The 288,358-nt window shown below is 47.4% G+C and overlaps 1 protein-coding gene, 1 long non-coding RNA gene and 2 pseudogenes across 2 annotated transcripts; 3 read left to right on the plus strand and 1 right to left on the minus strand.

The window, feature by feature from the left end:
• Window positions 1-10,631: 10,631 nt before the first annotated feature.
• On the plus strand, window positions 10,632-138,750 carry LOC126516746 (uncharacterized). Its single transcript, XM_055063824.2, has 29 exons — window positions 10,632-10,916; window positions 21,395-21,617; window positions 40,500-40,836; window positions 42,426-42,448; window positions 42,615-42,746; window positions 45,507-45,746; window positions 49,546-49,662; window positions 58,729-58,980; window positions 61,097-61,306; window positions 62,796-63,065; window positions 64,655-64,977; window positions 67,464-67,674; window positions 70,229-70,472; window positions 72,692-72,840; window positions 78,329-78,645; window positions 85,358-85,490; window positions 85,567-85,698; window positions 86,620-86,764; window positions 88,439-88,563; window positions 90,858-90,986; window positions 93,508-93,864; window positions 103,568-103,840; window positions 105,027-105,219; window positions 110,848-110,984; window positions 111,639-112,334; window positions 115,631-116,011; window positions 125,255-125,401; window positions 129,187-129,444; window positions 134,972-138,750. The coding sequence occupies exons 1-29, from the start codon at window positions 10,632-10,634 to the stop codon at window positions 135,325-135,327; spliced, it is 6,795 nt and encodes a 2,264-aa protein (XP_054919799.1). The 3' UTR covers window positions 135,328-138,750.
• Window positions 138,751-153,626: 14,876 nt separating this feature from the next.
• Window positions 153,627-160,519, plus strand: LOC126516603 (uncharacterized; annotated as a pseudogene).
• Window positions 160,520-169,956: 9,437 nt separating this feature from the next.
• On the plus strand, window positions 169,957-172,106 carry LOC140215380 (uncharacterized; annotated as a pseudogene).
• Window positions 172,107-178,638: 6,532 nt separating this feature from the next.
• Window positions 178,639-182,747, minus strand: LOC129381318 (uncharacterized). Its single transcript, XR_008609522.2, has 3 exons — window positions 182,484-182,747; window positions 179,048-179,289; window positions 178,639-178,974 (listed from the first exon to the last, which is right to left on the minus strand). It is a non-coding gene; the product is annotated as an uncharacterized lncRNA (long non-coding RNA).
• Window positions 182,748-288,358: the final 105,611 nt, after the last annotated feature.

A 288,358-nucleotide genomic window follows, 5' to 3' on the forward strand; every position in this document is an offset into this window, starting at 1 on the left:
AATGTCCTATGAAATGCATTGCAGTTCCGGTTGCGTTTCTGACTAGCGTCACTCTAGTAGTTGGCAAAGAACCTAACTCAAACACCAACGCATTAGTTAGCAGATCTTCTCGATGGATATCGCTAAATGGTGCGTCTTAGGATTCCTGCTAAGGAGGAATTCATTCCCTACTCATCGGCTACGATTTCGCAGTAGCCACATATGTTGATTAAAGTCAACAATTAAAAAAGGTGATCAGTTACAGTATATATTTAGTTAGCTACCCAAAGAATGCGATTTTTCGTGACGAGAAATAAATAAAAAATAAATAAATATGTCTCGTGACTGACACCCTGCACATATTATGTGTTTGCAGGTGGCATAAATAGTAGTGTTGAAGGGGCACCATCGGAAATGTTGAGCCACAAGAAGAGTACTTGAGCGTTTGGGAATACCGGCTGCGACATCGCTATCTGGCCTGATTGAACAAGCCACAACCACTGGTCACTGCTTGACCGTATTTCAGATAATGCAGCCGCGATCGGCTGACGGCCACGCTACACACGTCCCACATTGGTGCACGCGCTCGATCACGCAAATGTTGCCCCTCCAGTCTCGGCTTTCGAAGGCGTTCAAGTCGCCCGAATCGCCTGAAATCGCAAAACATTCAAACAGGACCCGTACTTTGCGACGACTCTTTTCCTGTTCCATTTCGCGCCGCTGTTCATTGGCTCGCACGAAGCCGCACCCCCCCTATCGGTGGCATCAGCCACTGAGCGGAGCGGATCAGAAATCAATCAAATCGGGGGAGAAGAATCCTTAGAAAACAACAGTATATGGGGGCCGATCGACTTCGCAAAGATTCTCGTTCGACGGCGCCCTTCGCCGCTGACTTGCCGCCTTCGCTAATGACGTGCCCAGTATCACGATTGGCGGGCGTCAGTTCTCGTGCGAGAATCGGTTGTGAGAGCACGCGTTCCAACCAATCCTGCCGCTGGACAAAATAGCGGAACCGGCCAGCTAATGGCAAATAGCCCCTACGGACGAACAGCTTTGGGAATTCTGCCCCTGTGCATTCGCAATAAAAAACTCGTTATGCTGGAACTTATTGTAAGAGTGGATGCCTACCAGTCGTGATACTGGGCATATCATTAGGTAAGGCTGCCAGCCAAAGACAAACCACACTCACGAAAGAACACCCTTGTAAAGTCGGCCCTTGCAGCCGTACTTTGTAATGATTCAGGCGTCGAATTAAAAAAAAAAGAAACAGTTTTTTGGTAAGTGCCGTTGGCCATTGGCTGGTCGCCTTCGTTAATATGTTCACCATCACGAGTAAACAAAACAAAAAAAAAACATTATAGGATTCTACGTGCCAAAACCAGATCTGATTACGAGGCAGGCCGTAGAGAGACACTCAGGATTAATTTTGACCAACTGTGGTTCTTTAACGTGCACCAACTGCACGTTACACGGGCGTTTTCGCATTTCACCCCCACCGAAATGCTGCCGCCGCGGCCAGGAGTTGATCCCGCAACCTCGTGCTTAGCAGTGCAACGCCAAACATTAAGATTGGTTCAGAACCTAAGAATTTCTTTTTTTTATGAATACGTGCCGTATTTTTCATTCTTATTTTCTAGTCACCTTTCGCGTCGATTGGTCGATCGCGGTGATAATTGCTGGTGCGCTGTCTCGAAGCCAATGACAAAGAGCGAAATTAGTGACAAAAGAAATGTAACAGTGCGAAATACGGCCACTGCATGCTTCCGTTAAGAGTAGTAAGCATTATTTTCGCCCTATTCTATCATTTTCTTATCATCCGTCCCGCCGAGTGGCCAAGCTCGGCAGTTGCGGGGATCGACTTCGTGCGAGCGAGTGAGAACAAGAAAAATAGAAAATAAAAAAGAATCGTTACATAAAATGGGTCCAGCTCAAGCTTTAATAGAGGCAAACCTTTCGCTTCGTTACACCTATTTCTAGGAAGACAAAGTGCACCTCTGGGACGGAGTATGTAAAAAAAAAAAAAAAGAATCGATATCAATACTGAACACTAATAGCTGCTTTGCCGAACGCACTATATGACTCATTTACTGATTTATGATGCTAAATCTCCGTGATTAACTAATTATAAACCAACATCACCTTGCAAATTTACCAACAATGATGGCATGTGCTATTTAAAGAGTTGTTGCGCTCGCACTTTCAGTGCTCAGAGCATGAACGGCGGCGAGAGAGGTCCAACAGAGAATGCGTGCTCGCCTTATCGCAAAAAAAAAGAAAGAAAGAAAGAAAGAAAGAAAGAAAGAAAGAAAGAAAGAAAGGAAGGGGTCTTTATGCGTGTATTACTTGTTTTGTGAATGATATCTATTGGGCAGCCCACAAGTGAGCCGCCTTCCGTTCTGAGCTACACAGCCATGCCACCACATTTCATCCGCCGCATGTTCACGACAAATAGACAGCGAATGAAGGCAGTCCTATTAAATTTCTCGCAAAAATTGTGGAAGATAGTGCGACTGCGAAGTCGTCGATTTCACTACATTTCCTGGTACTTTGGTCTCCTTGTTGAAAGAAATGACCGCAAAAGTTGAATGTTTGCATGCAAACGTAACGCAATCGCTTTTATACTCATAAAACGATAAACACGCCCCGTATTCACAAAAATGTCCTTACGCTAAAAGCGTTCGTGTCAGGCAATACTGACGTGGGACATATTAGCGAAGACGATCAGCCAATGACAAACAAAACTTACGAACGAAAATCTTTCTGAATTCGGCCCCATGTTCTTAAAAGATGTTGGCAAAATCTACGACGCCAAAATCTATTCGCCTTGAAGCGCCATCGCCATCCGCATTTCCTTTCTGCTTCCTTATTGTTCCAGCTCGACATTACCGGGTCAACCTATAAGGATGTGACACTTTGCACATACGGGGTGAGTTGGCAGTTTTCATGCGCAATTAGGGTGTCGCGCACAAATCGCGTGAACAGGTTATTCTTGGGACTCAGCCAGTTCAAGCTGAAATCTGCAAGGACGAGCTAGACAGGCGCCCCCTTTGATTAGAGGATGCTCTTGCCCTTGGGCTATTCCTGTCTCTGCTCTGGGTGTCGCTGATGTTATACACTACACAGTCGAACCCGAATATAACAAACGAGGATAAAGCGAACCATCAAAGACGCGAAACTTCCTGACTGATACACCTCTAAGCTGACTACGTCATAACGACTACGCCGTTATGATGTAGTCAGTTTTATTTCAGCCATAAAACTACTTGCATGCCGTGGACGCAACGTTCAGTGAGGTTATTTTCGTTGTTGTTATTTTTTCGTGCTTTCTTTCTTTCCTTTCTTTTCGAGCGGTAGATGTGCTGCGCCGGTACTGTGCCAATATTGATGGGAACTTGACTGCAAGGGGACCATATAATCTCGGGCATCGAGAAGGGCATCCTTAGTGACACTCTGATAGAGTTCAAGGCAAAGGTAAAAATACCAATGCCTAATCAGCGTAGTATTGTTTCCAATAAATAGGTTACTTCCCTGCTCCTTTTCTAGAAGGCGACAAGCCCGTATATAACGATCGCATCATTAAATTCGTTTCAATTCGCTATAGGGAAGTTTGGATATATCGAATGACCTAATATACCGAACCATATTTAGTGCGTGAGCCCGATCGCCACTAACCGTATTCGACTGCATAGGTATAAAACAAACGGCGTTTAGCGTCCGGATCAGCTTTTATGTCTGAGGTAGGTGCAAGTTCTGTCATTGCTCGAAGGATATCCGCGCGTATTTCAGATTTCGCGCCTCTGTTAGCTCGAAACCGCTGAAAGGAACGCTGCTTACCGAAGAAAGATATTTACGAAGAATATCGGCGCATTTCCTTCAGTTTCAACGCTCACCAAGCGCTCACCACACAACGATTCAAGGCAACAAAGCTAACCCTCCTTAATCCGAAAATCTGCCCCCGATAGCACAGACAGTTTTGCAAATCACCATGTGCCACTAATCTCTGAGTTTCTTCTTACAAAGTAAGACAGCTTTGTTGAGGCCTAAACTTGCGCTTGCGATTTCAAAAACCGCTCAGCGACCAGCACGTCGGTGGGTATTTCTTACAGTGAATAGGATGATTTCCTTGAAGTGTTGCGCGGGCAGTGCACACAACACATTCCCTCAAATTCAGAATTACTAACAAACAAAACGATACCTTTAGAATGATCTGACTATCTCAAGACATCTCTGGTTTAAGCCGTGCGGGAAAACTTCTTATTTCGCGCAAAATATGCTCGAATAAAACTGTAGCAAACGTGTGGAACATCTGGCTGTTTGTTCATAGCGCCAGTAAAAGTTCACTGAGTGCAGTGGTCATCTTCATTTGTTCTTCTTGACCGTAACAATTTCCATCAGGCAAATTTATCGAGTGTTTGGGCGTTTGCCAAGTACGCTGCATGCGCGTGAATTAGTCGACTGTGTTTACCTAACTGAATCATATTTTTCCAGAGCTAAGCCTTGAAGTCGTGATTGTTCTCGCAGTGAAATTCACTGAAAACTTCAAATTCTTAATCTGGTATGCCACTTTATACTTTCAACAATCCGGAAGAGACAACAAATGTCTTAATACTAAATTAATTGGGGCCAGAACAGCAGCAATTAGATCTCTATACTCGCAATAGATTGTGAAAATGGCATCCCTTTACCGAAACGAGATCCACTTTATGTACCGGGCATTCATTTCAAAAGAGATGGGTTAAATGAAAGAGAGGAGGTAGCTATGTTAACGAGAAAAGCGTCTGGGTCGGCTACTCATCAAGTTCACTTCAAAACAATCAATTAGACGTAATGTAAAACTCCTGAGATGTGCTAATGCGTGTAGCGGACGTCCCTCGCGCCATCCGTTAGCTTCACTCTGTGCGCATCTAGCCGATACCTTGCATGTGCACGAGGGATATGCTAGGTGCGACGCAAGCACATCATCAGGGGCCGAATCCAAAAAGCTTTGCCAGCCGCGCCTTTGCTAAGAATAGGTCCAGCGTTAAATCGACTGGCACTTGCTCAAACAATTCTAACGAAGGACTTTTTTTGTGAATGCGGACAATGTTTATTATTTTTCTTTCCTTTCACATAGCTTGGTATAACAATTTCTATTGCCTACGACACTGCCCCATTTGTATCTGTTAATTTCGTGCTAAATCCCTGGATTGCAATGTGAATACAATCACCGACATACATCGAAGCCAGCAGCGAAAGCTGTCACTGGCTATAGGCGCGATGAGCTTTGGGTTCTAATTTGAACGTGTCGGAAAGCATAATTTGCTCGCGAGGAAATTGAGAGGTCGAAGAAGGTCCGGGTGGCGATATCCATGAATGCCGTACTGAATAAGATAACCGAAGTAGATCGACTACTCGTGCGCGCATGAAGTGCATTGAAATTAGGTATTCATTTGAATATCCCACTGGCGAAGTCTTTTCGCCGGTATATTTTTGATTCCTCAGGACGTTGTTAGTACGCACTCAAAAAATTGGACTCTGGAAAAATGTACGCTTAGAGGCGCACCAGTTTGAGGAAATGAAAGTGGCGTCTTTATATGCAGCCGCCTCTAAAACCCAACCTGCGGGCGCGGCCTCGTCGTTCCATTCTTGTTCGCATTAACTCAACGCGAAAACTAAAACAGCTCTTGAACGCTTTGAAGGACTATGTTGGAACCCGGGACTGCATTCAAAAAATTAAATTATGTCGTTTAACGTGCCAAAACCACGATGTGATTATGAGGCTCGCCGTAGTGGGGGAATCCGGAAATTTGGACCACCTGGGGTTTTTTAACGTGCCCCCAAATATAAGTGCACGGGTGCTTTCGCACTTCACTCCCATCGAAATGCAGCCACCATGGCCGGGATTCGATCCCGCGATTTCGTGCTCAACACCAAGGCCACTAAGCAACCACGGCGGGTTCGGGACCGTGTTCACACAAATGTCTTACGCTAGAACACTTCTCAAGAGCAGGCATCAGACAGTCACGATGATAGATACAACGGCGGCTGGCCATTGGCAGACAGTGCTTACGAACCGAATGCAGTCGGAATTCAGCTTCAGGTGCCGAATTCACAAAGTTCTTCATTAGTAAGTGGTCTTTACCATTGGCTCATTAAGGGCATGTCCAGCATCGCCATTGGCTGAAATTTCCTTGTTTATTTATTTATGTATTTATTTATTTACTCTCAAATTCGAGACATTACCGAGAGGAGGGGGTAAAACAGAAAACAAATAGAACAGGATAATACAATTATGCAATGATTCCCGTGATGGCAGTTTGAAAGGGATTTGTATCTGTAACTGAAACAATGGTAGCGGAAATGTGGTTCCAATCGCAGCTTGTGGCGGGAACAAATGAGTTATAGTAGACATTGTTGTGGCAGTGAGGTACACTGACTTTGTACATGTGGTCGTTACGTACGGAAATATATACCAGTTGTAAAACAAGTGAGTCCCGTAGGACAAGGTTAAAATGATAATTTATATGGAAAAGACAGTGACAGGAAATTTTACGGTGAAGTGACAGGCCAAGCAAACTAAGAAATTCTTTCATTAGGGCAACACTAGCTGTTCGTGAATAGTTTGATAGCATAAAGCATACAGAGCGATTTTGGGTTGCTCCCGATTGAAAGGACGAGGGAATTAAAATGAGGATCCCAAATAGAAGATGCATATTCCAATTTAGGACGCGCTTATGTTTTATAAAGCAGGAGTTTTAAACTGCTAAGGGCAAACGAGGAATTACGCCTTAAGTAGCCAAGTGATCGATTTGCGCTATTGATGACATGGTCTGTGTGTACTTGACATGAAAGGTTCTCGGTAATGAGGATGCCTAAAGGTATTTGCAGGAGGAAACTTGAGACGGCGGAGTCTTGTAAAAAAAGATTCTCTGTTCCAGCGTAATAAAGTTCTGTGAATACTGGCTGGTTCTACTTAAATTGAGGACGACGCAACGAACTATGGAAAGAAGAATGATGGGCGTAACGTCAAGGGATAAGAAAAGAGCAGATTGGGTGAGGGAACAAACGCGAGTTAATGACATCTTAGTTCAAATCAAGAAAAAGAAATGGGCATGGGCAGGACATGTAATAAGGAGGGAAGATAACCGATGGTCATTAAGGGTTACGGACTGGATTCCAAGGGAAGGGAAGCGTAGCAGGGGGCGGCAGAAAGTTAGGTGGGCGGATGAGATTAAGAAGTTTTCAGGGACGACATGGCCACAATTTGTACATGACCGGGGTAGTTGGAGAAGAATGGGAGAGGCCTTTGCCCTGCAGTGGGCTTAACCAGGCTGATAATTATGATGATGATGAATACTGGCCCAGGGGTTTAGAAGCACGCTTGAACAAGCTTGCTCAGGGACCGTATGCGAAAGAAGAATGAACAACAATTGCCAGCTCTCAATCGACGCCTCAAATGTGTTACCTCACTAACGTAATGCGTTTTCTGGCTTGAAAAATGTCAACTGTAGGAATCGTGCCTCTAGCTCTTGCCTGCGCCATTTTTCTGCATTTCACTTTTGTAATAGATACGGTATGCTCATGTGCTTGAAAACCTTCGGTTCCGGCTCTCTTAAAGCATCAAAGCAAGACGCGGACAACGACTGCTTCTTGCTTCGATGGCTCCTCTCTCTTCTATTCCCTCTTTCCCGTCCCCCAGAATATACTGGGGGACGGGAAACAGAGTTCGCTACCCTATAGGGTAGGGTATAGGGTATAGCCAAGCTGACGCATTTCAGGTTAACATCCCTGTCTTCTCTATTTATTTTCTCCTGCTCCTCTCTTAGGAGAACAAAAACGACGGCACATTTGCGCACAAATCCTTGGAAAAGTGCTCTCACAAGTCTTCGGTGCCTAAAATAAAGCACGCGAACGCGTCCACACTGACTGTTTTTATTTGACGTTGTTCACTCGCGCTTCGTAAAACAAATCGTTTGCCGCTGGAAACCAGTATATATGCCGGAGGGGGCACGCATTCGTCGAATAAGGCAAATGTAATGGCATGCTCAACAAATCGCACCGATGCCCACCAGGCTTCCGGGGGTGACCATCATGGGATAAAACAGTGCAATAGGGCGCCCCGGTGCGATTTGTCTAGGTTGAGAACAACTGTTTGTTGGGAACAGGTTGTAGCATATAAATACTGAACGAAGTTCGGCAGTAGGATGTCACACGTCACCGTCATATATTGTCATCGTGCGAGCACTGCCACTCGCTACAACCGCAGCGAGACTTTGGTACAACAACGCTGCCTTTACCCTTCATCTCTCTCTCTCTTTCTCTCTCTTGGTGCAACAAAGAAACGTGAAAGCGTTAGTTTGAGAATGCCAAAGAGAATGGGAAACGAGGTGAAATTAGAAGCTACAGTCAAGTTGATGGAAGTTTATACCATTTTTGGATCTTTCGCCACTTTGCCGAGTTCCGCAGAAATCCGGCCATTGTTGTATGCAAGAAAACCCTCAGGCTAATAAAACCCAGAGCGGCGCGACACATATAAAATTCACCTAAACGGTCATTATGTTTCATTCCCGAAGCCCAAGTTGGCTGGTTTAGAGCACGCCATCTTAAAGTCTGGCGAGACTTTGCTTCGTCCAAAATATTACGCTTTCATTAGGCGTTTTGTTGATAGTGCACAACTTTATCTTTAAAATATATATACAGCCCTCCCTCCCTCCCACCCCCTTCGTGGTTATGCCCGATTTCTAAACCCTAACACCTCAAAGCATCTGGAACATTCACAAACGCCTTCGAAAAGGGCTTGCCAAGAACCACGTGCTTCCAAGTCTAAGATGGACCTGAATGCTTCATTCAAGGAAAATTCTGCGAATACAAGTGTGCTTGGGTGCCAGGTGGTCGATGTTAAGATACTGTTTGATTCTCCTACATAACTTTTTTTTTTGTGCGCATTGTGACAGGCATGGAACAAGCGCAGTGGTTGACACACGGATTGGTCTGGGTTTTTGCTTTCTTTATAAAGTGCGTGGGCTTGCGTTGTCTAAACTGATATGCGAAGCAGCAACTCTGCAAAAGGCCACTTGCACATTTAGAATATCAATGTACAATTTGCATTTGCACGGAGTGCAAATGCAATTGGAAAGCGACGTGATAGTGGTGAGTTGGTCACAACTGTTCCGGATCTACCATCCCAAGGTGTCAAATTTTCATGCTTATACTGTTGCAGTGCGTTCTGCTACGAGCACTGTTGCTGAACAGAGCCTGACTGAAGCTGAAAAGGAAGTCAGAGAGCTGTGTGAGGTGGTTGATGAAAACGCCAGTTACAATTGATGGAACACGGGATGAAAAGAGGCTGCTGATCTAAATATGGGATAGTGACTGTGGTGTCTGCTGACAATGGCTAATTCAGTGATAGATCAGTACTGAGCAAGAACAGCAAATCATATACAATGGGCCCAACTCGAGAGCACAGCTGCACAGCAAACCATGAAGGCAGTACTTCTAGCATCAAGGAATTTGCTGGTGCGGTGCAAGATAATTGACGCTCCATAAAGAAACGTTACATTCCTAAGTTGTCATTATTTTTTCGTTAAGCTAAAGTGCAAGTTCGCTAAATATTTGAAAAGTGCTGAAAAGCATAAGACTTCCCTGGATAATTTACTACAATACGTGTATCTACGAACCAGGGCTTAATTCCCGAAGCTTTACATTAGTAAGTGCTCTTTTCCGTTGGTCGGCCGCCTTCGTTAATAATGTGTACAGCGTGAGGATTGGCTGAAATGTTCTCCTACAAGTGATTTTGGAGTAAGAGATTCTAGTGAATATGGGCCCAGTTCCGCTTTCTGCACCCAGGAGGTGTCGCGTCATGACGTCATGACAGACTGACTCGCGCTGTTCTTTCGGTCGTTGAGGCTGCCATGCGAGAGTGCAACAAGAAGAAACGCACGGAGCATCTTGTTCATACATTTTTGTTCATACATACAGCATCTTGTTCATACATACAGGCTATGGGTCCAGTAAGGCTTTCGTATTTTGTAAAATATGATGTAAATAAAGAATGAATGAATGAATGAATGAATGAATGAATGAATGAATGAATGAATTAATGAATGAATGAATGAACGAATGAATGAATGAATGAATGAATGAATAAGCAACGTCATCACAAACCTAGCGGTATCGCTACATGGCATGCCAAAAATTTACTCTCTCAAGACGTCATGATAATTGTGGGACGTCATATTGGGACCAATTTTAGGATAACATTACAATATGTTACGCTTATCAACCTTCATACCAGCTGAGTGACATCTTTTGACGTTCGAGAAGTGCGTGGTAGAGTTTCCACAACTTCAAATATGCGTCTCGGTATACCACCTCTAAAAAGGGTGTGGGTAATCAGTGACGACTGGAACAACGGCGCGCCTATTATTTTTTCAGATCTGGGCAAAACACGGCCCGCGACGGCAGCCCTTCCGGGGTTCGAAGAGCCACCCATGACGGAGCCGATCGCATCAGAGTGAATGTGCACCGCAGTTTTGGCCGTGTGAGAACACTCGTGAGGGGCTTCCATAGCCGGACCAGTCGCAACTATCGTGGAGTTGCCGCTTCGTGCGGCGTCAGTTGCTTCCAATTGCCTTCTTCTGCAACATTTCGCGTCGCCTTCAGCTGGACCCAAAATGGCGGCTCTCAGTGGCCACAAGAGGACGTTGCCGTTACTTGTGTTTGTTTTCGTTCAACTGTGCGTGTGCGCGCCGGACGACGAGTCCAGCGGGACGACCGCGCCCATGCTGCCCGAAACCACCACCATGCTGCTCGGCTCAACGACGTTCGAGATCACCGAGATGACGGTGGAGGAAGTGCCGACCGGGAGCACGGCGAGCGACGTCACAACGACGGCGATGACTACGACGGAGAGGACGAGCTCCACCACGGCCGAGGTTACGGAGGCGTCAACTGAAGAGGTAAGCGCCGTGCGGCTCCCATATATTTTTTTTTTTTTTCATTGTTTCCACCACGTTACCCCGCGCGGTGAATCAGTGGTGATGGCGGTTACCTACATAGGCTGGGGCGCACAAGCTTCGATGGGTCTAAACAGCTAAGCGCACGCGTGCCCAGTTCGTCGCTGCCGGAAACTGGGGCCGGATTCACAAAGCCATTCTCTCTTAAGTGCTCTTTGTCATTGGCCGCCTGCCTTCGCTAATCATATGTACAGCATGGAGATTGGCTAGAATTTTCTTTCGCCAATAAGTCGAGCGTAAGGCGTTTTTATGAGTACAGGCCCTGTGTAGTACGGCTTCTCTTGGAGCACAGTGGTAACATTTGATTGCAAGATAAGGCGAAGCAATCGATTGCGCGGCGTTTATTATCGCTGCTTCTACAAACTGAGGTTCGCGTTTTATACCCATGGTCAGAGTAAGTTTTGATGCCTTGTATTGGGCTCGTGGTGACCATAACATTACTGAAAGATAATCTATGGGCGCTATAACGTAAAACTATTCCAAACTTTTCTATTCCAATTCTGCAATCAGCCCACCGCGATTGGTCAAAACTTTTTTTGGACCACCCCAACTTCACCTATCTGTCACGCGACGCCACGAAAACCGCGATAGCTCCCCATCAGATATGACGTGTCCACAGTGATTATACATGGTTTGAACGAACAAAAGTAAAATAGTTATTTATGATTATGATTCGACGCCTTTTCGCCATTAGCCCTTGGCTATTGGTCAAAAGTTTTAGGGCTGCACCCACTTCACCTGCCTCTCACGCGATGTCCCAAAACCGTAAGAACTTACCGCGTCAAAGTGACGCGTACGCGTTGAAGATGCATTAATATGCCGAACAAAACTAAATTTTCTTCTGAATAGCCGCAGGCTGCCCCGTTCCGAAAGGAATCAAAGATGGCTGCCGCCGATCCTCAGGCACTGGCTATTCGCACCTGCCGGAGAGCATGTGTTTATTCGCGTGTAATAAACGTTTTTGTGTGGCCGTGTAACGTTTTCGAGAACTTTGGGCACGTTTACGACGTCGTTCTGCCAACTCTTTTTTGCTGAAGATCCGTTTTAGCGTCATTCGTAAGCTTCCGTTGCATGCCGCCGCGATTGTCGACGAGCCACCGCAAGCTAAGTAAGACAAAGCGGACCAATCGCAGACGCCGGCACCACCCTCTTCATCCGGTTATCGATATTCCATGCAGTGGCTCGGCCCCATCGAATCCCTCTCCACTTGAGCATGCTCCTCGCGTTTTGTGAGCCAATTAGATAAGACAAGCCGCTCAGTGCAGGCAATGTTATTCGTTTTCAAGCAAACAAAATTGACCTCCTATGAACGAGGGGAGCATTTGATTGGTTTGTTCAGACGCCTGGTGCTTGCGTCGGTGGGTAAGCAAATTTGACGTCAGGAGATTGGAATGAAAACTTATTGGAATAGTTTTACATTATACGGCCCTATAACTCGCAAATAAAAACTACAAGGAAGTTTGCGTGTGCATACGTTTTATATCGAACAAGAAATTAAGTAACCAAAAAGAAAGAAAAATGCAAGAAGCGCTTCGGCGTGCCGTCTTGCTCTTTCGAGCTTTATGCATAAAGCGATGCATGTGGGCGAAGCCGTGACACCATTGGTTTAAAACGAGTCAGCGTTTACATTTGCCGGCAGCACGTGTTAATGCCACGAGAACATTGTTCTGCTAAAAAAATATCCGAAAAATCTTTATGAACGTGAACCTGTCATCGGGAGAAAAGGAAATCGCATCTGAGCAATACGTTCATTATTACCACCATAAGAATGAACCAAATATGATGACTTCGGTTGACGATCTAATGTACGAGGCAGAGTATATATGAAACATTCGTGAAGGCCAAATATCACCTCACGTTGGTAAACTAGTATATCCTAACTTTCACTGGCTTTCAGGCAAGCTTATATCGTTGCTGCAGGCTTGCATGGTCGGCTGCATGTGCGGCATGCTCTGCAATTTTTGTTGTTGTTGTTGTTGTTGGTACTGTCCTTTTTTATTACACCTTTCCTTCTACATTTTCCTGTGTTTTCGTGCATGACTCTGCTGACGCATACATTTTTTTTTTTTCACTTTTCGGCCTTGCGAAGCGCCCTTCAAGTTGCACACGCGAACGCAAGGCTGGAAGGTCACCGGAATTCGCAGACCATGGTCAAGTTATTATTTCTGGGCGTGCACAAAATAGGCAGACACAGGGGTGTAGCACGAATCACAGTGCCGAAGTTCCTGCGGCTGTCGTCTAGGACAAATGATACGGAAAGCTGTGATCCGACCTCGCGCGATAGACAACGGAAGCGTGTGCATCCAACACAAAGTCAACCGAATCGCAGTCAACGGCAATAAGACCGATGTCTCGAATCGTGTCTATGTCAAATGTGGGCGAAATAACATGCGGCCTCCCTGCAGCGCTAAAAAGTTGTCCAAGTAAATTATGGGATATTTAACGTCCCGTGGGCTATGACAGACACTGTTGTGTGTGTGTGTGGGGGGGGGGGGGGGGGGGGAGGGAGGTTGTATTTATTTCGACCTCCTGTGGACTTTTTTTTTTTTTTTAATTAATAGTGAGATGAAAATAAAGACAGCAGTCTTCGGTCGTATGCTGACAACGGCAACTGCTTTTCGCTCGGTTAATGTCACATGGTAAAAAATAAAGGAAAATGTTAAATTCTTGCATTACATGAAGTTAAGTAAAACAGAGGAAGATGTATTGACACCATAAGGATGGAAGTTCGTCTCTAAAAATTTCAGTTGAGACTGTGTGATTTAATGTGCACCTTAATGTAGGTGCGCGAGCCTTTTTTGTTTTTTTGTGCATACTGCTGCCATCGAAATGTGGCCGGAAATCGCACGTGCCTCCTCGTGCTGCAGCATCAGAACGCCACATTCGCAAAGCCGCTGAAGTGAACAAGGAGACAAATATACAGCTCTATCGTATGTCGGTTACTATATCATCTAAGACAATCCGCGCCAAACCAATGCGTGCCGTATTCAGCGTTCTTTGCGTGTGCCGTACTTTTCTCTCTTTCTTTGGCACGGAAAACCTCGCATCGCGACACGCTCAATCACCTCGGCATTACGCGGTCGTAGTGCATTGCGAGCCGGCAGTAGCGATGGTTGTGGCCATCACTTCCGTCTGAAACGCTCCGCTGCAGAGAAAAAGAAAAAGAAGGAAGAAAAGAAAAAAAGTGCATAATGCAGCTGCCGCAAGGTTCGAGGCACACATGGCCTAAAACTCTCTGGTCCGCGTGTACTTGTGGTCTCCGCAGTTGACAAACATTTTCTCTAAAACCAGCTAGCAACGCACACATATTGACTTCCGTGCGACGCAGTCGTCCGCTTCAGTGCTCTAGATAGAAGCGCGGACCAGGGAGGTTCAGCGGACAGTACACGGTAGTGCTATCACGGGGTGTAGTACACGTTCTCAGTCGGCGTAAACTGGCTGTAGCCGTAAGTCGTATATTTCTGGTTCTGCGGATTTCCTACGATGTCCTAAAACCGCAGTAGCACCGATAGACTGCCTTGACCAACTTTTGTGCGTGGATCGAACGTTATTTGCGAAGCTTATGTCGAACTCGTTCATTCAAGAGAAACGTGGGCCCATTAAAAACGTGCGGAAGCTGGCAGTGGCCTTGAAATGGCGCCGGCTCACAAGAAGGAGATGCTTATGTAGCGAAGCTGGAGATGCGCGACATCCCATATCGCATGCGACACTGCGAAAAAAAAAACGGCGATTCTCGTCAATATAGGGTGAACTAATACCTGTTTAGCGGAAACGATACTCCCACATTCTGTGTTGTTTCGTGATCGTCTGTTAGCTTCGTGCGATCGTGGAACATTTCTTTGTCAGCACTGCCAAGCAAAGATCGCAAGCCACCAGTTCCATCATCGGCAACAGGATGGGTCGTCCTTTCACTTTGCTTTGTGACGCCCATCGCAACTGCTCCGCGGCTCGCGCGCTGTGTTGCTGGGCATGGCGCAACAGCTTGACTGAATGGTCACTGTACGGAGGAGTTATGACAACGGCGACGTGCCTAAACGTCTGCGCTCTTATACTACCAAACGGCGAGATCCCCGCCTGCATTCACAAGTGCTTTGTTTTGTAGCACTACAAGGTCCCAATCAAAATTTGCGCGCCACGGACGCAAATGCACGCGCAAACGCCGACACCACGCCGCGCACGTCCTCCGTGCCGTTGCAGCGATGTGAACGGGAGCGTACCCAGAGCAAAGCCAGGTTGTGGTAAGAGGGAAGGTGCGTTATATTAAACGTCTAAGCGCTACAGGTGGCGGGACGGAGCGCGCAGCGCGGCTCGGAAAGACAAGTCTTACCCACGCCCGCCTATGTAAACACGCCTTTTTCACGCTGCCGTCTAACTAATGCACAGACTTGACGACTGGTCTACTATGGCGGAAGTATTTTTTTTTTTCTTCTTCTTCTTGGCCTTCACCATAACGAGACGCGACAACGGCACCGTTCAAGGGGGACGAGTAGGAGGCGCACCGCGCAAACAACGGCCGGGCCAAGTTCAACGGACCGCGGAAGGGAAGCGACCCTAAATGGACGACGACTCCGAAGCGGCGTCGGGGACCTTGGCTTTCTCACGCCTCTCGCGCCGACGACGCCTTGTCACGGGCGGTTGGGCGAGGCCACACGCTTCGATCAGGCCATCGCTCGCCGATATCCGCGTAGTATAGCGCCACGAGGGGAGCCACGCGCCCGTTCCAATTGCTCGGCTTGGCGCCGCCGCATACTCCGCGGCAGTTCTGTAACCGGACGTTCATGTGGCTTCCGACAATGAGGAGGAGGGTCAACCAACGTCCTCCCCGGTTCCTGGTTTAGGTAGAGAGGCATGCCGGCACACATAGTTCTTACAAGCGCCTCAGAGCCCGCCTTCGCTGACGCGATGCACGTGAAAGACCTCGCATCGCGGTCCGTTTCCACTAAAAGGACACTGAAACGATTTTGATGATCTTGAACAAACGTATTGAGTCGTTAGAGTAGGTCCTTCATTAAGTGACACATCTAAGTGATCCGCATAAAGCGCGTAATTTATTATAAGGTTTTAAAAATAAACTGAACATCGCTGCCGATCGCAGCACACGGCTCGGCGCAATTTTCGGCCGCCCCTACTCATATGACGTAATTCACCCAATTGACGTCAGTAGGGCGAGCGATCCGACTGGCTGCCCAGGGCGCGTCATCGATAATTTTCCCACCTTTATGGTGAACAAATGATGTTCGTGATAGTTGGAATGTTAGTTAATTTGTTTCTATAAAAAGTAACAGAAAGAGAATGCACAAGCACAATTTCTCACTACACTTACGCACTTCCGGCACACAGCAAGCGTCGTCTGCTTGTGTTACGATGTGCTCCATATTGACTAGAGCTCCGCGGTCAGAGTCGGTCTCAGTCTTTTCGCGAGCACTATGATTTTTTCGCGAGCCCTCCATCCACGCGCCGGCGGTGGCGCGTGGATGGAGGGGCTTTAGGCCGTTTGACCGTTCGTTTCACGGGATGAGCAGAAGCGCAAATGTGAATGGTCTGCACGGTGCAGCCACCTGGTGGCGTAGAGCTCCACCACACACAGTAGCAGTAACGAAATGTATTCTTGTTTCCTGCTGGCGTAAATTTTTCGCAGGAGTGTAATCATTAACACGTTGTTTTTGTAAATGTTTAAAATGTATTACACTTGGTTAGAGCAACATTAGCTCTTTGTTTGGCTGTTTAAGCTCTGCGCCAATGCGCGGCTGAACCGTGGAGACCGATCAGGCAGCTCACGTACGTCTACGTAAAGTTCCTTCATCAGCTTGAGTTTATGCTGCCACTGTTCCGTCGAAACGCCCACCTCGCCTGTGGTCACCGGAATACCAGACACGTTCGGCGCTGCGACAGAATGCTCGCAACGCACGCTGCTTCGATAGCTCTCGCTTGTACTCGAATGCCAAGCAGCTGGCGGAGAGTTTGGAGAGGTTTCGCGCGTTCGATCCTAGAGAAGCGGAAGTCGACGACACGACGTGCCATCATGACGCAGAGCCAGTGAAGGCGCAGCTTAGCCCCGATCACTCGGCGAACGAGTTGAGGAAAAATGCATGACTATGGAGTAGGGTAACTTGTAATCGTCCGCAGCTCTCTCATAATATGAGACGTTTCACACAAATTGTGGTGCGAATGATTAACTTTAGCAGTACCCTACGCGTCTACAAAATTTGTCTGAACCGTTTCAGGGGCCCTTTAAATCCGGGCACCACTCGTGATGCGAGTCGGGGAACGTTCAGACGCGCTGCTCCGTCGTTTGTGTGAGTGTGCACACACACACACACACACACACACACACACACACACACACACACACACACACACACACACACACACACACACACACACACACACACACACACACACACACACACACACACACACACACACACACACACACACACACACACACACACACACACACACACACACACACACACACACACATATATATATATATATATATATAGGGGCCAGATTTTTATTCATCATATCATAAGAAGCCAACAAACAATGACACCAATGGCATCATAGGGGAAATTAATTGCACTTGCTAATTCAGAAAAAGTAATGATAAATTAATGGAAATGAAAGTGGATGGAAAAACGACTTGCCGGAGGTGGGGAACGATACAACGTGTGGCTATGGTGTTGGGCTGCTGAGCACGAGGTCGCGGGATCGAATCCCGGCCTCGGCGGCCGCATTTCGATGGGGGCGAAATGCGAAAAACACCCGTGTACTTAGATTTAGGTGCACGTTAAAGAACCCCAGGTGGTCGAAATTTCCGGAGTCCTCCACTACGGCGTGCCTCATAATCAGAAAGTGGTTTTGGCACGTAAAACCCCATAATTTAATTTTTTTTTTTTTAACGATACAACGTCTTCGCATTATGCGTGCTATGCTGTAACCAACTGAGCTACCGCAGCGCCGCTTTCCCATCCACATAACGAGGCTCTCGAATCCGGCAACATTGGTGCCTTCAGGTAGCATGAGTGGGTTTACTGACCATTTGCCTTCACCCAGAAATATCGCGTACTCATGACGCCTGCGGTAGAGAGCATGAGTACCTTGGCATCCGCCGCCAAGGTTTGTGAGTAGCGGCGCTGGCTAACGCTCCCAGGTTAGTTCTAGCAGAAAAACATAAATATCTAAAAAAGTGGATGGCAAAACAGCGCCGGAGTAGCTGAATTGGTAGAGCATCGCACGCGTTATGCGAGGACGTGGGATCATTCCCCACCTGCGGCAGGTTGTTTTTTTTCTGTCCACTTTCAATTCCATTCATTTATCATTTCTTTAATCCAATTAGCAAGTGCAAGTAATTTCCCCTATGTTGTGCTTGGTGTCAGTGTTTGTTGGCTTCTGATACATATATTTATGCGTGTGTGTGTCTGTTCAAGTACCTTTTTTTCCCGTCTGTAGCGTCTCCTTTTCTACAGACAAAAACTGGGCAGCGTGAGTTGTAGCCGGGATTGTACCACGGGGCTGAGCTTGGGAGGCAGTGTACTGAGTAGCGTGAAGGGGCCGATTCTGTCAACAGGGAGATTTCCCACGCAAGCGGCTTGCGTACCCATGAAATAATGGCCGCGGCACTGCGCACGCGCCAAACCCAACGTTACTCGGGCCGTTACGGCGGTCGGCTCGAAAAAAAGAAAAAGAAAAGAAAAACGCTGTCTCAAAGAGGGCCGGGTCCCGCCATGAGCGATAATTTTCGGGAAGCGAGCTGAGACGAGCGTATCCAAGACGTGCTTTCAGAAAACGACAACATGTGCCGAACATGCCCGCGCGATCCCTTTCTTCAATCTCGCGGCAGCATTCGCCCTACGGAAGGTGACGGCGACGAATTAACCGCCGGTCACGCTGAATCCGGTCGCAGTGCGCTGCTTCCGCGGAGAACGTGCCGTACCAGATGACAAAATTTCTAGCCACAGAGATTGCTTCGACCCTGCTTTAATCGCAACCTTTGGTCTTTAAGTCACTATATTTTATTAAAAGTACCTTTATTTGTATTTTTTTTGTTAGCTTTATATATTAGCAAAATACAAATGTCACATGCGAGTACATGTAGACGGCGCTGCGAGCGAGTACGACTTTAGAAGGTTTTATTTAACTTTGTTTTTTTGTTACTTAAGCATTGAGGCAAATTCTTCCGAATAAAACAAAACAAAAGAAATCAGCGCGACTTGCCTTTGGGAACGCAGACCTGTATTAGTGAGCTTTAGGTTAGGGGACGCAAGCGGCTTGCGTACGCAAGAACGAAGTGCCACGGTACTACGCATGCGCACACCCAGACGCAGGGGTCTGCGCATGCACAGTACCCTGGCCCATAGTTCTTGCGTACGCAAGCCGCTTGCGTCCCCTAACCTAAAACTCTCTATTGCCTTTCTGCTTGGATACGCAGCCGCAGACGTACCGAAGCCCTAGGGGACGTTTGGCGATGTAGGGAGGTATGTCTTCGCCGGGAAGCAACTGGTGGGTTGACACCAACATAGCAGGGAGGGAGGGCCAGCGAAGGTGGCAAGCGGAGGAGGTGTGGCGCATAGACGAGCACGGGACAAGAAGAGAAGCGGCGGCGCCTGTGCGCGTGGGCGGCGGTGTACACTGGTAGGCGCAATGCACTCCTCCACGCAACGCTGTATCGAATAGGCTGCGCTAAAAAGAGATTGCGCTGGTTCGCGCGCGTATACGAAATGTGTGCGTAGTTATGAAGGGATAGATATCGTCAATGTATGCGGAGTTCTGTAGCGATATCAGGTGTTTGCATATGTACTGTGTTTAAGAGCAACTAGCCCAAAGCACTCGTTGTACTCAGGTGTGTCGGTTGACCATGCGCGACGTTGTAGACGTTGGTGGCGTAGAGAGCGGCAGGTAGAAAGTAGCAGGTGGCCGTGACGCACGAGAAACCGTGCGGATGGCGATAGATAATCAGCGAATGGTAGAGTTGTTTAATGTTGTCGCATTAACGTCGCTCCGGTGAAGCCAGAAACCCGTTCTTTCTTTAGTTTTTTTTTAGGGGGGGGGGGCGGAAGGGGTTGCTCTAATATTCAAAGTTTTGAGCACTAATCGAACACTATGATCATCCATTTATTTAAATTAAATTCTGGCGCTTTACGTGCCAAAACCACGATTTGATTAAGAGGCACGCCGTAGTGGGGAACTCACCTCTGCGGTTAACCTCCCTGCCTTTCCTCTCTCTCTCTCTCTCTCAAGATTAATTTCTGACCACCTCGGTTTATTTAACGTGCACCCAATGTACGGTACACGGGCGGTCTATTTTGCATCTCGCCCGCATCGGAATGCCGCAGCCGCGGCAGGGATACGACACCGCGGCATCGTGCTTATTAGCGCAATGCCATAACCGCTAAGTCTCCGACGGAGAGTCTATTAACTCTTTGTATTCGCATTCAAGAAGGAACTATTCTGTATTCCTCGAATATTCGAAACTAACCCACTATTTTGCAACAACCGACTCTTAAGGTCTTCTTGCTATTCTCGGTCTGCTAAACACAATATCTCATATTATCAGAAATGAAATAACGGCAAAAGTTTTTGAAGGAATGCAGAAGCAAAACGGATAATGCAATTTTTTTTTCGGTCTCGCTGTGGTTGCCTACATGAAAAACTGCGAGTTTTGCTTCTAGTCTGTCATTTGTGTTTTTAGCAGTCTAGTCTTGTAGCACTTTTCTTCTGCATGTACGCTACGACCAGCGATGTGTTGCTTGAAACGGGCCATCTTAAGTGTGTTTACGGCACACAAAACCTTGAGTAGCTTATTTTTTTTTCAGAACTTCTGATTGTTTTTCGGCATCCATTTATTTTGCGTTTTTGTAAAGGTCCATTCCATACAGCAGCCGTTAATATTGGGAAAGTTTGCTTTCAACCAGGCTCTACAGATCTTGAGAGGGTATTCGTGCAGTTTTTTATGAGAATTAGTGATCTTGCGCTTAAAACTGATTATCCCTGACAGTCCACTGTCTTTCTCTGATTAGTCAGTGCAGATGCAGAAATTATTTAAAGAGAAATAAATATTACTCCTGTAAATATGTATATATGCGCCGGCATGCGTTTCGCTATATTCCATACTTACTATTCGTATTCGATTCGCATTCGGGAAATTGTCGCAAAATCACGACAATGATTAGCGTACTACAATAGCAGCTCATAAATCTTCCAAAATATTTAGTTATTGCTGCCCGCAGCGCATCCTACACAGTGTAGCGTACGCCGTGGTTTCTAGCTGTTCCGGTCATTTTAAGACCGGCTATATTTTCTTGCACTCCGAACACCTTGCTTCGCAAACTACATTTGCGCACGCGACCTCTGTCCAACTCGGACGTGGGCCTAATTGAAAGCTTCCTCTATAGCACCTTCGGTCTCCTAAATTTCAGGTGACCGAAGGGAGCGGAACCACAGAGACGGTCAGCAGCTCTTCCTCCGCAACGACGGCACTGTCGACGCTGTCGGACGACGGGCCGTCCCAAACGACAACACCCATGTCGACACGGAGGGCCACCCTAGAGGTGAGCCTCGGAGACACGGACCCACCGGGACTGCTGCTTCCGTTCCCGCTGCCGCCACCTAATCGAACAGAACCGTGGTTCAAGAACCAAGGTGAGTATTCGCGCGAACTCGCGGAGAAAACACGCGATAAAGTACGTTGCTAACTGCATTCTTCTGATGCTGGACAGCAAATGTGAACAAGAGAGAGAGAACAAAAAAAAAAAAAAGAACTTTCATTGAAGTGAGGTCAGGCTGAATCCCCAGTAAGAGGCGTCCTTAGTCCAGGACCCCTGGTAACCGCAGTATGTCTTGCGCCCGCAGCCGGACAACCCGGCGTTGGGCTTCAAAGTCTGACAGCGCAGCTTCGCTGGAAATAAGTGTGGGTCGCTGGAACATGCGACGAGTTTTGCGATTCCAGCCCCGAATTTGCAGTGTATACCTTGCCGGGCGATGAGCAGCTTTTACTATGCGGAATACTCAGGTCGCTCTCCTGTATACACGTTCTTACCGGTGATAGCACGTCGCTGGTTCAGTAAAGTATTGCGCAGTGCTTGGCTGCGGTGCGCACTGGAGCACTGCGCACTGCACTTGTGGGCGCCGTGGTCAAGCATTAGAGAAAAAGTGGTCTGGTCAGACACGAATAGAAAGGCCAACTATTGCAACTATACTGATTAATTGTTGGACGGACCTTTCTAACTGAAATTACGGGGTCCTGTTCAGAGAGACGGCAGACAGATTCGCTTTAACTGCCTATAATAACACGCGGCTCGACGATGCCGGTTAGATTGCATGCGAGATGAATTTTCCTTCTCGGTCTGGTTCATAGTTTTAGGCTCGGCCTGCATGAACGGCGACTCCATTAAGGGACGGCATTTTTAGTTTTTTTTTTTTTAGTTGCAGCTTCATTTGCTTAAGTGCTTTTTTCTCCCCATTTACACATAAATATGTTGCCTCGTCTCTCTGTCTCTCTTTTTTTTTTCTTTTCCTATACCCCTTTCCCCGGGGATCAGGTATCTAGTCGCTGCTAACCTCTCTGTCTTTCGCTCTCCCATTACTCCTACTTCTTCGCCAAGACAGTCCTGATATCTCTTCTAATATTGCAATTATGCTTGGAAGCGTCAAGTAATGGCGTCGTTCACGCCCATGTCAAGTTCCATCTGTCTCAGTCATCTTGTAAAGTTTGCAGTTTTGACGCTATAGTATACGCCAGAGCGATCGGGGCACGGTGTTTTGTAGGCTACGTCGCCGTACATTTCGTCGCTCAAACTGACCTGACCAGTATACGGCATGTGTCATCCACAGGTTGCGAACACCATGCAGTGTTCGTGCCTCGCTCACGCCACGTAGCATACGTAATTGATGAATTACTGCACGAGCGGCCGTAAGCCTCTCAACCAGAGTATATTGCCAATCAATTCGGGCACGTCTTGACAAGCGGCGTGCAACGTCATTTCAAAGCACCTGACGGCTGCTCATCGAGCCGTTTCCTTCCCGCCTACCACTTGCGCAGCTTGTGCAGCTTGTGCAACTTGTGCAGCTTTTCAAACACCGTCGTGCGCTGTGCGCAGTGGCAGCTAAAGGCTTAATGCTTTAATCTCGGCGCTGTGACTCGAGAGCCACAACCGCTTGATTACGCGCTGTATGACACATAATAAAGTGGCTACAGTTTATAAAGAAATAAGGAAAATGGGCCCACCAACACGCATGCATGCGCTTGCCAGTTTGTGGGCATACCCTTTGCTGTCGGTGGCGCGCTTTCACGGCTACAGATATTCGCGACTCTTTGTCATGCAGTAGTAGAGGCACCACGTGTTAGCCGTTGACTCCCTCGATGGAAACGGTCAGCCTTACACGTTGTGATTGCGCAGCTGGTCGGTGATCTTTATGGTTTAGCGAATTCTTCCTCATATATATATGGTGCGGGCACTAACATATGTACGCGGGCCGCAAATGCTTCTCTGTCGAGCTCTTCGTGTCTATCTGTACGCGCGAGGGAATGCATAGCGGGGGCCGTTTATCCGCACGTGTTTGGCAAGTTGCCGAGCCGTACCCGTATATATAACATTTCGAACACGGCGCATTCAGGCGCTTAGTGTGAGCTGAAACACCCGTTCGTGACTCTGTACGAAGAATGGTTTTTCGTATGGTTGTCACTTGCAAAATATTGAACCCTTCTGATCCCTTAATACCTATCCCTCGTTGCATAGCAGGGGCCTTGAATTTCCCTGCCTTGGTGCCATAAGGCAGCCTAGGGAAGGTTTAACCTCGCGTACTGCGGGACATCTGCGGTTAAAAGCATGCACCGCGTCCGTCACCTTGGTCGTGGCCATCTTCAACTGGTCTTGTCTTAGTTTTCCGGTAGTGCAGCAAATGTACTTTAAGGCTACTTTCAAGATTTCGTTTAAGAGCATACAAATCTAACGTTAAAGGATAATCAAGCTTCATTGTTGCCATTGAAGCTCGTATATGCCTGGGTGGTAGGAAACGTCGGTTGCTCTTAGTTAGTTTTGGTTTCTGCCTAGACTCTGAGAAGACAACTAGCAGATCTCATTAGTTTGTTACGGTAGCCGGGAAAGTTTACTATTCCCCATGCTTGATTGAGAAGAGAAAGTGGGCCTTCGCAACGTGCAAAACATCATAGTAAACTAGGTTATAATTGCTCAAGTAAACATTGTCGCTTTGCTTTGAAATATTTCTTCCACGTTTCACGGAACTGTGTGGTTCGAGTATTAACTTTAGCGAGCTTTGTCGACTGCGTATGGTTTTTCGCTCACAGTCTTAATGTATATATGCAGTAAAGAGGGATAAAATGTTATGTTAAGAGGCAACTCCGGGCCAATGACGAATTCTTTCTTAAAGGGTGTCTGAAAAGCTGAAATGGTCTTTTTAGGCAACCACTCAACCTACATTTGAAGGCAATTCGTTACATTTCACACAACGTTAAGCTCTATCGACAGACAGGAGCAGTTTTTTTTCTTTTTATTATCCTCTCTAAATACTTAAAAAATACTTCGAAGTTAATAATCTAAAAGAAAACTTGTCGCACCAATTTTACAACACTGCGGCCGAAACTGAAAGATTGCAATATCGTAAAATGGCGTCTTTAAGAGATCTAATATCTAGTGTATTAGTCAACAATTCATGTCAAATCGTCGCTTTGTCCAGACAAGTTCAACAAAAGAATCTGGGCCCGTATTCACAAAAATCTATTACCCTAAAATTGTTCGTTAGGGAAAATAGCAGCCAATCTTGATGCTGGATTACCGAAGGCCACCGACCAATGGCAATAAAGCACTCACGATTTTAAAGCTTTGTGAATTCGGCCCCTGGTCCTATTCGCAAATTGTTGTTATACACCAGATTAACGTAATTAATTTCGTCCACTTCAAACACTCAGACATATGTAGTTTAGATAATTTTCGTATTTGTTCTATTACAAATTTAAGGAGTTGTAAAATTGGCAAAGCAGTTATTAGTTTTTTTTCCTCGCGGCAATTTGTTTCATAGTATTTATGCTCGAAATAAAAGTATGTTCGAGACGGATACTATCAGTTTACGTTTTATTTGAGACTAAGCACCCCCCCCCCCCCCCATCCGAAGCAACGAAGAAAAAAATCAGTCATGCTTCAGTGGTGCTCAAACTAGAATGTGGCGTGGTTTTTCGGGTGTAATTTCAATAGCGAGGGTGCCCTTGCTAAGACCAGAATTGGCAATGCTCTCCCTACATAACTCGTGCGCATGCGCCGGACACCATGACAGTGACATGGCATGGCAGTCGCCGAAAATCAAACTCGGCAGTCCGGCGTGCCTTTTGACGATGTCGCTTATACGTGCGGCTACATTCGACGATCGAGGCTCAATGTCGGCGGCGGTGGCGGGCGAATTGGCGGCGTTCGACAGCAGTCACTTCGATACCGTTGTGAAGGCTTTCGTGACAGTTCATCTAGCCAGCCATACGGCTGTCTTCGCGCAGGTGATGGTAGCCGAGAAACGGACACGTGCTGCTGGACGACTCCAACTATATTGCGAGCATAAATTCTGGCAAGCGTAGCTTAAGACACTGATCGTACACCGGAAACATCAGAGTCTATCAGAGAGAGAGAGAGAGAGAGAGAGAGAGGTGGGGGGGGGGGCATTCTTCAACAGACACTAGAAATGTCTGCCTGGCCATACATCCAGGACACTTCTTCAGATGACAAGTGAAATGAATGAAGTTTAAGAGTGAGTCGGATGATGTTGGCATCGATGCATGCTGAAAGCGGCATGGTAAAAAATATATATATCATTACAACTTTACAGTGGGTTATGAGGGAAGCCGCAGAGGACGGCTTACGGATTAAGTCTGACCACCTGTAGTTCATTGACGTGGGCCCGAGCAGTACACGAGCGTTTTTTTTTTTTTTTCCACTCTGGCCTTGTCACAAGCCGACCGGCGCCGCCGGGAGTCGAACCGTCGACCTCAACAGTACACCGCCATAGCAGTTGAACCAGCCGGGCGTGTCTAAAGCGGCGGGTAAAGAAAGCGGCAAGCTGTAAAAAACGGGCCAGTTGGTGGCATTCACGGCGGATAGCGCAAACGGAACAGTCGACCGAAAATGGGGATAGCAGGGGCGCGTCTGTGCTGTCTCCTTCTTTTCTGCGTTCACTAGCTGTGTTTGCGCTATGCGCCATGCACGAATGGAAACCGTTCTAACAGAGAAAATGAGTGATTATCTCGTTATTATATATATGGCGTCGCAATCTTGGGGAGCCAGGCGGTTTAAGAATTACTTTCGCGATGAATGATTTTTAATCGCTTTTTCCTTGCTGATTCACGGGCTGCGGGAAACCGACAGATTTCCTGGCGATCGCGCGCAGAACAGCGGAGAAGGGCAGCGGAGAAAATAGTGGAGAAGAGCAGCGCTCGTCCTGTTCAGTTCTCGCATCTTTCACGCTGTTCAGTCATCACGTTGAAAAGCAGAGTGGCGTTACAAAATATGGACACAGCAATTCAGTTTTCTTCCGCCTGTACTCCTAGCAAACGAAGAGGACAAGGCGTTCGGTCTGCGTGCCATACAGCCATCCCAGGCGAGCTCCAACAAGCACCTTCAAGTAGATGGAATCGAATTCTCGGAACCATGTAGTCACATCCAAGTCCCACCAAAATTTTAAAACGGATAGCTTTCTTTGACTCTTTCGTCCATTGTCGTGGTTGGCCAAAGGCGGGACTCTGCAAGGAAACCGTTCCTTCATTCGCGCCCTTTTTCTGTGGTTCGTTCGTTCGGGCGATTCACTTACATCGAAAATCATCTTCGATGGTTTCTATACAACATATATAGTCTTAAAGCTCGCAATCTTAGTTTGTAATGTTGTATTTGGGAGCACTGAATTCCCTGCGGTGAACCCGACGTGGGAAAGCTATTTCCCTCAAACACACTTTCCGTGGAATAAAGCTATGCAGTGAAGTAAGGTACGGGACCAGGCTAGTTGGTGTTGATCCACGATGTTTGAGAGTCCTTTGCAGTTCGCCGTACTTCGTCCAAGTTCGCGCTGTCAAACATTATGTGCAGTAAAGCTTGCTTCGCCTCTTGATTTTTTTCCTTTCTGCTTTTTTTTTTCTCTTCCTCAGAGTTCTTTTGGCATTACGTAAGGGGGGGGGGGGAACGTTGAGAAGCTTATAAGAATCCTTCGTTTACCGAGTCTAAGCCGGTGATAGATGCAATCCGTCTAGCTAAGGTGTTATGAAATCCATAATCGGGCAAAGAACAACGCGTATTGCTCATTCAGCGCTCTCACCACGCGTCTGTCAGTCCGACTGTTCAGCCACATCCGTACACTACGAGTGGCGAACCTTCGGTCGTCTAGCGGCGATATTGCGAACCAAAGCGGGAATCGCCACAGCCGGAATCGGCCGGAATCTGTAGCCGGAATCGGCTACACCACTCGATGGGTGAACGCGGGGCCGGCCGCAGTTGCGCCAAGACCCTTGTGACGACTCGTTAGCGGACAAACGCGTCGGCTCGCGGTGCTTCCACCTCCGCGCAACCTCGTACACACACACACTGCCTCGGTGATTACGGCAAGGACGCGCGTATCGAAACGTCTTCTCCCCGCCCGAGCGCTCGGCCCTTTGTTACCTACACAGCTCCTTGTCCGTGCTCATAAATTCTGCCACGAACCTACTGGGGCTTCTCCTCAGCGTCCTCCCCCACACTGACCGTCCGGATACAACGAAGGGGGGAAAGAAATGGCATCAGCAAGCAGCGCGTCGGGTGAGGACAACCGACGCTGGTTTCGGCCGTGTGTGTGTGTGCGGCAGGCCGGCTGTGGACAAGTGAAAGCGGCCGAAGCCGGCTACACGCAGCGTACGCGCCACGGGGTTGCCCGGCTAGTAGTCAATGCCGCAGTAATCGCCGTACCGTGACTGCGTCGTCGCGCATCGCGTCCTTCCGCTCCGCCGTGTCCAGCCTACCCTCGTCGCCCTGCGTGCGGCGTATACTCTCGCTGGGCGCCGCGGTCTCCCGTACGGCCGCCTCTCCCACGCAGCGCGCGGCCTTGCGGCACTGGCCCGGCTGTGCCTCCTTGCGCCGCTTTTGTGCCCCCGAGTCCCTTGCAAAAAAAAACGCGTATCTCGTGACCTCGTCTTGCGTATGCCTCCTGATACAGAAACACGCTTCTTTTCTCTCCTGCTTTCTGCCTCCGCGCACAGGAACCGAGATTGAGAGTGTTCTTTCTTTTTATTATTACTACTGGTAATTGGTGCGTGCTCTTCTGGCAGATTCCACGAACGATTTCGCCCCTTTCCGCGACTGACGATATGCGTATGCGTGTTATGCATATGCGTGGAAGAGGATGTCCTGCCGTGTAAAACTCGAACGATAACGGGCATTGAATTGACCGGCATAGAAAGGGCAGTGCCCAAAGCACTAAATAAGTTGCGCAGGGACCGTGATGAGAGATAAGATTAGTTTAGTTTCGATCCTACACGGATGACGGACAACGTGCCGCTCGTTTGAGGTAACGTTTTGGGGCTGCCTTTCTCGAGCTTAGCAATAGTAGCAGCCCACAAATAAGGTTTTGCAAACTTTCTTATTGGCTGCACCTATGCCTGCCCTTTCACGCCAGGATGTATGCCTTGGCTGCGCCGTTTCCAGGAAGCCTTTGAACTTTTTGCGGCAATTTCGGGCAGGCAGAAAACAGGACTGCGTGGGTTGCACAAAAGGTGAAGATCTCTGATTTTATTCAAAGAAAAAAGAAAAGAAAGAGATAGGAAAGGAAGTCCTTCACCAGGAAACCACACAACAAATAATAAACGTGCATACTTTGACCAGAGACATTAAAAGAACGCTTATTTCGCCCCAGATCGGTGATAGCATAGTAGTTCCACGTGGCTGAAGTTATAAATGTGCGTCAATCTGTCTTCATTTCTCCTTCACATTTGCACCGGAAGTTCGAATAAGTGGCTATGCACGCGCTACCCCCCATAACCTTGTATCTTCGTCCACGGTGGTGCCTCTTTTCCAGCAAATGCGGTCGGCTTGCAGCCGGTTGCGTCGTACATTCTATAAGGACGCTAGCGTCTACAAAAGCGCGCGTATTCACATATGAAAATAACGGCAGATACTGCATCCTAATGGTAACAGGTGCGCGAGTTTGAATATTGTTTGTCAGTCCTAAATTTTTCATCTGCCGAAGTAAAGTTTTCTGGCGTGTGTACTGCAGGTGACCACGGTACCAGTAGTAGAACATGACACCTAAATGCGACACCTTACATATATGCTAGCCCCTGTAAATTTTACTAACGACAACTGCTACCTCTAGACAAAGCGGAAAACCACAAAACGGTTAAGTGTCGGTTAACGGTCCACGGTTAGGTGTCGGTTAACTTTATTTGAGTTAAAGAGTAAAAAGATTAGCGGTTGTGTTATTTTAAACCTTTTAAAGGGCTTCCGTATTCAGAGTGTATTCCCTTCAAGATATCGCGCTGTTCTTTACACAGAACGAGAGAGCAGCAAGGAAACACAGGGAGGGTAACCAGACGTACAGTCGCGCTTAATATGAGCTGCAACACGGTGCCCGTGACCGAAGGGGCCCCGCAAGACAGCACGGTCGCGCCAACACACGAAAAAATAAACACCGTTCTAATCACTGGTATTTATTAAGCCATTCGCTTGTATATCGACGCCGTCGTGCAGTCTTGGCCCCCTTCGTCCAAGGGCACCGTGTAGCAGTTCATAATGAACGCGACTGTACGTACGTCCGCGTTGCGTTACCTTGCACCGGCGAAAGGGTATAAAAGGGTGAAAAGAGAGAAAGAAAGGGTAAGAGATAGCAGTAGTTGCTCACCCGCATGAAGACGCGCAGCAAGTCTCAACGGTCTGGAGACCTGTCGGCTTCAGGTAATGCAGTAATGCTCTCGTTGCTCTTTGGCCAGGAATGGCATTAAACAAATAGGGCTGCGTTAAGTGGCATTTATGCGTGGTGTTTAATATGTTTACAAAAATAACAACAACAACAACAACAACAACAACAACAACAACAACAACAATAATAATAATAATAATAATAATAATAATAATAATAATAATAATAATAATGAAATTGACGAGACCCCTATGTATACTTTAAGCTTATCCGCACTTGGGCGCACTAAATCTAAAAACTTAAACTGCATGAGTCGAGCTCAGTTTGGCTGTTCCAGCTGCGCCTATAAGGCTTCCACGAAGCCAGATGATTCCGTGTATGGACGCCTTTCAACGTCACCTGTTTATTTATATGGGAGGTACAAAGCGTTAACAAAACAACGTTAATAAGTATAACGAACGACGTCTATGACCTGGTGCACCAGAGTGCCTAACCCTGGCTATCGATCAGGCTGCGTGCTTTGTGACGCCGTTGCTACCAAATCGCACGCACGCCTGGTAAGAACGAAGGTCTGTCTGGCCCATACACGTGTCGCGATAGCGCCTTCGTTCTCTACAATTCTGAATCTGAAGACGTTGCGTGAACGGCGATTAGAGCTGCAGCAATTTTAACTGCAATCGTTGGCCGGCTAAGCTGCATGCTGGTCAAAGGTGAACGATAGATGGCGCTGTTGCATTCAGTTTCCTGAAGTGGCTCAATGCGAAGTAGCAGGCTGCAGCAACCACTGGGCAAGCTATATGCCAGGGCAGCGTATAATATAGTAATAAGAAATGAAGAAAACAGCCAGAATTCACCTTGAAGCGCCCAAATGCAGGAAAAAAGAGCGAAAGACCGCGACGTGACCCACTGGCGATGTACCTGACGCATTCTGTCAACGAGAGAAATAGAGAAAAGTTGGAACCAGACCTGCAGCTTCCTGTAGCTACCTCTTGTGCATAAAACGAACACCTGTGCCTCGCAAAAGAACAGGGTGCGCCAGTCTTGATCAGATACCCTCCAGAGCCTAATATTTAAGTAAGTCACCACCGTAGAATAAAGGCCTCGTTCGTACGTTTCCTGCAGTTTGCATCCACGCCAGGTGCGCCGACCCGAAACCCACATTACGGCGGAAGCTTGGGCGTATTGGTTCTACACCGTGTATAAAAAGGCGCGCAAGTGACCGCAACACATGCATAGACATACATACAGAACATCGGTTGGAAGTAGCGCTTTGTGAGCTCTAGTGTATATATGTGTGTGTGTCGGCGTCGGTTTCGGGCCTTTTGCGCGACCCAGGAGTCGCGAAATCGCATTGCTGCGTGGTGCGTCTCCGGAGGCTGTTTTGTGCGCTTCCGGGAAACCCCCGAGTTCCTCGCGGCTCGGCTTCCGGTTGCTTGCGTATTGTACGATGCACGCGTGTGACGTCGTTTCTTCTGGCCCAAAGACTGAGACTCCCTTCGTGAGAAGAATGAGGAGGGCGTTCGTTTGAATTTTCACCTGTTTGCGTTGCGCGGACATTGGTGTATTATGTTTTGCAGCAGACACGATCGTCACAGTGTGATCTGTACAAGGCGCGCTTGACCGTTTTTATTGTCGTAATTTGGTGAGGGCGCGCTCCTGGCGTGTGCACTGGTTATATAAATATATGTATATATATATATATATATATATATATATATATATATATATATATATATATATATATATATATATATATATATATATATATATATATATATATGCGAGTCGGCGTCGGAGCCCTACATCGTGGAAAGAAAATGTCATCGCGCTATCGCGCTTTCAGTAAACGCGATCGTAGTACTCAATTGATTTGTCAATGGCGTACTTGCTATAGCAGGAGCAAAGGGTAAGAACAGACCCTCAGAAAAAGAGCGTCAAAAGAAAAAAAATCGGAATAAACAAAAGAAAATGCCATTCACGCGCTGTACGATTAAAAAAAATTACTTATAATAGCCATTATTCTTCTGCGATGCGGCAGTAAGTACTGCGCGTTCAGCGCGAACCAATGTCCAAATATCCGTGTTAATGGGACACTAAAGTGAAACAATAAATCAGTTTAGACTAATGAAGCATTCTTTAGAACCCTGCAGGCAATCATTTCAAAAAAGTATTTTGATTATTAGATGGGAAAATGAAGGTCCAAGTATCAGTATTTGAATTTCGCGCCGAAACCCCAGCGCCTGTACGTCAGCGTGACGTCAGGGATTCCAAAGTACGTTTTCGTATCTGGGCCGCGTTGGCTGAATAAAGGTTCCCGAAACTTGTCATGTTTAATACTTGGTTCCTTTAGAACACAATGTAGTCAATCTGTACCGCTATATATAATTAGTAGGCCCTAGAAGATGCCATCGAAATCCAAGACGTCACAGCCCCCAGGTGCGAGAACTTGAGTAGGCGTCGCCACCCGTATTTCGTTCTTGCGCTTTTTCTGGCTTACCAAACGTCTTATCGTTGTAAGAGTGGTGTTTTTGGTGTTGTAGAACGGTAATTTACTGATGCAGAAGAAATCATTTTTCCCTTTAGTGTCCCTTTAAGATCCCGCGGCGTCTATAATACGGGGGGCTCTAACGGCGGAACTGTCTTATAATTTGCGTTCTGCGTCGAACCTTTCTTTGCACAAGAGCCACGTATGAAGTTCTTTGTCTCTCGTTTTTTTTCCCCCTTTGTCTGTATACTGCTTTTATTTGTAGTCATACGGGTTTCAAGCAGCGTGCGATTATGTTCTTGCGCAAAGAGAAAGTATCAACACGTAGCTATGGAAAAAAATGCATCCGCCTAGCTCACACGCGTGTCGCAACTGCGAGACGCGACGAAAACGAATGCGTCGCTCGCAGAGTCCTTGCCGCAGACACACCGAGGATCTACCTTTAAGAGGCGCCCGAGCTCCCTTACTATGTGTCCGGCAGCTGAGACTTGAGCGACGCACTTTCGCGTCCGTGCCAGTGCTTTAGCGACCTCTAGCTGCGCGCTCTTCGTCCTATAGAGCAAAAAGGAAAGAAGAAAGAGCAACATAAGAAAAAAAAAAGAACTTTCGAATCTGGCTGCTGTCCATCGCCGAAACAAACGGTCCGCAACTTTCGGGCTGAATTAAGCAGGCGCGGCGTATCCCGAGGAGCTGACCTGCTCATTGTCGCGGGTGCCCGTCTAATTGCGGCCTCCTCCTTTTCCACGCTCGACGCGGGGGTGAGGAGGACTTCCGGGCGAGGGCTGTCTACGCTTCCGGCAATCCGCGCCGCGGGGCGAATCGTCCCGCCTTTTGTGCCCCTGAATCCGCGGCCGATGGTTGCATCAAAAAGGACTTCCGGCGCGCTGCCTGCCAAAGAAAGTAAAACAAAGGGCGCCCCCCCGAATGAGCCGAGCTGGGCCCAGCCTTCTTTGAGGTCGCCTCGCAGCGCGAGCCAGTCGCTGAGGACGCCGCTGGAGACGCGGCTCCTCACTTCCGCCATGACTGCGCGGACACGCGACTCTTGCCCCCCAGAGACGAGCATGCCTGGCGCATATGCTCACGGACCCCGCGCCCTCCTTTTTTTTTCGACCCGCTCGCGCAGTCTCTCGAATGAACAGCACTGCTGCGCGACTATGACCGTGTTCCATATAGGTCGCCAAGGCATTGTTCCGATGACAAATTTGCGCTGTCGGCGATCGCCGCTGGTTAAACGAGGTCTGTTCCGCGTCCGGTTGGTTCTTCTTGCGCGCTGTTCAATATATATATATATATATATATATATATATATATATATATATATATATATATATATATATATGCTGGTATGCGGAGCTGGAGATGCATGCGCGTGAGAAGGCACCTTGGCATCGGCAGGCTTCTCAGTTTAGATAGCAATACAATTGGGTCCAAATGGCAATTGCAGCCACCCGCTGTGTAGTTACGATACGCGGCACCATCGCGTTCACACAACGGACCAGCGAATACAGCGTACAGGGCACCCGAAACCGTTTGTGCAGTTCGATGGATGCGTCAGCTGTGCGGGCGTCGCGTATATTTATGTTACATACAGCGTACAACTTCGCAGTGAATTGAACGGCCCTGTCGCGGGAACCGAATATATTTGGTTATATGTGACGCGAAAATGACATTGACTGCGCACAGCGCCCTTTTTATGGCGTCGAAGGCAAGGTACCGACAAAGCGGCAGAGTCCACACTCAAAACAGCCATCACATGATTATAAAACTCTCACTCGGCCCGAGTGAAGACGATAAAGAAATGGCGCGAGAGTAAACTGTGACTGCACTTCCAACCTTCTTGTACATATTGTTACGGACGAGGCGTGTTTATTTACAGATGATGGATGAGATGGATGAGGCGTAGGTGACAAACAGTAAGATGTCATCCCACTTCTTATGATTGGATGATACATGCATGTTGGTCAGGGCGCGGTTGGTACGTTTGACAAGGCCATTCGTCTGGGGATGATATGGTGTTGAGTGGCGGAACTTCGAAGTGTAGAGTCTAAGCAATTCTTCCACGGCGTCGGCGACGAATTGGCGACCACGGTCGCTGATGATTACGCGAGGCGGACCTTGGCGAAGAATTACGTAGCGTAACAAGAAGGCAGCGACTCAAGCGGCTGTGGAGGAATATATCGCAGCGGTTTCCGCGGTCTAGTAAGGTGATCGACACAGACGATGACCCACCGATTATTGTTCGAAGATCGTGGAAATGGTCCGAGCAGGTCGATACCGACTTGCTCGAAAGGTGTAGGCGGCGCTACATGATGAAGAAGGCCTTGCGGAGCGCTTGTAGGTCTCTTGAGACGCTGCCACTTGTCGCAGCTCGACACGTATTGTTTAATAGAATGTCGCATCTTAAGCCAGTAAAACCGCTCCTGTGTTCGATGTAAGGTGCGAATGAATCCAAGATGGCCTGACGTCGGATCATCATATGACACGCAGAACGTCACATTGCAGACTTTCGGGAACAATCACTAAATACCGCGCGCCACTTGCTTAGTAATTTGTCATGTATAACAGTCATTCGCGAAGACAAAAGCGACCACTGGCCTTGGGACTGCAGACATCGGCGAACAGGGGTTCCAAACATAAGACAATGCGCTGTTCCCGCTTGAAAACGGTGGCGCCAGGAAACGTGTGAGAAACAGCAGCAAAGCCGGTGTCGAGATTGTCCGCGTTATCCTCCGTTGTGAGCAGAAGAAGGCGAGAAAGGCAGTCAGCATCAGCATGACGTCTTCCACTTTCGTACGAAACAATGAAGTCAAATTCTTGGAGCCGTAAAGCCCAGCGTGCTAGACGACCGGAAGGGTCACGGAGGGTATAAAAAAGCCAACATAAGGAATGGTGGCCGGTTACAATAGTGGATGGGCGCCAGTAGAGGTAGCAACGACACTTCTGAACAGCAAATACAGCCGCTGAACATTCTTTGTCTGTCACAGTGTAGTTTGGTTCAGCCGTGCTGAGAGAACGGCTCGCATGGCAACCACATACTCTTCATTATTATGGCGCTACACAAGCACTCCTCCGATGCCGATTCCGCTGGCGTCACTGTGCACTTCAGTAGGAGCAGACGGCTCGATGTGACGAAGAATGGGTTCTGATGTGCGCAGAAACTTTGAGTTGGGAGAATGCCGCGTCGCATTCAGGTGCCCACTCGTATGAACTGCCTTTTCGCAAGAGGCTTGTCAATGGATAAACAATGTCCGCGAATCTGGGCACGAACCGTCGAAAATAGGAGCATAATTCCAGGAAGCTGGGTAGTTCTTTCAGTGTCTGAGGTGGCTTAAGGCACCTATCTCTATTTATCCCTACCCTATTTTTATTCGGACGTAATGGTCTCTAAGTTTGTGCTCTGAAGCAGCACAGGTGACAGTCGGGCACGTCGAACTGTCATGTTGTTTCTCCGCGCTGACCGATACCGAGAAGTTCTGGCCATCTAGTTCAGCTATAGCGCGGTCAAAAAGCGCCACCACGTGACACACTGAAACCTTCATACCTCGAAATAAAAACTCGAAAGTAGCAACGACACAATGATGTACTATATTTAGGCGCCCTGTGAAAACGTGACACACACTGCACTTGGGTCAGACCAGCAGACTCACGTTCTGCTTACCGAAAAAAACTTGACCCCTGACAGCCACTGGGTTTGCATGGGAGGCTTTGTTCCTTCTAACTTATTTTCCTGTTTGAAGGTATATAGTCACACTTGCGTTATTTTGTTATTGTAAGGGCGATTCGCCACACAGTTCTCGGATGCCACGCAATGGCAACAGCTACGCTACAAACTTTGGTCTCTGGGCCGTCAACCATTGTCAGTCGAGACGATAGTCGGACCATCGCCACTTAGCAGCCTGCCGGGAAATAAAAGCTTTCAGTGCAGTGAAAAACGTTTGTATAAGTATGGACATGTGCTCAAAAGATGACGGACAATTTTATGCAGTGGCTCGCCTTCGTTGTTCATACATTTTTTTTTTTTTTTTTTGCTTGTATGAGCTAGTGTTTCAGCGAGATAAAGGTTTCGTTTGTGTTAATTTTTTTTGTTGATGTTTTCTGTACAAGCCAATCGGTGTAACCGGAGGCGTTGTGCTTGCAAACTCTCCATTTGGACTCCCTTTGACTTGCAGCTACCTCGGTGATATTCGATTCGCATGCTAGTATAAAGAGGCTTAATTTGATTTCCTAAACTGCGTACAGTCATTGACAAATAATTTTTGAGGGAGTCTAGGTCTGTTTCTATGCGCAATTTTGAATCGAAATTTTGGAAATTCCACACGCACATATGCGTAGTTTGAACTTTGCACACTGTTTCGAAGGTTAATTCACCCATTAAACAAAAGAGAAAGCGCCTTTGCATGAGTGACGCGCGGCTCAGCGTCTGCGAAACCGCTGCGGTCGGCCGCTACAAGGGTACTGCTGCTACAGCCACAGAAACGCTATAGCCGCTAGGGCTCTCCGTGCTAACGATCACGTGGCCGCTGGCTAAATTTCTGGCCACGGCATTAAGATGAAAGTAGCATATTTAACAGGGAGAGGCGGGCTAGTTGGGGGTCGATATTGGAATTCATTATGTAACCGCGCGAGCGACAACGGTGTGTTTCCGTCTTCCGTTGTCGTTTGCGCGGTTACATAATGCATTCCAATTCAGATGAAAGCGCAAAGCGAGAACGCTGGGGTAGCGAGCTTTGGGTTGCACGCTGAAGAACCCTACGAGGTCAAAATTAAACCGGTGCCCTCCCCCCCTCCCTCTATAACGATTGTCGGCCTATGCGTTGCCTTCGGACGTTAAGTGACGTTTTCAGTCAATCAACATCTAGAGGCTATTTCCTCTATCAATACCCGGCTTATCGCCTCGCAGAATATTCACGATTGACTATTTGAACGTAAACCCCGCCCATGTCCGGCTCACGCTTACTGAAGGCACCGGTGCTTGGCGTTCCGAATCCCTGGGAATTCTGAAACACTGTGACTAAAGCAGCTGAACAATTCGGCACCAAACGATGTCGGCGAGGTATTTCTCGGGCGATGGTTGTGTAGGCAGCGAACATACCAAGGCCCCGAGTGCACGTACAAGTCCCACTTGAGTTGGCACATTCGCGAGCTTCGCGGACTTTAATCGCGCGTAGCGCATATGCAACGAAAGCAGTGGAGCTTGCGCGTAACCGACGTAACCCTCGCTATATCGTCTGTGTTCTGCTTTTGGCATCGCTTGAGAGATACGTGTACAAAGCTATGTTCAGTGCGTCATTTTTTTTTTGTTCGCCTTTATTTTCTAGGAAAACGAGAAAATAAGGGAGACCCGATTTCGAAAGGAAAAGAAATACTTTTGCGGGTTTTCCGTATGGCCGAGAAAAGCAGAAAGAATGCTAAAAAGAACCGAATGGTGAGCGAAGAAGTTTATGTATGGGGCAACAGCAAAAATAAACTGCGATAACTACAATAGGAAGCACTTTTTGAATGCGCGACTCGCTGTGACTCAGGCGTGAATCATGTCTAGCGCGTACAACACGCCATTGCTGTTTTAATCTGAAGACTGCGAGAACAATAGAATTGAACCACAATACCGAGGCTCAGCACTGACTACGGCTAGTATTCTCTTAATTTCAGAAAAGAAAAATCAGGTGCTTACTGCTAAAGAAAAGATAAATACATTACTCCTCCCTCCTTTCTACGAGAAAAATCTACAGCGACACGTGACGCGTATAGCGCTGTAACGACTGTCCCTCGAGGACGCGTTTCGACAGTTTTCAACGAGGCCAGGCCCGTGGCAACGCATTATACGCTGCGGTTATATTGTCGCCCAGTTACGGTCGTGTTTTTCATTTAATTGCCGAGTTCCCATCGCTTGGAATTTGTACTTGCTTTTTCTTAAGGCGTCATTTTCACTGCCGTTCTGAAAAAAAAAAAAAAAAAAACTGCCCGTGGGATACAATATATTGGTTTTTCTTATGACAGAGTTAGCGTGGACCCTTTCATGAAGGTGGCACACGCCAACTCTAAAGGGTTGGCCAAGGATCGTGCAACAAAATATGCCAAGTTAGAGCACATACTTGTCAAGACGAAAACCAAATTAAACGGTACTTTAAGATGACAGGTTAGCGTAAAAAATTGGAATGTAGAATGTAATAATGAAAATATAGAAGTAGAAGAAAAAGAAACAAAGAGGTGCATATTTAATAGAAACGGCTTGAACCTATAAAAGTCTTCAAAAGAGGAATACTCCCGTCACGGTGCCCAAGGATCGAGTCACCGAAACAGAGCTGAAATCAAAACCAACACGATGCAGTGTTATTTCGGAGTTCCCTGTAACAAAATTAGAAGATCGTTGGCATGAAAGTAGAAAATGATCTGACGAGCCCTGCTGATGTAAAAATTGAAAACCAGCAAAAGCAACGCCAGAGACCATGCAGGGCAGAAAGGCTCGGGTGCTTGACTTTGCCTAAGGCGCCTAAGGCGCTTTGCTTAGACGGTCGATCGAAAACTGGAATTCATTACCTGGCTCCATTCGCTCATGCTCATCCCAAATTTTTGCAACCGCCATCCCAAATGCATGATGGTGCTCACCCATGCCTGGCAGCATTTGTATAACTTATTGTGTATTTTTCTTTCATCAGTGCTCTTTAAAAGCGTTCACTTGTGTTTACCGCTGTATACTCCAATGCATTTTCTGTACCTTTTCTTAACCCACTTCTACTATAACGCAAATTGCGCTGCAGTATGTATAAATAAATAAATAAATAAATAAATAATTAAATAAATAAATAAATAAATAAATAAATAAACAAAACCACTCTGTATGTGTGTGTGTGTCTGAGAGAGAGAGAGAGAGAGAGAGAGAGAGAGAGAGAGCTAACGGAAAGGCAGGGAGGTTGATCAGGCTGAGCCCGGCTGGCTACCATCATCTGGGAAAAGGGGAAAGGAGCAATATGAGAAGCACTAGAGAAGTTCACATTTGTAATGGGTACGCACACAATAATGCAACGTTCATCCTTCACCTCATCACAAGCGGTCGTATAAGCTGGTTCATGTTAAAGATCAGAGCAGTGCTTTTGTGGCTTTGCACATCGCAGACGCACGAGACCACGGTTCCAAGATCTCCTCTTCCGTGAAAGTCATGTCATCTATCAGTGCCCTAAAACTGTCCCAGGGGCAATCCGTTCATCTTCGTGTGTTTGGCAGTCATACAGAACTGCTTAGACGCTCGTCTTTGGAACATGTGAGGCCTGAATGTGAATGTGCAAAATGGGTGTGTTCGAGCTAGAACGTTCTATGCGGGCCTATGGCCTCTGTGTGCAGTGCGCGTACATTGCACTACAGGTATCACGTGATAGACGCTCTCTCTCTTTTTCTCTCTCTCTCTCTCGCTATATATATATATATATATATATATATATATATATATATATATATATATATATATATATATATATTATAGTTCACGGTAATATAGCTTCGTCACCTGCCATCTACCTTTCACTTTAAGTGGCTTAACTACGAAATGATTAACGAGACCTCTCAGTATGTTTTTTAAATCCTATAATTTTTCGCTGTTCGATTAGAGCGCCCTGCGATGTTTTTTTTTATTTTCGTTTTTTTTTTATAGCACGCTGCTCTACTTTGTCTCGTTTTACTTAAGACTCTTTTGCTTATCATCTCGTTCTTTCTCCTCTCTTTCCCTTTTCTTCATCCCATCTTCCATTTCTACGTTTCTATCCCCTCGTTCTTGAACAGTAGTCAGCGTTGGGCCTTTATCGGTAGCAGTTGCCAGCCTGCTCCTTCGCTTCTTTTCCTTTCTAATGTTTGCATATCTACACGTCGTCAAGGCAAATGATAAAATGAGGCCCGTTGTAGCGCATATATTATACGGGGTAACCAGGGGCTCGGCATTAGCATGTGACGCTGTTGCAATCGCAGCGCCAGCGAACGCGCTAGGCATTCTAGTTTCAACGCGTACAGCGATGCCTCACTTGATGATTGCGACGAGAACAACAAACGTCGACCAGTATAGTATCTTCGGACGCCTCTGAAAAACGTCTGCCAAGCATCCATACATTCATTCGCGTTTACAACGCTCCCCGGCATCGCACGAGCGTTCTCGGCGCCACAGACGATTTAATCTTTCTCTCGTCCTCGCCCTTCCTTCGCAGCCGACAGCCGGCTGGTGCACCAGGGCGTGTGCGACTACTGCTTGTTCGACGGAGAGGGCAACTTCACCAGCTACGGCTACCCGCTCGACTACCCTCCGCTGCTTGAGTGCACTTACCGCGTCAAGCGGGTGGGCGGGGCCTGTTCGCTGCAGGTGCACTTCCACGACTTCGACCTGGAAGAGTCGCCCGGGTGTCGCAACGACTACCTGGCCGTCGCCGACAAGAGGTTCTGCGGACGGCGGCGATACCGTGGCCACACAGGTACGCGACAAATACGCCGCCGGTACGATCAGCGTGAGAGGCGCCGTGACATGCTTTGACGTGAAAAAACGAAAGAAAGAAGGAAATCGTTCTCCACCGCTTCATTTTGAGCATGATGTGCTCTAAAGGGACACTGCATAGCGACACTAAATGAGCTTCTGCCAACAAAATATGATTTCAAAACTTTATTTTCTTTGGCTGAAGGACGTTGATTTCCAGTGCAGAAACGGAAAGGCAATGCCATCGGTCCTGAATTGCGGGCCTTCACGGCAGCGCCATACGTCTTTGTGAAGACAAAGATTTCACATTTTTAATCTGTAGAGAGAAATGCTTTTAAACCTCTGCAACGCAGTGTAAATCTTGTTCATGTTGAAGCTTTAGAATGATCGAGAGCAGACGCTGTCCAACCCATGACGTCACGAGGAGCTAGTGCGGAAATTTCAAGGTTGCCTCGCACCCTATCGTTTGATTATGTGTGCTTTCTGGCTTACCAAGCGTCCGCACACGTAGAGTGACATTTTTGATAATCCGCCAGTCTAATTTAACAAGCTTAACTCAACATTCCTTTTTAGTGTTGTAATTATTGTGTTAAGTCTCGAAGGTTGACAATCGCCTGAAATCAGTCTGGTTAGGGAAGACTTGAGTTCTCTGACAACTCGGCTGTTGACAGGTGCGAATGAAGACGGCGGCTACAAAAGAGACACGGACGAAGCCGTGTCATGAGGGTCATTTTTCATTATTTTTAGCGTCTCCCCCCCCCTTTTTTTTGTATCTCTCTATCGCAGTTGCCTGGTAATTATAAGGTACTATAAACTAGCTTCTTCAGCGGCGCTGTTCGGACACACAAATTTAGGCTAACTTTACCAAAACCAACGAACTAGGTTCATTCAAGTGAACGCGATGTTTCGGAACGACTCTGACATGCCGGGTCGGATTTAATAAGTCTACTTTGTTGGTCTTTGCGTAATTAGCCCAACTTAATGTGCTAAGTGCATGACACATGCGTGCAAGAAGCGAAAACCTCCGCATACCCTGCATTAAACGCGAGAACATATTGCTGTCATTTGCACGAACTACGCTTACAACACATCCCAATTAGATGCCGCTGCAGAAGACTTTGCAACAATTTCTGACACATTCCCCGTTGCTGCCATATTGGTGAGGGAGACGAATGATTTGTTTTTTTTTGTCGCATAGATGTCGTTGCTGTAACGCTGCATCAGCATTAGTTATTTCGCTAAGTATTAGCGCTGTCGTGCCCCCCTTTTTAATGCGTTAGCAGTCTCAGGGTACTTGCTACGTCAAAGTGTTTTTACTAGCGTGAAAGAAGCCCGCGAATACATGCGAAATGCCTCGAGCGGCCAGTCACGCGGCAATTTTGCGTGCATTCGCGGGCTTCTTTCATGCTCGGAAAAACACCTTGCGGAAGCGCCCCCGCAACAACAGCACTTCGTCATCGTCTCTTGTCTGCATGTTCTGTTCTGCATCGCGACAATACAAAAAGTTGTAATCGAAGCTTAAATTGAATGGGATGCGCGAAATTATGGGGGCAATATGTGGGCAAAGGTAAAAACGTACAAGGCTTAATTAGGAACGTTGTGGGTAATTATCAGTTTTCTGTTAATATTTTGCCCAATCCAGTTCGATCTTTCAAGAGAAGCGCCGTGAGCGAGAACTTAGTTACTCGGTGTATTCCTGTAAAACTTTGTACCAAGAAATCTATGTACGAACAGCCTTTCTATACGAACAGTAATCTTAACAGTTTCCCTGGAAACCGTGTTGCCATTCTGCCACTGTACTTTTCTTTTTCTATACACTTTTGTCTCCTAGAAATTGTGGACTTCCCTAAGGACAGAGACGAGGTGACGTTTTACCTGCACACCAATCCGCTCGTCTCGGGCAAGGGTTTCTGGATCGAGGTCACCCGGCGGCCCGGTTTCTGTGACACACGCAAGAATGTGGGTAAGTGCGTGACAATAAAAAAAATTCTGGCCGAACCATTCATATGGTGGCGGATTAGCGAGCGAAGCTGTTCCAAGCAACTATGGTGCAACTCCGCGTCCAGAAACGTTCTCCTGAACTAGAAGGAGGTGGCAACTCAAGCTTTTGGCGCTTGGATGCCGACTAGACCGACATAGCTGGACGCTTACGAGCCGCTTCCAGTGCGCGATCTTCATCGGCAGCTTGCGCTCGACGCCGGCAGTTAGACTCTCGCATCTGCTCTCATCGACGTTCTTTGCAGGCAAAGTCACCGGCCGCATTCTCCGCTTTCACACGGGCACGTTGTCGTTGTTGATAGTCGCGTCTCTGCAGTCGACGCCTCTCCTCGTACTCGGCTCGTTCTTCGGCCGTGCGCACAATGCGTGGTCTTCCCGTTTTTCCTATTTTTGTTGGAGTTGAAACAGTTGCAATGGTCTACCTCTGCAATGCACAATCCGGTACTTACGCACCGCGGCGCACATCGCCGTGTTTTCACGCCACAACTGCCGCGCCGTTGTATCGAGGGCGGACGACAGCAGACGCAGCCGGCTGCAACGGCGGCCAGCGCGAGTGCACTCCCCCACTCCGCAGGTGCGGCGCGCGGTGAAATCAAGTGTCCTTCCTTTCTTCTCCGCCGTACTATCGTTCCTTCTCTATTCGGCGCTCGCGCCACTTTTTGTTCACTTTACGGACGTTAGCCAGCCCAGATACCCCTTCCCCTCTACGAGACCACGCAGCGCCGCCATCTTTTCTGTTCACTTCATGGACGTTAGCCAGCCCAGATACCGCATAGGAGACCACACATACGGCTCATTCAAACAGGTCCGTCAGGTAAAGAGCTTCGCTGTAAAAGAAAAATAAAGAAAAAGAAAACGAAGAAAGACATCGCGAAATCACTTCCAAGTCGACCGCGAACCTAAGCAAAGCTAGACGCGTATGCAAGAAGCCACGAATCAATGGCGAAAATTCGAAAATGCATTGTTGCGTCATGCGGCATGGCGAAGATTATATGCTACGGACAGGTATAATTTTATTTCGAATAAGCGAGTACCTCATAAGCCTGCAATGATTTCGCATTTTTGATGCGAAAACGTCAAATGGCCCATTGAGCAAAAAAGCCGGCGTCTGTCGTCTGGACAAGCGAAAAACGGCACCTAAATTTCATTGGCTCCAAAGCCACGTCAAGAGCGTGCGTCTACGGAGCAGAGCGGGCGAAAGGGAACGCCTGCTGCCGCTGTAACGCGCCAGGTGTTGCGTGAAGGGAGGGGGCATAGTTGCAACGCCACGTCACCCTTGCGCTCGCTCGCGGAAGTTTGTGTTACGTGCTGAAGTGCCTTGGGCGACGTATATATAGAAAACGACGACGAAGCAGGTTAAAAGTATGCAAGCGCGTGCACCGGAGCACGTGCACCATTCACTAGAGGACGACGCCTCACTGCATGCGCGCTCGTGGCGTAGCAAAATAATAAATCAAGAAGAAAGCAGCGAATCGCGGAACGCCGAGTACGCAGCGAATCGGCAAATGACGCGTGGCTCCAGGAGCCTACAGAAGGAGAAGAGACTACGTCGGCAAGAGACACAGAGCTGAGAAGCGGAACGAGGAAGATGCGTTGGCTTGCGTTCGACGTCAACGTTCGGGAGGTGAACAGCTGTCGGAGGAACCCCGTCGAGCGCCAACGTACGAGAGGACCTCTTGACGACATGTCTTCCTCTCCCGTCAACCAGCCGACGAACCAGAGTCAGCTCGCCTGCCGCCTCCGCTAGTGAAGTTCCGTAGGACACCAGCCAAAGTGTGAGTGCGCTGTGGTAGTCGCTCAGAACGGTTTGCAGGCACGCCTGGTCTCGCTTCCCGATGTCCGTGCATTTTCACTTTTTATGTTTGAATATATGTGTGTGTGCTGTGATTGTCGCCATTCTTCCCTTGCTGCCCTGGAGGCGTCTCTGACTCTCAGAATTAAACCTGCTCCCTGTAGCACTTCGTAACACAAGCGCTACTTGGCCATTCGGAAAAAGTTTTGCTTGAATATCGCGAATCCCAAAGCGAGACTGGGACTGCGAAAAACACCGCGTCGAGAGCATGGCATTAATTTTGCCCCCAAGAGGTTCCTTATTGTGCACCTGAATTCAACTGCACGAGCGTACTTATTTATTTATTTATTTAATCCGATTCAAACTCGGTCGTCGAGTCCGGGAATTGAACTCCGCAACTCGTTCTCTGCACCAGAAAGTCGTAGGCATGGAATCAATGCGACGGTTCATTCCGAACAAGGAAGACGCCGTTAAGCCTCTCCCGCCTCCCTCTCTCTCCCTCCCAAATAACTTGCAGCACTTTATAGTGCACCTGCAACGCGTCCGTATATTTACACCCCTTTCGTAAGGCGATAAATCAAGGCTAAGCTGCGTCCAAGTGAAAGAATCAAAAAGCTCAATCGCCGTTTAAGCTGCAGCTTCTCGCGTGGATTGACCGGTAAATGCTAAAAAACCTAACGTGATTCGTTCCGACTGTTGAAATCATCTGATCAACACTCAGCGCGATATTCAGTACACTCGGCACGGAAAGGAGCACCATTTGTTTGGTGAAAAATTGTAGTTTAAAAGTATTTGGGCAGGCTATTTTTTAGCAGGTATTTTCGGCCTGGGAGTGCCACTCGGGGCCTTTCATTTGCTATTAAGTTTCCCCATTGCCGTTGTCGCGTGCGTGCCTGTTAATTAACGACGTGCCCACCGCTCCCCGTGGCGCAGTGGGGCCATGCGAGGAGCGCCACTCGCAGGAGGAGTTCCAGCTGTGGAGCCCGGGCTTCCCGGAGTCGTACGCGAGCAACCAGAAGTGCTGGTACTACATCCGCCGGGCCACGGACGCCGTGTGCGGCCTCGAGCTCACCTTCCTGCACTTCGAGCTGGAGCAGAGCGACAGCTGCATCTACGACTACCTCGACGTGGACGGACAGAAGCTGTGCGGATCCATAACGCCGGGCGCCGTCCGTGAGTCGGGCCCCATCCTTTCTCGGCATAACGCGAGCGCCATTTTAGTGCAGTGCGAGAGGCTGCCACAAAGAAGGTGTGCTCGGCAGCCTGGAAACTGCATGTAGCTACTACATAGCGGGTCGCTTTAATGCAACCGCACACTGTACTTGTATGGACACGGTTGCAGAGCGGTCTGTAGGGGCTTCTAAGTTGACCTGCAACTAGCTGCTATATGACAGGTCGCTTTAATGCAACCGCACACTGTACTTGTATGGACATGGTTGCAGAGCGGCCTGTAGGGGACTTCTAAGTTGCCCCTAACTTGCTCAATACGCAAAGGAAACAATTATGTCGAAGGAGCTGTGTGCTATGCGTGCTTGTGTTGATTAATTCATGGGGATCAACGTCCCAAATCAACACTGGCGCTACGACAGACGACTCGTAGGACGTGCTCTGTATAGTAATTTTGACCACCTGGAGAGCGTCGCTTGCTTAAGAGGAAGCTTTAGCTCGGGCCCAACTCCGATGCGGCCTATTCAAATACATGTAAAAACGCAAAAACGTTTTTCTGAGATAACCCCCTGGACCGATTTTAATGAAATTTGTTGCATTTGAGAGAGAAAGTTAAATTCTAGTGACTGTTGGAAGCGGAATATTGATTTAGGGCTTGAATTTTGTTAAAAGGATTTTCAAAAATTCAGACGTATGAAAAAAATAGAAGCACGAAGTTTACAAGCTAATAGCTCTGCATCAAAAACAGATATCGCGATTCTGTAAACGGCATCCATTAGACCATTCAAAGCGGAAAAATTTGATATGTCAGTTTACATCTTACGTGAATTTGTTACGTTGTTTACAAAGGTTCTGCAAAAGTTGTAATTACACATTAGTCAATTTTTTTATGTTCATGTGTAACATATCAATTTTGTCCGCTTTAGATGTGCTATCAGGTACAATTCACAGAATTCCTATATCATTTTGTCTTGCTGAGTTACGGAGTAGTAAACTTGATAGTTTCGTTTTCTGAAAATTTGCGATTTTTTCCAAATTTTTATAAAAATTTGACGACCTAAATCGAAAATTCGAAACCAACAGTCACTAGATTTTAAGGTTTTTTTTTAAATGCAGCAAACCCCGTCAAATTTGGTGCAGTGGTTGCCGAGAAAAACGAATTCTCCTTTTACATGTATTTAGATAGGAGCACCCGAGCTAAAGCTTCCTCTTAACCGCGTGCGCGTGTAGGTGGCTTGCGCTTAATATTTATTATCGTCTTACTTATGCCGCGGGTCTCATACCTGTGAGTAGCCGAGTGTCACAGGAAGAACTTGAAATTCGACTGCTTCTTCGAAACGTGCTCGATGAAACCTAAATCGCGCCGCCGTGGCGCGGTGCATCTCTGGAAACTGTACACACTTAATGTGCTCACGTGGGCTCGGGCGGCTTGTTTGCTACCTTCCTAGCCGTGGCCAAGGTGCGCGCACAGCGATAACTGCGAGAAGACAAGGCTTTTTGTCCCGTCTCGAGAAGCGCGCACAAAATACTCGCTCCTTCCTGCATAGACGGTGACCTCGGCCTTGACCGAAAGAGCGACGGAAATGGCTCGCCTGCCTCGTCTGTGTATCGGGGGACAGCGGCGAGTAGTTTCGCGAGATCTGCGACCGTACTTTTCCAGGGCTTTCTTTAGAAACGGCCAGAAGCTGGCCGCTGCTGTTTCGTGAAGTCGCAGATGGTAGGACAGCGTGTGTGCCGACTACCACCTGCGCGATGAAAAACGGAATAATTGGTACGTTTCTCCAGGACTTTTGTAGGTGGCACCAGGCTGCTCACGGCGGCATTACCCATATTTATAGATGCATGAGAATCATGGGTGTTGGAAGAGACGCTGTAAGAAGACAGGATTTCTTAAATATCACGGCTGTGAAATAGCCGTTCCGTGTTTGGGAAAACATTAACTACCAGCTGATCGGTAAGCTTCAGAATTCCGAATTTCCGAGAATGTGCACGCCCTGAGAGATAGATATATAGCAACTCGGTTCATGGGCGCCATCACTGCTTGCTATAAACCGCCGCTTATAAAGTACACTTTATATTGTGCCCATAAGGGACAACTGCATGTAAATTGTATCGGTGACTTACGCCATGGAAAGAGTTTTAAATATACTTTTCCACTTGTTATTATCAAAATCTACAGTAGTGCTACGAATGAACGGTATACGCCTGCACTATCCCATTGACTCATCGTCGGTTACCGCTCTCTCAATCTCCTTGGAAACATTTGAATTTCGAGGCGCGGGCGGAGGTGTGTGCTCCATAGTTTAGTACTGCTATAGAATGATCTGGCTGTATAATGACTATACAGGCTTTCTTTTTCTCCATTTGAATACACATTTCTTGTCAAGCGGCTGTGAGAGTAGCGAACGTGACGTTTTTTCGCAGAGGCGTTGTAAGGAGTGGCGGAGAGACATTGCCGCAAATAACGTGAATGAAAAATGCAAATAACGTGACATGCGGAAATGGGTATTGTTTGGCACACTTTATCAATGCTGCTACTGTGTGTTCTCTCGAGACGAACTCTCAATATGCTTGATCGCGACTTTTGATGTTATGGTGGCAGCATTTGCAGCGATCATTACAACTAGAGAAAAAGTTCTTTCTTCGTTCTGCTATCGATGCAGTCAACGCGCATTTCCGTTTTATTCTCGAAGGTATACACAGGTGCTAACGCGCTGACACGATTGCCTTTTCAACAATCATTGCGCTAATTCGCGAGCACGCATGTTCCGCAGACTCTCGGTTGTTTAGTTATAATGCCGCATTCGAACTTTTGATAAAGCGGGCTGCACAATTAGTACTACATCCAAAGACACTTGATAATGTAGGTAATAGTGCCTGCAATGTCAAAATTGTTTGATATTAGTGGAGAAAAAAGCTGTGCATTATTCTAAAACTATAGTAAAATATTCGATACTTGATTCGATTCGCCTTCGGCGCTGTTGGATTCATATTTGTTTCCGATCTCTCAACTTACTATTCGCACGCCCCAACTGATACGGCACGCCGCAGCAGATTGTCAGAGAAACCGTGCAGTGTCAGTATTTGCCGCAACGTTCATTTTCAAACTTCGTCGCGCGTGTTGTCAAAGGACTTGACAGCGGGGCAGCCTTTTGTGGGCTCCCGGTGAGCTTGGTTTACTATGTCGCCATGTAGTGAGCGCTGAAATTCGTGTATGAATATCGCAAATTGCATTGGTGCGATTTTCAAGATTAGGAAAGAAACTCGGGTGTAATAAAACATGACTGCCTCCGCATTTGCTACACGCAAAACCTTTTCATTCACTAAGAAGAGAAACAAAGTACACTCGCTGACAGTGCACTCTCAACGAGTTTACTTTGTTTCTTTTCTCGTTTTCCAAATTAACAACCAGACTAAGTAAAATTAAATTACACTCGGTCGACTTACTGGCCCATGGACTAGTAAGTCGACTGAGTGTAATTTAATTTTACTTAGTCTGGCTTTTAATTTACTGAATAGATGGCGTGAACACATTTCCTAAGCGTCGAGCTCTCAATTTCCTTAAGCTCGATGATCCATTAGCATCAAATGGCGAGAATAAGGCTGAATGCTGACGCGCGTGGCAGAAGACCTTGCCTCTTCCCACCATGATTTGGAAGCTTTCGAATAGAGCGCCACGCCGAATAAGAGATTATGTTAGTGATGCAAACGCAGCGTAAAAGATAAACGCTAAGCGACTGTGAACACGCCGGTTACGCATATCGCATTGGTAGAGTATAACAACCGTGCATTCTTCATCTTACAGGCGTGTTCATGTTCAACCGTGACCAACTCCTGATGCACTTCAGTAGCGACAGCCAGAACAACAAACGCGGCTTCCACATCAAGGCCCGCCAGATTACCGCATGCTACCCGGGGAGCGGTAGGTATTCCCTTCTTGAACTGCATCACGCGCCCAAAAATGTTCCACAAACACTAGCGGACATCGGCTGCTGTCGGCGCCTTCGGTAGATTTTTTTTTCCTCCTGGGATAATTTGATACCGAACAGTTTCGTCAGCCGTGTATTATTCTTTTTTTCACAAGAGAGATTTAATGTAATAGGGCGCAGTGGTAGTCTAGGCAGGCAAACGAAAGTTATTTAAACGATTAACTGAAAAACACTAAACCCAAACGGAGAGATACTACTAATTCATCTTCTGGTGGCTTTCAAACTTGCGTTTCACATTTCTGATTATGTTCCCACGCGGAGCCAATTTCAAAAGGTATCCCTACTGAATTATCGTTCACAGCTCCGTGAGCCATTGTTTGCGACAGCTCGGCAATAAACGGCGCTGGTTGTTTAGTGTTACTTGCAAAGCGGTTTGTCGCCCTTTTATGAAAATATAGGATAAAATAACGAAAAAAAAGAGTAACCATTTGGGATATTCATACTTGCTTCTTTAAGCACCGAGCTCTGCGTGGTGTCTCTTCTTTTTTTTTTTTTATGCAACCGCAGTGCTCCCGCTGAAGTTACGACTTGGGCGATGTTCTGTCACGACCACATTAGTTGTACGACAACTCGACGCCACTACCAAGCGGGGTACCGCCTGCCGCTTGGAGAATCGAGCTGAGATGCCAGAAGACTAAGATCATTGTAATGTCGGAAGTAGACTAAACGTTGACAACAGTTACCGCTCTGCAACGACAGTCAGAGCCGTCGTCGAATCTCCTGTCTGTGAATTCCAACCAGACATACTGTATTAGATATTTTTACTACAGCAGCAGTTAGGTGATAGAAACTGAATTTGCCTTGTCAGTCCATTCGGTTATCCTGACGACAACCGTTGCCGTATGGGTGTTTTTATGCCGTCAGGCTTGGTCGCACACGCCCCATAGCGAGAACTTTGTCCACCGCAGCACGCTTGCGTTGCAAAGAGAGAGAGAGAGATAGAGAGAAACGGGGTGGGAAAGGTAGGGAGATTAGCCGGAGAAGGTTCTGGTTTGCTACCCTGCACTAAAGGAAGGGTAAGTGGAAACGGAAGACGGAAAGAATAGCGGAGAAAAGCAAAGACAAGAAAAATAAATAGTGGGGGTTGGGAACATCCCTGGCAACTAGAGTCTCTCTAATAGACCACGCAAAAATTTCAGGAGTGCCTTGACTGCCTTGTGGTGTGACGACTGTATAGTTCGGCGTTCCAGGACTGTCAGCTCCGAAAGCGCCCGGTTGTCAACACGCGCCAGCGCGGTCGCGAGTCACTGCCTATGTGCGCTGTATCGGGGACAATGGCAAAAAACATGTTCGATAGTTTCCTCGTTGCCACTGTGGTCATACGCTGCACCATCTTCTCTTTTTGCGGAAAGCAAATGATTTTGGAAAAGCGACACCAAGCACAGTCGGTAAAGAACCGTTGTCTCGGATCGGGGAGAGTCCAGGTGGAAGACGAAGTTGAAGACAGGGGTACCGTCGATGAAGACGAGTGTGCTGGAAACAAAGTGTGTTCCAGAACGGTTATGTGACGTTGTTTGCAAGCACTCGAAGTCTCGCTGCTACATCTGTTCTTGACTGCGAGATCGGTTTCTTCGCGCCGTCTTCATGAGCAGATCGAGCAGCTTCATAGGCATGTTTGTTGCCTATTACGCCACAGTGGCTAGGGAAACACTGAACTATGACGTCATCTTCTTGCTCGGCGAGGCGGTGAAGGAGCTTTCGGTCAACGGTGGCGTTGCCAAAAAAGTTCCAGCATATCGGCCTATAAGTATACAACGGTCAGAATTCTGCCGATGAAGCTGCTCGATCTGCTCATGAAGACGGCATGCAGAAGCCAATCCCGCAATCAAGAACAGATGCTGCAGTGCAACTTAGAGTGCTTGCATATGATGCCTTACAATCATTGTGGAACACACCTAGTTTCCAGCACACACGTCTGCATCGACTGGACCCCTGTCTGCAACTTCATCGTCCACCTGGTCTATCCCGACCCGAGACAACGGTACTTTACCGATTGTGGCTTGGCGTCGCATTTACGAAGTCATTTGCTCTCCGCATCGGATGGGAGGATAGTGCTGCGTGTGACCACTGCGGCGACGGGGAAACTATCGAACACGTTCCTTGTTATTGTCCTCGATACAGCGCACACAGGCAGTCATTCGCGACCGCGCTGGCGCGTCTCGAGTACCGGCCGTTTTCGGAGCAGACATTCCTGGAACGCCGACCTATACAGTCGTCACACCACAAGACAGTAAAGGCACTCTTGAAATTTTTACGTTCGAATGGCCTTCTGAAGAGACTAATTCTTATGTACGTTCACGACCTTCCCTACATTTTTTTCCCGTTAGTTTGCTTTTTCTCTCCGCTGTTTTTTCCGCGTTTCGTTTCCGCTTACTCTTCCCCCCCCCCCCCAGGGTAGCAAACCAGAATTTCATCTGGTTAACCTCCCCGGCTTTCCCACCCCTTTTATCTCTCTCCCTGACCCACACAGTAGCACCGGCGAACGCGTATCTGTACTGTGTAATCAAATAATAAATCACCACCTTATTAATAAGACCTGTATAATATATAGCCGCCTCGTAGGTCTCTCTCAATCGTACCGACTTGGTAATACGAAGGGGCGTGCTAGTGAACGGTTTCATCAAAAGCAGGAACACTTAAGTTGTTGCCCTTAAAACAAAAGTGTTGTCTACCCACACGACTGGGTTTCGGGCCCGCGTCACTGCAACAATGTGCACTGGGGAGCCGGACGCTCGAAGCACTGCGATATCGCGCTCGGTACGTTTATGCGAGGTCTTGCACTCCACGCAGGCTCAGAGAGCCGTGGCACGGCTGTGCACACATTTCGGTAGCAAGCTATACTACAGTGCTCCGGCATGATGTGCGGGGGGCATGTAAGTTCTGAATGAGTGAACGACTTTTCATTATCGCAGTCGTGAAAACAGCGTTGGTGGCACAAACTACGCGCAATGACGGTAATCCCTCAAGCATGGCATACACCCAGAGTGCAGGATGTGCCAATGATTAGAAGGATGGCAGAAAACAACGTCGAAGGAATGGACACCACCACTACCAAGAACGACGTGGCAACGACAAGGCCACGATTTGTTTTACGCAGTCGATCATTCGATTCACAGTCGCCATGTGCCTGATATATCAGCTCTACAATGTACAGGGAAGAAAAAAAAATTGCTCAGATGTCGTTGTGGAGCTGCATCGTTTTGTTCGTGACATCAGTTGAAGGAGTTTTAACCTCCGAATTGGATAATCTCGACTCCCCCAGCCGTCACCTCTAAAACACCGAACTTGAAAAGCCAGATGCCTTCAACCCATCCCCGACGACTGAAACATTTACGCAACCGCTGCACTTCAATGATGGTGTAACCAAGCTTTAAAGGGTAGGGTAATTTAAGTGCCACTCGTCGCGCATGCAGCTGCTTGGGCGCTGTCGTATACTGAATGATGGAAACAGGAAAAAAAAAGGGGCGGGGGAAGAAACCGACAACTCTACGCAAGTTGTAACTTTCTACACTGATGGTCAATTGCGTTGTGCCTGATTGACAGCCGTAATGTGTTTCTATGTCGAGTAAGCAATGAATGCAACTGCACCCACGCACAGCACCCATACTTATTACATTTGCGACTCTATAGCACTTCGAGCAGGCTTGGCAGATTTACATAGCATTAATGGGAAGATTTCTAAGAAAATAACAGAAGACACGCTACGTAAATAGAGGCTTCCGACTTGCTAGAAGGGGTATCGGCCATGGTGTCTCCCACTACGAAGCAAACATATCCGCAGCGGTAAAAGCGGAGCAAGCGGCGGCGAATTTCTTCGGAACCGAAGAAATATTGCTGCGGTCGGCGCAATTTCACGTGGCTTACTTGGTGGGGCTTCGCCTGAATTGGGAAGACAGGGAGATGCTTTCCCACTCTTGCCATTCTGCCGGCAGGGGTCCGCTTGTGTGACGTGACTGTTCACGATGCGGGTCAAACGACCGTTACTAGAATGTTCCCCGCTTGCCACCCTACGTACCTCTCTCTACCTCCCTTTCTTTTTTCCTGCAGCGTCCCGTCTTTTTTTTTCTTTTTTTCTCACCTGGAATGCGCATAACAAAATACTTATTAGGCCTAACTTTCAATCTGTGATGGTATTTTATTTCCAAAACTCACGTGGTACCGGAGTATATTGAGCGAAATACGTTGCTCTCAAAAGTGCATATATTCACTCATAAAAGGAGATGTTTCAACGGAGCCACTCCTCGCTTAAAAGAAAGAATAAATTATGGGTTTTACGTTAGAAAACCACGATCTGATTATGAGGCACGCCGTAGTGGGCGACTCCAGAATAATTTCGACCGCCTGGGTTTCTTTAAGGTGCACCTAAATCTAAGTACACAGGTGTTTTCGCTCCCATTGAAATACGGCCGCAAAAACGGGATTCCATCCCGCAACCTCGTGCTTAGCAGCCCAACACCGTAGCCGCTGAGTAACCGCGGCGCGCGTACTTCGCGTTTTGTTATTTATGCAATCTCGGCGCCACGCGCGCAGCGACCATCGTCGCTTTCCACCTGAAGGCAACATGATACCACAGTGTTGACTGGAACAAAATTATTCTGCCCTGATCAGTCTCACTGCATGAAAAACCAAAGAAACAAAGGAACAAGCACAGAGTGCACGACGACAATACATTACTTTGTTCTGTCTCCAGAAGGCACATTTTGTTTTCAGTTAAGAAACCCACCGGAACACTCATCATGCGACATCTTATTTCGTATCAGCTTTCACATCAGCTATCCAGTTTCATTTCCGCCCGCAGTGCGCTGAAATCTGTCATGTTTGCGCGTTCTGTTTGTCCTGCGTCATTCAAGTACCTATTGTCGTCGGCGTCTGTACAGAAGCGAGAGTTTTCTTTTTGTTACTGATAAACTACTATAGACCACATTGGGCATCCGGGGTGCATTGCATGACACTCGGAGTTTTCACAAGCACTGTGTCCATTAAGAAGCCGAACCGGGATTCCACTGTCGTTTTCGCAATCCAGTCCATTCGTTCCGGCTTCCCAGGCTGCAAATTAAGACTTCGAGCTCGGCTTCAGGACGACCCATAGCCGCCCACACCACCCGCGTCTTCTCATGCTCAGTCGTAAGCTATGTGAGCAGTCAACATTCCCCCCTCATCCACAATCAGTGTGGCCACTCGGGGCATCCGCCTGTGGTTTGCGAGTGACCGCGAGCACGTGTTTCGACATGCGGCCCACATACTGGCTGGACAAAGTGCCTTCGCGTGTAGAAACGTCTCCTCGGCCGCTAACCGTCAGCCATGGCGATAAGCGAGCGCAGTGTCGTCGGCAGAGCGACCCTTTGTGCCCTCCTTTCACGTAATACATTATACGCGACACCTAGCCAGCGAGTTCGTCCCGGTTTGTCCTTCTGGCGTCCGGCCACCTGTCGTTGCGTGTCGTGTTAAACTTTGTTCGGCCTTTCCTTCCTCCCTTCCTTTTCTCTCTCGCTCTCTCTACACTTTGTTCGCGTAATGAGCCCTTAATTTTTTGCGTAATTAGGAGCAGGCGAAACATCGCGATCTGCGCAGTGATTACCTCGGTAAATGCCTCGCGGTTTGTAATGCATGTTTGATGTGGCTTCACTGTTCGCGCGAATTAGTTTCTCGTCCAAAAATATAGACACTAGGTAGCGTAGAGCTCTGGATCTTATGAAGGGCATCTCTTCGGCGCAGCGAGCACATTTTTAGCAGCCATGCATACTATACCCCTACTGCCACTGCATACTACAGCCCTTTCTACTGCCAATGTATTCCTATATTGGCCTATACGCCTGTAGCGGAGGGTAACAGTCACAGCAGTGCATTACAGGCGGTCATTGTTTGAGTGAGTGGTCAAAAGACTTTAACGCTAAAGGAACAAGAGACAAATGCAAAAATAAAATGAGCAAAAAAAATTACACATAGCCTCAGGGCCTAGAGATTAAGTGAATTCATAAAGAATATCACTCCATCCAAAACCGATCAGGCTTGAATAATAAAGAAACACTAACTCACTCTCTTTCAATCAATATTCAAAGTCCCCCTTTCTGCTGATTACTTAGCTGGAATAAAATGCAACCGAAGTACAAATACAAAAGGAAGCAGTCAAAACGCTTCTATCAATTTTTTGTTTCTGCACTTTACACTGTGTGCATAATCTGGCTCTAAAATTTACCATACTGCCACGCAAAAGTCGGTTTGGAAACACAGTTACGCGCTTTATTTCTTTTCTTTACCTTTTATTTAGAACTATAATAAAACAATAACACGGTGTCTCACGTGCTACATAGTCGTTGAGGGCAATTAATGACATCGTGCTGGATGCGTCTAGATGCTTTTAGTGAGCTGCCGGTGCTCACATTTCTCGTGCACATATACGTTTCACGATCGTGGCATATCGAGTGCACTTTTTGTTGTCTCGTGTACATAGAGAAAGTGCCAACATTAGATGGCAAGAAAGGGCACAGTGTCAACGGGACTCTTGCGCTGACTGAAAAGAAAATAATTCTTAAGTAATAAAATAATTTTTAGTTTCTTGACAAATCAACGCTTTTTCAGTGCCCTATTTTTCAGAAAAAAAAGTGCAGATTCTGTTGTAAACTTTAAAGTGCAATAAAGCCCGCACACGCTCCAGAAGTTTATCCGCTAAACGAATAAATGAAATCGAATATTGTTTCGTGTTTCGCATAAGTAGTCAAATAGTTCAATGAACTGCTTCGTATTGCACTAAACAAAATAAATATCAAACATTCACCAAGGAATGACTCTTCGCCTGACTTCCTCCGAGCTTTTTCGCGCTATACTTCAAGCTACGAAGATACCACTTAGCTCACCAGTCTGTGGTTTTGATCTTCAGACGAATTAATGTCGCTTGATGCGGCAATACACGGAGTAGTATTGGCCCAGCCTGTCCCGATATTCAACTCGCATTGCATGTAAAATATTTTTCTATATGGTTCCGCTCTTAGCCTTTTCTAAAGCTTTGTACAATTCCAAATACAGAAACATTTCCTTCTTAGCTGACAGATCATGGTGGTATTTTCAGTATCCGACATTTGAACTCAGTCAATATATCGCCATAATTTGCGAAGTTCCACATCCCAGTCTTGGACCAAATGCCTGTGAGCTTGTTCCAGGACTGCATAAAAAAGATGGATCCATAAAACATCAGAAATTTAGTCGCAGATCGTTACCAGCGCCCGCCCACACATCCTGAACGTTACCCTATGTACACCGATGCCAGCGGGTGTTTATTATTAGAGGTAAATCTAGACCAGCCGCAACCTTTGTCGCTATTATTTCGATGCAGCAGATTGAACTCTGCTTCGGCCCTGCATTTGAGCTCTTGCACGCTGCTTTCAACTGAATTGGCAAGTTTGTTGGGACGAAAGCAGCATGCCAAAACCATACTGCTTCTACCACCGCTCACGTGACTATGGAGAGCCGCGCACTAAGATATCGGTGGCCGTGCTGCACTTTAGCACACACACACGTCTTCGCCATAGCGTTACAAGTTATACCACGCTTAATAAAATCTGGAATTTGGCAGATCGCGTAGTGAATTGTGAGGGACAGCGAGCAAGCTGTGGGGTATAGTAAACGAAAGCCACAACGTCTGTGTTTATTTGCTCGTTTCACGCAGTGCTTCGTGACGTTTGTATCGGATTACTACAAACAAGAGCCGCAGGTGATGAAATTTGGACGCAATCGTAAAATTTTAAAATAATGTTGGAAAATGTTAACTGTCATTTCTTTCTTTTCAGCGCTAAAATATTACCGTTCTTCATAAATATTTCCTTTTTCTTCTTTCGCCCTTTACACTGTACTCGTGCCGCAGTACGAAATCATCTGGAGTCTGGGTTTAACACCACCAATTTTCCAGGAATGTACTACGGTTGGCGACTTCGCAGCAGTTAGTGCCGTCATTACTGATGGCAACTGCGAGTGTACTGGCACGAATACGTCCACGATACGTTTACTGAATGATTGATCAATCGATTGATTGATTGATTGATTGATTGATTGATTGATTGATTGATTGATTGATTGATTGATTGATTGATTGATTGATTGAATGAATTGCACGTCTCAGAACCGTACACCCCACATGTTGGACAAGCAGGAGGATCAAGTCCGTCCTCTTGAAACCCTTTTAACATCCATCAAAACTTGAGCACGCCCTCGTTTTGGCTTCCGCAGCCAGTGGAACTGTGGCCACTGCTGCCCTGAACTAGAGCTGTGCACGGGCCGCAATTCTGAGCCCGCGCCCGGCCCGGGCCCTACACTACCACAGGCGGCCCGGTCTGGCCCGGCCCGGCTCGGCCTTAGGCCGGGCTAAGGCCTGGCCCGGGCCCGGCCCGACCTGCAATAAGGCGACGCGTCGAGATCGGGGAGCCCGACCGGTCCGTCCGAGACATAGAAAGTCTGGCCCGGGCCCGGCCCAAGCCCGAGTAAGGGAATCTCCAAATGGCCCGAGCCCGGCGCGTGAGCCGGGCCGGGTCCGGGCTTTCGGGCCGGCCCGAGCCCGTGCACAGCTCTACCCTGAACTGAGCCGCTGACAAAGTACGCTTCAGAAGAAAAACACAGGTGCTTCTGCTGCGGGTTTTCCGAATTGCTGGAACGCACGAAAGTGTGACCGTGGTCGTTACGGGTCCCTTTAATGTTCGTGCTGTTGTCGATATCGGTGAGATATGCATGATCAATATCGGGACGCGAAGTTCCCTCTCTGCTCCGAGCTTTATTTTTATTTCTGCTGTTTGCTGTCTTCATTCTGTAATGAGCCAGCTTTTTTTAAACGCGACGCTGTGGCCACGGATACTTATATAGGGTCGCTTTTCTGTGGACCTTTTATATCTCGTCCTTATTTGCAACATTGCACGCGCAGGCAAGGCTCTGGCGCAGTGTGACCATTCTCTCCTTGAGCTCGCATGTCCCCCCCCCCCCCCCCCCCCCCCCTGCCCATGCGTGTGTCCGTGCAGTGCTTCCACCGCCTCCGCTGTGCGACATGTGCACGGACCGGCTGAGCGATGACATCACGAGCTACGGGTTCCCGACCGCCTACCGAGGCAACATGCTGTGCCGCGTGACCATCAGCCGGCCCTCGGACGCCTTCTGCGCGGTCGAGATGCACTTCCGCGAGTTCGACGTCGAGAAGTCGTCGCGCTGCGACAGGGACTTCCTGCAGATTGACCGGGACCGTTACTGCGGCACCATGCTCAAGGGACAGCGCAGTAAGTAGTGCGTAAACAAGTGCCGACCACTTGGCAGCATTAAAACTCGTCACCATTTGCACGCGCGTGAACTCGCGTTGTGTTCTTATTACCCAGTCGCCCCCCCCCCCCCCCCCTCTTATTTTTTTCTTCAGGTGTAGAAGCTTGGAAAAGTAGGCTACGTTAGAACCATATATTCCGAAGTTTCCAATTCGTTACTTGAGAGAAAGCACAAAAGCAAGGAAAACGGAAGAAAAAATAAGAAATACGACGTCAGGTTCTCGAACACGAAATCTGTGAACAGAGATGCTTTCCGAGGAAAAAAAGACAGTTTTCCTGTACTCGTGCCCTATGCTCTGCGATTCGAAAGGTTATGCTTTCAGCGATTTATGTGATGAATCAGAGCTGGGCATTTGTACATTTGTACGCGTGCGATGCCTGGCGCCTTCTATCAGCGGAGATGGATTGTCGCTACGTAACTAAAGGGTCATCTTTAAAAAAAACAGAAAAAACAAATAGTATCTTTCCAGTAAACATGTTTAGTAATCTAAATTTTATTGATATATAAAAACGTACGATTTCGAAACATCTGCGGTAAATTTCAGCTAGGCAGTAATAAAACTCTAGGTTCCGTGGGTAGCCCGTTAGTTTGAATGTTTGACTCACTGAGCTAATGAAACTGCCCACGCATCGCATAGCTTTCTTGCCACATAACATAATTTTGCCTGAGATGTTCCCAAAAAGAGCTCGTTCTAATATGAATAAAATCCTAATTCATAGATACATTTTCATGAGAGACAATATTTGTATTTGAGATCCCCATACAATAACGCAGCGCCGAGCGGACAACCCAGGGAGAGCGCGCCAAGCGTCTCACAGGCATCTTGTCCAATCTTCTCCCCGAATTCTGGCCGTGTGAGCGAGCACACATACTACCCCCGTTTACGAGGGGTGTATACAACCGGTGCGCAGCCCAGGAAAATGTCGCGCGGCCCTATATATAGTGTATCTCCGTGTTTGTTATACAGGCAATCCAGGCCACCAGTTGTAGATCTTGCTTCTTGCAGTGCGCCTAGCCCTTCCGAGGCAGTTTCTTCCATTTGCCATTTCTATTATTACAAAAAAAATCATGGTTTGCAAAAGGAAACATCTCTTCAATGAATTAGTTGGAACGAGCGCCACCGCGTACGCCCCTGAAAGGTGCGGCTCGTCTGGAACTTATCTACCCGGTTCTCGGGTTCCTGGTGCCAATTGGAGTCCGTATTGTGCTCCACAGGATACCATGCTGAAAATGGTTCTAGGAGTTGCTCGAGGGACTTTCAGTTGTTGATTAATTCGACCTCACCCTGATAACAGCAAAGCTGCCTGCTATCTGCTCCAGACCAGCTGGTTCAGACTGACTGGCCAGGAAGGGCAACGGCCGCGATTTCAATCGCCGGACTAGCGCGACATTTAATCGTGCAGTTGCAAAGTTTGATTTTCGAGGTTACCGGAACGGGTCGTCCCGTAGCATTACTACCAGTCAGGTGGTAGACTATTTTTCCTCATGGTACCTTTCAACCTGTTTGCCGCGCACCGAATTTGGGCGTCCATGACTTTTTTTGCCTGCCGCGAGGCGAACTGTCCCCACATTTCGACAGTTCTGTATAAACTGAATTTAACCGCTGCAGTGCTATAAACCTAACGAACGGCGCCGGAAATAATTCGATAGCGCGCCCACGAGACATCGCGGAGCTATCGATGTCATGGCATGGGAAATTGTCATGCGTTCTATATAGCCTCCGTTTCTTTCTTTTTTTTTTTTGTGCTTCACAGACGAGCCATCATCCGCAGCAATGAAGCGGTTCCTACAGGGTATACGCGCGCATTGCTTCAACGCGAAGCTTTGAGGCGGCTGTGTTTTTTTCGCTACCGTTTAGTTCGATCGAGTTTCGAAACAGCTGTAATATGTACGAACCTTCGAGCCCGCCCTTTCACTTCCCGGACGTCGATTGCAAAAGTCCAGGGTGAAATTCGTGAGCACCTGCAAAGAAATTTGGTTGAAGCCGATGGAAAATCGACAGGACGTATTTCGAACGTCAACCGAGCACTGTCGTACAGCTACGGAACGCCGTGTCCGTCGCGTGTTCCCCTCCAGAGCGCATGGTGTACGACACGGAGGGCAACGCCGTGATGGTGTTCAAGACGGACGAGTCCGTGTCCGGCAAGGGCTTCCACGTGCGCTTCCACCAGGTACCCTGCGGAGCGGCGCATCGGGACCCAGTCGCCACGGCAGCCACGACCACGACGGCGGCCAGCGGTAGTAAGTGTATATACAGTGCACAATATACTCTCCAATACGTGTTCTAACAATGCATATCTTTGACATGGTACACTTCGTGGCAAAAGTGAAAAGAAAAAGGTTAATCAGGTATCAGTGACGAAGCGCGTTGCTTGTAAACAAAAACTAGCAGGTTCTCAGTAGTTCGTATTGAGCACACCTCTTCGAAAACATGTCGTGCTCCTCCAGTAACGAGCGAGTGAAGCAAAAAAAGAAAAAAAATATCGAAGAAATAACGAAAGAGAACTGTCCCATTTCATTTTCCGTTACCAAATTCAGCCGGATAGTTCTAAGCTGGGCTTGATGGTTTGCTTTCAACATGGCTGACAGCGTAGACAATACGAGGGAGCAGATCTTACCTGTTCGTATATGCATTTCTTCCCTTGTCATTTGCGCTCTTCGCGAAGTTGGAACTCGCCCTCTTTCACGGTATCTGCAAGACGTGATGTAGCTCGTTCCCGTATTTCGTAGTGTGTTTCGCAGAACCCAACTTGAAGCACAGCCAGCGAACTTATATTTGTGCGGTTGATAGATTTTAACCAAATAGTTTACGATGCAAAAAACTGTTATCGCAACAGTAAGATATATACAGGGTGTCCCGGATAACTTTAGCCAGAGTTTAAAAAATATGCGAATGCCACGTAGCTCGGAAGAACCAAGGTAATGTTGTTCGCCGTCACTTGGAGGTACTCAGGTTATTTTTTTTTATTCTACCAAATTACATAAATAGACCTAACTAATTAATCAGCATCTCAAATATTCTAATTACATGAAAAGTGTCAATAAGAAAATTGTAGAGCAACATGAAAAACTCCCGATACAGCTTTCTGTTGCTCAATATGTGCTACATAAAAGTGTTTTTGCGAGCGTGGAAGCAGCTCGGAAATACACGTAAAGTACCTGGAGCGTATCGGGAGTCTTTCGTGTCTCTCTACAATTTTCTTGTTGACACTTTTCATGTAATAATAATATTTGAGAAGTTGAATAATTCATTAGGACTAATTATCTAATTATGCGGAATTAATAAAAAAATAATTTGAGTATCTTCAAGCAATACCTTGGTTCTGTTCAGCTAAGTGGCATTCGCATATTTTGAAGCTCTGGCTAAAGTTAGCTGGGGCACCCTGTATATGTGTATACTCTGTTTTTAGGACAACAGAGACAAATACTGTTTAGTATGATCACGTTCAGACTAATAATCATCGCTGCTTAAAAATCTGTGCGCTTCTCCAATTCGCTGACACGATTTCAGTTTAGTAGAACAGGCTGCACGGGACACGCGCGCTCTCCGTCACAACCTGCTCACATCTTTTTTCGGCGCGCATCTACGAACGAACTTTTGCCAACAATATCCGGCTATAGTGATGTCGGCTCCTCATTTTATGATGCACGCATCGAAAAACCGCGTTATCTGTTGGCCAATCACTATTCATGACCGCAAAATGTTCACCGCACATCTCGGCGTACGTCCAATCTCCAACTCACCATGCACTTCCATTTCCCCCCGGCAACGAAGTCCTGCCGCCGGGTCCCCCCAAGGAGGCGCTTCGCTGCGACCAGCGCTTCGACAGGCAGCGTGAGTTCTACGTGCAGAGTCCCAACTACCCGTCACACTACCTGGACAACCAGGACTGCCGGTACGTGATCACCAAGGCCGGAGAGGGCGTATGCCACCTGGAGCTCGTGTTCGCCTCCTTCGACATCGAGTCGTCGCCGGGATGTCAGTACGACTACCTCGAGTTCGGCGGACAACGACACTGCGGTTCGCTGCCTGCAGACCATTCCTGTGAGTCTGCTAGCATGCACTTATGATGTTGCTGATTCGGCCTATGACGCGTCAAAAACCCGGCGGTGCCGGCTGTCGGAGTGAACGTGGTTGCTACGATACTCAATGGTTTCTCGAGGCTGTACGCGTACTACACCCATCTTATGATATTGGTAGCAGGTAAACGGCTCGAAGTAATACGGCGACGCGAGATGGTACGACATGTAGCTCACGTTGTATGTTCGCCAAGCGCTGTCACAGTTCATCCCGGGCTGACACCCTCATATTCATACGCTTACGGGTTGAATAAATACTGGCTGACGTTGTTCTTGTTCATATTCCGGTGCTACATTGGGAAGGACTGCGAGTTCAGTTAAACTTTATCACCTCTGTCTAGAGCGCGAGATCGGCGTGCTGAATGGCAATAGGTACGTTGCCTGACTCATTGACCCAAAGTGCAGATTTCAGAGCATCGCGTATTGTTGTGACTGCCCCTGAAAACAAAGGCTATCTCGAAAACCTGGTAGCTAAGCCGAAGCATTTCTTCGTACCATCTAAAAAGACGTCACTAGAGAAGAGCAGCGTCTACCAATCATTAGGCAAAAATTACTACAGACTACACGTTTTTGGTGGCAGATCGAGCCTTGTCAGAATAGCCTGCAGTTTCTTTGACTTTGACGCGAGTCCAAGAAACCTAACAGCTGTAGCAAAGGACAACATCGCGCAAGAGAACTACGCAATATAAAGGAAACGACTTTAATTGTAATCCCTTCATCGCGCGCCAGAAAGATGCACCAGATGGGGGTACTCATGGTATACCACAGCACATTTCAGTGTCTTCCAGGACACTGCAGTGTCATATGTGACGAGTACGATGATGACCCTACTCGTTCTCCTATTTAAGAGAGGACACAGGAATTGATACCGTCGTCTAGGTGAAATGCCGCTAGAAAATTTCGCGTTGCTTGCGCGAGACATCTTCTTCGGCGTGTGACTCCTTAAGCTATCCACACAACAGACTTCATCGCCTGCATTATTCGCTCTGCCTTCGTATCCTATCTTGACTATGCCAACACTAAGCTTCCTACTTTGTCTGCTATGGCTAAGAGCGGCGGCCTTAACGAAGTCTTCTGCCTTTGGCACTGCAGCGGCCCAAAACGCTACCTGCGATCGGTTGTGGTCGCGAGGAAACTCTTGAATGCGTTCTGCGTAACTGTCCTGGACACAGTGCACAGAGACGATCGTTCGACTGCGCTAGCTCGCCTTCATCACAGACCATTGTCATAACAAACTATTTTGCAAGGCTGACCTCATAAGCAATCGCAGCAGAAGGCCAACGAAGGCCCTGCTACAATTCTTAAGGACAGCCAACTTGCACAAACGGCTTTAGCATTAGTTGGTGCTCATTGCGCTGCATGCCATGCTGCACGTGCTGTCTATCTCTCCCTCTGTTTTCATATCTTTACCTCACCCGTTCTCCAGTGTAGGGTAGCAAACTAGATTTTCTGTTCAGGTTAGCCTCCCTGCCTTTCCACTTTCTTTCGTCTCCATGTCCCACCGCCATTATATACGCTTAGTGCACGCCATATTTTTCACGACTCTCTCGGCAGACGTGATCCCGTTCCTGGGAAGTGACATGGTGCTGCACTTCCACTCGAACGTAGCCACCACGCAACGAGGTTTCTCAGTGCGTGCCCGTCAGATCAAGTGTGCGCTGGGCACATCGCCGGCGCCCCCGCCTCCATCGCAGCTACCGGGGCCGCCGGGGTCCTCGCACCCGGACTATGGCGCTGAGGATGGCAAGTCGCAGGGCGTCATCGTGACCACCACGACGCCTGTGCGCATCACGACGCCGTATCGTCCCGGTACCGTCAGCAGCACAACGGGGCAACCGTATATCACGCGTCGCTCGTGCGACGTCTACATGGACAAGGTATGGGCGTTCCTCGTGTACCTTCTGTTGCTGCTTTCAGCAGGTTATGATCCAGTTGTCGCTGAGGAGATTGTCAGCGTAGGAGCATCGTCAACCGCATGTTGTACTAAGAGGCAACACGCATAGTCTTACGTGGGCCCTGCTGGATGCTGTGCAGTATTGCAATGCAGCAGCTACCATCTCACAGTGGCATAGAAGGCGATGGACGCGCTGACTACGCTGATGGTTCAGCAAACAGCAATTCATCACAACAAATCCCAATAACTTTATCTAGTAGGGACGGTTTAGTTATTGTGCATTCTTTTACGTTGCGCTCACAGCATGCTATATCGACCGACCCGGAACAACAGTGCATGCCTATTCCCATTTACGATACAATGTACGATTTCTCCATGCCGTGTGGCATTGACAAATGTGATCGTGCATTACTGCATTGCAGTCGTTTGAACGCTGTTAACACCTAAATACTACTTATTTAAAATTAAGTGGATAGTTACGCCACTGTTCTCTGCGTGCACTGTATCGCAGGACATAGCCCACTTTGCTTGTGGACCCTTTTTGCAGTCAAAATGTCCGCGCTGGATATATTTCATTGTTCAGGCGCCTTGAGCAACGACACGTGCTTGAGCCATGGACTAGCGTCGTCTGTGCGTTTCACCCTACGACTGTACTTATAGGCAGACACTGCGAGGTGTCAACGAGACATTTCAATTTTGTATGTTGTGGTGTGCTCTGTGCGTGGTATGTGTCTGCCATTCTTGTTTTTAAGCTGCTTCAACAAATTTTATCCGCCCGCTTGCATCCTCAACAAATCTAACTCACTATGCGTAATAGCTTATGTAACTTATTACGTAATTTTTACAGAAACAGAAGCACCATGGTATTGCGGGGCATGCCAGCCAGTTTACGCCTTCTAACTTTTGACCTTAATGTATTTGGCGTTTGCGCTTTCATTGAAAGTGCCACTCCATTGTCAGAAGACACGCTGAAAAGTGCTTTTATTCAGACCAGTCTTAAGACCAAATGCTCACGAAATTAGGAGTTATAGATAATATGCGCAATTTATTTTCGTGAGTGCCCAATATTCGCAATTTTCGCTGGAGACGCTGCGAAAAATTCCTGCAAATGCTTCACAGGTCAGGGTCAGCTGGAAAACACTACTGCACGCATATTTAGAAATTTCGGCGTATGTAGAATGAAACCATGGACATCTGAGCTCGTGAAAAGAAATGTTGTTTCCATTGCAGATCAGAGACGCTGATTCGGTATCGTGTACAGAAAGTGTTCTCAAAGCTTGGTTCCTACCAGTGGCGCAGTCTTTTCTGCCAGTTACACTCAGTTTTTGGTAACGTGAAAGAGAGAAAACAAAACATATTGGAGCATGCGCTGCAGTCAACTGCCTGCAGCGTCCTATTCTAACGCCAAAACCAACGCTCTAAGTGCAACTACGGGAACTAGAATTTCCGAAAAATTAAAGAAAAAATCGATCTCAAATTTCAAATTATTGTGGAGACGCAACGCACATCGCAATATTTGACTCATCGGTGAATTAAATCAGTTTCGTGACAAACAATCGCAGCGCTTTCGCAACTTAACCAGTGAACTCCTGTTACGACCTTATCGGAAGAGTATACATCTGGAGCCGAATACCGTTCAGTCACCACGTTGGCGTGGTGTCCGGGACTTAATTGGGCAGATTATACATTTATGCATTCACGCTACAGTTTCAAACTTTTCTGCGCACTGTTGTGACGCGCACTTTCAAGGAATTGAAAGGCGGCTTGGAAATAGTATGCATAGCCTCTTCTGTATTCTACGCCGCACTATCTACGTAAAATTTAACATTGCATCAAGGCCCCATTGTCCAGAATTTCGGGAGTGTTTGCAAAAAAAAAAAAAGAGAGGCCGCACAGACTTGCACGCAATACTCCATGTTTGACGTGTCGCTGGGCGAATTGTTTACTCGTTTAAGTTTTGTTGACAATGCGGTCAGTTTTTAGAGAAAGACGGCATTTTAGAGCCTCTGTCGTGCTAGAGGCGCATCGTTGCTGCTCATGTCCAGAATTTCTGACTCTACGAGTAGAGAAATACGCAGAAGCATGCTTACATGTCGCAGCAGGTGTGCCAGTTCTTGCAATCAGTCTCCCATTACGAACGATATCACGACAGCCAGAGAAGGTATTCCTCTGCTGTTCGGCCAACGCAAGAGCACTTGCGTTAGAGTTGGTGAATTAATTGTGTAGCTAATTAATTAATTTACCCCAGCAGCACGGGTAATTCGGACCACACGAAAAGACGCTGTTAAGCATGGCGTTACCGCTCCATAGCTTTACCGATACATCTACCAACAGCGCGTGTGCGGCAGGCGGCATCGATGCAGTAACCGTAGAACGTTATCGCTATGCTAAAATGCTCGGCTACTGTCGTTAGCGGTGACGTTTGGCTGGGCCGCCCGACCGACGCCCGCTTCCATGCGCGTGCCGCAGATGGAGTTCGAGCTGGAGAGTGCCAACTACCCCGGCGACTACGAGGACGGCACGGATTGCGTGTACACGGTTCGGCGCGCTCACGGCAACATATGCCAGATGGAGATCACCTTCCTGGACTTCCAGCTGCAGCCGTCGGACTCTTGCCAGGGTGACTACTTGGCCATCGACGGCACCCGTGTGTGCGGAACCGTGGTGCCCGGGACCGTCCGTAAGTGCAGGCGCCGGACGATGATAACCTGTTGAAACTATTCAACGGAGGCTCACGGCGCGTTCATTTGGGCTGGCTGGCACAGCTTCTCAACAGATTTAAATGGCGCTCCATAGGGCACAGCAAAAGAAACACAGCGCTGACTATACTCGCGGACAACTTTCCGTGGCTGTGAAGGGAAAGCTACGGGGGCGGAGCTTCTGCGCATGTGTTACCGCTCCAAGTAGTCCGCCAGCGGCTGACTGCTTTTGGTTGCTCGGAACAGACGATCAATCGACGCAGCTTCCACGTGCGGCGGTTTCGCGTTTGCCCGGACGCGGAAGAAAAAAGCCGCAAAATAAGTAAACTTTTACATTCAGTGGTGTGTTTTGGCCTATTTAACTGCTGCTAACAAGGTGTTTGTTTTCTCTTCCCCAGTTTAAACTAACGTGGATGAAAATGCACGACTGTCTTCAGAAGCGCTCTCACTTGAACGTGCATTGCCTCCGTAGCTTTCCCTTCATAGCTGCAGAAAGTTGTCCGCGAGTATAGCAATCAAAGGCGTTATTACTGCGAGATGTATATCTACGTTATATGTCACATACTGAGTGCTCTATTTTTTTCGTTTTAAAGCGAAGATTTCTTGCCTAGTTCCAGGCACTTTTTCGTACGTATCGGGGCATCTAACGCCGTACGCGTTTAACGGTATAGCGCCATCTAGGAACGGTTGGAGCGAAGTATAGTTATTCAAGCATAAGGCTTCGTACGATAAGTACTAGAGGGAACTTCTAGCTCGAAAATAACACACACACACACACACACGCACGCACACGCACACGCACACACGCTTCTTGAGCCAATAACACCGTGAATGCTTCGCTTTTCTATCGTAACGCTTCCCTGTCGATCTTATGGGCCGCGAAAAGTTCCTATGGCGCCCCGCGATGCCTCATGCCACACACACACACACACACACACACACACACACACACACACACACACACACACACACACATATATATATATATATATATATATATATATATATATATATATATATATATATATATATATATATATATATATATATATATATATATAAGGAAGGCGTTAGAGGGTGAGCAGAGAAGGATGGTGGCTTGCTGCACGCGATCTTCCCGCTCGCCCGATGTTGCGCGCGAAAGGCGGATGTGTGAGAACGTGGCAGCCCGACCATTGCTGCGTGTGACGTGGCTGAGCGCGACCGAGCGCGGTCTATCTTGGAGGTAACCTGCGGCGGGTACAAAAACTATGCGAGCCGAGATGACTTTCGACTAGAGTGTACCAGAATACGCTCTACTTTGGCTTCGCGTGCGCTGTCTTCTCGCGCGCCTACTGTTGGATGGTCTCGTAATCTCACGTTTAGGATAGGCGTTAAACCTAGAGGATGCACGCAGCGTTCGCTCGCCGCTGTTGCCGCTCTTCCTCGCGCCAGCGTCATGACAGCGAGTGTCCGCTATCATCGAGTGAGATCTGTTCATGCTTGCCTGTGCGTGCGTGACAACATGAAAGGTAATTTAGTTAGCAAGTGAAGGTTTATCGCAATTTATACGGTTTATAAAACTGCTAACTTTGCTTCGTATAGCTGCCTATTGACTTGTTATCGCAATCGAAGCTTCGCCTTTCGGAGAAAACTGTTTATTCGTAACTATTTTTTCGTAAGGTTTCTCATTGAGCCTGATGGAGGGTGCCGTTGTGCGGAAGGATGCGTAATACGTGGTGTATTTCATGCTTCACGGGCTTTTTCAGTTGGCAAAAATAAACACACTAATTGTATCTTGCTCAAAACATTACTCTTCGATGTTTCCTATAACTGCCTAGAACTTCTTTGTTGACGGTTCGTACATTAGGGCCGCAATTACAATGTAAATAATTGCTTCTAAATAACGAAGACAATATCAACAACAAAATATCTATGGCGGTAAATTACTGGCGGCTTCTCAACTGAACTGAGAAAGATATCTACTTGCATGTGTTCGCATAAAACGACCATCTTTTTAATACTCTCCCCTCGTTAGCTGAGATACTTTGAATCATCGGGAATAAAGATCGCCGCGCTGCGTCGTAACACGCGAAAAGACAACTGAAGAACAAAACCAGACCAAGCATTTTAATCGTTTCGATGCAACATACCGACACTCCACATGCACTTCGATTACTCCGTATCGTAACCCTCGCATATCGGGTAATGTCATCATGACATGTAAACGCACAGCAGCACATTCTTCGCGTTTGCCATCCTGGGTTTTTTCTTGAGTGCCTCGGAAAACTGAATTAAGGCAAGGAGGCATCAACGAGCTCGTCGACGTTGGTGCAACTGGAGAACGTGGAAAATAACGCCTTCGGGACGTGCCACCTTTTGCAAACATGTTCGCAAAAGGGGGCATGTTCGCCCTAGAACGAAAAGTTCCGCGCGACGCGGCAGCAGAAAGACTCCGATGTTTACATTCCGCAGTGTCGCGCACGTGAGTCGTTCATTCGCTGGGCCCACAGACGGAACAACCAGCGACCCTCCAGCATACGTAAAACCTCGCAGGCTTGATGGACTTCCGGGAGCCGCAGAAGGTTATGCGCTTCCACACGGACGACTCGCAGAGCGACCGCGGCTTTCACATCGCCGTCCGGCAGAACGAGTGCGACGAGCCGGCCTCAACACCCGGAGGGGGCGGAGTTCCCGCGGGCGACGAGGAGGGCGAATGCGACGAGACCATCCACAAACCAGAGGCCATGCTGCTCAGCGCCAACTACCCGGCAAACTACGGCAACAACCTCGACTGCAGGTAAATAGAAACATCGCCAGCGAACGCGCGAGGAATGGCGCTCCATGTCTCTGCCTATCATGTCATGCAAATACATTTAATAAAAAAAAATTGTCCTTTGTTTAACGAAATGCAGGTAATGAAATATGCGGGAGAGGAACCAGAAATCAAAGGTTGCACTGGGACCCTAACCGATAACATATTATTGTGATATTGCGAGCTGGCGCCGTGGAAGAAACACGAGGATGCTGAAGTGTACCTAGTTTATATGCAGTTGAACACTAGTGCTGTCGGCACACACAGCAATAGAAAACCGAACACAATACTGACACTATCAGCCACATTAACAGCAGAATGGCAGGTAATAAACAGCAAAATAACTCAAGAAGAAGTAAGTATTGCTAAGCATAAGTGGTAATCGTGTATACATAAAAAAAAACTGAAACAAATAAATTCCGGCAGAACCCGTCTCACTATTGATTGTCGATCGTTAATGCGATTAGCATGCATCTTACGTAGCAAGACACCGTATTACCACCGCTGAAACGCGTCATCTATGAGCCGTGTGCAGTAGCCGAACACCTCTCTCGCTCTTCTCCTTGGATACGCTGCGCCATCTGGCACTGCGTATGCAAAGTCTCCCTGTTTGTGCACCGCCTTAGAGATTGCCAGTGCGTGCAAACTCTGAGAATTCATTCCTCGTTGCCTGCGGGCGTTCGTGGCGCAGTGCCAATGCATCGGAATGCTGTGCTTGAGGAATCCGCTTGACGCGAGTTCGATTCCGCCCAGCGCCGGCGAAATGTGAAGGATTTTTCTATTTTCAATGAGTAGGCGCAAATAGGCTAGACAGAGTGGCTAATGTAGGCTAAGAATACTAACTGAACTTAGAGCTCGCAGATAACTGTACATTTAGTGTACATAATGCACGCTATAATTTCAATATTAAGAAATAACTATGACATAATTTATTGTAAAAAATGTGTAGGTGTTTATTTACAAGGTACGAATGATGATATCACTGAGCTGGGTATTTTATTGCTGTGTATGCGGAAGCGTTGATAGAAGTATAGTTAGATGTTCTATATTGACCGTGCGGATGTCTTGATTCTAAATGTGCCGTATCGGTAAAACGTGAATTTCGTACGTGTTTTCCCAAGCAACAATTCCATGATTGATGTGACAATGAAAAACGATGTCATGAGAAAAAAAAATGCGTTTTTATCAGTGCTCTGATGCCAAACGCAGTGACCGACGGGAAATTGTTCAGGCGTATAAGTCTATTACACATGCAGTGGTGTAGTCCGCTTTTCCGTGTCCGATCTTCCAGTCCATTTTTCACTTACAAAATCCGAGGACACTTGAGCACTTCTTATGCGTCCTGAATGCGAAATCATTAATGGCCAATTGAACGCCGCTGAGTGGTCCTTCGAGATATGAACTCCTCACGAGATATTAACTCCTCACAACCGAGTGCGTTGAGACGCTTGGCCAACGCTTCCTAGATTGGACAAGGCCGGTGCACTTCGATCCGTGACGTCATGCTACCTTGCCCGACTGCCATAAAATCTAATGGAGATGCTCCCGAGTAAGCCGTGGTGATTTTGGCCTCACCGCTTTCATCAGACCGGGCTTGGTAATGGAAATTTTCGTCCAAAGAGCATGGCGTCATAAAGCAGAGTGCATAGACCTGCTATCTTGAAGGCGTTGGCGTCACACGTTTTGATTTGGCCTTACCGAGGCGCAGTTAGAACGCAGGCGAGTGCTTGCCCGGCAGGAACGCGCGGATAGCACAGGCTCCCAAGAGAGAGAGTGAGGGTGACTTGGTGTCACGGCGGTGCCCTCTCCCCTCACGCAACACCTGGCGCGCTAAGACACATCAGTATGTGTTCCATTTTTCCCGCTCTGTTCCGTCGAAGCACGCTCATGAGTGGCATCGCAGCCAATTGGAATTTAGGCCGTTTTTCGCTTGTCCAGAAGACAGACGCCAGCTTTATCGCTCAATGGACCATTTGATGCTTTCGCATCAATAAATTTTTTAACATACCGCAAGTTACTGCGTTAGCTTAGCCTTCTGTTCCGCTGAAGAAACGTCAGTGGGAAGCACTTTACTATGACGGCGGCAAAACCAAATGCGCGCCGAGCGTCTCTTTTAAAGCTTTCGCTACACTGCGCAGCTCATGTTAGCGAACTGATGACTGTGGTTGTGGTATGGCCGGTATGGCCTCGTTCACCCCACGCAGGTATACGGTGCGCAAGATGAGCTCCTCAGTGTGCCGCCTTGAGATGAACTTCGAGCGCTTTGACGTGGAGTCCAGCACCGACTGCGAGTACGACTACCTGGACGTTGACGGACAGCGTCTATGCGGGATCTTCTCCCGCAACACATCCGGTAAGTTCCCTCGAGAAAAATTTCACTCTCTCGTTCTATCTATCTATCTATCTATCTATCTATCTATCTATCTATCTATCTATCTATCTATCTATCTATCTATCTATCTATCTATCTATCTATCTATCTATCTATCTATCTATCTATCTATCTATCTATCTATCTATCTATCTCGTTCCATTCCTTCCTCGCCTTTCCCCTTGTTCTTCTCAAGCTATAAATTCACACAACAGACCGGACTCCACGGAGAAGCATGACTGGGCCCCGAATCGCTCCGCACAAAACGATGCCGCACGCAAACTCAATTGAAAATAAATTCTGAGGTTTTACGTGCAAAAACCAAGATCTGATTATGCGGCATGCCGTAGTGGGGGATTCCGGGTTAATTTTGACAACATGGGGTTCCTTAACGCGCACCCAAAGCACGGTACACAAGTGTTCTTGCATTCTACCCCCATCGGAATGCGGCCGCCACGGCCGCGATCGAAACTGCTATATACTTGGAGCTCAGCAACGCAACGCCATAGCCTCTAGGCTACCGTGGCGGGTGCAGACAAGCAGCAAGCGGCGTGATTTGTTACAGCTTATCAACGTCGCATTTTCTTGCGGACGGGAACGCGGTCCGGCCCGTCGTGTGGATCCAGCTTAATTAGCTCAGGCCAAGGGCGATAAAACCGTCGCCGCGCGCCGTATGCTGTATCTGCGAGTGAAAGCGTGCGAGAGTGAGCCGGCCAACGCGGTCCAAAAAATTGGAGGACTCTTTAAGCATTTAAGAGTGGAACGTGATAGCATTCACAGATGCCTGACTGCTTCTCACGCTTCCTGGCAACTGGAGCATATGTAACCGTAATGTTTACCGGGCAACGCTGGGCAGTGAACGCTATGCAGGAAGGCGAGCTTTCTGGTAGAAACGCGGCCTCTTGCGTGGGCCGTGATGCGGCGGAGGCGAGCGCCGTCTGGAGGTGTTGCAAGAAAGCGGGCACGCCGCTCTGTGGCCTCCAACATATTCGCGTGCCGGCGCGCGCTAATGTGGACGCCGTGGCCAGCCTATGTATGGCAGAAACGCTGGAAAAGGGGCTTCCTTGAGATTTCGCGTAACAGAATTATGTTTTTTTTCGTTTATTCAAATTACAAGTGGACGCTATCATGTCTGTAGATTGTGTATAAGTCGTACTTTACAATTTTTCTACGCATGTTAGCTTGAGAAATTCAATGAGTTCAGTAATTTCCTTGCGCCACGTGGCCCTCCACGTAGAGCGAGTTAAACACACTACCAAATCTAGTTTCTTAGCGCGAGCATAAAGGGAAGGTCCACGATCCTATTTCCATCAACCCAATGGGAATGCTAACTGCCTGCGCTATGATGCAATCACATGCCAGAGTGACCTTCCGAATAGCCACTGGCAGTTTTGGATGGGAGCTCTTTCTGGCACTTTTGCCTCGCGGCCCAGTGGAACTCGAGTGGAACGACCACCTCTTTCACCTGAGTGGCTAGGGTCCGTCCTAGTTCACGTGCGGCGGAGTGCTTGAAGCTCACTACTTCACCTCTGCCGCGGGTCGTCCCGGCATTGCGCGCTCGCCAGGATAGAAGCCCCTCGTACCGAATTCCAAAAATTAGACCCCAACAGTTTGCGGCTTCTATCACGTGTGTGAGCTACAAGCACCGTTATGCAGTGCGGGGTTCCACAGCGTCAGCAGTTAGCATGAATTTCGCGCGCACTCTTAAACACAAGTATAAGCTATCGTTGCCTCCCGCCTCTCTGTGTGGGTTTGGATGATGACAGCTTATGCTGCCTTCTGGTTACTGGCTCCTACTGTCTTGCACTGTTGGCTGCATGAGGTTGCCCGCAAATATTACTCCAGGGAACTTTGGGGCCGGTGTCTAGACCGAAAATAGAAGGCTACTCAGATACGGATTTCTACAAACATTTTATGCCTTGTACATAACCTAATCCAGGTATTTTTAGCCTGCTGGTCTTGTTTTCTCTGCGTGGTCACGCATACGTTACATAACGTATTGCCAGCAGTAAAGACGACGTTGACTCCGTACGGACTGCACACTCTTTAAATCGGTGTAAGAGAGAAAATGAATGTAAAGTATACTTACAGCTCTAATCATGGTTTCTCTTACCTTGTACGGGCTCGATGTGATATATCTTCAAGCGTTCGCACGGTCGACGGCAAAAGAAAGAAGCTTGCTTCTGATTAAGGTGTAACCTACCTTATACATTGGATATCTTTGGCTTAGCCTATGTCTTACCATATTGTGCAGAAACGAGCGACAGAGGACTTAAGGTACGCAAGACTATTCAGTGATTTTTGTTTTACTTTACTTTACAAAGGTTTGGACGGTCTCACATAGTATTGACAATGCACATAAACATCGGGAAATGTAAGAAAGGGCCCCGTGGCAGTATTAGTAACGCGAACTTTAAGTGGGTCTTCAGTAAACTTTACTCGGCCATTTATTCGACCCGTCTACATATATTCAAGGCCCGTACGTCTTTCCAAAGTTTTCTTCAGCCTAGAAGGGGGGGGGGGGGGGGCTTCGTGAAAATGAACACTGGTTGATTTTCATAGCAAACACGGTAGCGAAGGCAACCTGCCCATCAGAGACAGTTTACGAACGCATGAATCCAATAAATTTGTGGACTGTTTCACACAAACCTCGTTCGTGTGTCCCTGCCTTCCTTATATTCCTCTATTTCTCTCTCTCTCTCGGTCCTGCGTCATGTTCTGTTGCGGGACACTACTTATGCTGTCATCTCATCATTATTGCAATCGACATTATATGGACACTCAAGGCGCATTTCTGCCGTCGGCGTCGCCGTCACCGTGAGGTTCCGTACAAAGTCAAAGGGCGATAAAATCGTCGCTGCGCGCTGTATGTTGTATGTAGCACTGAAAGCGTGCGAGGGTGAACCGGCGAACGCGGCTCAATCTCGCGTGTGCGAGCGAGGAAGACGGACCGGAAGCGCACACCCTCCTGTCGCGCGAAAGGCACGACGTGAGGCGAGGGAGGTAGGGCGTTGTTCTTCAGCGGCCGCTGCTTACGCCGCGGCCGCGCGAGCGCTGTATCTCGAAAGCAATCTGCGACGTGGGCAAAGTGCGTGCCCGTGGAGGCCTCATCTTCAAAACGATCTGCGATGTTTGCTTAGTGCGCGTAGGGTGCCGGTAGCTTCGTATGTGCTGTGCTTTCAACGTTTCGTACCCGCCGTGGTTGCTCAGTGGCTATGGTGTTGGGCTGCTGAGCACGAGGTCGCGGGATCGAATCCCGGCCACGGCGGCCGCATTTCGATGGGGGCGAAATGCGAAAACACCCGTGTACTTAGATTTAGGTGCACGTTAAAGAACCCCAGGCGGTCGAAATTTCCGGAGTCCTCCACTACGGCGTGCCCCATAATCAGAAAGTGGTTTTGGCACGTAAAACCCCATAATTTAATTTTTTTTCAACGTTTCGTTCGCGTTGAAGCGAGATATGCAAGAAGGTCGATTACATCGCCTCTGTTCCCGCGATTCCTCACTCCAGCATTTTGACAACGAGTTTCCGCGCTCATCGAGCGATATGTGTTCATGTTTACCTGTGCGCCGGTGACACCGTGCTTGTTCATTTAGTGAAAACATGTTGGCGGGCTAGTTGATTTGAATCCATGATAATATGTGTAAGTGCGACTGAACAAGGACGTAGAAAGAAGCAGACACTCAAAAACAGCGCTGTCCCTGTGCGTCTGTTTCTTCCTACGTCCTCGTTCAGTCACACTTAAACGTTCTATCGTTGTTAATTTAGTTAGTAAGCGAATTTTTACTAGTTTATACGACCGTGAAAACTACTATCATTACTTCGTACAGCTATACACTAATTTGCTATTGCAATGGGTGCTTGGCCTTTCTGGCAAAACTGCGACTTTTTTACTGCCACATCTTCCATTTATCACTCCGTTCCCCCTCCACAGTCAGCGCATAGTAGCAGGTCAGGGGTACTGGTGTTCTGGGCGTCCTCAATGCTTTTCTCACATTATTTGGCATTTGCCTCTCCCTGTTCCAAAGTAATTCACCAATGCAGAAACCTGCACGTATACACGGCGTGTCTAGTAGTTTTTCTTCTGTAGATGATATCTACATGCCGTGGTTGCTTAGCAACTGCTAAAGGACACGTTTCCCGCTATATAGAAACGAATAAACAGCAAGAAACTTAAACGAGGACATAAACGAGGACACAAACGAGGAGAAACTTAAACGAGGACAACAAAGGTAACCATCCACGGCTGCGCCGTGGATGGTTACCTTTGTTGCTCGGTATTTGTGCCTACAGTGGCAAATACGTCCTTTAGATAACGTCAGCGATAGCCAAGGACAGGTTCATAAGCGGCTGTGGCGCTCGGTTGCTCAGCTTTATGTAGCAATACGTCCACGGCAGCCAAACTTCAGTAATGTTGAAAATAAAACGAAAAAGCGGCAGTTTCGCCGAAAAGGCGTAGCATTGATTGCGATAGCAAATTATTAGACAGCTATACGAAGTAAGATTACTAGTATCATCGGCAGTATAATCTGTAGTAAACTTTCGCTTAATAAGTTAACAAGCATGGTGTCACGCGCGCACAGGCAAACACGAACATTTCTCGCTCGGTCACTACAGACACCTGCTGCGCTGGCCTGATGAAGAGGGGCAGCAGCGGCGAGCGAACGCTTCGTGTTGCCTCTAGCTTCAACACGTCTCCGAACTTTGAGATTATGGCACATCCAACACTAGGAGCGCGAAAACACAGAGCATAGGAAGCTACAAGCAATCTCGGCTTGCATAGCTTTCATACCCAGTGCAGATTACCTCCACGATAACGTGTGGGCGAGCGGGAAGACGGCGCGCATCAAGCTACCATACTTCTCAGCTCACCATCTCACACACCCACAGCATCCGGCGCCGCAGTGAGCAATAGGGCTTTATAGCACTAGGACTTTATACGGAACATCACGGCGATGACGACGAAGTAAATTCGCCAGAAGTGTCTCTATAGTTGCTATCGCAATAAAAACAAAGACTGTTTACTACAGCTTCGGTGCCACTTATGAACTGCCTTGGGAAAAATTGATCCGCAGCCTTCAACTACGTTGCAAGGTCGATACAGGGTGTCCCAGCTAACTTTAGCTAAGCTATTCAACAAAAAGGAAAGGTTAAAAAACACGGTGCACGATACAGTTATGGGACTATACGGTGTTCGGTTCTCAGACCTCTGATGACCGAATACAGTATGTCCTAAAATCTTGTCTTGCACCGCGTATTTTCGATCTTCTTTTTTCCTTGAAGAGCGCGGCTAAAGTTAGCTAAGACACCCTGTATATGAAACGTTAAAACCTGCTAACCCATGTGGTATAGATGCTCCTTTCGTTCTCCCTGTCGTGTTCGCGATAGGTCTTCTCTGTGATATAGACGTGGCGAATGTCTAGTACACGTGCGCGTGAGTGACAGCATCGCACGCTCCACGGTTCGCAGGCATGTACGACTTCGAGGAGAACGAGAAGCAGCTGCACTTTCACTCGGATGCGGCGAACTCTCGACCAGGTTTCCGCATTCGGCTGCGCCAGGTCGAGTGCGTGGACGAAGACGAGGCACAGTCGCCACGGCCGCCGCCCTTCAGGCCCCTGCAGGGGGGCTTCACTACCTCGACCCTGGGCGTTGGAGGTGATGGCCAACACCGGGAGCACCACAAGTGCGACAAGATTCTGACCAACCGGCTGTTCGACGTGCGCAGCCCAAACTACCCGGGAGGATACCCGCCCAATCTGGACTGCAAGTACATAGTCTTTCAGGTCAGTGGCTCAATAAAGCGTGACTTAAAACTTGCGCATGTAAGTGGGCCAAAAATTTAGAGGTCGCTTGCCGCTCCGCCGCTATTGCTTCACGACTGTTAAGACGCTCACGTGTAGCATTTTGGGCAGACCGAAAGTATACGTTTGAAGAAGTGAAGCTGCTTTCACTGTTCACCTCTTTCGAGGCCATCAGTGCGGTAGAAGGCACTGCCTCGAAGTAAATGCTGCCTTCGAAGTTTGGACAATAACGGTAAACTAGGGCATTCGATGCTATAAGAGCTGCAGCGAACATTAGACGAAGTATTGTCTGGCTCCTCTCGTTTTTGTTTATCAAGGTCGCAGAGTTGGCTCCTTTGCGGTCCGAGAAGCGCCGCGTACAGGCGAATCAGCTTGCCTTGCTTTGTGTGCGGCTTCCGAGATTCGAAAAAGCGCTGGAGAATCCGAGTGTGCGGGTGCCAACACCCGTGACGTCATAGACATACTATATGGCGTCCGCCGGTGCAGGCCGGGCACGGCACTCATGCCGAGCTGCTGAGAAACACGATTATGACCATTGTAGTTTCTCTGTAGAAAGTTGGCCCAAGTTAGTCAATAAGGTTCTTCCGCAGCTTTCATTTGCCTATCCTAGTTGCACATACCCGGAAAGTAGGGAGAAGTATCTTACTATATGCCTGTTAAGGCACTCAAACACTCGCTTAGTTGGCACATATTTGATCTCTTGAATACCTCTTGTGTGGAGACTGGTTTCCTTATTTCAATATTGACACGTGTACTTTTTCTCTTTTTTTTGGGTGAGCGTTCTTCACCGTCTAACAAATGTTATCGCTCAGTGAGAGACACGCCCGCATGTGTTGGAAGTTTCTCGAATGTTATCGATGGTTCTGTTGTCATCGAAGCTTGCGTAATCTGATTGCGCGTGGGATGCGAATTGTGTAGAACTTTCTGGAAGACACACGGGCACCACCGATTACTCTGGAATCTTCGATGACTGGTATATAAAGGCCGACGCGCTGGAATGGCAAAGCAGATTTTCGACAATCGCCGATTGTGTTCGCCGCTATCGCCGTTCTTTGGGTGTAGCCTGTTTTTGAGGGAACAGGTTCGCCCAATAAAACGCTAGTTTCGTCATTCCCACTTTTGCTGCTTTCTTCACCGTCACTACTACGTGACGTCCAAATGCATGTTGCTTGCTTTCGTATGTAGTGTGTCACACCATTTTTTGTATTTTTGCTTAATTAGATTTTTATTGAAGATTAATTAACCAACTTCTGAAGTAACGAAGCTAGGGAAAAATTCAAATTAGAAAGTTGCAGAGCGGTTTGCAAAACGTCTGAATAAGCAGTTTCTGTCTTTTTATCCATTAAGTATTAGCGTATTTCTACTTACGGATGATGCCCGCGAAATACAAAACACCACGTGACATGCCAGCTTGCACGTCGTGATTGCACTGCTCTCAAACGCTCCGCGCACAAACAGCCATAGGTGCGCTGCCGCCGTGTATACGTGATCCTTAATATAGCCCCACAAGAAAAAGTCAAGAGGGTTGAGGTCGGGTGACCTTGCCGCCCACAGGACAGGCCCGTTTCTCCCTATCCATTGTACAGGGAAGGTAACATCAAGCCATGCTCGTGCTTGACTGCAGGTGTGGGCTCGGGGCCCGTCGCGCTGATACCACATTGCGTCAAGCCGCGCTAGTGGCATGTTGCAGCAGAAGTCTTCAACCGGCCCTTTGAGGAATTCATTTACATACTGTTAAGAATGGCCGTACGGGGTGGCAACGTGCCAGCTTTCAGCCCGCTGCACGTGTTCCAAGCCCACCAGACGGGGCGCCCTTAGGAGAACTGCGAAGGGTCGGCAGCCACGTGGCGCGCGATCAACTCAGGAAATTGGTACTTGGCCGAGCCATCCGGTACGGAGCAGAGTTCCACGAAGCCCTCTGACGTCGGCACTGAAAGCTGGACGGTACCGAGAACTGTCCGGCCTTTTCACCTGTGTGCGCGTGCAACACGAACATTTCCGTCCACTGGGACTCCGTCCACGGGGACCTCGAAGAGTGACGTCGAACGATGACGTCGAACTATGACGTCAAGCGGAGAGCTTATAAGCAGCGTTTGCCGGCTGCTAGAGCGTGCTCGTGTCGTGCTCGTTGTCGGGAGCTGAGTGCTCTTTGTCAGGCTAGAAATGCACTAGTGAGCTGTGTGCTCGTAAGCTGTTTGCTGTATGTTAGTCTTGCGGGCTCCATATGGGAGTCGCGCTAGACTGCCAATGTATCTTGCTTAAACTGTTAATATGTAAATAAATCCTGTTCACCGAGTTCCTGTCTACGAACTTCATCTCCTTCAAATGGTGGCAGCGGCGAGATAGTCCGACGACTCCAATATCTGGTTGACAGAGGTAGGATCGTCCGACGAATCTTACAATACCTATTGCTGGTCAGAGTGATGTTAAAAAACACTGGGCCAATGACTGTGCTGTCATATATTCCGCACCAAACGTTAAAGGACCACTGATATTGGTGGCGGGATCTTCCTAGCCAGTGGCCATTTTCAGTAGTGTGCGTTGTGGATATTTACTTGGAAATTTCGGGAAAAGCTCGCCTCGTCAGTCCAGAGTGCATTGCTGAGAAAGTCAGAATCCTGCTCCTCCTGAATCACAATCCAATTCGCAAAGTTGAGTCTCTTTTGGAGATCCGTTGACTCCAGACACTAATGCAACTGCAGGTGATAAGGGTGCAGTCCAGCTGTTTTCAAAATCATACAAGCAGTTGAGTTGGACACACCGAGCTGTGCTCCACGCTGAGTGTGGTAGCGTGTGGATTAGCCGCCATGAAATACAAAATGTTGACGCGAACCTCATTATGTATGACTGAAGCTCTCTGCCTCTTTCTTGTGAAGCTTCTGGTTTGCTTCAGCGACTCGTAGGTGTTGAATATTGTCATCCGACTCAGTCGCGTACCCGGGTGCCAGCTTCGAAATATTCTTGCAGCCTGCCGTCTCTGTCCGCTTTCAGCTCCTAGGACAAGGATCATGTCTGCTTTTTCCTTGCTCGAAAAAGGCATAAAAAAATCGCTCGCCCTTTAACAGCCGATGCACGATAGTCTGTTTATCGCTGTCTGGAACTACCATTTACTACCACCACGTCCGTCAGTCGCTTTACGCAGCGCAAGCGATAACGGTTGCTAGCTTAAATCAAACAGCCAACGCTTGCGTCGCTGCCCTGTCGCTTTTTAAGCGGCAGCGAACCTATGGCTGTTTGTGCGCAGAACGCTTGGGAGCAGTGCAATCACGACGCGCAAGCGGGCATGTCACGTGTTTTTTTTTTTTTATTTCACGAGCATCCGCAGCAAGGTGAAAAACACTAACACCTAATAGATAGAAAGACAGAAACTGTTTATTCGAACGTTTTGCTAACCGCTCTGCAACTTTCTAATTGGAAGTTTTTCCTAGCATCGTTGCTTCAGAGATTGGTTGATTAATCTTGACTAATTATATAATTAAATAAAACACAAAAATAGCATGACACACTGCATACAAAGGCAGCAACATGCATTTGGTCGCGTCGTCTTGCAGTGCATCGGCATATTTTTAAACTCTGGCTAAATCTCGCTGAAACACCCTGTATAGTGCGTCAAACAAGGCAAATAAATATACTGCGCAATCACAGATTCACAGATCACAAAATCCTAAGGCCCGCTCCCCCCCCCCCCTCTCTTCACTCGCTCCGATGCATCGCGCGCGACAGAAGGCGGCGCGCTTCCTCCCCGCTTTTCTCCGTTGCGCACAGAAGACTGACCCGCCATCGTCGGCTACCCCGAACCCCACTCCCATACGCTTTCACTCGCACATAAGGCATGCGGCGGGTGGTGACGATGTTATCGCCCTTGGACTTCACAGGGAACATGACGGCGACGCCGATGACACGAATGCGCCTTGAATTGCTATCGCAATAACATAATAACAGTATCCGGCAACTGAAGCTTTCCGTGGCTCATTACTTTCTCCAAAAGAAGAAGTAACAAAATCGAGCTTGCACCATTCGACGATTCGCTGCGCCACAGCAACGTCGTTTTTTTTTTCCTTCTTTTTTTGTAGGGTGGGGGCACTGAAATGAAAAAAAAAAAAACGCGACGAAAGGCATCTTGGCCCAAATCTAATACCTAGTTTGGGCACCTGATGTTGCTACCGAATGAATATCGAAGAAAACGTGGGACGCTTTGTCCACAGAGAACCATATGCATGCTGCTCGTTATTCAGCACTGGCGAGACAAAAGAATTTCCGGAGAGGTTGCGATACATCGAAATGAAGGTGCTCAAGCGAACGCGTTGCAATACATCGAGTCACCGCAGTGATGGCGGCGAGCGACCATTGCTTCTTTTTCTCGTCCGCTCGCCAGAAAGCGTCCAAAACTCTGCCAGGCCAAAATCAACTCGGCCAGAGCGAAACGAACGCGCACCGAAGTGCTCCGCGCGGTTGGCAGGGCAACACGTGAAAAACGCATGACCTCTGTCTGGCTCTGGCATGCCGCGGTTAATGAGAACAAGAAAATTTAAGAGGCTCAATGTGTCCTCACGAATAAAAGTGAAAGTAGAAAAAATAATTAAGAACGTAGTTGCCTTTCCTTGCTTTATATAGTGTCTCGATATGGATGTGTTGGCTCAGGTGAAAAAAATGTTGATATTCTTTCCTGTGACATGATGGCGCAAATGAACAACCACAACGCTTCGTCTCATCGGACCTCGCTGAGTGCTTTGTGAACTTGTCTGATAGTGGGTTGATTGGGCTTGACTCGTTGTATGGTTCGATGTACGACTTAAGAAAAGTCAATGAACCTCTGGCGTGAAATGTTTATTGGAACACAATGACCCGGAATTGAAAATCTAAAGCAAGACTTTCGAAATGTCAGTGCACCTTTCGCATCAAAAGTTCGTGTGATCTTTATCCCATAAAGTTTCGGAATTGAAATCCATGATCTCCGTTGATTCCGCGGCATCCGCGAGATGCCGCGACGAGCCCGTTCGCCATCAAAACGCCCTTGAAACTTTGTGCTCGGATGGGGCTCTTTCTGTTATGTGAATCCAGGTGCATGGGCATTGCCACGAAATCCAACCCAAGTTCACAATCTTCGCGCCTAAATGTCTTTTCGAGCGTGAAAAAGACAGTGTAGACAAAATTCAGAATGATTTCCGGCGGCGGGGATTGTTTTGGACGGCGGTGCATGACAGCATGACAAAATTTCGAGGGGGGCGCTGAAGTCCCATAAGCCCCCCCCCCCCCCCCCCCCCCCTCCTGGCTACGCCCCTGCCGGTTCTGTCAGCCGCCCACCGTGGTGAAGTGGTTAGACTACGTCGCTTGTGGGCGAGAGGACGTGAGTTCGAATCCTACTTTCGGGACACGTTTTTTTTTTTTTTCAACTCAGTAATTTTTTATTAGGGTAATTTCATTAATTCCACATTTGGGGAGCATCGGAAAGAATTACCGTTACTGTCTTGAGGAACATCGGAAAAGGAAACTGTTAGTCCTCGAAGGAGTAAGCGCATGGGGAGTAACAGTTCATCCCATGTCAGTTAGTTCACAAAAGCACTAATGGTTGTAACAAATCAGTTAGTCCCCAAAAGGACTAACTTCCCCACCCCTTTTAGTCCTTTTTTTTTAGAGTGTACGTTCTACGTCCCTTTCGCGCCCTACGCCCATGTAGGCGAGCTGCGAGCGAAGAGTGACAAGGCTGTTATTTGCTCGTTTCGTGACTGCATCAGTTCTACTCATTCTCTGCGTCCTCTCCCTCCATCCTCTTTGCCATTATATACCTACCTCCACTCTGGACTGTTGCACGCTAGTACAAAGGTAAGCGCTACAGTTTCTGCGATGCTTTGGGGGGGGTCACGGATAATTACAACCGTAGGGATGGTATTGTGGCGACGCCCAGGTAGCTCCAGAGGCCATTGTGCACATGCGACGCGATGGAAAGGTCCAAACAAGCTTCTCATGTCACCTTTCCTCTCTGTCACACTCCTGTCATGCACATGCAAACTCTGAACCAACTCCGACGCGGCTCGTGAGACAGTGGCAGCAGAAGCAGCAGTGAAAAAGTCGAAGGAAGAGGCAAAGAAAGCTATGCTGTAAAATTTATTTGGCAGGAAAATTGGGTAGTACGTCGAAGCTCTCAGTTGAGGCCTCGCTTGCAGAGCTGTTCATTGCTCCAGTGACAACGACAGCCTTTTTACTCTATACTCGCCTATACACCTCCCACTTCTAAACAGACCGTCGAGTGACTAACCATAGCAACCTCACAGAAAGCCTAAATGTACCAAGCGTGTATACTAGGGGAACATTTACATACTGTGATATGCCGCTTTAAAACAAAGACGCAAACGCGTGACATGTGTGAGTCTTCGTGCGTTGCCAAGTTTGGAGGCCCCCCCCACCCCCCTCCCCGGCTTTACAATAAGTGACGTTCATCTTTGCTCGTCTGCCTATTGAATATAGGTACTCTGTCTGGCTACGCCCACAGTGGGCGCATCCCTGAGCGTACATGCCATTCGCTGGCGTGTTCACCCTAGTTGTGGATAGGGGTTGATATTTCGCTGATACTTAGCTGAGGGATGGTATACTTCGCTGTAGATAGACATTACGGCAGCGCCATACGCCCGCTTACCAGCAATGACTCCTTTCAGCTTCTGTAAAGTCTGGCGGGTCTGTCTTTCTGTGCTCACAGGCTTCGCGCGACATCTGCAGCGTGGAGTTCACCTTCATCGACTTCGACGTAGACAAGGACAACGAGTGTTTCTCGGACTTCCTCGAGATCGACGGGGAGCGCGTGTGCGGTGTCCTGCCTCCAGGCTCCAAGAGTGAGTCTTGCCTGTTACGCCAATTAAGAGTTTCATATTGAATGAAATTGCTCTGTGCCGCTTTTTCGCTGTCCAGGGTTGGTGCATTTCAGCAGCTCGCAGATGGTGTTCCGCTTCCGGTCCGACCAAGGCGGAAGCCGGCCTGGCTTTCACATCAAGGCTCGCCAGGTTGAGTGTGGCTCGCGACTGCCACCGGTTACGGGACTCGGTAAGCATTGATGCTGCCATAGTTTTATTTAGGAAGCAAAGACACAAGGAAATGAGATTAGCGCAGAGAAAAGTGGCATTACTCTAGCGTAAGAAAGTAGGGGGATATGAAAGTGTAAAAAACGACGTTTCGGTAAGTACCATACCTTTTCTTCTATATCAGTGCCTGTCATTTCGCGTAATTTTTTCCTATACATTTACCATCTTCACAATACTACGCAGTGCCACACAGTATACTACAGAGACGCCTTACGTCTACTATTGTGCGAGTGAACTATCTCTCTCCTTCTGCCTTCTCCTTTCAATCCCTTATCACCTCTCCTGTGGGTAGGGTAACTAACCGGTCGTCCTTCTGTTTAACCTCCCCGCTTTTCCTTGCTTCTCTCTGCCTCTTTATTCATATTGCTTCTTTATACTATGCTTTATATATTCATATTGCTTGTTTATTCTATACTTTCTATATTTGAGGCGGCGTGATAAGCGGTGAGTTTGTCTATCTTGTATGACGCTGCGGAATGACGGAATGACTGTAGCTACATAACTGTGGGGTACCGCAGCGGGCTAGCATCACATTACCACAAGAGAAGGTTGCAACTTGGGAATGTGGAACGCTCACTTGTAGGTATACGCTCAAGCCGATACCAACCAACGAGCACCACGTGGATAACGCTATACACCGTCCATTTGAAAATAAGCCGGTCACTGGCCGCAGTCAAAACAATATGACATTCTGGGATGCGTGTAGGACCCTTCTACACAGTGGTAACAAGGAATCCGTACGGATCCCAAAACGTGACTTTGTATTCACTGTTGTCAGGGACGTACTTCTTTTGTAATGATTTTACCTGATCAGACCGTATTCCGTCGAACCCTCGACAACATAAGCCCCCGTCCATTTGAAATCGCCATTATCTCGGTGCAGAGAAAGCTCCGGCCCTGGGAGTACCGTGCATGTACGAGTTCTGTGACCAGAGTGGCGTATTCTACAGCCAGGGATTTCCGGGTCCTTACCCTAACCAGATGTCTTGCACTTATCGCGTCATCGCCGCGGCTCCCGACAGGTGCAGGTAAGGCCATGTTTTCTGACAAGTGTCAGCAGAGTGTTTGGTTGTGGACATTGATTGAAGAATCGGCACTTGTTGATGCGATGTCTTGAAGGTTTAACGGTCGGTTTTCCGTGAAGTATCCTATCTGAAATAAAATGGAGCGTAAAAAATACTCTGAACCTATGTCAAAGAATAAAAGCGACCGGTAAGCAGTGAACAAATCTAGCGTAATTCGTTAGCCCAGCAGTGAACCTAAGTTCTGAGAAAATCCGCGAGATTGAAGTAGATTCATGAGAGGCCAAGTTACTACAGACATCACTGCAGCTTGTTAACACACAGAGAGCTCAAAGATGGGCAATGAAATTAAATTGGACTTCTTAAACTCGTCGTGACGTGCATATCGTGGCTGTTGACCATGTCGTGCTAAATACGCAGACTCTCGTTAGACCAGAGCAGCTAAACAGCATTGTGCTTGGTCAGCCCTTTGTGGAAAAGAACCAAAGATAACCGGCTGCTGATTGCTGTCATTTTGCGGTGACCTTGGCAGGAGATGCACCATTATTTCAACCCTAAAAACACGTATTGTTTGGAAATATAGACAACTGATCACCGCCTCACCGGAGCAGTCAATGTACCAAGGAGTGAAATATGTTAATGGTAAAGAGAAGGAAGAAGGCTGCCAGAAGGCCTCGTTTCTGGCCTACTGTTTTCCAGGCTAGGAGGCTAGCAGATGACCGCACATACGCAAGTAATGTGTACTGGAAGCTGGAACAATGATAATAAAATCCTGACTGAATTGAATAATTTTCCTAGGTCAGCACGAAAGGCCTACCTGCCAACCCTCCCGATTTTTTTGTAAAATTTATGAGTTTTTCCTCCTTCTACGACTTTACGAATGTTGCGTCAAGTGTAGCGGAAAATAGATTCTCTCAGCGAAAAAGATTTAAATGCGTTGAAAAAAAAAAACGCGTAGAATAACGAAAATTTGATGTTACCTTTCCACCTGCAGTGTGCTCTCCTTTTATGGCAGCACAAAACACGACATATTAGAGGATTGCTTGATTACAGCAAGTTTACTTAGACAAGCTCCTGAAGCAGGCGAAATACCCGCCGTGGTGGCGTGGCGGCTTTGGTGTTGCGCTGCTAAGCCCGAGGGCGCGGGTTCAAATCCCGGCCACGGCGATCACATTTAAATGGGGGCGAAATGCAAAAACGTGCGTGTACCGTGCATTGGGTACACGTTAAAGAGCCCCTGGTGGTCAAAATTAATCAGGATTTCCCCACTACTACGTGCCTCGTAATTATATAGTGGTTACCATTACGTAAAACCCCATAAATAAAACAGGTGAAACTGGCAACAGCAATGTCGCTGAAAAAGTCACTGTAATCTAAAAAAACAGTAGGTTTATTTTCAGCTTCTATTATTGTTCGTCGTTTGCTTTCTTTCACAAATCATCGTTAACACAATGCGCATATGCACCCCACAAAATGTGTGTGTTCAGCGCAAACTTCAATAAAATGGATACTATCACCCCCTCTTCCTGCCCCCCTCCCCACTCCCAGGTCCGCGGGATCTTTTACGAACTTTCAGTGTTCTCGGGTAGGCAAGTATGAAAATTATAGCAAAGAGGAGTATTAAAACTGAAAATTTCGCTACACGTCTGATTGCTGCGCGCTCCGCTGTGGCGTGCGCAGGGTGGAGCTGTCGTTCATCCAGTTCAACCTGCACTCAAACAACCGCCCGGACGGCCAGTGTGGCGCCGACTTCATGGAGATCAACGGCGTCCGCTACTGCAATCGCCAGTTAGAGGGACAGATACGTGAGTGGTCGTGTTATTCTGCGAATGCCGCCTTGTCGAATTCCTCGGGCTGGTCATATTCAGTTAGGCCCGTCGCGCCATTTTTCGCGAAGACGCCGTCAATATATATAGGCAGCATTTGCACACGGGAAATATACGCAAAGGACCTCGAAGCTCAAGGAAAATTGCATCGAATGTGTCTTCGTTGACAAACTGAGCGCTAATTTTAATGGACAGGTATAACAAAAGAAACACATTATCCGATCCTCGTGTGGAACTACGCGTAAAATTGGCCCCAGTATGTTTAAGCGCGGACTACTTTGGAACGACCGCACCCAGCATGCGCAATGACTCGAGTCATTGGCCCGGGTGCCATGCACACTGTCTCCGGTGTGGGGCACTCACGAAAGACGCATAATAGTCCAAACTGCGACGTTGTCGCTGCTAGCATTCAAGTATAGACTGCGTATTGAGAGGTATTGCGTGGTAGCAGCAGCACTTTAATAGCAGCTTCTTCTTGAAAGCTCCCACCCGCATGGTTGCTCAGTGGCTATGGTGTTGGGCTGCTGAACACGAGGTCGCGGGACCGGATCCCGGCCACGGCGGCCGCATTTCGATGGAGGCGAAATGCGAAAACACCCGTGTACTTAGATTTAGGTGCACGTTAAAGAACCCCAGGTGGTCGAAATTTCCAGAGTCCTCCACTACGGCGTGCCTCATAATCAGAAAGTGGTTTTCACACGTAAAAACCCATAGTTTAATTTTGTTTTCGAAAGCTCCATCTTAAAGGGACAAAAGAAAAATATTAGGTCGAGCTAACTCCGGTGATTAGGCTTCTGTAATAACGAATTCGTCATTCGTAGCGAGCACGAAGCTTTTGAAGGCGACAAAATGACGCAAACAAAAAAAAAAGATTACCCGACGATTACGATGCTCCCTAATGCGAAATTTGAGCGCAGCTATATACGTGTTTTCATTTCGCGATACATTGGCTGGCGCGGGCAACCTGTCTTGTGCGGCAAACGGAGTGAAGTGTGGCGCGACTGCGTCGCTAATCGAGAAATCGCGAGAGGAAGCGCGTGGATGACGCGTAGGCGTGGTTCACACCAGCTGCCGCAGACAACCTCCGCTCATAGGCGCTTTGTTTCCACACAGACCACGCGTGCTACTCTGGCGCCATCTCGTAGTCATCGTCGCCGCAAGGACCCTCGCGAGCGGCACTACGCTTTTCTCACGCTTCCGTCATACCCTCCTCCCCTTTCCTTTTCGCGCTCTCTTCACTCTCCCCACTTTTTTCATCCTCCGCTGCGCTCCGCTTTCGCTTTCATTTTTCGCTGTGCTCGTTCGTTCGGTTACGAGGTAGGACGCCGACGCTCGCCGCAGGAGCGGGCGTCTAAGCATGTGACGTCAGCACTGGCTAATTTACAAAGAACAGCAGAGAGGGACGTCACGTGAAGATTACCGCAACTCGCCCGCATTGGCGTGGGCGATTCAAACAGATAAGCAGCGATGGGACATTCAGATACATTTTTTTTTTCGCGCAAGCAATACTGGGACACAGAAAACAATGATAGGCTACTAGAAGAAAATTCTATCTATATAATTCGGCTTAATATTCTCCTTTAATGTTCCGTTCATCTTTCTTGAGAAGAAGCGCGCAATAGCCGCGAAAGACGTCCGTCGGTCTTGGCATTTCCCCGCGCCGTGGCGGTGGCAGAGTGCGTTTTTTGTACATTGGGGACGACACCCCGGAGGCAAGGCAAAAGCATATGAGCACGGGAGTGGCCGAGCTGCCCGCTATTTGACCACTCGCCGTTGTAAAGCACCAGATGACAATACAAGCCATGGACTACGATCAATTGATCTGCTGCTGCCAAAACACAGAAACCGTACATTGTATCACTGCTTCAGCAACGATGGCATTGTATCAGGGCTGGTTGATTGTATAACAGTCTGGAAGCAAAGTGCACGTAATGAAGTGAGGCCTTCAGGGTGACAGCTGTATAGAGTGGGGGAACATCACGGGAGTTTTAAAGAGGGTTCAGAAGACTGAGAGTATATGAAAGAATTCTAAATACACGCAGCATGTCGTGCAGGAGGAAAATGCCTGTTATACTAACGCTCAATGCGATGTAGGTGAAGCAGGTATACATGCACAATTCCTCCGCCTGCACCTTGCACTTCGATATGGCTGCGCTGATAGAATATGCCTTGGCAAACCTTGAGTGCATAAGAACACGTGTTTGCGGTGTCTTAAAACGTCTATACTCGCTCATGGCTTCACGTTATTGACCTGTTTCGTTTGTCAACTCCAGGCATCTTGGACTTTAAGGGTCCCCGCCGTAGCGTGACAATGCATTTCATATCCAATGACCACGATGCCGGGAAAGGATTCCTCGGCTTCTACAAACAACTCGGCTGTCCCACGGGAGAAGGAGGTGACGGTAAGTCGCGCACGCTACACGTTATCGCTCTGCGGTGAGAAATTTGCTCGTAAGATGTATCTTCGTCAAGAAGTTGGCAACAAACAAGTTTACACGACGCGCCTTTGTTTTACGCGAACAAGCGAGATTCGAACTTTCTTCTGTTGGTAGCCCTTTAAATGAACACTAAAGAGAATTTTAATTTTACATCTTAAGTGCGTGGAGTAGCTCGCATAGATCACTAATGCACTATTATGTCAGTGTTCGGAACTGCAATTTATATATAAAAACGCTAAGAGAGAGGACACAGCTGGTGACTCCATCGGCGCTGGCGAAGCACGGAACGAAAAGCACGTGATTGGTACCGCTATGTTAACGCGAAAGCCTTAAGTGCCTCATGGGTCGAAAAATCCGTTGTCCGGCGTCATCGAAAAATTGACAGTCTGGCGTTATGGCACAAAATTCAATCGCACCAAAATTGATGGTGCCACACCCCGACCATAGGCGGGAGTCGAACTCACGACCTTTGGTGGGAGCCACACCCACGATCATTGGTTGGAGTCGAACCCACTACCGTTGATGTTAATTAAGCCAAAGATAATTAGGGCACTCGGACCAACGACCATTGGTGGGAGGGGAACCCATGACCTTTGGTGGGCCCAAAATTCGAAGGCAGCCAAATTAATGGCGCCACCATTGGTGGTCGAACCTACGACCATTGGTGGGCGTCGAACTCACCACTTTTGGTGGTAATTAAGGTGAAATATATTAAGGGACAGTTAACTTAGATATAATTAATTAAGGTACTCGAATGCACAACCTTTCGTGAGAGAAAACAATAGGAAGTAACAACGCATTCGAATGTCAAGTAACTTATTCAATGTCTCGTGAGCGCGGAGGCTTTCGCCTTCATCTTTAGCGTATGCTAAAGTGGCTGTCAACTTTTTTACAGCGAATCTGTATGTGGCTAGCCGATTCGTCCGTCCGTCTGTCGCCTGTACGCCGAAAACTCCTCTGGCGCAACCCCATGCGCATGTGCGAAAAAAAAAGAGAAAGAGGAGCGCGATTGGCTGCGCCAGTAGTGACGTCGTTGCTATCCGTCGCAGCCGAGCGAGAACGCAGCAGTTTCTCTCCAGATCCGGCCACGCGTCATATGCACCCCTGAGGAGCAGGCAGCTCCTTAGGAGTGCATTTACGCCTCCTCAGGAGTACGCAAGAGCTCGTCTACGCCGTGCCGATGCGGCATTCCGGGCACAAGAATAGGTTCATGCAGCCGAGCGCAAGCAGCAACAGCGTACCGAGGATACGGCAGCCTACCAAACCGTCGTTTAATAAACCGTCGGGATTAACCTAGTGGTAAACACCGGGGCCACACGTTTCAGCTCCACTGAATCACCATCTGTCCTGAGTGCTTGGTAGGTGGTTTTTTGTTACCTGCACAGGCATTCATGAAAAAGTGTCATGCTATTCTCATAGAAAGCATTTTGAGGCCATATTTGCATCTCTGATTTCTAATCAAGAGTGCATTCTAGAAATCGTGGCACTAGCACGGTGGTATTCGGAATCATTCAACATGCGACATGGTGTACGGACGATGAGCGGAGCAGAAAATCGGGCTCGATGGCACCGACTGAAAATAACGTACGACAGCCCGATTCTACGTGACACAAGACAGGGGCAACGTACAGACCATAGATGGATGGATACGCTTAGGAGCCTGTACTGCTACGCGTGCCAACTATTCGAACAAATTTTCATTTGAATGAAAAAAAAACGTTTGGTGGCAGGCGCTTTTCCTGGCACTCAAAAACAGCGTTCCGTCTCTCACACGGGCCTGCTGTTTGCATTAAGGATAGGGTTCACTCAAGGAATGAGCTATGTATTGACTTAATGGGCAAGCTCCACCTCGCCCACATCCATTTCCAGCGACGCTGCTAGCTAGCTGGTGCAATACAGCCAAGCCAAGCAGGATGCATCTTCGCGGATCTGGTAGCATTTACTGTAGTAACACCAGCACCTCTCTTGCGTCTGTATGATATCCTTATAGGTGGTGGGGAGCGAGGAAAGTACAAGCAGGCTTATTTTTAAGCCGCGTTTTTGAAGAAAAATGTTAAGCAATCGTACAATCATTCAGACGTGGTGTATGGAATATGAACTCACATTTTCAGAAGCAAATAAACGAAGTATAAAGTGCTCTTCGGTTTCACTTTAAAGTTGGTATGAAAATGAAATGGGGAATAGCGGCGACGTCTCTCCTACCTTCCCCCCTTTAAAAATGTGTGTGTCAGCTCATGCAGGGTCCATGCTCACCGAGTCCATGTATGTTTAAGAGGGTCATGGCAAGTTTCCGCTTTCCATGTTATCTCCCGATGCTGTGACATGATATGCTGTGATGATGTACAAATCCGACCAATTGAATGGGCACGGAATGACGGCTTGGGCAGTTTGATTGGCCCTTGCCAAACTAGTTATGCGCTCCCTGACTCGATTACATGGCTACCCAAAGCCAGAAAAGCGATGGCAGCCCAGCATGCTTCCGCAGGCCGACCCCCGACGTCCCTGGGTGGAGGACCACCCGAGCTGTACCATCCGAAGCCGTATCCGCATCCGTCCGATTCTTTGGATGTCGCCACCAAGCGCCAGCAGCATCAGCACCAGCCACCCAGCTGCGACCGGCTGTACGCGCTGGAGGAGTTCGAGCTGGAGAGCCCCGGCTACCCGGGCCCTTACCGGCCGGGACTCGACTGCCGGTACTTCATCCGGCGACACAGCGACGCCGTGTGCGCGCTGCTGGTCACATTCGACGCCTTCGATCTGGAGTACAGCGCCGGCTGCCACCACGATTACCTGGAGCTGGCCGGCCACAAGATATGCGGACAGGTGCCCGCCGGAAAGACCAGTGAGTCCATTTGCTTGCTTACTCCCATGAGCTCTCGCGTCGACGATAGCTCACCGGTTGACTTGTATGAAGTAGTGAGTGCGTCCACGTTTGGGCTGGCCTGCCGTGAAAGTATACCTCAGTGAAGGTGGCTCTTGCGCTGCCTGTCTTATCAAAAAAGTTTCATTTGCCCTACAACTCCAATCTCTGTCCGATAACACCATATGATATATGGAAAGACACGATATATATATATATATAATGGCTAACCGTTTGTGTGTGTGTATTAGTGCAGCATAGAATAGTCCTGTTATTTTTCCTACGTGCTTCTATTCTTTGAACTATATATATATATATATATATATATATATATATATATATATATATATATATATATATATATACAGTCTTATCATGAGAAGCCAACACCAAGGACAGGATTGGGGAAACTACATGCACTTATTTATTCGAATAATGAAATAATAAATTAATGTAAATGAAAGTGGATGAAAAACAACTGGCCGCAGGTGGGGCATGAACCCACGTCTTCGCATTACGCGTGCGATGCTCTTACCATTCGAGCTACCGCGGCGCCGTTTTCCCATCCACTGTCTGGGCTATTTATGTTTATCTACAGAAACTAAACCTGGGAGTGTTAGCCAGCGCCTCACCTCACAGACTTGAGAGATGTGGAATATCTTTTTTTGTCTTAGGCGTCATGTGCACGTGATCTTTTTCAGTGAAGGCAACTGCTTAATAAACCCGCACATGCTATCTGAAGGCATCAATGCTGCCGGATTCAAAGCCTCGCTATGTAATGAGCGAGAAGAAAAGAAACCCAGGGCACGATGTTTATTGGTCATATCATAAGAAGCCAGCAAACAAAGACACCATGGACAGCATAAGGAGAACTACACCTACTTATTAGTTGAATTAAAGAAATGATAATTAATTGAAATGAAAGTGGATGAAAAAACATCTGGCTGCAGGTGGGGCACGAACCCAAGTCTTCGTATTACTCGTGCGATGCTCTTAAGAATTGTTGGCTTATGATATGACTAATAAAAAGCGGGCCCTTGGTTTCCTTTCTTCTCGTTCATTACATAGGGAGGCCTCGATTACATAGCAAGGCCTCGTCGGCCTCAAATATTTCTTCCGTCGTTCGCGTAAACACACCACACTTCCTGCTCTCTGTTTGTTTCTGTCGGCGATCGCACACACTGATGAGGTCTGGAGGGGCACACCGGCTTCCTTTCTTCGACGACTGTCTCCATGGGTGCCGTATAACTCTATTGTGATCTTTATTAAACTGTTTCGGACGCGGCTGCAGCTTAAGGGCGTTGCGTTCCCGCTTCACTTCGCTTCGAGCAAGCGCTATATTTGCTGTGACGACGTCACACACCATCTCCTTCGGGTCAGCCAATGAGATACGAGCAGGCATGCGGATGGCAAAGTCGTGAAAGTTCGTCAAGACGACGGGACAGCCACCCGCAAGGCGGAGCGGAGCACCCAGGCGGAGTGCGTAACGGAGGGCGGATCGAGCGAGTTTGGGCCACAACTTACGAAGAGCGTTTGGGGCCGCTAATGAGGCTATATGGAGAGTGAGCCGAGAGAAAAGTTTCGAGGTTGTGAAAGTAAACAGGCAAGTTATAAGGTATGGTTGCTTTCAACGAGACGGAATCCACTTCAATCAGAGGCTTAAGTGAGGTGTGGGCAAGCGACTGGCTGGTGGCACAAGTGCTTTTTTGGGTGGCCCACGGGCGTTCAAGAGTACAGGGTAGCTAGTACAGGGTAGCGGTGCCCTAGGGGAACCGCAGACTAGCCCCACCGTCAATAACAGAAAAAGGAGGAAAAGAAGAAAGAAGAGAGCTCGCCGTACTGCATAAACATGCAGGGTGGCAGAAGAAAGAAAAAGTGGGTAGAGATTGAGGAGCAGTTAAATAGAGAACAAACAGGTGTGCATGTGGTTACACAAACACAACATAGAGACTTAGAAGAACCACCAGTGATTTAGAATTATGTTTGGGAAGGGTGCAACAGAACTAAATTGGAAAGAAAGGGAGGAGGAGTCGGGATGCTCATACATCAGGGACCCAATGGGAAAGAGTAAATTTAACGTGTGAAGAGCACCTTTGGTTATCAGGCACACTGAGTGGAAAGAAAACTTGGCTGAGCGTAACGTATTTGCGGATGGGAAAAAAGCACAAAGAGCAGATTTAAGAGTTGGTGGCAGGCGTTAGTGAAATGCTTAAGTGCTGATGCCTAAGGCTTTCGGGAATAATTCCGAAATTATTCTGTTAGGTGACATGAATGCCCAAATGCCGAATTTAGACTGTTATACCGACAACAATGGGAAGCTAATGCTAGATCTCTGTGAGAAACCTAACCTCGTTATATTGAATACGGCGCCTAAATGTGATGGTAACAGCACATCTGAAGTCAGAAATAGGCAGTCGACCATTTATTACTGTCTGATGACAGAAGCAATTTGCGATAAATTGAGGGAAACGATCATTGACGAGCAGGGGTATAGCAGCATACGGAGTGACCATAAACTCATCATTTTGAATATGGGATATGTAGTTGGGAAAGAGAGGAAGGAGCGAAGAATGCCCAGTCCAAATTTTAACGCTGAACGAATAAGAAGTATAGTCACAAGAGTCTAGAAAGAACCTGGCAAAAGGTCAAGCAAAGAGTGGGAACATATAGGGAGATTCTAAGTGTAATAACTAGAGAAATAAGGAGAGAGAAGCAACAAGTTTGTTGGGAAGGAAAAGGGAAACCGAAAAGGTGGTGGACCAGGGAGATACGGGAAGCGATCGATGAACGAAGAAAGCACTACGAGAGCATGGGCAGGGGCGCAAAAAAAAAAAAAAAAGACAGTTGCCGCAGGATAAAGTAGACAGAAAATCGTAAATATACCGGGAGAAAAAAAAACTGCGCTTCAAATACTGGATCAAGCAAAGATTAAAGGTGAAAGAGAATGTTGCTTCTCAGAAATACGTGAGAAAAAGAAGGCCGGATCTGGAGTATTTTCGAAACCACATTAACTTATAGGCAGGAAGTCTGCAACAATACAGCAGCATATTGACACGTGTACTTGTTTATCGAGTCACCGCTTTTCACCGTCTAACAAATGCTATCGCTCAGCGCAGGACGCGCCTGGGTTTATCGGAAGTTTCTGGAATGTTATCGATGGTTTTATCCGCTGTGTGTTGTCGCCGAGCCTTGTGCAATCTGATGGCATGTATGCGCGACGCGAATGGTGTAGAACTTTCTGGAGGACACACGGGCACCAGCGATTACTCTGGAACCTGCGATGACTGATGTATGAAGGCCGACGCGCTTGACCCATTGATCAGATTTTCGACGATCGCCGACTGTGTTCACCGCTATCGTTGTTCTTTGACTGTAGCCTGCCTTTGAGGGCACAGGTGCGCCCAATAAAACGCTAGTCTCGTCAGTAACAGTTTTGCTGCCTTCTTCACCGTCACTACCACGTTACAATATCCTAGACGATGATGGGAAGAAACTGGAAAGGGACACGGCGTTAAACTACATCCTAAAAATAACAGCCCAGTCATTTAAAAGCATTTACGATATGGAATTTGATGAAAAAGAGCATGAACGAGAAAAAGATGAAAAAAGGAGCTGATTCGGAGAAATTTCAGCTGCAAGAACGCTGAAGAGAATATTTATAAGCGCACAGCAACATGTCAGACAAGGTTCCAGTTAGGCTGATTAATGAACTAGGATAAAAAAGTAAGGAAGCTCTGTTGAAAGCAGTAGAAGAAAGCTTACAAGATAGGCGAATACCATACAGTTGGCGACAAAGTCGAATGAATTTAATTTTTAACGGTAAGGGTTTGAAAGATCGAATTCACTCATTGACCATTACATCTGTAACACACATGTTAGCAATGCAGGCGATTAAATTAAACCTCCAAGCAATCGCAGAACATAATGGCATATTGGGAGAACTTTTTGTTCTTATTCAGTGTATTGAAATATCCATAGAAGAAAGGAGACCGTTACATGAAGATTTTTTAGACATTACCGAGCGTATGACACCATAGACCGCAACGATTTGTGGAATATTCTGGAAGGGAAAGGCTTACGCAATGACTGTACACTGCTTTTGAGGGATATTTAACTGGAAAATAGCGGTTGCGAAGAATGGAAAGGGGTGAGGAGCGAGGACAAAGTTCATATTACCTAGGCGCGGAAACAGGCATGCCCTTTATCCCCGCTGCAGTTTGGGATGTCTATAATGAGGATGGAGAAGGCGCTAGAAGGAATCAATAACGGGTTCAGTTTCTCATACAAACAGGCGGACACGATAGTAGAGCAACAGCTTACAGGTTTATTTTATGCCAACCACATGGTGTTTGTTGATAACAGGAAAAGGGATATGCAACGTCTGGCTAATATCTGTGGATAGAAAGGAGAGAATTTAGGATTGAATTTTAGTGTTAAAGGAAATCAGGTTTTATGGTATTCAATGAAAACAGTGAACAGAAAGTGGCAATACAGGGCCAGGAAATACATCCGCTAAACGAATACCCTGGTATATAAATAAACGAAGGCAATAGATATATAGAAATACAGGAAAAAACAATAATAGCATAGCGGAAGAGAAATGCGGCCATAACGAAACACGGAGTGCTATGGGGATATAATAGGTACGAGGTGCTCCAGGGTATGTGGAAAGGTGCAGCGGTTCCAGGGCTTACATTCGGAAATGCGGTTGTTTGCTTGAAATCAGGGGTACAGTCAGGACTCGATGGCAACCAAAAGTCAGTGGGACGCCTCGCACTGGGCGCTGACTGGAAGTGGAGGAAAAGAACTAGGGGGAAGCTTACCTGCAAGTATGGGACCGGTATAGTAAGCCAGCCAGCCAAGAATGCGAAACGCAGTCAGAGAGGCTGAGACCATTTACTGGGTGGGGGCATCTGAAAAGAAACCTGCTATGAGTAACTAACTAAGAGGTAAAATACAAAATTGGAAAAAAAAAACAATTTATGATAACTCAAAGGGAAACTACTTTTCGAAGCGAGATCAGGATACCTTATAGAACGCGTAGCTATAAAGCGAGGTACACCAAGGAAGAAGCTTGTGCTTACTCCGGTAAAGCTAGATAAACGATGGAACATGTTTTATTACAATGGAAAGATATCTACTCAAATGCCGGTTTGGGCTGAGCTGGCTTCCTTGAGGCCCTTGGGTTCAGCTATAGGGGGCGAGGAGTGACGGAGTCGCCATCTGTCGGAAGCACCTCCCTTGCGTAGTATGAGGGATTACGCGGCGCGCTCCTCGTAGGTTTCGCTTACGGCGCTCAATAGGCTGTTTTAGCAGAACGTTTTTGACGGTCCGCTCCGCTCAGCGGGCTAGCGGAACTGCAAGTGCGCATGCGCGACCCGTTCAGCCGTGAGCGGGCGAGCGGACGGGAGCCTCCTCTCCGCTAGAAAGCTTTCTCAGCGGAGCGCGGCGAGCGCGTCAAGCGGGTCTAGCGAAGCAAAATGGCTGCCCCCAGTGCTGCTGGCCCGTCAACGAGCTCGTTTGAATCGAGATTTGTAAAGCGCAAACCTAGAGTATACTTTAGGAGACACGAAGATCTTCTACTTCGGGAGGTTGTGGCCATGAACCCGTTCCAGAACCCTGCCATGTGTGCACGTTTGTTTATGCGGACCACGTTTTAGGTGTACTGAAAGAGCAAAAAACCTTGCCTTGGCTACAACACAGCGTAACGGCTTTGTTAATGTAAGAATCATATATAAAAATAAGAAATGAAAATGCAATGTATTGCGTGAAATGCCTTCAGACATTTGAGTAATTCCAAATATATTATTTTATTGCGGCAATTCTTACAACTTGAGTATTATGTTCATAGCGGTTTTACCTTCTGCGGCAAGGTGGCGCGTCAGGCGAGCACATGCCTTTCGGACGCAGCCGGGCGCTCCGCTAAAACTGATTCTTCGTCCGCCGCTCCGCTAACTGTGAGCGGGTACGCGAGAGCGGAGCGGACCGTCAAAAACGTTCTGCTAAAACACTCTAATAAAAACACCACGCGGCAGCCCTCTTGGACATTTATGTAGGTACTCTCAAAACGAGGAAAGTTTTTGACTGTCGATATAATAATCTTGGGCAAACTGAAAGCACAGAATCGTTTACAGACGCTATCTCTTTACCGAATACGTACAGTGAACGCCACTGCGCGCGGTCGCCGCGATGGAGTCTCCCAAACCGTCTTCTTGCGTGAAAGGTAGGCAAACGCTGAGAGTAAGCTATGTGAAATATATTCTTATAGTGGGCTGTCTGTATAACCAAATGGGGCATAACAGAATGAAGCCTCAATGCAGCGATCGCACGAGTTAGCAGCCACCACCTGCGCGTCTGCATGCATGTCCTCGCACAGTGTTTTGTTTTCGCTGTGAGCGTGTATTCGCACCGTGCCTTGAGCTTTAGGCGGCAGCATATGAGCATTTGACAGTGTACTAGCAACCATTGCTGCATGGACGCTATGAGAACTGTTCAAAAATAATTTCGTTATAGAGACTCCGACGCCTACGGCGACTGTTATGTGCCGTCGCAACGATTTAATATTTTTTTTGTCTTCTAAATTGTTGGACATTTCAATATTATTTCTCAAGCTGCGTCGCACTGTATGTTTATCGTTCTTCTCAGCGTGCGATTTCCCTCCGCTTCTTTTTCGTAATCCAGTGCATTAATTCATAACACAAACATGACCATGTGCCATGCCTTCTTTTAATGTGCGTCTTACTGCTCCCTTTCCGCTCCAGTGAACTTGCCATTATCTATAGCATCAACAAGTTCATAGACCAAACTGTCATGACATTAGCCGGGCAGCGGGCGCGGGCGAGCGTCTCAGTGCGCGTTTTCTGCTACTCGCCGAACATCGCGCAGTCCCGTTGCCGTATAGTACCTTCCTCGCGTATGTGCTTGCTGCATACCCGAGTTGTAGCCGATGGCTGTCTGCCGGTTCTACGTTTCGCCAGCCAAGCTTCACGCAGCTCCTTGCCCTGGGGCTACGTGCGAATAAGGCTGACACCGGGCTCCGTTGCGTACGTCCGGCACTGCGGCACCGAGCAGTGGCCTATATCATGCTGCATGCCTCCAAAGGCAGCCACTACCCTATTATAGTACTTTCAAAAGTTGTCAAGCAGACACCCAAGGCGGGAAAGCCTTATCATTTAATAATAACCGCGGCGCAGGTGTGACTTTAAACTTTCGTTTTCAGCTCGCTTCGGCGCTTCCGAAGCAGCCGACGCGGCCGCTGTGTTCACGTGTTCCCTCATGCGACGTCACGCCGACGGTGGCGCCAGCTTTTCCAGTGGTGGAGCTCGCTTCCAATACAGCAGGGGGATATAATCCTGTCCGCAATAGAGTGCAGTAAAAGGCGATTGGAGGTTTGGTGGCAGATAATTAGGAAGACCACAAACAAATGCGTGCAAAAACAAAGCTCCCAATAGTTATTAAGAAAGTTTGACGCTGGGAATTCTTTGTGTGTGTGTGATTTTTTAAAGATAGGTACGACATTAGGCAAAATAAGAACAAGTGCTTTGTTGCGCAACCCACCGCTCGTTTCAAAGGGGACGCTAATAGCCTCAATCCGTGCGTCCGTCCGTCCGTCCGTCCGTCCGTCCGTCCGTCCGTTCGTTCGTTCGTTCGTTCGTTCGTTCGTTCGTTCGTTCGTTCGTTCGTTCGTTCGTTCGTTCGTTCGTTCGTTCGTTCGTTCGTTTGTTCGTTCGTTTGTTCGTTTGTTCGTTCGTTTGTTCGTTTGTTCGCTCGCTCGTTCGTTCGTTCGTTCGTTCGTTCGTCCGTCCGTCCGTTATTTATGCCTCTAAATACTGACCGCGAAATTGGGCTCCAGGTGCCAGCACCGTCGCCACGTTACTCTGGATGGGCGCACTGATGTTCCGCGCAGATAATTTTCGGCCATAATGTTGGACCAAAGACAGTCTTTCTAATATTACAGGGAATCTTGGATTCATGGCGTAAATAATAAAATTATACCAGTAGGCAAATAATCATATCGTCAATCCACAGTCATATGATTGTCAGTGCGTGGGCCTAACTTTCATTCCAGTTCTTTCTCGTTCCTATAGTCTGCATTGTTAAAGAGCCGACATGACTGACTGCTGTGAACTGATAGTATATTGCCCTCCAATGCAACATTTTGGCACGAAAACGCACGCAACATTCCTAGTATACATGAAAAGAGCGCAGAACGCAGTTTTTTTTTTTTTTCATGTACATTCATGGTGCTTTTTTTGGTGTTCGACTTGCGTTCGGCGAATTCTGATGGCCCTGCATTTGTGGAACTCAACTTTCTTCTGTTCTTGCACTAGTTATAAAATGTCCATATTCCTGTACAGTGAAGTTCAAGCAGCTAGTTATTGTGACTCTACTGCACCGCTTGTACGCACACATAAATACCTTTTACTTCGTTTCGATTCCCTGTCAAATACAATATAGCTAATAAGTTTAGTTAAGACACGGCACTATGAGTGACAGCGCAGTGGCAGTATCGCCACGTGGCTTCAAACGTGTTTTTTAGCTTATTTACATATAAAAAGTGAAAACGTAGTAATTTGGTACAAGGGTCTTTTGCATGATTACGTGTACGAGGATGGTGCGAATAATTTTAGGTTATCTTAAGAGCCAACATTATTGCGTTTTGTATATTTGTGAGGAGTTACTGAAAGTACCAAAGCGCGAAAACTCAGTTTGCGAGGCGCAATAATTTCTGCGTAGTGCGGCACATAGTGAAAGGGCACCTCAGAAATAGCTAAGGATGGTCGTGTAACCAATAGGGACGCTAATAGCCTCAATCCGTCCGTCCGTCCGTCCGTCAGAAATAGCTAAGGATGGTCGTGTAACCACTAACCCCAGTCACAACCACGGTCACACAATTATACGCCTAATATCAGTTGTATCCTGCGACATCATATAAACGCTTAAGATTTTCTTTCTTATACTGCTGAGTGATCTCAAGCAATCTCGTTGATATTTTGTGGTATCACAAACATTGCGGAATGATCAACAGATCGCTGTAAGGAATCGCTAAAACACTGAGTTCAGGTATTGCAGCGACCACTGAACTGGTTTAAAATGACACCTGACGCTTTTTTGTGAAGTGATTGAGACATTATGCGACCGTAAAAGTTGAGTGATTTTCACGAACGAAGCGCGCGACGATCACGCATCGTGTGCTCGACACATGGAGTCACCGACACATATGCAGTGCAGGGAACAGCGCAAAGTCAAATGAGTATCTACATCGTCAAAAAAGAAAAAAAAACATTTATACCACCATTTACGAGTGTGCTACAGCCACGGAACAAACATTCTTTAAAGGATATGTGCGCCGTACGCGCACATGTAAACAAGTAGCCGCTAGCAGACGACACGACGCACCATCCATACACTATCGTGGTCCAGTGTACGCCAGGCGGTAACTTCGCTCGATCTCGCGGCCAACGAGCGCCATCATTTTGACGTGGGGTCCACGTTCCGAGCACCGTGTGCATATCCGAGGTGTTCCGCTCTTGCGTCTGTAGCGTAAGCACACCATGCGCTCTGTAGATGCCCCGGCGCACAAAAGCCATCTGTAAAGTAACATTGGGCTGTCAGCGTATGCGAATTGGCAAACTCGGGTACCAATACGTCCTCGTTCATCATTAGTCTACTTGTTTCTGCGCAGAGCAATTGCCACTGCGAGACTTCCAGACCGCGTTCCGGTTCCACTCGAACGAGGCCATCGAGAACCGAGGATTCATGCTTCGTGTGCGCCAGGTGGCCTGCGGTGACGACGGTGGCTCGCTGTTCGACCGGGGCTCGTCCCCGCCCCAGTACCCGCACCACCCAGCACTCGGCGCCGGGGCCCCGCCGCCGGCTGGCGGACACCCCCTGGGTCCGGCCATGTTCGTGCCGTCCGGGGACCCAACATTCTACCCACCCTCTAGAGGACTTCCAGGTACACCCAAATGTCTTGTATTCATACAACAGTGACGTGTTTAGCGCTGTAAACTTGTCGCGCTGCGCATGCGAATTTTGGTTGTCTGCGGTGTAGCTAACCAAAGCCACTTTACGACTGAAATAAATAGCCTTAGCCAACCATTTGATGATCCGCTCCGCTGAGTTCACACAATGTATCCTAATAAAGTGCAGAGAGCCGCTGAACAGGAATGATACGGCGCGTGTGCAGATCAGCTTATGTCTCTAGCATAAGAACGTTGAACGCCGCCCTCGCTCCGCTACCGAGTCGATTGAGCGAGTGCGCCTGCATGCTTCATCGTCGTTTTGCAGCTAAGTTGTCGGTGCGTTGCTCCTGCTGCTTTAAGACGGCTTTGCGAAAAATGGAATATTAACGCAATTCTCTGTAGTGGCTGCGCTCGTGAGAAAAGAGCGGAACGAGCTGTAAGCAGTGCTCTGCTAGAACTGTTTATTGCTATGAGGCCGACACTGATGTCTATACAGCGCACTAAGGTAGCACAACCACGCTTACTCGGCTAGACATAATTTTCAGCGAAGCACGCGGAGGCGCGGTGAATTTCGCTCATTTTTTTTTAAACGTTTTGCTATCGAGGGACAGATGGCGAAGCAAAAGTACGAAACACTTTTTGTAGAGCATGTGAGGGATACGGCAGTTCTGCGGCCCATAAGGATGGGGGAGACCTCTGTAACCGTTTTCCGTATACGCGTGGCTACCGTGTATCACCGCAAATGTTTGGACGGAATGCTTTGTCAGTGCGTTGTACAAGTAGAAAGCCAGTAGATTCACTTATTTTCTTGCAGACCTGCAACTGAATTTATGTGGCACAACCTGTGATGATCTCTGATGCAATACGATGTAACCGCATTCTCCAGCAAGAATAGGCGATCTGATGAGTAAGTTCACATTTCGAAGGAATGGACCCGGTGTCTCGACGATTTGAAAGTTTTTTCAGTCGACGATCATCCGAAGGTCATTGACCGATGACTGCTGCACAGATCTGCCGTGTCGCGTGCAGTAACCTGGAATCTCGATAATGGTTTAGCGACCAGGCTGCCGACTGCAACGGCCAGGTGGTACATGCATTGCCGTATAAAGATGTTGCGTAACTTACGCCCTTCCGAGGACAGTGACATGACTTTCCACATGCCCTGTTCTGCATGCCCAGGCGGTGCGCCTCCGCCGGCTCTGGGACCACCCGCGCTAGGCGGCGCTCCACTGGGACCCCCGTCATACCCGCTGCCTTCTCCGCCTTCACCACACGGCGGCGGGCCAGGTCGAGGCCAGTGCGACCGAGCCCTGAACGAGCCTTACTTCGAGCTTCGCAGTGCAGACCTGGGGATGGGGGACCTTGACTGCAGGTGCGACGACAAAAGCACATGCCCAGTGCTTAGAAATATTTTCCCTTTGAGCAACCTAGCGATTCCTCTCCCTCCCCCCCCCCCTTTTTTTTCTCTCTCCTTTACAACTAAATTTGACTAGTATCAAATTTCGAGAATGTAGGAAGGCTTTTGTGGTCAGCAGATACTGCCAAAGTGCGATATTCCGATTTCTATCAGTATGCACTGATTATACATAGAAAATGCGTCAATGTCTTAGAGTGAGTGAATGAACAATGTGAATATGTTTCAGCCAACTCTATGTCGGAGCTGCAGCTCTTTCAGCCATCGGGTCCCTAAGAAGCAAACTGCTATGGTAATAACGCGTCGGTGTGAAATTCTTTTTTCTCCTGCGCTCGTCGTTCCTTATTGTGTCGTCCACATATATCGAACACACGAGTTTCACTGTTTGTAGCTGCGCCTACATTCGAAAATTTAACACCATAAAGCACACTGTGCCCGTGTGCTAAATCAGGGTATGTTTAGATAAATACAATCAGAGAGGGGTCCCGACTATTTTCTGTTATTTTAACGAAATATCTATATTGGCACACCACGCAGTATCCCTCCACACATCGCAATCAAGCTTATTTTTTAAAAGGATGAAATGCTTTTAGCTCCCGCTGTCGGCCACCATCGAGTGACCTTGAGCCAAAAGCCAGAGCCGTTTTTCGTGCACTCAAACGAGAACATCCGGGCAAGTTTCGAGAACAAAACGAGATCATCCGGGCAACCAGTCGAAGCTTAAGAAAATGCGGTCTCTGGACCCCAACCCTTTCTACAGGACCTGATTACATATGCTAGTTACTGCCCAAACAAGTTGCAAAAAATATTGCTTCCGAGTTTTTCCTAATGTTTGCTCACGATATCACTCAAGCTGTAACTTCTAGTACGCTGAAGTTGTATTCGTCATTTCCAATAGCGGCGTCCCAAAGGCAGATATAGGGCACCATATACTTAATTGTCATCTTTTTGCGCTGAGACAGGGTCACCTGCCTGTGCTCTTTGGAACGCCAGTGGTCCGTGAGTTCCACAGCGCGGGTTTTCCGTCGCCTAGAAAGATGGCGCCACGCTGCGTGGCGCCTTCTGCTGGCGCTTTTCTTCTTCTAGCTGGGCAGTGCACTTAGTCTCCCTGGTGGCTTTCGCTGCCTGTCGTGCCACCTTCAGCCGGTTTTCATCCTCTAGCTGGGCAGCGTCCATATGGACCAATGCACAGCATGTCGTGGTACGATGTGGTGTGTGTTGGGGGGGGGGGGGGGGTGCCGTTGCGAATATCCACTACGCCCATTTGAAGATTGTGGCTAATCTCCAACCAATCTGCTTTGCCCGTTACCATTTTACGGGAGAGCCAACAATTTTTCAGCGCCTGCTTTCATTTCAGCATGAAAAAATCTTGAGTGATGTAAGGCGGAACATGCAGTTTACGCACTCACATGTTGTTCCGACTTTCAGAGAGTCCACAATAATAAATAAAAATTTGTATCCTATACTTTTTGTACCTACTTTAAAAAGCAGCTGTGCACTTTAAGTTCCTTATTTTAATGTCGTTGAGCGGAAATACGGGCGGGAAGAAACGGAGTGGACAGGACAGACGCTCACTTACAAATGAAGTTTAATGAAAGGATTTCCAGGGAGCGGAGGGCAGCACATGCACAGTCAAAAGGCTGATACAATATGATATTCTCGCCCGTATTTCCGCTCAACGACACTACATGATACACCAACTGGCCCAACAGTCTGCGCTTCGTGGTACAAACGCAAGCCATAGTTGAACTCTATGTTCGCGTGACACAGTATTCTGAAAGATTGGCATTGAGGTGCCGACAACCTCAGCCTAACACATCACTATTAACTGCTTTACTTTATCGGATGTCAACATTTTTTTTCTATTCGAGCGAGAAAATTGTCATAGATTTGGACGCTATGCAATTTTTCAAATTTTGAGCCAGAATTAAACATACTGGTACGTAAGAGAGACTGAATACGCTTTGCTGCAGATACATGTAGCAATGTACGCGCAGGAAAAATCTCGAAATGAACTTGCTGTAACAAGGCACGTTAAAAATTGCCCCAAAAATGTCGATATTTTAGCATCTTGCTCAAAACTCAAGTTTGCCATTCTTTTGTGTTGTTAGTTTACCCAAACAATTGTTCGTACTTTATTTTCATTCACAAGGTTGTGTAAAGTAGGATAACAACTATGAAGGCATGGACGTTTTTAATTATTATGTTAAACTCTCTCCAAGTCGGAACGTCATGCAAATGCGTAAGGCGTATTTTCCACCTGGTCTCAGTCAAGGCTTTTTCGTGCTGAAGCAAAGGTGTGCGCTTAAAGCATAAATTTCTTTACGATGTGTGGAGGTATTTCGATACGTTATAAAAAATTTCGTACAAATAAAAACAACTAGTCGGAGCCGCCCTCGCACTGTGCTTATCTGGATTCACCCTATGCATCTGGTTATCTGGTATTTGGTATATTGGTTGTAACTTCCTCGATTTGCGCGACAGTACGACGGAGTTCACCATTGTCGGCTGTAGACCGCTCCCGACTGGCCGAGCTTTCGGTTGCGCATCTTACAGCCTGGAGGTGTGTGATCACCGTGGTATTATAGCACTACGACCGGCTCCTTAGACAGCTGAGAAGCGGCGAGGTGTTAGCGCGATGTCACTTCCAACCGATGAGCCGAAATATACCAGTTATGTCCAACGGAGCCTTTACAAAAGTTCGTTGTCAACTGTAGGCCATTTTTCCCGGCTAGTGCGGTCACTATCAACAGGTAGCGCTTGCGTCGCGCCTATAGTTGTTGCCTCAAGACCGAACGCGTCGCCTCCGCTATGGTTCGATTCCCTGTCGCCGCGGGCGCATTCCGATGGGATTCGAATGCATAAAAATTTACGCACTTAGATGTAGGGACAGGTTAGAGAACACCAGATGGTCGAAATTAATCCGTAGCCGCAGCACTACCGCGTCCATTATAATCCATTGCGCAGTTACGCTGAACCCCAATTTTCTTTTCGAAGTCTGCTAATTATGCCGTAAGCTTACACAATTGAGTAAGGCTGCTTGCTAGTCAGTGTATTGACAGCTCTGGCATTATCACGTGGATCTTTGAACTGAACGTTGATGCGCTCGCAGTGTTTTGTGTTCACAATGGAACATTATCGAAAGAAAGATGTACCGCTCGTTAGTGGCACTTAGTTAACTCTGTTTTACTGTATAGTTACTCTCCTCCCAGGTTTCCTCCATACTTTTTTTTCTTGCGCCACAACCCCCGAATAAGATGTCGAACCGCCATCCAACACCAACCCAGGTTTTTCTTGGTTGATAATTTTTCTCTGGGTCTCTAATAACGGTCCAGCCCCACTTAGTGAAACTCACTGAGAGTCAGTCATGCATATGCGAGTGCGCTCCGTTAGAGAATATGCCGACGAATGGGCAGTCTGCATATGTTACGGAAGAATGTTGGAAGCTGAGCGTTTCATTATGAGGAACAACGTAAACGAGTGCTGAACGATATTACGTGCTTCCTAGCTCTAAGCTATTGCGTAGAAAACATCAACACATGGACGTGAAACGTGAAACATGAAAAACAACCCGATACAGCTTTCTGTCGCTCAATACATGCTACATAAAAGTGTTTTTCCGAGCGTGAAAGAAGCCCGCGAATGCACTGAAAATTGCCGCGCGACCAGCCGCTCGAGGCACATTGCGTGTATTCGCGGGCTTCTTTCACGCGCAGAAAAACACCTTTATGCAGCACGTATTGAGCGACAGAAAGCTGTATCGGGTTGTTTTTCATGTTTCTCTACAAGTTTTTCATTGGCGCTTTCCATCTAATTATAATACCTAGAAGAGAATTAATTAATTAAAGCTAATTATCTAATTAGGTCGAATGCACAAAAATAATCTTATAGCATCTCCGAGCGACGGCAAATAACATTACCTTGGTTCTGTCGAGCTACGCGCATTTGCATAGTTTTAGATCTTGCTGCATGATAGTTGGGACACCCTGTATATGCCACATTTACATGTCTTCTGAAGCTTTGACGAAAGTGTCGTGCCGTTCACGAAGTCATTGTCGGCGACAAACGCCGAAAGAGTGGCTTGCTATGCGCCGCACCGACGTCGTGCGCTGTCGTGAACAGAGGCGGCGAAGGCCGGCTGAGGCAAGCAATGGACGCGTCATCACGTGATATCAAACATGGCCGTGACCACGGGAGCATGGTGGAAAATGTCTACACGTTCTTCGCATCGGCGAACGTCTGTTACTGCGAGATAATCAGACATCAACAGTTTGATTACACAAAACCACTATTAAGATTGTTAATTATTTACATTAAGAGGAAGCTTTAGCTCGGGTGCTCCTATCTAAATACATGTAAAAAGAGAATTCATTTTTCTCGGCAACCACTGCACCAAATTTGACGAGGTTTGTTGCATTTAAAAGGAAAACTTAAAATCTAGTGATTCTTGGTTTCTAATTTTGGAGTTAGGTTGTCAATGTTTTATTAAAAATTGGCGAAAATAAAAAATTTTCAAAAAACGAAACTATCAAGTGTACAACTCTGTACCTCAACAAATAAAAATGATAATACAATTCTGTGACATGTATCTATTAGTACATCTAAAGCGGACAAAATTGATATGTTACACATGAATATAAAAAAATGTTAGTAATAGGGAAATACAACTTTTGCAGAACCCTTGTAACCAACGTAATAAAATCACGTAAGGTGTAAAATGACATATCGAATTTGTCCGCTTTGAATGATCTAATGGATGGCGTTTACAGAATCGCGATATCAGTTCTTTGTGCAGAGCTATGAATTTGCAAACTTTGTGCCCCTATTTTTTTCAAACGGTCAAATGTTCGAAAAGCTTTTCAAGAAAATTCAAGTCCTAAATCAAGATTCCGCTTCTAACAGTCACTAGAATTTAACTTTTTCTTTCAAATGCAACAAATTTCATTAAAATCGGTCCAGGGGTTATCTCACAAAAACGGTTTTGCGTTTTACATGCATTTGAATAGGCCGCGTCGGAGTTGGGCCCGAGCTAAACCTTCCTCTTAAGGCATATATGTATATTCAAACATGGAAACAGCCATCTTTGTGAAAAGTAGGGTCCCCACCCACGTCACTTCATCAAAACGGCACTGCAGAAGCAGATTTATTTCTTCCTTCCTTTCTTTCTTTCTTCCTTCCTTTCTTTCTTTCTTTCTTTCTTTCTTTCTCTTTTTGCCCACGGCATCCACTGAGGTTCGATAATCTTTGTCATGTAAGACATCAAAGGGGGTTGGACGTGAATGCCAGGAAAATGAGAAAATAAGTTTGCGTGCATTGAGCGATGAATGGGTTCAGTAGTGAATATGCAAAATATGTCCGTATGTAGTACAATAGTTGTTTAGTGAATTATATTAAATTTATGAGCAAATCAGTCATTATCGCGCGGCTTCTGATGTTCCCAGTCGTTAATAATGTGCGCAAGATAAATCATCTCTCTAGTTCTGCTGAACCGTTGTTTTAGAATTACCTGAAACTTTTGCCGAAGGCGACTCAACATGTTCAGCGTGCTGGTACGTCATACTACAGCGCTTAAGTGCACGCCTCCAGGTTCATAGTGCGTCGACGGGGCGCCGACCAGTGCCGTCTGGAGTTGCTGTTCGTGCGCTTCGATGTGGACTGCAGCCAGGACCAGTTCCGCGTGCAAGACGTCCAGATATGCGGCAGACTGGATCACTACTCCACGCGTGAGTGCTGGCTACAAGTTTCGGAAGGGGGCGTTCGGTTGAGTCAGCGAGCGGTGAAACGATCGTGGAGTGCGAGCATTCGACTTCATTCGTGCCAGCTGACTCCTTGATTATGTTCGAGCATATGGTGCACATATATCTGAGTAGTGTACGCGAGAGCATTGGCTTTCGCGTTTGGACCAGCATGTTTCTTAAGGCCACCCCTACAACAATTCCCTGATGTTAGTAACACTGGCTACGGTAACCAACTCAGAAAGTGGGAACTGAAACCGGTACTTCTTCCTCGAATGGCGGATCCCTCGAACGCAATTTAAGCTGGCTGCCAGGGGCTATAGAACTTCCTGCGCCACGTACTTTGTTCTAGAGGCATGTTACTTTTGGGGTCAAATGAGTAAAGGTGAGCATTGCGCACCAGCAGAGTTAGTCTGCGCATGTCTTATATATTTCATAAAGAACGAGCTTACAATTTGTCATGCAGTGCTAACTGTAGCAGAAATATAAAAAAAATGCGGCTTTAAAATTTAAAAAACAACTATGTACCACGTATCGACGAATATTAGCGCCTTGTTTTCTAGTATTATATGCTACAGTTGTCTTTTGGCTTGTTTCTTTCCGTGCTCTGCGAAAGAAAGATTGTTCCGTTCGCTCACACAGGCACCTACGACTTCGAAGGACCCGAATTGTATCTGTACTACCACACCCGATCGGGCGGCCGTGGCTCCGACTTCCTCATCAAGGGACGGCAGAAGGGATGCGCGGAAGCCAGAAGCGGAGCACCACCTGCTTCTCTTGCTGGTGGACCGCTTGGTCCACCTGTGCCTGGGCGCGACATCAGTCACCCTCGTCACCAGGGACCGCCGTCTTATCCACCGCCTTCGCCACCCGTAGGTTACCCGCCGCCACCGTCTGTGCCTGGCCCTCCTCCCTCTGGTGGCTCGGGTCGAGACCCGCATGCCCTGCCGCCCCGTTACCACCCCCAGCCGCCCTCCCATGCAGTCGGAGGCACGGGCGGCTACCCACCGTCGGCACACTATCCGCCACCCTCTTCGCAAACCTCGGGCCCGGGTGGGCACCCTCCCGGTGCACCCTACGGGCCACCATCGCACTACCCGGCGCCAGCGCCACCGTCGCATTACGCGCCGCCGCAGCAGGCACCCGCACCGTATTACCCTCCGCAACAGCCACCGCCTGGTGGGCTTCACGAGCCCCACGGTGGATACCGGCCCGACCACCACAGTGGCGGGGGCCATTATGGACACCCCCCGGCGCACCACGGGCCCCCGGTCCACCGTCCGCCACAAGGGCCTCCGCCGTCTGGTATGCCGTGGTCTCCACCGTCGTCCGGGAGACGTGAGTGTGCGAGGCATAATGAAACTAGTCCTATTCACGAATTTGTGCCGGAAACGAGTTATGTTTCGTAGATCCGACATACGAGAACTTCTTTCTGGGCAAGTTAGTATTGATTCATTACACCTATTTTTGAGGTGCTATGTGCCGTTTGTGGTTTTTTGGCGCCTTAAAAATAAGTATAGTAGATCCAACACTGGAACTTTCAGATCTAAGAAGGGGTTACATTTTGGTGATATGGCAGAATAAAAATTAGAAAGTGCGCAGACGAACAAATTAATTTTGCCAGCACGCTACCACCCATCACATGACACAGTCGAAAATCCACGGAAAGCACAAAGAAGAGAGCGAATTCATGGAGAGCAAGGCGGCTAAGGCGTCTGAGTCTCTTGGCGTCAGAAAGTCGTGCTTGGCCGTGAAACATATTATACTGAACTTCAAGCAAAATTAGCAATCCAGGAAGTTGCTGCCAGTCGGGAATATAGGGTTTGGTCAATGACATATGCGTGTGTTGCAAGTCATCTTTACAACATACTTATGCGATCAGTACCCACGTGTCCTAGTCTACTGCGTCATCTCATCCGGCACTTATAGCACCCCTTTTCATTGTTCCATCTGGGGCTCTATAAAGTAAAGCTATTCCAATGTGTTTTTATTCCAATCTCCTGACGTCAAATTTGCGTAACCGCCGACGCAAGCATCGGGCGGTGACCCACAGGGTTGTCAGAACAGACCGATCAAACGCTCTCCTCGTTCATAGGGGGTCACTTTCGTTTGCTTGACAAACGAATAGCATTGCCTACACTGAGCTGCTTGTCTTATCTAATTGGCTCACAGGAGGCGAGGAGCACGCTCAAGTTTAGTGGTATTCGATGGGGCCGAGCCACTGCACTGAAAATCGAGAACCGGATGAAGAGGGTGGTGCCAGCGTCTGCGATGGTCCGCTTTGCCTTACTTAGCTTGCGATGGCTGGTCGAAAATCGCGGCGGCGTGCACCGGAAGCTTAAGAATGACGCTAAAACGGATCCTCAGCGAAGAAGAGTTGGCAAAACGAGGTCGTAAACATGCCGAAAGTGCTCGAAAACGTTACACGGCCACGCAAAAAGTTTTATTACACGCAAATAAACCCATGCTCTCCGGCAGGTGCGAGCAGCCAGTGCCTGAGCGATCACCGGCAGCCATCTTTTATTCCTTTCGGAATGGAGCAGCCTGCGGCTATTCGGAAGAAAATTCAGTTTTGTTTGGCAAATTAATGCATCTTTAACGTGTGCACGTCACTTTGACGTGGTGAGTTCTAGCGGTTTTGTGACGCCGTGGGATAACCAGGTGAAGTGGGTGCAGCCCGAAAACTTTTGACCAATAGCCGTAGGCTAATGCCGAAAGGGCGTCGAATCAGAAATAACTATTTTACTTTCGTTCGGTCAAACCATGTACAATCAGTGTGTACACGTCATATCGGATGAGGAGCTATCGCGGTTTTCGTGGCGTCGCGTGACAAACAGGTGAAGTGGGGGTGGTCCAAAAAAGTTTTTGACCAATTGCGGAGGGCTGATTGCAGAATTGCAACAGAAAATTTTGGAATAGATTTACGTTATAGCACCCCTGCTTTCTACTTCACAGCCTAGTTAAGTTCAGCAAAGTAATTCCGTGCCTCCCTCGGCAATTAAAGGCGAACTGCAAAGAAACTTCACTTCGGCCAAATTTGCTATGAATGAGTAGTATATACCACTGAAGCAATCTTAGCAAATCCGCAGGGTTTGTAAAAGCAGTTTCCTTGTTTGTCGCCTTTACACATGCACCCAACCAGACGACGGGTGCACCTGGTGGTTGTCGCTGTTAGTCACTGCACGCCGCCTGCGAGATTTTTCGGCACACGGCAGGCATAGAGTTTTCTAGAAAATTACTACAGGGAACTCTGGCGCTATAGTGCCTACGGGAGCTGCAAGCATTACGGTTTAACCAGCACGGGAACTGATTACTAAATCGGTTTACCTAAGCGTCGTCTTTGTGGCTTCAAATGGCTTTGTGACATTGCAAACTGATCATTTTCAACAACAATATTGCATTATAAATATCTCATTTCGCAGTGTTTATGCATTTACGTAGTGCCTTATTACTTTCTGTGATTATTAAAATAGGGTTGCCTCAATATTTGCGCTAATAATGGCAGATAAAGCGCATTAGCCAGAGTCACAAACATGTTTAAGACCACAAGCAATAATATCACACAAATCCATGTACTAACCATCAGTATTGTGCTGGCTGAACGAACGCAGCTTCTGCGTTCCCTTGAGCAATTTTAGTACGAAACACTTTGCCCCCGGGCGCCGCCTTATCTCAGGTCATGCTGATGAGCTGCCTGCTCTAGTTCATGCGTCACTTCCGGCGAGCGGTAATGGCGGTGTTTTTCTTTAAAGATTCAGCATCCAAACGCCTATTTTTGCGAGCATTTGTGACGCTACCGCTCGCATTCCGAAAGTCAAATTTTGCTGAGAGTTTCCTCTATAATTTCAGTATCCTAAACTACGCTTTTTACGCGGTCGAAACGATACGTTACAGTTGGCCTTTTGTGGTTTTCACTATGCCTGTCTTTTGCTCACGTAGAATGAGTTGTAAGGCTGCTCACGAATTATCAGACCTCCTGCAAGTTATTACCACGTCGCCATTCGTCAAAGTCAATATTTGTTCTTAAAGCTCGAAGGTGATAAACGTGCTGGGCATTCTAAAGAACGCGGCAACGAACCTCCTCCGTATTTCTTCGTCGCATTTGCGGCCGTACTGTGGAAGCTTTCTTTGCCCCAGCGTGCTTGTAACAAAGACATGAGGGTGCTACTTTACAGCAAAATACTAGGGTATGTGGTGGCTTGGTGTCTTCAACAAAATGTCGTCGTGCTGCATTAAGACTGAACTGCTCACAGCGAAACTATATCGTGAGAAGCCAACAAAGAAAGGCACCAAGAAAAACATACAGGACATTACGATTCCACGTTTTCGCATTACACGTACAATGCATAATACGAAAGGCGTGGGGTCGTTCCCCACTTTCGCCAAGTTGTTTTTTCATCTACTTTCATTGCCAATAATTCATCATTTCTTTAATTTAATTAGTAAGCTAGTACAAGTAATTTCCCCTGTGTTTTCTTTGTTGGCTTCTCATGATATGATTAACAAAAAATCGGGCACCTCGGTTAACTCCCTTTCTACAGCGAAGCTAGTAATACGTGTTCGAGCGCTCATTGATTGGCGCCCGAAAAAGAAAGCCAGACAACGAATTTCTCCCGCGTGAACTTCGTGCACAGCCGAATGGAGCCCGCGAGACACCGGACCCGGTTCTCGGCCAGCGGGCTACCCTCCGGCGCCACCGCACGGCGCACCTCCTGGGACGGGAGGGGCAGCGCCGTACCCTAGACCGGGCCCAGGCCAGGGTCCCGCGCGGCCCGCTGGAGACTGCGACCAGACGTTCACGGCGCTCGAGATGACGGTGCAGAGCCCAAACTTCCCGGGTCCTTACCCGGCGCGCACCATCTGCCGCTACGTGGTGCGCCGCTACGACAGCGCCACGTGCGCCCTCGAGGTGCTCTTCACCCGCTTCGACATGGAGCACAACCCGGACTGCCAGTACGAGCACCTCGAAGTTGACGGCCGCAAGCTGTGCGGCACGCTGCCCGAGAACAGCGTCCGTGAGTATGCATGCCGCGTTCCTCGAATGCGTTGCTGCGCAAGCGACATGCATGGGCAACGTAGAGAAGGCGCACAAGCAGGACCCCGCTGCTGCCTGCGTGCTGGGACGCCCTCTTCAATCAGAGATACCAAATATTGTGCTGGTTCTGCGCGAAATAGTCTCGGCGGCGTGACGCTCAAAACGTACGTCCGACTATTACTGAAAATGTATACCCGCTACTCAGCTGAACTGTGCAAGTGCACTGCTACTGTTTATGGGCTGCCCTTCGTGCTGCAGTCAGAATTCAGTCACTGAGAGGAATTGATGCTTTGTAGTACATGCCAGTTTCATTTGTTTACTTTTTAAGATCGAAGGATTGAATGAATTTTTGTTTGAGCATGCATAGTGGCACAAACATTTGGATAAAATGATCGTGGCCTCCTGGAACCAACAACGTTCATGCTTACACAACGACGACACTTGTGCAGGTGTATACCAACTTTGGCGCCAGGCAGCAACGTGGTATTCGTTTCTTCGTAATTCTGTCAGTTCATTCGCCCTTCTTAAATACATTAATTTTAAATTCATTTTACACGTGCGGTAATATTATTGATTCCCTGTGTTTACGCGTTGCACTTCTTTTGATTGCCCACAGAACCTCATATGCAGAAACATCATTGTCACGTCCTTCCTCGCGTAATCACTCTTACAGTAAGGAGAGCCACGTGATGAGAGAGAACAACAAGAAACGTGGTTTATAAATGTTCTTAGACTCGAGAAGTTCGCCGTTTCGTGCTACAGCTTTCGCCCGCAATGGAAACTACACCCCGAGTGTATAAGGCGTAGGTTTCCTTTGACAGCAACTACTACTAACGGCACCTCAAGTTTAGTGGCGTCTATCGTGTATATCACAATCATGTCCGTCATCGCCATCGTTATGTTTCCTTTATTCTAGAAGTCTCTAGAATACAAGATTAGATTTCTTCTTCGCGCATGATTGGATCTAACGTCCATGACATGTGAGCCGTCATCCCAACATCGTTGGAGTCATCTTGCTATGGACCTCATCCTGATCGTGTCGCTGGTGTCATTGCCCTCCATTCAGCGCTATCGCCGCCACTGTTGCCGTTGTCATTGTCTTTGTCATAGTCGTTGCCGTGCTGTCATTGTGCTATTGTCTTCATCGTTACGTAATCATTGGCTGTCGTGCGTCGTTGGGCCAGCTATGGTAGTTTGGGCAGCCCTTATAGATTTCGTTTGGGTGGCCCTCCAGTTTTTTTTTTCTTTCTTCACTCAGCGAAACAGCAGCAACACCAGCCTTTGCTTGGGGAGATATGATTACGTACAAAAAGATTATGCCACAACGATAAGTTTCCAACAGAGTAAAAAAAGAAAGTTGAATTAACACACTGCTGCCTTTCGACGTGCAACGGTAAACTTCAGCAGCAAAAGGTTTATAGGCAAACCTTACACATCATCGTGCATGGTGTTATAGCTGCCCAGAAGGTATATACAGTTTTCACAAAGCGTCGCAATAATATTAAAGAGGGATAAATTAACCGGGACATGCGCGTAATTAAACAACCATCTGGTACCAGGTAGACATTTGCTTAAAAGATACTGATGGGCTAGTTGGTGAGCCATGATACTGAAGCAGTGCACTTACATCTGACACGTACACGCACGCACACATACACAGCGCCTGTACATGTCCTTTCTACGTGTGCGTGTACGTGTCAGATGTAAGTGCGCAGCTTCAATATTAGGTAGACATATTTCTTTATTTATTTATTCGAACTTACTGCTAGCCTTGTGAGATCAGGAGGGGCAAGGTACATATATAAAAACACAACAATCAATGCTAGAGCGTCAGTATATAATTGAATTATGGGGTTTTACGAGCCGATACCGCGATTTGATTATGAGGCAAGTTGTAGTGGGGGACTGCGGTTTAAATTTGACCCCCAGGGGATCTTTAACGTACCCCCAATACACGGGATACGGGCGTTTTTGCATTTCCCGCCCATGGAAATGCGGCCGCCGCGGCCAGGATTCGATCCCGCCACCTCGTGCTTAGCAGCGTAACGCAATAGCCACTAAGCCACTACAGAGGGTTAGATAGCATTAAAGGATACTGGAACAATAAATATCAAAAAACAAAATGCTGGCTTAAGCCAAACATTGTAAACGCTAGCTTGATTTGTTTCATGGAGTTCAGATAGTGAAAATCTCTTGCTTGTAGGAATCCTGATACAGTGAGATATGGGCTCGGATGTAGAGAAAGCTTACGGTTCAACAATATATCAATACGTCTCAGTTAAAGTACATGTCGCCTGCTTCGCAGGGTACTAAGACCATTAGCAAGCACTTATTTGGCTGCTGATTCCACAGGGCCATATTTCGAGAGAACAGAACAAATGGGTCATCTTTGAGTTCTCCGAAGGACTTTATGTTACTTTTAGGGACCCCAGTTACTCAAACATATTTTAGGTTCGGTCTAATTTATTTATTATGCAGTCCCACATTCACTCAGAGAGCATTACAGTGGGGGGGGGGGGGGGGGGGGAAGTAATACATATGTTAAACAGTTGTAATTATGGTTACATAACAAAAAAAAAACACGGTGACGAATAATGAAGTGCAGGCAGCATAACTATCCCAAAACAAGAAGGAGAAAAAAAGAAGAAATGGACTATATGTACATATATACACACATACATGGGCATACATGAACATATGAACACATATACACTCAGAAATACATATAGTAGGCAAGCAAACGCGAAAAATAAAAAAAAGAATAAAGAAGAGAGAAAAAACATCGAAACACGCAAAATGATGACTTGTCAAGCAGTTCATTGAAAAAGGCTGAATTTGATGTTTTAGAAACGGTATCCTGAGGCAGAGCATTCCATTCATTGATGGTTTTCGGAAAAAAAGAATACTTTAACAAGTTCGTTCTTGACTTCATTGGCCTTACTTTTAATGGGTGTTCACGGCGATGGGATATGTAATGGGGTTAAGCATATATTTTGATTTATTAATGCCAGTATTGTTGTAAAAGATCTTATGAAAAAATTTGAGACGCAAGCAGCGCCGGCGTTCGGCTAACGTCGTAAGCGCTAGGCGTATTTTCATTTGTGTGACGCTACTAGATCTGCGATAGTTCCCAGTGATGAAGCGTGCCGCTCGGTTTTGCACGCGCTCTAAGATGTACTTAAGGTTGTCCTGATAAGGGTCCCATATCGTGCACGCGTATTCAAGAATAGGCCTTACGTATGTCGTGTATAATAACTTTTTGGTTGCCAGAAGACAGGGATGAAAATTTCGAGCCAAGAACATTAGTGTGTTATTCCCTTTCGCGGCAATCTCTGCAATGTGATCCTGCCAAGTAAGGTCACTTGAGAAGTGAACGCCGAGGTACTTGGCCCCTGTTACGTTCGAAATGGTCGAATTATTTAGCCTGTAAGAATGGGAAACGTCAGTTTTTTTTTCTAGAAAAGCACACGTAGTTGCATTTTGATTCATTTAGTGTCATGCACCAAGTGGTACACCAGTTCGAAATTTTATTAAGGTCCTCTTGAAGGATTTTGCTGTCATTTGAATTGTTTATCGAGCGGTACACAACGCAGTCATCTGCGTACAATCGTAGGTTCGACTGGATGTTCTTAGCTATATCGTTAATAAAAATAAGAAATAATAACGGCCCCAGAACAGACCCCTGCGGTACTCCGGACGTGACTGGAACAGCTGATGAGCAACATCCATTTACCACTGTTATCTGTCTGCGATTTACGAAGTAGTTAATTAACCAGTTCATTAGGTCAGCGGGAATTTTTAAATGCTGAAGCTTGTGAATTATACAATCATGCCGTACCCGATCGAATGCTTTTTTGAAATCTAAAAACGAACAGTCAACGCTAGTACCTTGATCAAATGCAGTTGTTATGTCAAAAGAAAATTCCGTTAACTGTGTGTCACAAGAAAATCCGGCGCGAAAGCCATGTTGTTCTGTCTAAAAAAAGTTTTGCGAATTCAAGTGCCTTATTAGGTTGCTGTATACGATGTGTTACATAATTTTCTAAGCGCCGCATAGGAGAGAAATCGGGCGATATTGTTCTAACTTATTTTTCGGTCCTTTCTTATGGACAGGAACCACATGAGCATAAAGGTAACGTAAGCTTTCTTTCTATTTTTCTTTTACCTGAGGGGATGCATTATTTTACTTTTTGTTTTTGCTTATGGCGCAGTATACATAGTTTCTAAAAACAAAAGCGGCTTCGAAACAGACGAGGGTGTCACTACTATGGCATTTCTAATTTATGTTGTTACTAATTCGGATTCTGAGATGCGTGCATTCGTTGACTTCAGTGAAGGGGTGTTCTGCAATGGAAATAAAAAAAACTTGAGAAGGCTTTTTTCCTTAGTAATACGTCGGAGCGTTGAGTTATTGGAAACGAGTTTCATCCCCCATTTCTTACTCAACGCATTAATAATGTTCAGAGCTGAATTTAGCGCTAGCTGATTATTAGCTGAGTTGATGTCGCTAGAATTACACTGAACTTGTCGGTAAACTCGCAAATTTTAACAAAGCCGCTTATTATGTGTTCTTTGTCGTTGCAAAAATAGGAGAAAAAAACAACACGCCCAGCACGCTGCTTTAGGGAGCGCCAGACGTGACCGAAAGATCAGACCACGGCCCATCAGTGACTTCTTACTGGTAACGACTTGTTAAACATGGGGAAACCGTTAAATATGCGACTTCCTATTTGAAAATAATTTGTTGTGAGAAACAACGTCGAAAGCCTTGGGAGAATAAAATAAAATGTCACGTCTATCAGGTCAGCGCTGTCAACGACGGAAGGAAAAGAATAAACAACTGTGCGCAATTGTGGTACTGTTCAGAAACCACCCTGAATCCATGTTGGAATTGTTCTAAAACGTTGCGCTCGTCCAAGTAACCAGTAGCATAATTTGCCACGATGTGCTCAGTGCATCTGTGCTCAGTATAACATGGAAATCGCACGATAGTTCAATACTGAATACGCGTAACGGTTTTTTAATGTTGGTGCGAAACGTGTGCCACTCTCCAATCTTGCGAAAGCGTTAGATTAGAGCGAAGCCCAGTAAATTAGCGCAAGGAATTTGCCAAAAGGTGTCGCGTGGGGCCGAATGAATTCATTAGGGATGGCAAGAGACCACTTGACGACTTTACTTTTAGCCTAATGAGGCTACACCTTGACTAGATATGTCAACGTGACAGGTTCATGACAGAGACGCTTCGAATGAGCGACCAGTGGGTAGAGGGAAGCTGTGGAAGTGGGGCCATACCCTCGGATTCGTTATATTGAGCTTTCCTGCGGAATGTTCGTTGCCGGTATCTTTCGTTCTTTGATGAAGTTCGAATACTTCTTGGAATTTTCCTTAACGAAGTGAAGTTGGCGTTACTAAAATAAAATTTCTTTGTATGTTCAATGAAGTCGAAACGACCCGCATGAACTTTGATGAGACTGAAACACGCTGAGCCTGCCTTTCCTAAACGTTTGTATTTTCGTTTTTATTGAATGGGGCGCTTGTTTAAAAATTTTCTGCGGAACTAGAATGATCGAGGGAGAAGGGACACATCCTTGGAACCTTCTGTCAAAGATGCAGAACGCTGCTGTGACAGGATTCAACAAAAGGGAGAACCAAGATATTCTAATATGCGAATATCATTCGCATACGCAAACTGTTTTACAAATTTAAGTGCAAGCACGCTATTAAGAATGTTTAATGTTCAGTGAGTGGAAAACAAGTTCTAAGTTATGGTCGGGTAGGTTAGATTCGACAATTACAATATAATCGAAAAAGAAGCCTCGAGAAAACGTGGCCAGGAAGCGAGCCAAAGCCGTTTCCTTATCTGGTCGGTTCACGAAAAACTTGTACAAGGCTGTGGTCAGGCACGTATTAAAAAGGGCATCTGCATCAAAAACAAGGTCGGTACCTGGTTCAATACGATCGCAGTCTATAGCAAAGTAGGTTGCAATTGCCAATCGGTATGAGCTTATTTTGATCAAACAGGTCAATATGCTTACTTTCCTTTCACAAATAATCAGGGGCCAAGCCTGGAGGTCTGTACACCACACACACAAAAAATTAATACAAGACCAAAAATGTTCAATTTCAGGAAGAGACTTTCAAGGTCGCTCAGCCGTAAAAAATAGAATGGCTTCAAATAAAGCTTTCATAACAGTCCGCTGCACCTGCAAATTGTCTGAATTAACGTATAGGCTGGCAGAATGAAATCCTCGTTGCCACCGTGAAGCCAAGTTGTAGCTTTAAAACGACGTGTTGACACCTTAAGCCGGTTGGCTTTGCTTATATCGCGAGATATTCATCATATTGAGATATTATCAGAATAACAGTGCCGCGAAAGAATTGGGTTCTTTTTTAAGTTCGCCATTTAACTATCGCACTGATATGTGCGATCAAAATAATATATACGGGGAGCTGTCAAGCTCTAACTTTGTAAGCATGAAATGCTTTTGGCTCCCGTCGTCGGCGACCTTCAAGTGACCTTGGCCCAAAAGCCAGAGCCGTTATCCGTGTTTAGAAAAAGTTTATTTCAGCAAGAGACGATACGAACACTGAGTTAATCACGGCACAATTCCACCAAGCCGTTATGCAGGCATGTAGCGAGAACAAAACGAGATCATCCGGGCAACCAGCCAAACGTAAGAAAGTGCGGTCTGTCGTTCCCAGCCCTTTGTACAGGGGCCGAATCTTATAACGGTTCGGAAAACGAACCGTTCACTTTGCTGTTTACGTCACTAAATGGGCCACTCCCAAGCCGGAGCTGGAAGAAGGGGAGGACACGACCAATAGATGAGAGGGTTCATGGTAAGGTTCGTTACAGCGCAATACAAGACAAGGACACTAGAAGGTATAAAAGGACGACACGGCGCCGTGTCCTTGTCTTGTATTGCGCTGTAACGAACCTTACTATGAATCCCAACCAACTGGCCCAACTTGCCGTTTTGAGACGAGAGAGTGCCGCCTGTGAAGTGTAGGTCATCATGACAAACTAATCAAGGAACTGCAGAATGTTTCTGCTTGCTAATTAAATATAAAATATAAATAAATATACGGCAAGTTCTAAAGTATAAACGTACGGTGCCGGGCGTTTACGCAATTCTTGAGTAATTTATTAATGTCGTTCTTTTTCATTCTTAGCCGACAGGTGGTATCGCAAGCGCACACGAGTTGGCAGAGCGCAGCTCTATGTCGTCTGCTACCAGGAGCTTGCACGATGCACGCACCAGGAATGCACTGCCAGCACTTCCTAACTAGCGAGCGCAACAAAACCTAGAACTGGTTCTTAGGGCCGCCTTTACTAGCGAGCTATATCAGTTTTCCATCTTTTTATCGCCCTTCGTCATCCGCTCGGACATTACTCGCTCGCCACCGCGCTGCCGCTATGACGTGCCATCGCTGCGATCGGCCGCACGGCGCATCGCGTGATAAAAGCTATGGAACTTGAAACCGAAAATTACGATATGCGGGCCCTGCATTGCCTGCGCGAAGTAAAATCGAAGAGCGTGGTGCTCACGGTGCGCGCTGTGCCGTGAAATTGAGGAAGAATGTGTGGCACTCCAGAACTAGAGAAAAAAAGGGCAGCTAAATTAGAAATCTCCACAATATCTTCCCGTCCTGACTGTATAGTCAGGACGGGAAGGATAGTCAGGACGGGAACATCCTGACGAAGGAAGCGCTGGAGCAGCCTAGGTTGAACCCTTCTGATTGCTGAACGGCAATCTGCGAGCTATTAACACTGGCGATAGCACTGGGAATTCGATCTCACCATGTAAATATCTCCTTGGCATTGGCTTTGAAGCGGAGGTCACGGGAAAACTGACCCAGGCCTTCTACCGGCCAACACAGTAATTGCGAGAGCAACTTCGTGGAGAGTGTCGGCAGCCGAGATCTATAGGCCATTCCGATTAATGTTTCGCTTCCGACCCACCTCTGGGAGCTGCAGGTCGGTGGCGAATAACCGCAGCGCGCAATACCTTCATCTGAGCGTAATTACCACTGGTACCCCTGTACCCGATTCTCCTCCAGTTCGTAACGTAGCCTGCAAAGGTCTATTCAAAAAGCCGGCAGAGGCAGTGCAAATAATTATCCGTCATCTTGACGTAATAGTTCTGCGGAAGCCCGCAAGGTCGAGAGAAGTAACTAATAAAGGGAAAATGAGACATCGCTCCAAACGTATAGGTGGATGTCTCATTTTCCCTTTATTAATCCGTCATCTCTTCGAACGCGTATCGCCCTTCCAGCCGTGGTCGACAGCAAAAGAGCAACGCCAAGCAGACGACAAGGGCAACTGATAGCCTCCGAAGCAGCCAACACACGCGCGCGCGACGCCCGCGTGTCTACGGTATCGCCCGACCGGCGCCCGCGGCCAGGGCCGTAAGCCAACAGCCAAGCAGCACCAACGGAACCCAAAGCGGACTACCCCTTCGCCTGTTCCGCTCTTGGCCAACGACGGGTTCGTTTTGAAAATGATTGACAGATGCATGGCGTGATCGTAATTTGCCGTGCCACCCCGCGGTCTCTGACAGCCTCTGACGCAAGCAAAATTTTGACCAATCAGGTGAGTCCAAGTGAACGGTTCGCCTTCCAAACCGTTATAAGATTCGGCCCCAGGACCGCATCACATACGGTAGTTACGGCCCAAACAAGCTTTAAATAATATTGCTTCCCAGTTCTTCCTAACGTTTGTTCACAATATCACTTAAGCAGTAACTACTATTACGCTGAAGTTTTATTTGTCATTTCCAATAACCACGGTCAAAGGCTTGTGAAGGGCAACGTATGTACATTTCATTGCTATTTTTTGGGCGCTGAGACATGGCTTCCTGTGCTCTTTAGAACGTCAGCGGTCCACGAGTTTTGCGTCGCCTCGAGAAATGGCGCTACGCCAAGCGATTTTCTTCTAGCTGGGCAGCGCGCTCTGTAACCCTGGCGTCTTTTGCTGCTTGTCGTGCCGCGTTCAGCCGCTTTTCTTCTAGCTCGACAGCGTCCATATGGACCAGTGCACAGTATGATGGGGTGCGGTGTGTTGTGGTGGCGTGTACCGTTGCGAACATGCACTACACCATTTTAAGGTTGTGCCTAGTACCCTCGCCAACCAATCTGCTTTGCCGGTTGCCATTTCATGCTTACATCTACTCTCGATTACGGGAGAGCCAGCAATATTGTTTTCTTTTTGTGCGCCTTGCAGAGAAGTTTTCCTTCTACCAACCCGAAACGGAGAAAGTGCTCGTGTTCCGCTCTGACCAGGGCAGCCCTCGCCAGGGCTTCTCCATCCGCATCCGCCAGGTCACTGACTGCGCCGGCGCCTCGTCTTGGATGCCCGGACAGGACAAAGGTATGCAAGCAGGGAGTCCTTCGCAAACATTTCTTTAGGCGTTCTACAGAATGTCTAGGGACACTTTCCAGTGAAGCCTGCAGTCATAATGAGAACAGCGCGAACAAGACGACGACGGAGTGAAAGGACTCCGTCGTAGTCTTGTTCGCGCTATCCCATTATGAATGTAAACCAGCTAGCCCAACTTTCCACTTTAATATACTGAAGCCTTGTACGTAGACAGTCTGTGGAAAAAAGGCCCGAAACTTTGTCAACTGATCTCGAAAGACTTTCTGCAGCAACTGGTTGGAAATTCTGGTGACCACAACATACCAAACAGGTTAGCCTTAATTGTTAAATAGTTCAATTGTCTTACCGTTCAGACGTGACTAATGGCATCTTCAGGTGGTCGTTTTTAAGCGCTCTAAACCAATCTCAAATGGCCGAAGTTGTTCGGCTGGTTGAAAGGGGTGCTCCGGCTTCATTAGGATGGTCGTTTCCACTCGCCTCGTTTTAGTTCATAGGCCGAAAAACGCTCCCAGTGTCGCCATTGGAGGCAACCTAGAAATCTAGTCAGTTTCCAGACACGTGGTCCCATTCCTTTCTCTGGTTGCTTTCGTGAAGAGGGGCCTTCGCGCAAGGTGGTCTCGGTTTGTATGTGCGCCGCCATCGCCACCATGTTTCATGTCCAAATGCAACCAGCGGTGGCGGCGTAAGCGCTGGCCCTGTTACCGGAAGTGTTCCTCAACCATCGCTTCCTTCCCTCGCACTGCTCCGAAAAGCTGTCGGCGCAGGATATCTCACTTGGATCCAGAGCGGCTCTACAATCGGTCCGCACGGATTCGGATGACCACAGTGACAATCCGAAAATGGCATAATTACAGTGTTTTTTTTAGCCTTTCAACCGCGTTTAGACAACGTCTCCTGGACAGCACAACGCCGGAGAACTTCGCTTTGCGATGTCATTCTATCTTGCCCGACTGACATAGAATCTATTGGGGACGCTTCCAAGTAAGCCGCGGTGACGACGGGCTTGGGAATCGAAAATTCGGCCCAAGTAGCATGACGTCATAAAACAGAGTGCACAGGCCTGCTGCCTGGGAGGCACTCGCCCCGAACAGGATTACCGATCTCGACCCCTGTTATCGTCATTCGGCGCGGCGGAGTTGATGAAGGAACAGCTGGCGACAAAGTCATGACGAGCGATCACTGGCGGCCAGCATTCAAAAGGAACGGACTGTAAGCTACATCGTCTGGGCTGTTCGTTCTCTGGCAAATGATGGCTGCCACCTACAAGCACGGCAAATTCTGGCATATAATGCACAAATGAATGCAAGCACCGTGTCACCGTGTCAATACGTTGCACATTGATGTCAACAGCACGTTTACTCGCTCACATTCAATGTGCACTGACTTTCTTTTTGGGAAGCCAAAGAGTGGTATAGAGGTTTCTTCGTTATACTATCGAAAGGTATGTTCGTTACGCTATTACAGTATCAGTTTAGGCAAAGGAATCGACAAAAGCATTCAGTCTCGATGGGTTCTGCTACGCTGATATGAGGCTTCCACGATACTGTTTCTCTAGTCTCGAAGCCAGGACGCCACGAACCTGGTCTTTTGCCACCAATCATGACTTCTCACAAGCTTAAGCACTGAAAGTAAATATCTGTCAACACTTATTACATTGCTTCACAATAGCTTCCAAATCACGCGATTGCTCTCTCGTGCGCACGTGAAGTCCCTTTATTAGCTCTTCCTTCTGTTTTCATACGTCGTGCTGTAGATCTACAATCACTAAAGCTGGAGAGGTCGCAGACCAGCTGGGGCTAATAGACGGAAGTGTTTCACCAAGCAGTCGCACCTTCCAGAGACTATATTGCGCAACGGCGGCCGAATTTCGATGGGGGCGAAATGCGGAAACACCCGTGTACTTAGATTTAGGTGCACGTTAAAGAACCCCAGGTGGTCGAAATTTCCGGAGTCCTCCACTACGGTGTGCCTCATAATCAGAAAGTGGTTTTGGCACGTAAAACCCCATAATTTAATTTACTATGTTGCGCAACTTTCGCATAGCGATAACGCAGCGCCAAAAACAAATAAAACGTTTTGATGCATTTTTACATTCTTTTTTTACTCCTTCTCAAGCCTACTTACCCGCAATGCGTGCACCAATAGAGTGTGCAATGTCCACCATGGCCAAGAAATCACGAGAGCACGATTACTATTTTTTTTTCTTTTGCAAAGGCTTGTCGTTACATGTCTTGCCCCGCCGTTGCTATAAGTGTACTTGGCTTAACTAAGACCGGGAAATTTATTCTATATCAAGTGCGGGCGGCCAACGTGCCTGTGACATGCATTTAAGAGGAAGCTTTAGCTCGGGTGCTCCTATCTAAATACGTGTAGAAGGAGAATTCGCTTTTCTCGGCAACAACTGCACCGAATTTGACGAGGTTCATTGCATTTAAAAGAAAAACTTAAAATCTAGTGACTGCTGGTTTGAAATGTTTTATTTATTGGTCCACTATTTATCTAAAATTTGGAAAAATCGCAAGCTTTCAGAAAACGAAACTATCAAATCTGCAACTCTGTAACTCAGCATGTAAAATAGTATCACAATTATGTGAATCATCTAATGGATGCCGTTTACAGAACGTGATATCCGTTTTGCATACAAAGCAATTAATTTGCAAACTTCGTGCTTCTATCTTTCTCGAACTTTCGAAGTTTTGAAGATATTTTTAAACAAAATCCAGGCGTAAATTGAAATTCCGCTTGCAACAGTCTCTAGAATTTAACTTTGTCTCTCAAATGCGACAAATTTCATTAACATCGGTCCAGTAGTTATCTCACAAAAGCGTTTCTGCGTTTTGCACGTATTTAGATGGGCCACGTCGGAGTTGGGCCCGAGATAAAGCTTCCTCTTAATGGGTGTATTATATATATTCCCAACAAGCCTACAGCGGATGTTCAGTAGAAACATTACAAGTACAAGCAGTGCATGCACTTGTAGCATTTCTTGAAGAAATTGGAATCTCGAAAAATTATTAGGTATTTATAAATTACTTGGATTATGTTGCTCTCTGTATCTTTTTTTACGCAAGACCTATTCAAGCACGTCCAACTATTGGTCGTTGATTGTATTGGCTATCTAGGGTCCACTGGTCCCTGAGTTGTGTTCCTGCAACACCCGCCGTGGTTGCTCAGTGGCTATGGTGTTAGGCTGCTGAGCACGAGGTCGCGGGATCGAATCCCGGCCACGGCGGCCGCATTTCGATGGGGGCGAAAGGCGAAAACACGCGTGTATTTAGATTTAGGTGCACGTTAAAGAACCCCAGGTGGTCGAAATTTCCGGAGTCCTCCACTACGGCGTGCCTCATAATCAGAAAGTGGTTTTGGCACGTAAAACCCCATAATTTTTTTTTCCTGCAAGTTCGATGTGTATGCGGTGTCCTGTGGGTTGCTTTCCGTGCGGGGGCTCCTCCTTGTCAACTCAAGCTGTTTCTACGTTGTTGTTTTTTTGTTTTCTCATAGTACCGCCTGTGCTCTGCGGCGACAGCAGTCTCGAGACTCGTTTTGCGAAAGTGCGAGTCTGTGGAATACTGGCAGTAACTTTGCCCTACTTGCTTTTTGTATTTCGCTATGTAATACGTCCTTCGCTGACTGTTCCTTTTTCTCACATGTCGGAGCAGCAGAGTAGCCAGTGCTTCTGAGAGGCGCCAACATCTTACATACGTTTGATTTTTTTTTAAAGAAGGCGGGAGAAATGTAAACGCTCATACGGCGGGCATGCGTCGTCGTTTCCGCAGTGCCCCCCGTGCCGCCAAACCCTCTGTGCGACTACTGCCAGCGAGAGCCCCGTGGCCAGCTGTCTAGTCCAAACTACCCGCAACCGTACGGACCCAACGCGCGCTGCACGTACCGGCTGGAGCCCGTGCCGGGCCACTGCCACGTGGAGATGTACTTTCACCACTTCGACGTCGAGAGCTCGCCAGGCTGCATGAAGGACTACCTCGAGGTGGACAAGACGCAACGCCACTGTGGCAACGACCTCAACAAGGCCATCCGTGAGTGCGCCCAGTTCACACGAACTTTAGCGGTTGCTCCGCCGATTCTACCGATCACGCCAGTAAGATTAGTGGGAGTTCCAGAAAATTTTGATTGAGAACCAAGTACAGCCGGATTCTAGATAAACATGTGCGCTTAATTTGACTCGTTCGTACAGCATGCGTGCCAGTGCTGGTCATTTCGCTTTAAGGTAGACATTAGCCGTATACATAAATGTCCGACCACTTGAAAGAACAGCACGGCAAATTTACAACAGACGTTTCACCATCGACGGGCTGTCTGTTTTGAGATAGTAGCGCAGCATTAGCTGAAAAAGAAAAATATATAGGGAAACCTTAGTAGCAGACCGCTGCATTTTCTTTATCGGCTACCTCGCTCAGATTTCGGATGAACCCAGCCGTGATTCACGGCAAAATGCCTACATTACCTTAAAGCGATCCAAAAACATTTCTTGAACATAGTAAGTAAACGTTGCCGATCTGTACGAGAGGCTTTTGTGAACATTTGAGCAAAATATAATTGCACTGCATGCGGCAGGGAATTTATAATCTCGCATCGAAAACAGCGAAAAATCGCTTGCTGTCGCTTCCGCAGTGTCGTCATGCAGCGTCATCCCAAGCAGCTGGATCGACCAACAGCTATTGGCTGATTTCGTGATTGCGAGAACATTCTCGGTAATACAGGTTTGCTAATTTTGAGTTGAATAAATGAAACATATGTATATCCGCGATCTCAAAAAGACAAAAATCGTTTCAACTTTACACTGCGGGCCTACAATACGGCATTTGTGCTTAGCTGCGTCTTCTGTGCGTTGACTCTGATATGACAGCTGCCTGCTGCGTAGTGTAGTCTACTGCAGCCGCCACGGAGTGCCGCGACGAGCCCTTTCACCGTAGTGTCCCTCTGTATTATCCCAAAGGAAGCAGAGTTGCGCATACTTTCGCCATTTTGTTCCAAAGCCATGCGGTAAAATCACTCATTGCGCGCCGGAGGCGAACTTGGAACAATATCTGTCCGCTTCTGCCGCCGTAATATATTAATTCGAACCATTTTTTTCCCGACTTTAAGCACGTTGAGTCAGTCTGTCTGTCTGTCTGTCTGTCTGTCCTCTTACGCGGTAGTGAAGCCGTAGTACTCGCTTCTTTAATTAAATCACCATTAACTTGATTTACTCATGATATCCGTGGCATAACGACAAAAAGGATAGGCATGACATGTTATGACGTCTGTGCAGGACAACTTATACAGGGTATCCCACATAACTTGAGCCAAGAATTTAAAAATGAAAGGCGCGTCGGAAGTGAATTGAACCGAACGCTTACTATTCGCAATAGCCCATAGTAACTCAGACAATTTTTTCTTTTGCTCATAACTCACTAATTAATGAAGTTTATTTACGCAACTTCTTTAATTATTGGCTTAGGACCCCAAGTATGATAAGCAGACTTGTAGAGCACCTTCAAAAACCACCGATCGAGTTGTTTCCTTTACGATAGGTCTCATGTAGTCCTTTTTCCGGGTTACAAAGAAAGCCCGCGAAATATGAACAAAGCGACGTCACGGAGCGTTTGCGCAGTGGTATTGTGCTGCTCTCAAGCGAGCTCTCAATAATGCTGAAATGCAGTGGAGGTTTCGGAGCAAAATTTTCTTCTCTTTTATGAACATGTCTATTCCAATGGCACATCGGGAGCACGGACCGCGTGTTTCAATGGCAGATCAAGCGCAGATCATCACGCCGAGATCGATCCGTGCAGCAGTCACGACCACTACATCGAAATCAGCGGATTCGACTGGAAGTCGGCATGAATGAATTCCTTTAACTACCCTTGAATCGTCTGTCTAGCAGACTATACAATGTACACACACCAGGCGATACCAGACAGCAGGCGGACGCTTGTTTTTTTTTTTTTTTTCTGCCGCAGTGATGGATGGAAGGGCAAGCTGCTACAAAAAAAAAAATAAACACGTGTATGTGCTAGTGTTGCCATACTTTTTTATTGCGATAGCAGTTATAGAGAAGCTCTGAGCGAATTTCCGCCCTCGTCGTCAGCGTGAGGTTCCTTATAAAGTTGAAGCGCTATAAGATGCGACGAAAAGGTGCGAGGAGATGCGAAGCCTGTGTTGGTTAGCCGAGAACGATGCTGGCTTGATGCGCGACATCCTCCTGTTCGTCGGGTGTTGTAGGCGCAAAGAAGGGGGTAGGAGAGGTGAGCGCGCCTCTCCTCTTCTAGCCCAGCCGTTTCTGAGCATGGCGTGGCTCGGCGCACCCTATCTTGAAGGCAATTTGCGGCGGCTGCAAGGCTACGGTGGACCGGTATGGCTTGTAGCTTTGTGTGTGCTGTGTTCTCGCGCGCCAAGTTTCAAGAACGCGTTGAAGCGACAGGCAGCACGAAGCGTTCGCTCACCGCTCCTGCCGCCCTGCATCACGCCAGCGTTGTGACAGCGAGTGTTCGCCGTCATAAAGTGAGGTTTGCTGTGCACACGTGACACCGAACTCTTTAATTAGTAAGCGAATGTTTATTGCAATTTATAGAGCAGATAAAACTACGAGCCTCACTTCAAGTAGTTGTCAAATACTTTGCTATCATTTCAATGCTCCACTTTGCTGCCAAAACTGCGATGTTTTGTTCTTCAGAAAATCGTTACTGGTAAAGCAGTCTGTCAGGTTCAAGGAGTGAGAAAATTGTTCCGACAACGGCAAAGGCATTTGCCGCTTGCAAATGCGCGTTGCGCGGTCTGTTTCGTTCGCCGAACCGAAAGGTTCAAATTTGTGAGCCTTACAGCGGAGGCCACTGCTTCGAGGGAAAGGTAAGAGAGACCTTGGTTCTAGGTAAGCTCAAACACAGCGCAGGTTGAAAATCAGCGCTGTGTGTGTATTTCCTCGTTTCTCCGTGTTTCTCGCGCTGTGCATACTTTAAACACAGGCAAGAGTGAGAGCGCTAACCGCACGTGAATTCTCACTGGATATTACCCACGAAAAGCGCTATTTATTGAATGTTTGCTATAGTGAGGACTGCAGGCAGCCGGAACCCTATTTAGAACTCATTTCATAGTTCGAGAGCGCGGTGTACGGCCAGAATTATTCGCAACGCGCTCTAGGACACCTCCTAATTTTCTTACCAACACCTTCACCACTGCGACAACACAGTTCTCGTTTCTTGACGATCAATGCTCATTCACCAGGGTTCTGTGCTTCCGGGTTGTTTTAGAGCGCAGCTCTTTGGCGTCCGTTCCTGGGTTTCGCGTCGTCGTCGGCGTTGTCGTCGGCCTCGTAACCAGCTCCGCCCCCCTTTCATCCCCCCAGCGCTAGCAGCGACCGACTGATACCGCTGGATGCCGCTGACGCCGCTAGAGAGTCAAGATAACGTGACTGCATAGAACACCGTCGCCGCCATGCAGAAAGAGGAGGAAAGGGTCCCCCCCCCCCTTGTTCTTGTGTGGCGGATAGGGTGCTCTTCAGTTGCCGACGCGCCGGTTATTTCACGTAGGCCCCGGCACGTCGACGAATACGTGACCACCTTCCCACGGCTAGACCTGGTTCTTAGCGCTGCGGAAGCGAGGGTATCATATTGTTTGTGTCGGCATCGGCGGCGTTGTCCCTGAAACCAACTCCGCAGCTGGGGTTGACTCACTATCGGCGTCAGCGGCATCAGTCAGTCGCTGCTATCTCTTCCCTCCTCCCTTTATCGTGTTGTCCGCTTGCTGCGCGCGCTTCTGCCCCCATCGTTTGCCGCTGGGTGTACACGCCGCCCCCCTCCCCCCTCTTCCTGCGAGTCTCCGGTTGTCAAAGCGCCGGCTCGAACTTAATTCCTTTCTTCGCTCCTCCTCCAATGCAACCCCTGTGCGGTGGCAATCAGAGAGCCAGATCGGTGGCGGCGGATCTGTATATGTGCACCGCCCGAGCCGAAATTGCCGCTGCCGTTCGCCCTGTGCGGTGGCAATCAGAGAGCCAGATCGGTGGCGGCGGATCTGTATATGTGCACCGCCCGAGCCGAAATTGCCGCTGCCGTTCGCCACTGCGAAATTATCTGCCAGTTCTTTCTGAGCCATGAGCGAGACGACCGATGGAAGTCCTCCGTTCAATCTATCGAAAAGGTGAAACAGCTTATTTGCTGCGCTCAAATTTCGCATTAGGAAGTAACGTAATCGTCGGTAATTTTTTTCTCTATTCCTTCGTTTTGCTTTGACCGAACATGCCTCAAATTATCCTGTAAAGCCGGTTTCACGAACTTATTATTCTCTTGCGGAAAATTCATCTTCACATTCTCATTGGCGCCGGTTATTTATCGCCTTCGATTGGAAACACAGACGCAGGCGCAGAAATGAAGGGAAAATGTCACAGAAAAAAAAAATCTACCGGTAATGCGATATGAATCACTATAAAAGCGCTGCAAGTGCTCCAGAAAGGGACTGAGAGAATCCGCTAGGGAGTTGGAGTCCATAAGGTCAGCGTTTTTGCAAGCAATAATTTCTGCAATTTGATTATAAAACGGCTGCTATTGATAATCGTCACTCGTAACTACAAAAGAGGCTGGTTGTGAGTTACTTGTGTTATTCATATTAACTTACATAAAGCACAACAATGAATAATGAAAACATCGAACAGGAACCACTACAAGTTTTCTTTTGTTTACGAGTTTTACTAGACGCATGGGTTAGAGTGTGCTGTTTCAACGAAGCATTTGCTATGCTAGCAAAACTTTTACTAGGTGTAAAAATAGCTAGCTCGTGTTCTTTAAAGCATGAATCTGTTTCAGCTACTGTATTTGTATTGTTTCTGCTGCATTCTTTAGAGGGTCATGTGCCATGTCATGCGCCATGTGTCATTGTGCCATGTGCTGGGTGGATGTGACATGCCACTCCGAAATTCACATATCTTAAAGAAAAAGTAGCAAAGTGCAGTCTGGCACAACACATTTAGAAATACAGACTTTACGATCAAACGCCAAGGGACAAGGGATTCAGTGCCAATTGCTGAAGCCTAAGTAATACATGTGTGACTATTTATTGCTAAAGAGGAATGTACAAACTTGTTTCCAAAAACGAATAACAGTGGGCGGGTTTATTTGACGCGACATTTGTCTCAACACTGCTGCGCTGCAAGTCGTCATCAGCCACTATTGCTAGATGCACAGGCGCGCTAATATTGTACAGTGTGATGCACTAAACGTCCTCTGTCATACAAGACGCGCAACGTTATACGCAGTGCACAACATGCCCTTTTTTTTGGGCTACACATTCTACGAAAAGCATTTGTCACTATGCCACATTAAAAACAGGTAGTCCAGTCTTGTAACGGCTTGTGGGATTGACTAAACATTTGATGTATTTAGTTTCTATGCTTGAACCGTTTTGTCCTTTTCAATTGTAGTGCGCATTGCAACATTGCATATGCAAAGAGGAACCGTGGGAAGAATTCGGCCTTTACCTTAGCACTCATTCGACGTTTTCCATATTTCTCTTGCCAGTCCTTGTTTGTTAATCGCTAACTGATGAAAATATCTCGTCCTTTTCTGCTGCGAGCAGGCAAGTTTCCCTTCCCGGACGGCCCTTCCCCCGAGATCCGGATCCTATTCATGACTGACGGCTACGGTGGCGGCAAGGGGTTCCATCTCGAATACAGGCAGCTGCCGTGCAAGTCGGGGCAGCCTGCGAACGGCGACGGAGGACACAATGGTCAGGGCCCAGGTCCCGGTGATGGAGATGGGGGCAACGGTAGCCCGGTGGGCACGTCCGCCGTGGCCAGCTCGGACCGGAAGCTCCACTGGGTCAAAGGCTTCCGCGAGAAGCCCGGCCTCGTCACAGCCAGCATATTCGTCGAGAACCGCGGCAATGCCACGACGAGCAACAGGTTCCACCGAGATAATAAGAAGGCGTCCTGAGCGCCACCGTCTAGCTGATGCGCGAAACAATTAACCTCGCCGAAAACTGTTCGGTTCGTTCCAGATGAAATTCGTGTGGGTGCCGCCATCTCTCTGGTCTGGTACGCTCTGATATTGTCTCGTGAGTGTACCCAGTCGTCGGGTTCATCCACTAGAAGTAAGCGGGGCAGCGTTCGGCTAGGCTGAATACCACTGTGTAACTGCGCCTGCTACCTTTGCTGGCTGTGTCCTTGAGACATTCTCATAGCCGCCACTCGTCTTTCGCGCAATGCCACGCACTTACTGGAGAGCTTAAGTCCCATCGTATACGTTGAGTAAGCACGTTTGTGTTGGCGTGGTGTGGTCTGATGCATGCTTGGTAATAATTACATTTATCAGAATCGAAATTTTTCGCAGCCTGTCTCATGCTTCGCACAGTGGACGAACAAGACGACTTTCCCCTTGATATGCTCCTGATGGCACAATATCTTCAAGCGACCATCATTATCTAAGCGAAGATTTAGCGTGTAGGCGCCAGCGAATGAGAAACCCGTTGTCCTAGTTTCGCCTGACTTATACCGCTACAAAAATCCCGAAGCATGACGACGTCGCACTTGGATTAACACAACGTTTGAGGGGGCGGGCAAATTCTTGAACTATTTACCTTAGCAATTCAACGAAAAGGGAAAATCAGTTTGATGTGCCCGAACGACGACACACTGATTGCTTTTGAGGTGCCAGTTGCAATCCTCAAACGCTACTAAGCAGAGAAGTACACGGTGGACTAGTTAGTGGATGTGTTGATTCATAAAGGCCGATAAAACCCTCTATATAATGTCCAGTTCAAACGACTTTTTACGCTGCGATTCACCTGAGGCTTTTATTTACGTCGTATATGGCGGTAAGATAGACAGATGTGTCTGTAGGTCCGAATGCATCAACGTGTTTGTCTAATGTCATCAAGACGTTAGTGTTGCGCCTGGTGGCACTCTCTGGAGAATGGCATTTGCAAGCGCCCCCCCCCCCCCCCGCCAAATGTACCTTACTGGCTCTTACATATTTAAACTAAATCTTGTCCATGCTGGTCACACAGCAATTTTTCTAAGCTTGAAACCATATAAAATAATTCTCCACATTACGTCCTATCGCCGGTGATCACTCACCAACGGAGATCCTGGGCATGCCACGTGCCTACTACAGGGCATCTTTCTTTGCACTCGCGATTTTGGCAACACCTGCAGCCTATTTACGTAGCTCATGTAGGTTATTGATTGCGTGTGCTTTGTGTGAATGTCCCTCACAATGCCGTGATGCCTATGCACACCTTCAATAATATTTGCAGCATGTAGCTATGTAGCTTGCAACAGGAGCCTACATTTATGCTCCACGAGGTAATTAACTAACAGTCGGACAGGGTCAGACGTCTTAAAATGAGAATTTGATTGTTTAATGGTAGCAATATGCAATCTCAAATACAGCGCGAGCGTTGTTCTTCCGGGACGAACCTGGTTATGCAGCGCGGTATGCTTAAAACGTGAACGGGTTTTATGTTAGGCTTACAACACCGTTAGTTAATCACCTTGTGGAGCATAAACTTAGACCAGTAATCCGCTGAAGCAAGAGCCTGCAGCCTGCTAAAGGAGGCGCGTTTTGCTACTGTGTAACAGCAGCCAGCCGTCCTCGCCATAAATTCACGCAGGGCACACTGGTGCCGCTTGAATTTCTGGCACCAGTCGCGCGTGGTGCCATTGCAATCAGTTTATCAGGACACGTTACCACCAAGAAAAAATATACAAGAAGCCATGGTGTTGCCAATGTTGTGTGTGTGTTAAAAGAAAGCAATAATGAATTCAGTTGTGTTTCCGGTGACGCGAACGACTCGCTGGCTACGAACCACCCCGTCACAAAGCAACTTAGTCGAGTGGTTGGTTCATTGCCTGTAGATTCTGCGGCGGCAGTCCCAGCTGCGTACTGCTGCTGCGTGAGCTTCAAGAGTGTGATAGACAGTCTGATAGGCAAGACAACTCTTGTCTTATTTGGATCTGTATTCCCAAATGACCAAAGCCATGGGTGAGACACTTTCTACATCGAGTTTGCTATCTTCCCGGGGTAATGAGCGCGTCTCGCATGTACTGTTGTATAAATAAGTAATGCTCTCTGAATGTAGTTGTTACCGAACGCGCTCCGCACTTCTATGGACGCGGCGGAATTATGCACGTTATGTGCTTCATAGCGCTATTTTCGCGGTTGTATAGTTATGTTAACGTTGGAACTACACAAAACATCTACTCATTAAAAAGGCGTGCAATGTACAAATTTGGCGCGGCAATGTTGGCCCCATCTATTGTGTTTTTTTCTTCGATCTAGTTCCGTTTTTTTTCCTGAGTACCTGGTATACTTAATGTTTATATTTCATGAGTGAGTGAATATGACATGAATGGAGCAGTTTCCACAGCACACCACCGCCGTATTCCCAAATAGTACCGACGTTCTGTGGCTTTGTACCTGGTGAAGTGTGTGTCTGTACCAGTTTTCGTAATAGTTACTTTCTGTTTCCCTCCAGCACACATTCCCACTTAGTTTTAAAAATCCGTAGGGATTATATAGATCTGCCATTACAGTAAGTGTAATTGTAAGCAATGCGCTACACAACGGTATTCTTATCTTTCTCTGTAACAATATTAACTATTACACAGCAAGAAATAATTCTTTCTATACTAGAATACATACTCACTTGACTCGTAGCCAAGGCTTCCACTAGCTGTATCTTCGTATTTTGTCTTTCCTGCGCACCTTTTACTCCGACATCCACACGCCCAAATGAACCATGCCTCTTAATTCATGCACACTACTTGTGCGGCACAACCATATTTGATAGTGGCAAAGTATTAGCGTTGTGGTTATTCCCACTTTGCTGTGAGACGCTAACAACATAGACTGCCGCATATGGTAAACTTTGCTTCTTTGTCGATATTACCGACAGTGCCGCAGGGAAAAAAAAAATCCGTTTTGGCCAGTTATTTATTGTGTACTTTAGGCCCAGCACCTTTATTCTTATACCTGACAAAATCGCACGACATTGGTGAAGCACTTGTTCACAAACCGGTTCGGTGCAGAAATGACAGGGTTTAGAAGCCTCTTTCGATCCTGGCCGATTTAGGTGTAACGAGTAATGATGAAACATAGATTTAAACAACCGCAAACGCAGTGGCATCCTTTATAGCTGATATTTTTAGGCATGCAGAAAGAGGCGTCTTTCGAAATAGTGTATATCATTGTTTCGTATTTCCTGGGTGGATTGGCCGCTGTTACCGTTGAGCCGTGGTGTGACTTGTTAAAAAAAATGGTCTGCTGTACGTGGCGCGATGTCGCTCATTACTGTGAACGAATTCATTGTCTGTGACATCAAATTCACTGCAATAAAAATGCCTTATCGAGAGCTGAGACATGATGTAGTCGTTTGTTTCCGTGCGTCGACCTGTTTCATCAATGGTTTGTGGAAACTCTGCGAAAGCGTTCTTTTGCATAAGGTAAGCATTTGTGGCATGATTTACAGCGGCAGCTGCGACAAAACTGACAAGATGGTCTGGTGAGCGTTGCCTGGCATCGTGGTCACCCGAACACACCACAAGAGCTCTATACGCACGGCGAAATATGCAAAAAGGTAGATAATTCCGTATCCTAGGCACGCAGCGTGGTATTGGGATTTACAGCCTGTGCTGAGATAAACAACTGTTTTGAAACCCTTTACTGGCTGTGGGCCTAGCTGCGTTGAAATGAAATTTGTTGGAATAACCTCGGCCACGTAAACTTCTGACGGTGACTGTGCCACTGAGAACCTGTATTATTAATATTTTTTTATTCTGCACACTTAATTTGTCTATTGAATGGCCTTCCAGCCAACGTCATGCATTACCTAAGCCTGGATAATTTTCCGGACAGTCATCGCTGAAATGATGCATGAACTATAACAACTTGATTCTCATTAGCATAAGTCAGGTACAATAAATATGTAAACAATGAAGGATATCGAAATCGCCAATGAAATTTTAGTTAAATTACAGCAGTGCTTCAAAACCTGGCCTGTTTGACTCGTGTAGCTCCACCGTACCGAAATAGTGCGTAAGCGATTCAAATAAAGAAATATTTCTAGCAAACACCCACGTTCCTTTCTTAAGTTGCTTGAATAGTTCAAACCCTTTAAAAGAAGGGTTGACTAATAGTATCACAGAAATGCGGAAGAATTGTGTAAGTAGTGATATCAAGGTGCTGTGACCTGACTTTGACGGAGTGAGTGAAGACGTGAACCGCAGAGTGAAATAGCAACTGTGGTATCTATAGTCGAGGACAAGGTATTCGGGCAAAACTTTGTGAACGTAACTCAGGAAAAGTTCTGCGGTTGGAATCCTTTCCTCTTTTTACACCATAGCCTGCATTAACACGCCCCTGTGTCTTTCCCAAAAATGTTCAATACTCCTCTGCGTTCGTTGTAGTATGAAGTTATGAAGAACTTTAGTATTGCTGAAATCTTGAGAACCTATATGGGAATGATTTAAATTATAAGGCGTGCGCTGCAAACTGAGGATGGAATTTTTAGGTTTCGAGGTGCCGGTCCGTACTAAGCGAACAAACTTGTACGATAATTTGGACAGCCTTCGTTTTCAGCAATACCGTGTACGCAAAAATCCTGCTTTGATATAACGCAAATAGACTCCGTCAAATAGCCTCAACTACATTCCTTTATGGGAATAGTACATCTGCGGCTGCTGGTGGTTTCGCTACCATTGTGTATTTTAATTTCTTTTTCTGGTACGTTCCAAGCAGCATATAGGTGGTATAAAGGTTATAAACAGGGATAAAGTGCCTCAGAAAGGGTGGCCAACATTTAGATAGGAGGACCTGTCTTCGTCAAAGGCATATGGAGCAGCACATAACAGCCACTCAAACACGTCTTTCCCATGACATAGCTCCAGATGCAAAAAAATTAATGTCTTCATAAAGCTTGCCCTTGAGAAAGACTCAAACATTCACGGAGACGCTGTCTGCGTTTATGGTCTAAAATACTTTGTATATAAAAGGCGGAAGAGTTTCGGAAGCACGTCTTTCGCAGTTCCCGAAAGCATCCGTGCCCATAAAAACGCAGGTGCGGAGAGAAAGAAACAAAACAAGAACCGTGACTAAATGATGTTCGTTTCGTAACATTTAATCTGACGCAACACTGCCAATCTAAGCAACCACAAAGAGATAAAAAGAAATGAAATGCGCAGCCGGCCTCGAACCTGCTTACGCACTGAAAACGTCAACTAGACAACCTTACGGAACAGAGTAGCGCATCTGCAAGTGCACTGCAAGTTTGATGAGATCAAAGGAGCAAAAATAAATAATAAAAGCACATAAGCACACTAATTCAACGTATTCCCACATACCAATTTTGATTACGTCTCACGTGAATGAGGCGCTGTTAACGAGTCGTTTACAACGTGGATAGTGTTCTTCAAGTAGGTAACGACAAGCGTGCATTCGCAAATAAACAAATTGTGCAGAAATCAACCACAACGTTCAGTAATGTAGGCGAATAAATGAACGAGCGAATGAACGATCGAGCGGCTGTCCCGTCCTCCTCCCACGCACCCTTCCCCACAACTCGCTTACGTAAAAACATATACGCCCTTTTCCACGGCGCCTTCGACGATGAGTCGAGGGACAGAAACAAGCGCTATGAAGGTAACCTGAACACCGACTGCCCATTCCATTGACTGTCAAGCTGCGTTTTCAGCGCAAACACAACCTGAACGGCTAGTGTTCAAATTACTATTGTTTTATAAGATTTCTTTGAAAGCATGCAAGTATACTCGTAGCTCCGGACCTGGCGACTTAATGAAAGGTGACCCCCATCAACAGACGAAGCAAATAAGTTAGCGAGCATCGCAGCCATCTCCGCACGTTTCGTGCACCGTTCCGACGTTTACCGCGCTGTAGGCTCATACCCATCGTTATTTTGTAATCACGTATGATATGCACATAGAGAAAAAGAAAAAAAAATATGTTACAGCTCTACCGAACGGAACACGCTACCCAGGCGCGAGAAGCTCAGTCTGTTACCCAACGCACGCCAGCAGTGAGTCGGCGGTATGGAAGCGATATGGCCGCAGCCTCCCAATGTTGCAGGCATACCGCGTATTCCTGGAGTACTCCGAATTGCGGTACCTCTAACAAACTAACGTACAATACATTATCAAGGAGAGCTACACAATATGAATGTGCCGTGTGTAATATATCAGGCCACTAGTTCCAGAATCGCGCAATAAAATTAATTCAGTGTGACTGTTCGTTCACTGCTTTACACACTAAAAACAGTAAGCTGAACTTCCACCATTAACTTGAGCCGTAAGTTCGCTAGACTATGTGCCGTCCATTATTCCTACTATTCTCCGCACTGCTCCTCCGTCATCAATACAGCCCAGCGGTTGTCATCACGGATAAGCTATCACGAAGCCATTTTCCATTTATTATAAAGCCATATAATATACGGAATAATATGAATATTAAAATAATGTAATAATAGAATAATAAAATAATATGCGGATAATGAATACCTTCTTCCGCAAGCGGGATAGCCGGAAGTGGACGTGGAGGAGCCCGAATGGCGAGACTAGAAATGAAACAGACTTTATACTCTGCGCTAACCCTGGCATCATACAAGATGTGGACGGGCTCGGCAAGGTGCGCTGCAGTGACCATAGCATGGTAAGAGCACGAATTAGCCTAGACCTGAAGAGGGAACGGAAGAAACTGGTACATAAGAAGCCGATCAATGAGTTAGCGGTAAGAGGGAAAATAGAGGAATTCCAGATCAAGCTAGAGAACAGGTATTCAGCTTTAACTCAGGAAAAGGACCCTAGTGTTGAAGCGATGAATGACAATCTTATGGGCATCATTAAGGATTGTGCAATAGACGTCAGTGGTAACTCCGTTAGACAGGATACCAGTAAGCTATCCCAGGAGACGAAAGATCTGATCAAGAAACGCCAATGTATGAAAGCCTCTAACCCTACAGCTAGAATAGAACTGGCAGAACTTTCCAAGTTAATCAACAAGCGTAAGATAGCTGACATAAGGAAGTACAATATGGATAGACTTGAATATGCTCTCAGGAACGGAGGAAGCCTAAAAGCAGTGAAAAAGAAACTAGGAATTGGCAAGAATCAGATGTATGCGTGAAGAGACAAAGCCGGCAATATCATTACTAATATGGATGAGATAGTTCAAGCGGCTGAGCAGTTCTATAGAGATTTATACAGTACCAGTCGCACCCAAACGATAATGGAAGAGAGAACAGTCTAGAGGAATTTGAAATCCCACAAGTAATGCCGGAAGAAGTAAGGAAAGCCTTGGGCGCTATGCAAAGGGGGAAGGCAGCTGGGGAGCATCAGGTAACAGCAGATTTGTTGAAGGATGGTGGGCAGATTCAGTTTCAGTTTATTTCTCTAATAAGGAGGAGACATACATGTTTACATAAGTATACAGAAGGAGGTCCCAGAGCATGTGGCTGAAAGGGGACCTCCTGTCAGAAATATAATAATCAGATTGTTCTAGAAAAACTGGCCACCCTGTATACGCAATGCCTCATGACCTCGAGCGTACCGGAATCTCGGAAGAACGCTAACATAATCCTAATTCATAAGAAAGGGGACGCCAAAGACTACAAAAATTATAGACCGATTAGCTTACTGTCCGTTGCCCACAAACTATTTACTTAGGTAATCGCAAATAGAATCAGGAACACCTTAGACCTCTGTCAAGCGAAGGAACAGGCAGGATTCCGTAAAGGCTACTCAAAAATAGATCATATTGACACTATCAATCAGGTGATACAGCAATGTGCGGAATGTAACCAACCCTTATATATAGCTTTCATTGATTACAAGAAAGCGTTAGATTCAGTGCAAACCTCAGCTGTCATGGAGGCATTACGGAATCAGGGTGTAGACGAGCCGTATGTAAAAATACTGAAAGATATCTATAACGGCTCCACAGCCACCGTAGTCCTCCATAAAGAACGAAACAAAATCCCAATAAAGGCAGGGAGATACGATCTCTCCAATGCTATTCACAGCGTGTTTACAGGATGTATTCAGAGACCTGGATTGGGAAGAATTGGGGATAAGAGTTAACGGAGAATACCTTAGTAACTTGCGATTCGCTGATGATATTGCCTTGCTTAGTAACTCAGGGGACCAATTACAATGCATGCTCACTGACCTGGAGAGGCAAAGCAGAAGAGTGGGTCTAAAAACTAATCGGCAGAAAACTAAAGTAATCTTTAACAGTCCCGGAAGAGAACAACAGTTTACAATAGGTAGCGAGGGAGTGGAAGTGGTAAGGGAATACATGTACTTAGGGCAGGTAGTGACCCCGGATCCGGATCATGAGACTGAAATAATCAGAAAAATAAGAATGGGCTGGGGTGCGTTTGGCAGACATTAAATAATTCTCACATCATGAACAGCAGGTTGCTATTATCCCTCAAGAGAAAAGTGTATAACAGCTGTGTCTTACCAGTGCTTACCTACGAGGGAGAAACCTGGAGGTTTACGAAAATGGTTCTACTTAAATTGAGGACGACGCAACGATCTAACGAAAGAAGAATGATAGTGTAACGTAACGTTAAGGGATAAGAAAAGAGCAGATTGGGTGAGGGAACAAACGCGAGTTAATGACAGCTTAGTTGAAATCAAGAAAAAGAAATGGGCATGGGCAGGACATGTAATGAGGAGGGAAGATAACCGATGGTCATTAAGGGTAACGGACTGGATTCCAAGGGAAGGGAAGCGTAGCAGGGGGCGGCAGAAAGTTAGGTCTGCGGATGAGATTAAGAAGTTTGCAGGGATGACATAGCCACAATTAGTACATGACCGGGGTAGTTGGAGAAGTATGGGAGAGGCCTTTGCCCTGCAGTGGGCGTAACCAGGCTGATGATGATGATGGTATCCATTTACTGCACGTACTGTTGGGCATCTGTTTTTATTCTTGTGCACACAGAAGATTCGACCGGCCGTCCCGCCAGTGTCAATAACCTCACTAGCCCGCCTAATTTTCAAGGCAAACATCTAAGACATAGTATATATTGACACGTGAACTCGTTTATTTTTTACGGGTGAGCGCTTTTAACGTCTAAGAAATATTATGGCTCAGCGCAGGACGCGTCTACATGTATCGGAAGTTTCTGGAATGTAATCGATGCTTCTATCGGCTGTCTGTCGTCGCCGAACTTTGCGTAATCTGATTGCATGTATGCGCGACGCGAATGGTGTAGAACTTTGTGGAAGGCACGCGGGTCCCAGCGGTTACCCTGGAATATTCGATGACTGATCCATAAAGCCGACCCGCTTGACCCACTGATCAGATTTTGATGATCGCCGACTGTGTTCGCCACTGTCGCCGTTCTTTAAGTGTAGCCTCTTTTTGTGGGCACAGGTTCGCCCAATAAAAGTTAGGTTCGTCTTTCACAGTATTGCTACTGTGTTCTTTATACGTCACTACCAGGTGACATCTGATGGAGGTGCTTTTCGTTCATGTACCGGACGCCCCCGACAAGCCGCGATCCAAGCCCTGACCGCAACGAGAACACCAACGTAGTCCCGGACCATCGAGCAAGCCGCCGTCTTCAACAGCTGCCCCCGGAGCATGGACTTCTACCTGAGAAGACCAAGAAGATTGTGGCCAAGGCAACCACAATGGCTGCGCCAGTGTCACCCATCGTAATTCAGCAGCCCAGAGAGCCCCCTACCTTCCGTGGAGCTACGTCGCAGGATCCGGAAACCTGGCTCGAAACCTTCGAAAGGATCCCGACCTTCAACAACTGGACCTCTGAGGATAAGCTACGACATGTGTACTTCTCCTTGGAAGATGCCGCGAGGACTTGGTTCGAGAACCGCGTGTCCCCCCTTACGACTTGTGACCTATTCCGCAGTAACTTCCTGAGGACGTTCACGAGCGTTGTCCGTAAAGAAAGGGCCGAAGTTCTGCTGGAAACCCGAGGCCAACTACCAAATGAGACCATCGCCATCTTCACGGAAGAGATGACCCGTCTTTTCCGGCACGCTGACCCGGAAATGTCCGAAGAGAAAAAAGTGCGTTTCTTGATGCGAGCCGTAAGGCAAGAATGTTTCGCCGGAATGATCCGAAACACACCGAAGACCGTAGCCGAGTTCTTGACAGAAGCAACGACGATTGAAAAAACTTTAGAAATGCGCACTATTCAACATAACCGCCAAGTGCTCACGCCTCAGTGCGCCATCTAAGCACTGGATTCCGGTGATCTCCAAGAGACCATCAGGGCCATTGTGCGCGAAGAACTGCGCAAGGTCTTGCCTTCTTCGCAGCCTCAAGTGGCCTCGATAGCTGACATCGTGGAAGATGAGGTTCAGCGATCGCTTGGAGTTCCTGAGGTTCAACCTCAATTACCGCAGCCCCAGCCAGAAGCGATGACCTACGTTGCCATCGCACGCCGTCAAGGTCCCCGTCCACGACCACGCCAGGGCCCTGTAACGCCCCAATTCCGTCGTCCGCCGCCGAGCCGCCGCCGCCAGCACGCCCACCCGTCGCCCAGCGCACCAACGCGAGGAGGATGGACATTTGGCGCGCCCCGACCACCACTCGCTCTGATACCACTGCGGCGAAGCCGGGCATGTGTACCGCCGATGCCCATACCGCGACCTGGGATTGCGAGGCTTCACAGTCAATGCAGCACGCCCGAGTAGAGGTGAACGCCCTCGTGACATCGCCAACTTCCTCGCCGCTACTCAGTAGAGCCCTTGAAGACCGTCCCGTTCGCCGTCACCAGGCCGCTACCTGTCGCCGCAGCGCCGTCCATACACTGGTCCAGCCCGGGGCCGGTGCGTGAGCCCATATCCGGAAAACTAAAAGCAGCAACCGATAGAGGTGCGGTTGCCGCTCGTCGAACTGACGAAGATTCTCCGCCGCCTACGAAGACTACGAAGAGACTACCTGGACGACATAAGGACATGCCGCCGTCCCGACGAAGTCTGGAAGCAAAGAATACGTAGACGAAAGACCACCTGAAGACGCCACGTACCAGCGACAGGTCAACGCGACGCAGCCGTGATCCGACGCCAAGGCCTAACAGTAACGCAAGACAAAGAACCACCGACCTCGACGTGCTTCTTCACGGCCACGCAGTCATCCCGTTAGTAGACACAGGAGCCGATTACTCCGTCATGAGTGGACCCATCGCCTCCCAGTTGAAGAAAGTTAAAACTGCATGGGAAGGCTTGTCAATTCGGACCGTTGCAGGACACCTCATAACGACGACTGGAATCTGCACGGCAAGAATTACCATTCATGGCCGGACTTACCCTGCCACCTTCGTTATCCTCCAACAGTGTTCACGAGACGTCATTCTAGGCATGGACTTCCTGAACCAACACGGCGCAATCATCCACCTGAAGTCGAAGTCAATAACGCTGTTAGAAGATCAAGCTATATCGCCGGAGAGCCCTCGTAGTCACCACGCCTTGAGTGTGCTCGAAGATCAAGTAAGCATCCCGCCTCGCTCCAGCATTGTTATTTCGGTCGGCACCGAAACACCCGCTGACGTAGAAGGCGTCGTCGAAGGCGACCAACGTCTACTGCTCGACCGCAAAATTTGCGTCGCAAAAGGGATCGCTCGACTGCGCGGAGGAAACACGAAAGTGTTGCTGACAAACATCAGCCAGGAGGTCAAGCACGTCAACAAGGGCACGACCATCGCATACATCGAGGAAATTCTGGAGACCAGCAATGCGTTTGTCCTCTCGGATTCTGCCGCATCTACCCCGACGACCATAGCTCCAGAGCCAGACTTCAACATAAATCCAAGTCTCCCCGTGATTAAGCAGCAACAGCTCAGAAGTCTGCTTCGACGATTACAAAAACTGCTTTTCGACTTCACCAAGAATTCGACAAACACCAGTCGCAAAGCATCGCAAAATAACCGAAGAGTGCGCTCGACCACTCCGCCAGAACCCTTACCGGGTTTCGACGCGAGAACGCGAAGCTATAAGACTAGTCGACGAAATGCTGCGCGACGACATCATCCAGCCGTCGAAAAGCCCGTGGGCGTCTCCTGTTGTCTTAGTGAAGAAAAAGGACGGAACCCTTCGTATCTGCGTCGATTATCGTCGACTGAACAAGATCAGCGAAGAAGGGCGTATACCCCCTCACACGGATAGACGACGCATTGGATCGTCTCTGCAACGCTAAATACTTCTCGTCGATGGACCTCAAGTCTGGCTACTGGCAAGTAGAAGTCGATGAGAGGGATCGCGAAAAGACCGCCTTCATCACGCCAGACGGCCTCTATGAGTTCGAGGTTATGCCATTTGGACTGCGCTCGGCGCCAGCAACGTTTCAGCGCGTGATGGACACGGTTTTAGCGGGATTGAAGTGGCAGACCTGTCTTGTTTACTTGGATGACGTCGTCGTCTTCGCAGGAAATTTCGACGATCACTTTAGGCGGCTTGCGACAGTACTAGAGGCCATCAATTCATCAGGGCTTACTCTGAAGCCGGAAACGTGCTGGTTTGCTTACGATGAGCTTCTGTTTCTAGGTCACGTCATCAGCAAATCTGGAGTCCGCCCCCACCCGCAGAAGACAGCTGCTATCGTAAAGTTCCCGCAGCCCATCGACAAGAAGGCAGTGCGTCGATTCATAGGCATGTGTGCCTACTATAGGCTCTTTGTGAAGGACTTTTCACGCATCGCGGAGCCCCTAACACATCTAACCAAATGTGATGTCGAGTTCAAGTGCGAAACGTCGCAAGCCGACGCATTTCAAGAACTCAAACGAATCATGCAGTCGCTGCCGGTACTTGCACAATTCGACGAGGACGCCGATACCGAAATCCACACTGACGCCAGTAGCCTGCTCCTCGGTGGCGTCCTAGTCCAGAGGAAAGAAGGACTTGAACGGGTGATATCTTATGCTAGTTGGTCCCTGTCAAAAGCGGAAGGCAATTATTCTACGACTGAAAAGGAATACCTCGCCATCATTTGGGCTACAGCAAAATTTCCGCCCTTACCTATATGGCAGGTCATTCAAAGTGGTCAGCGAGAATCACGCGCTGTGTTGGCTAGCTAACTTAAAGGTTCCTTCAGGACGGCTGGCGCGGTGGAGCCTCAGACTGCAAGAATATGACGTCACAGTAACCTACAAGTTTGGACGGAAACACTCTGACGCCGACTGCCTATTACGCACCCCATCCATCACCCACCGCAAGACGACGACGACGACGACACCTTCCTTGGAATAATAAGCGCGGAAGATTTCACTAAACAGCAACGAGTAGACCCGGAGCTAAAAGGCCTCGTCGAGTATTTTGGAACGGTACACCGACGTTGTCCCTAGGGCACTTAAGCGTGGATTCTCTTCGTTCACGCTACAAGGCAACCTGCTCGTGAAGAAGAACTTCTCACCAGTGCGCGCCAACAACCTTTTTGTTGTTCCGTTAGCGCAGCGTCCAGAAGTACTGCACGCCCTACATGACGATCCAATCGCTGGGCACCTCGGATTCTCCCGGACGTTGTCGAGGATACAGGAAAGGTATTATTGGCCGCGCCTGACCGCCGACGTCGCCCGTTGTGTAAGAACATGCCGAGACTGTCAGCGACGCAAAACACCACCGACAAGGTCAGCGGGATTACTACAGCCAATCGAGACACCTTGCCGACCATTTCGGCTGATCGGTATGGGCTTGTTGGGACCTTTTCCGAGGTCAACAACCGGAAATAAGTGGATCGTCGTGGTGACGGACTACCTCACCCGCTTCGCTGAAACGAAAGCACTGCCGAAAGGTAGCGCAGCCGAAGTGGCGAAATTCTTTGTCGAAAACATCCTGCTGCAACATGGCGCCCCAGAAGACCTCATCACCGACGGAGGAACGGCCTTTACAGCGGAGTTCATCCAAGCCATTCTGCAGTACAGTCAGACAAGGCACAGGAAGGCAACTGCCTGCCACCCACAGACGAATGGTCTTACGGAGCACCTGAATAAGACCCTCGCCGACATGCTAGCAATGTACGTCGACGTCGAACACAAGACCTGGGATACCGTCCTGCCGTACGTAACATTCGCTTAGAACACGGCGGTGCAAGAAACAACACAGATCACGCCGTTTAAGCTCGTTTACGGCAGGAACCCGACGGCGACGCTCGACGCCATGCTGCCGCACGTCACTGACGAAGAGAATCTTGACGTCGCTACCTATCTATAGTGCGCCGAAGAAGCCCGACAGCTCGCCCACCTACGAATCAAGAACCAGCAGCGTACCGACAACCGACACTACAACCTCCGACGACGCTTCGTCGAGTACCAGCCCGGCGACCGTGTTTGGGTTTGGACCCCGATACGCCGACGACGACTGAGTGAGAAGCTATTGCAACGCTGTTTCATACCCTACAAGGTCATTCGACGTATTTGGGCACTGGACTATGAGGTCGTGCCAGACGGCATTTCGCATTCACAGCGGCGCCGCGCACGATCTGAAGGGGTCCACGTGGTGCGTTTTAAACGATTTTACGGACGCTGATGAACTCACTTATTTTGTTGTTCTCTTTGCTAGGGGTGTTTTTCTTTATTACTTTCGTTTGCAGCATCTGGTCGATGCTTATTAAGAGGGGGGTATTGACACGTGTACTTGTTTGTCTTTATCGGACGACACGTTTCACCGTCTAACAAATGTTATCGCACAGCGCAGGACGCGCCTGCATGTATCGGAAGTTTCTGCAATGTTATCGATGCTTCCATCAGCTGTCTGTGACCGAACCTTGTGTAATCTGATTGCATGTGTGCGCGACACGAATAATGTAGAACTTTGTGGAAGGCCCCCGAGTCCCAGCGATTACTCAGGAACATTCGACGACTGATGTATAAAAGCCGACGCGCTTGCCCCGCTTATCGGATTTTCGACGATCGCCGAGTGTGTTATCGTTGTTCTTGAAATGTAGCCTGCTTTTGAGGGCACAAGTTTTCCCAATAAAACGCTAGTTTCGGTAACTACAGTTTTGCTGCCTTCTTCACCGTCACTACCACGTGACAATACGTTCTGTGGATTAGCTTGTAGTGTTGTGTGATGTCTTGGTACAAGACTAGAGCGTGCATGCGCTCGGGTTCAGATTCCTCGGCGTCGGCTTGGTGGGTCAAATCTCGAGCCACGTGGTTCGCGACCTCGTTGCCAGAAATGCCGTGATGAGCTGATGCCCAGATGATCATGATTGATCTCGTTGGCGGCTTTTGATTGATGATCTTGAGCGTAGTAGTATGAATTCTGCCGCTAGCAAAGTTGCGGCACGTCTATTGGGAGTTGGTCACTATGACTTCAACCTCTGTTTGGGAGAGCGCGTGGGATATAGCCGCTTACTCGGCTTGGAGGCCATTGTTTCGGGTGAGCGAAATGATGCCACGATGTTCTTTCTTGACGACTACGGTGGTTGTTGTGGGTGCGCGTCTGAGGTAAGACCCCGCATCCGTGTAGGCTGTAGAGGGTAAAGTCCCGCATTGCTTCTGTATGGCCAGGGCCCGGGCCTCCCTTGGCTGTGCGTGGTGCACTGGGCGCATGTTGCGAGGTAAAGGACGTGCGGTGATTTTTCTCCGGATGGCATGGGGTAGGCTCACAGTCTGATGCAGCGTATATTTGTGAGGAGGGAGAGAGTCCCAGGCGTAAGAGGAAGGACATCCCTGCTTCCGTAACCGTCAGCCTTGTTCGTTGACAGGATAAATGTGCCTCTGCCTCGATCAGCTCCTCAGCCGTGCTGTGCACTTCTAGTCGTAGTAAGCGTTCTGTGGACGTACTGGTCGGCAGGCCCATCGTCTGCTTATATGCCTTTCTGATCATTGTGTTGATTTTCTTGAATTTCTTCGCGTTGAGTAGTGCGCATGGAATAGCGTAAGTTATTCGAGACGCGACGAAGGCTTGGACAAGCCGAAGCGTGTCCGCCTCCCCCATGCCTCTTGTCTTGGTTGTTATTCACCGGATCATGTGGGTAACTTAGGTTGTTGTATTCTTAAGCTTGTGAATTAATATTGTGTTGGTGCGGTCCTACTGGAAAACCATTCCCAATATCTTTACGCTCTGAGACGGAACGATGGTGTGTCCATCCAGTTGTATGCTGATAGTGGGCGAGTCGGATGTGCGCTTCTTTCGCGGTGAGACCAGGAGTAGCTCCGACTTTTGGGGGGCGCAGCTGAGGCCGCATGACTTGGCATAGTCGCTCACCACGTCTGCCGCATCCTGCAAGCGGCTCTCCATTGCCCCGATGGACCCTGTGTATGACCAGATGGTAATGTCGTCGGCATATAGGCCATGCCGGATCCCCGGGATGTTATTGAGGAGCGGCGGAAGGCCTATTAGGGCGACATTGAAAAGGAGAGGGGATAACACTGCGCCCTGTGGTGTGCCGCGCCCGCCCAGTAGGAAGGACTTTGTGGCTTGGTACCCGACCTTTAGTATGGCTTTTCTATCTGAGAAGAAATATCTGATATAGGAATACATCCTGGCCTCACAGCCCAGCGTGTTTAGACTGTAAGATTGCTGTATGCTTGACGTTATCGAACGCCCCTTTAATATCTAAGGCGAGGATAGCCGTAGGGGAGTTGCGTGTCGCTGGTACAATCTCCTCCTCTTTCAGCTGAAGTAGGATGTCTTGAGTTGAGAGGTGTGGGCGGAATCCCATCATTATTGTTGGAAGTTTCCCCAAGTCTTCCAGGAATGGTTATAGCCGGTTGAGAACGATGAGCTCTAGGAGCTTTCCTACACACGACGTGAGGGAGATCGGTCGTGGGTTCTCAATGGCTGGTGGCTTGCCTGGCTTCGGTAGCAGACGAACGTCGGCCATTTTCCAGTCCTCGGGAAGGTCCTCGGGAAGGTTTCTTTCCCTCCATACTTCGTGAAAATGAGCGGTAAGCTCTAGTAGCGAAGGGTTGTCATGATTGACAAGTGCCTTATTGGTGATTTGGTCCATTCCCGGGGCTGTGTCGAGTCTCAAGCCCATTATCGCCGCTGTTACTTCATGTAGATGAACGTCCTCATCTAGGAGCTGGTTCGGGGTGCCGGTGTAAGGTGGCAGTGACTCCGATGGCTGTGTGGGGAAGTACTGGGCTTTGAGTCAAAAGGAGGTCCACCTCGTTTCCTGGAAATTGGAGGATTACTCGGGCCATATTGTGGTGGGATTCCGCTTTGCTGCTAGCCGGGTTGGTTAAATACCTCAATAACTTCCACATCTTGGAAGTATTCAGTCTTCCTCTCAAGCTGTCGCAGAGGTATTGCCAATTTTCTCGGCATAGCGTAGTAGCGTATTCAGCAGCCTCTTGTGTAAGTAGTGCGATTCGCGTCTTGAGCTTGCGATTAATTCTTTGCCTTTTCACACGCGTCAGCAGGCTAGGCCGTGCTTCCCACCTGTGGAGTAAGCGAGCGTCGATGCTCCGAGTGGTGCTGGATGTTTCGAGCATTTTGGTGGGCGCCTTCACATCCTGGGGAAGCTGAGTGGCCCAATGCTTAATTGACTGAAGCTGTTGTCTCTGTTCGTTTGTAGCTCTTTGTTCTCTTATCTCCCGCAGCTTGGTCCAATCCGTGAGGCGAGCAGTGCCTATCCTGGCTTTCTATTCGAGCCCATGGAGAGTGGTGGCTAGCAGCGCGTGGTCGCTGCCTAGGTACTCCTCCAGATTGGTCCAGCAAGCTTGGAGGATCTTGTTATGAGGTTTAAGTCGGGGCTCGTGTCTCTTGTAACACTTGTGCCGAGCCTCGAGCTATTCCTTGGATCGCTGACGAGTGTGAGATCCATGTCCTCAATAACTTTGTGAGGCAGGTTTCCCCTGGGGTTAGTGTACGTATAACACCAGAGGGGGTGGGCTGCATTGAAGTCGCCCACTATTAGAAGCAGATGGTTGCCTGCTGCAGGCGTGGCTTGCTCCAAAACCTGTTTGAGGACGAATGGCGCGCTTTTCGGCCAACAGTAGACGTTTAGAACGAACATAGGACCCTTCTTCTTTGTTGCCTGCGGGATAATTTCGAGCAGAATGGCAAGCGGTTCGGATTGTTGGAGATGGTGTTGAACGGCCACTAGCTTCTTACTGACCAGGGTGTGAAGGCTCTCACCTGTATCGGTGTCATACGTGACTTATACGGGCAGGCGGACGTGTGTGTTCGTTTCTTGCAGTGCGATGATTTCAGGTGATTCAGCCACACGGTTGTTTCGCCTGGGAAGCCCCCGCGCTTACTAAATATATGTTGAGGAGGAGCCATCTTGGTTATTAAGGGGTGGTGATGCGTGCAAAAGATGGGGTTCTGGTGAGCCTAGAGAATCTGACAGATCTGGCAGGGTCTGATGAGCTGTTTTCTTGGGGCGCCGGCTTCGACGAGCTGGCAGTGCTAGTATGCGTTCCTCTAGCCTCATGATACGTTCCGGCATCTGAAGGTAAGGGTGTTGCTGTTGAGTTGCGAATTGTTGTTGCGCCGCTGACTGTTGTACAGCTGTGACTGGTTGCATAGTAGTTTGTGGCGATATCTGAAGGCTCTGAATGGCCTTTGCTACTATCTACCCTACCTTCTGGCGAGTGGCATATTGGACGGGTATGGCTCCCTGCGGTGGAGTGGGCTGCGCGGTTGCTCGTTGCGGTGCCGAATTTGGAGTGACTGTGTGCGCTGGCTGCTCTTCCCGTTTCCGCTTTTCCGGGGGTGGGGTTGAAGTGTTTTGTGTAGGGGTAGTTCTATTTCTTCCAAACAATTCATCTTTAAGTGCTACAAACTCTGTGTGCACGTTAGTGATTTCTGCTTTGAGTGTTGCGTTCTCTTCAGTGAGACGCCTAATGTGGGCGTGTGCCTGTACCAGCTCTGTATCAACAGGGGGGGTACGAGCTTTGGGAGAAGCAACCTGTGCCCAGCTCAGCTGCTGCGTGACCTGCGCTGCTCCCTTGCTTCCTTTCCTGCAACTTGCGGAACGACCACGGCTTGAGGTCCTGCCATGAGACGGCGTCCAAAGAGCGAACAAAGCTGTAGATCAGGGGGTGTACGTAGTACGTCCGCAGTGTGGCTACTGTAGACATGAGGGCTTGGTCTACATGTCTCTAGGAAACATTAGGAAATAAATTTGTTTGCTATAAATGTGATGCGCGTTATCATACTTATGCCGTCGCGCCAGATGCGTTCTCGATATCGGATGACAGGTTTTGCGAAGACAGTTTGCAAGTGGTCGCTAAGACTGGGCTTTGTTTTTTTATTAGCCTGTTTCTTTTTTGTTGTTGCTGCAATTTACAAAGGTTGAAACTAAGTTTTGACTGATTCATCAGGTTGCTAGTGCTTTTGAAATGCTGTAACCACAGGAAAGAAAGGTGGCCTCTCCTATCAGAGTGTACACAATCACTATAGCACGATCTCGAACTTGATCACTTGCCGTGAGGTAGTCTAAAAAGTGCGATAACAACTCTGTAAATAAGTAGTAGCCCGATAGCCCCAGCATTGAATTCAGCGACCACCGATAATTGTACTAAAGTTTTGAGAGCATCACTTCGGCAAAGTAAGCACTTTGCTGTTTGTTCTCGTCTTCATCATTCTTTGAGCCACTTCCCAGCACGCAGCCAACAGCAGCGCACTGCCATGTAAGCATATCTTAGCGTAAAGTACTACCTAATCAAGCACACTAAATTATGATGTTGTAGTCAACATTACCATACGCCCCTCTGGCCGCTTACAGACGGCGCCTAACAGCTTGCATGACTGCCGATGTTTGACGTGCGCCACTAATGCAATAACACTATACAGACAAACGCCCATGATGCAAGCCTGCATAGACTCGATGATATTCCAGGCAGCGCTACAGGCTAGTATATGTCCTTACCTTTAAAAAATAGCCCACATGTTTAGTGGCATGTTCACGGGGCACACGCGCACGGCAGTATTTTGCGACCTTCAAAGGCAACTTACCGGGCTTCAAAATAGAAGCAAGCGGCTTCCTTTCATTTAGTGGATGACGGTATACGCTTTCTCAGCAGGTTCTAAGGAAAACACTGTTCATCCCATCCCCTATTATAAATGTGACAGGTAGCCAGGCGGGTCATCCCGTCTAGTCGTTCTGATGAAGAGAACGCTCGTACAAAGCAAGGACGGCTTCGAATTCTTTTTCCTCGACCGAACGGCACCGGCGCAGTGTGAATTCGGTATATGATGGTACCGCCAGCTTCCAGCGAGACGTGTTTAAGTAGTAATACTCTTGTAGAAAATATGTGCGCAAACTTCATTCTGTCAGTTGCCAAGGTAGCGAGGGCACTAAACGAGTGACGTTGGCCAGGGCTTGTTCCCGGACGCCGAACAGCTCTCCATGTGCGGGATAAATGCTTTATTCTTTGTGTTTATTTTGCATAACTGTTTTATTTGGGTCATTTTTGTTGTATCTGGCACTTAGGCTGTATGCTTAGTAGTGAGCAGTAATGACTAATAATGACTGAAATGACTTGTAAAGACAACTAATTACGATGATATGAGCAACATATCTAAAGACGGCTTGTAATGACCCCAATTGATTACAAATGACTAAAAATGCTGAGTAGTTGGCAGTAATGACTAAAAGAAAGAAGGGAAAGAGAAGAGGCAAAGAGAAAGATGCGAATGATAAGAGGAGGAAGAGAAGGCTTTCGCCGTTCACCTTTTAAGAGATATCTTAAGAGACCCTGTCACTTTTCTACCACTTGCTCCTCATGTCAGTACATTTCAGAAGTTATAAATTCAGAAGTTACTAATAAAGTTTGTGCATGTATATGTCCGTTTCTCGCACTCACGACTATAAATTGAAGGATATCTGCAGTGCCCTGTCGGCGTCTTTCTACTTTTATATGTATGCGTGCCAGCCGGCACAGTGCCTTTGATTAGGTTCTAGCCAGAGGCTACACCATGCGTGCAACAGTCCTCCATAACATGCTTATACACCGGCTAACGAGCACTTCAATTGGACCGAGATTACCTCGCGCTGGTTGCTTGTTGAAAACTCACACGGATATGTAGTGGCCACCACTAGGCGGTGGCACATGATAAGCGGGCGCGCATGATAAAGAAGATATACTACAATCGAGCGAGGGAATAACGTTAAAATAAAGGTGTTTCCAGTGTACGTCGGTACGGCTTTCTCTGTCTCGCCCCAATCTACGCTAGAGTGGTGACCCAATCAAACGCGGTATCACAATTACAGTATGACAACGACTATATGACGACGACTAAGACGAAGATAGCATGACAACGGTATGAGGACAATTAGATGACGACGTGTGTATGACGACAATGGCGTGACGACGACTGCATCAAGAGACTTGTATGACGACGATGGTGTGACGAGTACGAAGCTAGAGTGACGCCGCTGGCCCGACCACGACGGCATGACTACGGTGTGACAACGGGCGCATGATAGTGACTGCCTGATGATGACGCAATGACGACGATGGTCGACAACGGCGAATAATGACGATCGAATGATAACAGCATGATTACAATAGAATGACAATAAACAGTCGCGTTGATGGAACGACGAAGGCGGTATGGCGACGGCTGCATAACGACAAAGGGATGACATCACTGACGTGATCACACTGGTAAAACGACAGTGGGATGACGGCGGCATGACAATGATATTGGGATGACTGTGTGACGACAATGGCGTGACAATGACGGCTGGCGAGTGTCGGATGACGACGATGGAATGACCACGACGGAATCATGACCACGCGCGCATACTTTGTGGCCGAAGCTATTAGACAACTCGGACCCCTGGGTCGGCGTAGAAGGCGTGACGACGACGGCACAACGAGAGTCAGATGACGAAGCTGGAATGACGGCAAATAAATAAAATTATGGCGGTTTACATGCCAAAACGACAATCTGATTATGACGCACGCCATAGTGGGTACTCCGGAATAATTTTGACAAACTGGGGTTCTTTAACGTGTCCCTAAATCTAAGTACACGGGTGTTTTTGCATTTCGTCTCCATCGAAATGCGGCCGCCGTGTCCGGGATTTGATCCAGGATTTGAGAGAGAGAGAGAGAGAGAGAGAGACAAAAGGGGAAGAAAGACAACAAAGCATTAAGCAACCACGGCGGGTAATGACGACGATGGAATGACTAAACGGGCATCGCTAACACAAGCACATACCAAGTGGCCCAAGATTGTAGATAACATGGGTCACTGGGTGGGCGTAAGAGGAGGACGGACGGACAGACAGACAGACAGACGGACTCACTCACTCACTCACTCACTCACTCACTCGCTCACTCACTCACTCACTCACTCACTCACTCACTCACTCACTCACTCACTCACTCACTCACTCACTCACTCACTCACTAACTCTAAACGGCTGAAGTAGGCAAAGAATGCTAACCGCATCATTACTCTCAATTTCTTCCGTTGTTTTAAGCACCCTTGGAGGTCCTCTTCTCTTAAGCGGTTCAACAGCGGTGTCATTTCCGTTTGAATTGTCTTTACAGCCCTGAGATTCAGTCCCCGGAGCACCAGTTGGCATTTGCGGGAAGAAAAGCGCCGCAAGGGAAAACAATGCGGCAAGTAGGGAGGGTGTTCCTGCATTTATAGTGATGGAATAGTGATGATGTATCTGTGTGCCGAAAACTCACGCACTATCAGTCCAGATTTCGCACGGGAATTATCGTGGGGGGGGAATTCAGCGCCCCTCTTTCGACAGTTCTGGTCGCACGCCCTACGTAGGACGCTTCAGGACCTCCACGTAGAAAGTTGCCTTGACAGTTTCACCGTCAGGTGGAAATACGTGGTGAGCAATTCCATGGCAGTCGAAAACACGATCAATACGACCTCAATTTCGCTTTGTTCTCCCGTTGTTTGTTGCCTTGACTCGCCTTTATTTTTCCGCTCCGTGCTCTGCGATTTCATCTCGATGTTGTAATCGTAAATTTAGGTTTCGTCGGCAGTGACTACCATTTGCAAGAATTTATCGTTTTCATCTGAAGTTTTCCGATCAATGCAACATTCATTCTAACGCAAGTTGTGCTGTGTAGTCGGCAATCCGACGCCGTCTTGGCAGAAACCTTTTTCATTTCCAACTGTTTAGTCAAAATCGTGTTAACGGACAACTTTCTCAGACTGACTGCTTCTGATATCATTCTAACAGTCATTCGCTGGTCATTGAACACAAGAGAACGCGCACGATCGATGGTTCAATCTTCGCACGAGGGGGAGGGCAGTCCTTATCGTGTACCGTCTTTACCATCTTCACGTCCTTCCTGCAAATGCTGCACCTCCTCGAACGCAGTTCTTTCCTTTTAGGCATCGTTTTCTTTTTGCCTTTTGCAACATTTGATAAATTTCTGCACCACTCTTGCCCAGCTTTACAACTAATGTCATATTGATCTTTTGTGTTAATCAATCTCCATTTCGACAAAGACTCAAAATTATTTGCCCCAAAAGTGCACGATATATGGAGACGACATAACGCTGTGGGTGGAAGGGGTGCAGCGATGCCCACATCGAATCCACTCTATAGGCGGCCGTCGACGCGATCGAAGACTCGACGGAACGGGGCTCAGATGCTCGCCGAGCAAGTTGGAGCTCCTCGTATACCCGCCCGTCAAGCACCGCGAACCCAAGAGCAACCCGAAAGAGTACGAGGCAATCAAAGTCAAGATCAGAGAAGGAAATGTAATCCCAACAGTCAACGAGATCGGGGTGTTGGGAATGACGATCGAGATGCACGGCAGAAACGGCGAGACTGTCACTCGGCTCATGACAAAAGCGGCGAACACCACGAGACTACTCAAGTGTGTCACAACCAAGAAAAGCGGAATGAGGGAAGAGAGCCTGATCAGACTCATCCACTCGTTCGGCATATGCCACGTAGCGTACGTGGCGGCCTACCACAAGTGGAAGAACAGCGAGAGAGACAAGATAGATGTACTCATCCGCAGAGCCTACAATGTGGCACTGGGGCTGTTCGAAACAACGAGCACCAACCGCCTCCTGCAGCTGGGGGTGCACAACACTGCTAGAGGAGATAGTGGAGGCCCAACGCGCCGCTCAATTTGAAAGGCTCTCTACGATCAAGGCCAGCCGGAAAATCCTAGATAACCTGGGAATTGGATACCAAGGCAGGAAGCAGACGCAGCTTCCCATCAGAGTGGACTCGACACCGAGGAACATGCGCCCAGGGTATAACAAAGGGAGGAGAGCGGCGAGAGCCAAGGCGCTAATAGACGAGCACGCGGCCTACGGACACGCACGCTACATGGGCGCAGCTGAGTACGCCAAGCTACACGGCTTCACGACGGTTGTCGTCGACGCAACCGGCACCGTTCGCACGACCGCCAGCATGAGATGCACCAAGGCAGAGCAAGCGGAGGAGGTGGCCACGACTGTCACACGGTGCTGTGTGACTCGAGGCAGGCGGTGAAAAATTACCCCAAAGGCTGGATAGCAAATGAAGTGGTGCGCATACTGCAGACATCAAAGAACGACGAGGGCAGCAAACCACAAATGAGAATCAACTGGTCCCCGGCGCACGCGGGCGAGGCATCGGACTGCAACGCCAACCACAATGAGACGGCACACGCCGAGGCGCGCGCGCTAACTGACCGCGCCTCGGTAGACTGGCCTCTGCGGTTCATCACCAAGGACCGAATGACCGAATACAACGAGATAACCAAGGCTTTCGCCTGGCTCGCAGAACCCTCCCACCCCCTTGCTCGGGGCTGAGTCGAGATCAAGCCGTTTTATTCAGTCAGCTGCAGACGGGCTCACTCCCAAGACCGTCGCTCATGCACAGAATGTATCCCGAGTTGCACCCGACGGACAAGTGCAGAGTCTGCCAAAGGGAGACGGCCGGCTTCACACACATGCTGTGCAATTTCATCAAGTATCAGGAAGAAGCCAAGTCTGGGACGATCACGCCGCGACTCTAAGCAGCCGCAGGGAGCGACAATCCAAAAGAACAACTCTGGGCTGTCCAGCAGATCATCGAGGCGATGGCCCGGCCGGCGCAGGGCGAGCCGGCAACGGCGAGCGGGGACTCACGCCGTGCGGCCAGCGCCCAGAGGACGATCCGTAGTGCGCGTTTTACTGCAGGCTCAAAGAAACGTTTTACCAATGCAATCCCCAAAAGGGCACGCATAAAATTCTGCCTTGCCATACAACAGTCCTGCTTGTTCTGAGGTCACGCTGGTTCTTTCGAGCGAAGAGAGTGGTGCCCCTACATCCTCTCCTGGTTCTTTGCCGACCTAATGCGAGAATTTCTGAGACAAACCCCCGACATATGCTTAAGTGCTGCAATGGTTTAAAAGCATGCGCATCTGCAGAAAATAACGCGCCCAACCTGGGCAACAGGCTTTGCTATTTCACGAAATTGAAGCATAATTTTTATGCCTCCAGGTTGTCTCCAGCAAACCGAGACCTCGGACTGCGTCTATGATTATTGTTCCGTGTAACTTCCAGAATGCGTCGCAGTCCCTTGATTAAGAAAAGGTGTAACATAATTTGGTGCACAAAGAAAGCATTTGATTTAAATGCACAGAACGCTTATCACAGTTTCTTGAAGTTTCGATTTGCAGTCAATATTATCAACTTTTTACTGTAAAACGAAAGAATGCTTTTTTCAAACTGCTTGAGCGATGTTACTGAAATTTGCTTCACTACAGAGCAGAAGTTCAGTTCTAATTACTGTAGCAAGCAGAATATTCGTTTGGGTCCTAGTATATTATTAGAAAAAAATGCAGGAAATTGGCAAGCTTCAAAAAAAAAAAAGAAAGTTCGGCAGCGGGTTACACTCCTGTAACACGTGAATACGAAAGCCTGCTGCACACGTGGTAATGCATAAAGTTATACCATGGGAGTGGTCAGGCTTGTTGCAAGACATAAGGAGCCGCAGTATGAAGTAAACGTAGAGCGCTATAGGTCGACCGTCCGTCCGACAAATGCGAGCACCTAATGCACTACCTACAGCTTCTTTCGTTCTTTCTTTCGTTCTCTCTTTCTTTCTTTCTTTTTTCGTTCTTTTATTGTTCCTTCGTTTTTTTTTTTGTTTTGTGCTCTCTTTCATTCCTTCTTTTGGTCTTTCTTTCGTTTCTTCATTCATATTCAGCCATTTCTTCTTTGCTTATTGTTTACGCGGGTATGAGCCATTCCTGATGATGATGTTTTTTGCATCACTGAATTTTCGCACCTGTGGACTAGACGCAACTTTTTTCGGGTATGAGCTATTGTAACAAGACACTTAAGGCTTTCGCCTTAATAAAAGCATGAGGTTTACAAACCAGTAACTCTGCACAAAAATCAAATCTCGCCATTCTGTAAGCTGCATCCGTTAGAACACCTAAAGCGGACAAATTTGATAGATATACTTATAGTTTAGCGATGTTGCTGCAACATTTACAATGGTTTTGCAAAATGTTCACTTACTATTTAGTGGCTTGCTTGGGTTTGGTTCAGTTCGGCTCGGCTCGGCAAGTCGGTTTTTTAGCTGTTATTCTCTTGCTGCCACTGCTGCCATCAACAGTATTTTCCCCCAGTTTCAGCCTGTGTTTGACTCTTCCACTTTCTGCTGACTCCCTGCATGAAAGTTTGAGACAGGCCTCGTGCATTCGTTTTGTCACGTAAGGGTAGGAATAAACTATCTTTCGCTTAAATCAATTAGCGAGTGAAGCTGCAAAGCGTTCTTTTCTAAAGCTTTTATTTCTCCTTAGTTCAGAACCGTTATGAAGCCGTAGGAACTGGTTCAAACATGTTCAACCATTATATTAGCGCTACGGAGCTGAACCTGAACGGAACAGGAAAATGTGCATTAGCTTGTCCCTGAACCCGAACCGAATTCGATATTCCATTTGGTTCGACACCTTTGAGCAAGCACCTGGCGATAACACATTCGGTTAAGGCCAGAGCTAACAGGCCAAAGTGCAGTTGAAAAAAATAAACTGCTCGGACGTAAATTGAACTAAGTGCAACAAGGCAAGTTGTGGTCACCTGAGAAGCACCCAATGTATGGGCTAGGATGCCAACAAAGGCGCACTTCGCGCGGCGCAAATTGCATGCTGATTCACCGTCCTAGCTCGTCACGGAGAAAGAGCCACGTCCAAAAATATTTGTTGTTGGATTACGAAGCTGTGACGTGAGCCTGCACTATACATTCGGTGCAACAACATACATGACAGATCCTTTCGTTCAGTCCCACGCTGCAGCGCCGTGGTGCCACATGCTCCGCCATGCCGGAAAATATATAAATATTTTACCCTAAATTAAGATTCAAGACCGAGCGAAATTTGTGTCTGCGTTGCTGAATTGTTAAAAGTGTAGCCCAGAGAAATTCTAGACAGAGCATGTAGGCCTCTGATGGTACGGGGAATCACCACTGCATTCACTATGGCCGAACATGTGGCAGTGGTGGATACGGCAAAAAAAAAAAAATAATAAAAACGTATAGCGCCCGGCCCGGATGGCGTCCCCTACCAACTGTTTAAAAACTGCACCGACGGCAAATTGAGCAATCTATTGGTCTCTATTACCGATACCAGGAACACTGGATCATCGCCAAATACGTACATGGGCCTACGCGGGGATTATTAACCACACGGGAGAACCAATTAGCTGCGCGACCCTGAGAAACTGCACGGTAACGGAGGGGGAGGAAGTCGCCGTAGCTCTAGCGGCGGCTGAAGGTTACCGCAGGAACAAATCTCTGATAATTCTAACTGACTCCGAAGCAACATGCAGGAACTACACACAAGGCAGAGTTAGTAAGGAAGCACTGAGAATCCTCCTCAAAACAGAGCCTCCTAACAAAAAGATAAAACATAGGATCTTCTGGATACCGGCACACACCGGGATAGAGGGCAACTCAAGGGTGGACCGCCTAGTTCGCGAACTCACGCACCGAGCAGGGCAGTCGGAAACCCTAGAGGCCCCCTTAACGGTGGAGCCGACGTATGCAGAAATACTTAACCACTACAGAGGAAGGAGACTTAAATACCCCCCACCCCACACATCGCTCACACAACATGAGGCAGTAAGCTGGCGAAGACTGCAAGCAGGTACGTTCTTCAACCTGCACACATTACACAAAATGTTCCCTACCCAGTACAGGGATACATGTCCGTGGTGCGGAACAACCCCCACGTTAATCCACATCACGTGTGAATGCAAGCGTAATTTCGCATTCCATGAAGTAAATCACCCAAGTGCGGAACAATGGGAGGGTCTGCTCACCAGCAGCGAGCTCGCAGCCCAACGGGCAATTGTGCAGCACGCCAGCGAGGCAGCAAGACTCAGCGGTGCCCTGGAATAGGGGCGCCGACCTTGTGAAGCGGCCAGGACTCAAAACATGAAGACACCGGCCCATCGCCAATCTCTCTGAGATATAGAGAAATAAAGTTTTTCCATTCCATTCCATTGGCCTTCCCAAACCTGGCAAACCTCCGGACAACATTAACCACATACGACCACTTGCGCTGACGTCAACGCTTTTCAATAACATAAGCGGATGGTGGCATCTAGGTTAGGCTGGCGGCTCAAAACGCTGGATTGGTACCATCTGGCTAAAGTAGGTTTTCATTCAAACTTGGTAACTGAGGATGGTCCCGAGAGAGTATCTACACATAATTACGCGTCTACCGCACCTCATCCATCCGGTTATTGCTATTACTCGACATAACAAAGGCGTACGATAATGTCAGTGATTTGGCTATCCTTGAGATACTCAGCTGAATTTATTGACCAGAGGTGGTGCGCAAACTTGTAGAAACATTTCTTGCTAATAGCACACTTGGTATCCCTAGGCCCGGCCATGTGTTTGGTCGTTTTCAAACATGCCAAGGAGTTCCACAGAACTCTGTGTTGGATCCATTATTCTTCAGCTTCACACTGATTCCACTCATCTGGACCCTAGGGAGCCTATGAGGAATACGCGACCTGATATATGAGGATAATTTCTCTTCATGGTCTACCCGCGATAATGTGGATATACAGGAACGTGCTTTGCAAGAGGTTATAAATGTGACTGATAGTCGGTGCAAGGCCACCCACCTGCAGCAGTCGCTGGAAAAGGGGGCCCTGATCTCCGTTAATAATTGTAGGGGCCTCTGCCGGCTTCCCAGGAGGCCGCTTTGTCTTATCCTTCATGGTTGTTTTGTTGCGTACATGGAGCCTGTTCGCGTTTTAGGCCTCGGTATTGCTGGTTCTGGGTCTGCCCACTGGTTGAGAGAAGTACGCCGTCGTTGAATTAAGATGCTGCACCCCGTTAGGCGCATTTTTTCAAAGGCCGGCGGTGTTCGAACTTATATAGCCTGATTACCTGCCCGGGGTATATTGCAGCCAAGAGTTGTCTATCAAGCCAAAATTCAACATCTGGCAATTAAAGAATATGGCCGGTGAGAGGTGGCAAACAGAGATGCAATGCAAACCAGCCCCTATCTGCCTCACCTCAGCCGTATTCATATTCTTCAGAGAGAAGCAGGACTCAAAACTTTAGATTAATTAGTTAATCGGCGGTGTTCCTTCCATCGTCTCAAGCTTTCACCTTGTGCAGCAATTCAAGCCTTATACCCATTACATCAGACAACACGCCAATCCTCCGCCGCGCGGCCATATCAGCATGCCACCATATCGCACAATCAACTAACAGACTGTAAGCCTCTTGGTCGCATCCGAAATCCAAACCCGCGACGGACACCACAGCTGTCATCTGCGAGTGAAGACACCGCAGAAATGTAGTATTGAATGCTGGGTGAGCTTATCGCGCTATTCTTCATCGGTATCGGAGAAGCCCAGGCCTTTGCCGATGCCATCGTCACCGACATGCTGGTTGCTACTGCTTCAACCTTACCTGCCTGAATCTTGTCTCAAACGTGCCAATATCACGTTCCATTTGGCCCGCCGTCTATATTCGCCGAATTGCAGGCTATATATCACGCATCTACCACTTTGAGATTAAAATTACCACAAGAAACATCAAAACTAGTTATGTACACAGATTAGGCCTAAGCGTTGAAAGGCCTTCGCCATGTATTAAACGGATCACCCATCGCCGTAGAGTGCATCGTGAAGTGCCGACGTTCCCATACACGGTGCGAATTGTTTGGATACTCCATTCATCTTCACCAGGACATATCCAGGCCGACACTCCCAGTCACCATCCTTCAGTGATATTTACATTGCCGCTCTTCTCGCAACACCCCGCGCTCACATGGCTATCAGAAAGGAAGTCCTTCGGCGCTCCACACGAGCCTTTATGACTCCACGTGGATCAGACCACCCGCCGTGGTTGCTCAGTGGCTATGGTGTTAGGCTGCTGAGCACGAGGTCGCGGGATCGAATCCCGGCCACGGCGGCCGCATTTCGGTGGGGGCGAAATGCGAAAACACCCGTGTACTTAGATTTAGGTGCACGTTAAAGAACCCCAGGTGGTCGAAATTCCCGGAGTCCTCCACTACGGCGTGCCTAATAATCAGAAAGTGGTTTTGGCACGTAAACACTATAATTTATTTAACGTGAAGGTTTGGCAAAGACTGTAGTGCTAAATGAATATGAACCACCACTAGCTATGTGTAGCTGCATTACTGAACCATTGACAAATCAAATTCAAATGTACTGATAAGTTTTTTTAGAGTTTAAAAATCTAATTATGAAGATTTCTTCACTATTCATACACATCTGGTACTCCGTATGCATTATGCCACCCATATCACCTGCACAACACTGGAGAGTGCTCATTTCTTTGGAGCCGAGTTTAGCATCGGAGCACAGCAGTGTGACCTAATTGGTTTTTATATTGTACTGGCCATAATTTTGTGATTAGTTGAAAAGGTGCGCAACTGCCCAGAAAGCTGTTGGTTATAGGTGTGCATTTGGAACTTGATACTGTTGTTTCTTTCATCAATGCTCCTCTTCAACAGCGACCCGCCGCAATGGCTTAGCAGCTATGGTGTTGCGCTGCTAAGCACGAGGACGCGGGATCAAATCCTGCCCGTGGCAGCCGCATTTATATGGGGGCGAAATGCAAAAACGAGCTTGTCCCGTACATTGGGGGCACGTCAAAGATCCCCTGGCGGTCAAAATTAGTCCGGAGTCCCCCACTACGGCGTGCCTCCTAATGAAATCGTGGTTTCGATACGTAAAACCCCAGAATTCGTTCATTCCTTCAAACAGCGCAATCACTTAGGCTACACAATTCAAAGAAAAAATGCGACACGTGCTAGCTGAAGAGAGCCGAATACAAGTTCCTTTAAAATTATATACAGCGCACAACGCATTAGTGAAGTACTTTGAAAACGTATCTCAGGCTTCAGATTGTAGAAAAAGAAGTAACTGATGAAGACTGTGACTGCTCTCCCGTCGAGAAACCGGAATAAGTGACCAAGCGACCAACCAACTAGATGTCACGAACCACATATAGGTTTGAAATCATTCTGCCATCATTTATAGGCATACGAACATTAGTTCATCAAATTCAATCTGAAATGCTCAGTTGCTCCTAAAGTAATCAGGAACTGCGTTGAATTTTTATTGCCAATTATACGGACACTCCAGGCACATTTGTGCCGTCGCCGTGATGTTCCGTATAAAGTCCAAGCACGATAACGTCGTCGCCGCGCGCCGCATGTTGTATATGCGAGTGAAAGCTTGCGGGGGTCAGCTGACGATTGCGGCTCAATCTCGCCCGCACAAGGGAGGAAAGCGGGGAGGTAGCGCGCCGTCTTCCGTCGTGCGCGAGCCATGGGTCGAGGGGAGGGACAGGCCCAGGGAAGGGGGGTGTGTTTTACTCCGGCGGCTCCCTTTTGGGCTCCCCTTCCTTGCGACCGGACTGAATTGGAAAGATTAGACAGAAACAAGAATCGGGAGGAGACAAGCTACGAATTACGTAAACTTTAGCTGTGCTAGATGTTATTTGTGAACACCAGAGGTGTTCCACTTCTTCCCGCTGATTTTCTCTGAACCAACTTCTTCAAACTTATTTCATACACCAAAAAGCATCATTACACCCGCCGTGGTTGGTCAGTGGCTATGGTGTTCGGCTGCTGAGCACGAGATCGCGGGATCGAATCCCGGCCAGGGCGGCCGCATTTCGATGGGGGCGAAATGCGAAAACACCCGTGTGCTTACATTTAGGTGCACGTTAAAGAACCCCAGGTCGTCGAAATTTCCGGAGCCTCCCACTACGGCATGCCTCATAATCAGAAAGTGGTTTTGGCACGTAAAACCCCATAATTTCAAGCATCATTACTTTGTCAAACATACTTCTTTATCTGCATCCGGTGACCGTATTTCACCGGCTAACAAATAAACGTTATCGCTCGGCGCTGGACGCGCTTGCACATATCGGAAATTTCGCGAATGTTATCGATGGTTCTATTCATTGTCTGTTGTCGACGAACCTTGTATAATCTGATTGCATGCGCGACACGCATTGTGTACTCGTTTCTGGAAGGCGCGCGGGCACCAGCGAATACAATGAAACTCTCGACGACTGATATACGAAACGCGACGCGCAGCAGACGACAACGCGAGCGCAAGCGCTGATGTCGATACTTTGTGCACTATTGTTCCTTCAAAAGTAAAAAGAAACCGTTGCTGCAGGCGTACATTCATTAATCAAACCTGTTTTTATATCTAAAAGATCACACAGATCACTAACCTATTGTTTCAAGCTTAGTTAGAGCAGGTTGTTTTAGGTCAGACTATGACGGACGAAGACAAGATAGTCCAGCAACAGTGCGCCGCAGCCGAGGAGCGAGCGTCGGCGTGCGTCAGAGCTCGTGTCCAGTGGTTGCGTGTCCTTTTGCTCCTACCGACGCGAAGCGACGCGTTCGCTTGTTGGCGCGTGCCGAAGCGTACCGATGCATGCCAGTGGTTGGGCCTTTAGGCGCCCGTACCTGCGGTGAAAGGTGAAAGAGCGAACGCGGAGCGCACGATGAAATACGCGAGGAGGGAAGCGGAGGAGGGTGCAGCGGCCCCATGAGCTGGAAAGGGGAGGAGGGTATGGCGAAAGCTTGAGAAGAAAAGTGTAGTGCGGCGACGATGCCTACGACGTGGCGCCGGAGTAGTGCGCGTCATCTAGGAGGTCAGTCTGCGGCGGCTGCTGTGAATCGCGCCCAAGCATCACCCATGCGCTGCGTCTCGCGCTCTCCAGATACCGAGGCAATCGCGCCACACTTCGCTCCGCTTGAAACGTGCCGCACGAGGCAGATAGTCCGCGCCAGCCAATACATCGCGAAATAAAAAAAAAATCACCGAGCAAGCGAACCGTACAGATGGATAACCAGCGAAGCTGAAACGTGCGGCCTTCATAACTGGGTTAATCCCGACGGTTCATTAAACGACGGATTGATAAGCTACCGGATCCTCGGTACGCAGTTGCTGCTTGCGCTCGGCTGCACTATAGCCTGTTCATGTGCCCGTATTGCAGCATCGGCACGGCGTAGACGTTTGCCTTCCCGTTTCTGCTCGCAGTGTTGCTGATCGAAAGCTGTGCTCTTCAGGAATACGTATGACGCGTGGCCTACCTACTTCGGAGCCGGGGAGAAACTGCTGCGCGCGCGCTCAGCGGCGACAGAGAGTAACTATGTCACTAGTAGTCAATCGAGCGCCTCTCTCTTTCTTTTTTTTTTTCGCGCATGCACGTGGGGTTGCGCCGGAGGAGCTTTAGACGCACACGCGACGGACGGACGAATCTGTTAGCCATATACAGCTTCGCTGTAGAATCAGGGGTTTTTACGCGTGCAAAAACGACGATCTGCTTATTAGGCACGCTGTAGTAGGGGACTCCGGAAATTTGGATCACCTGGGGTTCCTTAACGTGCACCTAAATCTAAGTAGACAGGTATTTTCGTATTTCGCCCCCATCGAAATGTGGCCGCCGTGGCCGCGATTCGATCCCGCGACCTCGTGCTTAGCAGCCCAACACAATAGCCAGTAAGCAACCACGGTGGGTATATAGCGAAAAGCAAACACGTATAGAGCCGTGCAAAAATTTTGCGTTGGGGAGTATAATAATCGTCGGTGAATTTTCCTCTAGCATAAAGTTCGTATTTAGTTTTTTTTTTTTGTTCTTTGTCCCTGTGTCTATCACAATGCTACGACGTTACTTCACTTATGGCCCGTCATGAGGTCTGTAAAATATAATACCATTAAAAAAATAAAATCACATGAGGACATGATTAGCCTGATAACGTCTCTCCGCGAACGGCAATACACATGCGTATTACTGACGTGAGGAAATGTGCCGAGCAGGCGACACCACAACGAATGTGCAAGGAGCTGCGAGAGTATAGCCAAGCACGGCCGTGCGACGTTGCTAAAGCAACGGCAGAGAGACCCGAGACTGGTGCAGCCGCGCGCCCACTCCATTGGTTGCTTGGAGCAACCTCGCCGGTCCGCCGCGGGTCCCGATCGAGTGACCAACGGAGCGCTCAAGAACCTCAACGAAGCGGCCATCGAAACGCTCACGAACTTCTACAGCAAGTGCTGGCAAGAAGGAAGGCTGCCCAAGCAATGGAAAGCAGCCAAGACGATCCTCATCCCCAAGCCTGGCAAGCCGCCCAACATAGAGAACCTCAGGCCGATCTCGCTCACTTCGTGCGTGGGAAAGGTCCTCGAGCATGTTCTCATGAACAGGTGGCAGCGTTACCTGGAAGAATCGGAGCTTTACCCAAGTTCCATCATCGGGTTTCGGAAGAAGCTCGGGACGCAAGACGCCATGATCTTACTGAAGAACGAGATCATCGACGATACGACGGGCACCAAAGACAACAGAGCCATACTCGGGCGGAACTTGCAGAGCGCCTTCGATAAAGTGAGGCACTCGGCTATCCTGGCCCAAGTATCCAGGCTAAACATAGGCAGAAGGACATACCAGTACATCAAAGACTTCCTGACGGAACCGACCACCGAAATCTGCGCGGGAGACCTGCAGCTCGAAGAGAAGAAGCTGGGCAGCGTCGGAACTCCGCAGGGCTCGGTGATCTCCCCGCTTCTCTTCAACCTCGTGATGATCGGGGTGGCCAACCGGCTAGAAAGAGTAGCGGGACTCCGGCACACCATCTACGCCGACTATGTTACGCTGTGGGTACCGGGAGGAAGCGACGGACACATTGAGACAACGCTGCAAGAAGCGGTCAACGCCATCGAGAAGCAGCTGGGCGGGTCTGGACTCGTTTGCTCTCCGGCCAAGTCAGAACTGCTGTTGATTCCACCGACAGGAGCGGGCAGGAAAAGAAAGAATATGGAAGTCAAGTACGAGCAGCCCAAGATCACGGTCAAGACAGCGGGAGAACAAGTAATACCGGAGGTCGAGAAGATTCGAGTGCTCGGGCGGCTCATCCAGCGAAACCGAGTCAACGGTGAAACGGTCAACAAGCTCGCCGGCAAAGCGGCCGCGGCAATGAGACTCATCAAGAGGGTGTCCAACAGAAGAGCGGGGATGAAGGAGGAGAGCCTGACTAGGCTCGTTCAATCCTTCGCAGTTAGCCACATAACGTACGTGGCCGCTTTCCACAACTGGAGGCCGAGCGAACGTAACAAGAAGACGCCACCATACGCAAGGCGTATAAGGCGGCACTCGGCCTCCTCGGGAGCACGAGCACCGAAAAATTCATGGCGCTGGGAGTCCACAACACGCTGGACGAAATAGCCGAAGCACAGAGAACGGCACAACTCGAGCGTCTCTCTGAAACGAGAACCGGAAGACAGATACTGCGGGACCTTGGTCTCGGGCCGAGGGAAGGCAAGCAGCAGAAAGACGCACCTATACCGGATAGCATCAACAGAAAGCTCAGGGTCTGCCCGATCCCGAGGAACGTGAACCCCTAGCACAACAAGGAGCGGAGGTTGGCGAGGGCCAGGGCTCTCGTGGACCTCCACGCCTGAGAAGAGGGCGCCGTCTGCGTGGACGCGGCGGAGAGTCGAGGGAGCAGCTACGCACACGCGGTGGTGGCTGTCGGGGCATCGACGGGTGCAACGAAGACCGCGGCGAGCGTCCGGACTCGAGAGGCGCACCGGGCGGAGGAGCTGGCCATCGCCTTGGCCGTCTCCGACCCCGGATGCACTATAGTGTTGTGTGACTCTAGAACGGCAGTGAAGAACTACGCCAAGGGTAGGGTATGTAGTGAGGCTGCGCGCATACTGCGCAAGGCCGAAGACATCGGACGCAAAAGCACTTTGGTGATCAAGTGGCTTCCGGCTCACATGGGCAGTGTCGTGTCGGAACGCCGGAACGTGAACCACAACGAGGCGGCCAACTCAGCCGCGCGAGGACTAACCGACCGCGCAGCTGCAAGCACGGCCGACTCGGAGTGTTGGTCGCGGTGCAGTGCCAAGGACAAGATGACCACATTCAATGAAATAGTGAAGTGGTACAGACTTAACAGACAGACTATGCTGCCACCTCACCCGGGGCTTACCCGGAAGGAGGCAGTGTTATACAGGCAATTACAGACGGGGTCCCTGCTCACCCCGGTGCTAGCTAAGCACGTGTGTCCGAGCGTGTACGCGAGTGACGTGTGTAGACTGTGCGCTGAGAGAGCCACCGCGGCTCACATCCTTTGGGACTGTAGTATAAATCCACGAGAAGCCAGCGAGAAGACGACGATCCCGCCGCAGCTAGAGGCTGCAACGAGGAGCTATGACCAAGATACACAACTCAAGGCCGTCCAGCAGGTCTCGGCAGCTCTAGAGAGGCAGCGACCGCGCGAAACCGAGGAGAAGGGGGGAAGCACCCCCAGGAAGGGGGCGGCAGCCCTCTCGGATCCGCGGAAGTAGCGAGGAACCAAGACCTCGAGGAGCACAATGCACGAGACTGACGTAGTGGCCGCGTCGCGGTAAAAGCTTGTCCTCCCTGCGTGGAGGGAGCCTAACCGACTCTGCAGGCATTTTCACTAAAATTGTTCTCTCTCTCTCTCTCCCCTTTCGCGCTTATTTTCAATAAAGCTACTCATTACTACATTACAACTCACCCTCGTCGCGCTGCAGTCGCAAAGGAAGGGTGTGCCAAAGGTACTGCTCACCAGTGCGTGCATGAATAAAGCTTGGAATAGAAGCACTGGACACAACTTCTCCGCCTTCGATGTTTTGCGTTGTTCACTGGTAAGTTACTGATCTGCTGCTTATTTCTATTTCGTGCAACGCAGGCAAGTACGATGACCGAAGGGGAGGCTGAATACCTTTCCGGGGAACTTACGTTTCTCTCTACGATATCGAATGGCACCGCAAGTTGCTACGTGTCTCACAGGGCCACCTCTACCGTAGAACGCGGAACGTCATGCGACACTCCCTTCTGCGACAAAAACGTGGGCCCTGTGCGAAAACAGCCGTCCTTCGGAGCTTTCAGGACACGTTGTGATGATGAAGCAGCACAGCAATCTTCTACTGCAGTGTCATTTCAACGGTCCTCCTTGCTTTGAAGCGTTCTTCCACCAGGAACACAAAGGTTGAAAGAACATTCTGTTGAGGACAAGCTTCTTTTGTTTTTGATGAAGCTTAAGCTTGGCGTTCCTTTTTCTTTTCTGGCCTCACTGTTTTGCGTGCACAACTCAACAGCGTCCAGGATCTTCGAATATGTTCTTGCCGACTTTCCCATAAACTGACAGACACCACTAACCTAAAATTTACATAGGGCTGCACTTTTTATAGTCTTCACTCTTGTGGAGTTGCAAATAGCATGTCCGGGCCTTATCATGGCCCGAGCCGAGACCGAAGCTCCTAGGCCCGAGCCAGGCCCGGGCTCGGACTTCAGGCAAGCCCGGGACCATGCAGTGCTCTTTAGTCCACGTTTTCATGTGCACCTTGCATTGCCACCTTGCTCACAATTCTGCTGAAATAATTTTTTCTCTGACGTTTTGTCATTCTTCACTGTCCAACAAGATGGTTGATTTTGAAGGAACGTGGCAAGATTTTTTACAATTTGGAAATGTTTAGGTGTAAACCAGTTGGTGAATCATGAGTTGCGGATTCGTTGCGGTAACTTTGCCTGTGAAGTATTGGATGTACAATTTCTACACCCTCATTAGCACTTGGCATGACTGCGGCGCTAAGTTACAGATTGTAACCATGAATCTGAATAAACATTTTGCATAAAGCGGAAGAATAGCTTCGGCATTCTTCGTCGCGAAATGTGAACAGTGGCGCAAGTGGCTATATGAAACCAATTGATGGACGCATGCAACTTTACGGGGAAAAAAAGTGAAAGTGAAATGGCTTCCAAGATTCGATGGTGCGCCATAGTGATCTCGGAGGCGGGTGTCTATCGGATCTGCCGCTAAGTGCGTTGAGAGCCAAAGCCGACCGCATGAGTCTAGGGGAATGTCAAGTCTTTACTGTTTACTAAATTGCCTTATTCTGATGTTCAGATAGCCGCCATTTAAGCTTCTTGAATGACTAAAGAAGTATCACCACAGTAGCATTGCAGGAAGGGCCGTTTTGCCAACGCCAACATGACTATGCATGGCGTTGCGCGGAGTCGCGATTCAATAAATGTTTCGCTACAGTCTGTGCTGCAACGAACCACGCGAGATATGCTACTTACTGGCGATGTGCAATGACAGCCGAGAGGCATGTCTATTGTATTTTCATCGTCGTTTCAGGATATGAATTTCTTTCGTTCGTGGTTCATGCTCTCAGTATTTCTATCGCTCTCGAGTGGTGCTGGAGTTTTTGTTCAAGCCATAATTTCTCGAAAGGCTGCCTTTATACTTTATAACCTTTGTTGAGCATTGCAAACCTTTTCCAAAGTTTCGCACTTTTGACTGCATATATCTGTGCTGTAAGGCACATATGGACATTTTGCATCATTTCACGCCTTGAAAGTGGCGCCTTTTCGTAATTATGGAAAACAAATTACACAAGGCGGCGCAGTGAAGCTTCGCGGTTTCATTGCGTGGTTGCACTAAACAGCGAACAAAGCCAGAAATGGCGGTGTCGACGCCGATATCTTGCAAGCAACCGCCTCGAGCACGCGCATCGCTATCTGTGGTATTTGACCGCTTCTCAGCTAACCGAAATGAACGGAATTTCCTGCGTTTCCCGAGATAGCAATATGGTGGCCTAGAATGTGTGCTCTTCAGTACTGGCGTGTCGCTTATGGTGTCTCAACATAAAAAAACAAGCGTGTTGGCGCCAGTATATGACGACTCATTCCGTTTTTAGGAGACATGACATCGTCGGATTCCACCATAGTGTCAAATTTGCTATCTGGCCAGCTGTGGTCAGCCCAGAGGGCTGCTACACCTTCTCTATTTGGCTGAAAATGCGGTATTACAGAATTTGACGATTTGCAGGGATGCTGTTTTAGACGTCGTAAAATTCTGTCATACTGTCTCATTCTGTAATGGCAGCATTTTGAGGCATTCATAGAGGTCGCCACGGCCGTCTCGACCAATCAGATCTGATATGATGGCGAACTTGAAAAGTGCCTCTCACTCTGTTTTTAACGAAATCAGCGTTCATTGTGGCGAGTATGAAACACATTTATTGACTGCGGCGCCACCAGTGGAAGGGACGTGAAATTGGGCCACTGGGCCTGGTCCATTCAACTTCTGCGTGACACAGGTTGTGGGGTCCCGTAATCTAACTGGTCACTCATTTCCTAACACGACGCGTACGAGTTCGCCCGTGTCCTTGAACTGCCCTGTTCTCTGGAACCAGCAAGGCTGCCTCCTGGATCTGTGCGTGTCAGTCCTATCCGCCTCGTTCAACGAATCGCATCGCTGTAGCCCATCCGTCCAATCTTGTAAGCCCCTCAGCGCTGATCGTCAAAGGCCCGTGAGTTTTACCGCCGAAAAACTTGCATGCTGTGTGTGTGTCAATGGCCATCTAAACAAAGGCGCTTTGGGAGTGCTTCTTGCTTGCGCGCATTAATATGCTTTACAGGCACCGTTCTAAAATACTGTGCTTGCCCTATTTTTGTTATAACCTTTGTTATAAGATGTGCTCGTGTAGTATGCCGCTGGCTTTTTCTACTCTGGTTAGTTCTTTTTTTAACCGGGCGCTGAGACGTTTCGGCGGATTTCGCGCGTAAGCGTTTGTGTCGTCTGTTTGGCAAACGGCTTTCTTTTTAAGTGTAGAAGTACGGTGACGCATCTTCGTTTATTAGTGCTATAAGAATTACAAGGACTACAGGCGAATTTCTGCCGTCACCCTGATGTTCCGTATCAAGTCCAAGTGCGATAAGGTCCTATAGCACCCCGCGACACCGTTTACTTCAGGCGCGTGGACAAGCGTTAGAAGGTAAGCCGTCTTCCCGCTCGCCCAGTGTTGTGTGCGAAAGGGGGAGGAAGGGCGACAGGTGAGCCAACACCACCTAGACAAAGAGGGTGTTGCGTGAGCGCGCTAGCCGGGCCTAAAACCCATCCATACACGTTTTCGCCGACCAGGTTAAGTACTGCCAACCTTCGCACTTCTCCCTGACTCATCCCCTCAGCTTTCGGCGTCACGCGGAACTTAACGTAGTCGCAGCTTTTGGTTTTAGCCGGAAGCGACGTGACTCCTGCATAGTTGTGAGCGTGAAACAAGCGAAAATTCTGGAACCGGAAACCCCGGAAGCGGAACTGGTATAAACGACCAATCAAGGAAAATCAGCACATATCAAAGGTTGACGCTACTAGGGTGGCTAGAAGGGGAGGTGCGAATATCGGCGGCGCAAACGTGACCCCACAGTGCATCGATGCCGCGGGGCGGCGCTGTTGACCGAGGTGCGGTCAACAGCGCCTCGGTCCATTACCATTACCTGATAACTCAAAGGGAAGCTCATTACTTTTCGAAGCGAGATCGGGATGCCTTAGAACACGCACCTATAAAGCGAGATATAAGAAGGAAGAAGAAGCATGTGCTTGCTGCGGTAAAGCTAGGGAAACGACGGAGCATATTTTATTAGAATGTGAAGACATCTACCCAGCGGTCGATTTAGGCGCCACTGGCCTCCTTGAAGCCCTTGGGTTCAGCGGGAGCAGTGGTAAAGCAAACAGGTCTGCAATAGACATTAGTAAGAGGCGATTGGAGGATTGGTGGAAGAAAAGTAGGGAAACGACAAAAGACGGAGACGTGCAAAAGCACAATTCGCAATAGGGGATCAGAAAGTTTGGACGCGGTAGTTCATAGTGTTTTTTTTTCTTTTTTCATTGGCTAACCTAGGTAGGATATTAGGCAGCATAGTAGCAAGAGCTTGGTGGCGCAACCCACCGCCCCGTTCCAAAGGGGACGCTCATAACATCCATCCATCCATCCATCCATCCATCCGGTGGAAATTAGCAAAAGGCAATTGGAAGATTGGTGGGTCAAAAGCAGAGAGGTGACATAAGGTTGAAAATGTAGGAAGGTGTATTTAAAGAAACTGGCGAATTTTAATAACTTACAACAGAGTGAAACAAAAATAAAAAGCTCAGCATTTTGGCAACTGCCATCACCCCGTTTCAAAGGGGACGCTCCCACCTTTCATCCATCCGGTAAGCACGCAGCCGAAATGAGCGCCTCGCCAGCCTCGCGTCGGCTGCATCTCTACCACCGAAGTGAAAGTGAGCACGTTTTGGATATCGCGCGCTTTTTGCGAGGGTCAAAGAATAAATCTTTATCATGGAAACAATGTTATGTCAGCCCACATCATTACTCCTGTGAAATTTTACGGGCCCAATCGCACAATATCGAGATTCAAACGCGTTTTGTCTGTGCACATTTCATGAAGTGGCTCAGGATGTTAGGAGCTAGTGGGGGGCTTCGAGATAATTTCGACCACTTCGGGTTCTTTAACGCTCACTGACATCATACGGCACACGGGCGCCTTGCATTTCGCCTCACTGAAAATGCGACCGTGGTTCTCGAGATCAGCAGTCAATCACCCTATGCGTGCCGTAGGACCTGTAAACTGCAGACATTACCTGATAACGTCTCGACGTATTTACGAAACACTTTTTGTCTGCGCTTGCAGACCTGTGCCATGTCATTTTAACGCTCATACAAGCAATTTTCCATGATTGCAGACAGTGAAGTAACAGATCTCGTCAGAAATCGTTTATTTACAACTGAAGAAAAAAATTGTGAAAACTTTACAACAGACAGTTTCAGTGTGTTCCTTTTCTTCTTTCGAAGTCATCATGTACATGAAGTCAGCGTTTTCTGCAAGGTACTTTAGAAGGTGTTTTGTTGAATGGATGGTCACGCTCAGCCCCTCAGAAGTACTTTAACTAAGAAAGCCGAGCCCTTTGGAGTGAGCCTTCCATTCATCAAGAAACTGAAGAGTTTCTTCAAGGGTGGCTTCTTTCTCGCTGCCCCGTCTGAAATACCCAAGACAACAATCATGCACCATTTTGAGAGAAAAACAATGTTAAAATCACCTCATGGCTTCTGCAGAGAACCTCGACGTCATAGCTTCAATGAGCCTGGCCATCAGGTCAATAAAACTCTTGTTGGCTCCACATTTGGATAGTTCCTTTCTATGTCCACCTTGTAAAAGCAGATGGCCTGTTGAGCTTTCCTACTAAGGATATGAAAGGCGAGGTCGACTCGCATCTTGTCAAACCCATTGGGGAAAATATGACTACGAGTCAGCTTTGGTGCAAACTGCAGTGTTAAACAGGTACTGTCCAGCTTCCACATGGGAGAAACGTGCTCCCAGAGGACCTACAATATTTGTAATCAAGTTCGAAAAAAGCATTGTACTTAATACCGAAAAACAATCAACCAAGGCAGCACATTAAAAGAAAAGACCAGCATGTAGCAAGCTTACTCGGCCAAGGTGCGTGTTGAGTCGTCGCTTTATCATTGTGTTTCGCACACATTTAATAAGGTGTGGAAAGTCTGAAATAAAGTGCACGAACCTGTGTTCATCACAGGGATGCGTTACTCTACACTGTACTTTCTTCCCGTTGCCGTACACGCCAAGGTTTTGCCACATCGAACGGTTCCAGGCTGCGCCATCTGTGCAGATATAGTGAACTAGAAGCCGAGCTCGTTCACACATTGCTGCTTCCAACACAATTTTTGTAAGCATTCTGGACTTCACATTGCCGCTGGAAGCAAAAACACCTATAGAAAAATGAAGCACATTAAATATATGGTTGTGCGACAATTTAAAATTAGAAATTATGTTGTACAAAAATCCTCACCGATTATTTGGGTCCAGCTGCCTACCAGAGGCTGAAACATGACGACAAGCCCATGATCGGCCTTTGTATGCTTGTCACTGAGGTCAGTGAACTCACCTAGGCCAACATACCCTTCAATGTGTTTTTAAGATTTCATGTCCGAGAGTAGAAAGTTTCATCTCATCGATGAGTAAGCCCCCATGATGCTTCATACCTTCAAGTTCAACTTTTTTTTAACACACCCAAGAAGCTTGGCACTGAACCAATACGAAGCTTTGAATCCCTGTAAATAGAAACATCAGTAACTTTTTTTGTTCATGTAAAAAATAAGGCACGGCTCAAATACATTCATATATCTTTGCAGACGGACTCTGCTAGGTAGCACAAGGATTTTGTGGGATCTCAAGTGCTCATACAGTCGTGCACTTTTCATTCACAGGAGGATACATTCCAGCAGCCATTCTTTGTTATAACAGTACCCACGGTTGGAGTATCTCCTTGACGCTTCAAAGCACGCACGCACAGCAGATTGCTGTCTTTTTTGGGAGCTCTTTAAGCTGTAAAACATATTTAGAATTAGAAAATCAGTTCTTAAAGAAAGGCACAACAAGACAAAGCATTCACTCTAACCTCTCGCTTGAAAAAGGTTGCCTTGATTGCCATGTTTTTTTCTTGTAGATTTTTTAGAGCAACCTGTAGCGAGCACAACTTGTTCCTTCGTCGTAGGGTACGCATGGCATACTGTAGCCGCTTCCCAGCAATGTTTGTAAGCTGTAGTCGAGCCTTCTTTTTGCAGTGTAGCAAGCGAGCTTTTAGACTGCTTCTGCTCTCTTTGCATGACAAGCAGCAGTGAGCTTGCTGTGCAGATGTATCTGAAACAACAATTGAAAACAAAAAAATAACATTTCAAACCCATGAGTGCGGTCACGCAGTTCATTTATACAGATTGCTATATGCTACATACAACCTCTACAAATCCAAGAAAATTTACGCTGAGGTACTGATGTAGTGCACGCAGTAGAGAACAGGTGATGACCAGCTAAACTTCCAATGTTGTTCACATTTAGCTCCTCAAACTCCTTGGTATGGCCAATTCAACTGCATACAGTGAGGCTGTTTGCATAAGACAATGCTTCTTCTGCTTACTCTTTAAATTTCCCAACGGCTTCCTTGTGACGCTGCCCAGCCAAATAGATGCAGCAGCTGGGAATTCCTTCTCCAATGGAGAACACTACCATTTTGGTTAACACAACAGGTGGCGTTTCGTTCATTGCAAACTCCGCGGCCTGGTAACAAGCAATGTTGCTTTGCTTAAACTTCTGCACTGACCACATTTCCGAAGGTCGCTTAAGCTCGAAAATGAACAATTCTGTAAGTGGACTGAGCATTCCATACCGCTGTATTCCTGCAGCCTCCACGTCAGCCGGTGGGCACTCGCCCGTCGTGTCGAGACAAGCGCCGCTTCTCTTGTAAAGTATAGGAGCGTCTGAGACATCTTTCTTTCTTTCGGCAGGGTCCTGCTGAAGTATTTCGGCATGTTCGGGAATACGTTGGGCACGGCGTCTTCCGAGAGGGCAGGAATGCGACGCGGTATCAACACTTGAATGAAGTTGAGAGTATGACGGAAGCCCGTCTGGTCGGGATGATGCATACTTAAAAGGAAGAGGTCTGGACACCGACCAAAAATGGTTTAAAATAGTTATTTACGTTTCGGCTCCCCCACGGGAGCCTTGTTCACAATGAAAGAAGCGGCAGAGCTGGCGCCCCTTTTTATGTGCGTCTCAGAACATGATTAAGGCACCTGGCATACATGGGCGGCAGATTGCCTTCGTTGCAATTAAGAGTGTGCGCCGTGGTTTGGATGATTAGGGACTCAAGATAAAGACGCGAAGAATGATTTCGTTCCTTGGCAATCACACTAGATTTCTCCCAGTTAACCTTATGTGATGTGGCTGCGCAGTGTTCGGCCAAGGCATGCGATGCAACATGTCGTTTCTACGACACGTTGCATCGAATGCAACGTGCCTCGAATGCCTGCATCGAATGCGTCGAATGCTTGCATCGAATGCCTGCGGCGCGTCAGCGCTGCAGGTGCGAGAAAGTCTGTCCGACGTACCTTAAGACACAGCCATCACCAAATGGGGCGTCCGTGCCCAATGCCTCACCGCGCGGGCAGCCAGCGTCGGAGCCTAGCAAACTTGACCCCACTGCGCAATGCCGGCATGCCTATAGGGGACAAACGCACACAATACGAGCACAGAAACTTTTCCTACGTAGTCCCTAGACGAAGTCAGATATTGAAGGAGCCCCCTAGAATTTTTCACTCGCACCCGCTCGTACTCGCGCCTGCGCACAAACGTCGGGTGATCCCTCAAACGACCGTCTCGTGGCGGTGGCGCGTGGATGGAGGGGCTTTAGCCAGGCCGTGCTGCGCGTGGCGCAGCTGCGCGCGCTATTTTCTTGGAGGTAATCTGCAGCAAGTACAAAGGCTACAAGAGGCGAGGTGGCTTGCGGGTAGTTTTGCGCTGTGTACGCGCGTGCCTTGTACTAGAGGTCGCGTGACCGCAAGTTACAAAAACGCGTTGAAACTAAAGAGAGCGCCAAGCTTTTCGCTAGCCGCTGAGGTCGCTCTTGATCATGCTGGCGTTCTGGCAGTGAGTACCCGCGGTCATTGAGTGAGAGCTGTGCCTGTTTGCTGTGCGCGCGTGAAAAAATGTTTGTTACTTTAGTTAGTAAGCTAATGATCCCTGTAATATATACAGCCGATAAGACTGCTAACCTCACACCTAACAGCTGTCTGATTTGCTATCGCAATCGATGCTTAGCCTCTTGGAAGAAACGGACTTTTTCTGCATCCACAATACGGTAAATGAATTAATTCATCGTTTCTTTTAGGTTCTGCAGTAGGCTCTGGTGCTTCGGTCTGGTGGTAAAGCGTGTCTGTCATATATTTTCGCCTGTCATAGCTACTAAGAAATACCTAAACACATTCAATGCATTCGGCGTGTCCCACTAGCGCATAATTATTACAGCGCCTTATCCGCAAGGCATTGCAAGTATACAGTATGCTGTAGTACAGACGCCCCCGTGCTTGTCGCTTCGCAGTCGCATCGATTAAGCATGGCAATGTTCATATATATGATTGTATTTCGACAGAAATAGTCCCAACGCTATTGTACGTTGGATCGCCCCAGCAACGTGGGCAAACATGAATTTTTTTTTTCATTCACGAAAGCGTAAAGCCAAACAGATGATTGGGGTTAACCTACGGTTACTTGTTGCGCATGTGAAACGTTGCGAATATTTTTCTAGAGCCTCTTGTGACTGTATGCTGCGACGAATAGCGATGTAAAGACCATTACGTCGCGCCGTCCAGCGGTTCGTGATGCCGTGATAAAGGGAGTTCAACGTAGTACGTATGCAACGTAGTACGTATGCAAAAGTATACGGACCACGCAAGCGCGTGCCGAACGGCTTCTCCGCGACACTTCCGGTGCGTCAGCTATCGTTGGGAACAGGGTTAGGCTGGAAAAGTGTCAAGTTGTTGTTCGGCCTGTCAATTTTCTTGTGCGGGCGCGAGGCTTTTCTATCTTACGCAATGCGCTCTTCGGTAGTCGTGGCGACACGCTTCTTTTTGGACAGCACTATCATTGGAACTGATATCAGTGCGTTACCAGAATTGCCAGAACTGATGTCAAAGCTAACCGTTCTTGTGTTCTTTGGGAGATACCACGAGCACTGTTACACCACACCAATCCACGAACAGCGAGCACGGAGAAATATCTGAAGCAGATTTCTTTGACCTGACTGAAAGTAAGTTTCTTGAAGGCTGGAAAGATCAAAACTGGACCACGCGAACGCATACAGCGCAGCAATATCAGACGTGACGGCAACGAGATCCCCACCAAACATCTGATATTACCTCTGCATACAACGTTCTGGCAGAGACCATTGAGACCAGGTATACTAATATAGCTGTAAGGCCCCACATCCCAAACCTCAGACGACGCTGCTATAGGTGTGAAAGATATGACCATGGCTCGCAGAGCCACCGTGGTCAACTCACCCGTGCGAAATGTTGAATCCAACACCACCCCTTGAACAACTGTACTGGTACAGACCATTGTGTGAAATGTGATGGCCACCAACTAGCACATTCACGAACTTGTCCAAAACTGTAAAACAAAAGAAACAATAATCACACTAAAAGGTAAAAAAGTCTACTTCAAAGAAACTCATGAAAAGTGCTCGGTTTTTCACAGCACAGGTTATGCTTATGCGGCGCGTCAGGGGCAGTGTCGCACTGGCAATCGCCCGCGCGTAGCCAGCAGTCGACTGTGGTGCCCGCCCCTGTGTCGGCAGTAGTTAAATAAAGCGAGCGCATACAGTATTGTGAAACACGCACACACGCGCGCGCGCCTCGTAGAAAGAAAGGCGGATGTAGATGAAAGAGGGTGATAGCGAAGAAAGCGCGAGGAGGAAAGCGGAGGAGGGTGCAGCGGAACCATGAGGCGGAGGATGAGGGTTTAATGAAAGCGTGAGGGAAAAAAAAGCATAGTGCTGCGCAAGACGGGCTTTGCGGCGGCGATGGCTACGAGATGGCGCCAGAGTAGCGCGCTTCGTCTGTTCACCGATGGCACCACCGATACCCTATATGGAAACAAAGCACTGTATGAGCTGTCTGTCTGTGGCGGCTGCTGTGAATCGCGCCCGCGCGTCATCCACTCCGTGCCTCTCGCGATCTCCCGATTAGCAAGGCAGTCGCGCCACACTTTGCTGTTTGCAACATGCCGCACGAGACAGATTGTCCGCGCCACTGAATATATCGCGAAATGAAAACACGTATACACCTGCGCTCAAATTTCGCATTAGGGAATATCGTAATCCTTGAAATTTTTCTAGATGTACGATGTGAAGTGTGTTAACGCAATTTCCTCAGTCTCTGTAAAGCCTTCATCGCGTTCCGCCAGAGCGCTTTCGAAGCCAGAACGCTGGCTTCGAAAGTAGATGGCGCGTGCCGGAAGTAGTCTGCAAGAGTGCCATGTTCGCTACTATTATAGCCTGTTTATAAAAAAAATTATGTATGGTCCCCCCCCCCCCCCAAAAAAAAAAAAAATAACTGCCCAAGTACTCCCTACAAATGGCTAACCAGCGAAGTTGAAATGTGCGGCCCCGGTGTTTATCACTGGGGCCCACAGTTCATTAAACGATGGCTTGGTAGGCTGTCCGATCCTCGGTACGCAGTTGGTGCTTGCGCTAGGCTGCACGAGCCTATTTTGCCAGGGCTGCGGCGTCGGCATGGCGTAGACGAGCTCGTTCCCAGCTTTGCTCGCGGCGTTGCTGATCAAAAGCTGCTACTCCTCAGGAGAACGTATGACCCGTGGCCTACCCATTTCGGAGCCGGAGAGAAACTGCTGGACGCGCACTCGGCTGCGACGGATAGCAACGACGTCACTGCTGGCGCGGCCAATCTTACGTCTTTCTTTCTTTTTTTTTTTGCACATGCGTGTGGGGTTGCGCGCAGGAGTTTTCAGCGTACAGGCGACAGAAGGACGGACGAATCGGCTAGCGATATACAGTTTCGCTGTAACATACTTCGCCCCCTCATGCTGCAGAGCTCGGAGGCTCGAGGGCTAGTTGGCCTCAAGGCCTTTCTTTACCAGGCCAGGTCTGAAATGCGCACGAACAACCTGCAAGGGCAGACATCCAGCGCGTCCCAGGAGGCGATGGACACAACTTCGGCGCCGTTAGTGCCGCGGAAAAAAACGATCTAGGGTCCAAGGGATTCTTGAACATTAATTAAAAATTCTACTCTATGCACGGAACAATTTTTATTGGTATTATGCGACGCAGACAATGAGTTGAAATGTTAATTGATTCGTTCAGAACGTTGACAACATAATCAAACTACAATCTAAACATCAGTCTGAAATTTTCTGTGTCCAGGAGAGACACCTAAATCCGAACCAAATAAATTTACTCCAGAGGTATGCCATCTTCCTAAGAAGACCACGACGATGGTATTGCATCGTTGGATGGGTTGGCCATAATCGTCAACAAGTTTGTTGCTTGTCAAATTATGGCACTACAGACTCGCCTCGAGGCAGTTCCTACACCAGCAATGCTGTTTGACAAGCTGAGCGAACAAGTCGACACGCTCTATTTACGTACCACCTAAGTACCACCTCAGCAAAACAATTCTAGAGCCTTAAAGACCAGCTACCAAAACCCCATATCATTACCGGGGATTTTAATGGCCATAACAATCTCTTGGAAAATTCCCGTGGATACTCAGTGAATACGGCATTCATGCCGATACGCTGAGCGTTTATTCACTTCTACATACGAGAAATTTGGCTTCTGAACTGTGCACGAAAATATAGTAGGCCCCTAGCTACCGATACCTAAACTTTGTCACTCCTTTATGTCCCACGTGCTGCAGCCGTACCTTTCAATAAAGTTTATCACCACCGCCACCGATCATTATAGACTTAGCGCTGCACTTCGTGTGCGACGTTCGCTACAAGGGACAGAATTGATGAATTACGAAAAGCTTAATAACTGTTCAAGTCTAGTTGCAATCACGAGTGATTCAAATGAGTTATCTGCTTCATAAACTGGTCATGTAAGAAGTGGGAAACTCTGAAACTGAGCGCTGTCGACAAACTTTCCTCCACGAAGGCTGAACTGGCCCGGTAATAAAATACAACTCTTACCATGACTGCGAAATAATGCTTTGTCAACAACGTCAAGGAACTTATAGGTAAATATAGTCCAAATGTGCTGTGTCCAAGGTACCCATTTAAAACTTACACGGTCAGGATTTCAACCGCTATTCGCCATTTTTCGTAAGGACCGTGCCGACGCCAACGCCTCGTCAGGTGGTGTGGCAAGCGTAGTTGATAAGCGTGTAGCATGCAGGCCTTTAGAACTCCGAATGCCTCTTGAGGCAGTTGTGGTTGGAGCCTTACGCTCAGGAAAACTCGTTACAATCTTTTCTGTGTACACACCGCCCGGCTACCGTTTCCATAGAACATAATTTCTGGGTCTAATCGATGAGCTACCTGAGGCTTACATACTCGTAGGTAATTTCAACACACACTATAATCTCTGGGAAGACTATCAATGAGATGCAAAGGGCGGTTAGTAGAACAATTGTTTCTTCAGGTGCATGCTTATTAAATAAAAAGGGAGCCGGCATTCTATAGCACAGGACATAATACCTACCGTACTACTAATACTAATACCGTAACAGGCGCTCGCAAGCCAGACGTTCTCAGAAAGCACAAAAGAGCCTTTAGTGCCTTCTGAGCCGATGCTCGCTGGGGACGGTGTTCTGGTATTGCTCCTTCACCCAGAAGACGACCATCTAATTGACTGCATGCGTTGGTCATAGATTGTCTTTGTGCTTAAAGCTGAGGACAGTGGCACAATAGGTGGCCAATGCTCTCACAGGCGCAGACATCACATGCAGGACTGTCTCGAAAACCAGCAAGAGACGAGGCCTGGCCGTGAGAGCTTAATACTTCGGATGTATTCTATGAAATTACTGAACGTAACTCGACTGTTAAGCACACCGTAATTATTGCTTAAAATTGCACTTGGCATATTATTAAACACTCGTGCATTTATTCTATGCTTTGGAAATCAAACACGCATGCATGGCTGCTGCAACACGCTGACCTGCGTATCACGTGTAAAAACGTTCAGTTTTCGATCCGATTGGTCTTGTTTTGACTGGCTAAATACCAAAGCAGTCGCACAAGAATACACAAAAACACGTAGCTATTATCGCAGAAATCACTTAAGAATTTGGAAAACATTAATCGCAGGAACATCGCCTTGATAAACAAAATCATACTTTGTTACAGCACAGCCACACTTGTCATCTGCCTCCCACTAATGCCGGCGTATAATCGCTATCCCGCTCACCTGTCACCATTTTCAGCACGCTTCCAGTGAGGACTACATCCGTACTGCAGATCGAAAAATTCTGATGAAAAATGTTCCGCGGCGTTTTCCGCGTACGCACTTCATAATTAGACACGCTGGCCGGTAAGACTTCCATAACACTAAAAAAAATGGGTATCATGAAAATTGGTTTAGTCCCTCTAAGAATTTTAGTATAAACTATGCTATTGCTTAATTTAGAGCGTTTATAACTGCCGCTACATTTGAGTGCATTCCCCAAACGAATGGGGCTTCAAAGAGCACGTGCCGTGGTACATTGAACAATGTAAGAATGAGCTTAAGCAGCCAAACGAAGCTTGGGGCTTGCTGTGCGACTCCCTAACGGCAAAAAAACTTCATAAGCTTCAAGCACGTGAAATCCAAGGGCAGCTGAACATGAAGCATTGCTAAAAGAGAAAACGGGGAACACTACGCCACAGGCATAAATTCCTCTACGCAAGAAGCGAAAGTATCGAACAGGCTACGTAAATGAAGTAGTCAGCAAACTACCTTCTCCCTTTGGTCGATGATCAATGCAACCGCGTTCAAGAGCAGAGCAACATTCTCGGACAACATTATGAGCAGTCTGTCTAGCTCTGCAAACTACTCAGTCATTCCAGAAGCATGAAGAGATAGCAGAACGGTATGCACTGAACCGTAAATGTAGTGGAAAATAACCGTACAACCACCCTTTTAGCGTTGCCAAGTTCAGAGCTTCTTTGAGCGGCAATGAGAAACTGCACGTGGAACTGATAGAGCTAAGAAGATGATGATAAAACATCTTCCCTCTGACACGCAGATGGCCAGATGGCGTTGTTGTCTCTTTTCAACATTATCTGGGCAATAGGAAACATCCAAGTGGCAGGGAAAGAAGCGATTGTAATCTCTGTTGAAACAGGGTAAAGATCCGGTCTATGTGGCAAGCTGCCTGCCCATAGCACTCACAAGCTGCTTATGCAAACTCATCGAAAAAAAACTCAGTGCCCTTACACTCTGGGAAGAAGGATGACCAGCGCGAAGCTGTGTATGTGGGCCCCTTAATGGCGAACTGCACCAACCACCGCGGGTCAGCCCGGCATTGCACTATCTTCGGGATCGGCCCACGTATGCGGAGTGCTTAACGCCTGCTTCACATCCGCCGCGGGTCTGCCTGGCATTGCACTGTCTTCAGGATCTGCCACCTATGCAGGCTTAACGCCTGCATGAACTCCGCCGTTGGTCGGCCTGGCATTTCAGTCTTCGGGATGGGCCCACGTATGGGCAGTGCTTAACGCCTGCGTCACCTCCACCGTGGGTCGGCCTGGCATTGCACTGTCTTCGGGATCTGTCCACGTATGGGCAGTGCTTAACGCCTGCTGCACCTCCGCCGCGGGTCCGCCCGGCATTGCACTATCTCCGGGATCGGCCCACGTATGGAAAGTTTTTTGCTTACCACGCCAACAACACTAAAATTTTCTTCGACGGTAGAGGTACACAGCTTCGATGTAAGACTTAAATTGCAGATTTGTACATTTTCTTGAATCAAACAACCGACTCGATCCATAACAGTGCGGCTTTAGGGAAGGCCGATCGACGGCAGACCACCTCGTCCTCATTGAAGCATAAACATATATTTGCGAAGATTTCATACACAAACAGCTTTCCCTCCGTGTTCTTTCTCTCCATGCTTAGATATGGAAAGGCTCGCGATACCACGTGGCGGTATGGAATATTGCGCTACCTATCGGGATATGGGCATTTGCGGACAAATGATTGACGTAAGCGGAAGTTATTTATCAAACCGCACATTCCATGTTAGAATCGAAAAAACTCCGCCGACACCGTTTATGCAGGAAACTGGTGCACCGCAAGTTGGCGTACTTACTACTTAGCCTGCACACTTTTTATAAAAATAATTTATTTGCTCATCAATACCGCTTACTTTATTTTATTCGATAGACCTCGATGACTTACAGATTGAATTTAAGTCATTTAGCGTCACACTCTGTAAGCGACAAGTGCAGCTTGATCTGAAAAACGTGCGAACAAGAAACTTGGGCGAAATGTCATTGCTTTAAAGGGTCCCTCACCAGATCTGGCCATGTTGAGCTGACAAGCGCAGAGCATACAATGTGCGCCAACGATCCTGTTTGCAAAGAATGACATCGCTACGCGCCGCGGAATGACCTGAAATTTCAATGCGAACGCCATCTTCCTCTTCACTCGCGGCGAATACGCCCGGAGACGGACGGTGACGTAGTCGGGCTCCTGCGCCTGCGTTATCGGATCCGCAGTGTGACGTCGCTCGTGTTGACACGTGTCTTCGAGAATTATTCAAGACAACATCTGTTATCTGCGCGATCTGTTGCTTGAATTGACGAATTGAAGTTTAGAGAAATAATAAAACACACGAACTGCCTGTGTGCCTGTTTTTTGTTTTACTTCACACCGAAGCAAGAGAGATGGTACTTCCGCTTCGTTTGCTTGTTCCCACGGTTGTGCGATCATGTGCGCAGGTACTGAAACTATGTCATTTTCTACCGTGTTCCAGCACCGTGATCATACTCTGCGATCCACTTGTTCTGCCTCCGTATTCGTGTAGCAAGGAATTATACCGCTAGTCATGTTTCTTTGTGCTCAGCGCGCAAGATCGTGCGCTGCGCGAACGAGACAACAGCTCGCGCGCAACGCCATCGGTGGAAGTGCGTAGCACCAAAAAAATAAGCGAGGAGCAAAAAAAGAAAATGAAGGCGGGTTTGTGACGTGTGAATCGCGCAGTCCTCGCGGTCCGGTATGGGAGAACACTAGGAAGGAATTTCGCTTGCGTAGGCTAGACGGGGCGAGTGGAGAGAGCGTCTTGCTTGGCAGTGGAGCCAGCCTGCTGAAATCAGGGGTTCACGGCACTGCAAGATTTGTCTCGGCTATTAACCCTTTCGCTGTCACTGACGTACCGGTACGTCATCGCGCTTCCCTCCCACGGTGTCACTGACGTACCGGTACGTTCTCTATCGTGCGTTCAAAATTTCGCGCCTGAGCGCAAAAACAGGCGCTCCTGGATTGTCCACGCCATCTATTGACTCTTTCTACAACTTCGTATATTCGCTCCGACCTGTGTTAGTCCATGTATTGAAGAGTACGGTGCGACTGCCACTCCCCACTTTCTCCTTGCTGAGTGGCGCGGTGGCTCCGCGTTCGCTGGATCATGCGTTGCGCGCGTGTGGTTATGGGTTCAAGGGTTGTTGTGTAATCTCCGCTGGTTTGAAGGTTTTTATTTTTCTTCTGATGGTGTGCCTGCTACGGCGCGTCAAGTTCAGGCGCACGTGCCGTTGCCTCTCCAAAAAGGGTACTCGATTGCTGCTTTCGCTCTCTCGCCGCACCCTCGCTTCCGACCTGCCGCAGTAAACGTAAAGCCCTTCGAACTTTGTTTAGCCTTTTTTCATCTCCCTCTGTCTTCTTGATCACTCAACGTCCCATTACTCTCCGTTGCGCGGGCGACTGAAAGCGCATCCTCCCTGCGCGCGGTTACTTTCGGATGGCTCGGCGCGCGGGACCTTCGTCTGCTCATGGGAGCGGTGGCTGAATTCCGATTCAGAATACGAGCCGAGCTCGGATTCGGACTCGGACAAAGTCGCTTGAGACGAAGAGGGTTCCGCATCGTCAGATTCGGATGTTGAACAGATTTTATAGTCAGGCTGATGATGATGATGATGTTTACTAACAACAGCTGCAGAACACTGAAATGTGCATATTGCATTGACTATGTTATTTGTATACCAATCATAATCAAAAATAAATTGCTATGTTCATTCCCTGTTATGCTCGTTCCCTGAAACCAAGCCGACACTGGGGGTGCGTCACGGCCAGAAACGTCCGACAGCGAAAGGGTTAATGAGCCGATTTGAAAAATGTTTGCGGTAGAACGCTTCCTACAGGGCACGTAACAATTTCTAGCGTATAACCAAAATTTGATATGGGGGCTAGTGAGGGGCCCTTTAACACACGGCGGTAGCCCAGTCGCTGTGGCGCTGCGTTGCTGAAATTCAGGTTGCGAGTTCAATCCTGGCGGCGGCGACAGGCGTTTTGACGAAGGCTAAATGCAAAACCACGTGTTGTGGCCAAAGTTATTCCACATTCCACCATTACGGCGTGCCTCATAATCAGATCGTGGTTTTTGTTTGTATCACCCCGGAATTAAAGATGACTTTTTGGCAATGTTTACACCGTACCTTTAAAAAAATATTTAGACTTGGAGGCCCAAGAACATTGCCATAATTCATGACTAAAGGAGTAAATCAGTCACTTCTCCCTGCTGCTATGCATAACGTGCACATAGTATGATAGCATTGTTTATGATCCCCACTCCAAAAAAAATTTAACTCGGTGTTGCAAAATTTCAATATTTTGATACTCTTGTAACTATACTCAATGTTATTACGTTCTTTGTTCGCCCACGTGGAGTGTTCGTGGCACGTTCGGGTGGTCGTGAGAGTGCTGTCATGAGGGTGCTACGAAGGTGGCGACAAACGCCTTTAAAGCTTTAATAAAAGAGCAACCAGGTGTGCAAGGGATGATCCTGATTTCCTAACATTTAAGCCCAGGTGTGCTAGCAGTAACGCTTAGTTGCTCTTTTAGCTTAACTTTTCAGCGCTGCCAGGATACTTTGCAATGGGCAGCCGCATATATGCCATTCGCTTATAAATGATGATGATATTTTATGTTTGCCGGGGCTGAGCTATCAAGTGCGCTATCTTCAATCCGTACATTTCCCATAGCTTGCTTTAAATATTCTAGAGCATCCTTTTGTTGTTCGAAAAAAAGATAGAGGCAGTGGTGGATTAGCGCTAAATGCGAGAGAAATGCATCAGTATTACGTCGCACTACTTTCGGTAACCGGATGCATGATTTAAACCACGTTTACTACATTGCAAAGACTTGTTCACGAGCTCATTCTACAAACGTCCTCCCTCTTCGAGGAGCGAAGGGTAACTCGCAGTGGTCCGGAGCAGACCATGCCGTCAATTGCACTTTATATATACGCTCTTATATAGGCTTTACATCTACGCTGTAACTGGCTTCATACTGATTCTCTTAAAGCTAACGCAATAAAATGCACCAATGTCTTTAGGTCGTTATCGTCATTGTGAGCATCGCTGTTTCTTGGGACTCCTGGGCAATGTTCTAACTATTATTACCAGCCTGTAGAGGGAGATCAAAATGCTTAGCTCATGTCGGCAGAAACACCATTTGCTTTCGTGTAGCTATCAGTCTCCAAGTGTCATAATATGAGCCTCCCGCTCAGCCGAGTAGCGGGCGTTAGTGACGGCAGCGCAAGATTGAATATAGACATATATTTATAAACTATAATCTTCGCTCAAGATAGTTGTGCAAAACACTAGTACGTACTAAATTAGAGTGCACATGCGCGATTTGGTGACCCTTCCCAAGTCCCACTGAACCAAAGCCTTGCATCTGTCCGGAATCGAGCCACTCGTTTCATTCTATCGAACCGCTTTCGTTAGTATAGTGTGCTCTCAATCGTAGTATAGTGTGCTCTCAAAATCGAACCTTAAATCTAGCTGACCTTTTTCTACGCCTCAAATCTGGATATTTTGCTCTTTTGAGTAAGATTGATCATTACCATCCTTTTAAAAATCTTTTTTCTAACCCCTAGCTATACATAATCTCGAAGTGACCACCGTTGCAAAGTACGTTTGCAAACGTTTCGCACTAACTTGTATCATGACTCCTTTTGTGGGAAGAACCAGTACCGAATGGAGCCACCTTTTCGTCGCCACTTCCAATGACGCAAAATATTGAGCATTGCCTTACAAGATGTCTCGTGAAGCTCCTGTGCTGTACTTAATATTTTACGAATATGATACCACTCCTCTCTATAGTTCCTTCGGGCCCTGCAAATAGGTTTGATAAATAAATAAACCGGTTTGTCCCAACGTGATGCCATGTATTCAAGGAATACAAACTTCTTATATCGATTATTATCCTTTCATCTTTCTGAACGAAGTCACATTAAAAGGTGTCTTGCAGTCAGTTTGGTGTACTTTATTTGGTTTAAATAGCTTTGCGTGCAATTGGACGTCGTCATCTTAAGTTTGCATACTAGAAACAACTCAAAGCTGCACCCCTCCCATGACGCTAATGTAGTGAAACAGCATGTCGCCAGGCATAGGCGTAAGGGGCTGTGTTCGTTGGAGTACGTAAGTGTGATCGTTAAGCATTTCACGCCGTTTTAAAGGGGTGCGAACGCGACGGGCCTGGACGAATAGGTGATTTGGCTAAACCACGAAAACAAATATGTAGACTATGTAAAGGTGAATTCCTTATTGAATGCCTATACAGAAGCTGGCGCCTCCATGCATTCACTCAAGATTTGCCTCCTCCGTGCAACAAACGCGACTGTTATAGCGGCAGCATCATTTCCCACGGTTACTGCTTGCGACGACCTTTTTTCTGTATACAGTAATAGCACGCTGATAGACGTTCTGGGGACGAATTGCAACAAATGATTGAGGATCTTAACTGAGAAATATAAGAGTAGGGTTGAATATGAAGATGACGAAGGCAACGTTCAGTAGGCTGGCAAGAGAGGAATTCGTGATCGGCAGCCACCCTGGTAGTGACGGTAAAAAACACAGACGAAAGTAACTTTTATTAGGCGAACCTGTGCCCACAAGAACAGGCTACACTTAAAGCACAACGATAGCGGCGTACACAGTCGGCGATCGTCAAAAATCTGATCTATCGGTCAAGCGCGTCGGCTTTTATACACGAGCCATCGAACGTTCCAGAGTAATCACGGGTGCCCGCGTGTCTTCCAGAAAGTTGTACACCATTCGCGTCTTGCATAGATGCAATCGGATTACACAAGGTTCGGTGACAACAGATAGCGAATAGAACAGTCGATAACATTCCAGAAACTTCGGATACATGCAGGCGCGTCCGGCACTGAGCGATAACGTTTGCTAGATGGTGAAAAGCGCTCACCAGAAAAAGATAAACGAGTACACGTGTCAATATCAATTACTCACAGGAGATTCGGATGATGAGAAGGAAATTTACAAAATAAGAATGAATTGCAGCGCATACGCCTGGCATTACGAAATCATGACCGGGAACTAACCGCCATCATTGAAAACAAGTGTAGATCATTGCGTTCAACCGATACTGACGTATGGGGCAGAAACTTCGAGGTTAACAAAGAAGGTTGAGAACAAATAAAGGACCGCGCAAGAAGTGATGGAATGAAAAAATGATTAGTATGACGTTAAGATACACGAAGACAGCGGTGTGAAATAGAGACGAAACGGAAATAGCCAAATATTTCAGTTGGGATTAAGAGGCAAAAATGGAGCTGGGCAGGCGATGTAGTGAGTAGGGTAGATAACTGGTGGTCTATTAGTTACAAAATGGATGCCAAGGGTAGGGAAGCGCAGTCGAGAACAGCAGAAATTTAGGCGGGGTACCGCAATTAAGAAATTTGCCCGCACGACTTGGCATGAGCTAGTGAAAGACGAGTAATTAAAATTGCTGGGAGAGGCCTTCGTCCTGAAGTGGAAATAAATATAGGACGATGACTCTAATGGGTATTTTCACGTATTTCTTCAGAAGGAAAAATTCGAGTTTCCAACAGTGAATTTATAAGTCAAATACAAATCAGATAACGTTATAGCTAATGGCGTCGCATACTGCATGATAATACCTTCGTTCGTACGCATATGAAATTTCACGCGTTTCAAATTTACGCGTTTATATTACAGAATTCGCTATATTTGTTTTCGTAATATTTAGGTTTGACTCTATTGAATTTGTGCTGAAAATTTCGACTATTACCTCACCCCAAATTATAATGTGCGGAACAACTAACGTCTGCATCTGTCGCAGGAGTGTGCTGGACGAAACAGGGACGGGAGCAATGGCAAGCAACGAGGTTACAGGGCCAGCCGACGAGGCTGCAGTGGCTGCAGAATTGGCTGCCACCAGAGCTGAACTGGCAGCCACCAGGGCCGCTCTGGCTGCCACTATGGCTGCCCTGGCAGCCGCCGAGGCCGCCCTGCGGGAGGCACTGCTTCGACTGGCGGAGAGCCTGGCGGGCGTTCACGGAGGCGTTCCCGAGGCGGCTTGACCGCTCAGGTGGATGAGGTGGAAGCAAGCTCCATTTCTCCCTCGAAGGGCCGAAACACATTCAAGAATAAAATCTAGCCCATAAAAATTGTCGAAATACCACTGAAATTCATCCACCCCACCATGGCAGCTTGCACCATGCGAATATCGCAAATCAACACAAAAATTTGTGAAGTCGACACGATTCTAAAGTAATGCGTATCTGGTCAACGCCTCCTGTACTCCCGCTCCATATCGACTTGCAGTGCAGCGAAAGCTACGAGGTGCTCTAAGGCAACGCCGCGTGCTCCGTATACGTCGCATTGTAGGCAATGGAATGTAGTTGCTTGCTTCGGTGTCTGTTATACCACTAATAAATAGGTTACGTATTGTAGAGCACTTTATAAAGCCTTCACGTTTCATGGTAAACGCAGCAAAAGTTGACAAAGAACTACCCTCATTAAACATACTTGAAATTTAGGCTTGTTGGTAACCATTTTTCATTGAAACAGCGCGCTAACTGGGAAAAGAAGAAACCTGATAAGCAGACAGACCGAGGACTGGTCGCCCGGCGGTCTTTCTTCTTCATGTTCCGGTTAACACGCTGTTCCAATCCCGTATACTCATTGCTCTGTTGTGGTTCATATCTCATATGAAAGTCAGAAGATTATCCAATGATATCAAACATATATTCTAAACTAACGTGTCTGAGTTTCCCTTCATTAATTACTTCTCTCCACCTCGCGGGTTTCAGTAGAACAATTATGTCAAACTCTTGCCTTTGCTTCAAGTTGTTGACAAATTTGACTTCGCCCTACCATCTGCTCCCCGCCTGGTTAGCTCAGATGGTAGAGCCTAAATTGCAGTGTCTGTTTCAACACTGCGTGAATTGTGAAAATTTGCTGCTTGGGTATCTAAGCTACATAGAATTTAGGGGTTACTGCTTTTGTAAAGCAGAGGTGCGCCGTATCCGTAACTTTTGCGTAAACGAGTGCCTGCAAATACACGATGGAACATTTTAATCGCACGATGCTTCGCTCCAAACCTAGCATTTCGTTATTACTTTGTTACGGCAGACAGTTCGTGTTGCGCGGATCACGAATATTGGTATTTGGTGTCAAGATTACATATAAATAAGTATGATAGAATAGGGTACTGCCTGCGAAGCTTTCATCAAGCTTCTTATTGCTCTGGTGAGTTGTTCTACTCAAATGTCGGCCCTGTAGTAATGCGTAAAAGAATGCGCTATGCGCGCATTTCTCGGGAAGAAAATTTGCAACTAATTGCAACTGTTCTCCGAAACAGCCTCAGTAAAAGCATTCTACATGGGTGTTAACACTACTACGCTTCATCTATGTATAGCAATCACCTGAAAGAAAAGGTTCATGGTGAAGATCAAGAGCCAAGCCATTAAAAGCCATGCGATAGTGGCCTGAAGCGGTCTTTATCGACAATATGGCAGGCACCTCCCGCAATGGTAGCAACCGACTGTCGTTATGGCAAGGCACGTATTCACTAAAGGCATCCGTTCACTACAAGTTCTTTACAGTGCCAATTGGAATGCCTACAATGTATTCGAGGCACAAGAGTGCAGCTTCGGCTACCTGTACTACTTCTGCATGACCTTGTCCCGAAACACAATGGTGTTTAATTATACGAGCTGATTACTATTCGCTGTGTTAGTCCGTAAAATACTCTCTCATATACTCTCCTCATAAAGATTATATGCAAGCTTCATATTAATTCACTTGATTTTGGACCCATTTCATTAAATGCTGATATTTTCAATGTGTCATATACTACTGAAGAATGAAGCTTCGGCTTCTTGCTAGCTGCTGTCATACGGTCTAAAAAACATATTTCACCCAAGAAGTTGCGCCGAGCAGCTGTGTCAGTTCCGCCAAGCAAATTGGTCACAACCGTTCCTCAAGCAACAAGCACCGGTAAATTGATGAACTGAGTAGACCGTGTAGAACCGAAAAGAGAACAAATATTATTTCATACCTTTTTGTGCACTGCAAACAGCTTAAAGCCTCAAATAGGTTAACGTATTTGCGCTGCTTATAGTTCACCGGTTAAGAACGCCTTAATTTTGAGAAGCAGTTGAAAAAGCAAACGGCGCTGGCAGAATCTAAACTACCGTGTTGTTTAGTCCGGGTGTTATTGCCTAACGTTTCTGTAAATAAATGCGAACATTAGATATTTTGCCATCAACAGCTCGTTGTGAGGAAACAAAATCAAGGTAATATTCATATACAGCCAGCATTTCTGACCTGCTTTTTGTAACAAGGCAAGTATGGTCACTTACCTGAATTGTTCTGTTATGAGGTTTATTGGACTCTTCAAGCGTCAGCCAGAAGCACAGCGGCAGCAGCGATCGCTAAGCTAGATCAGCGAAATGGCCACGCGACACCCGATGGCGACAGTGGTCTCTAGTGCACCGAACTTCTTCCTTACAATCATCCCCGCCTGAAAAAGTAGCCATCCTGGTGACCTAACGCGACAACGAAACGATGGGCTGATAATAATGGTTGAGCCTGTCTACGTGAACTATCCGTCGTCCGCGGCCTCGGTGGTCACCCGGACGCGTTAGTGGCTCGACGATGTAGTTGACGGGCGAAGTTTCGGCGATGACGCGATAAGGACCGTCAAATTTCTGTAGTAGTTTGGAAGAGAGGCAACGACTTGCATGTGGGACCCAGAGCCATAAAATGGATTCAGTCGGGATGGTAGGAGCAGGTCGGCTGTTGTCATGTCGAAGCTTTTGGTGGGATTGTCGAGCGGACGAGCTGTCTACATTCCTCAATATGCTTAGCGACGGTGGAAAACGTAGTGCACTCCGAAACATCTGGATGATATGGAAAAGTTGTGTCAATGCTACAGAAATGTTCATGGCCGTAGAGAAGGAAAAAAGGAAGAGAATCTGGTCGTGGCTTGTTTGGCGTTGTTGTAGACGTATGTTAGGAACGGCAGGACAAGGTCCCGGTTGGAATGATCCGAGGGGACATACATGGGCAGCTCTGTCGCTGAGAGTACTCTTCAACCGTTCCGTCAGACCATTTGTCTGGGGTCCATAGGCGGTGGTGCTGCGATGTATAATGTTGCATTGATGAAGGAAAGACTTCACTACTTCAGAAAGGAACGCGCGCACTCGGCCCGTCAAGAGTTCACGAGGAGAGCCGTGGCGTAAAACGAGGTGATGTAGTATGAAGCAAGTGACGTCGCGCACTGTGGCCGCTGGGAGGGCACTGTCACGATCCATCGTGAACAAGGGAGGGCTCGAGGCACCCTCCGTTCGGCGGACGCTCGGCAGCGTGGTGGTGCTGAACGATGACTTGACCACCGAGCAGCCGTGCTCGTCGGTGTTTATTGCGGTGCGGTGACCAATGTTGCCTGCCGAGCTTAGCAGGCCACCGAGCCTGGCGGCGAACGAACATTATGCCTTAGGGGGCGTCACATGCTTGCCACAGGCACTTGTTTATGCCGCATGAGATGATCTACCACGACTATGATCCAACGGTTGCCAGCAGTCGTACATGGAGAGGACCATATAAGACAATCCAGACGCGGTCGAAGGGGTGGACTGGGCGTGGAAGTGGCTGAAACAGAGCGGCTGCCTGAGGAACCCGCTCGCGACGTTGGCAATCAGGGCTCGAGCGCACGTATTTGCTGGCGTAATTTTACATGCTCGTCCAGTAAAATCGAAGTCGCGCGTATGTCTTACACACACCGCCAAAGCCAAACTGCGTGTCGACGTGAAATCAAGCGCCGATATCGCTACGGATTGGCACGGGACCACTAAAAGCCACTTGCGGCCATTGCAGTGGTAATTTCGGCGGTAGAGAAGTCCGTCTCGAATTGTAAAGTGTGATGCTTGACGGCGGACCGTACGAGAAACCGGTAGTCCGGCAGGATTCTCTAGAATGTTCAGAAGAGCGTCTATCGACGGGTGCTTTTGCTGCTCTGGATCCAAGTTGGTGACGTCCAGAGGTAACAGAGGGGGCGTCAGAGTTGAAACGCTATCGACGTCGGGTGGAATAGACGAACATGATGATGCGTCGGCGTCAGAATGTTTGCGCCAGTAGCGATAGACAACCCTGATGTCATATAACTATAGGCGTAGGGCCCACCTCGCGAGGCGGTCAGACGGGTCTTTGAGCGACGACAACCAACAAGGCGCATGGCGGTCTCTTGAGACGTCGAAAGGTCGATCGTAAAGGTAAGATCGAAATTTAGCAAGAGCCCGCACAATGGGTAAGTATTCATTTCAGGTAACAGAGTAGTTCACTTCAGCTGTGGTGGGAGTTCGGCTGGCGTAAGCTACGACGTACGCGTGAAAGTCAGGTTTTCGTTGCGCTAGCACTGCGCCGAGGCCGACACCGCTGGTGTCAGCGGGAATCGTCAGCGCGTCAGTGGAATGGCGTCAGTGCGAATCGAAGTGACGTAAAATTGGTGGCGAGGTAATTAGACAACGTAAGGTGGTAAATGCGGCATCACACTCTTCTGACTTGGTGGAAAGGTCACTGGTTACGGCAAGCATTTGTGTAAGGGGTGCAATGATAGTAGCGAAATTTCGAGCAAGACGGCGGAAATACGAGAAGCAGGAAGCACGCTATGTTTGGAAACATGACTCAATATAGTTAATTGATTTGGACCAAAAACACTTATTTACTGTAACTTAAGCTGCAGGCCAGCTTGCGTAAGGCAGGTAAAAACTTGTTCCAAGTGTTGAAGATGTGTCTGGAAGTCGGGTGCAAATATTACGTCGTCTAAATGAAAGAGGCGTATTTGCCACTTCAGGCCACGCAAAATACTGGTGTCGATCATCCGTTCAACGGTGGCCAGCGCATTACAAAAGACGAACGGCATGGCATTAAATTCATACAAGCCGTCGGATGTGAGAAATGCAATCTCACAGTGATCAGCCTCGGCCATCGTCACCTGCCAGTATCCAGAGCGAAGGTCTAAGGAAGAAAAAAATTTGGCTCCTTGTACAGTCAAGTGTGTCGTCTATGCGCGGTAACGGACAGACATCCTTTCGGGTGATCATATTCAAGCCATGACAATCCACGCAAAATCGAATGGAGCCATCTTTCTTTTTAACAATTGGGGATGCCCATGGACTGCTTGGTGGCTCACTAAGTCCTCGAGTGAACACGTCGGTCACCTGCTCAACAATAACCCGCCTCCCTGTGACCGAAACCCGGTAAGGTATCTGCCGCAGAGGAGCGTGAGAGCCAGTGTCCATAAGGAAGACGGAGAAGGTTGTCGCGCTGCGTCGGAGTAAGATTACGGTAGATTTTTTCCCGGAAGTTTGCCCAACGGCATAAACTATTAAATTGACTGGCGCCGTAAAGGGGTGCGGTGAAGAACTCGGACGCCTAGGGTCGTCAGCGGCGACGGAAGCGGCTGCTGGGTTCTCAGACGCGACAAAGGTGGTATCCGGCGCCGGCAGAATCGCGCCACGTGGCCAGCAATGCAGCATGAGTAAGAAATCGGCCGATTGTCTGATGTAGGCTGTGGGTTTTGCACGCCGGTATACTGAGGCACTAACCGGGCGTAGGAGGTCGATGTGCGCCTTATTGCATGAAAAACGGCACGGGTCGCCGTTCCGAGGCATCGCGGCGACCTGCGGATAGTTGAGCGGTGCAGCGGCAGGAGTGCTGTGAAAGGCAGGGGTAATGCACTCATGGCTTCATCCTTGATGACGGGCTGTAGCGGGGGCGTCAACGAAGAGAGGGGCTTCTGCGTTTCATGTGTCAGAAGCACCAATGAAAATTGGTGGGCCACTTCGTTAAGAATCTGTTTAGCCTGCAGCATCAACGAAGAGTCATATGCGGCAAGCATCAAGCCAGAGAAAGAGCTACCAGTGAATTGCGCATGGCGAGCCGCTGCTTACGTATAACCTATCATAGCTAATCATAGCTGGTGAACAGTGTCACCACTTCAGACACAGTTCTGTGGTTCTTTGCCAACAGCATCTGAAAGGCATCGTCGTCAACCCCCTTTAAGATATGCCTGATCTTGTCGCTTTCCGCCATTGTCGCATCGACGCGCTTGCAGAGCTCTATGACACGCTCAATATAACTAGTGAATTCCTCAACAGTCTGCTGCACTCGTTCTCGCAAATGTTGCTCCGCGCAAAGCTTGCGGAACGCACACCGTCCGAACACTTGTGAAGTTAGTGTTGAACTCCACCCAGGTCGATAGGTCGGGTTCGTGGTTGCGGAACCACAAGTTCGCAACGTCGCTCAGATAAAATGTGGCGTTGTTTATCTTCAGCGCATCGACGCGAGCCATAGGACGCGAGCCAGTCCTCCACGCATGGTCTCCGATCCGTCTGAAAATGGTAGGGTCGCGCTGGCGCACAGCACCCGAGCAAGCCACGACAGGCATCGGGGCCGTTGAACGCGGTGACGGGTCTTCCGCCATGAGGAGAATGGATGGCTGAGTCCTGCTTCGAAGTTCCAGGTTTCGAGGGGTACCCTGCACCTTCACCAAATGTAACGAAGTTTATTGGGCTCGTGAAGTATCACCTAGAAACACAGCGGCAACAACAATTGCTCAGCTAGATCGGCGAACTGTTCTTGCGGCAGCGACGGCGACAGCGCTTTCGAATGGGCCAATCTTCTACAGGCTCCGAGACACACGATTGTGACGGGACCTTCAACTGCCATTATTCTTCCTTAAATATCCTACGTTTTCGCGTTTATGCTTTAATTAGCTGCGTGAGCTACCGCTGCAAAGTGTAGAACTGCGCACAAAAAACCCACACCACTCTGGACTTAGCTCCGTTGGCCGGCACTGTAACGTTTCCTTTCAGAAATATATGGTTGTAAAGGATATAAGCTCTTTCAATAAATTGTGACGACACCGTAAAAAATATATTTGAGAGGGCTGTCATAAGTGTACCAGAATAGGTAACGAGCGCGAACAAACGAAAACACCGCAGAAGGCGCCCGGACGCAGCCCGAACAGCAGCAGACGACAGACGCGATTACTTCCCACCACGTCATGTGAGCGGCGCTCGCAGCGCCTCTTTTTGGTCATTCTCGGGGCTAATAGAATGTAGTTGAGTGCTTCAGCATTAGTTATTTTACAGATGCAGCTTTAATAATGGCAAGGGCGACATAAGATCTTCACGTTTTGTGGAAAACGCAAAACACGGACCGACGAAAGCATCGCTATAACACTGTCATGATTAGTCTGTCATAAAAACGTCAAATGATTAGCCGAACAAATCATCAGGAATTAGAAGCGATTATATTGTTTTCATACGGTTAGCATTCTTCAAATAAATCGCAGTTAGCTTGCGCGATAAGTCAGTTCACTAATTTCTTTGCTGCCACGCGGAGCGTACTGGGTACGGGTTGCGCTCCGGTTGTTACGTCGCATTCGCCCCGACGCCGGTCGTCTACAAAAAAAGAAATTGTGCATAAATCGTCGACGATGACTGTCAATGTAAGTGAATAACCGAATGCTTCAAGAAAGATATTCGCTTTATTAAAGAAGTGTTGCGTTTTACGGCGCAAATGTGTTGCAGTCAGGACATTTAGGATGCGATCGTGCATTCATTGCGTAATTCCGTATTGAAGAAAGCCGTTAGCCAGCACAACACATCTGTAGTACTTTAAATCCCTACAACAACACTAGTACATGCAGAAAGCAAGTGCGTGTTAAGCAGACTTGTACATGGTAGGGGCAAAAATGCAGCCGATTACGATTTTTTCATTAAAAATGTAATTCACACAGTTACGAAATATTGCCGCACGAAACTAATTGAGGAATTACTCACTTGTAATCGATTGCTTCTACGTTACTTTCCTCCAAACATTTAACTTTGTATGGATGCATTAAACAGAAGGAGCTGGCTTGTCCCTTTCTGCGCATCCTTTGCAGCCCTTCATACGTTGCTTATCTGTACTAATATTTGCATTAAGGAAACTTCTTCGCTTGTTTTTGTTGTGAAGACATCGGCAGTGACGCTGAAAACTTGCTCGAGGAGAAAAAGCGATGGAAAGTCAGTAAAGTTAGCCAGTTCGCTCATTGTGCGCGCTGGGGGGGGGGGGGGGAGGGGGGGGGAGGTTGGGCCGTGTTGTAACCTATACAGACCTTGCGCACAATATTCTGTTCACTAAGCATCTGGGTCCTCCATGAAGCAAAGCTCTTTATTGATGCTGGGTCTTGGAGAAGGCGCTCCTAGTTGGGCCATTGGAAATGTTAAAGAAAAAGAATGCGTACGCAGTTTCCTGGCACTTACGTCCTAAGTGGCCTTCGCTTTCGAGAAATACCAGCACCTGTTCAGTTCATCGAACAACATCTGCTGGAGCGTCATGATGAGGAAACAAATACTGAGCTCCTCGGTTTGCCTGCCTGAACATGCGCAGTGAGGATGCTGCGTGGAACCAATCTCGGGTCTTCGACTACAGCCTACACAATATTCAGCTTCTCCAACCTGCGTCGCTTGTTGCAGCTTTTATTATCAAGAAATGTCGCAGTTTCGCCCGAAAGGCGAAGCATCGATTGCGATAGCAAATTAGTAGACAGCTATACGAAGTAAGGATAGTAGCTTTATGTGCAGTAAGGATAGTAGCTTTATGTGCAGTAAGAATAGTAGCTTTATAGGGCCTATAAACTTCTGAACATTCGCTTGCTAACTAAATTAACAAGCATGGCGTCACGCGCCCACAGGCAAACATGAACGCATCTCGCTCGATGACGGCGGATACTCGCTGTGAGGAAGCGCGGCAGCAGCAGCGAGCAAACTTAACTTCGCGCCTTGCTATCAATTCAGGGCGAACAAAGCGGCAAGTATACAGTGCGCACAAAGCTATGAGCCCTCGGCGCACTTCCACTCTGTCCACATCGCATATCGCTGTCAAGATAGGGCGCGCGCTCAGCCGCTATAGAGTAAATACCATGTTGTACGATTATTTTGGAAAAGCGTAATCGTGGCAGTGCTCATTTTCGCAAACCCTCTCCGCTTTGAATCGGAAATGTTGTCAGGGTTGTAGATTAATAAGAGCTCAGTGAGCCATCTCTGGGGGCCCACGGTAAAACTACATACGAAGCAGTGCAAGGTGGCATTGGTCGTTATTCTTTAGAAGTCAGAGATGCGCAGAGCAAAATTAGTTTTGAAGAAAGAATAAGAAACATTGATGAACAAAAAACAATGGCTGGCTAAAGCGCACAATTTATATACCTCAAAAACGTGGACACGGAGTGGAGGTTAAGTGTTCCAGAAAGTTCGCGACTAAATACAGGGTAGTTCAAAGCCTAAATAGGCAACCGAGAGTCATAAAAAAGGGAGAAAAACAGAAACATCAAATGGGATACAAGGGATATGGACTAAAAAGATCACGGCGATTTCGAAAACGGCAAGAAAGGATCGGAACAGTACGACTACACAAAAGGCAGTGCCTAGGTATTTGAGACCCGAGCTGGCTGCCTGAAGGCAAAGGCCAACAGTTATGTTTAAAAAAACACATACAATGAACACAAATATTAAACTTGGGCGAATAAACGTTACAACTAATGTTTAAACCGGACGTTCCTTCAATGTTCGCAAAAGGAACAAAGGAAATGGCGCATAGTGGCACAGACGGTGCCCCATCAGCAGTGCCCACAGGTCATTGAGATCTCATTTTTGTTCCCAGTCCTTTCGCATTATCTGCTGCATTCTCGACCAATCCCCTTTGCTGCACGGGTATGAGTCACTACAAGTTGTAGGAATAATGACAATACCTCTAGCCCGAACTCTACACACTAGGTTACGTTTCTATAAAAGTATTGCTCTTTTCTGGCCCACAAGCAGCCAATGGAATGGTGTTTGCTAGAATTTTAAAGCATTTTTTGCTACCACTGTGTCTGCAATTTAAATGTAATAAACCACACCCTTGAAACAGACTCACACCAGTAAAAATTACGTCTCCTCTGGCATGGACCCTCTGGAGAAGCAGCCGGAGGATCCAGGGGAGTAGATATACAGTGATTAATGATCTATATAAATTTAATGTGACTTCAGATTCTGACTACCACCACCTACTATTCCCTTGGAGCCGTAAATTCTGCCCAACAAGGAAATTGGAGATTGCATTAATAGGACTCTGCTGCCGCATCCCACACGAAATCTCTATGCACGCAGGGCTGGTATGGCGGCATCTCCTTTGTGTATTTAGTGCGGGGAACCACAAAGAATTTGTCACTTTCTCCTTGCCTGCCGACAATTCTCCTCAATAAGAAAAAAGGTAGTTTGAGTACCCTTTAAAAAAAAAGCTTGGCGTGAGCACGAACGTCCTCGTCTTGCTTTCGTTTGGAGCCTCCACATTGGTGTGCGGTCACCGGAACCTGCTCTCCTGTGGAAAACTTTATATTTGATTGCAACCAGCTGCCTTCATAAAAAATCAATTATGTAGAACACCGAGCAGTATACATCTTCCCCAATTTTTCGTTCTCGTAAACATTCCTTATTTCTTTTTTCCAAAACGCCCAATTCTTGGCCGATCCACCGCGGTGGGTATGTGCCCTTAGTACAGAGGATCATCATCATCAGCTATCTCGTGCATTGCGCACCCGCCGCGAGTGTGTGCAGCAACTAGGCTGCTTGATCGTCCCGCAGTGCTGTATCTCAAAAGTCCGGCGAGCTTTTAGGACGCGACCAGTGCGAAGACCTTCTTTACCACCGAGCTACCACTGACTGCCCCAAGCTATCTCGTTGCAACGACTCGTGTCGGTCGTAATGCAACCACTTCAATCTGATGCCTTCACACTGCACCAGAGTTGTAAGACGAGTGGCCGCGCTCAGAGACCAGCAACCGTGTCCAAACACGTCTGCTCTCGGTCTCAAGGTCTTCGTGGGTGCAAGAAACACGGCAGGCATTTCGGCATCTTTCCTTCTGGCGGCTACCAGGTGCCGGGGTTTTTTCGGCCCAGCAACGATTGCCCGTGCGCCTTTGTCAATGGGACAGCAGACAGGTGAATATGGCGGCATGTTCCGAAGAAAGAGTGTCTCTGAGAGAGAAAGTTGGAAAGGTAGACTCTACGTGTAGTACTTTGGAGAGAGGTCGCGTTCGCCTCAGTGGCATCATGCACCCAAGTAGTCGGGAATCGCAGCTAGAGAAATATTAGGGCTATTTCGAGTAAGCCTTTTCACTTAGGGGTAATCGCAATAAAAACCTGCATGCGGTTTGTACACTGGCTACGTAGGCTCCTGAAACTTGTTCGTGAGCAATTTGAGGCTTACTTATATGCATTTCAGGCACCACAAAAAAATTTAAACAATGACACATACGACACTGCACCTGTATCATGTGGGGCAGTTATTTTCATGGCTGCCTTATAGTATTGCTTCTAATGTTTTTTTTAAGCAGCAGGCAAGCCAGCAGACGCTTCTTCCCTTTAGGTGGCTGTTTCCATTGGCAGGCAGGCTTCGGTAATCAAACATCCAAAATCATGATTGGCGTCCATCTTCTCTTGAGAACAGTTCAAGCGTAATTATAATATTGCGAATATACGCCCAGGACCGAAATGCGCGGTATAGAATTAAGGACTTCGAATGACCTTTAACACAAAAGTTTCTAGAATTAAGACGCAGCATTGAATTTCACCTTACTTTTGCCTAATTACAGATTTCGTATTAAAGTTCATGATTTGAGCAAAACATAATATGACGGAACAAGTAAGCTTTAAGTTAATTTTGGCAATGTTTATGTAAATATTCCAATTTACTGTGGAATCTTTATATTGCAGCGGAGAGCTGCACAGAAGAAGCGGCCTTTGTCATTCTGGTCGTGGACCGGCTGATGCAGCCAAGGCATCACTTCTCACTCCAGCTGTCTTATCCAAGACAATCGTTCGGAAGGGACGGAACGAGCTCGGAGCTGGCACCGCCTGTAGACCCCGGGCCACGCCTCCACCGGCCCTGGGTTGTCGAAGCCTCCGCCCACCGTCTGACCATCGCGGCAGCATTGCGCAGCCCTAGCCACGTCTTCAGCGGTGGTGCTTGGCGCAAGGGCGACGTGTCTTGTTTTGAGTGCACCCGCAGCTTTCGCGTGGCTGGATTCGCTCGCGGGGTCGACAAGCCCGCAGTCGTCGCCTTCCACACGTCGCTCTGTGCCGCGGCGAGCCCCATGACTGTTTCCACCCACCGGGACTTGGAAATTCCGTGAGGCAAACCATGCTCCACAACTCAGACTATGGCGGAATAATGGTCACTTGAATTTTCGTACTTTTCAAGCAGTACGAGGACGGCCTGGGAGGCCTTGTGGAGGTTATAGGCTTCCATAAAATCGGTTCTACGGAAGCAGGCCCGGAAGCCAGGATGCGCCTGCGAAATTTTGCCCATGACGCGCCTCTCGACGATGCGATGAATGACGACGCTCGCCGGTGACGCGGACTTTTCGGCGTTTTCATTTTTTCCGTACACTCCTGTGGCGACTTGAATGTAGCTTCGTCTTTATTAGCGTGAGATCCTGTTTTTGCTTGCTTTTGTAAAAATATATTTCCATATATGGCTATATTTGTCGATCGTCTGGACTTTTTTCTTACTCGGCGGTGTCAGTTTCTTGTAATGTACGCGTATGATATGTTATGATAACAGGCATGAGTTGAAACCTCTTGCCATCATCTCGGCGGGAGTGGAGCGCGCTCGCGCACAGGCCCATCCACCCGTATCATCATATACGTATGTACAATATGCTGCATTACAGCTCTGAAATAAATTACCTACAAATCTAATATCACGATAGTCATTCATGAGTTACAAATCTAACATTCATTCTTTCATGCTTGCAACACTGAATCAATGAAAATGCAAAAGATTTGTATTATCGAAAACATTTCTTTTTTTGCATTCACACGCTCTAATGTTTACCTAAAAAGCATGTGATATACGGCCGCATGACGTGTAGCAAGCGGATTTCATTGAAAAAATCTAATATTGTTTTCGCGTTAAACAGCGGTTCCTTACCCAGAGACATTGCTGGATGGAGATGGAAAGGTTGCCTCTAAGCTAGAACAAAGCTTTTTTTTTTCTCCTTTCAGCGTCTGTTACCTTGGCATTCCAGTAAGAAGTGATTGATGGCCAACTTCTCACTACATTTACCACAGATGCATGAAGATGCAGGCCGGTCGGCCGCTCAACAATAGCTTGTGTGTGCCGTATTTGTGTCCTATTCTGAGCCGAGTAAACGGGACATTGGTTTTCAGTGATCTTGTTGTTGATGGCCAAATGCCTAACTTTGGTTTAATTAGATGAAGCTTAATACACGTTTCAACATCCCACAGGTGTTGCCAATAACTTGTTAGTTTTCGCCGCAGGAAAGGTTTCGAATCTATTGCCGCAACAGCTACGGGAGCGTTGCCATTTCTCGTTGCTGTGGATGCAAATAGTTCATCGGGAAGCATATAACCCTGAATGTCCATAAACCGAGCATATCACCATACATTGTTCAGCTGAATAGCTAGCGCACAGAAGCGAATAAAGTTCAATTATTAACGAATTTCTGTGCTTTTTTGGAGAGATTGACGCCTTAACTACTCTTAATGAGTCTGTAAATATAGTTGCCTTCTTAATTTATTTGCGTAATGTGCTTTACAGCGGACAAAAATGCATAGGCTTCAGCCATAAAGGTGCTGCTTAGTGGGTGTAGGACATCTGATTCGAAAAAAATAAATAAATAATGGTGCAACTGAGGCGTAGGACACGCCCCTATGTGACTTCAATGCATCTGTGTAAAACTCCGTGCATGAGTACTTAGCCTGCAGTTCTAGAAAGTACAGTCGAATGTTTTCGCGTGGAGCCTGCTTCGAGACTTCCGCAAATGACGTGTCACATTCTGCGATCTCCCACTGCGACGGCGGTAACATCCTTGCTGAGTTCTTCAGAGGGTGTTCTAGAAGCGAAACACCCATTTCTTCACTTAGTCTCCTAACATCCAGCGAGAAGGGTTCTCTTAATGTGGGGTGATTACTAACGTGACATGTCCTTTACAGTTGCGTGGCAAGGATGTCCAGGGTTCCAATGCACTTACAGGAAATACGTAAAACAAATCATCTTTGAAATTCAAGTGACCACTCAAATGAGTCCACGTAGAGACTTGGTACAGGACTTGTCCTGAAGGTGCGTGGGGCCAGGTGTATCCCTAAATGAAGAACAGCGTCCAGTATCTTTAGCGCTGCTTGGTGCAGCAGAGCGACAGACCACAGCGCCATAATCAAGACGGGATTGTATGAGGCTCTTGTATAGGACTATCAGTTATTTCTTATCACTACCCCATGTTGTGTGCGAATGAACTTAAGGAATAATAATTGTTTTACACACTTATTCTTAATGTATTTGATATTAGGTATGAAGGATTGTTTGGAGTCAAGTATGACGCAAAAAAAAAATGTGCGCTCTGTGTGCAGAGGCGCGCGCTGTCCATCGAGTTCAATATTTGCATCTGGGGCCAAGCATCTCCTCCTTGCAAAAAGGACGCAGGAGCTTTTCTGCGGATTCAATTTGGACCTATTTTTATTAGCGCATTTCGACACCCTGTTCAGGACAAGCTGGACCTCTCGCTCGCAAATTAAAAAGTTACGCGATATGAAACCTATTTGCACATCGTCAACTTATGCTGAATAAGATAACGTATCTGGAATTGATAAGCGTAATGAATTAATTTTTACAATATAGTACAATATAGTACGCGACCCTGGGGCACCCCAGTTTCCTGTAGAAACGGCCTGGAGAGAGCATTGCCAATTCTGACAAAGGATATGCGGCTAGACAAGTAGATTTCTATAACGTTAAGCATGTTTTCGCGAATACCCATCTCCGACAAATTTGGCAATATCCCGTAGCGCCACATCGTGTCACACGCCCTTTCCATGTCAAGAAACGTAGGCAAAAAAGTACGGCTTGTAAATGATAGCGTCACGGATGTTTGACTCCACGCGTACGAGATGGTCGGTTGTGGAACTATCTTCCCTGAAACCGCACTGATAAGAGTCCAGAAACTTGTTAAATTCGAGGAAATGGATCATACGACTACTTATAATCTTCTCTAACTGTTTGCAAAGACAAATTGTAGGTGCTATCGCACAGTAACTATTAGCTCAAGATGGGTATTTACAATGTTTCTATATTGGAACTACAATAGCCTCTCTCCATGTTGAACTTCGGTTTACGGAAGCCCAAATGGTGTTAAAAGAATCACCGCCCAAGCACTCTGTACAGATGGTTAATAAGTGGAGCTGAAACGTGCGGTGCCGTAGTTTATCACGAGGTTAATCGCGACGGTTCATTAAATAACGACTTGGTACTCTGCCGGATCCTCGGTACGCAGTTGCTGCTTGCGCTCGGCTGCACAAGCCTGTTCTTGTGCCCGGGCTGCAGCATCGGCATGGCGTAGACGAGCTCGTTTCCGGTTCTGCTCTAGGCGTTGATCGAAAGCTGCCTGTTCCTCAGCAGCACGTATGACGCGTGGCCTACCCATTTCGGAGCTGGATAGAAACTACTGCCCGCGCGCTCAGCTGCGACGGAGAGCAATGGCGTCACTACTGGCGCAGCCAGTCGCACACCTTTCTTCTTATTTTTTTTTCGCGCATGCGCATGGTGTTGCACCGGTGGAGTTTTCGGCATACAGTCGAAAGACGGACGGACGAATCGGCTAGCCATATACAGTTTCGCTGTAAAAAGTGCAAATGTTGTTGTTTGTGTGTTTCTGTGAAAACTTCTTGATCATGCCCTTCACGATTCCGTCAGCTCTTGGTGCAGAGCTCTGACGTGTGTTCAGTGAGGCTGTAAGCTCGGCAATGCTGAAAGGATGGTCATAAGATACATTCGGTTTGTATTTCCGATCCAGTACCTTACGTTCCGCTATTTCATTATATTTAACAAACGACTTAGAATAATTAATTAGCTAGATACGCGCTCAAAGTGCTCCTCAACTTTGTCTCCTTGATCTTTCAAGGTGTTCTCTTGATCGCCGACCAGTGTAATGGATGGGTTTGCTGCCCATTAGGCCCTCTAAGCCAATTGCAAACTTTCGCCTCCTGTGTGTAGGAACTTATGCTTCTAAGAAAGCTCTCCCAGCTCCTTCTTCTATCTTGCTGTCGCGTTCGCCTTCCTTATGATTTAAGGTATTTGAACGCGATCACATTTTCAGCAGTTGACGACCGACGGAGTATGCATGCCGCATGCTATATTTTGTTTCTTGCACGCCTGCTTGCAGTCTTCATTCCCCAAAGGAATTTGTGGTTTGTACGAGCGATCACTTCCTTGTGGCATGCATTTCTTTGCTGCATCAATGATAAAAGCGGCAAAAATACGCTGCTGCGTCATATATACAAAGTTCGCTGATAAAACCTCGTGATAAAATTATGTGGATACCACGCACTGTGGGAATCGATGTGAGCGAAGCTTTCGGTGCTGTTTGGTTTAATTGAGGATAATTAGCGGTGATGTTAACGGCGACTGTTCAATTTCTTCGAAGTTTAGTGCAACACGAGAATGGTGAGTTGGTGTTACCTTGCTTGCAACGCTGCTATTTGTCTGTGTAGTACACAGAACACACAGAGAGAGGTGTTTTCTTGAGGCGTTGTTGTGCACCGTATTTCATAACCTCTGAGAGGATTGAGCATTGTGATTGCCTAACATTGCACATCGCATCGTGGCGGAAACATTAAACTTGAATCGAATTAGGGGGTTGTACATGCTAAAACCACAATCAGAATAGGAGGTGCGCCATAGTGGCGGATTCCGGATTAATTTTGACACCGTGGTGTTCTTTTACGTGTCCCTGTCAAGAGGCTAATGTGGCGACACCCAGCGAGCTCTAGAAGTTATTGTGCACATTCGACGCTGCGGAAAGGTCCAAACGAGCTTCTCGGGTCGACTTTCCTCTCTGCCGCACTCCTGTTTTCAAGACACACGCTCAGAAACATCCCGACATGGTGTGTCAGGCAGCAGTAGCAGCGGGAAAATCAAAGCAAGAGGCAAAAAAGCTTCGCTTTAAAAAATTCGATTCCTTAAAAAAGTTTCCAGTCTGCAGAGGCTAGTTTTCACCTAAGGACACGAGCAGAAGAATTACCTTGTTTAACTAACCTTAGAGTTAATGAAAAGTGGTCACTTCCGAATTGATTTTTGATTATATTCAATTCTATGTCGGGAAATAGGGAAGCAGACCCAATCGACAAGTACGTTGATGAATGTCAATTGTAATGAAGATTATAATACCGTAGCTCCTTCTTATTAAAATGGCAGGCACCGGATTTTCCTAAAAAGCTTTCTGCGAATCGGCCACTCGCGTCGCATAGTTAGTGGCCCCACATCGTGTTGTAGGTGTTAAGATAACCTACGAGTATGTAGGGCTCGTGAAGCTGATCAATAGGCTATATGTCTGTTTTTACAATGGCATAATTCGAGGGTATATATATAGAATATACGGTTAATAACGGGCTCAAAAGAATTTCCAGAACTGACACCGCCTCAAAGAGCGTCTGAAGGGCGACTAGCTGCCAAGCTACTGACTTGTCGCAACCATTGAGACACCACAAGACGAGGCCTTTGCCTCGTCACAGTCTTTACGATAGGGGGTATAGCGACGAAGAAAGTTTGTGTTTGTAGGTTTCTGGCGTGTCTCTTGAACACACAGCAACTTTGGATTGTAAGTAAGTAAGTAAGTAAGTAAGTAAGTAAGTAAGTAAGTAAGTAAGTGCTTTATTCCCATATACAACATACATTTGAATATGGACAGGTCTTGAGGAAAAAAGCTGCGTCAGCAGCTTGACTAAGTCCTAAAACCCATTTTATGGCAGCAGCAGGGGGGAAAACAGTGCATATGGAAATGATAACAATTAAGCAGAAAAGGGCGAATAAATTAACGCAAAAGAAACAAACACAAATTGATAAACACAAACATTGATAAACCAAAACAAGTTACTTAGCTTGCATATTAAGAAATCAGCAGTATAAAAAAAAAAACGACACTCACATCAGTCACACATACTAACAGCAGATAGTGTCGCAAAAGTAATATTGTGATCTACAAGTACAAAGTATTAGGCATAAAACCAGCTCTAGCAGCAATAATAATTATACAGACTAGTTAACGAAGACTGTAAAACATCGATATCAACGGCGATCAGTGTGTTAAGAAGGACAGGCAGCGTGTAAGCAATCATTTGCTTTCCATAATTAGTGCGCGGGTGCATTACGTGCCAATATTCTGGAGATCGTGTTTGATAATGGCGTATGTTCTGTTTAAGGTTAGCTATGGAACGGATACAGCAATTATTCGATTTCACCGCGAGCTGGGCAGACAGCCGCCTGAATTTGTTGTGACGCTGCCCCTTCACGTGTCACTTCGGCAAAGGCATTCTTCGGCAAGTAGAACAACCACCTGAGTGCCTCGTTAAAGTTATGTTCTTTACTATGAGTCCAGCGATTTCGCTTTCTTTTCCAAGTAGGGCACGACCGCGAGCATGCGGCGTGCTCCCTACCCGCAGTTCTGGGAACTATGACCTAATCTTAGACATTTGAAGCATCTTAGGGGGCTTGGCACGCATGACCTGAGACGGATCTTTATACAGCCTGCTTCGATAGTTTCGGGACACACACTTGAGCTGAAGGTAAGAATAAGGTGCTTTATTGGGATTTCTTTCCCATCGCGGCCTAAACTTCATTCGCTTGACACTGATTGCGTTCTGGTCAGTCCAGCCCTCCATAATTTCAGTCTCGGTGAGTTCCAGCAAGTCATCGTGCGAAATGACACTACGGGTGGTGTTCAGAGTGCGGTGTGGGGTAATAGTCAGTAGAATGTCCCCAAAGGAGACTGGATTTGTCAGCTTTTCGTGTTGCTTCTTGTCGCGGAGTTCCAAGAAGAGCTCACCGCAGGCCAAGTTCATAAATTTATAACCTTTTCACGTTTTATAACCTTTCCATAGATTTCGCCAACAGCAACGTTAGGTGGCTGTCACTGTTTTTTCCCAGTTTTTCACTGTTAATCACATCATGGACGGTGAAAATCTCTGTTTGGTGACCAAAAACTGAAAAGCTTCCGTGCGCCCTCTTTTCTAAGGGCGATCTGAGAAAGCGGAAAGGGAAAGAAGAAGCCACGAAAAGAATATTTTTTCCGCAGCACCGCCAGCCACCCACTATGGAGCCCAATAAGGGGACACTGTAGGACCTGTAAACACAGGCCCTACAAACGCCAGCTACACGCTACCGCTATAACTAAATACGTACAACCAAGGGAAGTTATGACACACAAGTTTAACCCTTGCCGCATAGAATGTGGGAAGTAAATGGAATGGAAAAGAACACAGGAAAGATTACCAGTGAGGGAGAAAGACGAAGATTGCAGACGAGGACAGGAAAAGGCGATTGCCGATTTCCACCAGGTGGATCAGTCTGTAGGCTCCGTCTATGTGGAGCAGAGGCAAAAGAGGTGTCGTGGCTCAGCGGGAGGCCTTGAAAGTCCGAACACCCTGTATCGGCTCAAGCTCCAGGATCCCCCTTTCCCCAGACATGCCTAAGCCGCGCATGCCTACACGTGGGAGGGTCCACCCTTCATGTTCTCGGGTACGTGGTGTCGCAAAACACCAAACGCCTGCTCACGCAGACGCCCCTACGGGGCAGGAAGCATGCATAACGTCAGTGACATGATGACGACGGCATGACAAGATTCAGATGATACGTATACGTGACCCCTTTGTCCAGAAGGCGTACATGTCATGATCACACAATGCATTAACCCCTCATTTCACCAAGACACACATAAAGTTTTCTTTCTTGCCCAGAACAGTGTCTGAGTCGAACTCCAGACCCGCGATATATTAAAATCTTCCTAATGAAGTGGGTTGCTCGTATGTTCTCTGCTATGCATATTTATTTGTATGTTATAAATAAAAGTAAAAATGAAAGGAAGCCAGTGTGAGGGCGATGGAACCACACGAAGACATAACGGCGCATTCTGTGAACGAACGCATGACGAATGTATGAGGATGATGAAATGACGACGGCGACATGACGGGAGTCGGATGGCAAAGCTGGAATGACGACTATGCAATAAACACGATGGCATCCTGGCTACGAGTACATACATGCCTAGTGACCCAAACTATTTCATAACTTATGCCACTGTGTCGCCGTAAAACGCTTGGCGACTACGGCAAGACGAGAGTAAGATAAGGAAGTTGGACTGACGAGGACGGAACGACCAGAAAGGCATCACCACCACGAGCACATACTATTCGCCCAAGCTGGCAAGTTGTTCCACTGGGTCGACGGACGAAGATTAGATAGATAGATAGATAGATAGATAGATAGATAGATAGATAGATAGATAGATAGATAGATAGATAGATAGATAGATAGATAGATAGATAGATAGATAGACAGACAGACAGACAGACAGATAGATAGATAGATAGATAGATAGATAGATAGATAGATAGATAGACAGACAGACAGACAGACAGACAGACAGACAGACAGACAGACAGACAGATAGATAGATAGATAGATAGATAGATAGATAGATAGATAGATAGATAGATAGATAGATAGATAGATAGATAGATAGATAGATAGATAGATAGATAGATAGATAGATAGATAGATAGATAGATAGATAGATAGACAGACAGACAGACAGACAGACAGACAGACAAACAGACAGACAGACAGACAGACAGACAGACAGATAGATAGATAGATAGATAGATAGATAGATAGATAGATAGATAGATAGATAGATAGATAGATAGATAGATAGACAGACAGACAGACAGACAGACAGACAGACAGACAGACAGATAGATAGATAGATAGATAGATAGATAGATAGATAGATAGATAGATAGATAGATAGATAGATAGATAGATAGATAGATAGATAGATAGATGGATGCATGCATGCATGCATGCTTCGTTTATTGCTCTTTATTTGCGCCTAAACAGGACTAGATTTCGCAGACATTAATCATTTTTTTATTGCAGAAGGTTATACGACTCTGGGGGTATGCGTAATCGCTGCTAAGTGCAATGTTTTCGCTTTTCCATGAGTCTTTGCCGTGATTTATTTCAATGTCGGGCTTATGTGCTAGAGGACACGTGTTCGAATCCTGCCATCGTACAAGTTTATTAATATATATTCAATTATTGATGACGCAGAACTTTAAAAAAATATCATCACTTTACAGGGTCACGACGCTGCTTAAAGGGAAGCTGAAACGGTTTTCAATTAACATCAATTGCTGGGGTTGGGAAGAACAGACCTATTAATTTATGGTTCTGAATGTTTTTCTTTGTATTGTCAATATAAGGAGCAGAAATCGCTTTCTTAATCCCCCCCGCGGACACGCCCCCGTCGTTTCCCGGAGCGCCGGGTAAGGAGGCAGCCGGAGGAGAGAACCGGCGAGAGTGACGTCATTCCCGGGGACCGTACTGCCGGACCGGTGTGCTGGCATGTGCTGGCATGTTTCTTTCCGTCCTGCGCTTTACTAAACGACGCTACGAGAGATCTGCCGCCGCTCACGTTTGTTTTCTTTTGCGATTTTCGTGACTGTGCTTCCTTTCTGTGCTACGTGAGTGCCTACGCCAAGGGCACCCAACATGCCCTCGTTCTGTGCAGCATTCGGCTGTGCGAACACAGGCGGGCGAGACGATGTGGTCTTTCACATGTTCCCGAAGGACAAGAAACTTGCAGCGCAGTGGGTCCGTGCGGTGAGGAGAGATAATTTCTTGCCGACGAAATCAACTGTGCTGTGTTCGGACCATTTCCGCGACAGTGATTAATATCGGAGCTTGACAACGATGCGGGCAATCGGTATTCGAATTAAATCGGCGCGACTGAAGGCCGGCGTTGTTCCGTCTATCTCCCACAAGAGAAACACCTCGCCACCTCCAAGAGCGGCCTTCGCCAAGAGGAGAAAGGGTGAGGTAAGGGTTTTAATGTGCACCCGGGCAATTTTTTAAACAGGTGATCACCTGAGTGTCGAACAAACGGCCTTACAGCGGCCTATGACGAAGCGAGGTGGAGGCACAGCCGGGAATATGCACATGCGTGCAAAGTGCTTGCCGTTTTCATCCTGTTTTTCCACTCCACTTTGTCACGGAACACTGTACTACGGCTGTTTGTTCGGCGCTGCTGTGGTACGGTGAAATAACTGGCCGGGGGTACGCTTGCGCATTCAGTGATATTTGCTATACGTCCTACCACGCGGTGCCCGCAGGTTTAGCTGTTCAGCATTCGTGTTCAAATCGCACGACAGAAGGCGTTACGGTAATATTTTCATGCTCGCGTTAGAGTAGTTGAACTCGGCGTGTAAAAACCTCGTTCTGTAGGTTTCGCACCCACAGCTCGCTACCAGCAGCGAATTACCTCAAAAACGAGCGTCGGCACAGCCGCGCCCGTGGCAAGGCGAACGGGCTCAAGTAATGAAGTAACGTTGTGAGGTATTGAACTTATCAGCGTTCGACGTGGTCTAGCCCAATACAGGCATCGCTGCTGGACAAAAAATTTATTCTAGTCTTTAACTAGCTATGCATCACGCATGGCAAAATTATTATTTGAAAGTAAATATAATTACTCATTACTTTCTAATTATGCTCATTGGTTTTAATTACATTACCAATTACCGCATTCAAAAAAGTAATGGTATTACTTTACGATTGCTTCTAAAAAGTTTTCATGCATACAAGAAGCAAAAAGCAAAGCATAAAGGGACGCCAACCTTTCTTCAAGGTAACATACTCTTGCCAACATTTCATGCCCTCCCCCCCGTGTGCCTCCACGACACCTCACGACACTACCAACGTTCTGGCGCCGTACACAGCTTTCTGGTGCATATTTAATGCAATTAATAAATTGCTTTAGCCATGAAATTACAGACAGCAAATAATTCACATTACTAAATCACTAGACAACTAATCCATCACATAAATTACTGAAAAAGTATTTCAATTAGTGTAAGTAATCCAACTGTTGTCATGTTTGCTGATATGCATGATACGCTGAAATTCATGACATCCATGCCTTGCACTCTTTCAGGTTCTAGCAGAGCACCTTGAGAACCGAGCCCCTGATGAGCCTGTTCCACTACCATCACCAATCGAAGAGCTTGGAGCAGCCAGTGTGACACAGGCAGATAATGTTGAACAGTTTGAAGTAGCCAAACGCGGCACTTATGTTCGCGATCGTGTATCAACACGCATAAAACCACGGAACTTTAGACAAGCAGCGGCAAGGTGCATGACATCGCGGAATCGCACCCGTGTTTACAATCTAACGAGAGGTTAGTGCTTCGGCATTCTTCCAGCAGCAAGTTCCCAGTGACACTTCGGCGCGTTTTTTCTCCCGTCATTGGAAGGTGCAGCTACATGGAAAGACATACGTACCAGCTAAGACTTCCAACGCGCGAGAAGGTGCACACATCGCTCTCGCTGTTGGCACACTCAACATCGTCGTTGCCCCCGTTGCCGCCATCGTTTTCTGCATCGGCTGTCGGTTCGAACATGTACGGCGAAAATACAAGCTCTCCGAGACAGCGAGAACGTTCCATAATGCTTACAACTCAGCTATGAAGCCAGAACAGAACAACGTGCTACGCTCTGAAATGGCGGCGCCGACCGGCGATCCCCATGAATGACGTCAAAGCGGTCCCGACCAATCACGGGCAACAGCGGCGTTCGCGCGATGCCCTGAGGCGCTGGTGCGCGTTTTCTTGCAAAAAAACAGCCGCTTGCGTTTGTTTCCGCCCTTTTTAAACGGGATATTCGTGTTCAGTGGACTCGAAACTGTAGAATGCCGCAGGGAACTCATTTTTTTTGAAAAGTGTTTCAGCTTCCCTTTAAACCCAGAAGGACGAAGTTTAGGTAAATCCGTGCAGTACCCATCATTCCCATGCTGGCTGAACTGCCATGCTCTCAGCTACCGTAGAGACTAGCGCCACAGTTCCCTACAGTAATTGTATGAAAGTCTATGCTTCAAACCAGACTGCATGTAAAGGACATTTTATAGGAATAGTGAGCGTTGAACGGCCAGAGACAAGGTCTCTTAATCTCTATAGTGCTGACGTCGAGGTCTGTAAAGAATGCTGCACGTCGAACAGCAAGCCAGTCTACTCGAGCTTCCCTCGTTATAAAAAGAGCAACTATAATATATAAGTCATTTAACGATTAGGCCCTGACGCAATGTATAAACTTATTTTCCATAAGTTTTTGACACGAAGAACACCTACAGACACGCGGAAAGGATATAACGCGGGAAACAGCCGAGGTATTCAGAACAGTTACACGTGGTGACGCGCGTGCTAGCCACCCTTCTATTCTGTTTTGCGATCGTGAAGGGGCCTTTTTGGAGGTTAGATACTGTTCTGCGTGAATTTTGTTTCTCAATTTCCACCATAATATTGCAATTCTTAACGTTTGATGTCTCCATGCGGGAGTGGGTCCGCAGATGGAGTCACAGGAGTGGTGGGGTGGCGTATATATAAGTTGCTTGGTATTTTTAAAATAAACTAATTATTATTCAGCACATCTCATGTCCTGTGCTTGCTTGTCCCTGTCGTCAGCGGCGCTAGTGAATATGAACTTTTCTTATTGTTTTTTCTCTGCCTTCTATCTATCTATCTATCTATCTATCTATCTATCTATCTATCTATCTATCTATCTATCTATCTATCTATCTATCTATCTATCTATCTATCTATCTATCTATCTATCTATCTATCTATCTAATCTACCCTCCTACGCCACGGTGCTGGCAGTGCCTACCAACTAGACCGGTTACTTATAGGCTCGTGTTCGCGTCGCTGTCGCTACGTCGTTGTCATGCGAGCTTTGTCATCCGACTCTCCCCTCTGAATCTAGCGTATTACCTGCTCTCGAGCAAAAAAAACTTGTCCAGTACTTGAAATGCACGATCGATGTTGTCCATAGGTCATTTAGGCGAGGATTATCTTGGTTTTCGCTACAAAGCGACGTACTCGTAAGAAAGAACTTCTCACCAGCCTGCGCCAAACAGCTACTTGTTGCCTCAGCAGGGCGTCCAGAGGTATGGCCGAGACTGCCAGCGACGCAACAGCGGCCCAGCGGGATGGCTGCCGCCGATCGAGCCCCCTTGCCCACCATTCCAGCAGGTCAGAATGGACTTAGGGCCAATCCTCGTCGACATGTTTTCCATGTACGTCGACGTCGAACACAAGACCTGCGTTGCGGTCCTTCCCTACGTAACTTTCGCTTCTAACGCGGCGGCGCAAGGAACAACGCGTATCACGCCGTTCAAGCTGTTTTACGGACGGAACTCGACGACGACTGTCGGCGTCATGATCCTACACATTACTCCAGACTCGCAGATAAGATTTCGGACGATCGCTGACTGTGCTCGCCGCTATTGTTGTGCTTTGGGTGCAACCTGTTTTCGGGACACAGGTATGCCAAATGAAGAGTTAGTTTTGGTGCTTCACAGTTCTATAGCGCAGCTCTTAGGCGCCCGTTCCTGCGGCGGGTGGTGATGGTGGTGATAAACTTTATTTCTTCTATTTACAGGAGAGGTGTGAGCTGAGCCCTAAGGTCCCAGCCCTTACAAAATCTAGGGGGAAGGGCGGTCCCTAGTCCGGGACGCCGGCATTGTCCCTTGTAACCGAGCCAACGAACACAGCGGAGGACGAAAGCGAACGCCGACCTCAGCGAACGATGAAAGACGGTGATAGCGAGGAGAGCGCTAGCAGGAAAGCGGAGGAGGAGGGCACCGCGAAAGCGCGAGAGGAAAAGCCTAGTGGCGCGGAAGAGGGGCTATGCGGCGAAGAAGGCTGCGAGATGGCGCCAGAGTTGCGCACGTCGTCTGTATCCTCCTCTTCATGCGTTTTGGCTGCCCCACATCCTGTCGAGGCGTAAACTAAGAACGCCCGTAAGTCACATTTCCCTCCGTGCAGACGAAGGACGCCGGGCAATTCAAACAGGCTGTTGAGAGATGACTGTCGGCCATTCAATGTGAGGGGGGCGGTGTGAAATGTCAATTCGCTCATACTATCAGTATTAACATGGGGTCCGACATAGTGGGCCGGCACTTTTTGACATAACCCACGGTTTCGTGTTAGTTTCCAGAGCCACACTAAGTCACCAGCATCATATCTGACGCTTCGTCATCGGTGGTCGTAGTGTAGCGAAGTGACGCAGCCGTTAGATACCCGACGCATCAGCTCACCAGGGAGACGAAGATGAATGGGGATGAGCTCTGGCAGGGGTCAGTCCAAATCCGCAGGTACGACGACGAGAGTAGCATTTGAACAACTAGGTTTATTCACTTGGCATTTGCAGTAAGTTTAAACTGTACAAAATATCTACAAACAAAAACGGTGTCATACCCGTCGTCGTCGGCCTGCCTGACCGGCCTGGTCTCTCCTGGTGATGTTGCGCCGTCTGCTGCTGTCTACTTGCTCACCCCCAAAACTACCCCAAACTATTCCTTAAATCAGTTTCCCCAGCATCCAAGGGACCCGCGGACCGGCGCAGGCTTCTCCACCAATGGGTTACTTCGTTACTCCGACCAATCAGGCAAGCCGATATCATCCAATAAGCGGCAGAGTTCAAGGGGTCAAGAAATGGTCACGTCAACACTCCGTACACAAAAGCACTCTGACCATAACTAATCGGGTTTTGACAGCCGAGCGGGGGACAAGGACGCGTCAGGTGCACGTGTGACGTCAGGCGCGGCGGCCGGGCGGCAGTACATGCCCGGCGCCGCCGCGATTATTCGGGGTACAAAGGTTTGCCCCCCGCGTCGAGGAACCCCCAAAATTCCCGGAAAACAAGCAAAGAGGCCCGCGCTATACTCGTTTCGCGACACCTCCCCCCTACGAAAAAGAGTGTCCCACTCGTTACAAAGCATTACTACAAAACCAAATTAACAATTTAACACGTACAAATTAAACACGTACATTTAGGGATTCATATAAAAAACTGAAGTATCCCTAAGGAAGATTTAATATCACATAAAACAAAACAAACAAGTTTTAACAAAATGGAAACAAAATGCACAAGACAAGAAACATCAAAGTTCATTCGCGCGCGCTACACAATAAAATTAACAATGAAGATTATTCGGTTGCGCTGCAATACACATCAGTGTCCGCGTCGTATGGAGCGATGGTTCGAGGCTCAGCCTCCCTATGAAATGTCCTCCAGTTAAATGTACTCCAGTTGGAGTAAAGTTCAGTCCCGTCCGGGTTCTTAGGTTGTCGTCCTCGATCACTAGTCGACGTCTCACACACACGATCACACGGGGCATGCCTCCGGTCACCACGCGAACTACATTGGGGCACAACGCGAGGAACACAACACATTTTCTTGTGCTTCTGACGTTCGGTAGCAGACTCGTCGTCTGCGTCGTCATCGGAGCACCGTCTGACATGGCACTGTTTTAACCGCGCAACATTAAAAACGTCGCGTTTTTTGCCGGTTTGGTCGGCTAGAATCTGAGCAGGGTCCGTTTTGTGGGCCGCTTTCTTGGCGTCCTGGGTTCCGCGTTGCATTCCTTGGCCTACCTGAAGTAGAGGCTCATTTTTGGAGCTTACAAAGGGGGCGACACTGGCTGGCTTTCTGTGGGCGAGCGGCTGTTTCTGGCAGTCAGAGCAGGATAGGACGTACTTGCTGACGTGGCAAAACATCTTTGGCCAGAAATAACGGCGGCGAACTTCCCCCAGGTGCGCCTGACGTCGAGGTGGCCCGCCGAGCTATCGACATGACAGTGCCGTAACACCTCCGACCTCAAACACCCTGGGACAACAAGTGCCGTGCGACCGTCTTGAAAGCATTTCGCTCTTCTATACAACACACCGCCGATCAAGCGAAAGCTCTGTGCCGTTCTTTTCGTTTTTCTGGCAACGGGCGCACTCGGCTGCTCTAGGTGCTGTATTACTTCTCGTATCCATGAATCCTCTCTCTGCCTTTCGCCGATGTCCACATGATCCAGCACGAGCAACGGTAAGGGATTTTCGTCGCTTGCTGGCGCGGAATCATGCGGAAGTCGGGAAAGCGTGCGGGAGTTGTTTTGCTCAAAGTTAGAGCGCTGATCCTTCCACTGGGATCGGTTTTCCTGGAGCCATTGCCGGCACTGGGGCGCAAAGTGGCCGATGCGGTCGCATAGCTGGCAGCGTGGTTGCTCGTCGTCGTCACGGGTATTTCTCGCTGGCCAGGGCACTGGAGGACGACGTACACCTTCTTCAATAGCTTTCAGGCGGTCAAATAATGAGGCAACAGAGTCCGCGATCGCCCTCAAGTCCCTGTCGCGGTCGGTGGCCTGTAGCGGGCAGTGACGCTCTGCCGCAGCGCAGGTGGCGAGACATGTAGGAGGCTGCTGCACTGTTGCTCCAGCGGGTGTCACTCCGGCGGCAGGTGCCGAGGCGAATGGGTAGCACGACTGCTGGCCGGCAGAGAAATAGGTGCCGGTCGCTTCTGGTTGCGACGCACGCACCATCAAAAAAGCTGCCCGATCAATTCGGCGTAAAATTTCGAGGAAAGCAGAGCAGCTGTCCGGGTTTGCAATAAGAATTTTCTCCAGCACGTCCGGACGCAATCCGCGCACGAGGTGCCGCATCCGCTCCTCTTCCGTCATAGATGGATTGGCTCTGGCGCACAGCTGCACAACGTCATAGTAATAATCTTCGGGAGATTCTGATGGCAGCTGCGTTCGGTTTTGGAGCCGCAAATATGCGATCTCAACTGAGTGGCGACTTGTGAAAGACGTTTTTAAGAGCGTCGTCCACTCTTTCTATGTATTAGGGGCACCCGTTAAAATTTGCGTGGCGTGCCACTTTTTTGCATTGCCCTCTAATGCCAAATATAAAAATTTTACTTTCGTCCCTTCATCCCAGTTGTTGAGGGAGGCTACGTATTCGTAGCAAAGCAGCCACTCGGATATTGACTCTTCTGGTGTGCCTTTAAATACTGGCGGTCCGATAAAAGGTTGCGCTTGAGGGGTGGACATGGTAGCGAGGACAGTAGGGGGTTCGGTTATAGTCGAGCTGTTAGAGCTAGGTTCTTGAGGTTTGTTGCCACGGCCCATGATATTAGTGCGTGGCCTTCGGTACCCAGCACCTCCACCACTTTGTAGCGAAGCGACGCAGCCGTTAGATACCTGACGCATCAGCTCACCAGGGAGACGAAGATGAATGGGGATGAGCTCTGGCAGGGGTCAGTCGAAATCCGCAGGTACGACGACGAGAGTAGCATTTGAACAACTAGGTTTATTCACTTCGCATTTGCCGTAAGTTTAAACTGTACAAAATATCTACAAACAAAAACGGTGTCATACCCGTCGTCGTCGGCCTGCCTGACCGGCCTGGTCTCTCCTGGTGATGTTGCGCCGTCTGCTGCTGTCTACTTGCTCACCCCCAAAACTACCCCAAACTATTCCTTAAATCAGTTTCCCCAGCATCCAAGGGACCCGCGGACCGGCGCAGGCTTCTCCACCAATGGGTTACTTCGTTACTCCGACCAATCAGGCAAGCCGACATCATCCAATAAGCGGCAGAGTTCAAGGGGTCAAGAAATGGTCGCGTCAACACTCCGTACACAAAGGCACTCTGACCATAACTAATCGGCTTTTGACAGCCGAGCGTGGGACGAGGACGCGTCAGGTGCACGTGTGACGTCAGGCGCGGCGGCCGGGCGGCAGTACATGCCCGGCGCCGCCGCGATTATTCGGGGTACAAACGTTTGCCCCCGCGTCGAGGAGCCCCCAAAATTCCCGGAAAACAAGCAAAGAGGCCCGCGCTATACTCTTTTCGCGACAGTAGTGTGAATTCGAGCGGTCCTGTAAAATAAGAGTGCGCAAAGAAGCAAGTCGTCGGGCCTGTCCAGCAAGAGACATGGTTTCGTATATACAGTGATTACCGGGGCTTGAAAATGGAAGATAGTGCCTAATGTACAACGAGGCGGATGAGCGTAAAGAACGAAGAAGGGAAAGTAGTACACTGCCTTTTAATACTATGAGGTACGCACATCAGTGTCACATCATATATACATATATAAATTATGTAAAAGCTAGTCTGTCGCATGTTCTATCTAACACAAAGAGAAGCAGACTTTGACTCAACTATACCGATTGGGAGGAGTTTATATAGATCTTGACTTCATGTACAGTCACGCAAAATATGACCTGCAACACCGTTGCCCATGGTCGAAGGGGCTCCAAGACAAAATAAAATTATGAGGTTTTACGTGCCATAACAGGGTGTCTACCAAGTTGACATTTCCAAATTCCCTGAGTTTTCCAGGTTCTCCCCGAGTGCGTTTGCGAAATTTCCTGAGTGATGTAGAACTATGTTTTATGGCAAGACGGGCTGGAACCATATCGCCCGATGCTGTCACTCCTTAGTAAGGATATGAAAATTTTTTTTAAAAGAACCCACTTAATCCAATTTGAATACTAAGGAGTAGTGTTTATGTTATTCAAAAAAAAAAGAATAGAAGGGAGGGGTTAGTAAAATGCACAGCAAATAAAATGTCTTCGAAAGAAATTGCAAATCGAGTCAGACATTCTCAAATACAAATAAAAAGGAGATGCATACAGAAGCAAATATTTCACAATATGAGCTATTTATACCAACTGATAGCAAGCTCAGTGGTATGAGGCCCGAATTCGGTCACAATTGAGAGTCTCTATGAACAATAGCTCGTAAGTCAACCTCAACTGTTCTGACATACTCTCAGCCCGCGCACGACGCCTCAGTGTTGTGTTTCATTGCTTTAAGGAATTTATTTTCGTTTGTATGAGGGACACCTGCATCTCGGCGTCAGCCAAGAGTGTTTTTTGAGCTCAGGCTCCTTCAAAGAAGCACTCGCATACTTGATTCCCCGTTCATTCCTCAATGCGTCGGTCCTTTCTGTTCTCGTTCTCCTCTTGTCCAATTTTTCGGACCCCCTAGGGGCCGCGAATACTTCCGAAAAATCAGGCAGTCCGAAAAAATAAATGCATGTCTTTTACTGCTCTTAAGGGCTCAAATCGACACAGACACATCTGGAAAAGCTCTGAATACCTGTCAGTACATTTATTAGGCATGGCGGTGCTCCTACTGTGACAGGAGAGGGTGGGTGCACGCGTGTAAAATTAAGGAATACATACTGTCATCATTATCATCATCATCATCAGCCTAGTTACGCCCACTGCAGGGCAAAGGCCTCTCCCACACTCCTCCAACTGCCCCGGTCATGTACTAATTGTGGCCATGTTGACCCTCCAAACTTCCTGATCTCATCTGCCCACCTAACTTTCTGTCGCCCCCTGCTACGCTTCCCTTCCCTCGGAATCCAGTCCGTAACCCTTAATGACCATCAGTTATCTTCCCTCCCCATTACATGTCCTGCCCATACCCATTTCTTTTTCTAGATTTCAACTAAGATGTCATTAACGCGCGTTTGTTCCCTCACCCAATCTGCTCTTTTCTCATCCCTTAACGTTACACCTATCATTCTTCTTTCCATAGCTCGTTGCGTCGTCCTCAATTTAAGTAGAACCCTTTTCGTAAGCCTCCAGGTTTCTGCCCCGTACGTGAGTACTGGTAAGACACAGCTGTTATACACTTTTCTCTTGAGGGATAATGGCAACTTGCTGTTCATCATCTGAGAATGCCTGCCAAACGCGCCCCAGCCCATTCTTATTCTTCTGATTATTTCAGTCTCATGATCCGGATCCGCGGCCACTACCTGTCCTAAGTAGATATATTCCCTTACCACTTCCAGTGCCTCGCTACATATCGTAAACTGCTGTTCCCTTCCGAGACTGTTAAACATTACTTTAGTTCTCTGCAGATTAATTTTTAGTCCCACCCTTCTGCTCTGCCTCTCCAGGTCAGTGAGCATGCATTGCAGTTGGTCCCCTGAGTTACTAAGTAAGGCAATATCATCAGCGAAGCGCAAGTTACTAAGGTATTCTCCATTTACTCTTATCCCCAATTCTTCCCAATCCAGGTCTCTGAATACCTCCTGTAAACACGCTGTGAATAGCATTGGAGAGATCGTATCTCCCTGCCTGACGCCTTTATTTATTGGGATTTTGTTGCTTTCTTTATGGAGGACTACAGTGGCTGTGGAGCCGCTATAGATATGTTTCAGTATTTTTACATACGGCTCGTCTACACCCTGATTCCGCAATGCCTCCATGACTGCTGAGGTTTCGACTGAATCAAACGCTTTCTCGTAATCAATGAAAGCTATATATAATGGTTGGTTATATTCCGCACATTTCTCTATACCTGATTGATAGTGTGAATATGATCTATTGTTGAGCAGCCTTTACGGAATCCTGCCTGGTCCTTTGGTTGACAGAAAACTAAGGTGTTGCAGATTCTATTTGCAATTACCTTAGTAAATACATTGTAGGCAACGGACAGTAAGCTGATCGGTCTATAATTTTTCAAGTCTTTAGCGTCCCCTTTCTTATGGATTAGGATTATGTTAGCGTTCTTCCAAGATTCCGGTACGCTCGAGGTCGTGAGGCATTGCGTATACAGGGTGGCCAGTTTCTCTAGAACAATCTGCCCACCATCCTTCAAGGAATCTGCTGCTACCTGATCCTCCCCAGCTGCCTTCCCCCTTTGCATATCTCCCAAGGCTTTCTTTACTTCTTCCAGCGTTACCTGTGGGATTTCGAATTCCTCTAGACTATTTTCTCTTCCATTATCGTCGTGGATGCCACTGGTACTGTACAAATCTCTATAGAACTCCTCAGCCACTTGAACTATCTCATCCATATTAGTAATGATATCTGATTCTTGCAAATTCCTAGTTTCTTCTTCACTGCTTTTAGGCTTCCTCCTTCCTGAGAGCTTGTTCAATTCTATCCATATTATACTTCCTTATGTCAGCTGTCTTACGCTTGTAGATTAACTTCGAAAGTTCTGCCACTTCTATTCTAGTGGTAGGGTTAGAGGCTTTCATACATTGGCGTTTCTTGATCAGATCTTTCGTCTCCTGCGATAGCTTACTGGTATCCTGTCTAACGGAGTTACCGCCGACTTCTATTGCACACTGCTTAATGATGCCCACAAGATTGTCGTTCATTGCTTCAACACTAAGGTCCTCTTCCGGAGTTAAAGCCGAATACCTATTCTGTAGCTTGATCTGGAATACCTCTAGTTTCCCTCTTACCGCTAACTCATTGATTGGCTTCTTATGTACCAGTTTCTTCCGTTCCCTCCTCAAGTCAAGGCTAATTCGAGTTCTTACCATCCTATGGTCACTGCAGCGCACCTTGCCGAGCACGTCTACATCTTGTATGATGCCAGGGTTCGCGCAGAGTATGAAGTCGATTTCAAATATACTGTGTCCCGTGACAATTGCCCCTTTCTACGCTTGTTAAGCTTCACCGCAATACTTTTGCTAATGCTTCACCGCGTCACACAACTATACTGAGGCGAAACTAACTTTCAAGAATGAGCATCATGGAAGGCACCGTGCTTTCCGAGCTTCGACGCCAAAATTATTGCTGACAGCGGAGAAATGAAGAAACACGGCACCAAACGGCAAGAAGCTTAATGGCGAATGTCGAAGCAGCTAGGCTTAGCGTTGCCGCAGTGGTGGCTACGGCTACCAGCGGATCTGCGTGCGATAGCGCCGGCTCGAGGCGGCGAGGTAATCAAAATGGCAGCGGTGGTGGCTTTGATTAATGCCGTTTCCGACCTGCGGTCACGCAGAACGTCCGGAAAATCTGACGGCAAAGAGTTCTTGGGTCCGAAATTTCGGACGTTCTGATACATTGACTCTATGGGGTACGTGGTGGTGCCGCGAAGCCGTATAAATTATCGGGAATCCGGAATGTCGGTCGTTGACTGTACACTGGCAACTCCTCCAGCCGACGACAGGGCGTCAAAGACGATTCGTTACGATTCCTGTCTGTTACTCGAGCCAGCATTACCGCGACTTTCGACCGTTTCAATAAAATTAAAGCTAATTTTCCCTGATAGAGGCACAAAATCCCTGAGTTTTCCCTGAGTTTTTCCAGACTACTAAAAATCCCTGAGAATTCCCGGTTTTCCTGGTTGGTAGACATCCTGCATAAGCACTTTCTGATTATGAGGCACGCCATAGTGGAGTACTCCGGAAATTTCGACCACCTGGGGTGCTTTAACGTGCACCTAAATCTAAGTACACGGGTGTTTTCGAATTCGCCCCCATCTAAATGCGGCCGCCGTGGCCGAGATTCCATCTCGCTACCTCGTGCTCAGCAGCCCAACACCATAGCCACTGAGAAACCACGGCGGGTAGCGCTCCAAGACAGTTCGGCTGTGCAGACACAGGGCAAGTTCCAGACGTAAACACAGCTTCAACTAGTGATAATTATTAAACCACTATTTCGCATGTCAGAGCCACTGCGCAGCCCTGGAGCCCCTTCGACCACGAACAACGGTGCTGCAAGTCATATTGCACGCGACTGTACGTAGCGCACACTGAACAAGCACGCAAAGAGAGCACGGGGTGGGAACACAGCTCCCAGCTCAATGTGCGAGCCCTTTTTTTCTTTTCCATTGTTTATTGTGCGCTACATATATGACGGCACGGCCCGACTGCGTGAATTCCAATAAGAAAGTAACAACGCTGAGTAAAAATAAAGATTCTAGCCAATCAACGAATATAGCATATATGAACATATATTTTTACAAATGCAAGAACAAATAACATCTCACGCTAATAAAGATGAAGCTCCAATCGAGTTGCCACATGATTGCACGGAAAGAAGCAACGGTGAAAAGTCCACGCCACCGGCTCGCTTCGTCATCCGTCGCATCGTCGAGAGGCTCGTCATTCGCAAAACCTCGCAGGCGCATCCTGGCTTCGGAGCCAGCCTTTGGCGACCCGATTTTATGGAAGCCTATAACCTCCACAATGTTTGCCAGGACGTCCTCGTACTGCTTGAAAAGTACGATAAATCGCGTGGCCATTACTCCCTCGTAGTCAGAATAGCTGCGGAGAGTTTTGGCTCACGGAATTTCGAAGACCCCGTTGATGGAAACACCCGTGGGGCCGGCCGCGCGAAGGGGCAACGCGAGGAAGGCGACGACTGCAGGCTTGTCGGCACCGCGCGCGAAACCAGCCAGGCAAAAGCTGTGGCTGCCCTCAAAGCGATACACGTCGCCCTTGCGCCAAGCCCCACCGCTGAAGACGTGACTAGGGCTGCGCAGTGTTCCCGCGAGGATCAGGCGGTGGGCGGAGGCTTCGAGAACCCGGGGCCGGCGCAGGCGTCGCCCGGAGTCACAACACGCGGTGCCAGTTCCCAGCTCGTTCCGTCCCTTGTGAACGATCGTCTTGGAGAAGTCAAGTGGAGCGAGAAGTGATGCCGTGGATGCCCCGGGGGATCCATGACCAGAATGACAAGGGCCGCTTCTTCTGCGCAACTCTGCGCTGAAATATAAGAGTTCGCGATAAATTGTAATATTGACATCAACATTGCCAAATTACCGTATAACTTGTCTATTCCGTCCTATTATATCTTGTTCAAATCATGAAGAGCAATACTAAATTCCTAAAGCAAAAGTAACGCGAAATGAAATGAACCCTCTTCATTCTATTAACATTTGCTTAAATGTAATTCGAAGTACTCAATCGTATAACGCGCATTTGGCTCCGGGGCGTGTAGTCACAGTTATCACTCTTCTTGAATTGTTCTCCAGAGTAGATGCAAGCCAATAAGGATTTTGGACGCTTGATCACCGAAGCCGACCTGCCAAAGGCAAACAGCCACTCTAAGAGAAGAAGCGTTTGATCGCTTGCCTGCTGCTTGAAAGCATTGAACCAGTGCGATAAGGCAGCCATGAAAAGAACATCCCCACGCGATACAGGTGCAGTGACGTGCCTCTTATTTTCATTTTTCTTTCTGCTTTGTTTTACGGTGCCTGAGATGTATTTAGGTAAGCCTCAACTTGTCCACGAATAAGCTTCAGAAGCCTGTGCGCACAGTGTACTAACCACATGCAGATTTCTAGTCTGATTGCCACTAAGCTTTGAAAAGACGCACTGCATATAGCCCTAATACTTCTCTAGCTGCGATTCCAGCCAACTTCGGTGCATGATGCCACCGAGACGAGTGCGAACTCTCTCCAGAGCACTGCACGTGGAGGCTGCCTTTCCAACTTTCTCTCTTAGGAACGCTCTTGTTCCGGCTACAGAACATGTCGGAATATTCACCTGTCCACTGTGCCGTTGACAAAGGCGCGCGGGCAATCGTTGCTGGACCGAAAAAACCCCGGCACGTGGCGGCCGCCGGAAGAAAAGATGCCGAGATCCCTGCCGTGTCTCGTGCACCCTCGAGTGCCTTGACACCGAGAGCAGACGCGTTCCGACACGGTTGCTGGTCTCTGAGCGCGGTCACTCCGGTCGTCTTGCGGAGCTGCATGCTGAGATCCATGGCCAGTCGTGTTATAACTCTGGTGCGGTGCGAAGGCATCAGATTGAGCCCGGTGCATTGCGGCTGACACGAGTCGTCGCAACAGGATGGCTTGGCGTTGACAGTAGTAGCTCGGCGGTAAAGAAGGTCTTCGCACTGGGCGCGTTCCAAAACCTCGCCGGACTCTTGCGATACAGCACTGCCGGACGATCAAGAAGCCTGGTTGCTGCACACAATGGCGGCGGGCACGCAATGCACGAGACAGCCGCCTGGTGCGTTCTTCGTTTTCTTCTACGCACGCCCATAGATCCAAAGAAGAATGAAGCTGCCAAGAGTACCGTAGAAAAGCGAGATGGCGTGTCGGGCTGAATGCGCCGACTTCCGCAACGTAGCAAGCACCTGCATCAAAAGTCGACTGGTGCTCGTGGACATTGTCAACCTACCAGGAATGTCGTCGATGCTCCCGATAGTGACGCGATCATCACTGAAAACTAGGAGCCCGAAAAAGATGTCGACGTCACATGAAGCCAGAAATCGTGATGCCTGCTGGCGTGTCATTTCCGTGCTTCCGTACAAGCCAGAGGAGTGAGCGTCTCGAATAAATAAAACGATTGGCCGCTAGAAGGTTCTTGGCTTTTTGGAGTAGTTGTGTTTGTTGCTTAAAGGGACACTAAAGCGAAACAATAAATCAGTTTAGACTAATAAAGAATTGTTTGGGAGCCCTGCAGGCAGTCCTTTCAAAATAATAGTTTGATTATTAGACGAGAAAATGAAGGTCGAAGTATCAGTACTTGAATTTCGTGCCGAAACCACGACGCCGGTACGTTTATGTGACGTCAGGGATTCCAAAGTATCTTTTCGCATTTGGGCCGCGTTGTCCGAGTAAACGTTTCCGAAACTTGCCATGTTTAATATTTGGTTCCTTCAGAACACGATGTAGTCAATCTGTACCACTATATAATTAGGTAGGCCCTAGAAGATGCCATCAAAATGCATGACGTCACAGCAACCAGGTGCGCGAACTTCAAGGAGGCGTCGCCACCCGTCTTTCGGGTGGCGACGCCTCCAAGAGTCTTATCGTAGTAAGAATGGTGTTTTTGGTATTGTAGAAAGGTAATTTACTGATGCAGAAGAAATCATTTTTCTCTTTAGTGTCCCTTTAAACACCACCGTGATGGCCTCAGCGGCTTTGGCGTTCTGCTTTTTAGCATGGAATCTTATGAGCATGTTTCTTTGCGCTACAATGGCTTCAATACACGGAGTCCTGTGTTGGATTGCCAATAACTGTGAACCTCTTCTGACGTGGCCAAAGTGAAATTACTTGTGTACTCCTATTTACGTGCCGATTAAGGGACACTTAATTGGTGACCACGTTTAAATTGGAGTCCACCCGTACAGCGTCTATCACATGTTCCTGAATGTTTTCACGTGTTCCGACCTGTATGTCGTATAATGGACGGCAGTCTGACTACCTGTAGTCATCATGTATATGTGCATGCTAAGTTTCATACATGTGTCTTTCACTAAGCATCAGCACGGGAATGTCAAACCGGCTCAAAATAAGCGCAAACCCTTGCCTATAGTTTGTTGAGTCCGCAACGTCCAATTTAAAATTTCGTGACCATGCTGTCCTTTCATGGACTGATTCTATTGTTTGAAATGGCGGAGGTTGAATGACCACTTCTGCGCTAATTTTTTTAAGAAATTCATATCCAATGGCATTACCCAAGGAGTACATCTGTGCCTGATAATAAAAGCAATTTTTTCTTAGGTCTTAACAGATTGCCTTATGACCTCCTGCAGAATATTGCGCACTTTCGTCTCTTCAAGCTGTTCACTAGAAAAGCGGACATTACTTGCAACGCGAAATCACCATCTTCACTGAGGTAATTAATAAAGTACGCTTTTCACATAAACATCCTGGAAATATCCCACGCAATACATTTCAGTTCCACTTAGTTTGCTCCGGAAGTGACCTATTGAGGGTTTTCGCACAAAGTATCTTGTGACATTTGGTACGCACTCATATAGCCTCGGACGAAAGCTATACAAGTCAATATGTACACTGGCGCTTCAATCACCTACTGCTAATTTTGCTGCATGGATTGACACAAGAAAACACTCAAAGTAATAATAAGTTGACATATATTGGTAAATTCGAGTTCCAGAACACCAGCAACGTCAGTTTTACTGTGAGCGAAGTCTCGGTAAAGTTGGGAAAGACGCGAATGCGAACAACGACTGGCAACGCCACCCAGGAGTGCCGGTTCTAGCTCCTTGTGGTGGCTTGGATTTTGACAAGGTCTCAGGCACTAGAGTTAATATATTATCGACAAACAAGCATTGCGTGGACAGCCTAAAGGCCGGCCCACATGCCACCGTCGGCTGGCGTAGCGTCACTCGGCGTCGCAAAGGGATGTCGGTGACAAGACCGGGCAGATGTGCAGCCTTCAGTATTTTGGCAAACGACATGCCTGCAGTCGTCACGATTTCTGGCTTCATGTGACGTCGACGTCTTTCTCGTGATCCTAGTTTTTGGTGATGACCGCGTCACCCCCGGGAGCATCAACGTAGGTTGACGATGTCCATGAGCACCAGTCGACCCTTGATGCAGGCGCTTGCTGCGTTGCGGCAGTCGGGCGTTGAGCCCGGCACGCCATCTTGCTCTTCTGCGGCACTCTTGGCAGCTTCATTCTTTTTTGAGGTCCCGGATGTAGCTGCGTCCAAGCTGGTATTCTTCGTTTTTTATTATTTTTACGAAGCGTTAGGCGCGCGTGGTCCCACTCATGTCGCTTCTCTGCGGCTCACTTGAGAACAAAAGCAGTAATCTAGCAAAGTGCATTCCCGGCAAGCCAGTACTTTCAATGTTTCTTCAATGTACCTTTTATAGTGAACCCTACGAGTTGGACTAGCTTGGTTGGGAGAACCTTACAGCTAGTAAATATAACTTCCACCTGCCAAGTTTAATATGAAATCGCAATACAATGAACGCAAATAATATACTCTTGCAAAGAAATATTACAAGTAATTTTTCAAGAGCACATTCCTTTTACTGTTGGCAAAATATGCAAAGAAAATGACGAATAGTGGCGCAGACGGTGCCTCAAGAACAGTGCGCAAAAGTTCAAATTGAGATATCACTTCCGTTCCTAGGCCTTTCGCATTATCTGCTGCATTCGATCGAGCAATGCCATTTGCTCCATGGGTATGAGTCATTACAAGTTTCAAGGAAAATGACGATGCCTACAGCCCGAACTCAACACAACAGGTATTCCTCCTTTTTGGCCCATAAGTAGTCGTAGACAAATTTGGTGGAATATTCAGGTACTTTTTTTCTGGCATAGTGTCTGCAATTTATTTGTAATAAACCATAGCCTTCAAAAAGACTGACACCAGTGGATTTTACGTATCATCTGACATGCATATTTTGGGGAAGTAGCCGCAGAAGACATTTCCTCGGATCGGATCTACGGGCGCGCGTAGAAGAAAACGAAGAACGCACCAGGCGGCTGTCTCGTGCATTGCGCGCCCGCCGCCATTGTGTGCAGCAATCAGGCTTCTTGATCGTCCCGCAGTGCTGTATCGCAAGAATCCGGCGAGGTCTTGGGGAGCGCCCAGTGGGAAGACCTTCTTTAACACTCAGCTACTACTGTCAACGCCAAGCCATCCTGTTGCGACGACTCGTGTCAGTCGTAATGCACCGGCCTCAATCTGATGCCGTCGCACTGCAGCCGAGCTATAACACGACTGGCCATGGATCTCAGCACGCAGCTCCGCAGGACGACCGGAGTGGCCGCGCTCAGAGACCAGCGACCGTATCCGAACGCGTCTGCTCTCGGTCTCAAGGCACTCGCGGGTGCACGAAACACGGCAAGGATCTCGGCGTCTTTCCTTGTGGCGGCTGCCAGGTGCCGGGGAGTTTTCGGTCCAACGACGATTGCCCGCGCGCCTTTGTCAACGGGACAGCGGACAGGTGAATATTCCGACATGTTCTGTAGCCGGAACAAGAGCGTTCCTAAGAGAGAAAGTTGGAAAGGCAGCCTCCACGTGCAGTGCTCTGGAGAGAGTTCGCACTCGTCTCGGTGGCATCATGCACCAAAGTTGGCGGGAATCGCTGCTAGATAAATATTACGGCTATTGTGAGTGCGTCATTTCAAAACTTAGTGGCAATCAGGCTAGAAATCTGCATGTGGTTAGTAGACTGTGGGCACAGGCTTCTGAAACTTATTTGTGGACAAGTTGAGGCTTACCTAAATACATCTCAGGCACCGTAAAACAAAGCAGAAAGAAAAATGAAAATAAGAGGCACGTCACTGCACCTGTATCGCGTGGGGATGTTCTTTTCATGGCTGCCTTATCGCACTGCTTCAATGCTTTTAAGCAGCAGGCAAGCGATCAAACGCTTCTTCTCTTTGAGTGGCTGTTTGCCTTCGGCAGGTCGGCTTCGGTGATCAAGCGTCCAAAATCCTGATTGGCTTGCATCTGCTCTGGAGAGCAATTCAAGCAGAATGATAACTGACTACACGCCCCGGAGCCAAATGCGCGTTATACGATTGAGTACTTCGAATTACATTTAAGCAAATGTTAATACAATGATGAGGGTTCATTTCATTTCGCATTACTTTTGCTTTAGGAATTTAGTATTTCTCGTCATGATTTGAACAAAATATAATAGGACGGAATAGATAAGTCATACGGTAATTTGGCAATGTTGATGTCAATATTACAATTTATTGCGAACTCTTTATATTACAGTGGAGACGTGCGCAGAAGAAGCGACCCTTGTCATTCTGGTCGTGGATCCCCCGGGGCATCCACGGCATCACTTCTCGCTCCACTTGACTTCTCCAAGACGATCGTTCACAAGGGACGGAACGAGCTGGGAGCTGGCACCGCGTGTTGTGACTCCGGGCGACGCCTGCGCCGGCCCCGGGTTCTCGAAGCCTCCGTCCACCGCCTGATCCTCGCGGGAACACTGCGCAGCCATAGTCACGTCTTCAGCGGTTGGGCTTGGCGCAAGGGCGACGTGTATCGCTTTGAGTGCACCCACAGCTTTTGCCTCGCTGTTTCGCGCGCGAGCTCGACAAGCCTGCAGTCGTCGCCTTCCCCGCGTTGCCCCTTCGCGCGGCCAGCCCCACGGGTGTTTCCATCAACGGGGACTTCGAAATCCCGTGAGGCAAAACTCTCCGCAACTATTCTGACTACAAGGGAGTAATGGCCACACGATTTATCGTACTTTTCAAGCAGTACGAGGACGTTATGGCAAATATTGTGGAGGTTATAGGCTTCCATAAAATCGGGTCGCCGAAGGCTGGCTCCGAAGCCAGGATGCGCCTGCGAAGTTTTGCCAATGACGAGACTCTCGACGATCCGGCGGATGACGAAGCTCGCCGGTGACCCGGACTTTCGGCGTTTCCTTTTTTTTCGTACAATCCTGTGGCACCTCTTATGTAGCTTCGTCTTTATTGGCGTGAGATCTTCTTTTTTCTTCCTTTTGTAAAAATATATTTCCACATATGCTATATTCGTTGACTGGCTTAAATTTTTCTGTTTACTCAGGGTTGTTACTTTCTTGGAATTCACGCGTATCTTGTTATGATAACAGGCATGACTCGAATCGTCTTGCAATCATCCCGGTCGGACCGGAATGCGCAGAAGCGCGGTCCAGTGCGACCGTGCCGTCATATGCGTAGCGCACAATGAACAAAGGAAAAGAAAAAAAGGCACACACATTGGATGGGAGCTCTGTTCCCACCTCGTGGTCTCTTTGCGTACTTGTTCAGTGCGCGCTACCTACTACATGAAGTCAACGCGCATACCAACTCCGTGCAACCGCGCTACATTTGAGTCAAAGTACTCCTTGTCTCTGTGCCAGATATAACATGCAACTGACTAGCTTTTACATTATATATATATATATATATATATATATATATATATATATATATATATATATATATATATATATATATATATATATAGTTTTAGAAACGAAGGTGCACACTTACGAAAATTGCATCTTTAATGTTTTTTACGTTTCGGCCGTGGCACGGCCTTCGTCGGCCTTCGTGGCGGTGCCACGGCCGAAACGTAAAAAACATTATAAAGATGCAATTGTCGTAAGTGTGCACCTTCGTTTCTAAAACTACCTATGCACCGGGCCCAAAGAACTTCTCATTGAACTATATATATATATATATATATATATATATATATATATATATATATATATATATATATATATATATATATATCTATATATATATATATATATATATATATATTCGTATGTGCGTACCTCACAGCACGAAAAACAGTGTACACTCCCGTCCTCCTCCTTTAGGGCCGTCTGCCTCATTATACAGCAGGCACTATGTAACCGTTTTCAAGCCCTGGTAATGAGGTGCTGAAATTCACCGAAAATATTTTGCGTACTTAGCCGCGTTCATGGCTGCATGCGTATGGGAGATTCAGAAATCATGGTGTTAGAAACATTTAGAAATACTATGTTGTGCCACCTGCCGCGATCAGCAAGACCCCTATATCGCGGATAATTCAATGGTGTTTTCAGGCATTTGAGATATACAGAATGGGCTTATACTGACACTACTGATGTACCTTGCGCTGACTTCCTAATGAATCCCCCCCTATAGAAAAAAAAATTGGACTAATTAGCAACACCTGTCTTACTGTTCATCCACGGAATATACATGCCGAAGCGACGCTGCTCTTTACAAAGATTTGCCCTTCGTAAGCCTCTATACAACGAATTTGTTTATACCTGTCTTGCAAACGTCTTCAGCGAACTTAATGCATGAAAGCCTGTTAGCACTGTTCACTTTATAACATAATACCGGCACAAGAATTTATCCGCAGTAACTTCAGCAGCATGCTGCCTTGATGTGCTTGCTTAGTTGATGAAAAAGAAATATTCGCGCACAGTTTAAATCTTACTATTATTATTCATAATTTAGCTTACTCAAGTTTATCTTTCTTTTTTCTTGCTTTTCTCTTTTTAATATTCCTATCAACGCAGGGCTTGCTATAGTATTGATCAATACTTTATCTCATGTATTCACAGTTTATTTCGCATCTTGGATTATCTATTTATTTTCCTTTTTTGTGTGTTATTTATTTATTAACCAATTTATTTTATTTCATTTTTTGAATCATATTACCACCCGATTCGGGGCCTATCTCCAACAGTGGGTTTGTGCCATTAATTGAGGCTTCATCATCATCATCAACAAGGAAGAGAGAAAAATTATGAGAAGGTTTGCAGTACACTCTGAAAAATTTCACGCTTAATATCACGCTAAACTTCAAGATTAAGCGTGACGCGCATGTAAATGAGGCGCAGAGGACGTTTAAAGCACCACGTGACCGAAAATAAGCGTGAAATTCCTTCCTTTAAGCGGGAGGACAAGACTGACTGCCATGGTTCTGTCTTGTGCCAGCATGAGCGAGCCGCGTACGCGTAAAAAAGGCAAATCACACGCTTAACCTCCCGCGGAGCGCTCGCGCAGGAACTTTCCATCACGCTTACAAATATCCGAATAGGGGATTCGCAATATATGACGTCATCTGCGCGGTGCGTGGGCGAGGGAGAACACAGCTCTGCGTCTTCGCACTGCCCTGTGAACTTTTCTTAGGGAGGCTGTAGGAGACCGTGGTGTTTTGAAGACTGCGTTCGGCCATTTTCGCTGCGGACTTTTCCGGCGGACTGCCACGATCGACGCTCGTTCGTTGCAGCACAAAGCTTCCGGTGTAGTTGTTAGAGTTGGTGTGTATCGCCATGTTAACCTCTGCAGACATTCATGGCGTACAACACCGGTGGTGTATGCACACATCGTGCACTGTGCCGAGTTTACGAGAAAGAATCCACCATGACCTGACGGCTCCAGAGCAGTATTTCCATTTGGATAATGAATATGTCGCGTTCTCTCGCCTACTATTCATGGACGATTGAAATATAGAGGTGCGAACATTAGTTATGGTTCAATTTTTTTTAAAATAGCGGCTAACTGCCAATTTGTCATGATTTTGGGCATGTGTTTGTATGACGTGTGGGGCAAAATTTGCAGTAATGGTACATTTATTGGAAGCCTCGTGCTTTTTTAATAAGTTTTAACACCGGGCTGTTAAATTCCTCTGAATTGTTCACTTTATTGTTCTGAATTACAAAGTTCCCACTATTTCTCTTGTTTTTATTTTACATTCGCCAGCTCACCGTTGTCTCTCTGCCCGCTGCCATTTCGCCTCGGGCAAGGGTGTTGAGCTGGGAGTTTCCACGCTGCATTTTGCACCGGGCTTCTTCTCATGATTTAGAACTCTGTTAGTGGCGCATCAATGTAGTATGCAATGTAGTATGTAGTATCAATGTGTATGCCGTCTAGTTGCTACGTATGCCGCTTATAGTACACCACTGCCTATAAAGTGAAAAATTCATAATTTCGTTAGCCATTTGTCGACAGACAGTAACCTGCATCTACGAAGCGCTGCATGTGAGGTTGCAGTCACACGTGCTACCTAATTGCAACCTCAATTGCACTCTGAATTAGGATATCTATGTAGTGCAGTTCCGCATATTTTACATTTTGTTCCTTTAAAGAGAGGAAGTATGACTGTTCAATGAACATGAATATACTCTGCCCGTTGTAGCTCTTGATTTCCAGCTGTAAACCCGTCTATGTCCGCCGTGAGAGTACACGTGTTATAAGTTCACGTGTGATAAGCTCACATAGAATGTCATTCTTGTCAAAATTTCAGTTGCCATTCGGTTGGGAATTAAGCGTAACTACGTTTTTCTAGCTCATTTTTGATTAGGTAAGTAAGGGGTTTATCAAAGCGTTGCCCAGTTGTGTTCAAATTTTTGAACTTTATTTTTATGAAGAGCATGATGGAATAAAATCAGTTGCAGCTATGTGTTTTACCTAAATGCATTTTGCACATTGTTGTTTTGATTTTCATGTCACATTTCAAGGCGAATAAAGGTTTGGAAGTAGGATTGATGAAAATGAACAAACATTGAAAAAGCTCCTTCTGCTCTTTGAGCGAAAGTTTATGTCAATGCACCCTTCTCACACCCGACGTCTCGGCTTTCGGCGGCGCAAAAGACCGGGCATATCAATTCCGTCTCATTCTGATGTGTACTGTACGTTCGTGTAAGTGCCCGTCTGGAGCCTACGCCGGGCAGCGGCATCCTTTGTCTTTAGATTTCGATGGGGTGGTGGATATCGCAAGCGACGTCCTCTGTGGTGCTTCACGATGGCTGAATACTCGAGGTCGACAGGGTCCGGGTCTTCTGCAGCCGGCGTGATGAGTTCTCGGTCATATACAAATCCTCGAGCTGCTGTGTCGGCCTGCAGGTTCCCGGTAATGGCAGTGTGGCTCGGTATCCGGATGATGGTTTGGGCGGTGAAGTCCTCAGAGTATTTGGGCTAGGACTTGTGCAGCAGGTCTTCCAATTCTTCCCTGTAGGAAGTTGCGGCAGGCCTGCTGAGAATCTCTGAGGATCGTCAGTGGTTTGTTTGTGTGTTGGCCTTCGCGGATGGCTAACGCGATGGCCAGCTCTTCGGCTTCCGTAATCGTGCAGGGGCGGGTCGATGCAGCGGAGGTAACGTGGCCTCGGTGGTCGCATACCACTACCACTGCGCCCTTGTTGTTCGTCCCATACATGGCGGCATCCGTAAAATAGGCCGTGGTATTGAACCTGAATGCTTTCTCCATATACTGGGCCCTTGTTCTCCTCCTGACGGAGTATGGGTTAGGGTCCATGTTGCGTGGTATCGGGGCAACTCGCTTCTGCGTAGCCCCGCTCTAGAAAAGCAAATCCTGGCCGTCCGGCGTGCCCGCGACCGGGCCGGTGGGCTAGACCTGCCGGTCCCGCCGTGGGACTAGCCGGGTGCGCGACGAGTTCGCGTACTCGCCGGACCTGCAATAAAGTTTATTCACTAACTCACTCACTCACGTGTCATGCAAGAGGCCGTAGACGTTACGGAGCAGTACCCGCTACTCATTAAGGGTTACGGACTGGATTCCGAGGGAAGGGAAGCGTAGCAGGGGGCGACAGAAAGTTAGGTGGGCAGATGAGATTAGGAAGTTTGGAGGGTCAACATGGCCACAATTAGTACATGACCGGGGTAGTTGGAGAAGTATGGGAGAGGCCTTTGCCCTGCAGTGGGCGTAATCAGGCTGATGATGATGATGATGATGACCCGCTACCCACCGGACTCAGGTGCTCCCCGACGAAATCCGAGCTGGTTATACAAAGAAAGAAAGAGGGGAAAGACCCAAGGGCTGGAAACCGGTCTGGGAAAGTGCGCAAGATAATTTCGAAGACCGACAACGCTTTCCGCCTCGTGCGAAGGGTCACAACAGATATCGTGGCTTCAAGAAGGACAGGCTGCTTCGGCTCATCAACGCCTTTGTGCTGTGTCACTTCACCTACACGGTGGCCATGCGCAACTGGCTCAGAGCCGAGCGGGACAAGCTCAATGCCCACATTAGAAAATTCATCAAAAGATCCATCGGGCTGCCCGTCAGAATACATACCGAGGACATTCTCCGGCTCGGCATATACACAAAACCATGGAGGAGATAGCCGAGGCTCAGGAACGGGCCCAGCTAACTTGGCTGTCAACCATGCCGGCCGGCAGGCGTATCCTCGAGGGGATCGCGCTCGCCCCCAACAAGAACTTGGCTGACAACATCTAAATCCCCAGAAAAACAGGGGAGAAGCTCGTGGTCGCCTCTTTGCCCCGCAACGTTCACCCCTTGCACAACGCAGGTCGTCGCAAGGCAAGAGCGTCAGATATACTAAAGCAAATATACAAGGACAAGATCGAAGCAAGCTTTGTGGACGCCGCCGCGTACTGAGACGGCAAGGCTTTTGCGGTTTCCGTCGTGGACACGCTGGGCAAAGTCATCAGCTTTGCCTCGGTCCGGACGACGGACCCCGAAGCCGCAAGACTAGCCCCACTAGCCATGCAAGACGGTCGGAGAGACAAGCTGTATAGCATTCCAGAAAAGCCGGGTAGCCCGGCAGGTAGTTCAAATTCTGAAAGGCGCCAAACGCGGCGACAGCTCGATACACTCCATCCTTTGATTGGGGTTCCTCTGAAACTCAACGAGTCTGCCCACATGGCTGCGCGTGCTTTACCGACCGCGTTGCCCTCGGATCGGGCGACTTTCTCCCCGGACACAGAGACGCTCCTATCGCGCACATTTAAATTACTAAATTCGTTTAGGTAGAAGGGTTTTCCGGCCGCCTTATGCCAAGCTAAGCAGGCCGGAGGCTGTCCCGCTCAGACTCCTGCAAACTAAATGCTACCCAAATCCGGCGTCCCTTCACAGCATATATCCTGACTATTATCCGAATTGTTTTTGCGTGGCCTGTGGTGAGGTTGCTACGTTGTCTCACAGGCTCTGGGAGTGCGGGTCGTTGGGCCCGAAGTTCACCAAGGAAAAGTGGGACGCGAACGTGCGAAGTCCTATCTTTGAAGACCAAACAAAGGCTGGCCGTCCAGCGCTCCCGCGATCAGGCTGGCAGGCTAGACCTGTGAATCCCGTCGTGCGAATAGCCGGGTGCGCGTTCTATCACGTTTTTCTGGACCCAGTAAAAATTTTTTTCACTCACTAAGTCACTGTGGTATAAAGGCTATAAAAAGAGATAAGGTGCCTCAGAAAGGCTGGCCAGCCTTTCTGAGGCACCTTATCCCTGTTTATAACCTTTATACCACAGTGTGCTATTCCATCTGTCAGCCCCTTTCTTGACTCACTAAATCACGTGTGTCATACATCAGGTGTCGGCGTCCGCGCTTGTAGCTGGCCTTCGAGCAGTTTTGAAACACAACACTGCGCAAAGCAAGTAGTCGGGCCTCTCCAGAAAGACAGACGTCTCAGATATACAAAGATTACCGTGGCTTGGCAACGGTAAGGTAGTGCCTAGTGTATAACAAGGCAGACGACCATAAAGAACGAAAGATTAAGGGACTGTGGCCCCTACTTTCGTGCTGTGAGGTGTTAAATGCCTACGTACGGAAGAGTTAGGTTGGGTGTACGTAATTTGTTTGCTCCTCATCCGTATACATGTTATATATACGTAAAAGTTAGTAAGTCGCATGTTATATCTGCCACAAAGATTAAGAGTAGTTTGATGCGCAGGTCCAGTGATTGGAACTAGTTTGTGTACATCTTGGCTGCATGCACCTAGCGTTCACTGAACAAGGACGCAAAGAGAGTACGAAGTGCGAACAGAGTTCACAGCTGAATGCGCGTGCCATTTTTTCTTGCTTTGTTTACTGTGGGCTACGTATATGATGGCACAGCCGGACTGCATTCAGCGCACTTGCGTAGTCCAGTCCTGTCGTCATGATGGCAAGACGTTTCAACTCATGCTTGTTACCATACGCATAAATTCCAAGAAAGTAACAACACTGGGTAAAAAGAAATATTACAGCCAATCAACGAATATAGCATATACGAACATATATATTTTTACAAATGTAAGAACAAATAAGATCTCGCGCTAAAAAATATGAAGCTGCAATCGAGTTGCCACAGGACTGTACGAAAAAAAACAACGGCGAAAAGTCCAGGTCACCGCGCGCTTCGCAATTCGCCGGCTCCTCGAGAGGCGCGCCATCGGCAAAATTTCGCAAGCGCATCCCGGCTTCCGTGCCAGCCTTCGGAGACCCGATTTTATGGGAGCCTATAATCTCCACAAGATCTGCCAGGACGTCCTTGTACTGCTTGAAAAGTACGAAAGTTCGTGTCACAATTACTCAGCCACAGTCAGAATAGTGGAGGAGTGATGGGCTTCACGAAATTTCGCAGTCCCTGTGGGTGCAAGCAGCGGTGGGACTGGCCGCGGGACGGGACAAATCGTGGAAGGTGACGACTGCGGGCTTGTCGACTCCGTGCGCGAAACCAGCCAGGCAAAAGCTGAGGGTGCACTCAAAGCGAGACACGTCGCCCCGGCGCCAAGCCCCACCGCTGAAGACGTGGCTAGGGCTACACAATGTTCCCGCGATGGTCAGGAGGTGGGCGGAGGCTTCGACAACCCGGGGCCGGCGGAGGTGTCGCCCTGGGTCACAACACGCGGCGGCAGCTCCGAGATCATTCCGTCCGTTGTCAACGATCGTCTTCGAGAAGTCAACTGGAGCGAGAAGTGATGCCGTGGCTGCACCAGCGGATCCACGACCAGAATGACAAGGGCCGCTTCTTCTGGGTAGCCCTCCGCTGAAATATATAGAGTTTGCAATAAATTGCAATATTGGCATGAGCATTGCCAAAATCAACTTATACTTTACTTATTCCGTCCTATTATATTTTGATCGAATCATGAAGTGCAATACTAAATGACAAAAGTAAAAGTAACGCGAAAACAAATCATCCCTCTTCATTCTATTAACCTTTTTTGTTAAATGTAATTCGAAGTACTTAATTTTATAACTTTCATTTGGCTCCGGGCCTATACTGACAAAGTTATCATTCTGCTTGAATTGTTCTCAAGAGCAGATGCAAGCCAATTAGGATTTTGGACGCTTCATTACCGAAGCCGACCTGCCAATGGCAAACCGCCACCTAAAGAGAAGAAACGTTTGCTCCCTTGCTTGCTGCTTAAAAGAATTGAAGCATCGCGATAACGCAGCCATGAAAACAACAGCCTTACTCGATACAGGTGCAGTGACGTGCCTATTTTTTTTTTTTTTCTGTTTTGTTTTTTCGGTGCCTGAGATGTAAGCCTCAACTTGCTGGAGATGTAAGCCTCAACTTGCCCACGAATAAGCTTTAGGAACCTGTGCACCCAGTGTACAAACGACATGCAGGTTTCTATCGCGATTACCCCAACGTGAAAAAAAAGCGCACTCAAAATAGCCTGAGTATTTCTCTAGCCACGATCCGCGCCAACTTCGGTGCATGATGCCACCACCGAGGTGAACGCGACCTCTCTCGTGAAGGCTACCTTTCCAACTTTGTCTTGGAGGCGCTCTTTCGGTTACAGAACATGTCGGAATATTCACCTGTCCGTTGTCCTGTTGACAAAGGCGCGCGGGGAATCGTCGCTGGACAGAGAGAACTGCGCCACGTGGCAGCCGCCAGAAGGAAAGATCCCGATATACCTGCCGTGTTTCGTGCATCCGCGAGTACCTTGAGACCGAGAGCAGACGCGTTCGGATACCGTCGCTGGTCTCTGAGCGCGGCCATTCCGGTCGTCTTGCGGAGCTGCGTACTGAGATCCGTGGCCAGTCGTCTTACAACTCAGGTGCAGTTCCAAGGCATCAGATTGAGGCCGCTGCATTATGACTGACAGGAGTCGTCGCAACAGGATGGCTTGGCGTTGACAGTAGTAGCTCGGTGTTAAAGAAGGTCTTCCCACTGGGCGCGTCCTAATACCTCGCGGAATTTTCGCGATACAGCACTGCGGGACGAAGTAGCCTGGTTGCTGCGCACAATGGCGGCGAGCGCGCAATGCACGAGACAGCTGCCTGCTGAGTTCTTCGTTTTCTTCTACTCACGCCCGTTGATCAGATCCGAGGAAAGTTCGAAAGCATTCAGTATCAGTGATTCAATCGAAAAGAAAAAAAAAGTATATGTAGTAAAAACTGAGGCAATGAAGGAGGAATGAAATGCGTAATGCGGTCAATAATGAAATCGGTTTGATTAAAGAATGAATTTTGCTAAGGCAATTCATCACAATTATAGCTTTATAAATTTATTACCTGAAGCCATATGTAAAGTGTGTCCGACTCTTGGCCAATCCCCGTGAGTGGGTATGCGCCAAACACATCAAAGTCATCATCATCATCATCATGACCAAATCCGAGGAAATGTCTTGGGTGCGGTTACTTCTCCAGAGGATGCATGCCAGATGAGACGTAACGTTCACTGGTGTCAGTTTGGTTAAAGGCTGTGTGTTATTGCAGTTAAACTGATGACACTACGTTAGAATAAGTACTTGAAAATTCAAGCAAAGAACTTTTCCAGCAACGTCTTGTGGCCCAAGAAAGAAGAATACCCCCATAGAAACGCAACCTGGTGCCTTGAGTTCGTGCTGCGGGTATTGTGATTATCCCTGGAACTTTTTCTGACTCGTAACGATGTAGCAAGGGGGATTGGTCGAGCATGCAGCAGAAAATGCAAAAGGGGAACGGAAATCAGATCTCAATGACAACTTTTGCGCAATTCCCTTGGGACTCTGTCTGTGCTACTATGCGGTATTTTCTCATACATTTTTGCCAACAATAAAAGGAACGCCCTCTTTAAATATAACTTGTAATAGATGTTCGCCAAAGTATATTATTTATGTCCACTGTATGCGATTTTTTTCAAGCTTGCCATGTGGCAGTTATTTGTAGTACCAGTTAGGTTCTTGTAACATAGCTAGCCCCACTGCTACTGTTAACTATAAAAGGTACATTGAAGGAACATCAGGCACGCGATTTCCGCGAACGCAGTTGGTAGATTACGGCTCTACTCTCAAGTGAGCCGCCGTGAAGGGTTATGAGGGCGACCATGCTCACCTAAGGCTTCGCAAACACGGAGAATACCCGCTCGGACGCAGGTACATCGAGGACCTCAAAAAAGAATCATGCTACCGAGCGTCCAGTTGAAGAGCAAGAAGACATGCCGTGCTCAATGCCCCGAATGCCGACAGGCCCAGATGCAGATGTCGCAGACACCTGCATCAAGGGCCGACTGGTGCCTGCAGGCCGACTAGTGCCTGCATGTATTCGTGGTCGTGATGCCGTCGTGTTTATTGCATCGCCGTCATTACCGCTTTCTCATCTGACTCTCGTTATGTCATCGTCGTCACGCCATCGTCCTCATACATCGGTCACGCATTCGTTGTCAGAAAGACGTCCAGATATCTTGATGGTGGTTCCATCACCCTCAGTCCAGCTTCATGATCCTACTTTTGTCATGCCGTCGTCGTCATGTCGTTTGCATTAAACACGCTTCGTGACTCGTAGGAGCTTCTGCGTGAGCAGTCGTTTGGAGTGTTGCGAGACAAAGTATCACAGCACATGAAGCACAGCACAGCACCCTCCCACATGTAGCCGTGCGCAGCTTAGCCGTGTCTGGGGAAAGGGGGGGATACCGGGAGTGGATCCGAGGCAGGGTGTTCGGACCTTTAAGGACCCCCAGTGTAGGAAACACACCTCTTTGAACTCTACTTCACATAGACGGTGCCTACAGACTGACCCACCGGGTGGACATAGGGTGTCGCCTTTTCTTGTCCTTCTCTACAATCTTTGTCCTTTTCGCTCACTTTGAATCTTTCCTGCCTTTTTTTCCCTAACATTTACTTTCCATATTCCTGGCAGCAAGGGTTAACCGTGTGTGTCATAACCTCCCTTGGTTGTATCTATTTAGTTATAGCGGGAACTTACAGCTGGCATTTGTAGGGACTGTGCTTGCAGGTCCTACAGTGTCCCCTTGTTGAGCTCTATGGTGGGTGACTGGTGTTCATGGCCTGTTCTTTCCCCGTGTTGCCCGATCTCCCCCAGAAAAGGGGGAGGAGCCCCGAAGAAGTTTTTCAGTGTTCTGGTCGCAAAACAGATTTTCCCCGGCTATCATGTGATTCACAGTGCAAAAGTGGAAAGAACAGTGAGAGCCATCTCATTGTTTGTTGTGGCGAAATGTCTGACAAATGCTATAGGCCCAAATTACAGTTACGAAATTGGCCAGCGAGGTTCAAGGGCAAATACTTCAGCAACCTTCGGTTTGCAGGTGACATTCTCCTGCTCTGTAACACTGGGGACGAGTTACAACAAATGATTGAGGACCTTAAGAGAGAGAGAAAGATAATTATCAATAGCCTGGCAAGGGAAAAAGAGTTCGGGATCGCCAGTCATCCTCTAGAGTCTGTGAAGGAGTACGTTTACCTTGGCCAATTGCTCACAGGGGACCGTGATCCTGAGAAGGAAACTTACAAAAGAATATAAATGGGTTGGAGTGCATGTGGCATCCATTGTCAGATCCTGACTGGTAGCTTACCATTATCATTGAAAAGAAAGGTCTACGCTCAGTGCATTTTGCAGAGAGTGGTGTGGAGCAGAGAACAAACGGGGATAGCCGACATACTAATTGACATTAAGAGAAAAAAATGGAGCTGGGAAGGCCATGTAATGCGCAAGTTAGATAACCGGTGGACCGTTAGGGTTGCAGAATGGGTGCCAAGAGAAGGGAAGCGCAGACAACGACGGCAGGAGAATAGGTGGGGTGATGACATTAGGAAATTCGCAGGCGAAAGTTGGAATCCGTTGGCGCAGGACAAGAGTAATTGGAGATCGCAGGGAGAGGCGTTTGTCCTGCAGTAGACATAAACTAGGCTGATGATGATGACCTCTTCTTGGGACTCCGCGACTAGAAGCAACACAAAAGCTGCCAAATCTAGTCTCCTCTGGCGACATTCCACTGACTATTACGTCACACCACACACTGAACACTACCCGTGGTGTCATTTCGAGCGATGACTTGCTGGAACTCACCGAGACTGAACTTCTAGACGGATGGAGTGAAAAGAAAGTAATAAATGTCAAGCGAATCAAGTTTAGGTACGATGGCAAAGAAATCCCAACAAAGCAGCTCATTCTTCTCAAGTGTGTGTCCCGAAACTATGGAAGCAGGCTATGTGAAGATCCCTGTCAGACCATACGTGCCAAACCCCATTATATGCTTCAAATACGAAAGATTTGGCCATAGTTCCCAGAACTGCTGAGGTCGAGTGACCTGTGCTATTGCCGCGGACATGATCCCCCATCTGAAACTTGCTAGAATGATCCACACTGTGGGAACTTTGATGGAGAGCACACCGTACGCTCGCTGTCGTGCCCTACCTGCAAAAAAAGAAAACGAAATTGTTGCACTGAAAGTGAAGGACATATCCTTTACAGAGGCACGCAGGCAGGTGACCTACCTGAAAAAAAACCTTTGCCGAAGTGGTACGCCAAGGGGCAGCATCACAACAGATTCCGGCGGTTGTCCGGCCCGCTCGCGGCAAAGCGGCAGTAACGCCAATCGGTTCCTCCGCGGTTGCAGTTAATGCTGCTCCGCAATGTTGGAGAGGCTCATCAACCTCCGGGCTGGTGGCCTCAAGAATCTCGTATCTGGATAGGAGGCCCTTGCGGCAAAGACAGCCCTCGCAAGAGCGCGTGTCCAGCGCCGAGCAAGACGCGATGGACATAACTATCTAGACGGCGCCACCAGCGCCTATGGAGCGGTGAGACTCTCGTGATCGCTCAAGAAAAAGACAAACCTCGCTTCACACCGCCTGGAAAGCGCCCGCGATCTAAGCTTCCTCTCCTAAAGACACAGCACAAACACTTCTGTCATCATGGAGACATAAATACTGCAATGGAATGTTAGAGGACTTCTTCATAACCTTGATGACGTCATAGAACTCCTACACAAACACAATCCCAAGTTGCTGTGTGTTCAAGAGAGGCATCTGAAACCTGCACACACAAACTTTCTTCGTCACTATGCCCTCTATCGTAAAGACCGTGACGAGACAAACGCCTCGTCTGGCGGTGTAGCAATAGTTGCCGAAAAGTCGATAGTTTGTCAATAAGTCGCCCTTCAGGCGCCCTAGGAAGTGGTGTCAGTACTGGCAAGTATATTCGGCAAGTTAGTAATTGTATGTTCCATTTCTACATCTCGGAATCATCATCTCGTGAAAACTGGCTTACATAATCTTATTGATCAACTTCCCGAGCCCTACATCCTCCCTACATCCCTACACAACGCGATGTAGGGAGGCTGATGGTGTTACGGGAAAAGACAATTTATAGAAATTTTTTTAGTAAACTCCTTCGCATGCCTGTTCAATAAGAAGGAGTCAGCGTATTATATTCTTCATCACAATTCATATTAATCAGTTTACATGTTGATTGGATCTGCTTCCTTATTTCCCGAATTAGAATGGGATGCGATCAAAAATCGATTCGGAAGTGACCACTTTCCATGAACTCTAAGGTTAGTGAAACAAAATGACTCCACAACTTATGCCCCTAGGTGGCAGCTAGCGTCTGCCTATTGCAAGTTTTTTAACGAATCTACTTATTTAAAGCGAAGCTTTCTTTGCCTCATCCTCGGACAGTACCCGCAGTGGGTTGCGCACGTGCTCTTGCGTACGTGCCATTTATTGCTGCCGCCGGATGTTTAAAGGAGCTCTTGAGCAGTCTGTCTCAAGACTGATGAGCCCCACTTTGAGAACATTAGAATAATATTCGTGGAGTTCTTGGAAGCTGTGAAAAAAAAAAAGAAATTGGGACTCTAGATAAACCGTAGCGCAGACTATCAACAGGTGCACATATACAAACACAGGGTGCGCGAACGCGAAACTTGACTTGCCGTCGCAAAAAGAAACAACTGTTGCACACGTTAGAATGATCACTTTTTTATTGATTCTTTCAGGTGCTACGCATCCCAGGTTAAGGTGTTTTGCGATGCAATCTGAGCATAATTAGCACATGGTTAACGATATAGCTTCTCTTAAAGGTGCGGTTCTGAAATGTATAATGTATCATACACAAAAGACGCTATTTTTCGGTAGTTTACGTAACCTTAGCCGCGCACCCAAATGTGGCGTCACACGATCTGCCTTCCGTTCACGGGGGCCGTAGTGAGGACGAAAACAAAAGGAGTGACATGGATGAAGTTTGTACCGAATAGCATAGAGGCACAACAGTACAACATATTAGCACGCGCAGCCACCGCGCTTTACACATGCGGAGTCGTGCAGATAACGGAACAATGCTTGCATGTTGTACACCGCGGTGCAACGTAGTTTATTTCCAAACTTACGCATTCCCGTCAACGCGTGCACGACAGAGCGCGATGCCCCGTTCAAAATCACAACGTATATCTTCCACTCACAACAGTGAAAATGATTTACACTTGTCAAGAGCAGCTCGTCATCGCAAAACATGTTTGCAGCGCCTAAAAAAGCATCGACTGACACAGCTACGTACTCTCAGTAGTACAATAACGCGCGCTACGTTTTTAGCAGTATATATGACAACAGACAGCGTTACACATCCATAGCTTCGTACACTACTTCACGAAGAGGCGCTGGTTGACGGTGGCGCAATCAGGAGAAAAATATCTGAACGAGAACCGAGAAAGCAACCCTCGCACAAACCTACCCATGCCTAAGCGTAACCTTCTGCCTCCTAAGTTCCGTGGCCCGTGAACAACGAAAAAAGATCTCTTCGTAGAGTTTTGCACCTATAGCGAACTTAAAAGCAATCCATAACATAAAACAAAAAATTCACGGAAAAATTTCTCTGGTAGTTGTCTAAGTATGCGTAAGCATTGTGCCAACTGTTAATCTCCATGTATCCCGGTGTCATTATCAGTGTTATGGAACGTCATTCGACCAGTATGAAACCTTATCAAACATCATCGGTCGTTCGCTTATCAAGTTCCATAGTGAACATGATGAGGCAAGTTTACTTAAGATAGAGTTCATTACGGCATTCGAACCCAGGACCATTGGGGATATGAAGCCACAGTTAAGATAAAGTTAGGCCACTCGAACCCACGACTAGTGGTGATAATTAATGTGAAGGCACAGTTAAGTTAGAGTTAGTTAAGGCACTAGAAACCATTACCTTTGCTGTTAATAGAGGTGAAATAAGGTTAATTCGGCGAAGCTGTTGCAAAACCACCACTGCATTTCCTGAGGGGGGTATGCAATGCTTTATGGATGGTTAGGATGCTTGTTTTGAGCCTTTTCTTTATTGTAACGTATGTTGTTTTGTGTGTTGTATGGGTGATCTCCATGAATATATGCACGGTTCGGTTCACTTTGCTGAGTGCTTGTAGCCTCTGCCGAAGGTAGGTATGACTCACATTTCTTCCTTACTTTCGGGGGTATGAGCCATTCCTTAAGGGGCTATGAGCCATTCATTGAGTTACGTGATGGAGAAATTTCTCGTTGGGTAGGCGCAGAAAAGCTTACGTATTTAAAAGAGAGTTGTTAATGCAACGACGTGGGTAGCCCAGAAAACTTACCCAAGACGCATCACGTCGCTTGCGAATGCCTCGCCGCCACAAATCGACGGCTATCTGCAATGGCGCAGACTGTACCGAGACGCGGAAAAGAAAATTGAGATAAGGGCGCAAAAAATACCACGTGACGGCACCCAACCAATTTCAAAAAAAAATTTAATTATGGGGTTTTATGTGCAGAAACCACTTTCTGATTATGAGGCATGCACTAGTGGAGGACTCCGGAAATTTCGACCACCTGGGGTTCTTTACCGTGCACCTAAATCTATGTACACAGGTGTTTTCGCCTCCTTTGAAATGTGGCCGCCGTGGCCTGGATTCGATCCCGCGACCTCGTGCTCAGCAGCCCAACACCATAGCCACTGAGCAACCACGGTGGGTAACCGATTGTGAGACGTAGACCTTCTCTCCTGTCTCGTCTTATGCTTCTCGCCGCAGCTGCGGCGGCAAGTGTGTCACTAGCTTTATTTTTTTTTCACGGAATACCTGGCCACGCACTCGCGTGTCGCCTTTTATAAAGGACCACCGTGTACGTAGCGCACGCTAATCAAGGAGCTCATAGCTGAATGTGGCCAGAAAAATTCAGGGCAATCAACAAATATAGCATATACAATAATATATTTTTCAAACCCAACAAAAAATAAGATTTCGCGCTAATAAAGGCGAAGCTGATTACGAGTTGCCCCAGGATTACAGGAAAGAAAACAACTCCGGAAAGTCCCAGTCACCGGCGAGCTTCGTTATTCGCCGGTTCTTGGAGAGGAGCGTCATCGGCAAAATTTCGTGGTCCTAACCTGGCTTCCTGGTCAACCATTGCAGAGCCGATATTACGGAAGCCTATAACCTTCCGGAGAACAGCCAGGAGGTCCTCGTACTGCTTGAAAAGTACGAGAATTCGGGGGACAATTCCTCAGCCGCAGTAAGAATAGTTGAGGAGTGATTGGCTTCCCTGAATTTCGATGTGCCCGTGGATGGAAGCTGCGGTGAGGCTTTCCGCGGCACAGGACAACGCGTGGAAGGCGACGCCTAAGGCTTTGTCGATGCCACGCGCAAGCTGAGGGTGCACTCAAAGCGAGACACGTGGCCCTTGTGCCAAGCCCAACCGCTGGAACAGTGGCTAGGGCTGCGCTGTGCTCCTGCGATGTTCATGCGGTGGGCGGAGGCTTCGACAACCTGGGGCTGCAACAACATGCTGCACCAGGTGCGAGCTCGTTTCGTCTCTTGCGAGCCGTTGTCTTGGTAAAGACAGCTGGAGCGAGAATCGACGCCGTGGCTGCACCAACCGATGACAAGTGCTGCCTTTTCTGCGGTGCTTTCCGCTGAAATGTAAAGATATCGCAGTAATTTGGAATATTTGCATCACCGTGGCCAAAATAACCTTATAGCTTATTTGTTCACTCCTGTAATATTTTGATCCCGTAATGAAATTGAATACTAACTGCCTAATTACATCATGACACAAGGGTTACGCGAAATGAAATGATCCCTCTCTATGCAATTTTTTTTCGTTAAATGCTAATCGAAGTCCTTAATCGTATAACGTACATTTGGCTCCTGGACTTGAATTCACAATATTGTCATTACAGTCAAACTGTTCTTAAGAGCCGATACAAGCCGATCATGATTTTAGGCGTCATATTATCAAAGGCGACTTCCTAATCGCAAACCGCCTCTTCCGAACAAAAACGCCTCTGCTTGCTCGGCTGCTTCCTAAAAACTTCACAGGCAGTGCGATAAAGCAACCACGAAATGAACACCTTCGCACAATGCAGGTGCAGTGTCGTATGTGTTCTTTTTGTGAATATCTTTATGCACTACCTGAAATGTATTTCAGTAAGCGTCAAGTGGCCCACGAATAAGTTTCCGGAGCCCGCGCACCCAATGTAAGAAGCGCATGCAGGTTTCTATTGCGATTACCACCAAACGAAAAGACGTGATCGAAATAGCCCTAACATTGCTGTAGCGACTATTCCCGCCAACGTAGGTGCCAACGAGAAGATCCCCAACAACTCTTGTCAAGGCACTGCATGTGAAGGCCACCTTTTCAACTCCACTCTCAAATACGCTTTGGTTTCAGTTACAGAATAGGTACTTAAAAAGGACGGAACGTTAGTGGCGTTAGTATTCCATATTTAAAGCTATTGAAAGCGGGAAACGACTCAAACGACACAGCAAATGCGCTTGTCCTTGGATCTTTTCTTTGTCGTTCGTGTCGGTTTGCGCTGTCAGTAGTGTTCAACACAAAATATGTACGCATACTTACCTGTGAGTCTTCCTGTCACGCGCCAGTCGCCAGAAAGAAAGATAGTCAGATGCCCGCCGTGTTTCGAGGACCCACGAGAACGTTGAGGCCGAGAACAGCCGTGCGCGGACACTGCCACTGATCCCTGATCGCGGCCGCACCTGTCATGTTGCGGAGCGGCGTGCTGAGATCCGTGGCCACTCGTCTTTAAATCCTGGTGCAGTGATGCGGCATCAGATAGAGGTCGTTGCATCATGATTAACACGATGTGTCGCAACAGTAGAGCTGGGCGTTGACTGTAGCTTGGTCGTAAAGAAGGACTTCCTACTCCGCTTGTCCTAGAACGTTGCCGGATTTTCAAATGAAGCACTGCCGAACGAAGAAATCCAGTTGCTGCTCACAATGGCGACGGGCGCGCAATGCACGAGACAGCCACCTGGTGTGTTCTTCGTTTCTTTCTACTCGCGCGAGTCGATTACATCCGAGGAAATGCGATGATGATGGTGACCTCGAAGCCATTTGCGCACAGCCATTTAACAGAATTGACCATGGCAAATACCTTAATGAAGTACCTCTTTTCCAGAGGATCCACGCCAGAGCAGACGTGAAAAGTCACTCGTCTCAGTGTGAAGGCTGTGGTTTAGTTGAAATAAATTGTGCGCAAACGCTTGAATATCACCTGAAAATCACTTGTAAATTCTAGCAAACAGTTTTTCCTGCGGCTACTTGTGGGCCAAGAAAAGGGAATACTCCGATAGAAACGCAAGCTACTATGTTGAGTTAGGGCTGGGGGACTGCCATTATTTCAGCAGCCTATAATGACTCATAGCCGTGGAGCAAACGGGATTGGACGAGAATGCAGCAAATCGAAAGGCGAAGAGAAATAATATTGCTATAACAACTTTCTGACAATGCTCTTCAAGCGTAGTCTATGCTACGACGAGTCGTTTTCTTTTATACGTTTGCGACAAATAGAAGGAACGTCATCTTTTAAGAATATTTATTTACTTAGCCATCCTTATTATTGTTTTTTTTTTGTTTTATGTGATTTTTATTGAGGCGACTTTTTGCGCGTTACTTGTAGTATATGTTACGTTTTTGATAACGTAGCCTATCCCAATCGTGGGGTTCACTCTAAAAGGCACATTGCCAGGAACATCACGCACGGTGTTGCAGCGAACAGATCTTGATAGACAACAGCTTCTGTTGCAAGTGAGCCCCTTGGAAGTGACATGAGTTCCAGCCCACCTGCCAAGGGTTCCACGAGCACGGAGAAGACCGGCTCGACTGCAGGTACATCCGGGACTTCACAGCCCATGCAGGCGCGCATGCAACCTGTTCGTGAGCAAGAATGCCCGGCGGGCTCATTTCCTCGACTTCCGCAACGCAGCAGGCCTACCATCAAGGGACGACTGGTGCTGAGAGACATTGTCAATTTACCTCCAAAGGTCGTCGATGCTCCGGAGCACGAAGCTGTCACGACTGAAACGCAGGAGCCGGACCAGCACAACGCCGTGCCTTGAAGACGAAAATCGTAAAGTGGCTGCATCTCATCTGCGTGCTTCTGAAGAAGCAAGGCAATCGAAGCTCTCGAATAAAGATAACGTTCAGCCGCTAAAACGTCTGTGGCATCTTGGAATGGATATGTTTGTCGCTTCAGCACTGTAGCGCGGCATCAGCTACTTTATCGTTCTGCTTCTAAGCACGGAGTGACGGGTTCTGTTGTTAACTGCAAAGACCACGTTTAGATGCGGTCAGAGTGGAAATAATTATGTACATATACTTTGACTTGGATTGAGGGGCTCGTGGTTGCCAACAATGAATTGGAGTCCTTAAAACATGATACATGCTCGCGAGGAGGATTGGCCACACGAGTAATTTTTGAAGACTAAAAGAAATGTCGACAAAAAAGAAAGAAATAGTCGTAGTCAATGGCGCATCTATGAGACGCGTTGATGTTGTGGCGTCGGCCGCCCACCTATCTTCTTCTTGACTGAATAAATACCGTATTTCGACAATTTTACCGCGCGTGCGTTTTTTTTATACAATGTGAGTTCAAATTTGCATGAGCGTGAAAATCTAAACTAGTACTACACAAATCAAAAACAAAACAGATTCTGACAAAAAGAAAAAGCTGATCGCAAGGTAGCTATAGCCGCATTGCGATCGAACAGAAGTTGCTTTATTTTTCTGCCTTGGTTTGTGGTCGTCATTCTCAAGTTTGCTCTCCGTGTGGCATTTCTAATGCATTAGATGGAACTGAACATAACTTTCTGAGGTCGGTAGACAGCGCGAAACAGGTGTCGCCGTATTCCAATAGCGACTAACCGCGAAGATTCAGCTGTGTGCGTGTCTGCGTGCCCTTGTTATGTTAAGTAAAATTCTTTCAACGCGGTACGCGTCGACTGAGGTTTCGTTACTTGATGTGCGTGGTTGAATCAGCACCAAGTAATTTTTTATATATGTTGGCGGTAATATAACCCCGCGTTAGACTTGGGGCTGCGGTATAATTGCGAAAATATGGTATACGGCCCGTACCTGAATCGAGGAATTAGGCTAGGAGATAACAACTGTTTAACGTGCATTTATGGCCGATACTATATCTGAATAGACAGAGAAACAGGTAAAACCTCTCGTAGGACCATAAGAAAAACACGCCAGCATTGGGGCCGATTCAATTCACCGGCGTTTCTTATCCATTGTTGCAGACAACAAACTACTCTCAGAAGTGACGCCATAACAGGACGCTCGCAGGAAAGCTTCTTCCTGCGAATTACCGTTCATGAAGACAGTTAGGCTAGTTCGTGCAGCTCACAGGGTTGGGACATAACTAAGTGAGAAAAAAAGACAAAAGGAGAAGAAGAAACGGACTGGACAGAGCCCTATGACAATATATAAATTTTGGGCTCTGTATAGTGTGTCCTTGTCACGGGTTCCGTATCCTTGCGGTAATCCCTCACTCCGTTTAGAGCATGAAATGCACAACTTGCGGATGTTTCATTGGTGGACCCCTCATTAGTTGCTACGTGTCCTTGGGTACTTCGGCTTATAAACGATATTCTTTAAAGAAAAGGCGGACTACTGATCCAATATGCAATTTCATTGTTCTAACTTTACATGCTGTTATCGCCGTACGCACGTTGGCTCTGTGCCGAAGGTACAGATCTGCAGTTGTGCAATCAAGCAAGTATTAGTAGACTCAATTGTAAATAATTTACATTACTGAAGTCGTCTGACTTCCTGGTGCTGTGAATTTTGCCAAGAGTGAATTCTTGAAGTTTGCCTAACCAAGCTTAGCTGCGGTATTTCACCATTGAACTACTCTACAGAGGCCTCGTCTGTTTTACATTCTTTACACACACACAGTAGTATATGCAGACGAAGCTAATTGGCAGCGAGAGCGACACTACACTCTAAAAACTAGGGAGGGTATCGCAGGAGTGAAGCCGCTGATTTACTCTTCAAAGCGTTGTTTTACTCTCGCAAAATGTCGAATGGAGTGAAATGCATTGTTCACTCCCTCGCCAAGGAGAGAGTGAAATGTGCTTTTCACTCTGCCCTTCTCAGAGAGACTAGAATGCCCGTTCTACTCTTGCGGCAAAAGAGATCAAAACGTAGCGTAATCTTCTGGTTCAACTGTAGGAGGCTTGCCACGAACATGGCGATGTATCACTCATGCACGCTGAGCAAAGAACAGACTGTTTTGCTGCTAAGAGAACAGGCAGCCACAGTTCAAAAGAACGCGGAGCGAGCGCTCTACTTTTTCAATCGGAGTTCCTCCACCGCGTGCGCACTCAACATCGCGGAGCAGCACAGCACCGCAGAAAGGTGATCCGTCCAGCGAGCAGCAAGGAAAGCCATCCAAGGGAAATCGTGCGTCAGCCATCTCGCGTCACCGCGAAAACATGACAGTCGTTCGTCATTCGTTGGATATAACAACAAATCCTCCACAGTAAGTGAATTCTAACTTAGGGGCACATTCTGCGTAAATGAATGTTATAGCCAGGAAGTCGTCGCGGCGCTTAGCCGACGCGATTAGGCTGTCTCACATGGCGCGATTGGGGCAAAAAAAAAAAAAAAGAAACTCTGCCAGAACCATGGTATGTTCAATAAGACGTGAGGCGAGAGGACGCTTAAAATGGTTTGTTCACACGCCCACGATTCCGAGCCTATGCGAAGCGTGCTTAGTGTGCGTTTTGTGTGTTTGAATTTATTCAGTTTGGCAGTCTACTGTGTACGGAACGCTGTTGAATTAAGGAGGCACATAACAGAAGGCGTCGTTTTGCTGGCGGCATGCTTTCGTTATAAATAAGCCGCGCGCTTGACGGCGTCTCGCCCATGGGTAATCTGCAACCACTGAAGTTACGTGCAGCGCGAGTGCTAGTTAGAAACTTTACCGCAGTCATTCAGCTGCATGCTGCAAGAGGTCAATTGGGCACGTTAGCTCGAACTTACTGAAAACGCATGACTAATTCATGTTTTATGCTGAATAAAGTATAAACCCCATATAAACGATGTTGCGCGCGACAGCTACAAGCGATGCGATGGAGATTGCCGTCGCGTTCACTCGTCGCCCACAAGTCGTACTCCGTGCGAGCGACGATATTGAGCGACGTCTGCCCGGTGTTGCCGGTATGAGGGCTGCAAACACGCGTCGAAACTAGCACATTGACGCGTGCTTTAGTAACATAAGTTGGTGTATTTTACTGTAAAAAGTAGCATAAAATATTTCCGAAGATCTTGCAGTAGGTTCTTATTCTTGCACGTATAAAAATTCACTCGTTTGCTCTTTCGCGCGACAATCCGTAGTATTTGAATGATGTACATCCAGCTCCGGCTTCGCGCTATTGGCTAGTCGCTCATAGCACTTCGGGGCGGCGATCGACGAATTCTAGATTTCTAGATCCGAGCGTTCTGTTCAAGCGACGGCCCGTTTTGTCGCTCGAAGCCGTCACTCGTCGCCGTCGCGCACTAAATCGCTCTCATAGGGTTTAGCCCTAAGACTTGACTGTTTTTGCTCATATATTGAAATGGTGTGATTATATGTCTCATTTTATGGCTCCTGTTGTGGTTCTTGAGCACGGTGCGAATCTGACAGGGTGCTTATGTCTACGAACTCGGTGAATTTTCAAGCAGCGAGTTATGCATCGGCATCGAATATTACGGCTCCTGTGTGGAATTACAATTGCAGGGGCGCTTTGCATACGCTTATTGTTTTGGACATGCTTGTGCATTTGCTAATATGAGTTGGCGTTTCAGAGTTATGTCATATGAACTGCTAAATCACACTTCGTCTGGAGGTTACAAGCGTAATGTGTGCTTCTTGCTACTGCAATATGTGTTTATCGCTTTAAAATTTTAGTGAAGAAATAAAGTATCAAAATTAAACGTTGCTTTAATTTCGTGTTACAAGTCGTCTGTAGTACACAAAACAGAGAGTTGGTCTAATAAACTAATAACTGCGGTCTAACTGCAACTTTTACGTGCCTTCAAGAATATAAAATACTAGATTGCAAACTGCAGTACTGGTCGAGTCTGTCAAAAATGAACTCCATTGCGCACCTCATAAATGAAAAAATAAGTTCATGCCTTTTAGTAAGCTTAGACGCAGGCCGCAGTGAACTTTCTTGTTATTATTGAAATGTGGGTAATACCCCTGCCACACGGGCGCAGAAAATGACATTAACTGGCTAATGCCTTAAACTTTAATTTCATTCGCGGGGTGCCACACGGACATGCTTAATGGCATTAACGCTTAATGCCATCGCGACGTAGTGCGTTCTCGTAACTCACTTTGCCGTCAAATGCGTACTCTCGTGCCCAATATCTCCACATTCTGACGTGGCTGAACAAATTATTAGTGAAGAACAATTAATATTCTTCACTTTCTTTATAAAGTTGCTCCTTCTGGCAGCGTAGTGTGTTCGTACAATTATTATAACTCACTTGGCCGTCGAATGCGTACTCTCGTTTACAATGTCCCCGCCGTGACCATATTCTCACGATATTAAGCAAACTTGTTGCTAAAAACAACTAATATATTCTTGACTTTTTTAAACGGAGCTCCTTATTTTCGTAAAGATCAGCAGGCGATCTTGCCGCTACTCACGGCTAGAGCATTAATCGTGAGCGCGTTAGCCAGTAGAAGCAGTTCGATTGCATGGCCACGGCTCCTTGCCTTGTTGGCCTCATACTGAAGCCTTCGAATTTCTCGCCGGTGCTTGACTTAAAGAAGCACATACGCCAGAACAAACTGGAGCACACGGTCAAATTCTTCAGGATCGCTGCTTGAGAGCTTTGTAGCTGTAAGCGCTATTTTTCCCAATTTCAATGCTTTGGCTACGGTATGGATTGGCCTTCGAGCTAGCTTTGGCTTCAAATAGTTTACGGCTGGGTGCAACAATGACATTCCTGAAGCAAACTACATACAATACGCCGAATAATGTTTCTCATGCCATCTCTTAAACATTTGCTCCCTAGATAAGTGCTTTTTTGTATTACGATTGGCAAGCAAACTTAACCGTTTCATTGCAGCTATCGCCATCGCAACGAATAATGTCATTAAGTATGCGCGTGTAGCAGCGATCGAAATATAATGGCATTAAGAAATTTAAGGTCTTAAACTTTTAATGGCATTAACCTCACCTGTGTGGCACAGGTATAAGCTTGCCATAACAAGTCTTTATGCCCTTTCTTATAGGCACATTCAGTCATATCGATTGAACTGGAGGACCATATTTTCATCCCTACTGAGCATCATGTTTGCAGATATGATCCTCAGATTATGGCTTGAGCAGTGGCACAACGAGGCATGGTGCGGGGGGCACACTGGGCACGTGCTTAGGATTTGTCACAAGTGTTGTTTGCGACGCACCAGACTGATGACATACTTAGGACATCTGACAATGACCAATATTCTATTTATTAGCAGCAGTATTTTAACATTGGTGCTGAACGAGGATGAACTTTCCGTTATTTATTTTTTGTTTAAATCTAAAAATTGAAGTTAGTTCAGCAGTTGACTGTTGCAGTCATTTAGATGTTTCGCATGCATTGCAGTAGGAAGACTAAGAGCTAAGACTTTCTTTTAGTGCCATGATTTTGACTGTCTGATGTTTTACACCATGTCCTCGTGATGACTTTTGCACACAATATTTTTCAGGCACCTGCTTTACATAACGCAAGAAGGTAGCTGCAAGGACACGAGGATGTCAAAGAGCCAGCCCAGCGTAACTCCACGTAGTGCAGAGGAGTGCTCGTCAAAGAAGCAAAATACACTGCCATGCAGTTTGGACGAGAAAACTAGAATGTGGGTATATTGGGTGTACCATTTCACTAAATTTCAACAAAATCAAAATACAGTACGTCACACCAAGATGAAAATTCTCACGTGCCCTTGGCAGTCATCTTAACATGGCATATTTATGTAATGTCTCTGAGGGAAAAGTCAAAATCAAGTATGCTCTCTGGAGACAAACACATAGGAGCAGGTGTCATTGAAATGTTTGAAATGTGTTTAAAAAAAGCTGATTAGTTTTGTGAGAAGTGACTGCTTTTTGTCTTGCCTCTCAACAGGTATATCCATGTGATAAAAAAATAGTGCTACACTGAAATTGCATGTTTGCTTAGTGACATGATACATACTTGCAATGAGCACGTTGCCTGTCTACACTATAAAAAGCGACAGCTCATGCTTTTTTTAGGCGCTAAAATACATTTAACAGCTTTAATAGCTTACATTTAACAGCTTTAATAGCTTACATTCAACAGCATGTGAATACAAGGGTGCAAATAAAAACCACTATGATTCTGTATTTTAAATGCTGACATGAAGCAGACAGATTTTCATGTCTTCCCCTTTACCTATTTTTATACCTAATTTTAGAAGTATGGCTTCCTTTTAGGTTCCAGAAAGGAGAAGCATTGGGGGAAGATAATCCCCTGTTTAAGAAGTCATTGTTGTTTACGTGCATGCTCACGAAACCAGTTCATTAGAACCGCTCGTGCCTCCCGAAGCGAAAGCAAGGAGCAATTAAGGCCTTTAACTGTGTACACCGTGGTGCACACCTTGCTTTTAAAGAGCCGGAGTCACTTGGAATTGAAAATTATTTTCAAAATGTAAAATTGTCATAGTCATATGATAGCTTCTGGCAGGTTTTGATATTTTAATTAGGGTGACTAAATGTACTTGATTACTTGCAATCTACTAATGGAGGTAGAGATGCGTTCAATGCAAAAAACTGAGACCATCTGAGTAAAACACTTGTTCATCAAGTGGCAGATGTGAACTTACAGCATTGGGCAAAAGCCCCTTAGTTTCATGGTTTCTGTAGACATTTATATCAGGCCAAATCAAATTAAAGCATTTCTGCACTTCATTAACTTCTGGACTTAAGATAGAGAGCACAGTCAGGCGATGTATTAATCTTCCCAGACACATATGTACTTGTTTTGAGCCGAAGATTCTGTGAAGTGCGATAATTTTTCTTACTTTAGTGCATCTGAACCTCTTAAGTAAGAAAAAAGCTTCCGTTTCAGATAGTTGGTTCATTGCGCAAGTATATGCATAGTCGCATGCAAAATCCTTGTGCATGGAAGGGATATATGAAACAGGATGGAGCCATTCTGAATTTATGTTTTGCTTCTTCGTTTGCCTTTTTCGTGCACTTCCCTGCCTGTACTTATGCTTATGTCGCCTTTGATCCATCATTCATTCCATCTGATTTTTGGTTCACGTCTGAAGCTATGCTATGCTTTAGTAAGACTGCATATTCAACGAGTCACAATAATGTATCGTATAGTTATGCAAGCTGCTCCTCAGAAGTATAGCATTCTTACCGTTATGAGAATGAAAAGCTAGCATACATGACAAAAAATTTGATGTGCAGGATTTTTATGTCAATGCTCCTTGCAGTTTTATACTCATTTGCTACACACTAGGTAATATTATAAATTTTATTTTATTTATTTGTGAGAAAGTGCAGCGTATCAATTTCAACAGCACCAGGAAACTACTCTCGCGAGGAGGCCAACCGAATAGGAAATATGATAGGCCTCTGTACCGCTTTGAGACCGGGCAGGATACTTCTGCAGAACCACGACAAGGCACACTTAGAAATAATGGGGTGCAGCCCATACATGAATAAATTTATGTGAAATATAAGCAAAGCTAGCTAGACCTGCGGTCTCACATGAGAATATACAACAAAATTCTAAATGCACTATACTCACAGTCAGGAACATCTATACGCTCTACAGGACATTATTAAATGAGCTGCTGTCTTAGAAAATGGCCCACAAAAAGGTTTCTTGCACAATTTATCTACATTACCAGCCCCATGCTTAGCAGCTCATCTGGTAACCTATGCCGTATAAGTGCGCACGTTTTGTTCAAGAAATGCGTTTGCTGGCCAGTAATGTTGCGCATATTTCGCTTCGATCATAGTGTCAATACTTTGTCAGTTTTCACACGTTTGTTCTATGTTTAACTCTCCACTGTATACATTATTTTTGAAAAGGGTCCAATTGAAATTAAAGGATATTTCTACACTGTAATACTTATGAAACTTTAGAGAATATACTTATGTTTTATTACAAGATGTGTTCTAAAGTTCATGGGCATCATTGTAAACTGATTTTATGTGTTTGTCAGTATGTTTCTAAAATTATTATTCAGTTTGTCTTGTGACTGATCAATAAAGATTTTGACCTTTTAAGATATAAAATGTTTCATTTGAGTAATTCGGCGACTACAGATTACATCCCATTCACCAAGCATAAGTGCAGGAGCTGCTTATGAAGGAATCAAATATTCCCCACATGTAAGTATCGCGAATCGCTTCTAACGTGACCATGAATCTACATCGTGCTTTCACACTATTGGGAATAGTACTAGCACTCTGTTCGGGGGAGTAGAAACACTCCGTTTGGAGGAATAGAAGCACTCGCTCTGGGGGAGTACTATTAGCCTTGTGGGGAGGGTATTAGCGCTGTGCGGAAGGGTACTAGCACTCCCTTGCGGTGGAGTAACAAAACTCTGTCAGGAGGAGTTGTCCTACTGCCTCTTAAAGAAGGTCGATCTACTCTCGGAAAGAGAGTAAAATATGGGACAAGCAGATACTCGCTCAAAGAGAGTGCCCGGAACGCTCTATGTTTTTAGAGTAGTGAACCCGCCGCGGTACCATAGTGTCTTTGGAGCTGCGCTACTCAGCTTGAGCTATGGTGCTCGATCCCGGTCATGGCGACCTCATTTCGGCGAGGGCGAAATGCTAAAGCGCTCGTTTCTTAGGCTTACGTGAACGTTAAAGAAGCCCAGAGTAACAAGATTAACCCGTGCCCCCCCCCCCCCCCCTCCCCGGCATGCCTCATAAGCAGATAGGAGCTTTTGCACGTAAAACCCCGTAATATATATAATTTATAAATTATTGCTGCTAGAACTATAGGTTAAGCGTGGATTGCTTGTAGCGTGGTCTGCTTCCTGGCGGTGTGTACGTGTGCTTGTAAGACATGCGTATGTTGTAAAGAATCGTTTCTTTTGCGTTTGAGTGCACTCGTAATACCATTCACGGGTTCTTAGGCGACCAACAGAAGCATCTTGCGAGGTCCTTTGTGCGGTGTAATAAGATAACAGATTTCCCGTGCCAAGCCCGTTTCGCGTTATCTTCGGCCCTTTCGTTGATTCGCAGACACTCCACTTCTGGATTTTCGCGGGAGGCATTTCATGTTACGCTAAACAAGTTGCCGCAAACATATAGCGGCTTCTGGTCTAGGTTATTTATTATTATTATTAGAATTTGTTATTATTACTATTTAATAATATTATTATTATTCATTATTACTCCGGTACCTTAAGCTTTCCAGAAAACTAGAGCCAGGTGGCATGAACATTGCCTTACTATCATGAAAAAGATCTGCAATTTTAGCATGCACATCCTATTTTACGTTGTCCTATCTTCGGCTTAACATGTGACTACCGCTCATTGCTTCTGTGACCAGCGTTTTGGATGGCGGTAAAGCGTCCTTCTGCTGAACAAGGCAAATGCGGTTTCTATAGGCCCCTGCGGAGAATGTGCCAAATAAACTGCGCTACTTAAGCGCCTCGATTATCTGGTGTAAAAATCCGCCGTGGTTGCTCAGTGGCTATGGTGTTGGGCTGCTGAGCACGAGGTCGCGGGATCGAATCCCGGCCACGGCGGCCGCATTTCATCATCATCAGCCTGGTTACGCCCACTGCAGGGCAAAGGCCTCTCCCATACTTCTCCAACTGCCCCGGTCATGTACTAATTGTGGCCATGTTGACCCTCCAAACTTCCTAATCTCATCTGCCCCCCTAACTTTCTGTCGCCCCCTGCTACGCTTCCCTTGCCTCGGAATGCAGTCCGTAACCCTTAATGACCATCGGTTATCTTCCCTCCTCATTACATGTCCTGCCCATGCCCATTTCTTTTTCTTGATTTCAACTAAGATGTCATTAACGCGCGTTTGTTCCCTCACCCAATCTGCTCTTTTCTTATCCCTTAATGTTACACCTATCATTCTTCTTTCCATAGCTCGTTGCGTCGTCCTCAATTTAAGTAGAACATTTTTCGTAAGCCTCCAGGTTTCTGCCCCGTACGTGAGTACTGGTAAGACACAGCTGTTATAAACTTTTCTCTTGAGGAATAATGGCAACCTGCTGTTCATGATCTCAGAATGCCTGCCAAACGCACCCCAGCCCATTCTTATTCTTCTCATTATTTCACTCTCATGATCCGGATCAGCAGTCACTACCTGTCCTAGGTAGATGTATTCCCTTACCACTTCCAGTGCCTTGCTACCTATCGTAAACTGCTGTTCCCTTCCGAGACTGTTAAACATTACTTTAGTTTTCTGCAGTAATGTTTAACAGTCTCGGAAGGGAACAGCAGTTTACGATAGGTAGCGAGGCCGCATTTCGATGGGGGCGAAATGCGAGAACACCCGTGTACTTAGATTTAGGTGCACGTTAAAGAACCCCAGGTGGTCGAAATTTCCAGAGCCCTCCACTACGGCGTGCCTCATAATCAGAAAGTGGTTTTGGCACGTAAAACCCCACAATTTATTTATCTGGTGTAAAAGAAATACCGCACAACTGATCTCACAATGACTGTTGACGGTAATGCGAATAGCATTCGAGCAATGGAACGACACATCGTACTTCTAAAGTCACGTGCACTTAATTCGTGTGGTGATAATTCTGAGACTTTTGTTGCTTCTGCTATATGACAGCTACTCCGATATCGTCCCGCTTTGCTATAGCACTCACTTGCCAAGGTCACCCATGAGGATGGAGGCAAGAAGACGACTGTCTGACCCCAGCGCAGTGACGAAGGAATGACGAAGGAATTGTATCGGCCGAAGGAGAGACGCGTGTATCGACAACGGTGTGACGACAATGAAATGTCGATTCTTATATTATGATGATTTTACAGTGAGGACAACGTGACGACGGCGACATAAGGACAATGAGATAACGACGACTGTATGACGGTGATGGCACGACGCTGACGGTAACACGACAACCGAATGAAGACGAAGGAATGATGACAATTGCACGACCAAGATGGCATGATGACGATGTTATGACAGTTAACGGATGCATGATAGCGTCCATGGGAGAACGAGGCAATGACGACAACGGCAAGTCGACGAGGGGTTGACGAGAGCCTGATGTTGAAGTTACAATAATGATGATGGAACGGCCACAAAGGCTTTGCGCCCCGCAGGGGCGTCTGCGTGAGTAGGAGTTTTGTGTTTTGCGACACCACGAACCCGAGAACACGGGTTCAGCCAATGCTGCTTGTTTGTTCCTTTAGGGCGCCTAGGCGGAGGCAGCACATCCCTTTGGCATCATTTTCTCCCTCGTTTTCAATAATTCCTGTCTACTACTCTCTTCTCTATTACTTGCGATCTTCTAAGCAGCGAGAGTTAACCCTGTGTGAGTAGCCAACCCAGGTAATGTCATATTAGGTTATAGTGGCAATGGTATGATATGAAGAACTTTATTTTGGTCCTGAGGGATCAGTCTGGGACTGATGCGGGCCGCTCCCACGTCGGTACAGAGGCCGAGCCCCTCTGCCATCACACGGGCCCTCTGGACAGCCCTGAGTTGGTCCGCCAGCACTTCACTGTGCAGCATGCGCTGCCACCACTGTTCACCTCGAGAACCATCACCGGCCAACGCCAAGCAGCGCCACAGCATGTGTTGTAAATCGAGGAAACCCCCACACTTACTACAATAGACTGAAACCCCGCAGTCCGGATTAATTTTATTCATGATGACCGGTTTAGGGTACGTTCGTGTCTGCAGAAGCCTTAATGTAACCGCCTGCGGCCTATTTAATTTAGGGTGTGGCAGCGGGAATGCCCTGCGCCCTAAGTAACAGTGCTTGGTGATTTCGTTGTAGGTTAACAATTGGTCCCTGTACTCAGGAGCGGGAGATCCGGCCCCTTCAGGGAGTACACGGCACACTAATCCTCGTGCCTCCCTGTGCGCCACCTCGTTGAGGTTACGCGGGGCTCGCTCCACTGTCCCCATGTGCGCTGGGAACCAAGTAACTGTATGCGAAGTGATATCCCTACCCTGTAGCAGTCTGTTAGCCGGTTTCGCAACAAGTCCTCTCGAGAAGGCTGTGATCGCAGATCGCGAGTCGCTAAACACCAAAACTCTTCTTGAATCAATTAGTGCTAGAGCAATAGCCACCTGTTCAGCAACCCCCGGATCTTTGGTATAAATGGAAGCAGCATTTCTAACGCTCCCTTTGCCATCTACCACCACCACCGAATAAGCATTTTTACCATTAATCCATGCGGCGTCAACAAACGCAGACTGTTCCTCCTGATCCTTTGGTAATGTGGTAGTGGTAATGTCCAGCTGACATTTACAGGACCCGTTTTTACAGGTGCTGCAAGATTTTGCCATAGCTCCGAGAACCGCCGAGATCGAGTGACCTATGTAAAATGCAGTGCACGTGAACAACCATCTGAAACATGCCAGAATGATCTACACTGTGTGAACGGTGATGGCGAGCACGCCGTATACTCGCCGTCGTGCCTACCTCGAAAAAAAACGAAAAATAAATTGTTGCACTGAAAATGAAGGAGGACATATGAGTGGGTATGTTGGAGCAGAAGAGGTGCAGCCGGCCGTAAACCCGATCCTTCTCTTGGCGCAGGTCGGTCAAACTCCTTCCTATTATTGTATAAAAAGATCACACGATGCGTTTCTGCTGCTCCTACCATGCCCCAGTGTTCTTTACACAATGACTACTGATTGTTTTAATGCAATCAAACTAATAACAATGTGTGGGGACATAGAAGTAAACCCTGTACCTCGATATTTTTGTAAGGTACACCGGAGTTAGCTGTCTTTACAACTATTGTTGAACGTGTTGACTCGCGTCATGATGAACTGAGGAAAATTCTTCACGACGCAAAAAAAAGTCGAACCACCAGGGAATAAACGGCGTGTGATATTAACACTACACTTGCAGCCGTAGAGGATCGAGTAAATAATTTAGAAGAGAGCCCAACTAATGCCCTGCAACAAGTAGTTATACACAGTTAGCAAAAAAAGTGCCGAGCTTTATAGCAGGCTGGACGATTTCGAAGACCGGACACTTAGGTAGAACCTAATTTTCTACGGTCTTCCTGACTCGTCAAGTGAATCCTGGGCTCAATCGGAAGAAAAAATTAACTCTTGTACACTCTAAGAAAAGTTTGCACCCTTTAGAGTGTATATTTGCCACACAATAATCGTCATCTGCCTTGCCCGCATTTCCTTTCTTGAAAATGCTGCGCTCGTTAGTTTCCTGCCAGGACTGCTATGTCATGCTCATAACGCGACTGCCGTTTGTTACTGGAAAGTACCGGGCACGCCGCGTTAAAGAAAGGAAATGCGGACAAGACACATGACGATTATTGTTGTGTGGCAAATATACACCCCAAAGGGTGCAACTGTTTTTAGAGTGTATGCAGTACCTTAGGTATCCCGTTATCACCTGGATATATCACCTGGGATATAGCCCATTGATTACAAGCATAGGTAGCTGCTAAATATCGGCCTATAATTGTCAAATTTACCAGTTTTAAAACAAAATATGTTATATCTGCCTATAAAGGCGAACCTAAAGGATCAGGAGCATGCATTTCTGCAGACTTTTGCAAGGCAACCCTTATTGTGGAGAGAAACTAGCCAAGTGTGGCAAAGCAAGTGGACAGCCGTTTTCTTTGCGCCACAGTAGGATGTTCATAAACAAAAAAAATTTCATGTACTCCTTGCAAACGGATACTGTGTATGAAATTCCTCAGAATGCAGATCCTTCGCCGCTTTCGCCAAATGCTTCTACCTCACGGCATAATGATCCGTCAAAAAAGTAACACAAGTCTTCTGCGCGTCTTGTGTAGGCAAAGTATGTTTTGTTTATTACAAACGTATGAAGTTTCATTCACAAACGAGATGATTTGCCTTCTATTGTTGATCATTGTGCCACAGATGTGGTCGTAATAACAGAAACTTGGCTTTCAAATAAAATTGTTGACAGTGAACTTTTACGCTGTCACAATGATTATAAATTCTTTAGCTCCGATCGAAGCGGAAGAACAGGCGGCGATGTGCTTATAGCAATTTCAGCACGTCATTTTTTGAGAGGTTATACCATTGATAACGTGGAAGCGGGGGCGAGTTGGTGATCCAATATGGACATGTTTGCGCAGCGCAAAAGACGAGGACTGAAGTAAATCAGGGCCTCTGTTGTGTTCTTCCTTCAGTCCTCGTCTTTTGCGCTGTGAAAACATGTCTAGGTTATTCCAGTCATATATCCCCACTAGAAATTATGTGCGCATGCATTCGTTTCAGATGTCAAAAAATTATTATCTGTGCCTGTTATCGCGCACCTGTATCTTAGTCTACGTTCTGTGAGTATTTACATGATACTTTGAATAACATTCTCGTAAGTTCTCCCCTTCTAGATTTAGGTGACCTTAAATTCCAAGGAATTTTGTGGGACAGCAGCCATGACTCTATTTTTTCGCCTACTAACTAAAGCTCTAATTTTGTTATTATCTGTCATGATTTCAATTTAGCCCAATTAATAAAAACCTACGCGTATTGCTGCCACCTCGTTCAATGTGCTATATTTAGTCCTTACATCAATCCCAGATGTGTTGTGAGCATTAACATAGTGACCTGGACTAAGCGGCTATTGTACCCTTTATTTTCTTTGCAACTTTTCGTTCGAGAGAGCGCCACAGCATAGCAAAATTATAAGAGATTATGCTAAAGCGATTCGCGCTGCTATTGATGCAGAAATACAATCTTCTTGGGAATCATTCCTGCGCTTATCCTCGTATAATAATGTAGAAGAGAACTGGGCATTTATAAAACAAAAACACTTTCGATGGTCGAGAAATATGTGCCTTTCCGTAAAACCCACTCTGTATTTCACTCTCCTTGGTTCGCTCTACTGATCAGCCATCTACAAAACAAACAAACAAAAAATATATTACAGAAAAGCAGTGTCAAGGGATCAAGCTGAGCGATGGGCAGTTTAACAAAACTGCGTGTCTGAATACATGCGCGACCTTCAATGGGCCAAATGCATTTTCTTTTCACGCTCTCTTCCTTCATTGCTTCGAAATAAGCCGCGTAAATTTTGGGATGTGGTTGATGGTAAAGCGAAGCAAGATATCCAACTATTTGACGAGACGGGGAACGTCGTATGCTATCTAATATGTGGTGTGTTCGTTTTCAAATGATCAGTATTTTTCATCACCCATGTTTAATAACCCCTTTACTCCGATGGATCCCATAATCATTGGCTGATTTGGAGTAATAAACCTCCTAGAGAATCTAAAGATATCTACACCTGGTGTTGATTAAATACATGCTCAGTTTTTGAAATGCACTGTAACCTACTCATCTATTGTTTTATCCAAACTTTTCAAGCAGTCTTTAAAGTACGGTGTGCTGCCCAACGACTGGAAGGGGAGAAAGGTGGTGCCTATTCCGAAATAAGGTAACCCTTCATGCGCCATCAACTACAGGACCATTTCATTAACCAGCATTCTCGGAAAAACTTCTCGAGCACATCAGTTACTCTAACCTCGTGCTTTTCCTTGAATCCAATATTTTTAGTAAATATCAGCGCGATTTTCAAAAACACTTTTCATGTGAGACACAACTAGTTATGCTTACTAATGACTTATTCTCGACTCTAGACCGAGGCCCTTGCATTGATTGTATCGTCTTAGATTTCGAAGAAGCCTGTGACACAGTACGCCTTCGTCTGCTTCTCCTGAAATTAAGCAGGCTTAATACTGGCCCTTATTTACTTACCTGGGCTGAATGCTTTCTCCACAAACGAACTCAGTTCATATCTGCTAACAATTCCGTTTCGCCAGCCTGTTTCATAACTTCTGGTGCGCCACAAAGCTCAGTCCTTGGGCCTATTTTTTTCTTATTTACGTTAACAATATGCCGGACCAATTAACATCTAACTTCTGTCTTTATGCTGATGACTGCGTTATCTATCGTTAAATAACTAACCTATATAATTCTTTCTTACTTCAATCTGACCTTAAGACCATTTCTTCGCGGTATAATCAATGACAGAATAAACTGAACGTTAACAAATGGAAAATAATAAAAATTTCTCGCTGTAGTACTGTTTCTACATCCTCATACACAATCCACAACTCCATTCTGTCCTCCGTCACGTCCTATAAAAATTTAGGTCTTCACATTACTAGCAATCTGTCACAGCAAACTTTCATCGAAAATGTGACTAGTTTTGCATATCGAATACTAAGTTCTTTACGCAGTTTTCCCCGTGCGCAATCTTCCCAGAAACTTGCATTGTACAAAACACATGTAAGATTAATACTAGGGTATGCTTCATCAATTTGGTATCCCTGTACAACACAGCCAGCGTATTTAATTGAAGCCATTCAGAGCAGGTGTGCACGTTTCATTGTGTGCAAATATTTCCGCAGTGCCAGTATATCCACCATCAAAACCAGCCTTCACCTGCCAGACCTATCATCAACGAGGAAACTGGGCCGGGTTATCACTCTTTCATAAAAATTTTCTATACTAACCCAATTACCTATTTATATCACTCCTGTACACATCACCGGGAATCGACCACAACGTCAAGATACAAGTACCAAGTTGCCGTGCAAACCCTTTCTCCAATTCATTCCTGCCCAAGACAGCATTCAAATGGAAACACCTCCCCGACTCGGTCGTCAGCAATCCGCATCATTCATACTTTCAGACTGCTGTATCTAACATTCTATAATGCGCAACCACTCCTTTCTGCAATGGCATCAGGCATTGAGAGTATTTAAATAAATAAATATCGTATAAAGAGGCATGCAGGCGGGTGTCCTACCTGCTGAAGAATAGCTTTGCCGAAGTGGCGTGTCAAGGGGCAGCGTCACAACGGCTTCCGGTGGCTGTCCCGCCCACTCAGATTGCGCCGACGGCAACGCCAACCGGCCCCTCGGCGCTAGCAGTTAACGCGTCTCCGCCATCTAAGAGAGGCCCATCAGCCTCCAGGCTGGTGGCCTCCAGGGTTTCGTCTCTAGAGACGAGGCCTTCCCCACGAACGAACCGCTTGCAAGAGCGGGTGTCCAGCACCACGCAAGAGGCGATAGACACGACTCCCAGCCCGGCGACGAAGCCACTGATCAAGGAGCGGCTAGAATCGCTCGACCACTCCGAAAAAGAAAACCCCTCTTCACAGGGCAGGTAAAGGGCTCTGTAAGCTAACTTTTTTTTTCTTCAAACACACAGCACAAAACTCCTTTTAATATGGGCACTCAAATAACTATTTGAAAGGTCAGAAGTCTCCTTCACCACCTTGATAACGTTAAAAAACTCCACCGCAAATTTAATCCCAGGGTGCTGCGTGTCCAAAGAACAGACCTCAAATGTACTCAAACAAGTTTTCTGCAACAATATGCTATTTTTCGCAAGACTGCTGTGACATTGTCGTGCCAACCACTGGTGTGGCTATCATCGTCGACAGAAGTGTTGCCTGCCGAGAGTTAAGCCTCCGTACGCCGCTAGAGGCAGTTGCTGTCCGAGGGGCGTTACTTGACAAAGTAGCCGCTATCAGCTCTAGATGCATACCTCTGAATTATGAACTTCATAAAATCGAATTTCAAAACTCTCGCGACCTCCAGGTTAGCGAGGCAGTCACGCAACACTTCGCTTCGTTCGCAACGTACCGTACGAGACAGATTGTCCGCGCCAATCAATATATCGCAGAATGAAAACATGTATAGAGCTGCGCTGAAATTTTACGTTAGGGAGTATCGTAATCGTCGGTCTCTCCGTCTAGTTTTGTCTATTTTCATCGAAGGATCATTTCTGTGGGTTCCATTGTACGAGGTACCAGTGGTTGAGATGGTTATCTGAAAGGCAGTGAGAAATGTTCTCGTTTCTTACGAAACTGCTGCGTTAACACGAAACAAACTTCAAGTCACTCTGCGGGCATGTGCAGGTACCCGTGGTTCCCTGGACAAAAGCCACTTTTCTGAAATATGTTTTCTTAATTTCATGACAAGGCCGCAAAGTGCACGGCACGAAGATGAACCGAAGCAACCATCTCGTGTAATCTACATGCGCCGTTAATATTTCCCATTTTCCATGAATGATTGATTTCTCCTTCAATAAACTATCAATTTACAAAATTCGAATAACAATAACACAGTAAAACCAATTCGCAGTTATATTATTAATGTAACTAGTCAAAGCTTAACTTACTCATTTTTTTTACATTTACCCTTTATTTTACGTATTCTTCATGTTAACATGCAAGTTCATGTTACCACTTCTATCTACGCAAGGTTGACTAACTTATTGTACACTACTCAGCTTCAATTAATTTCGGCTTCTTTCTCATCCTTGAATATTAATTCATATTCCCTTTTTTTTCTAACTAATTTTACCGCCCGGTTCGTGGCCGATCCCCCACAGTGGGTTTGTGCCATTGAATAAGGCATAATCGTCATCATTACTAGACAAGAGCTGTTGCTTTAGGCAAGCAGACTCCGTCAACCTGCGTTCTATTTCTAAAGAGTTCCGTGACGACGACAGCCTGCTCCAGTGAGGTGTTAAGGACGTGCACAGCCCTTCGTTGGCGCAATCACAAGCGTCGTGAGGCAATCGTGTAATAACGGCGCCTTCCTCTTGCCGAGGTGCTACAGAAACATGCGAAAACGACTGGCGACGGCTTTTGCAGGTCAGGAAGACGCCACCTACGGCTGCGCTGAAGTAGCGTCCCCGCTTGGCTGCATTCAGCCGCCCTCTCGGATGCACGGAACACGGAAGCAATCTCGGAATCTTCTCCTCCTGGCACGTCTCTGTGTTCCATGGTTCATGGCAGGAATGGCCGCATGCTATTCTCGACGGGGCAGCTGACAGGTGAATATTTTTATTGTTGTACAACAGAAATTAGTTTCCTACATGAACGACAAGCCCATCGCTTGAAGGGAAAGAGTGAATCCTTTTGGCATACTTATACATGTGGATGCCAAGGCATTCACTCTGCTTGACGCACGCATGCAGAGCAATTGTTACAAGTTAGAAGTCGTTACAAGTTGTTACAATTGTTACAATCGATCCGATCCCTATGAACGCTTACCTGTTCTTATCGGACATGACCGAACCTTATCCACCCTTATGATTCGTTATCAACCATAACTGAATTCATCCGACCCTCATGAGCCCCTATCGGCCTTTATCAACCTTATCAAAATTGTACCGACAATTATAATCTCTCATCGCTCTTTAGCACCTTATCCATGATGATTTACGAAGCCATGGGGTGCCGGAAATGAACATTTGCAGCTTGATTGGGCTTTGCTTTTGTCACAAAGAAGCTCATAACATTTGAAATCGCCAAGAAAACATTTTCTTGGGATTAGGGCGGACTCTCCAATGAGCATTTCTTTATTTTTTCTTGAATCATTGCTATCGAAGTTACACACTTCAGTGCAGCGAAGTGAGTTCGTCAAACATTCTCTGGCAAATGCACTGCTCTGTCACTAAATGTCGCTGAACATTTCAGTCTGACAGCCTGTGAATGGCACTAACTGCAAGTGCACTTGCTCAAAGTTTTACTAAATAGACAGTTTTAGTTTCACGTACGTAGAAGCTCTACGCGCGTGAAGATCTTGCGGGATCTACATACGCATGCGGGGCCGAACGCAGGGAGGCCCGTCGCGTATCACGTGCGCACGTGAAATCGGTGCCCCTGCTTCGCGCGTCTCACGTATACGTGACGGGCTTTGCGAGCTACCAGGCAGAGAACGCAGCACAAGCTAGCACGGACGCGCAGTTCATGAAGTGCGAGAAACACGCGATGGCTCCGATTACGGCTCGTCTCGAACGAACTTGGCAGGAGTAGCGTTCCCGTATGCCGGCAGGGGGTGCCAGTAGACCACGCGGAAGCAACGATCTGTTTGCCAGTCCTCCCTACGCCAGCAGATTCTTGCGTACGCGAAACTACAAGCGTGCCACGAATGCGGCGCGTAGCGCACGTAGGGCTCTCACGTTTACGTGCGCAATACTTCTGCGTACGTGAAACTAAACCTGTCTAATATGTCCTTCGGACTGGCGTACTACTCACTGCAAAATACTCCGGCATTTGCTGTAGTGTATCTGTGCTCAGCACAACACCACGGGCTGTGATTACTAGTCGCTTTTTCCCGAAGTAAACAGACAAGGCACTCAAATACTTAGTTTTGGTGCATGCTACGAGGAACAAGTTGTTAGACAAATGTGGAATGTTCCACTTTCAACTTAGCCAGCAAGTCACTCGGGGACATGATACCCGAAATACAGTTCTTGAGTAAAACGAGAACAAGGTAAAAGCAGGAGCCAACGTTTTGAAAAATGGACTTGTTCTGAAGGCGACATAAGCTTTCCTCGGCACTGTAAACATAATCTGAAGTGAAGGCGCTAAAACGACGGTGGACGAAGAAGGAACACACAAACACACACGCACACGCACACACGTACGCACGCACGCACGCACGCGCACGCACGCACGCACGCACACACACACACGCACACACACAGGGCGCCAGTTCCAACAATGTTTAAATAGGAAGAAACGTCACTGATTTATACTAGGAGCGCAATCACACTTTCACAATCACACACACACACACACACACACAGGGTGCCAGTTCCAACAATGTTTAAATAGGAAGAAACGTCACTGATTTATACTAGGAGCGCAATCTCACACACACACACACACACACACACACACACACACACACACACACACACACACACACACACACACCCACACACACACACACACACAATTATTAATCAAACCCATTTGTCATAGCTTCTGGCAGCCACAGCGCAGACGTGGAAGTCTGGCTTACATTTGCAATTTCTACAATGAATCGCCAGGTGGCCCTCCCTCCCATTGTTGACTTTGTTATTGTGTTGCCTCAGCCTGTCATTCAGGCACTACTCTGTTTGGCCCACGTACTTTCTACCACAATCTACGTATTTGTTATCGTGTTTTGTGACACAGGCCGGTGCTTTGCGGGAAAAAAGGGTTGGTCAATCTAGAGAGCTTAGAGAGCTTGCACGGGGCAGAAAACACAACATTTACGTTAACTCGCTTTGCAATCTTTTTCAAATTATGCGACATACAGTGTATGTAGGGTATGACAGCTACCTTTTCTTTTTCGCGGAGTGACCCCTGTTTTTTCCTGATTAAACATTGCTGGAAGTGGCCTGTGTGTGTGCGTGTGTGTGTGTGTGTGTGTGTGTGTGTGTGTGTGTGTGTGTGTGTGTGTGTGTGTATGTGCGTGTGTGTATGTGCGTGTGTGCGTGTGTGTGCGTGTGTGTATGTGCGTGTGTGCGTGTGTGCGTGTGTGTGTGTGTTGTGTGTGTGTGTGTGTGTGTGTGTGTGTGTGTGTGTGTGTGTGTGTGCGCGTGTGTGCGTGTGTGCGCGTGTGTGCGCGTGTGTGCGTGTGTGTGTGTGTGTGTGCGCGTGTGTGTGTGTGTGTGTGTGTGTGTGCGCGTGTGTGCGTGTGTGTGTGTGTGTGTGTGTGTGTGTGTGTGTGTGTGTGCGCGTGTGTGCGTGTGTGTGTGTGTGTGTGTGTGTGTGTGTGTGTGTGTGTTCCTTCTTCGTCCACCGTCGTTTTAGCGCCTTCACTTCAGATCATGCTTAACCAACACGCCCAACTATCCATCCTAACGTTGTATACATATGTACAGGGTGTTTTTCATTAGCTGCACCAAAATTTTTTAAATTCGGAAAATATGAATCACGGTAACGTTATGTTTACCATTCCAGTGTACGGATTGGAAGCCTCTAGAGGTACAGAGCGATTTCCACACTACGTGCGTGATTAGAGAAATTACGGTAATTAACTTTATAATTATCAACAATAGGTGGCTTTGGGGCCCCTCCTCGTAACTACCTATCCCAGCGACCAAATTTTTACAGCGTAGTTCGTGTGGGAGCTACGCGAACAATTAATTCCCATTGGCAGGCTCTCTGAAACCGAAACTGGCTGGAGAAAGAGCGCCTGTGTCGTCGATGTCGCTTTCTTCAAGCGCGCTACCGTGCGAGGGAAAACGCTTTCTTCAGTGTCCGCGAAAACAAGGGGATTTTGTTTTGTTTTTCGCCTTTGCAACTACCCGTGTTTCCTTGGCTGGTTCGGTGCTTGCTTTTCCGTCTTGCCCGTTATGTTATCGACCGCGAGAATGCGGTGATTGATTGTCTGGTACGGTGGTTTAAATTATGGATATTTACGGGCCATAACGAAGATATGATTATGAGGCACGCCGTACTGGGGACTCCGGAAATTCGGACCACTAGGTGTTCTTTAACGTGTGCCTAAATCTAAGTACACGGGTGTTTTCACATTTCGCCTCCATCGAAATGCGGCCGTCGTGGCAGGGATTCGATCCGGCGACTTCGTGCTTACCAGCCCAACACCATAGCCTCTAAGCGATCACGGCGGGTGTTACGGTGGTTCATTTGTCGTTTCCCTTTGCTAGTACACTTCCTTACCTCGTACTTCCGGTGCTTTCTTCACCTTGCCCGTTCTGCTATCGGTCACGAGGCGGCGGTGACTGTGTGCTTCGTTACGTCGTAAATTAAAGTCGTTTCTGTTCTTGCGCCGCTGGTTCTTTGTCGTGCTGGTCGCGGCTCGCAGACCATATGAGCGAAGGCGAGGGGCATTCATCTGGCTGCCAACGTGTTTATTATTCATTTTTCACTCTTTTCTTTCTCCCATTGCTCTGGGGTGGGCTTCCATGCCACGGGGACCACGAGTACAGGGAGCAAGGGAACCGCCCTCCTCTCGAGGCAGTTGTGGCAATCCCGTAGGCGTACGTGTTTCGCTCCGACATTGGGCCCTGCAACTCACGCACTTGTGCTCAACCGACCTGAACAACCTAAGCTCGGAGTGAACATTTTTTGTCCTCTTCTCGCTCTCTTTACTCCCCATTATGCCGCGCCATCCTGCCCCCGCAGTACTACTTGAGCGTTGTTTTAAGCTCACTTTCAACGCTGGATATGCGTCGCCAGCATTTTAATGCACCTGCGTTCGAGTAAAGCCACCAACGACGAAGCTGGACTCGTCCGCACTACATATGGCCGGCATTGTTGCCCAGCTGACAAGGCTGCTCGAGAGTCAGGCACTGATCACACCGGCAGCCAGCTTCCGCTTGCAGCTCGTTGTGCTTACATATGGGGGTCACAAAGAGAAATAATCGCTAGCGGACATTCCTCAGGAAAGCAGGATTACCGCAGCGCAGAAGCTTCTATAAAGATGACGTTCTTCAGAGCGTTTTGCCGGTCGCCCTGACTAGGTCCGGCGCCCACAGACGTCGTCGCGTCATTCCATAGTTGGGCTTACTGTGAGCAGCTACTTCGAGCGTGATCCCCTCCCCTCCCCCACCCCCCCGACTTACTACGCCGTTGGCATGAAAGATGAACTTTGCGCCCATACTCAGGCGGAGGATGAAAGCCTCTAAAAATACATACAGTTCTTTCAGTAGCTTTACCGGTGTGCAGACCCTTCAGCCCCCGAAACGTAAAGAGTCATTCTGACGATCCGGCAGTCTCACCCACGTTTCCAGGCTTATTTGGGGCCCTAGCTTCTTTTCGCTTGAAGATCTCGCTGAAACGGCGTCCGATATTCAGGCGGCGATGTTGGATGTTGGCGGAGCTTACTTACTAACCTTCGTCCCCGTTAGAGGCCTCTCTCAAGCCGTATTACGCGTGGCATAGTTCTTTCGTGCAAGCAGGGGGACTCCGGTGGCCCCTTCAAGGGCGGTTGACCCATTTCGCCACCAGAATCTTGCCGCCCAGATCCCTCTCCAGCCTCCGGTCCATTAACCTGGAGCAGCCCTACGAGGCACCCAGGGCCGCAGCAGGCCTGTAGTGGCCTCCACTCAATCGGGCACGAAAATGCGAGCAGGAGCACTATTCTGCTTGCAGTGTGGATGACGCAGTCACTGCAGGAGCCACAGCCCGAGCCCCCTGCCTCCTTCCAAGAAAACGATAGCGGTCGGTGGTGGTCTGCAGGTACCAATCGCCTGCCAATTACCTCGCTCTAGACGACATGGTCGCCGCCGGTGCGTTAAGACCATCCAAAAGCCCCAGGGCTTTTGGAATTGTTCTATCACCTAAGAAGGATGGTATGGCGCGTTTATGTGTCGACTACCATCGTTTGAACTCTGTCACAGTTCAGGGCTCGTACTCCTTTCTATAAATCGAGCCTGCGATTTACTCATTTGGGTCCGAAATTGGTTTACTACTATTGGCGGTAGCAGGGGCTTTCTGCAAATTCTGATCGCCCTCTGCGATATTGCAAAAAACTGCGTTCGTTTGTGATCGGGGATTGATCGAATTTGTCCGATTACCCTTAGGTTTGTGCAAGTCACCTGCGACATTTCAACGCGTAATAGATATTGTGCTTCGGGACGCGTAATTCATTTATGCGGTGACTAACATGGACGACGTGGTAGTGTTTTCAGAATACCTGGATTAGCATCTCATTCACCTGAGTACTCTTTTGTAACGAATGCAGGACAGGCATCACCATCAACCCACGGAAGGTTCCGTTGGTTTTAACCAGAATCAACCTGCCAGGTTTTATTGTCGAGCAGGGCACAGTCTGGCCAGAGGAGGAGAAACTCCAGGCTCTACTGCAGCTTCCAACACTAACACACGTCAGAAACCTGCAGCGTATTTTTTCTTGACATGGTGGACTCCTACCGCCGCTTCATCCTTAATTTCTCCAACCTGGCAAGGCCTTTGTAAAAGCTCCTCCGCAAAGGTGCCTGTTGGTACTGGACTGACGCAGAGCAGGGATCATTTGTGGCTCTGTCAACAACTATCGCCCATACCGCACGTCTGCGGCTTCCCGACATCAGCCTAGCTCCCTTCACCGTGCCGACTGATGCAAGTGAGTATCGCATCGGCGCAGTTTTGCTTCAGGAGCATCAAGGGAAACTTTGCCCTGTGGCGTTTGCGAGGCACGCTCTCGCGGGAGCAGAATGGAACTATACTGTAACAGAGAAGCAGTGCCTGCCAATTGTATTTGCACTACAGAAATTTGACATTTATTTGGATGCAGATGCGTTTACAATTCAGACTGATCACCAGGCGCTGACGTGACTGTCAAAGTAGCAAAATCCAGCCGAACGTTTAGCCCGCTCGCTGTCGCTCTTCAGAAGTATAATTGCAGAGTGGAACACAAGAAAGGCACCTTCAGCAAAGCAGCCGACGTCCTGTCCCGAGTGTCATTATCCTGGGATGGCGAACTGGTACCCAAGGTCCTTGCTGTGGCAGTGCCTGTAGACGCCAGGCGAATGCTGGCCTCGCGCCAGCAGCTACTCGACGCTTAGCTAAGCGGCGACCAGTGAGACCAGATACGCAAAGCACTGGGCAGCGCCAACTCCGCTGGGAGCACAGTGCCTACCACCAACTACGACTCCTACTTGCAAGAAGAATATGGCCTACTCTTGCGGCATGTACCCGCTACCGATACAAATTGTGGTGAGGCTCCTTTCCGTGTAGTTGTGCCTAGGAACCTGCGCATGCCTTTTCTAGGATACTTTGCCGATATACGTCTCACTAGTAAAAATAAACAAACATTTGAGAAGTTGTGTCGCTTCATGACATGGCCGTGAATCAGAAAGTATGTCCTGAAGTATGTTCGCACTTGTCCTACCTGCCCGACTGAAACTGAAAGGAGGGAACCCACCCAGCTTCATGCAACCCGTGGATAGCCGGTACACATGGAAAATTGTGACCTGCAATGTAATAGACCTGTTCAGCTAAAAAGAATCGGCACTTGTTAGGGGTCGCTGACCAGTTTTCGAAGTGGATAGAACTTTACCCGCAACGCAAGATAGATTCTAAGATAATCTGGGACAGGCTGTTGGAAACAGTCACCCGTTTCGGTTTTTCCAACGCAGTTTATCACAGATGATGCGTTCACGGGCAGGATATTTGTTGACATTTGCAAGGCTCTTGGCATGCAGCAAAAAAAATAAAGTATGAAACACTACCACCCTCAAGCCAACAATACAGAACGTGTCAACAGAAACCTTAAGACAATGCTATTGGCTTTCAAGAGTGGCACAAAGACTAGAACGTTCGTGTCCAGGAGATGTCTTTCGCTACAAGGGTCGCGATAAACCTGTCGGCAGGTTTTAATGCCAGCGGCTATTCTCGGTCGAGAGCTCCGGTTGCCTATTGAGCATGCTCTCATCCATGGCTCTGAATTACCAGCTTGCAATTACTCTACATTCACACACTCTTTCCAGCCGCCTTACCCACACTCTGAAGAGAGCTCTCAGAGGAGCTCGCATTCGTGATCACATTATCCATCCTGTGCTCTCCTTCTCAGCTCTGGAATGGAGGAGCAGTACAATGAGCCACACCAATTGCTTCAGGACGTTTCAGACATGGCTCGGGAGTTCGGGCTGACGCCGAAAACAGTGCCCAGGAAAAACAGCGCAGCGGTGGCATGCAAAAAGGTGCTGAGGGCACCGTTTTCGGCTGCTACCAAAATGCGCGCCGCGCAGCACGTGAGGGACAGTGCATTGGAGTTGGTGGACGCTGAGGGAAGCCAGGCAGACGACGGACTGATGAATGGCAAGTGCTGATTTCATGCTTACTCATAATCTAGTACAGATCCCTTCTAGTCGCGAAGCAGAATGCATATTGAACATCAGCAGTTGCATGCCTTGTAGCGAAAAGCATGAGGATGATGTTTCTAAAGCTGGTATAAAATTATAATTGCCGAATATTTTGAATGGTTGTTGTGGGCACTGAGAGGGATGAACTTTTTCCCTGTCAGTCTCAAAGAGCACGGCAAGCTGCACGTGGAGGGCAAATTGTAATGTTGTTATGTACCGTTTAAAGGCAGTGATTTGAATGTGTGCGTATGTGTGTTTGTGAACTATGCCGTCGTGCCAGTACCAGCATGCCCTCTGACAGCACTGCCTTCTTTTGCATTCAGTTGGTGCGTAACCATAGCAGTGACATGACGATTATTTTTCTACTGTTTTTTTTCAGCCTGTGGTGGGTCAGTGGTTTCCCACCTGCTAATGTCAGTCTGCCGACCTGAGCTGGAGGCCCCGCTGTCACCGGAGAGCCCGCTCTCTACCCACACTGGGCAGGTCTCTGCAGACATGCAGAATTCAGACACAGACGATGCTGCTGCGATGGTACAACACCGACAACCAGAGCCACCGCGAAGGCGGAAGAGGCAGCATGTTAGAAACGCTCCGCAAGGTGATTTACAGTGCTGCGTAGAATGAATTTCTTGTGTGGTGCTTTTGCGTAGAACATTATGTAGAGCTTTACGACATTATTACACATAGGGTGCCTTTATGTACAGCGTTAAAGTAGACGGACTCCCCAGTCTTCCTGGAGCATTTATTTATTTATTTATTTATTTATTTATTTATTTATTTATTTATTTATTTATTTATTTATTTATTTACATTACCCTTAAGGGCCCTCATGCGAGGGTACTACATTGGGAGGGGGGGGGGCATAAATATGAAATATGCACAAGAACTAAAACTACATAAAATAAACAAACACACAAGGAACATAATATAAATAGATATGAACAGAGGGTACATACACTAATTCATGAAATGACAAGAACTTTTTTACACAATATGTTAATATGTACATATAAAAATAAGTAATAACTAATCTGCTACCACTAACCGTGTTCTTGCAACAAGGTTTGGAAAGATGTTAACTTCAGTAGCTATGCGTGATGGTAGGTTATTCCATTCTATTATTGTGCGAGGAATAAATGATTTTGCGTAGAGCGATGAGCGGCACGTTATGCGTTTTGCTTTGTTAGAGTGGTCACTGCGCGGGAAGACTGCAGGGGGTGGTGAAAAGAAGTCATCATGAAGCGTGGAATGGTGATAGAGTTTATGAGATATGGTTATAGGCGAGCAAACTGGCGTCGACGTGATAGTGGTTCCAACTCGGCACGTTGTTTTAATGATGTGACGCTGGTGAAGCGTGAATAATCGGAAAAGATTAAGCGAACAGCACGGTATTGCAGAGATTCAATGTTCTTGATGATGTATGCTGTATGGGGATCCCAGATGGCAGAAGCATATTCAATTCTTGAGCGGATCAGCGTGATATAAGCAAGTTTATTTAAGTGTGAACGTGCGTGCTTGAGGTTACGCTTAAGAAGACCGAATGCTCGGTTAGCTGATGCTAGGACGGAGTTAATATGGTAACGCCAAGTGAAATCAGACTGAAGATGAAGGCCAAGATACTTGTAAGTTGGCACAAGTTCTACGCTAGCATTATTGAGAAAGTAGGCGGTAGGAAGTCGAGTGTAACGGTTCGTAAATGACATTAACTTGGTTTTAGACGTATTTAAAGACATTAGCCACGAGGAGCACCAAGCGGTCCCCCCCGCATCAAGTTCAGTTTGTAAGGAAAGGCGGTCAGCCTCATTACTAATATTACGATATGTAACACAATCATTTGCGAATAATCGAATTCGAGATTAGACACATTTGGGTAGATCGTTAATTAAAATTAAGAAATGTAGGGGACCAAGTACGCTGCCCTGTGCGACTCCAGATGTTAAAGGAACAGAAGAAGAGTTACAGTCGTTAGCACAGGTGAATTGTTGTCCGTTGGAGAGGAAATAATTAAGCCTTGCAAGAACGTTTGGGTGAATATTTAAGTGTGTTAATTTGAAGTCTGTGATGAGGAACGCGATCAAAAGCTTTAGAGAAGTCAAGAAACAATGCGTAAACTTGGAATCCTTCGCTAAATGCGGAAAATATATCGTTAGTAAATCCGGCGAGTTGAGTGTCGCATGAATAACCCCTGCGAGAAGCGTGCTGGTACTTGAAAATGATATCACGGTCTTCTAGGTAGTTGATGACTTGTGTATGTATGACGTGCTCGAGAAGTTTACATATGTTGCTAATTAATGAGATAGGACGATAGTTAAGTGGAATAGAGCGATCACCCGATTTAAAAATTGGTATTACTTTGGCTATTCGCCAGTCATGAGGAATAATGCCAGATGATAATGATTGTGAAAACAGGGCTGATAACACTTGAAAAATGTTTAGAGAACCGTTTTTAAGTATCTTATTATTGAAAGCAAGGTGGTCAGAGCTAGTAGTAATTGTGAGGTTATTCAACAGGGAAAGAATGCCAGATTCACTGATGACCATTTCTGGCATGTAAATGTTAGGCGATGGCTCTAATCTTGGCGAGGAAATTAGATCTTCATTGGTGAACACTGATGAAAATGCATCATTCAGAAGCCTCACACACTCAGTTTCAGTGACTGGTTGTCCATCAGCATTAATTAGTACTATATCAGGGTAGGAACACGGAATAATCATGTGCCAGAATCTATGAGAATTATTGGTTAACATAGTAGACAGGTCATGACTGAAGAAATTACGACGGGTTGTTCTTAGCAGGGAATGGTACTCTTTATCACAATTCTCGTACTTTTTCCATGATGACAGGAGGCCTGTGGTCATTGCTTGGCGGTACAAATGTTTTTTTTTTCTTTCTTATTGTTAAGACCACGAAGACGATGTATGAACCAAGGTGAGTTTTTATGATGTCGGATGGTGATGATTGGCGCATACTTATCAACAAGATGAGACAAGGTGGTTTTGAATGACAGCCAGTTTAGTTCAACGGTGCGTGATGAATACTGAGCCAGGAAGTTCTCAAAGAAGGTGTGTAGGTCCGAGTTAATCATCTGAAAATTAGCGCGATTGTAGCAATGAATTTGCTTAATGGTAGTTTTCTTTTCAGTAAATGGATGCGTGATGCACCCATCGATAATGTCGTGATCGGATAAAACATTTAAATGCAGTATATCAGAAAGAACGGCAGGGTTATTTGTTAGGACAAGATCAAAGATATTTGCCGTGGTAACGGAGCGACGGGTAGGACTAATAAGTTGAGCAAGAGAAACATTTAAGCAGGAATGAAGAAAGGTGGTGGCTTCTTTATGACTGGAATTAACACAGAGAGTGGGCCATTCAATATTTGGAAAATTAAAGTCGTCAGATACGAGGAAAATAGAGTTAGGAAAACGCACATGTAAGTCGCTGAGTATTTTATGGAATTCACCAGAAAATCCAACAGACATATCAGGCGGCCGGTAGAAAGCACCAATAATAACAACAGTAACTCCGAAGTTACACCATATCCATACACATTCATGGAAAGTAGCAGCAGCGAGGGGATCAGCAGATAATTCTTTCTTTGTGGCTATAAGGACACCACCCCCTTTTCTATTTTTTCTGTCACACCGAAAAAAGCGAAATTCAGATTCACTCAGAAGAATGTTATCATCCGGAATGGTATCGTCTGGCCAAGTTTCAGTCAATACTAGAAGTAAAGCGCCCGTAGAATCTAGAAGCGAAGAAAGGGCGACAGTTTTGGAAAGAACCCTTCCAATGTTTGTGAAGAGGTAATTGGTATTACGCTTTAAATTAGGACACACATTAGGCGGAAATGACGCAGTCTCTGAAGAAGATGACTTATCAGTCGGCCCATGTCATGCTGTGGTGGGATGACGAACTGTTAGGGCGCGGCTACGCGCGACATCTCACACATAAGTATGATTATTGATATGCAGCTTGTCGAACGTTAGGCGCACGCGGTCATCTCATTTTTTAATCGATCGAGAGAACTGCAGAAGTTCCCGGCGTTTATTACGAACGGCTTGGGAATAGTCACGTTCTATGCTGAAATCTGTGTCCCTCAGCTTGCTGCCTTTACTTAAAATAGGCTCAAGTTATTTATCGTTGAAGAACTTAGCTATAATGGGGCGTTTTTTCACTGCCGGAATCAGCCCACACGGTGTGCCCTAGCAATGGAAGTCACAATGACACCAAGCTTATCACGGCCGAATTCATGCACAAGTCGATCTGAACTTTCCCAGCTTTCGGATTCGTTAGTATCGGTAACACCACAAAACAAAACATTTGATCTACACGACTGATTTTCTAGGTTATCAATTTTGTTAATGATACTAGAAGAGCCACTTTCGAGAGCTGTTGGGGCATGAGATGAAGCAGATTCTAATTTGTTTTCCAGTTCCTGTACACGTTTGGTTAGGCTTTCGAGGTCTGTTTTGAGTTCTGCGCGCATATTTAGAACTTTCATTATCGATTCGAAAAGACTTGCGTTGCTGGCTTCAAGACGCTTTACAGCGTCGGCCACACCATCTAACTTCTCTTCTTGAGCTTTTGTCATAGGTCCGGAGTTTTCCTCAACATCCGCACTCAAAAGCAACAGTCGCAAAACATAAACAAGATCGGTGCAAGACCGTTTGAAATGGTTGGGTGGCCACGACAACGTCAGAAGCCAAATATTATTGCTACGGTAACAGCGAGTTTGATTGTAACAGACCTGTAGAAAAGCAGTTGGTGAGCGCCGAACAGTTGTGGCAGTGTCGTAGCCCGAAGCTTCGTAGAAATGCGCGCGCCTTTGAGGAGGCGGTGAAGATATTGTCGTCCGAAGTTGTCCCACGTGCACCATGAAGTTGTCCAGAATCAGTGGCGGGTGATGCAGCAGACTCGATAAGTCGCGGCAGATCGCCGGGCTGTCCATGCAATGTACAGTACCCATTCGCTGCTCGTCGGCATGGGTATCAGTCAGCTGTACTGCAGGCAGCGACAATAACTGTCCCAGGACCGGCAGCAGCAGCATCTGTAAAAAAGCATCTCCAGTGGTCTACATCCAACATCCGCCAGTTAAACGCAGCATAACTTCCACTTGCACTCAAAAGGGATGACTTTCGGAAGGGTTTGCTCTCTCAAATTCATCACATATGCAAGTGGAGTGATATCAGTGCACTCATGAATGAGTCACCTGCCTGCGAACAGGGCACTGCTCCCAGCTGAAATATTTTGGGCCACGGGTGCACTGTACAAATACTCTTAGTGAAAGGTTAGACACCGAGAGAAAAATATGCCAATAGCAAAGTAACAAAGGCGTGTGCGTCTACTGTTCAGCTACTTCCTTGGTATTTTGCCTTGAAAATAGGTGCACGGTTAATTAGTAACGGTAGATATAATCGGTCCTTCTTTGTCGTACTATTTGTTTGGTTTGTTCTAGTTAACTGTTGCACGCATTTTATTCATGTTTCAGTATTATTAGTTTTGAAACAATGCAATCTGTTCGTGCTACCTTTTGGTATTGCTTGTGCATGTGTCTTGAATTATCAATATAATTTAGTCATAAGAACAGGTGTGGAAAGGTGAATAATGCAAATATGTCAACCTGTGAGTCACAAAATGCATTTTCATGCCCATCTGTGTTGTGAGCTCTCGCCTTTCTTTGCACTTCGGAGGTTACGCCTGTACTCTCTGACACGATGCCTTTAGCTTGGCTGTTTCAATTTAGAAATGAGAGTAAACATGCATATTTAACGATATATGGTAACAGCACCAAAAATTTAGTAAGAAGGACCAGCAGGCACCATGAAGGGTAGACTTTCAATTGAAGTTTATTGCATGCGGCATATACATGACCAGCAAACTTGCAATTTTAATGCAGGGTTTTTTTTCTCACGTATAACATGTGCACCTTAACAGCTGAGGAACAAGCTTGATATTAGTTTCTCTCTGACAGGATACATTGCACGAGACGAGACGCGCAGAACAAAGCGGTCCCTGCTGCACCTTGCACTCTTTCC

The sequence above is a fragment of the Dermacentor andersoni genome, chromosome 1 (genome assembly GCF_023375885.2).
Source record: "Dermacentor andersoni chromosome 1, qqDerAnde1_hic_scaffold, whole genome shotgun sequence".
NCBI classification, from domain to species: domain Eukaryota; kingdom Metazoa; phylum Arthropoda; class Arachnida; order Ixodida; family Ixodidae; genus Dermacentor; species Dermacentor andersoni.

Bases quoted from the DNA above. Each gene is read 5' to 3' on its own strand.
- LOC126516746 (XM_055063824.2), top strand. From the start codon at position 10,632: ATGGCGGCTCTCAGTGGCCACAAGAGGACGTTGCCGTTACTTGTGTTT. The intron at 49,663-58,728 runs GTAGGTATTCCC...GTGTCCGTGCAG, and splicing joins CGCATGCTACCCGGGGAGCG to TGCTTCCACCGCCTCCGCTG. The intron at 85,699-86,619 runs GTAAGCATTGAT...ATCTCGGTGCAG, and splicing joins GCCACCGGTTACGGGACTCG to AGAAAGCTCCGGCCCTGGGA.